At 41.2% G+C, this 242,416-nt stretch overlaps 18 protein-coding genes and 1 long non-coding RNA gene across 43 annotated transcripts; 10 read left to right on the top strand and 9 right to left on the bottom strand.

Moving 5' to 3' along the window:
• Positions 1-304: 304 nt before the first annotated feature.
• zgc:195212 (DUF4554 domain-containing protein) lies at positions 305-10,078 on the top strand. The gene is made up of 12 exons (XM_021318287.2): positions 305-416; positions 503-615; positions 719-802; positions 884-939; positions 1,582-1,653; positions 1,812-2,007; positions 4,187-4,310; positions 8,001-8,171; positions 8,392-8,513; positions 9,384-9,494; positions 9,591-9,689; positions 9,770-10,078. The coding sequence occupies exons 1-12, from the start codon at positions 398-400 to the stop codon at positions 9,815-9,817; spliced, it is 1,215 nt and encodes a 404-aa protein (XP_021173962.2). The 5' UTR covers positions 305-397; the 3' UTR covers positions 9,818-10,078.
• Positions 10,079-12,526: 2,448 nt separating this feature from the next.
• On the top strand, positions 12,527-15,469 carry LOC105928681 (thiosulfate:glutathione sulfurtransferase). Its single transcript, XM_021318318.2, has 3 exons — positions 12,527-14,858; positions 14,982-15,144; positions 15,235-15,469. The coding sequence occupies exons 1-3, from the start codon at positions 14,648-14,650 to the stop codon at positions 15,284-15,286; spliced, it is 426 nt and encodes a 141-aa protein (XP_021173993.2). The 5' UTR covers positions 12,527-14,647; the 3' UTR covers positions 15,287-15,469.
• Positions 15,470-23,709: 8,240 nt separating this feature from the next.
• On the top strand, positions 23,710-33,959 carry pola2 (polymerase (DNA directed), alpha 2). The gene is made up of 18 exons (XM_012866124.3): positions 23,710-24,144; positions 24,902-25,026; positions 26,159-26,247; positions 26,366-26,423; positions 26,513-26,622; positions 26,841-27,040; positions 28,065-28,153; positions 29,409-29,561; positions 30,011-30,073; positions 30,152-30,206; positions 30,315-30,439; positions 30,545-30,583; positions 30,690-30,763; positions 32,609-32,717; positions 32,931-33,037; positions 33,128-33,184; positions 33,263-33,389; positions 33,475-33,959. The coding sequence occupies exons 1-18, from the start codon at positions 24,060-24,062 to the stop codon at positions 33,625-33,627; spliced, it is 1,818 nt and encodes a 605-aa protein (XP_012721578.2). The 5' UTR covers positions 23,710-24,059; the 3' UTR covers positions 33,628-33,959.
• A 2,379-nt stretch (positions 33,960-36,338) lies between these two features.
• LOC105928678 (ABC transporter F family member 4) lies at positions 36,339-42,363 on the bottom strand. 3 transcript variants are annotated; one of them, XM_012866078.3, is made up of 10 exons: positions 42,246-42,363; positions 41,285-41,435; positions 40,772-40,855; positions 40,307-40,394; positions 39,733-40,203; positions 39,516-39,654; positions 36,963-37,697; positions 36,740-36,889; positions 36,621-36,655; positions 36,339-36,541 (listed from the first exon to the last, which is right to left on the bottom strand). In XM_012866078.3, the coding sequence occupies exons 1-10, from the start codon at positions 42,341-42,343 to the stop codon at positions 36,438-36,440; spliced, it is 2,055 nt and encodes a 684-aa protein (XP_012721532.3). In that variant the 5' UTR covers positions 42,344-42,363; the 3' UTR covers positions 36,339-36,437. The 3 variants fall into 3 exon arrangements, with proteins under 3 accessions (XP_012721532.3, XP_035983422.1, XP_035983423.1); XM_036127529.1 differs by having other exon boundaries at positions 36,339-36,535; XM_036127530.1 differs by lacking the exons at positions 41,285-41,435; positions 42,246-42,363 and having other exon boundaries at positions 40,307-40,410; positions 40,772-40,860.
• A 545-nt stretch (positions 42,364-42,908) lies between these two features.
• zdhhc24 (zinc finger DHHC-type containing 24) lies at positions 42,909-51,593 on the top strand. The gene is made up of 3 exons (XM_012866125.3): positions 42,909-43,532; positions 46,694-46,971; positions 47,864-51,593. Exons 1-3 carry the CDS (start codon positions 43,228-43,230, stop codon positions 48,154-48,156), a joined length of 876 nt encoding a protein of 291 aa, XP_012721579.2. The 5' UTR covers positions 42,909-43,227; the 3' UTR covers positions 48,157-51,593.
• Positions 51,594-52,524: 931 nt separating this feature from the next.
• On the top strand, positions 52,525-58,818 carry LOC105928672 (golgin IMH1). Of its 4 annotated transcripts, none has more exons than XM_036127781.1 (12): positions 52,525-52,655; positions 54,983-55,030; positions 55,123-55,281; positions 55,419-55,530; positions 55,647-55,697; positions 55,906-55,983; positions 57,218-57,274; positions 57,403-57,462; positions 57,673-57,737; positions 57,826-57,985; positions 58,281-58,345; positions 58,467-58,817. In XM_036127781.1, exons 1-12 carry the CDS (start codon positions 52,540-52,542, stop codon positions 58,654-58,656), a joined length of 1,161 nt encoding a protein of 386 aa, XP_035983674.1. In that variant the 5' UTR covers positions 52,525-52,539; the 3' UTR covers positions 58,657-58,817. The 4 variants fall into 4 exon arrangements, with proteins under 4 accessions (XP_035983674.1, XP_021173958.2, XP_035983675.1 ...); XM_021318283.2 differs by having other exon boundaries at positions 58,464-58,816; XM_021318281.2 differs by having other exon boundaries at positions 52,551-52,651; positions 58,464-58,816.
• Positions 58,819-61,959: 3,141 nt separating this feature from the next.
• slc24a6a (solute carrier family 24 member 6a) lies at positions 61,960-80,911 on the top strand. The gene is made up of 17 exons (XM_012866157.3): positions 61,960-62,320; positions 62,473-62,553; positions 67,735-67,811; positions 67,905-67,979; positions 68,526-68,610; positions 69,229-69,332; positions 69,768-69,842; positions 70,861-70,886; positions 70,972-71,025; positions 71,128-71,264; positions 72,256-72,344; positions 73,766-74,021; positions 75,560-75,726; positions 75,805-75,919; positions 77,283-77,395; positions 78,916-78,981; positions 79,245-80,911. Exons 1-17 carry the CDS (start codon positions 62,212-62,214, stop codon positions 79,353-79,355), a joined length of 1,740 nt encoding a protein of 579 aa, XP_012721611.2. The 5' UTR covers positions 61,960-62,211; the 3' UTR covers positions 79,356-80,911.
• Positions 80,912-83,786: 2,875 nt separating this feature from the next.
• LOC105928689 (zinc finger protein ubi-d4) lies at positions 83,787-93,631 on the bottom strand. Of its 5 annotated transcripts, none has more exons than XM_012866100.3 (11): positions 93,535-93,631; positions 91,523-91,683; positions 91,166-91,273; positions 90,773-90,969; positions 89,593-89,685; positions 88,300-88,384; positions 87,751-87,885; positions 87,109-87,240; positions 86,280-86,392; positions 85,415-85,496; positions 83,787-85,241 (listed from the first exon to the last, which is right to left on the bottom strand). In XM_012866100.3, the coding sequence occupies exons 1-11, from the start codon at positions 93,564-93,566 to the stop codon at positions 85,156-85,158; spliced, it is 1,224 nt and encodes a 407-aa protein (XP_012721554.1). In that variant the 5' UTR covers positions 93,567-93,631; the 3' UTR covers positions 83,787-85,155. The 5 variants fall into 5 exon arrangements, with proteins under 5 accessions (XP_012721554.1, XP_012721553.1, XP_012721555.1 ...); XM_012866099.3 differs by having other exon boundaries at positions 89,593-89,688; positions 90,773-90,966; XM_012866101.3 differs by having other exon boundaries at positions 90,773-90,966.
• ttc9c (tetratricopeptide repeat domain 9C) lies at positions 92,984-100,384 on the top strand. 4 transcript variants are annotated; one of them, XR_002428349.2, is made up of 5 exons: positions 95,510-95,638; positions 97,785-98,139; positions 98,251-98,433; positions 98,518-98,620; positions 99,857-99,978. XR_002428349.2 is itself a non-coding variant. In XM_012866105.3 (4 exons), exons 2-4 carry the CDS (start codon positions 97,806-97,808, stop codon positions 100,012-100,014), a joined length of 675 nt encoding a protein of 224 aa, XP_012721559.2. In that variant the 5' UTR covers positions 92,984-93,524; positions 97,785-97,805; the 3' UTR covers positions 100,015-100,384. The 4 variants fall into 4 exon arrangements, 3 of the variants coding, with proteins under 3 accessions (XP_012721559.2, XP_012721558.2, XP_035983239.1); XM_012866105.3 differs by lacking the exons at positions 95,510-95,638; positions 98,518-98,620 and adding an exon at positions 92,984-93,524 and having other exon boundaries at positions 99,857-100,384; XM_012866104.3 differs by lacking the exon at positions 98,518-98,620 and having other exon boundaries at positions 99,857-100,384.
• Positions 100,385-100,436: 52 nt separating this feature from the next.
• On the bottom strand, positions 100,437-118,948 carry si:ch211-168f7.5. Its single transcript, XM_012866096.3, has 4 exons — positions 118,364-118,948; positions 108,131-108,350; positions 107,466-107,714; positions 100,437-105,929 (listed from the first exon to the last, which is right to left on the bottom strand). The coding sequence occupies exons 1-4, from the start codon at positions 118,601-118,603 to the stop codon at positions 103,402-103,404; spliced, it is 3,237 nt and encodes a 1,078-aa protein (XP_012721550.2). The 5' UTR covers positions 118,604-118,948; the 3' UTR covers positions 100,437-103,401.
• A 53-nt stretch (positions 118,949-119,001) lies between these two features.
• Positions 119,002-125,749, top strand: map1lc3cl (microtubule-associated protein 1 light chain 3 gamma, like). 2 transcript variants are annotated; one of them, XM_036127344.1, is made up of 5 exons: positions 119,002-119,146; positions 123,883-124,156; positions 124,245-124,300; positions 124,380-124,504; positions 124,584-125,749. In XM_036127344.1, the coding sequence occupies exons 1-5, from the start codon at positions 119,090-119,092 to the stop codon at positions 124,771-124,773; spliced, it is 702 nt and encodes a 233-aa protein (XP_035983237.1). In that variant the 5' UTR covers positions 119,002-119,089; the 3' UTR covers positions 124,774-125,749. The 2 variants fall into 2 exon arrangements, with proteins under 2 accessions (XP_035983237.1, XP_035983238.1); XM_036127345.1 differs by having other exon boundaries at positions 119,008-119,146; positions 124,398-124,504; positions 124,584-125,290.
• A 7,445-nt stretch (positions 125,750-133,194) lies between these two features.
• ehd1a (EH-domain containing 1a) lies at positions 133,195-153,032 on the bottom strand. Its single transcript, XM_012866113.3, has 6 exons — positions 152,217-153,032; positions 146,188-146,285; positions 138,499-138,740; positions 137,691-137,861; positions 134,701-134,865; positions 133,195-134,435 (listed from the first exon to the last, which is right to left on the bottom strand). Exons 1-6 carry the CDS (start codon positions 152,603-152,605, stop codon positions 133,902-133,904), a joined length of 1,599 nt encoding a protein of 532 aa, XP_012721567.1. The 5' UTR covers positions 152,606-153,032; the 3' UTR covers positions 133,195-133,901.
• A 6,482-nt stretch (positions 153,033-159,514) lies between these two features.
• ubxn1 (UBX domain protein 1) lies at positions 159,515-168,442 on the top strand. Its single transcript, XM_012866149.3, has 10 exons — positions 159,515-159,594; positions 159,982-160,046; positions 160,137-160,190; positions 164,076-164,203; positions 164,351-164,441; positions 164,544-164,735; positions 165,011-165,062; positions 165,162-165,284; positions 166,277-166,460; positions 167,483-168,442. Exons 2-10 carry the CDS (start codon positions 159,988-159,990, stop codon positions 167,539-167,541), a joined length of 942 nt encoding a protein of 313 aa, XP_012721603.2. The 5' UTR covers positions 159,515-159,594; positions 159,982-159,987; the 3' UTR covers positions 167,542-168,442.
• Positions 168,443-170,355: 1,913 nt separating this feature from the next.
• On the bottom strand, positions 170,356-181,983 carry si:ch211-114c17.1 (pre-mRNA-processing factor 39). 2 transcript variants are annotated; one of them, XM_036127010.1, is made up of 15 exons: positions 181,888-181,983; positions 180,075-180,331; positions 179,825-179,950; positions 179,624-179,742; positions 177,831-177,998; positions 177,326-177,506; positions 175,324-175,428; positions 174,982-175,114; positions 174,141-174,295; positions 172,946-173,072; positions 172,536-172,807; positions 172,238-172,422; positions 172,065-172,139; positions 171,046-171,205; positions 170,356-170,944 (listed from the first exon to the last, which is right to left on the bottom strand). In XM_036127010.1, exons 1-15 carry the CDS (start codon positions 181,943-181,945, stop codon positions 170,855-170,857), a joined length of 2,211 nt encoding a protein of 736 aa, XP_035982903.1. In that variant the 5' UTR covers positions 181,946-181,983; the 3' UTR covers positions 170,356-170,854. The 2 variants fall into 2 exon arrangements, with proteins under 2 accessions (XP_035982903.1, XP_035982904.1); XM_036127011.1 differs by having other exon boundaries at positions 170,356-170,941.
• Positions 181,984-183,056: 1,073 nt separating this feature from the next.
• Positions 183,057-203,349, bottom strand: ganab (glucosidase, alpha; neutral AB). Of its 7 annotated transcripts, none has more exons than XM_036126951.1 (25): positions 203,237-203,349; positions 202,095-202,196; positions 201,898-202,006; positions 199,251-199,378; positions 198,905-199,084; positions 198,668-198,733; positions 196,139-196,199; positions 195,974-196,055; positions 195,719-195,815; positions 195,443-195,623; positions 195,195-195,348; positions 194,094-194,329; positions 193,133-193,259; positions 192,955-193,034; positions 192,455-192,595; positions 192,194-192,290; positions 191,916-192,017; positions 188,127-188,370; positions 187,259-187,323; positions 185,669-185,745; positions 185,516-185,590; positions 185,289-185,402; positions 185,065-185,174; positions 184,764-184,864; positions 183,057-184,446 (listed from the first exon to the last, which is right to left on the bottom strand). In XM_036126951.1, the coding sequence occupies exons 2-25, from the start codon at positions 202,193-202,195 to the stop codon at positions 184,340-184,342; spliced, it is 2,835 nt and encodes a 944-aa protein (XP_035982844.1). In that variant the 5' UTR covers position 202,196; positions 203,237-203,349; the 3' UTR covers positions 183,057-184,339. The 7 variants fall into 7 exon arrangements, with proteins under 7 accessions (XP_035982844.1, XP_012721544.2, XP_012721545.2 ...); XM_012866090.3 differs by lacking the exon at positions 203,237-203,349 and adding an exon at positions 202,981-203,102; XM_012866091.3 differs by lacking the exon at positions 203,237-203,349 and adding an exon at positions 202,981-203,102 and having other exon boundaries at positions 196,139-196,196.
• LOC118557292 lies at positions 188,814-190,088 on the bottom strand. The gene is made up of 2 exons (XR_004927777.1): positions 189,016-190,088; positions 188,814-188,973 (listed from the first exon to the last, which is right to left on the bottom strand). It is a non-coding gene; the product is annotated as an uncharacterized LOC118557292 (long non-coding RNA).
• A 2,132-nt stretch (positions 203,350-205,481) lies between the features above and the next one.
• ints5 (integrator complex subunit 5) lies at positions 205,482-215,538 on the bottom strand. The gene is made up of 4 exons (XM_012866089.3): positions 215,303-215,538; positions 211,972-212,224; positions 208,874-210,847; positions 205,482-206,619 (listed from the first exon to the last, which is right to left on the bottom strand). The coding sequence occupies exons 1-4, from the start codon at positions 215,377-215,379 to the stop codon at positions 205,912-205,914; spliced, it is 3,012 nt and encodes a 1,003-aa protein (XP_012721543.2). The 5' UTR covers positions 215,380-215,538; the 3' UTR covers positions 205,482-205,911.
• A 4,833-nt stretch (positions 215,539-220,371) lies between these two features.
• On the top strand, positions 220,372-226,155 carry LOC105928720 (phospholipase A and acyltransferase 3). Of its 3 annotated transcripts, none has more exons than XM_012866155.3 (5): positions 220,372-220,512; positions 221,104-221,163; positions 221,459-221,567; positions 222,612-222,880; positions 225,499-226,155. In XM_012866155.3, exons 2-5 carry the CDS (start codon positions 221,149-221,151, stop codon positions 225,622-225,624), a joined length of 519 nt encoding a protein of 172 aa, XP_012721609.2. In that variant the 5' UTR covers positions 220,372-220,512; positions 221,104-221,148; the 3' UTR covers positions 225,625-226,155. The 3 variants fall into 3 exon arrangements, with proteins under 3 accessions (XP_012721609.2, XP_021173967.2, XP_021173966.2); XM_021318292.2 differs by lacking the exon at positions 220,372-220,512 and adding an exon at positions 220,519-220,653; XM_021318291.2 differs by lacking the exon at positions 220,372-220,512 and adding an exon at positions 220,519-220,746.
• A 2,647-nt stretch (positions 226,156-228,802) lies between these two features.
• scyl1 (SCY1-like, kinase-like 1) lies at positions 228,803-241,056 on the bottom strand. Of its 3 annotated transcripts, none has more exons than XM_036127186.1 (19): positions 240,805-241,056; positions 240,173-240,313; positions 240,063-240,068; positions 237,806-237,919; positions 237,498-237,724; positions 237,320-237,410; positions 236,881-237,036; positions 236,538-236,696; positions 236,325-236,432; positions 235,720-235,833; positions 235,471-235,626; positions 235,193-235,381; positions 234,853-234,928; positions 233,413-233,616; positions 233,174-233,301; positions 233,008-233,091; positions 232,544-232,864; positions 230,610-230,685; positions 228,803-230,074 (listed from the first exon to the last, which is right to left on the bottom strand). In XM_036127186.1, the coding sequence occupies exons 1-19, from the start codon at positions 240,910-240,912 to the stop codon at positions 229,950-229,952; spliced, it is 2,583 nt and encodes an 860-aa protein (XP_035983079.1). In that variant the 5' UTR covers positions 240,913-241,056; the 3' UTR covers positions 228,803-229,949. The 3 variants fall into 3 exon arrangements, with proteins under 3 accessions (XP_035983079.1, XP_035983078.1, XP_021173968.2); XM_036127185.1 differs by having other exon boundaries at positions 233,174-233,304; positions 240,805-241,053; XM_021318293.2 differs by lacking the exon at positions 240,063-240,068 and having other exon boundaries at positions 229,950-230,074; positions 233,174-233,304; positions 240,805-241,052.
• Positions 241,057-242,416: the final 1,360 nt, after the last annotated feature.

Here is a 242,416-nt window from a genome sequence, read left to right as displayed (position 1 = left end):
AGTCGGATTTAAATGACAAAGCATTAAAATTCCTATTTATTTTTTATATTTTATTAATAATTTTTTATGAATACATACAGATGATTATCCCAATAAAACCATTATATAGGCGATGTACTGACACTAACCTTTAGATTGATTTATGTATTTACCTAAATTAGTCAAATGCACAGAAAATCTTTAAAATTTTAAAAACGTTTTAAAGGCTTTTTAAAAATAGAAAATGTGCGGGAACCTTGTGTCCAGTCTTTTTTTTATTTATTTTCAAACATTTCCTCCATTTTCCACATTATTAACTGCACGACACAGCCTGCTTCACTTCATAGACAAACACTCATCCTGACGCTCATTTTGTGCTCCAGTTGCATCCGCCGGTCCCTGGTGTGTTGGACTTGAAATGCGAGCCCTTCAACCTGGTATGTTCACACAATAACAAACGCAGTAAGTCTCAAAGGATGCTTTTTTTTAAGTCAGCTGGTTTTTGTTGCATTGCTGCGCACAGATTTGAAAAAGGTCCTGTTTCCCGGTGTGTGGTCCTGTCCGGAGCCTGATCCCGAGGAGCTGAGCGCCTTCACAGATCTGTATGGATCGCTCCAATTCCTGTGCACTTTTCAGGTTGTACTGTACTTGCTATTTATCGAGCACAATAAACACTGAGTTTTTTAAAAGTATCAACCTCTGAAGTTGGTTGGTTAATCTGTGGATGTCACTCTCGCAGATAAAAGATGCAGGACTTTCCTGGTCCACGTGTCAGGCTCATATTAGGGCGTTCCTCCGGACGTTCAGTTTGACCAATGCCGGGGTATGAAAAGTTCTCCTTTTCTTTTAAATTAAATGCTGGAAAAGTGAGAAAAAAACTATTTTTTTTTTTTAATTTCTACAGATAAGAATCCACCTAAAATTTAAAATTCATGCACAGAAATCCCAGCACGAGTTTAGGTAAGTCAGCAACGTCACAGACTGCCTTAGTTCTCTTATTTTAGAGTCTCATGATTGAGTTTAGTTTTATTTATAATGCTCTAAATAACAAGACAAACAAATCCTAATTATAGCTAGAAATATAAATAATCCAATTAATGCAGTAAAAAAAGAGATTCAAATTCAATGTATTACATTCCAGCTGGTTAGAATGCATGCAAATATTTCTAGTAGCTTTTATTACATTATTCTAAACGTTTGTTCACACTGCAAAAATGGATCTAAAAATAAGTAAAAATGTTCTTTTAGTTAGTGTATTTATCCTTAATTTGAGCAGGTAAATAAGATTATGTGCCAATGGAATGAGTATTTTGACCCCTAAAATAAGATAATTAGACATCCTGCACTTGAAATAAGATGATGGAGATGAATTGTTCCTATTTTAAGTGCAAAAGTCTTATTCCTTTGGCAAATAATCTTATTTACCTGCTCAAATAAAGGACAAATACACTCATTTTAAGAACATTTTACTTATTTTTAGTTCCGTTTTTGCAGTGCATTCTTTTATTTATCATGTCTCGCATTTTGTTACATCTCTTAATAAAAAAAAAGCAGGTAATGTGAATAAACTTTAATTGTTACTCTTTTGTGGTATTCCTGCAGAGTTCTCCTCAGAAGGAAAGTTACCCTGGCTGTCCAACCACCTCTGATGTTGGACCTCACTTGTTCTGCACAGTCCGTAGCACTAGTTCATTATTCTGTTCTCTTATGTTTTATGTAGACACACAGATACGATTCTGTTAAAAGCTCTGTTGAAGGTTCCTGCTTCTCGTGCAGGTGGTGGTGGTGAAGTCACATCTGTGTACGATCAGGGGGTTTTCTCTCCTTCACAGCGCTCCACGGTGCGGTCAGACAGGACCGTGGTGTCAGGGAGGACATCCTGTCGTCGGAGAACGTCTCCCACTCAGCATCCCGCCCGCAGCCATGGATCAGGGCCTGTTGGGAGAGCTCAGCGTCCAGCTTGTCACGCTGCTCAGCCCCTGTGTGCAGCAGTACCCCAATTTGCCTACGGAGCTGTCTCGCATGCAAATATCCTTTTTGCCTGATATAATCGTGTTCTGTGCTAATCTCTTCATAAAAGCAAGCAGACGAGTGTCTAAAGCGGCAGATGCATCACAGATTCGGCCTCCTAACCCCGCCTTTGACCAGCTGCTTCAATCACATGATGACATCCGGTGTACTGGTTTGTGCCTTAAGTGGGAAAACAGGGACCAGAGAGGATGCTTTGTAGCCTAGAGGTCACGGCGTTCTGCCAAAACATAAGGGACGGCTGTTCGGGTTCAGTCAACGTGACGAGGGCTTCAGCACGAGTCAGGGAGGTTGGTTATGCCTCAGCAGAGCTAGTCTGCCATACATGCCATCCAGCCTCCCTGGTAATCAGACGTGCTTTTAGCCAGAGTGAGGGGAAGTTATTTTGTTATTTAAATGTAGCTAAAAGGATAACTGCATGCAAGTTAAGTTACGCATGACATACACAAACCAACAGGTAACTTCAAATAAGTTTCTCAGCAGCTGGCACAGTTTGAAGGAATCTTAATGAGATAGCACATCGATACTGGTGGAGACCTCCCTTTTTAATAGGAATTTAGCGTTTATGTTTGAGAGTAACTAGTTTTAGGGGCTGGCTGTGATAAACTTATCTCCTCTCTAACCATCTCATTTAGGGATTTGCCTTATCTCAGATCAGTCTCACCCCACATCAAGCCAAATGTAATTATAAAAGTTTTGACTTTGTTTGAACATGGTCACGATTTATGTTAAAATATGTCTGCATTAAGAGGTTTACTGATGACTAGTTGTGGTTGAAGATTTGCAAGGGTTTATTAAATGGGCTAAGCAAGCTTAGAAAATGTCAAATTTACAATATATTTTCCTCCCTGGATAGAGACAAGCACTGGGTGGCCTGAAATAATTGCCATAACTAACCCCAGTGCAAAGTTTTTTTTCAGTAATCCCTAAAGTGCATCATTAAAGCATGAGAGCAAAACGTACTGTACCTTCACCTTAGAGATAACGCTTGAGCCAAAATCACTTTACTTGCAGTCTTATTCACAAGTACTACAGTTTAAAAAATACCACACAGCTGACATGAAAGCTGAAGGAACATAAAGTAGAAAATCAGTCAGTCTGCAATGACTCAGCAAACTAAAGTTTTATCGCAATATTTGGGGGCCTGATTTATGACAAACAATAAGATGCTTTATTTTCTACTACATATACAAAATTACTTTGGGAACATGCTTAATTTTTATTTATTTTTTTTCAGATTTTAAGTGCATTAGATGACGGCAGTTGGTAATTTGCTATTTTAGCCTCCCTGCTGAAGCGCAGGCGGGACAAGACACTTAAGTTCAGCTTTATCAACTCCAACAACGGTCGCTTTGCATCCACCGCAGGTGTCGAGTCGCTCTGGCTTCGCTTTATTCGCCACAATCATTTGCATCACTATGTTTGCTCCTGTGCTGCGCCTGCGCACAGGGAGATGTACACATGTCCGTACCTGTAACTCTGTCGCTCATTCTGCCAAGTTCCTTAGTACCAGCAGCAGCAGCAAACATTTAGTTACATTTTAATTGTTTACAACGGCAGGGCCACCATCTTGTTTTACGATTATGTTACACAGCTTGTGTTTAGTTGCACTTTGAATTCAACTCAACTCCCAGACAAAAAGACTGAAATAAAAGCAAGTTTTTAAACATAATTTCTCTCATTTATTTTTATGAATTTAAAGGGGGAGAAAAAAAAATCAATGAATCGGATTTGGTATAATAAAATCTTAATTTTATTTTTAACCCATACTGCTCGGTCCTATTTCCATCTCAACAAGGCTATATTGCATAAGTTGCTTCTGCTTTTTGGGGATTTGGCATTAACGTCCTCAACACCTGTTTGCCTTCTGAAACGTTTATTCTGCATGAGCTCACACAGGAGTCACCAAATATATTACATGCATAGATTGCACGGGACTTAAAGGGCCAGCTCACATTTTGTTGCAGTTCTTTGCAACGTGGACGTATTGTCTGGTAGACTGGGTGTTTTTCTTTGTTTCCTAAGAGTGTCTCCCATAATCATCATCACATATAAAGATTTGACATATGTAATTGAGTGTGTAAATCTATATGAGTTTCCTTCTTTTTTTTCTTTTCTTTTTTTTTTAACTTACAGAAATATAACATTTTAAATTGTCCTTGACTTGCTGCCTTTCCAGGTGTTGGTATACAGCCCCAGTAACATCCCTGTGCCAGCTCCATCTGGCTTCCTCCAAAGCCTTCCTGCTGCTTTAGACTACCCTCAGCTGGGCCTGGGCAGGATCCACTGCCCCTCCTCCAAAGGTAAACAACATGCTGCGCCGCCAGAACAACATGTTCTGACGGCCACGATGCAGTGTGGGTCTTTACCTTGAGGGGGCTGGTTTCCTAATAAAAATCTGGAAATTTAGGGTTTGGGAGGCTGAGCATCCGGAACATCTAATCCCATCTTGTAAAGATGTTCTAACACAGTTAAAACACAGATTTGTTTTTTCTCTTGACTTCAGGCAATTGCATATAAAAAAAAAAACAGCCACATGTTTAGCTGAGAGGAAAGAAGGACTATAATTAATCCCTGAAGCAGATAATTAAAGTCAAATGAAGGAAAAAAAAACCAAGAAGTTTAAAGCAGCAGAGAGAATAAGCTTTCTGCTTTGTGTTAATGCTCAGAATTGAGATGTGGGAAATAGTTGCATGTAAAATCTGTGTTGCATTCATAAAATGTTCTTGGCAGAGATTTAGGAGAGAAAATGTGTGTGGACAGCACAGTAACTGTGTGCTAATCCCCCTACAGTCTTGTTAAAAGTAGGAGGAGCTGGGATTCATTTGCTCATATGAAGACAGCTTCATCGTCACAACAGGAAAACACAGGATGCTGATGATGAGCAATTTTGATTGTCTAAAGGAGGAATTTAAGTTCAGTGTGTTGCTGTAAATGGACAAAGTTGTAAAGGGCGTGTCTGCGGTTGGTTCCTCATTGTGTGGATCTGGTGTCAAAATACAGTTGTTGTTTAACATGACGACCCAGGAAATTATGACTCACCAAATTCATTGTATTCTTGATCTGGATAGTCATTTTGATGTGAAACTAAGGACTTCCACTCATGGTCATATCTAGAAAGGCTCACCCACTTCAGATGCAATATTCATCATCACTAGCTAATACCCAAAAATATATTTCTGTTGTTTTTTTTTTACGGTCGATGCTGACTAGGAAGCGCAACGTATTCCTCTTTTAAGAACAACACTTTTGACATCCTCTTTAGTTTTATAGTAACCACATCTGTCCAATAACTGTTACTCATAAGAAAACTTTGCTTGCACAAAAAAAATCTGATTTTAATTAGTTTATTGAAACTTGCTCAGTACAGCAAGCGTTGTCAAAGAAAACGGACCCTAATCCTGGTCTTACTGCTTAGAAAAAATGAATAATTTTTCAGTTTTGTTTTATTTTTATTTTTTTCAATCGAGCCCAAAACAATTTGATCGCTGGATGACTCTTTTAAAAAGACAAAAAGGTGCATATCCCCCCTTTTTTTCTTAGTTTTCGGATCCACAATGATTAACACATCCTTTTTCCACAAAAAAATCTGACTTATCATTATATTGCATGCTGGTATATTTGTGGAGCAGCTAAAAGTAACGCTTACAGTAATAAGATTTTTGTTGTGTGGTAATTTTAGCTTTCTCGGCTATTTGTGACATGCCAGTTCTGGCCCATGGGATGAATAAGACGCTGGTGCTACACAGTCACAGGGACGACTGCAGACGGTCGCTGACCGCCTCCACAAGGAGGGAAAGCCACAGAAGGGTCATTTCTGGTGCTCCGCTTTTAGCCAATTAGCTGAAGGAAATCTTGAAGTTGAAAATTTGTAGGAGCCTCATTAATATGTTAGAAATGTACCAATATTTACTGCTTTGTTTATTTACTTTAAAATTTCATCACTTATGCGGTGGTTTTTACTTGTGCTCTGCTTAAAGCAGGGGTGTCCAAACATTTCGGTACATGGGCCAAAATTGTCAAGTCAAACTCAAAAAAAAGTTAACACGTTTTTTTTTTTTTGTTAATTTTATTTATTTATTTTTTTACATTTTTTACCTGCTCTACAAAATATTATCATTTTATATAAATAAATTAATCAGTTTTTTATAGGAAATTAATGTGTAAATCATTGTAGATAAAAAAATTTTTTTGCTCATTTGTTGTATTAAATGATGGTCATCCAGTTTGTAAATTATGTTGAATAATTTAATTTGACTCTTTAACAATAGTAAACTTTACTCTTTTTGGCCTAGCAATATAAGAACAGTATTTGGATCAGATGTTCTTTGAATACACTAGATGTAATTAGCCAATTTTAATAATTGAATTGAAAGCAGATTTTAATGCACTAAAGTCTGCATTTGAGTTATTAAATATCATTGGATGTTACTGTGAAATTAAACAGAAAAGTGTTAAAAGTGTTTTGTTTTGTTTTGTTTTTAAAGATGAATACTTTGTGTTGTACTTAACATTTTCAATTGTGGGATTTTAACTTTTCTGTAACTGCCCTAATTAAAAACTAAAATCTTCCATCTGCATCAGCCACCTGTATTGGTGGACCAAATCTTTCTTGAAATGCAGTCGGGGGGGGGGGGGGGGGGGGGAGTGTACAGGGGCCACAAATGGCCCCCGGGCCACAGTTTGGACGTTTCTGGCATAAAGCATCTTCTACCATTAAGAATGCCTGCTTTACTTTGGATATCAGCTTGGAAGGATTTAATTTAGCTCCAGTAACCTCTGTATGTGACCTCTCAACACATGGTTTTTGCAACAATTGATTGGGAAAAAAAAGGAATTTATTTAACTTTAAATGAGCCTTTATTATTGTATTTCTGTTGTTGGTCTGGTCTACTGGTACTTCTTCCCAGAAAATAATTTTTGCATTTGAATAATTTTTTTATTTTATTTTATTTTTTCTGAATTTGATTGACATCTGGAGGAGGAGTGGTGCGCTAGTGGTTAGACCATTGCACTTGGGTCCCGGAGGTTCTAAGTTCAACTCCCACATACTGCCACTCTGGGTCCCTGAGCAAGACCCTTAACCCCTGATTGCTCTCCAGGTGCCACACAGTGGCAGCCCACTGCTCCCCAAGGGGATGGGTTAAATGCAGAAGTGAATCTCTCCATTGTCAGATCAATAAAGTTCTATTAATTAATTCATTAGTTTCTTACAATAAATAACGTTTAATTCCAATGAGACCTCCTGGGTGCGCTGTTGCGCTCTTTATTCAGCTGACTGGTGCCATTTTATTCATATCAGTAAAGTGAAAGACTGGAAATGACACAACAGCAGCTTTGTGAGGTTGTCGCTGTTTCACTGCTTCTCTTTAGTTTCATTAGATATAGATATATATATAAAAAAGAAGAAAACTTTGCAATCCTTTAAGAGAAAACCGAAAACTTAATGTTTTATAAAACAGAGTCTTGGCTTGTCTGGTTGAGTTACTGTGAGCTGAGGAGATGTTTACAAAAAATGTTGTTACTCTGTTAGACAAAGGTACAAATCTGCAGGCCATTAATTTCAAACATTGGCAGTAACTCTAGTTTGATAGATTAATGAGTTCTCAGAGCATTTGTTGCAGAAAAAGAAGCTAATCAGTACAGGTCATTAGTGAATTGTTCTCACATGATGAAAAACAAATGGGCTAGTTGGTTATAAATTAGAGATTTTTATGTTCTTCTTTTTTTTTCAAATCTATATTATGATGTGAAGAACTAAAACCTTTCTTTTGAGGTTTTTTGTTTCGTTTATGTTGTCATATCTGGAGTTAAAATATAAACATTACATATCAAAACGATGCAACTCTTCCCATTTATAAAGTACTGAGGTCAGGTAATTTATCCCAACTAAAAATGTACTGCCCCCTTAAACATTAATTTACTCTGGGTTCAGTTCAGGAGCCTGTTTATTTTTTTTTATATTCATATTGTTTTGTTTTAAATCTTTCCAGCATGCCATGACGATCTCGTGCCCAGCGGTGGGGTCGTGTACGCCGTGGAGCAGGAAAACTGGGACGATCCGGAGCAGGAATCAAGCGGCCTCCCAGTGCAGCAGAGTCTCCTCGTCTTCCTCTTCTTACAGCACAGTGACCCCTTCACCTCTGAGCTCACGGATATAATGGGTGAGAGAGCATCAGCGCAGCAGCTGTAAACACACATCACTCAGCTGGAGAGACTCTGAGACCAGCAGGTTTGTCTTCAGAAGTTCACCGCCGAGGCTGCAGCATCCGTCCTTAAGTACTAATGAAAACCAAAAGAAGACCACCTTCCATAAAATGTCTGATAAAAGCTTGACAACAAAAAAAACCGAGTGACTGCACTGAACCTCCAGTTCTCCTACAGCCGGTGAGTTGTTGCTAGAGCGCCACCTGGAGGACATCCTTAGCAACAACAGGCGGGCCGTCACATCAGCTCTGCAGGCTGAGCTGCTCAACACAACGAAAGCTTCAAAACAAAGACAAAAGGCAAGAAAGACATTTTTATTGTTTTGAATTCACGGTTGGAGTTTTTATTTCATATTTCCAGGTTTAGTCTATGTAGCAGTAATCTGACTAATTAAATTAAAATTCAAACTAACTTGATTCAGCGCCTCAAAGCCCTTCAGCCTTTCCTGGTTTTTGTCAGGTAACAACCTCGTTAATGTCACTATGTTTTATGTGATTGATTTTATGTGATAAAACACCACAAAGCAGCACATAATTGGGATGTGGAAGTAAATGGATGCGTGGTTTTCAGTTTGTTTGACAAATAAATGTGGCTTGCGTTTGTTTTCAGTGCCTTTAATCTATTTTGACAAACCACATTGTTCTGGGGTGGGCAGCTAGGCACTTTACCAGTCTGAGTCTAGAGACTGAATGTTTTGCCTGTTCACCTTCAGAAAAAAGCTCAGATTGGATAAAGAGCATCTTTTTTTTTCATGCTGTGCTGTTTTTAAGGTCCTTATTCTGCTGGAAGTCCAACTTCAGCTCCGGTCTCAGGTCTTTGGACGTCTTTTACAGGTTTTTTATTGTCCTGGACTTCCTTGAATTTTGCACGGTCCGTCTTCCCATCCACTCGCACTTTCTTCAGTCTCCCTGCAGTAGAAACGTATCCCCACAGCATGATGCAGCCACCACCTGGTTTCACTGCGGGCGTTGCGTTTTAGTTTTATCCAGCCAGCACAGCTTCTTCCTTCCTTTTTTAAGAGCCACTACTGTGTGTTGGTTAATCCTTTAAAAGCGTTCAGCTGTAACGTGACAAAACCTAACGTGTTATATTTGTGCTTTCTGTTTTAAATGAAGATATTCGACAAATCGTCGTTAAAAAATGAAGCTTGTGTGTGTTTGTGCCGTAAGAAACAAGAGAAGCTGCAGGCGGCTGCTGAGGTGATCCTCTCCTCCACCATCAGCATAGTGAGCAGCAGCAGCAGCGTGGACTTCAGACATGCCTGCTTGACACGCATGAAGGTGGTTTCATTTTTTTGTTGTTGTTTCATTATGTATTATTCATTTTAAAATGAGGGGAGAGGATGTGGACGTGTGTGTAATGGGCGTGTTTGTCAGGTACGCGACACTCATGAGTTATCAGCCTCCCTCAGGGAGTCCCTGCGGAGGGTGACGTCATGGAGATTTGTCCCTAAAGAGAGGTGCTATCCTGCTCAGGTGAGTCTTTGATTTCCACCACAGCCTGAAAAAGATCTGCTTTTAATCTTATTTATGAGGTCCTGGTATTATTCCAACAGGTTGAAGATCAAGCTGAGGGTTATGAGCACGCCAGAGCTGAAATATAAACATATTTTTTTCCCCTTCCGGCTGTGGAAACAGACCAGAAGTAAAAGTATTTTTGGTGGCAAAAGTTCTCCTCTTATGCTGCAGCAATTTATTGTTTCTAGTTAAAAATACAATTTACTCTGCAGCTTATATGGCTGTGATTTTCCTTTTTTTTTGCTGTTCTACAACAGATGTATGTTGTAGGTTTAGGATCTAATTCATCCCAATACATTTTGTCTTTGATGGTTGTTGCTTAAATAAATTATGCATATAAAAAGTTTTCTGCAGTTTGATTTATTTTAGCCTTGAAAGGGAGTAAAAGAAATCACTATACTGGCGTAACTTGTTCAGGTTATATAAGGTGAGGAGAGAAAGATGAATATGTTGCTGCTGACTTATTGTCATTTACTGCAGCTTTTGTTGCTTAGACTGCTAATATTTAATCAGATAATGAATAACATAATTTATGTTGATTAGAATGCATCTAACAGCCAACATATAATCCTCCAGGCTAAACATGATAATCTCTAAACTAACATCTATGTTAGAAACTGAAAGTTGGACAAATAAACAATTTAAATATCTCAAAGAATGACGCCTGTAACCACAAACTTTACAACGTCAGAGCTTTAGGTGTTCGACGTTGCCTGCCTGTCTACTAAATTCGTATTTATTTTAAGTCTCTTCTCTTGTGATACTGACAGTATCTGTGCATTTATTTGATTTATTCTCAACTGGATTAAAACTGAATTGATTTATTAACATGGACAGTCATATCTACAGGTTTATGGATGCAAACACTATGTTAATGTAATTTCAGAAAATCTCTTTTGAAAAGTCAAGTCTTTGCTTTGTATAGATGTAAATTTAGCACTTTTAAATTATGCTGTTTATAATCTGCCAATGAGTCTCACATTTAAAATTTTAAATCAATCTATTAATCTCAGGTGACCTTCCCAGGGACCAGTATAATTTATTCCTCAGTGCTACAGTTTCTTATCAAGTCAGAAAGGATGTAGGTTGTAGGAAGGTTGAGGAAAACATGGCATGTTAACGACATCCGTAAATCAAATATTAAACTAAAATATACTAACATGTATCAGTGATTATCAATACGAGTAATAAACCAGCTATCAAACCAATACAAAGACTCCACTTCTACAGATAAGGACTGTTAACATGTAGGATTCATTACTCAGCAGGTTAAAGGGATCATGTGCTTTTAAATCTTTCCTTTTCACTTTGAAATCATTCAGTTGTGGTCTATATAAAGTGGAACTGCAATGTTTTGGTCTTTGGTCCGTTAATTTATCCTCATGTTCCCCCTTTTTACCTCTTTTCTGAGGTGCGTCTGAGAGCAACTCGTTTTGGTACTGTCTCTTTAAATCATGTGCTGAAATATTTTGCATGTTATTTATATTATATATAAATAACATATATATATATATATATATATATATATATATATATATATATATATATATATATATATATATATATATACTATATATATCTATATATATATATATATTTTTTTTTTTTTTTTTTTTTTTTTTTTTTTTTTTGTATATTATTTATATATTTATTAGGGCTGGGCAACGATTAAAATATTTAATCGCGATTAATCACATAATTTGCCTGATTAATCGCGATTAATCGCATTGTATTTACAAACTCCAAGAATGAATTCAAAAGTAGTGTAAAGAGCACTTTTATTTTAATGTTCTGCTGCCATATGAACAAAAGTGTTGTAACATTTGTAGCACTTATCAGTAACACATATTTAGTGTAAAGCTCAACTTAAACATGTAAAACAAAAAATAGCAATAATAATAAATTAAAGCTTATTGCCACTGACAGGGAATTCTCTTTATGGGGAAAAAATCTACCAAAAACAGGCAATTTCTGAGGTAACAGCAGGAAGCAGCATTACCATTTTATGTTCAATACCAAAGTTTAACTTGGCAGTGGTTACAACTAACTTGTTTCTGTCATATTCGTTGCTGGAAGAACTTTAAACTGAAATGCTTGCTAACTCGATACGCTTGCGTTTATTTGACGTTGACATGCGTTTTTTTGTTGTTGCTTTCTCGCGTGCATATAGTGAATGGCAGGGAAAAACAGGCAAAAACACATGGATGCTTTGAAACGAGAAGCGACTTCACCGACGGCGTCGATGCAGACCCCCCCCGCTCCGCTCCACTCCGCACAAAACTTGTTCCGTTCGCCAACTCACCGTCTCGCCTAAGCAAATTCCTGCGGGAAACACCGCCTTCCCCATGTCGGCTTTGTTTTTTTCCGGCCAGCATCTTTCTTCCTCTGAATCCGAGGTTTGGCTGACAGCGAGGTTATTGGCGCATTATCGCCACCTACTGTTCTGATTCAAACCCCTACACCGCAGCAACAGACCTTCACAAAATAAAAGCATGTGAGCAACATGCGTTAACGCGCGTTAAAGAAAATATCGCCGTTAATAGTCTAATGAGTTAACGCGAAATTAACGCGTTAACTTGCCTGGCCCTAATATTTATAAATGTTTATATATATATATATATATGTAAATAACATGCAAAATATTTCAGGCATTACTTTCTCAGTACTTGATAGTTTTAGTACATAACATAAAAGTATATGGCATTTGACATTTTAAAAGTTTTAAGCCCCCCCCTGAACATGAGAAAATCCTCGTTGTTCGATGCTGTAGCGCACATATTCCCTAGTTACTGAAGAAAAATAGGGAGTACCAATATGGCGGCTGGTGGCTTCACAGCGATGTGTATTATATACGGCCAATGCGCAATCCAGTGAATAAATAGAGATCAGTGGTTCTACTCCACCCCCTTTGGCCATTTTTGTAGTAAGCTGGTGGACGGTGTAATTATTTGTGTGGGTTAATACACCCGACAATTGAACATTTTCACTTATCCTCTTGCAGCTTTGGCATCCTTGAGCTTGGACTACAAGCAATTAAAATGCCGGATTTGCAAATCGGTTAGCCGGAAGCAGTTCTGCAGCAAACACTATGGCGTAATTGTTCGGATGCGGCATTTAAAGGAGTCCGGCCTAAAAAACTCAAATTTCCCCAGGTTTTGGTTTCAGACATGTTGACGGGAGGAGACACGGTGACATTCGGCCCAATCAGGACACATTTTAGGAACAATCTATTGGAAAAACTCAAATTAATCTTTAATTAACTGGAGACGTTTTTCACTCCACCATGACCCTTCCTCTGCTCATGGTCACGGTTCTGGCTTAGAGCTGACATGACATGGAGTCCCATAAAGAAGGTCCCTGGTTTGAATCCAGAACTGTGGTATTTCCGCATGGAGTTACGAGGTTCCTCCCTATGTAATTTCTTTCTGGGTACTAACAGGTAAACTGTGTTGTGCCCTTGGGTAGGAGCGTTTGTGTGCATAGTTTGCTGTTCTGTGTCGCCCTGTGACCCACTGGCAACCTGTCCAAGATGGAAGGTGCAGCCTGCCTGTCGCCCCAACAGAAATTGATGATGAAGGGATTTTTGGCAGTTAGATTTTGTTATCATATAGTCATTAAAATAGGAGAGGAATGTTTATGATCTTCATTGAATAATTCATTGTTCATTGTTTTTACTTTTATCGTACAAATTACCTGATAACTAGGATTGGGCTAAGCGAAAACTGTTTGAAAATACTATAGTATTGCACAATTACATAAGCAAAGACACAGTGTTACTCTCCTGATTAAGACAGATTAGGGAGGAATTTAATCTTAAATGCCTTCTTAAACGGAAATGACATCAACAAATATTTTGTCAGCTACTTTTAGATTTCTAATCTATAATTCTTAATGCAACGGCACCATTTAAAACAATGTCCCAAATCGAAGGGAATTACAATTTGCTGAATTACTGATGGGTCGATGAGGATAGCTGAGAATATCATGATCCAGACTAGTAGTGTGGGACACTTTACTCCCTCCTGGACAAGTTTTCTAGTTTTTCCTTATAGTCTATAAAACAAATAAATAGTTTAAATGTCAGTTGAGTCTTTTAATGTCATAATAAAGGTGTGTAATAAATGATTTTACATACCAACGTCAGGTTTTACCATGCTTGGTTTGCTTTCAGTGACCTCCGTCTACAGATAGGTCTAAAGTGTGATGTAACTCGTGAATTACTTGAGATTGTTTATTCCTTTGAACGTTGACAGAGAGCCTAATGGCTTATAACCCAGTTGTATTCTGAACGTCCGCTCAACAGGGATGCTCTTACATAATTATTATCTAACTATTACCTGAGTCTTCAAGGCCAGGCACCGCCCACTGCCTGAACCTGAGCCAATTATTTGGCGTCGAGCACCATAAAAACCGAGGTGTGGAAGAACAGCAGTGAGCAGAGATCACTCCTTCATCTCCACAGCTTCACCCACACGCCAGCATGGATAATCCAGGTTAGTGTTTTTCACTAATGATACGAGTATTGTTATTATTGAAATTAAACAGAAGTTGTGCAGCATTGGTTGAAAATATATATTTTTTTATTTTTAGAATTGGTTTTTACAAATTAATTAGCGGGCAAATTGTATCTAAATTTGTTTTGTTACAAATATACAGTAAACGTTAGATTTGGGGAGCCCTAAGTGTGGCCCGGGGGCCATTTGCAGCATTTTTAAGGGATTTTGAGCGGCCCACTATTCAGAATTTGCACAAATTCAACCCATCAACATTTGTTATGACAAATTAAACTCTTCTTAAAATGGAAAATGTTAGATACAACGTAAAGCATGTGGTTTTTCTTGCTACTTGCACTGGTTTCACAGTGACTACAAACACGAGTATTCTGGGACTTTCAACCATTCATTAAATCTGGCTAAATGCACCAAGTGTTTTTGAACAATGACCCATTTAAAAATCTGCTGTTGTTTTTTTTAAATATGTTTGCTTTTCTTCATGTCATTGAAACTGTAGTCACCTACGAGGAACTGAAGGCTCTTCTGGCCAAGAGCAAAGATCTGATTCTCATTGACGTCCGTGAGAAGGATGAGGTGGACAAAGGGTGTATCCCCAGATCCGTTCACATTGCCCGTAAGAGTTAACCTATTATAATTTTATTAAATATCTGTGTTTTGTATTCGGCTGTGAACCTAATGCCAGTGGTCTGTCTGAGTGATCTGCTGTTGCCGCTGTCTCCTCTTTCTTTCGGATCAGTTGGCACCGTCGAGGAGGCTTTCAAAATGGGCCCAGAAGACTTCCAGGCCAGATATGGGATACCCAAACCTGCGCTGGATGCACCTGAGCTGGTGTTTTACTGCCGATCAGGAAGGCGATCAGCACAGGCCCTAAGCAAAGTCAGAGAACTCGGATATGTGACGTAAATACGTTTTCCTTTGCACTTTTGTGATTCCTCACCACATCCCTAAAGAGGAAGGTGAACCCTCAATGTTTCTGCTCTCTTTTCCAGAGCTCGTAACTACGCCGGCTCCTACCTTGACTGGTCGAGCAGGGAGGGATAAAGATTCATGTTGAAGAGGAACCTCTCACTCTGCACTATATTTATATAATTATGTCACCTGTAAAAATGTTCACAGAAGAAATGTCTATATATACTTTGAGTTTCTTGGTTCTCATAGAACACGGCCTCTGAATTGTATTTGTGTGAATAAATAGCATGCAAATAAAAAAAAAACTTGTTTATTTTTACAATTGTCTCTGGATTATTTTGGACATCTCAGATCTTGGATTAACGAAAGCCTTTAAACTATCAAATATAATGTAGCCTTATCAGGCTGAACGTGTTTACCTCGTCCAGTTCACCAACAAACAAAAACAAATGACTCCTTGTTCTGAACAATATGATGTATTCATCCAAATATTATATTTGTACTAAAGTTTCAAGTTCAATGCATATACTAACAAGCCACCTAACCCTTTATTCCTTCATAAACATCAAACATTTACCTTCATGCAAGCATTTAAAAGGTTTTGAGATTTAATACAGTTATTAGTCCAGTTATAAACTATGCTAAGGGATGCTTGACAACAAATGTAATAGATTACACATTATGAATAATCAGTGATTTTTAAGCCCCAGTTCACAAAGTAGAGCTCCAGGTCCTGTGGTGGCTGTCAAAACACCAAAATGGACCGTCTGACAAAGAAACCAATAATCTAATAATCTGTACCAAAACTTGTTGAACGTAAACTGATCAAATATAACATTGTTAAGACTAAGTGGTCCTCCTTAAGCTGTGAAAGCAGGCCTGATCCATCAAGAGATGGACTCCACTACACCAAGATGTTAGCAGATATTTGAAGTTCTGCAGGTCCTGAATTGGGATCATCATGCATTGGACTTGTTTGTATGTAACATCCAGATGATTTTTACTGGATTAAGGACCAAACCTGTTTGTGTGCGCCTCACATTATTCCTGGTTTGGGGAAGGGCACGTCATCCTGCTAAAATTGGCCTGCATTGAGGATTAGGTTAAGTAAAATCCACATGGATGGCAGGGCTTGGTCTGCCAGCATAACATTTCTTTATCAACCTGAGCCACAGTACCTCATATGTTGGACCACACAGGCTGACCAGTTCTTTTAATGGATACTGCTCACTGCAGACCAGGAACAACCCACCAAATCTGTAGTTTTAAAGATGTTCTCATCCAGTCACCAAGCCATGACGACTGAGTCAAATCCTCAGACCGGACCATTTTTCCTGCTCCTACATCAACTTTGAGGTCAAAATGTTTATTTGCTGCCTGATAGCAGGTCTCACGTATTATCAGGTGCCATGATGAATGTATCATCAGAGTTATTCACTAGACCTGTCAGTGGTTACAATGTGTTTTCCGACTGGTGAAGAGAAAATCTAGTCACAAACTGAATAAAAACAACGTTATTTGAGGCTTTTGTTGGTGTAGCTCAGCTGTTTTTGTTAAATTGTGATGCAGAAACCCAAAAGTTTGCAAATAAACTTTCTGATGAGATCATAATCCTTCTCACGTGACTTAATAACAGATTCAAAATATCATATTTATATTTATTTAAATCTTTTTGTGTTATGTTTTGTTTTTTAACTGCTTCTTAATAGAAGTTTAAAAACTACATTTTCTCTCTAATTTATTTGAGAATATTGATATAAATTTAATAAGTCTAATGGTTTATGGAAAGTTCCATCTTAGTATTAGCTTGCCTAACATCTCCTGGTTCTGTGGATGATCGAGATTAAAGCTGAGAAAACAGAGCCGGGCCATTATTCAAGTCAAAGGTTAATAACATGCGCTGCTATCATATAACGGCGTATATAATCACACTCATATCTGTTCGCTCAGGAGGGTGAATGAATCAAATGTGATGTTGGGTCAAAATGTTTAGCGAGATAAAAATTTCTACAGAAAAATACAGTTTGAGCTTTTGTGTAAAACTGGTGTTTAAAATGCATCGAAAAGGCATTATATTATTTAGAGTTACGTTTGTTTCTAGGAAAGGTTTACATGAGAAATAAATGCTGACTTTACCCTTCAAAAGATAAATACTATATTAGGTGAAATGGGAATACCAGGTTCCAGTTTCATTGTCCAGTCTTTGCTACCAGACTTCATACATTATTTCCTCTACTTTTGCATTTTAAACAGTTTTAAATATAAAACACACACACTATAAAGCACATTTAAGCCCAGGAGTGTCTCCCCCTTGCCTGCGTCAGACCATGCTTTGAGTCCGACTCTGATCTGAATCCCTTTCAGGGCTTTTCAGGTTAATATCGCACTTTTGCATCAAAGCAATTTATAAAAATGTATACCTTTTTTTTTTCTTTTTTTGGGGGGGGGGGTGTGAAAAATTACACAAATGCCAACTCATTGCTTATTTTTTCTTACGTAATTGACGATACGTTCGGCCTGCTACGTGAAATGTTATCTTTTTTGCAGATAATATTCGCAAGACATGCCCAGCAATGCCATATTAGGGTAATTTTATGCATTCAGTGTGCAGGCGTCACAGCACAGCTTCAGGTTCAGACGTCACCAGCTGGGCAGACGGCACCAGATTTTAGATTTGATTGTAGCGTAATCTCAAGAGATAACAACGTGGTACAACTGGTAGGTTCACCTTTGTTCATTAACGGGGTTTGTTTTTCTTTCTGTGTTTTGCAACACTTTAATCTGCACTTATAAAACCTAATCACCCGCATTGGTTGTAGATCAAAGTTGTGGGAGATAGACTTGCATAATTTTGCTTATTTATGAGCAACGTCGTAAAGGTAAAAGCGCCGGCCAAATGAAACCTCAAGAGGTGAAGAAAATAAACTTTAACAACTACTGAAAATATCAGTAACTGCTTTTAATGATAAGATAAAACTGGCCAGCTAAATTAAAATCCTCCGGCAGTAGGATGTATCCTGTATATGTGTTATTTGTCCTGTACGATCAGTAAGCCTGTTAAATGTGGATGTTAAATGGAGATTTGTCTTTAACAGCAAACCCTACTATAAAAATGCACTCATTGGCCACTTTTAATTCAGTAGTATTACTACCTTGCTTGTGTGAGGCTGTGCCCAATTTTCTATAGATTCGACAAGCTGTCTGAAACCTTTCCCACGTTTACCTGATAGCATCACACAGTCTCATTTCACGTTTCTCAGCTGCAGAGCCACAATTTGAGTCATACTTTCCAACCCAACCCAAAAGCCCACCGTTGGGTTGAGATCTGGAGACTGAAGAGGCCAATGGATGTTGGGTGTTCAAGGAACCAGTCTGAGATCAATTCAGTGAGAAAGGGATCAAAGTGGAGCAACAATGCTCATGTAGGGCGTTTAAACAATTCCTAACTGGTTCTGTAAGGTCCAAAGTGAGCCAAGAAAACGGCCCACATCACCACGCTACCACCAGCAGCCTGAACAATTGACACGAGACAGCCTGGATCCACACCAGCGCTGGACCCTACCGTCTGGATGTCACTGAAGAACAACACTAATTGGCAGTGGTTTTTTCCGAGATCTCATGTCCAATTGTGTGACCCTGTGTGGATTTTAATCTCAGTTTCTTGTTCTTAGCTGACTTAGTATTCCCATTCTGCTCATATACCTTCTTTATCTCCATTTTGTGTCTACACACCTGCCTCTCATTGAACATTCCCTTTTTTCTTTGACCCTTCTCTGTAAACCGTATAGATGGTTTTGGGTGAAAATCCTTGAAAATCAGCCGCTTGTGAAAAAAAACAAAATTACCCAACCCATCTGGCACCAACAACTAGGACATTTTAAGTAGTGTTGCGCCGATGCCATTTTTTGGCCCCGATACCGATACTCGATACCTGGCTATGCAGTATCGGCCGATACCAATACCATACCGATACCATTACTTTGAAATTTATGTGTGTGTATATATGAAGAACAGCATACTACTACTTGTAAAATAATTGCTATCATGGCTTTGTCAAGCTGCTACCTTATTAAAGCAGGAAAAAAGACTAATACAAAGTGAATCCAGTAGAACTAGTGAGTGTCGGGAGAGAGAAGGCTGCGTTCAAGTGACATACAAACATCAAAATGGTATCTGTGACCTATTTGTTGGTACTCGCCGATACCGATACCACCATTTTAGTGTTGTATCGGCGCCCCGGCCGATACTGGTATCGGTATCGGTGCAACACTAATTTTGAAGGTCGATTAAATCCCTTTTCTACCCCGTTCTTGATCTTCAGCGACTTGCCTTCATCACATGCAGCAGATGCCTAAATGAGTTGCTACCTTGTGATTGGCTGTTTCCTGTTCAGCAGTGAACAGGCTGCCGGTGACAATGTGTTTATGATTGGTAACAACTTCTTCACTTGAAGGCAAAGATCAGTGAGGAAAGAAATTTCCAACAAGTTGCCGCATTTTCTCTGACATCAACGTGACGTCCTTGAATTGCCTCAGTCGAAATAGCACGGCCGTGCAACTTCTCCCCTTTCAAACATGATTGAACAGCTCTGCTCGTAGCAGCTGCTGTCAGGAGTGGTGCTTCACCCCTCACTCCTGTGGGTGGGCCTTATGATTAAACCACAGCTGCTAGTCCCCATGCAGATGTAAATGAATAACCCCCAAAGGGAATTTATTGTATCTGGCCTTAGAGATAACACGTGAACACGCCATACTGATAGTTTTGAACTTGCAGTTTTATGGTCAAGAGCTTATATTTTCTTCATCTGCGGTACGACTATGAAGAGTTGCTGGTGCCTTTCCATCTGGATTATGTCATGAACCGATTGCAGACTGCAGATAGGAGCTCCACCGTGATGTAACACCATGCAGTTTATTGATGGATCAGCACATGTGTGAAGAATTTTTGTACCACTTTACAATAAGGCTCTCCTTATATATGGCTAATAAATATATAGTTTAAAGACATGTTATTAATAAATATGTAAACACCATAGAACTCAAGCAAACGTTTTTATTATGCATTAATTAAGGATAAGCAAGAGACAAAAATGACAATTTTCCTGCCAAAATAGTAAACCTAATCTGTTCAACTATAAAATTCATCTAGAGTTGCTTATATTAAACATTTCAGACTAAGTTACTGCCTTGTAAACACAAACCGGTCTGTTTTACCTCTTTCTCCCCCTCAATCGATGCATAATAAATACTTATGAATGAGTTATAAAGTGTTTACAGATTAATTAAAACCATCTATAAACTATTTATCAGCCATCTTTAAGAGGAGCCTCATTGTAAAGTGGTACCAAATTTTTAGACTCAGGACTTACCGTTGATCCTCTTCTCTAACGGCTTGATTTATTTATAGTAATTGAACGTTGGATGTTAATCAGTCAAAAATAGTAAAAACTAATTTCGATATTCAGAATCCAAACGCTCTGGACATCTGGGTGTCTGATTGTCATGCAGGGCCAGCTATATTTTCAGCACCAGGTACAGAAGCATGAAAAGCTTTATCATAAATTCATAATGTTCAGAATGAAATATTAGAAAATATTAATTTCATTTGATTACATTCATTCAGTCAGGAAAACAAAATTTGAAGTGTGAGAGAGCCGCCCAGCCAAACTCGTTATATAGATTAGTGATGAGGTTCAAGTAGTTGAAGTTGGAAGCTCTCCTCACCATCACCCTAATCTTAGGCTCCCTCCACAGATTCAAGTCGGGATTCTGGCTAAGCTTCTCCAAAACATTAATATTACTTCCAGTAGGAAGAAACATCTTGGTCAAACAGATTGATCACTTTAGAACTTGGTCTTTCAATTCCAGAAAACTTGTATTTGTCCCCAAGGAGGGATTTAAAGGCACATTGAAGCAGCACAAACACAGTCATTAAAACACGAAAGCTACCAACAACATTAAGAACAGACACCAAAAAATACTTTATGTTGAGCTGAACTTACAGTCCTTAAGCTTATTTTGTTATATTTTCAATAAGAAGAGAACTTCTTAAATATTAAATGGGTAGTAAGAAAGAACACAATCACAATTTTGTGGATTTTTTTATTTTATTTTTTTCAAATTTTGTTGCAGTGTATGTAGTTTTATTACAGAAAAAAACAGCCGATTCTTGAAATTCAATCAAACAAAGTTAAATTTCTACAAAGTTTTGGCCGGGTTTTTGAGTCATCCTAAATCCTCCCAATAATCAGTAGGATATTGATTGTATTTACGACCGCTGATTGCAAATGAGAACTGAACGGATACTTTAGTTGGAAACCTTACGTTATGAATTGCCTAATTATCAGACTTTCGCTTGAAAAGTGATATGGCTCAGTGTGAGTGAATAAGTTGCATTTATTTATTTTATGTGTAGCCCGGATGGTAGACAGAGGATTTTATTACTTTTTTATGCTAAATCTTTGTATTGAAACAGAATCACTACACAGCAGAAAACAATGAGGTCCAATGTGGAGGAATTTATACCAAAACTATAAATGTGTCCCGAAGACCCTATTATGTGACATCTCATCAAACTTCTTTCCTATTTCCATCCAGTGTTTTTACTGTTTCAGGTTTCAGCCTCCTGGGGAGATTTTGTGCACAACTGCCGTGTTGTGTCGACCCCTGAGAAAGAAAATTAAGATATTTGAGAGCAGCAGGGTTTGGCTTGTCTGCCTGCTCAATTTTAACAGATAAAGCTTCATTTGAAATTTCCTATTCAGTTTTGCGATAAAGTTTAGCTTTTTAACTATAAATATATTATTTCATCAGTGCTTTATTTGATTCAAGGCAGTAGAAAGAATTTAAGGACTAAAGACTGCTTTCACCGTATTGACCTTAGCAGCCTTTGTTAGAGCGCCATCTAGAGGAATTGCTTTGCAGCAGCAAACGGCTCAACAAACGGAAAGAACATTTCAACACATTAAACACAAAATTAAAAAAAAATATATATAGATATAAGGCAAGGGATAAACGAAAATACATGCTAAATATCTTACAGCTTTTCATGCTTAAGATGATCTTAATAACGGTTTTAAAAAATGTTTTGCTTTAAAGACAAATAATGTTTAAAAAACGTTTAACAAATGTGTCCGGTTTGATATTTTCTTCATTTAACTAGCTGTTTCATGAATTATCTTAATTTTATTTGGTTATGTAATCAAAGTAAACAATGATCACTGTTTTTTTTTTTAAGCAAAGTAACAGATTGTTACAGTTATAAATCACTTATTTAGGTCTTTGATTAAACTTTTGAATTAATTGAAAGTATAGGCAGGGGTCAGCAAACCTTTTAAAACTGAGAGCTACTTCATTGGTGTTGTGTCTTACGAAGGGCTATCAGTACTGACCTTTTAACTACAAGAGTCAGAGTTCACCTTAACTTTATGTAAAAGAAACACTTTTAATGCTTAGTTATAGATATTGTCATTTTAAAATCGATATAAATGCAACTGTGAATAAACAGGAAAAGTAATGGATTAAAATAAAGATTTAGATCCAGCTCACTGGTGGATTTTGCTTTTTTTAGAACACAGTTATTCACAGTTATTCACTCCTTTGTAGAGGTCTATCATATGAATTTCCAATAAAATACGCTGGTGTCAGGGATTATAAGGTGACGAAATATGGAAAATCTAATGGTTGATGACTGCATTTTGATGACACAAAATTGTTCTAGCAGAGATAAAAAATTTAAAATATTATTACATTTTTGTAAGGTGCGTAGCATAATGTGATAAAAAAAATCTTCTAAAGGCCAGTACTAATCCTCATTGGTTAGTGAATGTTTTTTCGTTTTAAAATGACACATGCCCATTTTTGCTATAGTGAACAGGTACAATACTGTTTCAGCAGGTGAACTTGAAACCAAAGAGCTCATCGCAGCAGAAATTTACATTTTCTAATTGGTTTTACCCCTCTGTTGCCTCATACTTTTTAACAACCTGGCTTTCTCCTTTGTTTATTGTAATTTACTGGACATGTTAGCCTACTGGACGGCAGGGTGGAATCAGGATGAATTGGATAGATCGGAATTGACCTTGGACCATAGTTATAGTTTCTTCTATAAATGTTGAATCTTTTTCTAATGGAGCTGTCCTTGAATGTAATACAAGTGGATTGAAAGACCAAAAACTGCTTAAAAATCAATGTTTGTTTTATTTAATGGACCTGCTTTATTTATTTATTTAACCTTTAATTCAAGATGTAGATTTCGGGCGATGGTGGCACAGAGGCTGGGAAGTTGTCCTGCAATTGGCAGGTTGCTGGTTCAATCCCTGTCTCTGTTGTTGTGTCCTTGAGCAAAACACTTTGCCTACTGGTGATGGTCAGTCTGCCCCAGGGCAGCTGTAGCTACTAACATAGCTCACCACTGCCAGGGTGTGAATGTGAATGACTAAAACTGTAGTGTGAAGCCATTTATGTAAGTTTTAGCTTGTTGCGTGATGTTTTTGTCTTGAGGTTTTAGTACGACACAACAATGAAAGTTGGAGGGGGGGGGTTGACATTTAAGACATTGTTCACGTCACAAACTTCATGTACTGTTCACATCCACGACTTTTATTTTGACGGCGCCACAACGTTTCGGCCAGCTTCCTGTGACGTAATTTCCGGCCGCCAACACCGACGAGGTATTTTCGCGGTAAAATGAAACCCGGTATGTTTATGTTGATCAAAACGGTTCTGTTTTGTGGCGTCTAACAAACCTCCGTCTGGCTGAGGTTACCGGGCGTCTTCCCATTAACCGGGTCGCTGGTTCTGTTATGCTCCGGTGCCGGAAGCTAGCTAGCTTTAGCCATTAACACATCGCTACGTTAGGAACGACAGGGTTTAAAAAAACAACATTTGATCAAACGCCCGAAACAATGGCGTCTGTAACAGCGGCCAGCTTAAAGCAGGAGCTGGAGACTTTCGAGGTGACCTGCGAGGACGATTCTGCTCTCGACAAGAGTGAGTGTTTCACCGTCTCCTGCCCTTTTTCTGCTTTGATTCACATGTTTCCTCTAAATTAATGCTAATTAGAGAAGGTCTAGAGCTACGTGGTGCTATGTGTATCTGTGGCTGCACGTCTAAAGTATAGGAATGGTTTTTATCCATCAGGGCGATGTAACGTAATAGTACTCAATGTCAAAAGATTTGTCTACACCTGAGCTACGGATCTCTGCAGCTCCTCCAGAGTTACCACAGGCCTCTTGGCAGCTTTCTTAACAAATGCCCTTCCTGCCATGGTTGTCTGTTGGTTTATGTCTTTGTTTCCTCTTGTGCCATCCTCTTTCAATTTTTTAAATGTTTTACACTTAAGAATAGATGTTTTATAACCTAATCCTCTCTTAAACGCCACAACTTTATGCACAATCTGTCTGCGTGTCCCCTGGAAAAGAGATTGCTTCACTCCATCTGGATCTATACTGAGACTGAATTACTAATCGATGGACTTCATTTGCAGATTGCAGTGATTTAGAAGGCAACAAGCAGCGCTGGATTTTTATTTATAAATTCACCCCAAGCTTCTCTGGTTTTTCTGAACATTTTAAAACTAATGTTTAGTTTTCCTTTCCACTTCACAGCAATGCTCTGCCACATGCTAGTCTGTTACATAAAACAACAAAATTACACTGAAGTTTGTGGTTCTAATTTTAAAAAAATAAAATAAAATTTGGAAAGTTAAAGGGGAAGTCTCACCGGCGTTGTTGTTTCTGTCCCACAGTGGTTGAACTGTGCATCTGCAACAGGACACAGACAGATGACATGGTGAACGAGTGGGTGGCCTACATTGCCACAAAAGGGGGCCTGAAACTCACCCTGGACAACCTGGAGCGCTTTGAGCATGAGGTAAATAAAAAATCTGTTTGTTAAATGGATAAAACTTACTGTATATGGTGCTTTCCTTGTAGGGCTGAACGATTTTGGAAAATAATCTAATTACGATTTTTTTTATCTTAATATTGCGATTTAATGCGATTATAAATTTCAGTTTAACTTATGTCTTTTTAAACATATACAAACAAATCAATCTGTTTCCTCGCTGTGCAGATCAGGTGCTAAAAGAGCCGCTGCGTCTCGACTCGGAGCAGAAATGATTGCGTTCTGCCTACGATATATTTCAACCAAAATTTGATTTTGACTTTTTTCTGCATTAACCACAAGCAACAAAAATGGCCTCTAGATAAAGATGTTTGTAAACAAGGACTATTTAAAACAAGAACTTTTAATGTGTTTATCAATCAGAATATTATTCAGAGAACAGCTTTTAATTGATTTGGACATCAATCGTTGTTGAACCTACAAGCAAGTCTATGTACTAAACTGATTGACCGGTACTTAACGCTGTGGTGAGATTCTTAAACGTTTCTGGTAAAACAGTGTGATTATATAAACTCTAAAACAAGTAATAAAGTTAGATTATCTCTCTGCAACAACTGTCTTTCCTTCCATGTGGAGGCAAACCCACTTTAAACATTTTACTCACACCTAAAGGACGTTTCTGTTTCACTAAATGTTACATAGCCAAAAATGGGAGATCTCCGCGATTTGGACATTTTGTTTTTTTATATTGCAATTACATTGCAAATGTGATTAATTGTGCAGCCCTATTTCCTAGTCATGCAGCCAGCTGAACTCTGCTTCATGCACATGGGGTTCATGCTCTGCCCAAGGGTCCATCCACATGTGGTGTGGTGGGGTGGGGTGGGGTGGGGGGGGGGTTACATTATGTATGTTTTACACCAGATCCAAACTGTTACTGAACTGATATGTTCATTCATATTATAAATAAAATGCAATGCAATCAATGTTTGGGCAGGGCTCTCTGGATTATTAAAATATATCGAGTCTCAGTTCAGTTTTGATCTATAATGAGACTTTTTGTGCCTTTATAATGTTTTAGGTTGGCTTCATGTGTGAATTGTGCTTGGTGTCATCACACATGGGGTTCCTTCAACGCCGAGTTTCTTTTTCTCTGCAGCATTTAAACAAGAGGAACAAATCCAAGTCGAGCTTCAAGAGAGACGACAGCTATAACCGACCCAGAGACATTCATACGCTGCAGGACATGTATCCTTCAGGGCACTCTCCCAAAATGGGGAGGGGGCAGAAACATTTAGATTTACAAAGCTTTTGTTAAGGGTGGCTTGGGCCGTTTTTAGACCTTGACAAACGTTTTTTTCCCCAGAATAAAAGCTGAAGAAGAGGAGGAGAATCTTTTAGACACTTATGTTACGCCTGCGAAGGTCAGCGGTCGCCGTTCTGTCCCGCTCATCTGATTTAAGATAAGCCTTTTTGATAAATGAGCTAAACTCTGTTGGTTTGTGTCACGCAGGGCTCTCAGAAACGAGCGCTCTCCACTCCAGAGCATCCTCAGTCCAAACGGACCCTGGCTCTGCTGACCAGCCCGGGCCTGCTGCTGTCACCGACCAACTTTTCCCCAAAGTATTAATCTGCAACTCACACCAAAAGACACTGTCACACTGCAAACAAGCTTCTTCTTTTTTTTTCTTTCTATGCTGTTTCCAAGACATGTAAAGTGCATCTTTACTCTCTTTTACTCCTTTTTCCCCATTATTGAAGCTGTATAGGTCAATGTCAGTATTTATAAAAAATAAATTTATAAAAAATAAATAAATAAACATCTGTCCTTTCTTCCAAAGTCCAACGCCTTCCCAGAAGTACAGCCAGCGAGGAAGCAGAGGGGAGGTGGTGGTGACGTTCGGGGCCGTCCAGGGCACCCGTTGGACGGGCAGGAAGGATCCGGGCGCTGGCGTCCAGGTGGATCTTCTGGAGGGGCCTGAAGACTCCCTCCGCAGCAGCTACAAGTACATGTTCCAACGGCTGCGAGACGTCCGAGACGGTACGCCGCCGTTCCACTCATTCGTTTGTATTTTTGGGCCGATTTCTGCAGATATTTACATCATTTCATTGATGATCTGGTGGTTAGAGCAGAGGCTCCTTAGCTCCATGGTCCACTACCCACTGCTCCAAATGGCAGCGGCTCCCAAACTTTTTCAACCTGTGACCCCCAAAATAACAGGGCCAGACACTGGTGACCCCTTTGTTATACTTTGGTATCAGTTTCACAAATAAGAAAACCCTGAATCGTTTTAGCACATCAGTGTCAAATTATTGATACTATCAGGACTTTGAAACGACTGTGTGTAATATTTCGATTTTATTCCCATAATGTTATGACTTTGTTCTGGTAATATTATAAACCATTAGACTGTTGTACACCTAATATCGTTACTTTATTTAGAAAAAAAGGATCAGGACCTTTTGTAGGTTAAAGAAAATAAGTTATTGGCCACAGCGGAGTAAATCTTCACCAAAAGAAACTCAGAAATATTCAGGTTAAAAAAATATTTTCTATAATTAAAGGCAAAATTTTGCTACATTAAAACAATTATATCTCTGACGTTGTGCACCCCGGGGGCCCCGACCCCCACTTTAGGAACCCCTGCCCTATTGGACGGGCTATATATAGACAAATTTCATTATGTACCCACCAAGTTGCAATGAGAAAAATTATTATTATTGTTGCTCAAAATGTATTTATTTACTCTGTGAGGCGTTCTCATTCCCTTCTCACAAGTCTGTTGAGGTGATAAACTACTCCTCTAAGCCCCGTTAAAATAATCAGAGCTGTTTTTAAGCACATTATTCTAAGAATGTAAGCCAGTTGTCGGTCGACTTGGTTTTTAGTGCTGTGCCCTTCGCTTTTTATCCCGTCTTTCATACCAGTGTCCCTCAAAAAGTCAAACTCTTCTGTGTTTCCGACTCTAAATCTGTCTGAATCCGTGCACAACCGTGTCATTCAGTCACACAGCCTTTAACATTTCTCCTTTTATGTCTTTGTTGTTTTTTGTCTTTTCCTCCAGTGTTGACGGAGAAGATTGAAGAGCTGGGGGAGAAACTGAGTTCTCACTTCAACATTGAGGAGTTCTCAGCCGTGTCTCTGCCTGCTCAGGTTCAGAGCCGCCCGTTTGAAAAGCACAGCCTTTCATTGTTCCTACACCAGATTTTACTTATAGATATAACATAAAACCACCAGAGATGCAAAAAAAAAAATCAAATTTAGTAAACAGATAAAAGCTGGTTGTCATTATATCTCCTACTGAGTTGAACTCCTCCACCAGTCTGAGCAGAGCCTTAAAAAGAGAGAAACACGCCTATTTTTAAAGACTACAATCAAAGTTGCCGCATTTAAACACTAAGAAAGATGGATGTTACACAGTGCTGTAGTTTAGTCTAAAGCAGGGTATCTAATCCTAATCTGAATCGTATCTTTTTATCACTAAGAAGGAGGCAGATTTCAGGTTAGTCTCAGCCTCCTGCATTAGCGCTGCCTTAATGTTGTAGTGGTTCAGTGAACATCAGATGACCGCAGAGCTCCTCATTTATCTACTGCCTACAGCAGCAAAATGCTTGTTTTCTGCCCATTGTTGGATTAATCAGTTTGGATACCTTAAAATCCTTCACCAGTTAACAGCGTTAACCTGCTGTGCAGAAAACCAGTCTGGGTTATATTTGATTAAGGATTTACTAATTAACTCTCAAGGTTGGTGAGTTTGACTGCACCCTGCAGCTTTTTAGACTAATAAGTTTGGCTAAAATAATAAAGAATTAACTAATGTTTTATATTAAAATATAATGAATGCAGGTTTCAGAAAATCTTACATTTTTCATGGTGTAATTGCGTTGAATTTCCACAGCCGAGTCGCACTAGAAGTACCATTCATATTTTTTTAGATCCGTTTTTTTCTTATTAGGTGTGAAAACTAAACTTTTTTTTCTTTTACATGATATTCCACAAATATCAACATCCCATCAGTATTAAATGTATCCGTCATCTGTTTGCAAAACCTTTTTCTTTACTGTAGATCCTCAAAATAGAACTAAAATGGTGCTTCTTTAAAAATCAGAATAAATGTCGTAATGGGGATATTTATCAAAAATGATAAGCTGCCTTATTCAGTCATAAACTTGTATTGTTAGGCAACGTTTCCCTTCTGAAGTAGCTGTTGAAGCATAAACATTATTCTGAATGTGATGAAGATGTTTAGTGCATGCTATTGGATCACTTGTGTCCACTTTTTTTTAAACTAGGTTGTCTGCAGAGGACTAGACTCCCCCTACTGGACACTTTTATGCGTCGCAGCCTAACCTGCTAATCAGACCTGACTCTCTGCTTCTCTGTCTCCGCTTGCCTCCCCCCTCTCCAGGACAGAATAACGGTGCTGGGTCAGGTTTGCTGTGACAGTAACGGCAAACTGAATGCTCAGTCGGTTCTCCTGGAGGCAGGACAGCAGCACGGCGGTCAGCAAGTCCCCGTTGACCTGTCCGAGCTTAAAGAATATTCTCTTTTTCCTGGCCAGGTGAGCTTGACAGCTGTACGTTTTCTGATTGTGGCGTTTGTTCTCATGTTTGAAGTTGAGCGGTGGTTCCTCCTTTGCCTCTGCGCTGAGGTCAGTGTGCAGCAGGTTATAAGGCCACCAAGAGAAACAGAGCATGCCAAGGACGAGGGCCGGAGGCACGGCCATCGTCTGACCGAGAACTCTGACAGTCATCCGGCGCTTTTTCTGCACAAACGTCTGCCTACACATAACATCCATCAGGGTCCATCTCTATGTTTGTCGTATCCTTCATTCATCCTCCCATCCATTTGTTCAGGCGTCCCTTTATTCTCTGATATTCTGAGCCATCTAAAGTAGCTGCATTATTGGGGCGTAAAATGTGTATAAACCCAGAGACGGATCAGCAGCGCCTACTTTAAAAACAAACGCACCTCTCTCCGTTTATCCTGAACACCTGTTTGTTCTCCCAGGTGGTGGTGATGGAAGGGATGAACACAACAGGAAGAAAACTTGTGGCGTCCAAGCTTTACGAGGTCAGATGGACATTTCTCTTTTTTTTTAATCACTGTGAGCTGTTTGTAACGCTTGTAGTAACTTTGTGTTTTTTTTAGGGAGTTCCTCTTCCTTTTTACACCCCCAGTGTAAAAATGGAAACCGATGACGCCGGTTAGTGTTTAGTTTTTTCTGCAGAAAGTTTTTAAATTCCAGTTTATTTGAAATTTTGACGTCAAACTATACATATATTATTTTCTCGCTGCTCCTTATCTCTCCCAGTGGCAGAGCCGCTGAACGTTCTTGTGGCCTGTGGGCCGTACACACCCTCTGACAGCCTGACCTATGACCCTCTGATAGACCTGATCAGTATCATAGTCAGGGATCGTCCTGACGTCTGCCTGCTGGTAAAACCACCAAAATCCTCATCTATCAGTGTGAAAAGAGAGCTTATAAATGGGTTTATTCATACAGTTCAGTGTTTGTTGATTTATTGTTCTCGCCTTCTCTAGTTGGGTCCTTTTGTTGATTCCAAACACGAACAAATCGAGGTACGTTTCCTTTTTGTTTTAGCCTCCATGTTGAAAGCCAGCAAGACGCAAGGTTTTTGGGTTTATCAGAGAAGTTTAGTTTCATGTCCGTCTGCTTCTCTCACAGAAAGCCCAGGTGACCCAGGAGTTTGAGACCATTTTCTACCAATGCATTAAAAGCGTTGTGGATGGAACCAGAAGGTACGACACACCGCCCGCCACTCACCTTTATATAAAATGGTTTAAGCTGGAGGAAGTGGTGGTTGTCCCACTACACAACAGATAATCTTTATAGCCTTTCTAAACTTACAGGTAATAAAAACCCAACTAAGTAAATGTGGAGAATCTTCTCCAAACACAACACTGCAAAAAGGGAACTAAAAGTTTCTTGAAATTAGTGTATTTTTCCTTGATTTGAGGAGCTAAATAAGACTATTTGCCAATGGAATGAGTATTTTTACCCCTAAAATAAGATAATTAGACATCTTGCACTTGAAATATGACGATGAAGATGAATTGTTTCTATTTTAAGTGCAAAAATCTTATTCCATTGCCAAATAGTCTTATTTACCTGCTCAAATCAAGGAAAAATACACTGATTTCAAGAAAATTTCACTTACTTTTAGTTCCCTTTTTGCAGTGAACATACCAGTAAATTTCACACCTGTTAGCACTCCTAGACAAAAACTGGTTCATCCCAAAGACAGAACTTCCAACTCTCCAGTGTTTACAGCTCAGTCCTCCAACTCATCCCAAAGAGATTACATCAGCATCTCTTCATGATTCAGGTGACCAAGTCCTCCACTCACACCAAGCAAAATGTTCTAACGACCCAGGACAGTGAAGGGTGGGTCAATGGTTTGCATCTGACTTAGAATGCATTTAGGAGGATGGGCCTCCATGTCCTTAAACTGCAGCGCACCAACTAAAGGTTGCTCAGTGCAAGCCATCAGAAATGACAAAGACTCCTGGATAGGTGTGGAAACGTTTTCAGAAAGAACTGATCAAAAACGTCTTTGCTGTCGCGATTACCCGCATAACTGAGAATTTGCACAAACTAAATAAATGTTTTCCTCTTAAATGAGCACAATGTTATAAAAAAAAAAAAAGACTAAAATTGTGCCTGGAAAATAATGGAATTTGGAAATACAAAAATGTATATACAATAGAAAAAGTTAGAAATCGGCTCAACGAGGCTAAAGACTGGAGAACATTTAAACACCTTAGGTGTCAGTGTCATCGTGGACTTAAACATTAACAACCACATAACGTCTGTAACTTACCCAGCCTAATGCAGTCTTTACCAGGCTGAAGGGTTTCAATCATATTAGGACAGATAACCTTGTGCATGGGTTTATTTTCAGAAGATGAGGTTATTGTTATGGTGTCTTGACTGATATCTATATAAAAGACAACTCCTTCATAACGCTGCTGAATGAGACAAACATCCTTAAATTACTGCACGTGCTCCCTGTTTGTCAAACGACCAGATTAAAAATCCTGCTGATGGTTTAAAACCTTGAATGGACTCGGACTTAAAGATGTTTCAAGGTTGCTGACCAGCTATGAAATATGTAGACTGAGCCGGAGCCTCTTATTGTACCGTACAGCGTCTAGTTGGATGGAGAGAAATCAGTACATGTTGTTGGCTTCTATTGCACTGCAAAAAGGGAACTAAAAGTAAGTAAAGTTGTCTTGAAATGAGTGTATTTGCCTTTGATGTGAGCGGCTGAATAAGATTATCTGCCAATGGAATAAGATTTTTGCACTTAAAATGGGAACAATTGATCTTCATCTTATTTCAAGTGCAGTGTATCTAATTAACTTGTTTTAAGGGTAAAAATACTTATTTCATTGTCAGATAATCGTATTAACCTGCTCAGATCAAGGACAAATGCATTCATTTCAAGAAGATTTTACTTTTAGTTCCCATTTTACAGTGTAGCTCATTTTTTCTTTTTTCCTGGAACAAAAAGCATGTTTTCCATGATGCAGTGCTGCACCCAAATCTAAAATCTTCATTATTATTTTTTTTCTTCTGCGAAGCGTTGGCTGTCAGCTGGTGTTTGTGCCGTCCCAGAGGGATATCCACCATGAGTTCATCTACCCGCAGCCTCCCTTCACCCTGCCGGCCCTCGACAATGACCAGGCCCAGGTCGCTCTCTCTCACACACACACACACACACACACACACACACACACACACACAGCAGATCAATCCTTCATGCCCGTTGTGTCATTTTATTCATAAATATTCTCAGATGAATGGTTTAGTTTTTTTTTTTTTCATTTAAGCATATCACAGGTGTCTGTTTATCTTTACCTGAGACTTTTTCTCTACCTGCGTTCCTTTAATCTGTCCCTGCAGAGGGTCACCCTGGCCCCTGACCCCTGCACCCTGCTGATCGACGGCGTGACGTACGGCGTGACGTCCACCGACATCCTGTTCCACATGGGAGCCGAGGAGATCAGCTGGTGAGGAACGCTCACGGGAAACACAGACCCCCCCCCCCCCTTTTCTTCTAGTTTCTCTCTTTTCGTAACTGAAACTGTGCGACGTTGCAGCGGCACGAGCTCGGACAGATTCTCCCGCATCCTGAACCACATGCTGACCCAGAGGAGGCAAGTGTCCCGCAAGTCTTCGTTTTTTTTACTTTTTCAAGAGAAAAATGCTAATATCTCCTTTTTTTTTTCCTCTAGCTACTACCCCCTGTACCCGCCTACGGAGGAGGTGAACATGGATTACGAGAAATTCCAGATTTTCGGCCACATGCCGCTCACTCCTGACGTCCTGGTTGTTCCCTCGGAGCTGCGGTACTTTGTGAAGGTACGATTGAGACGATTGTTTAAGAAATGCTTGACCCTGTTTTTATTTATTTTTTACCTTTTTAACACCTTCCTTGCGTCATCAGGATGTGTCTGGCTGCGTGTGCGTGAATCCCGGCCGGCTCACCAAAGGCCAGGTGGGAGGGACGTACTGCAGGCTGCTCATCCAACGCCGCGCTACACCTGAGGACGGCAGGAGAGCGAGTCCGTGTCTAACCGCTCAGGTTGTTAAAATATGAGGCAATAAAAGCTTAAAAAAGTGTGTATCAAGATGTAAAATGAGCTCAGTTAGCGACATGGTTTTTACTTTTCTCACCAGGAGTTTAAAAGTGTCTCTTTCCTGTTGAAATCCTAATAAATATTGGTCTATTTTTATAATCCAAAAACATCTGGTGGGCTTTTGATTTCAGAAACACGCCGGAAATAAATTATTGAATTCATTTGCACAGTTTTTGTTCTGTCATCTAGAAAATGTTTCACTCAAGACTTGTTTTGTCTCTACACTCATCTCCTGTCCTGTTTGCTGATTTACTGAAACTTTTCTTACAAGAGAAATAAACTTTGGATCATTTATAACCTTTTTTTTTTGCATTTTCTGTTGCTGGTTGAATTTCACATCTCCTAGTTAGATTCTGCTTTGACAAAAAGCAAAAAATTATAATGTTTTTCTACATGGTAGTGTTTCACAAGGATCTAAAGCTAAAGAGTAGCGTGAAAAATGGAGAAAAACAGAGAAAACGTAAAAGCCGCAGGTGCAGATCTATAAACTGGAACGTGTTTGAAAAAGTGTGTTTCGTTTGAGGAGTGAAAACACCTGGAAAGTTGAGTGGAAGGTAAAACTAGTAGCAGGAGGTTCCCAGGCTGCAGGGAAAACTGGAGACTAGAAAGAATTATGAAGCAGAGGCTGTTCAAGAGTTTCGAGCAGATTCACAAGTCGTCGACTGGCTCAAATTGGTGCTTCAAGAGCCGCTACACATGGACCAGATTTAGGATTACATTTTATAAACAAAATATGGAGAGGCACAGACTTCAAGGCCTCACAGTGAAGGTCTCTATTAAATCAACCTGAGCTGCACTGATACAGAGATTCCCGAACAAGTAATGATTGCATTTACGGTACGGTGCATGAAAATACTCTTCAGAAGGCCCACATTTCTCTGTTAAAATCCTTTTAAATTGATTTAATGTCATAAAATTGAGAGATTGAATTTTATTTGCTCTGAGTCATAATCATCAAATTCAGTATAAACCATAGAGGTGTAAATCACCAGCTTTATTATGATGCTGTCCTACATTGGTTTGTTTGGATGACGATACATTTGCCCGTTATTTGCTCGTTATTTATATAACAAAGTATATATAAAGCACTTGTTCGTTTTAGCTGTGTGCCTTTTGAATTTCGAAATAAAGGCGTGTCTTAAAAATGATTATATGAATCGATGCAGAGGTGGTAGAGTAACCAGAAAATTTACTCAAGTAGGAGTGGCGCTACTTCAACATACTTTTATTCATGTCAAAGTAAAAAAATACCCAACCAAGAAATTACTCGAGTAAAAAAAAGAAAAGTGGCAAGAAGAGTGCTCAAGTACTGAGTAAATATTCATAACTGAATTAATATTTTAAAATGACGTAATTGGTCAGGCAAAAAATATTAAACGATGAAGAATCACTTTTTGTAAACAATGTTTTTTAACGTAAACAGTTTATGTATATGCAGAACGTTAGGGCAGTGCAAAGTCCTTCCTACTGTTTACTGTGTGGTCACTTGACCTGTAAATGGCTCTATGCGCTGAGCAGATAAAAAATACCATTAAAACAACAGCGCTTGTGTAAAAACAGGAAGTTTCACCTTCAGATAAACTGAAAACGTGTCTCTATGGTGCATTTTCGGTTGAAACAGGTTTGTTCTTTATTCAGTGAAGTTACTCACGGTGGATGGAGTAGCCATTTTACACAAGTACGAGTTGCAATACTTCTTCATAATATTTACTCAAGTAAAAGTAAGAAGTACAGTGCAGTATAACCACACCTAGAAGTACATATTGTTCAAAAAGTTACTACCCACCTTCTGCATTGATGTAACTGGATCATTGATCATTTTATCGATATATTGATGCAGATGGATTTATTGTTACACCCCTAATAGCTGAAAGATATAATTAGTTTTTACTGAATTAATGAAAGAATTAAACTTTTTGATGCTATGATTCATTGAGATGCACCTTTTAAAAGCAGTGCGGTAACATAAAACGCACAAATGCAAACAGCATTATATCCCACTCCCCATTGCTAAGAGGTGGACCAGTTTCAGGTTAATTTGCATGTTATCTAAGACATAACAAGGCCCATTTGGGTTTTAATATAAAGCTTGGAACTCCACACTACTCCAAACATTGAGTAAGCTTTCTGCACTGCAAAAACAGATCTAAAAATAAGTAAAAATGTTCTTAAAGTTAGTGTATTTGTCCTTGATTTGAGCAGGTAAATAAGATTATCTGCCAATGGAATGAGTATTTTGACCCCTGAAATAAGATAATTAGATACCCTGCACTTAAAATAAGATGATGGAGATGAATTGTTTAAGCGCAACAATCTTATTCCATTCGCAAATCATCTTATTTACCTGCTCAAACCAAGGACAAGTACACTAACTTTAAGAACATTTTACTCATTTTTAGATCCGATTTTGCAGTGTGGATGGGAAGCGAAACATCTTCAAACGGGAAAAAAGTCCAGTTGTTTTGTTTCTTAACTTCTTTTTTTTCTGTAATGCTAACAGCATTTTAAAACATCCTCGGTGATGAGTCTCAAACTTCGGAGCCCTGTCCCTGCGGTCCTGGATGGGGTGAAGGGACTCTCCGGTGAGCTTCTCAGCTCCCATCATGGGGCTCTGCTGCCAACCATGTTGCAGTCAACATTAAACTACAGCTCCCCGGGGTCCCCCCCCCCCCTCTCTGCCGGGCTTTGTTTCACGCTCCTGTCGGTGTCGTCCAACCCGGCGAAGGTCATCAGATGTCTGAGCTCTGAGAAACTTGCATTGTCGTCCCGTTCAGTCGTAAAAGTGGTCAAACTCATCCGAGTCACTTTGATGGTCCGTCTTGGCTGTGTGCTCCGTCACTTGGAAGATGCCCAAGTCGAGACACGCCGCTGAAGCTGAAAAGTTCATTCAGAATGAATCAAAAGTATGAACGGCTCAGATTACCTGCAGCGTATTATCATTTCCTGTGCGTACCTTTGGGCTTCCCCGGAGATTTAACAGCATTTTCTCTGGGAAAAAAACCAAGAGGCAGAGACGAGAATTAGATGTCATGATGGGTTTTATGATGGGGAAAAAGTTTTAAAAAAATGTACTTTTTGTTTGTTGGCTCCTGAGGTGCGAGGAGATTCTCGATGTCTTCTTCGTCGCTTGACTCTTTAGAGTTATTGTTTGACGACTCAGCGTCACTCTCCTCTTCCTCGTCTTCGGCTGCTTCCTCCGGATTGTTCTTCATCTGTTTGGACCTGAAAGAAAAGGACTGCATGTGATTTAGTTTGTGGCATATGCAAAGAAGGTTTCAGTCCTTCGTCATCGTACCTGTTTTCCTGTGGAGAGATGATGCTGTCCTCTGAGTCTCCTGCTTCATCGCTCCCCAGCTGGTCTTCATCTTGGTTTGAGCCCTCCTGCTCCTCTCCTGTCTTCTCCCTACCTTCGCTCTCCTCCTCCTCCTCCTGTGAGGAGGCAGCATCCTCATTCCTGTTCTCCCCGTCCTCGTTCTCCAGCTTGTCTGACCGCTCTTCGTCTTCCTCCTCCTCGTCCTCCACCCTGTCCTCTGCTTCCAGCTCTTTTCCGTTCCTACTGGGAGGAACATCATCGCTGCTCTCCTCCTCGTCTTCCTCCACATTACTGTCTTCTTCACTTTTCGCCTTGTTCCCCCGTTTTTCATCTCCGGATCCTGTCTTTTTCTTTCCCTCTTCCTCATCCCTTTCTTCTGCGACGCTTTGCTCGGAGCTGTGGTCTTCCTCATCATCTGTCTCCTCATCCCTAGTTTGACTTTTCATTACATCGCTGTCTGATCCCTCCTCTCCTCTGCAGCTCTCTGATCCATTGTCTGGACCTGGACTCTTCGCTTGTTCACTCAAGCTGTCAGCCTTCTCGTCTTCACTCCTGTTAGGCTCCTCTACCTCCTTCTTGGAGGGTGGGGACCCAACGTTAAGCCCCACGCCTCGCTTTGTCCTCCTCCTGCTTGTTGGGCCTCCTTCCTCGGCGGAGCTGTTTGTCTCTGAGCCCAGGGCGACCGCGCACGAGGCAGCGACGAGTTTACTGGACAACCTGAGAAGAAATGGTTAAAAACTGTGATTTGATAGCGATCTTCATGTGCACAGCGCCGTATTTAATGACGGTCATCTAACATTTAAATGTTAGATGATCATGCGTCAACTCGAGAAGCAGAAGCCCATTAAAAGCAGACGTGAAGTAAACTGGGCCTGAAGTCTGTTTGCAAAAACGTGCTTGTAAGCCTCCTAGTTGTTTCATATCTGCAGTTATTTCATTGGACACGACTCCAGCAGGACATGTGATGTACATCTGACACCAGAAATACTCAGGCCCCTGGCAGATTTAGGTTTAAAGGGATCTTCTGGTTTGATCAACACGTTTCTCCTGACTGGATGCATCATTAAGGTTCTGGGGCCACCGGTCAACCTGAAAGGGAATCTGTGGAGGGAGCTAAAGATTAGGGTGATGGTAACAAGTAGGCCTGTCACCGTAGCAAATTCTGCTGGACGATAAAGTTTTCTAAGAACTATCGTGATAAACCCTAATATTGTCATTTGGAGACTTTTTTAACTAAAATGATAATGGCATAATAACGCAGGTTTACCCTCTGGACATACGGGCTCAGATAGATTAAGCGGTTGGCCGCTCATTTGTCCTAAATCCAAAAAACAGCTTTGACACCAATTCCGTTTTCTTTTCAAACTGGCGTTTCTCTGGCTCTCCTTCACAAGGCTCTCATGCTAAACTTTGAGCATGTGCCTGCCTGACGCAAGATTTAACTCGACTCCGACAGGATCTAGACACCGACGCGCCATACTGAAACCTTGTTATCCAGTCTCAGAGAGAGGGGAGGGAAAAACATCAAGCATGCCTACGCAAATTATCAAGCTTTTTTTTTTATTAATCATGTGATTAAAATGTATTGTGCGATTAATTAATTTTTTGTTTATCGCTATCCCCATCTAACCACAAAGACTTGGAGCGCATTGCCAAAAATAAATCACTGATTATGATTATGATATACCTAATATATCATATTAGTATCCAAAGTTTTGTTACCATTTGAGAGGTCTGCCTCATTTCAAATCCAAAACAAACTTCTTAGTAGAATGAAAATAACTAATTCTGAATAATTTTAGGCTTAAATGTGCCTGGTTTACAACATTTTGTTAAAAGTGCTTTAAGGTTTGCCTCTACCAGCTTTACTGATCTAGAAACTGACATTTTTGCCCAACCTGCTTCAAAAAAATAGCTGAAGCTCGGTAAAATTAGGCGAAGAGCTTTTAAGCTTTCAAGCTGTCTGTTTTCAAGTCTCGCCCCAAATTCTCAGTTGGATTGAGGTCTGGACTCAGACTGGGATGTTCTAACACATAATTATCCTATAATTAACACATATACTATAATTATATAGATTACTTTGAAAATTGTTGCTACGAAGCTTCTGCTAATCTACCCCCCCCCCCCCCCCCGCTTTAACTTTTATGTAGTTTTTCCAAGTACATATTGTGTTGTATAAACAACTGAACCCACCATACACACTTTAAAACTGAAAAAATGTGAACTCTCAGCGATTGATCATTATTTTTCTCTACTCTCTACTTTCTTACAAGTACATGTTTTTTTGTTGTTGTAAGGACACTTCACTCTGAAGTATCTCTCATTCAGACAAAAAGACTCCTAAACTCAAGGGAGGAACCAGTGTTTTATCAAAAGGAACCTTAAAATAATACAAAAGGTTCAGAAATGAAGGATCGTTTAAAATCCACCAAAGTGTGAATCATTTAGCTAATAGTTTATGGAAACATGAAAACATTTCGGTTGGGCCTGCTTGTTAGGGTCTAGGATAATCAATTCATCAGCCCTATGTCTTACTTCTCAGAACCACATTTTTCTGACTCGGAGGATGAAGCCTTCGTTCTTCCTTTCTTCTCTCTCCTCTTCTTTTCTCTGCTGGTCAAACTGGAAGCCCTGCCGCTCTCGCTGCTTTCTGCATGTCCGCCGGAGAGACGCACTGCAGGATGTGAAAAAAGAGATCGATTAGAAGAACAAATGGGCAAACTGGCACGCTGAGTTAGTTTCACTCTCTCACCCGGTTTAACGTCGAGCTCAGGGGACAAACATCTCCCGCCTCCACCACCTCTCACCCTCTTTGAAATCACTGTGCTCGGCTCATGTTCCCGCTCCAAAACTGGACAAACCGTTGACGCTGAAGGTTCCTCTGAGTGGAGCTGGCCTGAAGATCGTCGAGGAGTCCCATCAGCACAGGGGTCACTGTACCGTGGAGGAGCCCGGCCTGCAGCTTCAGGCCCGGTCCATGGCTGATGATCAGCAAGTGGCGAGGTGAGATGTTGCGGCAGAAGTGGGTGAGAATACGGGAAGTTGATTGGGGGGAACAGTGGGGAACTCTGGGGTTGAAAAGGTGCTCTGAGGAACCCTGGCTGTGTCAGCCAGGAGGACTCTAGATGAGGATGAAGGGAGGAATCATCTGGGCCGTAAGCAGAGCTATCAACCATGGGATTCATCTGAGGAGCATCATATTTTGGAGACCTTAGGTAAGCATCTGTAAGTAAAGAGAAACATGGTGGAAGAAGCTCTGAGTTTCAAGCTTCTTCAGGAGGAGAAACCCATAAGATGCCTTGAGACGCTGAAAGGAGAAAACAAACCTTGTGAAATCAGAGGATCATCGACTGTTGCTGTTGGCACTGGATCTTTATGGTGTTGTAGATATGACTTCAAACAGTCTTCCATCCTCTGTTGAGGAAATAAACTACAAAACATGACGTGCAGTGTACGGAAAAGGTGTTTTTATTTGTATGATAAAATCTTAGTAGAAACAAGGCTGACGAAGAAAATATAGTCTAGAGTGAAGATCACCAAAGTAGGGATTGTGAGATGATTCAGTCTGTGGGATTCCTTCAAAATGTATGACTTTTCAATGTTAGAAAATATCCTATTTTTCTTCTCGCAAATATGTGAAATTAATCCCAAAATGTCTGATTTTTTTTGTTTTTGTTTTTTTTAGGAAATTCACTCTTCGGTCTCCAATAATTTATTTTCTTTAATCTACAATGGCACTAATAGTATTTTTTTATTAGGAGAATGAAGTCATAACAGCGCAGTAGTTTCACCTTCTTCTGGGAGGCCTGTGTTTTCTCCTGGAGTTGCTGCTGCCAGCGGGGGGAGTTTTCCTTCAGGTACCGCTCATACTCCATCTGCAAATGTGAAGGTTTAGATCTAAATAACTGCTAAAATCAGACACAAACCATCACTCCTGAGTTACTGTAAAAAAATCTCCCAGTTACTGAATTTAATGTCTTTATTGTCACTGTATCTGTCACATAGGACCAAACTGCTCTTTCACAGCTACGTACATAGAATTGCATCACACATTAACGCTCACACTTATTAAACAACAAACAAGGAATAAACGAATCATCAGCAAACAATAAAACCATTTAAAGTAGCAATAGGTGGAAATTCTGCACGTTGTACAGTAGTGCTGGTAACTGTAAACATCAGCTATATTTAGTGGTGAGGGCAGAAGAGGGAGGATTCAGGTTCTGAGTGCTACTGGATAAAGGTTGGAGAATCTGACAGGGCGTGTCATTGTGTTTGTGTGCTGCCTGTGTGAATCCGTCCACCCGTATAGTTTTCATGGCAGCGTTGCGGGCCAGCATGTCCCGCAGCGTGTCCTGGGCTCTCTCAAACTGCAGCAGCAGCTGCCTGTTGTGCTGCCGGGCTTTCCGCTCTCTCTCCTTCAACTCCCGCAGATGCTGCCGAAGTTGCACCCCTCTGCAACAGGAAACACAGAGAACCTGTTAGAGAATATAGAGCACACAATCATTAAAGAAATGGTGATGGTGTTCTGCGTTGGCATCTGGTGGCATGTGGTGTTTGCACTGGCAGCTGGCTAGCTGTGTCTGGTTGATACAGTGAAGAAAAGCATGCATCAGGAAAAACTCACTAATGTCCATTTAACACATTCTTAAGCCCCTATAAACGTTCTAGAATGATTCTAGCTGGATGTTTGACCATAGTTCTTAGTTTTTTTTTCATTGCCTGGTTCCCTGGCATGAATAATGAGGTCATGTTTTTGGGAGGTCCTCTCAGGAAGCCTTCCACAGCCAATTCTGCTGAAGTTTAAGGATCCCTGTCCCGTTGGAAGACCTGTGAAGGGTTAAACGTCTGATCCAAAGTCTCTCTCTCTCCAAGAAAGGAGCGTTTGGGCCAAAATCGACACCACGGCTGAAATTTTCAGCTACCTGTGTGAACAAGTCAAACGTTTCCTGGGATAAAGTTTTATGGTCAGAAGAGACAAAGATTAAGCCGTTTGACCAGAAGTACATCTGGAAGAGAAAAGATGAGGCTTGCAAGCATAGTAGAAGCAGCATCATTCATCACCATGATGAGTGTATGTAAACGTCTGACCAGCATTGTCCATTTATCCAGACTATTATTAAGTTTATAGGTTGTTGTGAAACAATACCATACTATCATGGAGAGCTTTTTTTTCTATGAGGCTGTGACCCCCAGCCACACAGTAAAAAAAAACCCATATGTTCTTGCTCTCCAAGCCTGCAAGAGTCTGTTCAATTACCTTACCTCTTCTTTAGAAAGAGCTCCCTTTGTTTGGTGAAAGTATTTTGCTCCATGATGGTAAGATGCTCAACGGAAAGCAAATTGTCCCCTGTTGCAGCCATGACTGCCAGCGCTTCTTAGATGAGCAGATTATCAAGGATTAAGAGTGATGCTTTGAGGGGGAGGGACTAAAACCATGCTCCCAATCCACATATCTGCATGCTAAAGGGGTTTAACAGTTTTGAAATACTCTACTTTATTTGTACCACCACACACATAACCTCTCTGAAGCACTCCTTTAAATGCTAAGCGATTCAGCTCTAGAAATCAATGTTAAAGGGGTAATTTTCTCTTTTTTACAGAAGATTCCACAAACTGACATTAAGAGTTTATATTAAATAAATATAATTTCTCTTCTCAAGACTAAAATGTATTATTGTTATTTTTATTTTATTATTTTTTTTATTATGAATGAATAGTGAATGTGATTTAGTGGAAATACACTTGGGAAAGAAAACAAATTTTGAATTCATATATTTCTTGAGGAAAAAAAAACTTTGTATGAAGGTGGATGCAACGTTGAATGGATGAGTATAAATAGGTGGATATAAATTGGGCATTAAACTAAACTAAACTACACGCGTCAAAATAAAAGTAACCGGAAATGCACAATGTTGTTTCACTCCGGTCGTATTATTATGTAACACCTACTATCGGACGTGATTTGAGCAGAGCTGTTCCTTGTTAAGAGAGTAAGATCGGTCTCATTTTAAGCAAAGATTAACTTGATTTCATAATCTGGGATTGAATAGTGCTTCCGGGAAGCTCGTGACTTAATTCGATTAATTTAAACTCGCGTGGAAAGCTAACAGAGCATTATTTGACTAGCCGCTAGCTAACCAACCACCCTGTGCGTCTGTAAAACCGCTCCTTCTACTACAACCATAGACATTAATACTGCTTAGGACTACAACGACCACGTCGCGGTTGTAGTTTTATTTCAGACATGACGGGTTTGGGAAGCAGGCTGTTCTGCAAGGTCGGGAAGCTTTGCGAACAGCTCCCCGTGTTCCTCAACACCTTCCTGGTGTTCTCCATCACCGGGGAGGTGAGCTACCTGGTGCTGGTGGAGGCTCCGCTGGAGCCGGAGGAGAAGAAGACGGTCTGGTCCGCCTGGTGGAAGGCGCTGCACCTGCTGGGCCAGTACTTCATGCTGGGCAACATCTGCTGGAACGCCTTGCTCTTCCTGAAAGTCAGCCCCAGCATCAAGGGCGTGTTCCTGGGAGGAGATGGACTGGGCCAGGGCTGGAGGTAAGGGAGAGGCACAGTTGAATGCACACTACCCCTAACCCTGACCAATGTCAGCTGGATATAATGATTTTAATTTTTAACAGGGAAAATATAGTTTTGTTGGAAGGGATTAAAATAATTCACACAAAAAATATGGACTTTCCATGTCATTCAAAAGCATAAACATACGGAAGAGGATTAGGGCCATTTAAAAAAAGTCTATTCAAGTCTGAGAAAAATCTCAGAATTCTGAGAATAAAGTCAGAAGTGAATAGACTTTTATTTATTTATTTTAATGGCCCTAATCCTCTTCTGTATAAACAGGATTATTTCTAAAATGTAAAACTTATGTTGCACTATAGAGCTGACTTAAAGAGCTACGTTAATTTCCTTTGTGGGACAATAAGTTGAAATTATACACATTGATTTTTTTTTCTCAACTTTAGCAGAAATTTGCTCAATTATTTCATTGTAAATTAAGCAACAGCCAAATTAATTAAGATAATGTTCTTTTTTTGTTAACAGTTTTGTTGGGTAAAATTTTTATTTATATAAGCACCAGGCTTCAAGGTTGGATTAAAATAATTCACACAAAAAAATATGGACTTTCCATGTTATTCAAAAGCATAAACATACAGATGAGGATTAGGGCCATTAAAAAAAAAGTCTATTCAAGTCTGAGAAAAATCTCAGAATTCTGAGAATAAAGCCAGAAGTGTATAGACTTTTATTTTATTTTATTTTTAATGGCCCTAATTCTATTCCGTATATAAAGGCTTATTTCTAAAATGTAAAACTTATGCTGCAATATAGAGCTGATTTAAAGAGCTATGTTAATTTCCTTTGTGGGACAATAAATTGAAATTATACACATACATTGATTTTTTTTTTCCTCAACTTTAGCAGAAATTTGCTCAATCATGTCATTGTAAATTAAGCAACAGCCAAATTAATTAAGATAATGTTCTTTTTTTTTGTTTGTTTGTAAGGACATTTTGTTAAATATGATGGCTACTCAAAAGAGGACAATATTAACAGTTTTGTTGGGTAAAAGTTTTATTTATATAAGCACCAGGCTTCAAGGTTGGGATACTGTTTGTTATGTACAGTGTTTTTATTGTATTTTATGTTTAAAATGGCTTGTTAGGCCTGTGGAACCAGTCACTTAATTGCGATAAATTTTAATCACGTGATTCATTAAAATATGGTAAGATAGATAATTTTTCGTAGGCATGCTTGCTTTTTCCACCTTGTTTCCATCTCCTCCTTCTGAGACTGGATAGCAAAAGGTTTCAGTGCGGCACATCGGTGTCTGATCACCCCTTCCTTCTCGTTTCCTCAGCGTAGGAGTAGTTAAATCTTATGTCAGGTAGGCAAAAGCTCAAAGTCTAGCATGAGAGCGCCGTGACGGAGAGTCAGACAGACACTAGTTTAAAAAAAAAAGAAAAAGGAATTGGTGTCAAAGCCGAACACAACCACCCCACTGTGGGAGTGTTTTGGATTCAAGCGCTGCTTAAATCTATGTGAGCCAGTATGTTGAGTGGATGTACTTGTGTTATTATGCCATTATCATATTAATTGAAAAAGATCTCCAAATTACACTATTATGGTTTACCTTTAGAAAAAATGTATCCTCCTGCAAAATGTTGTTATCGTGACAGTACAATGGCATGTTATAAATTACTAAACCTATAGAAATAAAAAAAAATACAGGCCAGTAGCATTATAGTGCCTTGCAGACATATTGGAAACCCTTTCCACACTTTGTCCCTTTACATTCAAAAGGTTGTCAATATTTTATTGGCATTTTGGCTCTGCACATTCGGGCACTGACTTTTTTTTTTTTTCACACTTCTCTGCAAATAACCTCAAACTCAGTCAAATTGAATAAAGACGATTTTCTTAGCAGGCATTTTCCAAGTCTTTCTAGAGACTTTGACCGGGCTTCAGGTCTGGACTTTGACTAGGCCATTCTAACATTCATTTTGCAGCCTCAAACAGGTTTTCTTCCAGGACTGCCACGAGTTTCATCCAGCTTCCCCTCAATTGGGACCATTCCCCCTGTCCCTGCTGAAGAAAACCATTCCCACAGCATTTGTCTGCCACTACCTTGTCTCTCTGTGTGGACGCTGTATTTGTAGCGATGTGCATTGTTAGTTTTCCACCACATATGACACTTTGCATGTAAGAGAAAAATAAGTAAATGTTGGTGCCTTATGATCTAAAATCCTCATAAAACAAAGAAATGGCTCCATGAAAAAAAATTAAATGGTATGGAAACATTTGCAAGGCAATGAATGGCCGTCATTGCAGAAAGTCTATGTAGCTCATCTAATCCTTTTCCTCATGCTGCGGTTAAATGGGTCGATCTCTAACGACACTGAAGGCAATTTATTAGTAATTTATTAATAATCCATATTATTATTAAAGGCATCATCCTCCTGTCTTATAGGAGTCACAATGAAAATGGCCTATTTTAGTTTTTGCTTTTTGCATAAGAAAATTAAAATTAATGAGGTGCTTTTGGTTTTGCTTCCATGTGCAATAATAACATGGTTCCCCTGGTTTGACCAGAAACATTTGCCTCATTTTAAGACTGCTAGAAAAAATGGATAACCAATCCCTCAGCACAATGTTGATGTTAAATTTGTCTAAGTGCCTCTAATGTAAAAGGCAATAAATTATTAATTAACATCCTGCAATGGATATTATCGTGGTTATGGTATCATCTAAAATGTTACGATTGTGTAACGCTTTAACTCCAAATGTATAATTTTTACTATAAATATTTCTGAAACCTCTACATCTCCAACAAAGTCAGTATTTTTCTGAACATACAATTCACAACATACAAATTAATATATTTTACACACCATATATGTATACAAATGCAGAAAACATGAGGAAAATGTATTTTTTTGGTCTGACATATCAATTACGATACAAAGAAAATTTGAAAGCATGACATTTTGATTCTTATTTTAGCAACCAACAAAGATTTTCTTGTTTTTTTTTTTTTTTTTAATATGAAGCTTCCTCACAATTACATGTATTAGGCTTTAAAGGATTAAAAGGTTGTTTTGCGTTCCTCAGACATTTTCAAACTCTTTTCCCGTTTATCCCGGCAAATATCGACAACGTCTTCAACGCTGACTGCTGTTTTCTTTTCTTCTGTCACGCAGGTACTGCTACACCTGCGAGACGCACACCCCCCCGCGCTGCTCCCACTGCTTCGACTGCAAGGTGTGCGTCCTGCGGCGCGATCACCACTGCGTCTTCTTCGGCCAGTGCGTCGGCTTCCGCAACTACCGCTACTTCCTGAGCTGCCTGCTGTTCATGTGGTCGGGGCTCCTCTACGCCGTGGTGATGAACGCGGAGGTCTTCATCGTCATTCTGAAGGAGGGCGTGACTCTGCACAGCATCCTGCTGCTACTCATACCCTGGATCATGCTTGTCTCAGGTCTCATACCCCGGGCACCTTGTTTACTTCGCTTTTAGCCTCAACATTACCTTGAAGTAGGGCTGAACAATTAATCGCATTTTCAATATAATCGCGATTTAAAAAAAACACAATTTCCAAATCGCAGAGGTCTGCAATTTTTGGCTCAGTAACAATTAGGGAATCAGACACGTCCATTAGGTGTCGGTAAAATGTTTAAAGTGGGTTTGCCTCCACATGGAAGGGAAGACAGTTGCAGCAGTGAGAAAATCTAATTTTATTACTTGTTTTAGAGTTTATATAATCATACATAGCATTAAGTACAGGTCAATCAGTTTAATACATAGACTTGCTTGTTGGCTGCACTTTATGTTCAACAAGGATTGATGTCCAAATCTACTAAAAGCTGTTCTCTTGAATAATATTCTGATTAATAGAAACATTAAAAGTTCTTGTTTTAAATAGTCCTTGTTTACAAACATCTTTATTTAGAGGCTATTTTTGTTACTTGTGGTTAACGCAGAGAAAAGTCAAAATTGCAATTTTGGTTGAAATATATCGTAGTCAGAACGCAATCATTTCTGCTCTGAGTTAAGATGCTGTGGGTCTTTTAGCAACTAATCTGCACAGCGAGGAAACAAATTGATTTTTTGTTTGTATATATTTAAAAAGACATGATAAATTAAACTGGAAATGCATTAAATCACAATATTAAGAAAAAAAATCGCAATTAGGTTATTTTCCAAAATCGTTCAGCCCTACCTTGAAGTTGGACTTGCTTCAGAAGTGTTTATGTTTATGGGTATTTTCAAATAATGGGGGCTCCTACATAAAAAAAAAAAACAATGATGGAAACAAGTTTGGAAGATTACGATCACCTTAAATGAAGCTAATATCCTTCTTTGTCTTCTAGGCCAGGTTTCAGCACGGGCCTTCGCCTTTGCCTTCATCGCCGACACTTGCGTCGTGGGTCTACTGCTCGTCTCCGCCTTCTTCTTCTTCCACATCTTCCTGCTGTTTCGAGGCCAGACCACCAGGGAGTGGTACTCCTCCCGCCGCCCGTACAACCTGGGTCTCCTGGGCAACCTGCGGCACATGCTGGGCCTTCGCTGGTACATCTGCTGGCTCTCCCCGCTCATCCCGTCGCCGCTCCCCGGAGACGGGATAAACTTCCAGGTCACGGGGTCGCTGGAGCCCTCCCAGTAACGGGCAGAGGTCTGAGCGGACTCCGGGTCTTTGCTTTATTGGTGACGGTTAATGCCGACGAGGGCAGCCGCAGGAACGCGGTCTCGTTTAAAGAGGAGGGAGCCTTTGGATGGGCGTGGTGGTTTGGATAGCTGCTTGGTGGTTGTTTTTTGTCGTTTCAAATGATTCGTTGGCCTTTTAAGTTGTGCTGAGAAGGAGAATCGGAGGTCGACCTGAAGATGATCTGGGCGCCGGTCAAGGCTAGCCTTGGAAAATTGTACTGTTCTTGACTAAGCTGAGCACTGAACATGTGTTTTTACAAGCAGCACTGAAGAAAGAATGTATTTCATCGATCAATAAAAGTAAATAGAATATTAAATCTTTAAGAGGCGTTTGCAGGAGCCACAAATGGGGTGATTTAGTTACGTTTTGGGAGGATTTTCCCCTAAAAACCTAAGCTGCCTCAATCAGAGTCTCACTCAGATTTGTTTTGCACTTTTCCTGATTAAACTTCAGGATATTCTTTATGCACTTCTGAGTAGCTGCTGAGTATATACCAGACCTTTAGTGGAGGGAGTTTCAAGCATAACAAAAATGTCTTTACTAGTAATGCACGGAGAAACCGGCCTGGGATCAGAATTGGATGATTTCTCGCTTGATCAACCCTGACAAGTGATGGAAAAACTCCCAACGTTTGACCATTTTCTGATCTGTAAACGCGCCGCATTGCATTAAACGTCTCCCTCACCAAGTGGTGGAGGCTCGAAGGTGTTTTCAGTTTGATCAAGGTGATTGAAGTATAAGCAGAGGGAAACAGACATGTAAGAAGTCATTTAAAAAGCAACTTTTCTGTGATATTTTAGAAGCTGTGGTTTATTTAGGCAGTGAGAGAGAGAAATACCTTCACCTTATCAGGGAGCATGCTGAATTTAGACATTTAGCTGCTTTTGGAAATCTCAGTTAAGGTAAGGCTCACCATTCTGTAGAGCAGGGGTTCCTAAACTTATCAGCCTGGAGCGTTTATTCTCATAATGTTCTCCATTCTTATACACCTAATATGATTTTATTGTTGTAAAATCCCCACAGAAAATTGTATAATGGCCATTGTTGGCTAAAGAAAAGAAATTACTGGCCACAGAGGAATACATTTCCACACAAGACCTTAAAAAAAACGTATTTTCTGATGTTGATTAGTCGTAAATTTTTGAGAATTGTTTTCCCCCCATACAATTCCTATATTAAAAAAAGTATATCTCTGATATTGTGAAGTCAGGAATTTGGATCATCACTTGGATCATCTCACGACCTGCACTTGGGGGAACCCCTGCTCTGGAATACATAAAGAGACGGATGTGTCCAGTTATTAATATTAAACATATTATGTGCTAATATATGATGCTGAACATAGTTTTAATAGTCAACTCTTTAATAATTCTGTCTGGGTTTCAAGGTCCTATCCACATTAACGCATATAAAAAAAAAAAGGTTTTCTGCCCTATTTGGATCGCCTGTAACGGGTAAACATATTTCTTGATGAAAAAAAAAACATGCAGACAGGATACAAGGAGATTTTTTTTCCTCCCACAATCCTTTTCTGTGCTAGAAACCACAAACAAATTGGGGCCTTTTTAATGGGTTATTCTCCACTCTGTCTCCATTAAATTACATATGTAAACTAATATGCAAGCGGCTTTTGTCAAATTCATGTCATGTATATCTTTAACCCAGAACATAGAGATGTAGATTAAAAAATATCCATTTAAATAAAGAGAAACATGTACTGTGGTGTAGCTGGGGCTTAGAATAATAAAAAGAAGTCCCAATTGGCTAAAATAGTTATCGGCAGCCCAGCGTTAGATTGGAAATTGGCCAAAGAACCTCTGATTGGTGCGCCTCTAGTTTTCACATTAGTTAAGAAGAAATTCTCAGACACGATATGTAGTGTAAATGTTTGAGTTTCAGTTTACAGATTGGTGTAATGTAAACTCATCTGACAAATCCAGTGTTTAAAGTGATTTATGGCCGTGATTTATATATTTTTTCTTCATATTTTATAATTTGTTGTTGCCTCGGGCCGTCGGGGACTGGAGCACCATTGCCTGACTGTACCGTGACCTACTGCAACTGCAGACTGATCTCCACCAGGTCCTTCTGCAGGATAACCGCTCCGATGGGAATATTTGTACCAGTCGGCATCATTGTGGTTTTATTTTTCTAAGGTGTTTTTGAGGCTGTTTTTAAAGTATGCAGTTTCAGCATGTCATCTCCTGCACATGTCTTAATTCGTCCACTCGATTCCAGCTTTGCTTTCAGTAGCTCGCCTTTTGTCTCCTGTATTCTGTAATTCAGATCCTCCTTGCCTTAAAGTCAATCAACTAATCACAAGCCTTTGTTTAGACGGGTTCTTAAAAGTGTTGGTGAATATGTAATCTAGCAAAAACTGTCAATCTTTGGTAATTGTTTTGAAGAACATTGCTGTTTTTTCCTTATTCCATGTTGGGTTTTGCTGTTTGTGCATCATTGGACAGTTTGAATTGAATTGCTGTTTTTATTCTTTTGTATTTGCAGACCTGTTGTGTTGTAATGTTTACAGATGTTGGTCAGAAAAGTGTTTTCTTCAGAGTTTGTTTTTTTTCTAATGTTTGATTAAAACTATTGAAATCGGTTGTATACCTGCTGCTGCTACAGTTTATTTGTGAACAACCTTCAACAACAGAGTAACGATTCTCAAAACTTTGAGCAAATACTAACCCTAACCTTCAGGGAGCGTTCCCTACAGGTTAGGAAGTCTATGATATTTAGAGAAAGTTCCCTAAAAGTTTGGACATAATTACTCCTTAAAATATTTAGGGGACACCCTATAATGGTTAGTGATTTTTTTTTTTCTCCCCCCTTTAGAGAACTTTTCGGGAATGTTCTCTAATTGATGGCGGGGTTTAACAGTTTTCTAGAAACTATCAGGGAATTTTCTTTAAAGCTTGCCAAAAGGTTATCCACAACTTTTTTACGGTGCAACTTTCAGGGAACTTTTAAAGAACGTTCTCCAAAGGTCAGATTCAACACAAACACTATTCTGGGAACTATGCCCTGTAATCGTTTGAAAACAATCATCTTTAAAGAACATTTAGGAAACGTCCCCTAAGGTTTGAAGGTTTTCTAACCATTAGAGACGTTTATTTTTGTTTGTTTCATTTTTACCTGCTCAGCAAACTAAAACGTCCTGTATTTTAATGAAACGGGCAAAGTAATCCAATTAATTTAGAAAAGGGATCTGTAAATCGTTGTTGATTTGAAACATAAAAGCAGCTTGCAGTTTATAGCAAACGATATCCTAAATTTTTCGGACTGATAATCTTTTTCTAGATTTTTGTTTTTGTGTTTACCTTTCCAGCAACAAGCACAGAATATTGCTCACTTTCATGTTATTCTGCCAAGTTTAATAAATGAGTGCACCCAAATCTTCTTTTTTCGTAAATTTACTGGATGTTTGCGGTCCTATTCACTAATAAGTTATATTAAAAGCAAAAACATTGTTAATAAAAGATGAATACTGTGTTGCACCATACATTTTCCATTTTAAGAAATTTCTTCATTATGTCATGATTTTAAGAATGAAAATTCAAGAAAATTTTAATTTGTATTTTTTTAAAGGCCTCACGTAAGTGAAAATTATTTTTTTTTAAAAGGGGGCATCAACCAATTGAGATGGCAAACCAAATTTAGGCTGTTCTTGAATTGTGATAGAGGCTCGCACTTTGCACCCCCCTGGTTTAGGTAATGTTCGTTTGACTTTGAGAACTATCAGGGAACATGAATGTTGTACAGGCAGTCAACCTCCAGGTTTGAGCAACACATCATAAATAAAAACAGTTACTTCTACAATTCAGGTTTATGGGACATCCTCAGAAGTTTGACTTTCTGAGTTTCAAAGAACCTTTCTGGGACACACCAGGGCTTCACATTTCAATCAATCAACCAATCAAACCTTTATTTATAGAGCACTTTTACGCACCCAAAAGTGACCAAATTGCTGTAAATCTCCATAAATGTAGTAAAACACAGAAACAATAAATGACCAATTAAAAGAATGAGCATAAGACTAATACAAATGTTTCTGCTCAACTGGACTTAAAAGCCAGGTTAAAAAGGCGTGCTTATAAAACTTAAAAATCATTTAAGGTGTGAGATTTCCTTACAGAGGAAAGATTTTTCCAGACACATTTAGCAATTGTCTCCTTAGCTCCTGTGTTGACAGTTCAATATGATATAAACTAATAACAAATTACAGGATTTAAAACCCAGTCGCACAATAAATCTAAAAGTTAACATTTTATTTATTATTCCTGCAGCGACATTTTACACTTTACGGTGATTAAGAGCATTTTGCACCGTGAACTGAACGCAATGGCCCGCTTCGATGTAATGGGAGAACAGAGAGGAAGCCATCTTTTCACCGGCCGCCATTGTTGGAGCTCTTTACAGCAGCAGCCACACCTGTTGCCTTTTGTGGGTTCTGGTCGGTAAGAATTTATTTATTTATTTACTTATTTTAGCTGTTGGAAATTAAGTTTTTTGGGACATTGTCCAGCTTCACGTACAGACGTGAATTTATGAGAAAGTTTGCGCGTCTTGGAAATATTGGCGACGGTTAAGGCAGAGAACCGCCGCCGACCAGAGGTTCAATTAGCCTCAATATTTCCGACTCTGTTACGGACCTCTAAATAATGTCCTAAAAACCCCAATTCCCTCTCTTCAGCTCTACCACTACTTAAAAAAAAAACACCGTGACATATTTATGTCAAAACTTGGAGTGAACGTTTCATTTTTGGCGGCTTGTTTTACTATTTTTATCGTCAGTTAGCTTAACCTGACAGGTTAACGTCTATAAATTAGCCTAATTATGCTGCTAGCTAGCCAGCTAGCTACAGCGTGGCTAAGGTAAAATAATGTAATAAACGCAGGATTTAGAGTTTGTTCGTAACCTGCCATTGTTATCAGTTGTTTAATTTATCATTTGAACCAGTTAGCGTTTCAAAAACACAAGTTTGCTATAAATTAAAGTCAATTTTTAAAGAAAATTCCAGTTAATGTGCAGGTGGGGATTTTCTTTCAAATCATTCCAAACAAATCTATTGAAACTGTTCTCTCTGCTTTTATATATGAACATAAGTGGCATCCCTTTCTTAATTAACATGGTTTTATATGATATTGTCTCACTCTTTGCTTCTAGAACTGCTTAAAGTCCCTGGGAAGGCTTTTCATAAGAATCAGGGTGACTATAAATGTTCTTCAGCTACTAGCCCTCTTCTTGTCCATGTTTTTGTGCACTGGTGTGGCAGCAGGAAGCAGGGATCCACAAAGCTATAATTAGGAATATTGAAGCTTTAGATTGTAACTCACCCCAAAATCCACCTTTTGTGCAGATAAAGGGTCCCACTTTAATGTTACTATGCATTTATTTTATTACATTTTAATGTGAGCTTGTTTAGTTCTGCAATATTACTTAAAACTGTCTTGGCGCTGCCCTCTTAGGGTTGAACGGTGGCAATCGCAGTTATATCTCCCCATTGGTTCAAACAGTACATGCTTTCATCACCATTCGGGCATAAAAGCAACCAACAAACAAGTTCATGTATTAAACAGTTTGACCGGTACTTGGTGCTATGGTGAGATTCCTTAAAGTTTCTGATAAAAACAGTATGATTATATAAACCCTAAAACAAATAATAAAATTAAAATCCTACTGCTGCAACTCTTCCCTTCCATGTGGAGGCAAACCTACTATAAACATATTAGCGACACCTAAAGGACGCGTCTTATCCATTAATGGTTACATAGCCAAAATTGCAGACCTCTGCGATTTGGAAATTGCGTCATTTTTAAATTGAGATTATATTGCAAATGCGATTAATTGTCCAACCCTAACATTGTCATTTAAACGCCGTCCTCCTGACAAATGTCCAAACCCAGACTCGTCCATTGATTCCCAGGCAGAGAGGCAGGATCCATCAGTCCACAGAGCACATATCCGTCTCCACTGTTCTAGAGTCCACCACGGTTAAATTACATTTTACACATTTCCATGAAGCTCCCGCCCGACTTCTCTACTCTGAAGGCCACATGAGGCCAGGAGGTCTGTAGCTTGTTGCTCTGGAGAAGATTGGTGACCTCTGCACCTCAGCGTTGGTCGATCAAGCTGACTGGGTACTCATCCACAGATCGCTTCACTGCAAAAAGGGAACTAAAAGTAAGTACAATTTTCTTGAAATGAGTGCATTTGTCCTTGATTTGAGAAGGTAAATACGATTATCTGCCAATGGAATGAGTATTTTGACATCTAAAATAAGATCATTAGATATACTGCAATTGAAATACGATGATGGAGATGAGTTGTTCCTCTTTTAAGTGCAAAAATCTTATTTCATTGGCAGGTCATTTAAACTTATAGCTCAAATAAGAGACAAATACACTCATTTCAAGACAAGTTTACTTACTTTTAGTTCCCTTTTTGCAGTGTGAAGATGGGGCACCAGCCTCTTAGCTACCCTGCAATGATGATGGTGTCGAAAATGTGTGGATGGAGCATTTTCTTTATTAAAGGCCTGCATATATGACAACGCAAATGTTAAATTTACTGGATGCTGCTGCATTAAAAGGGAGATTTAAAACATATTGACCTGTATTCATAATAAAGTCTCATGTAATATTTGATATTGAATGTTTGAGAATAAAAAGCTTGTTTGTTGATTTGATGTCTTGTCAGTGTGGGAATTTTTGCTTTATGCAAAATGCTGTGAGAATTTCATTGTCATCACTGTTGACTCTGCTGGACCGTGTGTTTTTGCAGCTCAGGGGAGGACTTAGCCAGCCCGATGGATTATACAGAGGAAAATATGTGAGTTTACGCTTTCTGAACAAAACCCCCTCCACAGATATGCGTTTCATTCAGGGGTCAGTCAACCTGTACCGTTTTGTGTTGTCGTAAAGATCCCGAGTGGACATGCTGGAGAAAATAGCTGAGCTGGATCACAGCCAGAGTCAGCTGAGGGAGCTGAACGCTGAGATGAGGCACTGGCTGGACGTTGCAGATGATGACATGGCAGGGCTGCGCTCCGAGAACGCCGACCTCAGGAAACAAGTCAAAGAGTAGGCGCACCTTTCCGTCTCCTTCCAGCTTCACTGCTCTGTCTTTGAGAGTTCAACCGCCTGAAATCTTGTCCCAGAAGCGTCCTCAGTCACTGCGGTGAAGATTCATCTTTTTCTCTGTCCTTGTGTGTCTGCAGCCTGGAGAAGGTCCTCACTGAGCTGCAGCAGGCTGAATTAGAGCCTTGTGGGCCCCTGTTGGCCGATGGCGTTGACGAGAAACTAATCTGTGAGAAAAGGATTCAGGAACTGGTGTGTTGACTGCACAATTATTTCCCCATTTGCCTGAATGCAGATCTAGATTAAACATGTAGATACCCTGCTCTTCTCTGCCAGTCACACCACGGATTGGTTTTGTTATTTTGCAGGAGAAGGAAACATTGAAGGTGCAGGAAGAAAACAAGGAGCTAACTACGGAGGTAGATGTGCTAATTTGCTTCTTTCGTCTGCTCTAACCAGCCGTGGTCGGTGTGTCTGATAAAAGCATTTCTAGAAGTCAGAGCAGGCCTTATTTCTATGGAAATTTGACTTTAACTAAAATGTTGGCTTACAAGTTCTCCAGTTGTTTAATCATTTAAGGTTCTGCAGAAATATGATCTTAACTGTAAAATGTTTTCACCCCGTCAGCTAAAGAACCTTAAACAAGAGCGAGACCAGGACAAGATCAGTTTGATCAAACTCAGGAGTGAATTTGAACACCTTGAGGTAAGTCAGAGTTTTCCTTTAACAGGATTCATGGTATTTATCTCTATTGGTCATATCGGTGCCTTTAGATTTTCCTGAAGTGTTTTTTTTTTTTTTTTTTTCTTTATGTGTTATAAATGATGAAATACCCTAAATCTGAGTCGTAGTGCTTTGCAAGTTCCTTATTTACACCCTTTGACCTCATTTACATTTTGTCTCGTTAGAACCACAAGCTTCAGTGCGTCTTTGTTGGTTTTTAATGTGACAGACACAAAACACAGAATTATCCAGTTAAACCATATCTGGTTTTAAAAGTTTTGATCGCATAAAAATGTGAAACGTTGGCCTAAATCACTGTGAGGTAGCAAACCAACATTCGCCCAGCAAACATCGGCTCCTCTTTTAAACATGGTGGTGGCAGCAAAATGCTGCTGGGAGGCTGTTCTTCAGCAGCGTGAGCGAAGCTCGTCCACTGCAAACACGGAACTAAAAACAAGTAGTATTTTCTTAAAATGAGTGTGTCTGTCCTTGATTTGAGCAGGTAAATAAGATGATCTGCCAATGGAATAAGATTTTTGCACTTAAAACAGGAACAACTCATCTCCCGCATCTTATTTCAAGTGCAAGATGTCTAATTATCTTATTTTATGGGTCAAAATACTCATTCCATAGGCAGATAATCTTATTTACCTGCTCGAATCTAAGACAAAAACACAAATTTTAAGAACATTTTACTTATTTTTAGATCCATTTTTTTGCAGTGTCACACTTGATAGAAAAACACTGGACAGTCCTGGAAGAAAACCTGCTGGAGGCTGCAAAAAGCTTCAGACTGGAGAGGAGCTTCACCTTTCCACAGGACAACAGCCCAACACACAGCTAGAGCTACTGCGCAGTGGTTTAGACCAAAGTGTATTTTTGTGTTAGGATAACTCAAAGTCTTGAAAACGAGGGTCTAGAGACGCCCTCCATCTAATATGACTGAGCCCGAGCTATTTTCCAAAGAAGAATGGGGATGGGTTTTTTTTTTTAATCTGTAGATGTGTAAAGCCCAAAGGACTTGCAGCTGTAACTGTAAAGTGTTTCTCCAGACTGTCAGCTCTGACAAGCTAAATACGTTCTGGATACTCGCCAGATTTTCAGGTTAATTTGAAACAATTTTCACACCTTTCCTTTCGCTTTATCACGAGGCTAAATTCAGCAGGTGATTCCCGACGTCGACCTTGTTGACGCCATATTTGGTATGTTTTGTCAGATTGGGGTGGAGGAAGTTCAGATGGAGCTGCAGCGTAGGGATGAGCTGATTCACCAGGTAGGGGCAGAGGAGCCGTCCAGTTAAACAGGAGTCAGGATTTTATTTTAAGCAGGAATCTTCCCTTTTAATGTTCGCTGTTCTCTCCTATGGATCATGTTAATGTTGATTGTGAATTATGTGGGCAGAAAACCCAGCAGTGTAAGCACCTGGAGGAAACTGTGGAGGAATATTCCAACATCATAAAGGCAAGTATGTTTGCATTCATTGTTGTTCTAAATAAAATAGCTTTGCTTTATACAGAGTGTCCATAAGTTGAGAAAAGTACTGTCTAGTTTATTGGACTAACTTTAGGATATTAAGATATAGAAAGACTCAAACTTGTGAGCAAGAATCATCCTTGTTCAGTTATTTCTTCCTGGGGGGCTTAAGTTGTCGTTTGTGCTTCCGTGCTGCAGGACCTCAGGCTGACGAAGCAGGAGCTGAGTACCCAGTTGGAGAACAGACGAGACGAGGCTTCATTGTAACACTGACACACAGATCATTTATATTAATATGAATATCGCAACTCAAAGCCTCATTGTGTGGTGTGTGCTGCTGTTTATCCTCAGCGCTACCATGACTGAGGTGATGAGAGAGGAGGAGGAGGGCCAGCCCAGTCCTCACATGTCCATAGCAGAGGAAATCCAGCTGCTGTTCTCATCTGCTGAAATGCAAACCTGCACGGTAGACTCCACGGACCCTCCTGTGACATCTGGACTGGACGAAAATGTAAAATACTAAAAAGGCTGTTGGGACTTTAGTAAAGTTGGCTTTGATGAGTTATAATGCAACCAGTATTTATTAAATATAAATAGTTTGTTACTTTGTCCATGCTGAATATACTAGAGGTCAATGTAATTCATCTCTAAAACAGTTCTGGCCTAGAACGTTCCTATTTTTTCCCTCTTATTTTACCTAAAAGGATAATTATTCTGTAACTCCAGCAGTAGCCAGGCCACATTCAAGCAGCGTTTTCCAGAGAGTACTGTAGTATAATTAGTGTCGTGCTGTATTGTGTCTGCAGGTAGAGGCAGATGATGAGGGGCGGCTGAAGCCCCGCAGTCTTCCAGCTGACCTCATAACCACACGGTAAAATAGTCTGCAATAACTCACTTATGATGTCCTGGATCCAACTTTTTCACTTATGCGGTCCTCGTGTATCTCATATGTAATTGTTTGGTGTTTTTGTTTCTCTCAATTTTCCCAGCAGTAACAGATTTGCTGTTTCTTTGAGGACCACCATCCGGAAGATCTTTATGTTCGGCTTCATCGCTCTATGTTTTTTGGCCTTTGTAGTGTTCGGATGCTGGGTGGGAAACTCCGACAATCTCTTCATCAACACTTTGCTGATGATGCCGCCCTACGTCACTGTTCACTACAAGGCCCTGCCTCCCATCTGACCTGTTTTCAACCTGCCGTTTCCAGTCTGATCTCTGGTTGCCTTGTTGTTGTCTAAACTGAAAGCAATCCAAGTTGACCAAACTGTAACGCGTGTTCTCTGCCGGATGTAATCTGTGACCCAGAAGTAAAGTTTCTAAAAAAGCTGCTTCGGTTTCAGTGTCCTGTCCAGATGGTATCTAGGACTCAGGATATTTCGCCTCATTCAGCTCCTAGCAAAATATCAAATCACCCCACTTTGAGGATCATTTTTATTTTGAAAGGAAAAAACATGCATTGCTTCACAAAAGTATTCATACCCTCTGAATTTTTTCTTATTTTGTCCCAATACATACAACAAAAATCTTCAGTGTATTTTAACGAGTTTATCTCAGATTGACACATTGCAGTAGTACGTGGAAGAAAACATGCTGTTTATGATTATTTGACATAAGCAACTCTAAAGTACCGTTTATCTGAGTCAATACTATATAAAACCACTTTTACGGCAAATTCAGCTGCAAGTCTTTACAGATCTTTTGGCTCTTTTAAATTCACTTACATCTTTATCCAAATTCAAAATGGTTAAAAGCATAAAGTCTCTGAACGGCGAGTTATCAACCCACATGCTCTGATCTATTTTAGCGTACACCAGGGTTCTGCAACCTGAGGCTCCAGGGCAGCAAAAGGATCTTTGGACCTTCTGCAGAGACTGGTAATAACATTGGCTAAAAATTATTTTTAAAAAAATATTATTTTTTACATTTTCCTGAAATATCAACATCCAATAAAAGAAAATCTCTCTACCCTCTTTTTGCTAAAGTTCTATGTCTTTTTGTTGTTTTAAAACCTGACAGTAGAAATTAATGGTGGTTCCTTAAAAAATTACAACAAATTAACATTTTTTTTTTTTTTTTTTTCAAAAATGTAACAATTGCGACTCTAAAAGAGTTTTATTTAGCGGGACTGAGAGCAAAAATAGCTCTTTAGATGGTAAAGGTGGCAGACTCCTGGTCCAGACTATGACTAGAGCCTCATTTTCACCGTCGATGCGGCCCGCCGGGTTCGGCCCTGCTCGGTTTGTGTTTAAACCGGCCTAGAAATACCAGGAAGAGGGAAACGCCTCCTGGGGGCGGCTTTAGCCCCCGTCCCACAAGCCCCATGTCTTATTTGTGACATTGACACTTTTCTTTAGACAATACAGAAATAAAATAATTAAAAATGTCAATAAAAGAAAATAATACATTTAATATTAGTATAGTTGTACATGCAAGATTGTCTTGGATATTTTTTGAGGATAAAATAATCCACCGGGAAATATGTCTGGATCACACATCTTAAATTAATTTTTTTTTTTTATATAAAAGCTATCAGGCACAGCTCCTCTGCCTGCCACCCCCCATTCCCCGCCCCCCTGTTTGAGACAAAGACAGAAGCAGAGAGGGGCGATGAGGCCGCCTCACCTGCTCCAAAGTTTTCCTCAAGGAGTTAAAATTTACAGCTTAATGAGATTTTGCCTCAGCCACAATAGGAACGATGAGAATACTTAGCACAAAAGATTTTTAACCGCAGTGAAACTATATTTTTATAGGTTGGGTTCTGCATCATTGCATTGAGAGACCTTTGGGCATGGGCAGGTCTCCCCACTTGCTGAAATGCTCCCAAAGCGTTCGGGGCAGAGTGGAGGGTGCCAAACCGAGGCAGCAGAAACGGGGTTTAGGATGGATATGCTTCTAAATCCTCCCATTTTAATCCTGGCTATATGGTTGGGGTCGTTGTGCTGATAGGTGAACAAGCGCCTCAGCCCTTTGAGGGTTTTCTGTTTATTTAGTCAATTCTGTTTGTTGAATTGTCACATATAAAAGCAACGATTACAGTCGTACTTTCAACAGCACATTGTGGTTCTGAACAAACAACCCCCCATCCCCCTGTCACATGCCCCTACAAAAACAAAGTTGGTCCAGATGACAAGGTAAATAATCACTATTGAAGCGTTCAGTCCACAGGAATATGACATGCTGTGCCTTCAATAAAATATAAGAAAATATCTGAAACTTACTACCATTACCAGACTGGGTCAGCCTGAGTTTCTCAAGTTTAACAAAGTATAGCGCTTCTTTAATCTGTGTTGCGTGTGTAGGCGGAGCCACTGATTTCCACATGATCAATATCAGCCTCCTAGCTAAGAATTAATGCTACCAAGTCCTTTTGAGGTTTTTTTTGTCATTTCTCTTTATCTGGAGAAGGGAAGCACCCCACAGCATAATGCTGCCACCACCTTATTTCATTGTGATAAAGGTGCGTTCAGAATGACGTGCATTGTTGGCACCCTTGCATGTCATGGAAGTTCAATTTTGGTTTAATAAGTAAGATAATCTTTCAGTCTAAAGCCACTGAATCCTGTGTTTGACAAGCAGGTGCTTTATATTAGTAGTTGTGATTTTGTGCATTTTGTTATTTTTATAGGATAAAAGGCATTTAGCTGGGCATCCTGATGTTTTTACACCTTTTCGTTATGTGTAAGTTTCCCCTTTTAAAGTCCTTCTGTTTGTTCTTCATCCTCTTCCACAAACTAAAAACCCTCGTTGAAAGACTTTGTCATTTTTACAGCTATGATCTGAAAGATTTAGTTCGACAGTTTTTGCACATTTATAGTTATGTATTGTTCAGAAAAAAGACGAGAGACTGCAGACCAAACGGTGCAGATGACCAGCAGCAACCGATCGCCTCCATGCCACGCCGCATTGATGCACTAATTCATGCACAAAAGGAAAGCGTCCATATAGTTTGTTATACACACTGTATTGAAAATAAATATTTTATTTGTACGATATGAAATGCTGGATTTTTGGGGATTTCATGAGCTGTAAACCGTAATTAACAGGAATGAACTTTCTCTGAGTTTCACTTTTTAAGAAACAGATTTTTTTTTTCTTTAAATGCTGTTTTATCTGTTTTCTAACTGAGATGCACCTGTAATTGTACAGCTTATCATCAAGAGCTTTAATGGCCCAAACCAAACAGTTCTTAGCAAAGTTAGAAATGCTGCAGGAACTCTGGAAATTAGTCCTAATCTTTACATTTAAGTATAACCACTTTAAAACCGTGTGATGACCAAACCAAACAGTTCTTAGCAAAGTTAGAAATGCTGCAGGAACTCTGGAAATTAGTCCTAATCTTTACATTTAAGGTAATAACACACTTTAACCGTGCTGATTAGTTAATTTAGTGGTTTTTATCCCCCCATGGCTGACCCACCCAGTTGATGGAGCTCTCTGGGGGAGAACAGCCCCTCACGGTGGGGGGGGGGGGGGGTATAAATAGCCGCCTGCTGGTGATTCATCAGCTGCTCCGTGTTCGCTGGAGGAGAAGCCGCTGCTGGATGCTGATGTCGGGCCGCCTCGCCTTCTGAGCGTCCGCCTGTAATTCCCGATGGAGCACCGGCACGGAGACACCGAGAAGCGGCGCCTCGGAACCGGAGAGCAACAGGCCAGCAGCTAGATCCGGTTCGGAGGAAGAGCGGAGCCAGGCGGCATGTTCTGATCGTGTGAGACCGGAGAGCAGCTGCGGCTGGCGGGATGAAGGCTCCGAGGAGACCGAGGCAGACGCCGCTCCTTCCCCGGTTCTGCGTCGGCGGCGTGGGTCTGCTCGCAGCTTTCTGGGTCTTTCGCCTCAGCGGGATTACAGGTGCAGCTAAAAACATTGTGCATTCTCGTTCAAAAGCATCCACGACGCGTTAGATCGCAACTATAAAGGATAGATGAGACCAGAAGTTTTGGGAAATTGAATTTATTTCGAACTTTGTCCCGACTTGTGCATCTAAATAATCTTCTTTGCAGGCTCTCCTGGCATGTTTTTATCTAAAAGAGAGCTCAACCAGCAGGAAGAGGACAGCCAGAATGGCACCGCTTCTAGATCTGGTGAGACTGCCCCGCTTCTTCTGCCCTATCATTACAAAAAAAAAACACAATTACAGTCGTTTGATCATTTCTTTTAGCATGCCACTGATGATGATGCTGCTGCTGTTGACATGTGTTTGTGGACTGAGAGCGAAGGCGTGACGTCTCATCTCCATTAATCTGCTCCATTCATGTCTGCGCGCTGCGCTCATTGATCTTCCTCCCTGTTCATTCTTCATTTCCTCCAACTCTGCACATCTAGATGTTTAAACACAGTCAGGCCTTTGAGGGACCCGGTTGCTAGGAAACTGGATGCTGAATTTGTGGTGGGATGTTGCGTCTCTCTTGTAGTTCAAAGTGCCCCCCCCCCTCCATCACCCCTGTCATAATGATCTGCTGATTACAGAAAGCACTCACCAGCATGTCTCTGTCTCATATCTAACTGGACCTGGACCTGGACCTGGCTGTTGGGTTCATTCAGCACTAAATGCACAAACAATTACATTATTATTGTATTATTTGATAAAAACAAACCCCAACTTTGAGAGCAGGACATTCAAATATTAGAACAGGATTATATTTACCATGACCAGACCTACCTATAAGCAAACTTTGCACCGGACAGGTTGATGCATGCACTTGCAGGTTGTGTTGACAGAATCATAAAAATAGTGCTTGCTATGGTTTGGGCCCCCACATTAGATTCATCTTCGGACATCATCTGACCTTTGGCCAGCTATGTTGATGAGCCGTTATTGTTTTTGTCTTAAAGTCCGACTGGAACAAGCTGTCCACTCTGTGTTTGTTAGTTGTACCAAATGACCGCTCATGCGGAGTTTTCCTTTCCTCTGTCGCCGCATGAACGCTCAGTTTGGTAAACGGCTCAACGCAGTCAGCTGTCCACTGCTGCCACATGCTTGTTCAGAAGCAGGAATTGCTGCAAAGTCAGGGACCCGATGCAGTCTGTTTGGTTTCCTTAAACAGAAAGCCTTTTATCAGTTGGCAAAGAAAATGTAACTTGATTTGTATTTTTTAATAACGAGGACTGAATTGGAATGTATGTAAATACATTTAAATCTCTTGATATGATCGGATTTAACAGGCTTTATATTTCTGTATATAAACTGGATCTGTTCGTCTTGTACAGTCCATTGAGACGACTTACGTTGGTAGCCGGCACTATATACATAAACTGAATAAAGATTAACTGAACCACAGTCGCTCAACACATTTTGTTTCATTAATAACCTGAAGCTGCATCGTCCAAGTAAGAAAGCAGATAGTAACTTTGTACAGTCAGGTGTTAATCGGTTCTAAAATATAGATAAAAGCAGGAGTTATGTGGTTTGGAGACATACATTTCTGCTACTTAGAGGAAATAATTAAAACAAAATATTAATACATGTCAAACACAAGAAAGGCAAACCATTCTCTTCCCTAATTATCTTGTAAAGTTATTGTCTGTATGTGGATCAGAACATGCAAGTGCATGGTTTCATAGAGTCGGAGTGAATATTCTTGACTGCCCTGCCTGTTGTTCAGACTTCCTCTGTTTGAAAAAGGATAGAATAGGAGATGCACAACAACCGTGGACGGTTTGGTAGTAGAAATATTACACTCAACAAGAACGGGGAAAGATTTCTGCTTCAAATGCACAGAGATCAATAGCCCAGAGAAATAAATGTGGTGAAACAGAATGTTAAACACCAGGGCCGGCCCAACGTTTGATGAGGCCCTGAGCAGAGTTATCTCTCCAGACACCATTTGTATTGTCCATGCATAATCTTTGTTATTTTTGCTAAATAAATTGAGTTAGAAAGGAGGAGCCACGTTTAATTTTGCGTTCAAAACCACCATGAAAAAATAGGTTACTACTCATCAATTTATTTATTTTTACAAACTAAAATGCTTTAAAAGCACCAATACGAGCAGAAACTGTGACTTTTTTTTGCTTAGAGCCAAGGTTGATCCCTCTGATCAAGCAAGAATGATGACCTTCTATGTGGTGCTACTTGAGAATTTGCAGCTCACATGTTATCCAGCTGAGGGTTTGGGATTTGGACTAAAGGGTCCCCTAATCGCTTTTCTTGTCTGCATGTCACACACAGATGTACCCAATGCTATTTTGTGTTGAGGGTTTTTTTTCTTGCATTTTGTTTTTAACCTGATCAATGATTCCCTGTTAGAGTTTAACATAAAAAGGCTTGCCAAAAAGCAGACTATAGCTTTGGCGGATGCGCCTCTCATACCCGATCTATGCACCTTCACCATGTGCTGATTATAAACTACTTGCATTACTTCTCTTATATGTGTTTATGTCTCTCCCTGCTTTTGAAGTAAATTGCCGCAATAAATTGTGAATTGCTCTTCTTTAGGTTATTTAATGATGTAACTATATATATATATATATATATATATATATATATATATATATATATATATATATATATATATATATATATATTTCAATTCAATTCTATTTATTTATATAGCGCCAAATCATGAAACATGTCATCTCAAGGCACTTTACAAAATCAAGTTCAATCATATTATACAGATTGGGTCAGATTATACAGATTGGTCAAAAATGTCCTATATAAGGAAACCAGTTGATTGCATCAAAGTCCCGACAAGCAGCATTCACTCCTGGGGAAGCGCAGAGCCACAGGGAGAGTCATCTGCATTGTACATGGCTTTGCTGCAATCCCTCATACTGAGCAAGCATGCAGCGACAGTGGGAAGAAAAACTCCACATTAACGGGAAGGAAAACCTCCGGCAGAACCGGGCTCAGTATGAACGGTCATCTGCCTCGACCGAATGGAGTTACAGAAGACAGAGCAGAGACACAACAAGAGAGACAAAAAAGCACAGAAGCACACATTGATCCAGTAATCTGTTCTACATTAGATGGTAATAGCGGGTGATCTGTCTTCTCTGGATAATGTCACAGTTAACAGAACGCCAGACCAGGTGTACCTACTATGAAGAAAAAGAGAGAGAGCAAAAAGTTAAAAGCTGAAATGACGACAGTCATTTCAATGTAATACAATGCAAAACTGGAGAACAGTAGACTGAAGAACAGTAGAAATCAGTAGAGTGAGAAAATTAGACCCTGATGTCCTCCAGCAGCCTAGGCCTATCACAGCACAACTATAGAGATAGCTCAGGGTATGAGCCACTCTAACTATAAGCTTTGTCAAAAAGGAAAGTTTTAACATTAGTCTTAAAAATAGATAGGGTGTCTGCCTCACGGACCAAAACTGGGAGTTGGTTCCACAGGAGAGGAGCCTGATAGCTAAAGGATCTGCCTCCCATTCTACTTTTAGAGACTCTAGGAACCACCAGCAGACCTGCAGTCTGAGAGCGAAGTGCTCTGTTAGGAACATACGGGGTAATCAGAGCTCTGATATATGATGGAGCTTGATTATTAAGGGCTTTATACGTTAGAAGAAGAATTTTAAATTCTATTCTTGATTTAACAGGAAGCCAATGAAGGGAAGTTAAAATTGGAGAAATATGATCCCTCTTGTTGATTTTCATCAGAACTCTTGCCGCAGCAATATATATATTCCATTAAAAAAGTGCAGCACAAAATAAAGATTTAGGTTCTTTTTGAACTCCAACTGTTTTAGGATCATAAATTTTCATCCTATCTTCCTTAAGAATTTTATTGAAATGATCAGGCTGGGAGTTTGAGCATTTGTTTTTTGATGATGAAATTTACCGTGTGAAGAGAGCGTGCAAAATAAATCATCTGAATATCTGTCATAATTTCACATGTTGCAGCTTTGCCCCAGACCACACAATGTTGTCTCTTTATAGGATTCAGTTCACTTTAGTAATGGTTGCTTTGCACAGATGATGAAGATTTTTATCAATCATTAAATTAAGAAGAGAAAAAAACGACAAAAAGCTTTTCAGGTGATTGTTTTAACTTTCTCTAATAAGACCTTCTTGCAGGACTCAAACCTCAGATTAGTTTGCATGTTCTCTCTGTGCAGGTTCTTTATGGGTACTCCAGCTGCTTCCCAGTCCAAAAGCATGCATGTTAGGTTCATTTATCTCTCTAAATAACACGTGTGTGTGCATGCACAAATAATTACCGCTGGTTGTTTGTCCTGTGTGTCTCTATGAAGGATTAGCAACCCCACCTCTCCCCCAGTAACCGCTGGGGAGAGACACCAGCCCCCTGCGACCTTGCAGGCACAAGTGGATAGAGAGAACAGCTGTTTTTATTGAACCAAATTAAATCTGGGAACATTACATTTTTGCTCTGAGGTTTTGCAAGAACATCATAAGATGGCTGCCTTTGAGCTGGATAAAACATGGACAAAATGCAGCCTGAGGGTTTGCTGGACAAACCCTAACCCGGTCAGAAATACAGACTCACAGCTACGACAACAGAGGAAAATGGCATAAAGTCTGGTGCACAATAGGACTGCAAACCGATTTTATTGTTTCCTCCAGTCAGCAGCCACGGCAGGTTTCAGTCATGTCATCAAAGAGCCTTTTTCCGATCTGATGAAAAACAGATTTGATGGGATTTTTTTTTTTCTCAATTTGCCTTTTTAGTAGATATCTACTGATCTTTCCTCACTGACAACTTGTTAGGGTTTTTTTTTTTTGTCGAATCCATGCAGCTGCCTGCTACACTGAAAGAACAATAAAAAAAGAAACAAGGTATTGCTTTAAAGCTTGTGGGGGAAAAAACATAAAATTAATCCTAAGGGGCATGTAGATCCAGATGACTTTGTTGTTATTCATTTCAGATATTTATATCACCAAACATGAAACCGATTCACTGAGCTGACGCCGTGCATTTCAGCATCTTCATCCTAAAGTCTTAACATCTCCTTTAACAACTTTAATCACAATCATCTTCTGTATCACCTTGGATATTTAGGTTCGTTATCCAGGTTATTCACAGGGGTGTTAACTATGAAGGTAATTTTGTTCCAATACGATTTGTGCATTACCTTCATAGATAACAGGCCTCACAACTGAGTGCAACACGGTTCTTAGTCTTTGAATGTGTTCAAATGCATATCCTTAAATTCAGTCCAAGGTGCAGTATGTGCAGAACCAAAGCACCAAAATAAATCCCAGAACAACTGTTAAATAGCTAATTATTATAAACTTCCTAAAATGATTTAAATCTGGGATTAATTTAAACTCACCCATATTTCCCATCCCTTCCTCAGCTGTACATGAGTTCCCAGAGGACATCTTTACTCTGGGTCAGAGGAGACACGGAGCCGTCCTCCTGCATGTTCTCTGTGTGAGTATGAGCTCAGCGTCAGGCTCAAAACAAAACCTGATTTATTACTCTGAATAAATAGTTTTTAATCAAATGTCTGCTACTGTTTAACAGGCGATCTACATGTTTCATGCTCTGGCCATTGTGTGTGATGTTTACTTTGTGCCGTCACTGGAAAAAGTTTCTGAGGTAGGAACTAAAATAATAATAATAATAATAATAATAATAATTCTGACAGTGTGCTTTATTCCCAGTTCCATGTTATTCCAAATCTTATCAAAGTACCCACACTTTTTATTTTTTAATGATTTATTTTTGTGAATTAGAAACCCTTTAAACCAAGAAGTACATAAGTAATTTTTGGAACTATTTTCCATAGAAGATTAATATACATTTTATTGTAGTGGTGTCAGTATTTTTTCACGAGTAAGAATTATTCTGAGCAAGGTTGTTCATTTGTATACAGGTTCATATCTGTAAATTTGTATACAATTGAATGGTCAACAATTGTTGATCATTCAAAATGGATGCTTGCATGCAATTCATGTCGATGGAAAGTTGAGTGGAAGGAAAAAGATTTGAAAAATGTTCACAGACAACGATAACAGCATTGCGAGGATTGTGAGGTTGCGGATCTTCTTTAAAAGCAGAGAGACTTAAAGCACCCGAGACATTAGCTGAAGACGGACAGTCCACATATTAGTTATTTAATGTAAGTTTCCTTCTTTCCAACAGAACCTTCAGCTCAGTCAAGATGTTGCCGGGGCAACCTTCATGGCAGCTGGAAGCTCCGCCCCTGAACTCTTCACCTCTCTGATTGGTCAGTGAGAAACTCCAATTATCCAGTTATTGGAGTCTGGTTAGGAATGGGAAATATTAAATTAGTGTAGTGTCCTAAAGCTTTAATAAGCATGAACATTAGATTCCAGGATAGAGAGATTTTTTTTCTTTTGCAGTCTCTCCAGTAAAATACATATAATTAGATTTAATACATATAGCGCTAAGAGTAAATTGTTAATTGTTATTAAGGTGAACCGAGCAACAAGAGTAAAATTTCCCAGGTAAAACTCAACCAAAACGTTGCACAGTGTTCTGAAACTGTCACATCGGTGCTTTGTAAAAACTTGCATTTCTGAAGTTGAAGGAGATCTTTTTGATGCAATGTGTCTAAATTAATCAGTTTTATTCTAAGCAGGGATAAGCTTGACCTTCATAAAAATAAAAATAAATTTAAGTGAATATAATAAATTAGGACTGTAGAGCCAAATGAAACATAAAACGCATCCTTCTCTGACAAAGAATAAAATATTTCTCTTTAGATAATAGAAGCTATGTCTAAGTTTTAATTATGTATGAGTTGTAAAGGATGCTGTTTGCATTGTCTGGATCCCTTTCCCAGTACTGCTGACTTTTCTTTGCTCATTTATTCTGCTTTCAGGTGTGTTCATCACAAAGGGAGACGTTGGTGTGGGGACTATCGTTGGATCAGCTGTTTTTAACATCCTGGTCATTATTGGCCTCTGCGGCATCTTCTCTGGACAGGTTTGTGTGGCTTTTGTTTTATAACCACAAATAACAACCCTAAAGTCTCACTCTGCAGGTTATTTTATATGCAGTGCTTTAATGAGTTGTCACAGAAATATATAGAGCCTTGCAAAAGTATTCATACCCCTGAAATTTATTGCATTTTGTCTCAATACGACCATCAAATTTGAGATTTATTTTCTGGTTTTAGGTAAAAGACCGACACAAGCAGAGCATAATTGTGAAGTAGAAGACAATTTTACATACAAAAAAAGTGTGGCATGTACATGTATTTTTACTGCTGTGCACTGATACCCACAAATAAAATCCACTGCAAACTTCAGAGGTTTGTTAGAGAACATGAGTGGGCTATCTTAATGTCTTTTAATAGTAAATCCCACTCTCCATACGACTTGTCTCTGTGCTTAATGTGTCCCTCCTGTCTCCCTGTAGCCCATCACTCTGAGCTGGTGGCCTCTGTTTCGTGACGCTGTTTTTTACATCCTGTCCATACTGGTGCTCATTCTGGTGAGGAAGCACTTTAGGTGTTTACCGTCTTACCTTCTCACTACCACATAGAAACACAGAAGTACATGATTATTTTTGTTACCCTGAGTGACATTGTATGGAGCTCCAATAGTGCCATAATTTAAGAATAATATATATTTAGATTTAAACGTGTCAAGTAGGTAATAAGATCTATGAATAAATAAATAGGTGTGTCAGGAATTCATAGTTATTTTTGCCAAAACACATAGTTTTTAAATATTTTCAGGTCACGTAGTGCAGTGGGTGGGACTTGTACTGCTTCAGTCAAGATGATTGGTCGGAAGTAGACTTATTGCTCAAGTTAACCAATCAGGTGTTTAGATCTATTTGAGGAGCCTCAATGACAGTTTAGGTTATTTAGTGGTGCAGTTCAGCAAAGAAATGTTGAATAAATATTAAGACATTTTTATACGATTTTAAAATATAATGATTTCTGATCCTAATTAATACATTTGAAATGTAGATATTCTTTTTAAAATTATTTAAAGCATATTTATGTCCCCACTTGCTTTTCACTTTTCACCTTTTTTATTTCCAATTTTGTTTTAGTAACAACATGTGCATGTAATTATTTAACAATTATTTATCACATTTTGACACTTTGGCACTCTTAATGTTATTAAAATCGAAATATAATTATGTTGCATTTTATCATGATTAATCTATGTTGTTGTTTTTTTCTCTCTGATTAAACAGATAAATATAAAACTTTCCTTGTCTATTTAAAACAAATTAGCGTTAGATGCTTATTCATCATCATCTCCTCTGCCCAGGGATCTTTATCACAGTAGCTAATGTGCAAATCTAGTAGTGTTGAGGATTATTGCAATTTTGATGCTGATAAAGAATCAAATTATTTCTACCATAAATCAAGCTTGTGACAAATTACATAAGATATTAAGCACAAGCTACAACTGAAAAAGACACTAAACACACAAACATGTAAACACCTGAAAGATCCAATTTTGAGTTGTAACTATTTCTATTTTATTTATAGGTAATCTATGATGAAAGGGTCCTGTGGTAAGATTAATTTAACGTTTTAAGTCAGGAGTCTGTGTGGTTTCAGAAAGCAGATCCACAAATATATATTTGATTAATGTTTCAGGTGGGAGACCATCATCCTGATCTCCATGTACGGGATCTATATAATCATCATGAAGTGAGCCTCCTCTCCTCACATTTGTAATTATCGTAGATCAGAGCCACTTCACGGTTTATTCCCAGCAGAGGAAACAGTGTCTGCGTGTTTTATATTGTGCAGGTTCAACAGACGCCTGTGTTGCCTGGTGGAGAGACACTGCAGCGTGGACGGTCATCCGTGTCTGAGCAGTCTGCGGCGGACGACCGCCGTCGGAAACGTTGGAGACGGTGAAAACGACATGGTGCCGCTGAAGCCAGGTGCAGCGTCACGTGTTTTTGTACGCCTGCATGTTCTCATCAACATCAAAAGCTCCCCTCAGTGTCTGAGCAGTGCTCAGAAGACCCAGTGACACAATTTAGGCTGCCAATCAGAGATCTCTGTTTCCTCAGGGAGTTAAAAAAAAGAAGACTGAAATAGAGCTAAACCTCTTTTATATCCTCACCAGGCTTTCTTTTTGATTTATTTTAATTCTACTTCAGTGGTTTGCAAAATGTTTATTTCCCTTTTAACTTAGTCATGTTTTGCCACATGACAATTGCAAATTTCAATGTAAATTACTGAGGTTTTATGAGAAAAACCAACACAATGATACCCCCCACCCCCACCCCCACCCCCACCCGCTCTGCACACACATACACCTTATAAAGTAGAGTTAGGAATAACTGTAAACCTATTAAGACATATCCATCCAAGACAGCGCTAACTCTGTATGAGCTGCAGATGTCCACGGCTCAGGTAGGATAATCTATTGACAGAACAACTATTAGTCGTGCACTCCACAAATCTGGCTTTTATTGATTGCCACCAAATGAGGCATTGTTGAGAAAAAGCCAAATACAAATCCTGTTTCCAAGTTGCCACGAGCTGCTTAGAGGCAAAGCAAACATGTGGAAGAAGCTCCTCTGGTCAGATGAGACGAAAGCTAAATGCTACATTCAAAACGCCACAAGTAACAGAAAAGTAACACTTACTTATCAGAGCTGACGTGAGGTCAAAGTTCAGAGCTAAATCTAATTAGAAATCACATGACAGTAGACAGTAGAAATTCTTGAAGCACTAAAAGGTGCTTCTCATTTGTAAAACAAATCAAAATCCTCATATATTTTTATTTCCCCATTTCACAGTCACGTGTTTGTGTATCAAATAAATTCCCAATAAAATACCTTAAAGTAAGTGGTTGTAGTGTGACTAAATGTGAAAACCTTCTCGGGGTGCTAACCTTGGCTCTGAATGCTTTTCTGTCTGTAGACTCATGTGTGGTGGCTGGTCAAGACTCGGCCGTGGTGACGGCGGATGATCTCCTGAACCTTCACTCTCATCAGCTCACCTTTTCAGAGGCAAGCCGCCGCCTTCTCATCGCTCCACATGTCCATGAGCCCGCCCACACATGGCAGGACACTGTGTTTTCAGCAAGGTCCACTGCGCAGATCATCCAGCCGGATGGGTCACATCAAGAATAAGGCTCTGATTCGTTTAGAGATATTGATGTTTTAGAGACTTTTAGTGGAAATTAGCTCCTATGTCAGATTTAAGAGCCGCACCAAATACTGGCCCCAGTTTTGTTACATGAAGAAAAATAGAGCTTACGTTTGGAGGACAGAGCTTTCATCTGATGTTAATGGTAAACAGAAGCAGACAACCTGCACGTAAGCTCATAAACTTGTGTCATTAGCAAAATATTGGGATTTTCCTTCTTTATTTAATACACTTTGTCATACATAGACTTTGGCAGTAAGTGGTGCCTGATGTGTAATATTATGGCTGACTCCAAAACCGGGACCACATCCCTAAAACCATAGACATTATATACATAGACGCCTCGTCGAGCGGGTTCTGCCTATGCTGCAGATGCATCAGAGCGTCCGCCATGTTGAATGTGTCTATCTGCAGTTAGACTCAGTCACTTAAACAGTTTCATACAGACTTTAATCACAGAATATACTTTATATTTGTAATATTTTTTATTTTTGTAATATTACAAGTATATTTTCGTATCCCTATTGCGTCATTCTCCTGACTTTATTCTTGTAAAGAATAAAAATAATTAAAATAATCTATCCTGGCCCTATCACTCCAAGACTAAGATAGTTCTGCAAACTGTGACTATTCTGGAAATGTTCCCCCTTAATTGTCATAATATGATGTTTTTCTAATAATATTACCCCTTTGTCTTTTTTTTTTTACTTTATTCTCCTATGAATTTTTTCTCATATTAGTAATTTTATCTCTTTAATATTCCCCGAAAAAGTCTGTTAATAATCTGTGTCTATACCAGATCTTAAAAGGTTCACACACCTATTTATTTAGAATACTACAAAATCTATGTATGCACATTGATCAAAAGCCAATCTGGCTGCCAATCTCTATCACCTAATCTCTATATATTTTTTACAAGTGTATATATAAGCTCCATCTATAGCTTTCTATCTGAATACTTAAAACATATATACAGGGAACATAGACGTTCACTACTTTCTGCCACATACAACATGGCGGTGACGTTGACGTACAATCCTGCGCCCAATGAGGCATCTACGTATTTAATGTCTATGTCTAAAACGACATCTGCCAGTCCTGTTCCTGCTCTTTCTCATAATATAGATCAATGCTTCATGAATTCCCTCGGGTGAATGTGAGGACCTGCCTGCCTAATCACGGCATCTTCCCCTTGAACACTGTTGGATAAAAATAATTTCAATAAATCTATGCTGTGTTTCTCACGGTCCTCGTTTTTGCTGATTTCTCTCCGCTCCCACAGAGGCAGAGGCTGATTCGGGCTCGGCTGAGCCCAGAGGAGGTCGCGGGTCTGGGCGAGGACGCTGGTGGAACCTGGGGGAGAGAAAACGGGGCGGCGGCTGAAGGAGAAAGGCCGCTGCACGAGGGAGAGAGGGACGGGGGTAAGGAGGCAGGGGAAGAGACAGCTGGGGGTGCACAGCTGAAAGAGGAGGAGGAGGAAGAGGAAGACCAGGAGGAGGGAGAAGAGAACTTTCCTTTCAAACCCTTCATCGTGCCAAGTAAGTAAAAAAAATAGTCACAAAAAGCTAGAAAAGGGTTCAATTATATCCTGCCTTAAAGCTGCAAGATAAATATTTATATTTAATGTTGTTTGGCCTTCTCTTACATTGTGCTCAGTGCAGCAACCCTTTACTTTGAAGATGGTTTTCTTGCATGTGTACATTTAAATGTACACCAAATTATCAGTCTTAAGTCACTCTATACTTAGACTTAGACTAACTTTATTGTCATTTTGTATGCACAGAGTGTGTACAGAACGAAATTTCATTTGCATACAGCTTAAGAATTTCAGTGAATTGCAGTGGATTCCAGAATAAAGAAACTTTGCAGGATAATAAAAAAACTTTGCAGGATAACAAAGTAACTTTGCAGGATAAATACAGTAACTTTGCAGGATATAGAGTAACTTTGCAGGATAATAAAATAACTTTGCAGGATAATAACGTAACTTTGCAGGATAATAAAATAACTTTGCAGGATAAATACAGTAACTTTGCAGGATAATAAAATAACTTTGCAGGATAATAACGTAACTTTGCAGGATAATAAAATAACTTTGCAGGATAAATACAGTAACTTTGCAGGATAATAAAATAACTTTGCAGGATAAATACAGTAACTTTGCAGGATATAGAGTAACTTTGCAGGATAGTGAAGTAACTTTGTGCATCACTCTATACACCGCCACCTACAGGGCAGCCGATATAAGTTCACAAAAAAGTCCTCAATTTCGCTTCAGCTGGAAAAAAATATCAGCTAACAACTAAATATTTATGTTATTAGTCTCTAATTTATATTTTTTAATATATATTTATAGCTGTCATGGTTTAAATATGGAAACTATAAGGATGGATGGACCCTTTAAAGAATGAGATAAAAAATAAATAAAGGCTACAAATAAATTTTTATATACATTTTCTTTTCCCAAACTTATCCAGATCTGTAAAACACTTGATTTTTCAAATTCTAGACTTTCCTCTCTTACCTATGGGAACCCGGATTCCAGATTTGGCCAGCTGTGTGAGTTAGTCAGTATATTTTTACATGATAAAGGTAAAGTCCGCTATCCAAAGACCCAGCATGTTGGGGAATGGAAAGGAATATCAAAGTCAAACGAGGGTGAAGGTAGTGACGGCCCTGTGCATGACTCTTATAAAAGAAAGGATTGGGATGTATGAGATGCAGTGATGGTGGAGAAAAGGATTCTGGGGACAGGATGTAATCGGTTGACATTCTGCTCAGCCTTTTAACTCCTAATTAGCATTTTAAAGAATGCGTCTTTAAATCCGAAAGCTTCCTGTGAAGGCTCATCGAGGCCGTCGTGTCAACCGCACCCACTTCCTGCTTTGGCGGCCTGTTAACATTTCACAGCTTATTATGGGGTTTAAAAGCTGATGAAGCTCATTAAAAGGAGACGACACGGAGGCTCGCAGCCACGTTTAGGCCGTGTCGTGTGAATAATTCAGAGGTGGAGATGAATCACGATGATGCTCGTGGGGGAACGGTTGTGTATGCTTTGTTTTCCTTCGCTCGGCAGGCGGCTGGTGTGTTCGACTGCAGTGGCTGCTGTCCTGGCCTCTCAGTTTCCTGCTGCACTGCACCATCCCCGACTGTAACCAGCCGCGATGGGAGCGCTGGTACCTGTTCACCTTCCTTTGCTCCACTCTCTGGATAGCCATCTTCTCCTACCTCATGGTCTGGATGGTACGAAGCTCCCACCGCACACACACATATGCAGCCATTAAAAACCCTCGTAATCAGCCATGTTTCTCTCCTGCTAAGGTGACCATAATCAGCTACACGCTCGGGATCCCAGATGTCATCATGGGCATCACCTTCCTTGCAGCTGGGACCAGCGTTCCTGACTGCATGGCCAGCCTCATTGTTGCCAGGCAAGGTATACGATGGGGGGGTCTCTCACAACAAACGTCAGCCGTATTTTCGTCCAAAAAGATTTCGGATTCAAGAGGATCACCGTGAAGAATCGAGAAATTATTTGTGCGACAACCTTATGATAAATTAATAAACATAAATACACCAAAAGTAATATAAACAGTCATTTAATCTGAAACATGTGAATATATAAGATTTAAAGTTGATGAAATGTCAACACCTGCAGTTTAATGTGCGCCTTTGCAGAAAAGACAATATTTATTGATACTGGTTAAACTTTTGGTAGCAGCGAAAAAGCTTCTTTTTTTTTTAAGTCTGTTTTCAGACCTTCATCTATCTGTAACGTCTCGCTGGGGGGAGGAGATGGAACAAGTTTTTCCATGACCGAGTGATCCTTTATAAAGTTCAGCTTCATGGTGTCTTGTTTGTCATTCGTGTAATCTAGCATATAATACCAGACGTAAAATCCCAATGCAGAATGCATTCGTTGGCCTTTTTTGTTTGTTTTTATGGGCGTGCTGCAAGACGTTAAGGAGTTGTTGCTGTTTTTATAGATCGATTTTGTACAAAGATTTAAGAAGGAGTGAGTGGCTTTGCAAGTATATCAGATGTTTCATTCTTCAGGAATCTTACTTCCACACGGAAGATGATTCTGCTGGTTTAGTGGGCTGCGATTCACAGTCTCATCTCTAACTTGTCAGCAGTATCGCTGATCTGCCTTGTGTTTTAATGGCATATGAACACTACCCCGTGTAAACAACACTCCAGCATCACCTCGTTACAGGCCTTATACTGTATTTTCTGATCTCCACATAAGACGGGCTGCTGCAGGTTTCTTTAGAGATGTTCAAATCAGCTGTATCATTATCACATCTCCAGAGACCATATCTATTTATATATCACAGATATATGCCACTACCACGCCAATAACTTTATAATGATGTCCCTTAATCTCTACACAGGTGCTCTGTCTGCGCTGACAAAGATTCAGTCATCTTTTGCACACTTATTGCTTGGAGCGGCTCCAACTGATGGCAGCCTAACCTACATTCTGATAAATTATAGGGCTTTTAGTTGTTTGACTGCTTAGGGGCACCAAAAGAGCCTTGAGCTTTCTTTTACAGATGTTCAAGTGGTAAAAAAAAAAGTCAAAAGTAAAACCGGACTAAAACGACAACAAAAAAATAGCTAGATTTCTTTTAATCACAAATCATTGTGTTGACTAAAAAAATCTGTTGTATACAATTAGGCATAGTGCCTTCATGCATCAGGTTGGAATCGGTGTTAACATCTTGAGCTTTGTGTTGCTGCGTGGTTTTACATGATCTCCCCCAAAAACTCCACTGTGTGATTGTTAAACTTTACAGGGATGGGCGACATGGCCGTGTCCAACTCTGTCGGGAGTAATATCTTTGATGTGCTGCTTGGTCTGGGCTTCCCCTGGGCGCTGAGGACCCTCATAGTCAGCTATGGATCAGTGGTAACTCCAGCTTGTTCTCTCTGTGTCGGTCCAATAGTATCTAGCTTAGATGTTTGTTTGTTTTTTTTTTTTTTGTGAACAGCTAAACCTTCTCCTAAAAAAGCGTGGAAATAAGCTTCAAAACCTTTGACTGTTGTTGTTTTAAACTGGTGCTTCCAGCCCACATATAAAGCTCCAGTCTTGGTCGTGTATTTTCCTGTTTTAACTCAATCTACTGCACTCAGAATTTTGTACCATTCTGGAAAAGATCTGTTAATAGTCCATGATTTTTATTCTTTGCTGTAGCATAATCAATCACACATTAATAATGAATGTTACATATCCAGGCATAATTATGACAGAATTTCAAAAGAACATGTTTTCCCTGCAACCTGCGAAGAAAACATGAAAACACGTATGCTGAAAATATATAATATTAGATGAGAAGGTAAAGATTTGGTGCCATTTAAATTTTAAATCTAATTCGCACATGTAGTTTTTTGTTGTAAAATTGTTTTCTCAGAAACGAGTAACGATTTAAATAAAAGGTTCTGAGCAGAACTGCACTTGAGTTAGCACAACCCCCCACGGTTCTGCAAGAACAATTATAGACAGTGGAGTGGATTAACAATCTCACACCGCTCGATTTTAGAAAAATAAAGTGCTTCAGTGTCTGGTTGCCTTTAACAAGTAATCGCTGACTTTGTTTCACTGTGATGTGACACAGAGGCACCTTTTCTCTTAGTTACTCTTCAAAAGGAGAAAAACAAGAAACCATTATGTCCAAGTAAAGCACAGTTTTGTTTTTTTTACCTACATAGAATGCGGATGTTGGGAAATGTAGTAGTATTTAAAAGAGTTAAAAAAAAAAAAAGTTGTCTTGGGAGCATTACTGAAAAAAGTCCTTTTGTGCTCTACCATCACAAATATAAGCATGTGGAGTTTGCTTAATGCTACTGGCACTTTAAACGTTGTTTTAACTCATGAACCAGATTGAACGTTACAACAACAGACACTCCAGGCTTGTCCAGCATGAAACTAATTTATTGAAAGATACCTTCTACCTCATGTTAAGTATGTTGACGCATTTAAAGCAACGGACACAGCTTTTTTGGCATTTCATATTATTTATCCTGTGTTATACGCACTGTATCCCACTATAAGTAAGTTATAATAACGCAATATTTAAAAAATATTCAGGAATTCTAAACCTTCACTTGTTTGAAGTTATTTTCATTGTGCTATTTTAACTATGTGAGTCGCTTTCCTAAGAAAGTGAACATCTGGAGACCAAATCTGGGCTTAAACGAGCGAGTAAAGGGTTTAGATTCATCAGATGGGCTGAGAAACTCAGCTGTTTATAAGCTAATGTTGCTTCTCTGCTGCTGGTAGGTTTAAAATGCTAGTGTACAATACAAATCTTAAAGGCTAGAGCTTCTAAAGCGTTTCAGATAAACGGGGACTCAAGTCACATTTAGTTTATGTATAAATAGCCATGAAGGATAGTTTAAAAAAGTAAATATCAATATGTTTTATTTCAGGTGACAATCAACAGTAAAGGCTTGGTGTACTCTGTTATTCTGCTGCTGGCCTCGGTCACACTCACTGTGAGTAAATCTCCACCTGTTTGATCTAATTCTCACATATCTTTGAGCAAACAGACTCAGATCAGGCTCCTGTCTTTCCTCAGCCATCATTCTGATTTTTTTTTTCTTGGAGCTGAAAAGCACTTGATTGACTTTTTATGCAATTTCATGAGATTAAATTCACTGCAGTGCTACAGGATAAGAAATTTGTCTGGTTAGATTCTGCCTGTTGTGAGAACAGAGATCATTCCTCTCTTTCTCTCTCCCTGTCGATCCGTCCTCAGGTCCTGTGTGTCCATCTGAACCGCTGGAGATTGGACCGCAGGCTGGGCCTCTGTCTCCTGCTGCTTTATGCCATCTTCCTTCTCTGCTCCGTCGGCTTTGAAAGGCTGTAGAGCGGGAACAAACAGAAACAAACATGGACAGGCTTCCTTAATGGTTTTCCTTCTTCAGTGACGCCGTCAAATCTTCACAGACATGCGTTTTAATTTAATATCCACGTGGCTGTACATGTTACCGAGACACCAGATGTCTTTAAGTGATGTTTACCTTTGATAAATGAGTATTTTAAATAATTTTGTACTACAGAACCCCAGAAGAAAGGCACTTTGTGTCATCAGAAATTTCTAAATTGTCAAATGTATATTCTTGAACCTGAAAGTGAGTTCAGAAATTTGTATCTGTGAAACATAACCTCAGAAAAAACGATTGTTTAGGTTTATATATTTACTTCCCGGTTTGTGCACTTTTATCATATGTTAGTGTCACAATTTTCATCACAGTTCTTGGCTGAAATCGACATCATGTTCCCAATGTTTGCACTAAGTCACTGTTATTCTCCCCAAAAAGCTTACCAAAACAAAATGTCCATTCCAAGAGTCTTTGAGAGGTTCCTGACGTTTGAGTGCAATAATTGTTCTGCACAGACGCTCCTTTGTGCCTGAAAATGTATCACCTTTCTTTTAATCTCTTGCACTTCAGTCCAAACATTTGAACAGAAATCTGTGTGAATGACCACTTTTTTTTGCTGAGTTCCAAAAAAGAAAACAACCATTTGCATCAGAAAAATATTACCATCTATTTATGTATGAAAAAAAAATTATTTGTCAAGATGTTGAGTACTATTTATTTATCTGAGTATTTTGAGGTAGTTGAGTTTAATACGTATGACTTTCTGTATTTCATGTAGAAGACAAAAACCTATGTTTTTGTACCCATTTGTTGCAGCGCATTCAGTGAAAAAAATTCACTGAACTTTGTCCATTGCCAAAAGCAGAATATTTTAAACTAAAATAAAACTCTGTTGTGATTACCATCACCAGAATTTTTTTTTTTTTTTGCTGCATTTTAGTCTGATTAGTCAAGCCAGACCTGCTCACTTTCTCCCGGACTTTGTACAGATATCAGCTACTGACAGAGAGCAGGATTCAGCACCAGGGACAGCTCCACTGTACTCTGGTTTAAAGAGCTGTCCCAGTTCTGACCCAACATGATTCATGTTCAAGGCAAAAGTCCTGACACTGACAGAAAATGTGTGTTTTTTTGTAAGCTTTACTACTCTTCCAGCTTAAATCTTTTTTGGCAGATGTTTTTTTTAATTGTATGGGGAAGTTTATTTACCAACATTTTAGTCGAAAAATGCACCTAGTTTATCAACCTTTCTTACCCAAGGTTTCCTAAAATTCACTCTGGCACACTAGATATCAGCTTCTGGGCCAAATCGTGACTGATGGTGACCCATTTTTTCTTTATCACGGCTTGGCACTGCCCACTTATCAGCTACTTCAAGATATCGCTGTGCTGAAAAAAGAACCGTTCAAGACCAAACGTCTCTTGGATCGATGGGATATATACCTAAACTTGTCGCAAATAGAAGCAAAATTGTGTTTGATTGATCATTTCTTTGCTGTAACAATGTTTCTTGGTAATAAATCTTAGATTATGGAAAAAGCTTTTATTTCCCTTGACATCCATAAAGCTGGATTAGTGACTGGAGCAGCAGAGCTGATTATGTTGGCTGTGCCAAACAGCTTCTTCTGCTGTTTACTCTGATTTTTACTCGTTTTGTTGGATGATAGTAGTTAACGCAATATTGGCATATTGGCAATTTAACAATTTATTCATTTCACATACACAGGCCTTGGTAGTTTAACCAGCATTTGTGGCATGTCAGCCTTTGTCGTTGTGTTGGACACACCTGGCACCAGCAGCCATGGGTGCCTATCATAAGTATTCACCCCACTGGATGTTTTACCCATTTATAGCTTGCATACATCAATCATTGCTTATAAAAGTTGGCTTTTTCACACAAAAAGTGAAAATAGATTTCTACTAAGTAATGTTAACACGTTGGACACGAACAGCCCTTTTCAAATTCAGCCCCAAATTTCTATAGGATTGAGATCTGGGCTTCAACCTGGCCACTCCAGAACATTTAACTGGTTCTTTTTAAACCTCATGTGTAGCTTTTGCAGTTCGCTTTGGATCAAATGTCTTATTGAAAAATAAATGTTCTCCCTAGTCGTACTCCTCCTGCAGACTGGATAAGACTGTCCAGCTGCTCAGAAACATGCCCACTGCATGACGCTGCCACCACCATGCTCCACAGAGGAGATGGTGAATTTTGGTCTCATCAGACCAAAGAATCTTCTTCCGCCTGACCATGGAGTCTTCCAGATGCCTTTTGGTGAACTCTAGTCGAGATCTAATATGACTTTTCTTCAACGGTGGCTTCCTTATCACCACTCTCCCATAAAGCTTTGACCAGTGAAGAACCCGGGCAGCAGGTCTCGCCCATCTCTGCAGCTGAAGCTTGTGACTCCTTCAGAGTAGTCGTAGGAGTCTTGTGGGCTTCTGTCACTAGTCTCCTACTTGCACAGTCACTCAGTTTATGAGGGCAGCCTGATCTAGGTACTGGGCTGGATTATCCATATGGGCAACCGGGCAATTGCCCAGGGGCCCACAGTCTCTGAAGGGCCCAGGGCAGTGAGGACACAAGCCAAGATTATCTCTCGCTTCGTGCTAAACTGTCTGCCTGAGCCATTGCGCTGCACTGAGAGATGCTCCAGGTGAACGTGAGAGACCCTCTCCTCGTTGGTAAATCCGTCCACATGAGGCGGGTCAAAGGTGACGCCAAGCAACGTGCGCTGAGTGTGTTGTATGATGTCAAGCGCCACAAAGCAGCACAAAAAATTCAGACCTGGAGAAATTAAGTAGGAGCGTGAAACAGAAATCTAAAAATGAGGAAATCAAAAACTCTATAAGTCTATACAGAAAATATGTATTTTCTTCATTCCCCTTAAAGTTGCTGACTTTAAGGGGAATGAACTTTAAGTTGGCTTCTATGGTTTGAAAGTGGTTGCTTATTTATTTTTTGTGCAAATGGAGGCCCTTTTCTCTCAATGCAGTGGGTCAATTATACCAAATTATACTGATGCTGATGTGTTTGTGTTCATAGCTTCATATGTGAGTGTCCTTCACATGAGGACATGTAGTGTATTTGTAGTTCTATGAGCATTTAGACATTTGTAGACCATAATACACTTGATGAGAGAATTTGAAGCATTGAGTATATTTACAGTTTAATATGGTAATCTATTCTGTATTTTACCAGATTATGGTGATTTTGGGATGGTGATGATGGGGCCCTTGAATATTGTTGCCCATGGTACAGAGAAGTGTTAACCTGGTCTAGGCAGATTCACACACACGCCATATTCCTTCCATGTCTTGATTGATTTCACTGAACTTTGGGGGCTGCTCAGTATCTTGGAAATTTAGCGGTATCCAGCGCCTGTATTGTACTTTTCAATAATCCTTTCCCTGAGTTTCTTGGACTGTTCTTCTGTCTTCGTGGTATTCAGGAATACCAATCAACCCTTCAGACACAGGGGTTTTACACCTCAGTCACTTGAGACACGTCCACACCACTCAGCAGATCTTCATCTCACTAATTGAGACTTTTAGCACCAACTGGATGGACCTCGATTGAATAAGACCATTAAGTTTAAAAGGGGGTGAATAATTATGCAAACACATTTCTATATTTTTGTTTCATTGACATTTTGTAGAAATCTTTTTTCACTTTGACAGAGGGGTTCCCCCCCAATAAATGTGTGAAAAAAGCCACATTTTATTGACCCTGACTGATTTATGAGAGCAATAAAAGGGTAAAACATCCGGTGGGGTGAATACTTATGAAAGGCACTGCAGCTGATAAAACCCGCTGTGTTGGGCGAGAGCTCAGTTCTTAGCAGTGGAGTTATGAGATTGCCTCTGGTTGCAGAAACTCATCCCAATATTGCTCTGAGATTTCCTCCAATAATGAGAACCTGTGTTTTATTTTTGTTTTTTCTGTGAGAGAGAGAAACAGCACCGTCACACCACCTGGAATAAAAGCTGCTTGGCGATGGCAGAGGTTTCAGCAACACCGAAATCCTCAACTCTGATGCTTAACAAATGCATTTTCCTTTCAAACATTGGCAGAATTTAAATAAACAGGCTTCCCAACTCTCTCTGTACATATAAATACATATTTATAGGTTGAAACCTGAAGCTTTCAAACACGACTTAAGAGGTTATTTTTCTTATATTCAATGCTTTGAACTACAAAGCCGTGACATCGAGGCTTTTTCCAAAAGCATGATAAATCTCAGTGAACGTAAGCGTCTCAGAAAACGTTTTCTCTCATTGTTCTGGCATTTAGCAAAGAGAACCAATTGTGGTAAATCATACCTGACGTCAAACAGAAGAAATATGACATAAAAAGCTGTGAAAAATGCTTTTAATTGTTCTGTTGATGAAGAGTGAGTCGACGACACAGCGGGCACGATTTCAAAATGATCTTTATTTCAGTCGGGCTAAATCGGCTTCAATACCCCAAAAAAATGCAAAAATAAAAATAGTACAACAAAGTACGTCATCTTACAAATACTTATGAAGAAAGTCTGACATAAAGAATCTGAAACATGTCACACAGCCATAACAAAAATATAAAAAGTCAATACAGTACATAGAATGGATTAGGAGCTATATATCGAAGTGTTTGCAATATCATGGACTTTACAAATTCAACTAGTTAAAAACTCCCAAAACCGATGGAATATCAGATAATATAAAATGTAAAAAAAAAAAAAAACACACACACCGAACAAAAAGAGACACCTGTGATGAAAGTTTGTGTGCACGTTGCATGCAAATCAACCTCAGTGACACGATTAAAAAACAGCTAGTTTGAAAACGAGCGTCTCGTTGGCACGACGGCGACGCGTGAAATGACGGCGCTGCCGCAGCGTTTCGAAAGAGAGGGAAAAGTGGAAAAAACACGTTTATTTATGACCCATGTAGTGAGCTAAAAAAAAAAATCCCAAAAACGGCTTCAGTTCAGGAGGCCGGAGGCGTTTTAAAAGTGGGCTTAACGTCACGGGTAGGCGACGGACTCCCGCCGCCTCAACTCTGTCAGACTTGTTCGTCTCTTAATTACGCGCCGTGATTAAATGTTTAGTTAAGTATCTGCGTGGTGTTGGTGAAGCCAGACTAAAGCCATCATGGCGACGGCTCCGTATGTGAGCTCCCGGCGAGCAGAGAGAAAGGGAAACCTCATGGAAACATCGGTAAAAGCTTTGGTGGATGGGACGACAGCACACACCGACAAAAGCCACCACAAAAGCCCACTAAATCACCAGAAACGACAATTATATTTCTTAACCAGATATGCGGTGACGTGTTTTCCCCCGCGCCGCTATCCGCGAGTAAAAAAACAATCTAGCTGAGGAGAGACCGTCTCGACAGTCCACGCTGCGTCTTTAGGGTGTGACGGGCGCTGCTCTCCCTGGGGGAGACGGCAGCTGCCATCGCCGCTGCTTGCGTTCGGTTTCTCTGCATGTGTAACAGTCCAGTAGGAAGTGTTTCCATGGTGTGAAATACGCGCGATATGTTACATGATTGACAGCGAGTCTGGAGGCCGTTGAAGGCAGGTTTTTGTAGTGATAGTTTGATCCCCGCGTTGACTGATCTGAGGTCTGCTTATGTTTTAGCGCGGTGGAGGGAGGGCGACTTGTAAAGCTGATCTGCCGTCTGGCTCGGCTACATCTGGACAGAGCCACCGACGGGACGGACTGGGAGGAGGTCTGACATTGTGAGAGCCGGGAGCGGTGGGGTCCTGTGGTGCTGAGGGGTGGGCTTCGGGTTGGGACGTCACTCGGGGGCTGAGCTCTGGTTCTGCTGGTATATGGAGGCTTTGTCTTTTAGCAGAGCCAGGCACAGGTGGCAGCTCCAACTCCCTGGCAACACAAAAGACAGGAAAGGGTGACGGGAGGGTGAAGATCTCGGCGAACTCTCCCCCATTAACGACCAGGAAACAGAGCAGACTAATTGGCGGATTATCAGGTTGACTTTAATAACAACAACAGCAGCAGCCCGGCCCGTTAAGCCGCATGGCGAGGCGGCAGCTTACCCTCCGGCGGTTCGGTCATAGGTGGGGTTAGACAGTACATGTGGTAGCCTCGGTCGCAGTCGTCACAGAAGAGCAGCTGGTCCTGCAGAAACAAAACATGTTTCCCTCACTGATCAAACCAGAACGGTTCCTTTAAAAAGAGGGAAGTCATCCGTTGGCATTCGGTCAGAGCCGTTTGCTGTGAACGTGAAGCGAGTTCGACCCGTTTTAGGTTTTTGCTGTGGACCGATCTGCGGACAGACCGCGGCCTTCTCATCGCCCCCCGAGGCAGAAGACGATATGAGCCGTCCCCGGAGGGCAACGGTTGACCTTTTCCGTCTCCGGCGCGCTGCTGACATTTAACGGGTCTGCGCGATTGACGGACGGGCCTAATTGTGAGATCACCCCCTCTTTCCTGGATCTGCTCTCCGGAACAACAAGCGTTTTTACATCCATCCTGCTGGGGAGGAATCTCCCGAGAGCTCGTTGATCCGTGGAGAGAGAAAGCCTCTTCGTCATTTCAGCTTTTTCTCGTATCAACGAAATGAATGGACCACATCGTCACTTTCAGCTCCTCTGGGTCAAATTAACTTCATTAGTGTCAAAAACACGTAATCGTAGCGCCATGAGGGCTGAAAGCGGCACGCTAAGGATGCGCTACGCATGAATCTCCTGTGTTGGTAACAGATTTAACCAGGAGTCAATAAGTTGCCTTTAACCTAATAAGAAGAAAATCCTTTTTTTAAATAAAGGTAACAAACAGGTAAATGTTACACGCTTACATCAGACTTGCTTGTTTCTCCCTTAACAACCTGGAACTATTCCTTGTGACTTTTACAGAGAGTTTAGATGTAAAACGTTGAGGAAACACAGGGAAGAGGCTTACGTCGTTCTCGGAGGTGCCGCAGACGTTGCAGCACTTGCACTCGATGCACTGCCAGCGGTACGTCTTCACGGCGGCCATCATCACTGGGGTGAACTGCAGACACGTGGGGTGACCTGGGAGACGGGGACGGAGACAACGTTTCAGGAACTAAACCATCAAAAAGGGACCACTGGGATTGTTTTTACCGAGCTCAAAAAGGTAAATGAAGCATCTGAATCTGAGATTTAGAAAATACAAACAGATTACATCAGTGTTTCTATCGTTTTCCCCTGGGTTACAGATTATGCTGAGCTTTGCAAAAGGATCCACAATTTAAAAAAATACCTGATGAACCAGGGATCAAGAGGTTAGCAACACGGTTGGGTTTCACAGAATAATTCAAAGTTTGAACCTCTCAAGGAGAGCAGCAACTGCCTTCACGGAGGAAAACTACCCTGCACATGCAGCCGTATCTACCAATCCCCTGCTTTGGATTAAAGCTTTTTGGATGGTTAGAATGGCCCACTCAAAGTCCAGACCTAAAAAAAACTTTTGAGAATCTGAGGCAAGGCTGGAGACGTGGCGTTTACAGACGTCCATTACGACTAAGCTCAAGCTTCTGTGCAAAGAAGAGAGGCGAAAGAAACGCCGTCTGGCAGCAGAGGGTGATTCTATAAAATGTTGACTCAGAGGAGTTAAAAACAAATACACGCCACACTTTTCAGATTTTTTTAAACCTCTCATCCACGTATTTTTCATTATTTGGTGTTGGTCTATCACATAAATATACAAACATGAATACATAAACCCTGCAGAACATCACGCCACGGTCATCATGAGAGGCTCATACCTGAGCGGCCGCAGTCGGAGCAGGACACCAGCTCTTCAGACAGGCCCGTTTTCTGGTTCAGGATGGAGTCCCCCAGGCAGAAATCACAGTAATCGTTGGGCATCGCCAGCCCATTGGGGCCCTTTTTGGTGGCTGGGCGGGAGAGAGAAGCAAAAAAAAAGGTTTCCGTGTGCGTTATTAGGACGGACGCTTTGGCCGCGGGAGAACCGATGCAACCCACAGGAGGCCCCAAGTACCAACGTTTAGAAAACCTCTGCTATTGCTATTCCCACATATGCATCCGACTCAGCGGTGACTGTAAGAACTAAGACACCGGATCACAATTTGAACGTAAGGCTGAGAGACAGGAAACGGATGAATTTGCAAACATTGAGTCTCGTGCACAGGAAAAAAAATAAAAATAAAAATGATTGAAAACGTACCAGACTTCCCAAATGTGCAAACATGTTTCAGTCTGAATCACAATTTTTTTTATATTCAAATAAAAAGGTGAGGAAGCACGAAGAAAAAAACAAAAAAAAGGAATGATAGTCGTCCCTTGCACCGACACACGTGCTACAAAAACATGCAACCAAACCTCCCTCCTTCCCTCCTTCCTGTCTATCTGCCTCTCTCCCTCTCAGCCCTGGAGGAGTGACTCACTCTTCTGCTCCTCAGGCTGGCGAGGAGTGGCTGGCGCCTCGATCTCCTCGTGATCCTCGCCCTCCTCCTCTGCCAGGTGAGAGTGTGTATAGTGGTAGCTCAGGCCTGGGCGATTCTTGTAGCGCTTTCCGCAGACTAATACACACACACACCGTCACATAAAAAGTGTTATCGTGATACGGGTAACCCTTACAAGAAGGAACAGTGATAAGAATTTAAAAAAACAAACAGAGGGGGGGGGGGGAGCCAAGCTGCAAGTGTGGCATTCATCACTCCCAACAAAGCCCTTTCTATTACTCCGCCCCCCACCCCACCCGTTACTTCTACGCGTCTCATTTTACCCTCATACAGCGTATGCACAGCGAGCTGAAGCCAACAGGAAATCACGCAGCACACACAGAGAGCGCCGGCTGTAAGAACTAAACAGTCGCCTCCTTCCCGGTGGGCTCTTTGGGGGCCGCGTCATGCACAGCCACTCAGGGGTAAAAGCAAACGCCGCGTTTCTTCTGCTGCCATGCGCGGACACAACGCAGACGTCCTGCTACTCACTGTCACAGGCGTACGGTTTGTCCCGCTCCTCCAGCGCCGCCGCCGCAGCCTCCGTTTTCTTCTTCCCGTTCTTGTCGCTGCGGCCCTAAATGCACCGTTTAACATTTAGCACAGGCACGACGACAAACAACAACAACAACAACAGCAAAAAAAAGACGACTTCCTTTGTACGGGCGCATCAAAACACAAGGAGGTCATTGGAAGAGTTCAGAAAGTGAGATTCGTTCACACACAGTGGTTTATTTAATGCGTTTCTGGTCCGCCAGCACAGGAGCCGGCGCAGATGGAACCTGACTTTTAAAATCGAGGTAAAATTTTACAGGCAGGTTAAAATCTTACAATTCAAAACGACAGGTCCAAAGCGTTCGTCTTTTAACTCCCACACTTCTCACATCCTCTTTAATTTTATAGTAAACACAACCGCATCTATCCGGCCACTTTTATTCAAATGCAGACTGTTGTGCGTTCAAATCTGCATGAGTTCATCTATTAAAACTGGTGAAACACGGCAAGTGTTTTCAGAGAAATGCCCAAATTCTTATATTGCTGGACCAAAAAAGGATTGGGTTGTTTTTTTCAGTCGAGCCCAAAATAATTTGCTAACTGGGTGACCGCCTATTATTATTAATTATTATTATTATTATTATTATTATTATTATTATTATTAATAATAATAATAATAAGGCAACCAAGCAAAATCTTTTTTTTTTTTACTCCAAATCGACAATGATTTACACATCCTTTCCCAATAGAAGATCGGACTACTTTTTTTTTTTTATTTAAAATTATCGTATTTTGTAGAACAGATAAAAATAAAAATTCACACTACAATATTTCATTTTTTGGCCCTCGAGTACTTTTGACTTGACAATTTTGGCCCACAGGCCAAAAGTTTGGACACCCCTGACTTACACCTAAAAAAAAAACAAGTTAAAATGACATTTCTGATAAAATGATGGTATAACTTAAGACCACTAAAGTGATTTTTGAAAAGAAAACCTTACACTGTTACAGCCCTACACATCATGACTGCTAACTTTAACGTTGTCCAGCAGTCACTGACATCCTCCTTATAAATCTCCCCCAACCTCATGAAGCTCCCTCTAAGTGCTGTGGCCACAGAGTTACTTGACAACTCATTTTTTCCTTCCACTCAACTTTCCATCAGTGTGCATGGACAAAGCACCGAACAGCCATCCTCTGTAGCCTTCCCTGCCTGACCTGCATGATCACACTGAAAAATATTTGGTATTCCTTTTTTTTCTCCCCTAGGCCGTCTCTTCGGACACTCACCTTGGATTTGCTCTTGCCTCGTCTCTTGGGGGTCTCGTCTTCAAAGTCTTCGTCGTCCAGGTCATCCAAGTAATCGTCGTGGTCAAGCACTCTCTGCTGTAAGAACGGGAATTAGCTCCAGGTTCAAAGTGCGGAAACTCTGATCTACGTCCCTTGTGTGCCTGAACACACCTGCGGGTCATTCGGCGTTTTCCTCTGAAAACGGTAACCGGCTAGAACTCGCTGGTAACAACAGCTCTGCTCAGACGTTTACATCTAATCATCATCATCTGTGCGAATTTAAAGCGTTTAATTTCGCATATCAACCGTTTTTCCTCCAGGGGGGGAAAGAACGTGACAGACTTCAGTGAGTTTGGTGACCATAGCTAGCAGATAAAATATAAAAAAACACGCCCAAACTCCTGATTTAATAATTGATCCTTCAGCATGTAGCAGAAACCAGACACTTTACAGCCATCAGAAAAGTCCTGGGCCGGTTCTGGCTAGATAGTCGACCTTTGCTTTACAGAACTGGTTAGGCTTCGTAAGGTTAGCTGGTTTACAAGCATTTCTCACTAATTTTCAATAGTGGGATCAGTCGTTAAAAAACAGTTTTCCTTTCTGTTTGGCGTCGTTGTCCAGGAGGACACGGTGGTTCCCGTTCACTCACTGAGCTGTCGCCCTCAGGAGAAAGGAGATTGGTTAGTTTGTTCAGGAACAGGCCAAGAAATGACCCACATGTACAAACCAGATGCCCTCTGCTAAAAAGGTTTCATGGCCACAGGAGACCAGCTTTGGCCAACCACAGCGAAAAATATTTTTGGGTGTGTGAAAGTGAGACGTTTAAAGAAAAAAAAAGAAAAAACGGCATATCAACTCTCAAGCATGGTGGCGGTAGCATCGTGACGCGGGGCAGTTTTAATTCCAGTGTTACTGATGCTTTGCCCAAAGTCTGCACTCTTAAAACTTAGTAATTCTGCCCTGAAAAAAAAAAAAAAAAAAAAAGATCAAATGCATTAAAATTAAAATTAAAAATGATTGAAATTCGTGTTCAGAATGATTGCATGTAAACTTCTGAGCAGATCTAGAACTATTTCCACTACTTTCCCAGGCGAAGCGAGGCCGTATCGCCCGTCAGATCTAAAATCTTCCGTCTTTGTAATCTAAACACGTCGGCGTTTGGAAAAGCTCGAAGTCCAACCTTACGAATGCGCCCGGACGACGTGTGGGTGACCGCCGACGTGGCCGGAGGCTCCACCGTGGCCGCGTCTTCCTCGGGGGCCCGCACCTCGGACGCGCCGCTCCTCCTCTCCAGGGGTTCGCCTTTTAACAGCGCCTCCAAGCTGCTTCCATCCACCGTTCCCAAAGCCTCCCGCTTCAGACCCAGCTCTATATCTGCTGCACAAACCCCGAGAAAAAAAACACAAAACAAAAAAAAAAAAACACTTAACATAAGCACCGGAACGGCACGACCAGAGAAAAACGCCTGAAATCTGTCCGGAAAAGGATTCTGCTGGCGACTAATTATTACATCCAACAACCCCTGAATGTGTGCGGAGGAGGGGAAAAAAATAAATTTCACAGAAGGTTGTACCTGCTTTGAGAGGGGGGAAGGCCAAGCGAGGGTCCTCAGGAGGATGGGAACGCCGTTTCTTCCTCCAGCGGCGAGCGGGGTACGAGTACAGCTGTCCTGGAGCTATACCTAATATTTTATCGGGGGCAGAAATGGCGAACAAACACAGCAGAGGAGGGATTGTTTGTTAATCTCAGGCTCTTTAGAAGTACGCCTTCTTCTCTTTATGCGCTGCTTCCAGCAACATGACCTAATGACATCGCCATTAAAACATTCCTCAACTCACTAAATACGTGTCACAGAATGGTTAAAAAAAAAAAAAGAACAACAGGGAAATATAAAATGAGCTTCCTCCATCTCAAAACGCCGACCACTTACCTGCACTCCTGTGCCTCTTCTCCATCCAGATGTAACAGTTGGACTGAGCGACTCCCGTCTGAGAGTCCAGGAAAGGCATGAGGATGCTGCGCTCTGCACAGAGACGGGCGTTGTAGCTGTGACACTGCTCCATGGCGTCTCTGTAGTACTGTTCTCCTAGACTGGATGGAGGGGGGGGGGGGGGGCACAGAAAGGTTAACAAATACAGACCAGGAGAGTTTTTTTTTTTTTTTTAACGGATGCTTTATAAACTCTGAATGATTCAGACAGCAAAGCTTTCACTCCTGCTTTCATACTGCGCTGTTGTTTGAGTTTCTTTTCAACTTGGACACGTCAAGGATGATATTGTACATACCCGGTAGGCTTACAGTTTATTTATTTTATCACCAGGTTATGAATGAATTTGTCAACAAGATCACTCAATTTTCTCTTGACTTGCTGTGATCAGCAGGTCAAGACTCTGATCATCCTTAAGCAGATCAACACTAAAGACTCTCCACATTGTTGCTCTATAAACCAAACAAGTATGGAGGTGGGAGCACCTTTTCGCCCTTTAATGAAAATCAGATAAAGGTTTGGGACGTTACACTTTGGGGCATCTGTCTTTTAAAGGAGGAACGATTTCCTTTTTTTTTTTTACGTCTGATTTCTTAAAAGTTGGGACTGATGAGTCGGACCTGAAAGGAATCCAGAATAACGGATCTACAGAGATTGCGCTAGAAGAGACGGCATGATGTTTGATAACCAAGTCCTGTTTCTTCTCCAGACTCCGTTTCCCGCGGTCCTGAGTTATTTTCAAGACACTGTTTTATTAAAGCATCAACAAAATTTCACTATGAATACATGCCAGATGTTTCTGGCCAGACTCGGATGGATGGATGGATATTCTCGTTTTCTTCTTCCGAATGAATTCAGATTTGAAAACTACTAACATTTTTCTGCCTTTTTTTTTTTTTTTTTAAACCCAAGCAACTACGTAAAACTACCTGCATGACTGAGAACGTCAGACAAATGCGTAGTTAAAATACAAATTCGTATGCATGCTGGTCAACAATTTTCTAAATTAAATAACACTGCACAAAGCCTAACTTAGTTAAATTACTGATTGTGCGTAACGCTAGTTCAGTTTATTTCACGCTGATCCACAATCCAGGTGCTGTGCAGGACAGATAGATCCTATTCTTATAGAAATACATGTTCAAATAAGTCCAATTCAGACAAACATAACCCAGCTATATGGACCGATTCAATTAAATAAAAGCCTCTAAGTCCTGGTTTTAACAGTGATAATAATAAACCAGCAAATCAAACGCGTGTTTTGGTGGAAAAGAACCTTTCTCACACGCTGGAGTTCATGTGATCTCATCTGATTCGTGTGATCTGATCTCATTAGGGGGGAAACAGCAGCAGCAGCAGCCTGAGGACATGATCGCTTCCCTCATAAATGAATCTGTACTCCCTCTCAGCTTACTCCCCAAAAACAGCGTCCTACATCTTTCTGTCGCTCTATTTTTTTTTTTTGCCCTTGGCCACGCTGGTCGTCGTAGTTATCCACGGGACACGCAGCGCGACTCGTGGCTTCAAAGTAAAAGCCAGCGTACAGTAGAGAGGCGGCGGTGCCAGAACAAAAGGTTGATTGTTAGCAAGAAAGCGCCCGCCAAGCGGACACTTTCCTGGAGGATCGAGTCGCTCCTTGGCCCCGATTAGGCGGACGGGGTCCGTGTGGGAGCCCCGTCCGTGAAATCACTGGAGACAGACCCGAAAGCGACGGAGTTGGACACAGACACGGGCTTCACGGCGAGCCCAGCTCATTTCTAATTGCCCAGAGCTAGAAAAGCTAACCCTAGCACAAAAGATAACGTAATTCTCTTGGGACAGTTTTTGTATTGAGCGACGCGGAGGATCGTGGGAAAATACGGCGACGTGAGCAGAAAAACGACAACTAAACACACGAAGACGGCTCCCTGCGCCCGTGGTCTCCTCACTCTGCCAACAAATAAAGGTAAACTTACACTTTCACAACACTGTCGACGGCCGCCGCCATATTTGCTTATTGCGGTTGTGTGAAGTGCCACTGCGCATGCGCACGGACGTTAGCGACCGTCATTGCCTCCCACTATAAAAAAAACATGCGGCGCACATTATTATATATATATATATATATATATATATATATATATATATATATATATATATATATATATATATATATATATATATATATAATACGAATAAATAAATACATAATAAAATATATATAATTTTATTTTTTATTTTTTTCGGGGAGAATTTCTTTACGCAATTTATTAGACAATCGTTTCACCTATATATATATATATATATATATATATATATATATATATATATATATATATATATATATATATATATATATAGTTTCATAGAAAATGGTGCCATTGTAATGGAAGGAAGCCGTCCCTCTATGTTGAACTGAACTATTTACAAATTTTGTAAAAGGTGACATTAATAGGAACTCCGAATTTCAGCTTAAGAGCCATGATCGACTCCTAAATATGTGTGGATCATGTATTATCTTGTAAAAAACACATTGAACTGGTCTAAAAAGAAAGGGTAGGTTTCCTTTATTGCCTGATGTCCTTTGGAGCAAACAAACAAGTTCCTCGTTTTAATGAATGAATGAATAATTTATTTCAGACAATCAAGGGAAATTATAAATTTAACACATACAAATATGATGTAGAAATAATTATAAAACTTAGTATATAATTGTAATTAATTTGTAAATAGAATTAAATTATATGTTACCTTAAAAGGAGTATGAAGAAGTGAAACGTAACCCTGACCACACTGAATCATAAACACAGGCTGTTACCATCCAGTTGAAGCTACACACGATTCCACAGTTTAACAAACTGAAAAATTACTTGTTTATCCATCAATCAAAAAATTGCTGTAATAAACCCATCTTATAATGTGTACCTTTTGATTGTGTTTGTGTCTGTAACCAATTGCTGTGATGCAAGATACATTTCAGACTTGTTCTGACAATAAAGGTATCTTATCATTTCTCATAGTATCATAATGTATGTGAGGCCCTAAGAGGAGATTCATTTGGAGACTCCTTTCCATATGAATTCATCCCAACTATGTTTCTGAAGTTTCTTGGAGAGCTGAGCTCATATCTGGGATTGAGGGTACACAAAAGTTACATTTGCTCTTGTTACAATGCCAAAAAACCTGTGGCCTTTTGTGTTTGCTTAGAGAAATTGAGGTTGTAAGTTCTGTGTCCGGTTTAGTGAGACACAACCCATCAGAATGACTAATAAATATGTGTAACCAGAACTTGTGCTGCATTTTTAATGTGTTCCAGATTTTTTGGTCTGACCTCAGACACCATTGTCACAAATAATTACATTTGTTTGAAGTCAAATGCTCATTTCAGGTTTGGGGCAAACAAATGCAGTTTGCTTATACTTAACTTAAGGTCGACTCTACTCAATGGCCAGCAAGAGTTAAGCAGGTATTAAACATACTTTCATTAGACTTTCAATTCTGTACTAAATATGTTTTTATTGGTCCGATGTAATAGTCGAACCTTAAATTGCATGTTTTCCTTACCTGGAAACTCATCTTAGATAACACAAATAAAGGTTTTAGAACGTCATTTTGTGCATTATTTATCAATATGATGTTTTTTACTACGTAGTGAATCGAGTTACTAAAATAAATGAGCCGTTCAACAATATTCTAATTAGTGAGTGGATCGGTGTTTAAATCACACTCAACATTTTAAACTATGGGGTCCTCCACGTTTTTTCCTTCATACTGCAATTTTATTTTGGAGGATTTCTTTAAGCAATTTATTAGAAAATCATTTCACCTAACAGTGAAACAACATTCTTTCCGCTCTGAAAGAGGATACGTAATTTACTGAAGAAAAACATGTAAACGCAAAAAAAAAAAAAAAAAAAAAAAAAATGTGGAAGACGAACACTAGAGGGCAGCATGGCGCTGATCTGTCACTAGGGAGTCAAGAAGAAGAAGAAAAGCAGGAAGCGAAAATAGGTGGACACAGAGCAGCAAAAAATATGTTTTTCAACTGAAAAAAATTATAATTTCATTTATCAATATAAGGTAAGACGATTTAAGCTATTTTATGCACCAGTCTACTGAACTAGAAACACTCCTGGAGGTCTGGTTTGAGAAGCCGAAGCTAGCATGTGGGACACTAACTCAGTTAGCCCAATGCCACGCCGTTGAGATCCGTTAAGTTTTGTTTTATTGGTTTTATTGACATGGCCACATCTTAACTTATTTTAGGAACCCCTAAACGGAAGACCTGTTTGCACACAGCAGCAGGAGAGTGTTGTTTTCCTGGTCATCTGCTGCAGGATTGGATCCCCGTGTGTCTTTTGTTATAAAGATCATGTTTGGGCTCAGCATTGATTGATTTCTGCTGATTCTGACCAGACCAGGAGGTTCCCCTCCTCGCTTAAAACGTTAAAAAGCTATTAAAAAGTAAAGATTCAGAAACGTTTTATGTGTTGAAACCACGAGATAATCACTGTTTACACATAATTATAGTACATCTGTCAGCCTTGTATTATATTATTAAGGGACAGATATCCAAAGCAGCCATGTCCCTATGTGGAAAAGACCCCTAAGCTTAATAAATGCAATCAGATGTTTTTGATAACTGGTACATGAGTCTTTTACGTCCATATTGAGGATTTATTTTACCCACTCTTCTATGCTGAATTGTAATTTTTTTTCTTCTTCTGCTTGTTTAGGGATCCTCCAAACCATCTCAATCAGATCTAAGTCCTCACGTTGAGTAGACCAGCTCAAAGCCTTCATTTTGTTTTCTGCCGAGCCGTTAAGAGGCGGACGTGTGCGTTTGTACCGTATTCCTGCTGCATAACCCAGATCCGCTTGAGCTGAGGGTCACAGGCTGTCTTGAAGGTCATGAATCAGCAAAGCAGCCCCAGACTATTACACTACCACCGCCATGTTTGATTGTCGGTATGACGCTCGCTTGCCAGTCAGCGAGATATTTTGCCCTGAACCTTGTCAAAAACAAAATTAGATGGATGCCGGGTTCTGCCAAACTCTTTTTATTGTTGAATCCTGACCGCTTACCTTAATGGAGGCAAGTGATGCCAACAGGGCTTTAGGTGTTGTTTGGGGTTCTTTTGTGACCTTCTGGATCAACTCCTGATGTTTCCTTGCAGTAGTTCTGGTGGGCTAGTCGCTCCTGGGTCGGTTCACAACCGTTCTCAGGTCCCTCCGTGAGGATAATGGCTTTGCATTGTTCCTCATGGAGCCATGGAAATCACTGATGGGTGACAGTGACATTTTTCTCTATCCCTTCCAACATTTCTTATGACATTCAGTTTTCCTTAAGCCAGAGAGGATACGGCCGTCTTAGAATTTGTTCTGATTGTCTGTTTGAGATATTTGCTACCCAATGCTAAAAAAAAGAAATCATACATTGTAGGGATGGGCAATTATCATATTGCTTATTGCTGAAAAGGATCTTTATGATTGGAAATCTTGTGATGATAAGGATAACCGTGACATTATGAAGGGTATGGATATATTTTCTGTTTGAACACGTCGTTGAATATTGCTTTTACGTTACCATGATTGAATGCCAACATTGTGTGCCGTTTGAAAGCTACTGGAATGAACTGGTGTAGGGCACTACCCATTTGATGATGAGTACGTTTTATTTGTAGTTTATTTTCTCACTGGTGGTTGTATTTCTTGTGTTCTGCTGTACCATCCTTTAGTGCATTTTAAGAGCCTATTATATCTACAGTCTGTACCTTTTAATGGGGTAAAACAATGAGTACATTATAGAGAAGGAGTGTTGAGATTTAATGATTTTATTTTATTTTTTGCAAATTGCTATGATCAAAAAGTTATATTAGTGACTTTATATTAAAAAATAAAATAAAAACGTTGTTTTAGAGTCATCTAAATACTCCTAATTGCAAAAGAAAACTGATTACACACGTTTCTCCTCCTCTTACCAGCTGACCTATTATATCTATAGTCTGTATCTTAATGGGATAAAACAATTAATAGATTATAGTGAAGGAGTGTTGATGAAATTTAATGATTTTATTTATTTTTCACAAATTGCTATGATCACAAAGTTATATTTGTCACTTTATATTAAAAAAGAAAATAAAAATGTCTTAGAGTCATCTAAATACTCCTAATTGCAACAACAACAAAAAAACCTGATTACACACGTTTCTCCTCCTCTTCCCAGCTGACCAGCAGCACTGCAGAGATGGAGGCTGTTGGAGCAGATGATAATCCGGATGAGCTGGGGGCTGTGGCAGCAGAACCGGGTCCAGCCGGACACGGCGGGACTTCGGCCAAGCCCGTTTGGGCTTTGCTGGAAGAGGCGGTTCAGCTGAAGGTGAAAGGAAATGCCTTCTACAGGGAGAAAAATATCCGCTCAGCCATCGGTCATTACCACCGGGCCCTGCTGGTACTCCGGGGCCTCGACTCTAGCGTGATGGCCCCCGTGAAAGGGTTTGGACCCGAGAAACCGCCCCTTACACAGGACCAGGAGCTTATGCTGAGAAACACGCAAGTGGACTGCTACAACAATCTATCTGGTATATAATGATTGTGGCTAAGTACCGTCAGCAGCCTCTCCAGGTTCAGTGGAGTGTGTTTCTTCAGTTGGGGAGGCGGATGTGTCTTTGAATCGCTTATCTCTGTTTCAGCCTGTTTGCTGCAGAAACAGACGGTCGATTACAGTCGCGTGTTGGAGTACAGCCTGCGGGTGCTGCAGTGGCAACCGGGCAACGTCAAAGCGCTGTACCGGGCAGGCGTGGCCACTCTGGAGATGGGAGATGCACAGGAAGCCAAACAGTACCTCACCCAGGTCTACAGAGAGCAGCCCAACGGTAGGAACGGAGCGAGGGCGTGACATCCATCCATCCACAGCAGCTTTTGATCTATATCTGATGTGAATTATCACCTATCGATAGATCAAAATCAGCACATCACAGTGGTTTAGTATGAAGCAAGACCCATAAAGCCGGGCTTTCTCTGTGTTGCCTGGCTGACCTAAACCTAAAACTACACTCTGAGGTAACGTTCACTAATGTGGTCGCGATGTTACTTTGTTGACTCTGGCCTTCTGCTTCAGGCTGTGTGCGCTTTAATATTCATGCACCATTTGCTGATCACACACATTAAGTTATGGGTAAAAAAAAAAAAACTATGAGATGAGAACAAAAAGGCCATTGCTTCTGTAAGAAAGTGGAAAAAAAATCGATTCATATAATTAAGTTGATGCTGTTTAAGTTCTAACTAAAGGCTGTCAACTTTTACCTCTTTATATGGAGGTTTAACCATAACTCCAACATCATTGTTCGTCAAATCACTTCATTAACCAACGTCAGATAAAACTACAGACTTAAAGTTGTCTGGTTGAAATGTGTGTTCTCTCTTATAGCTAACATCTAGAACCCTTCCAGTCAACTTAATTTGAGGTTTTAGCTATAAAGGATACGAAGCACCTTTCATTACTTGAGTCAAACTGCTTGTTCTTGAGTGATTACAGTGGGGAAAATTGTCAAGCATATTCAGTCTTTTTATTTATTTATTTCGTCATGTTTCTTCTGCTGAAGTTAACTAAAAGGTAATAGTTACCAAAAAAAGTAAAATTTTTAGTCGCAGTTAGAATCAAATAGGCTGTTATATCCAGTTCTCTCTAAAAATATTCACTAATCCTGAAGGTTTTCAGTTTCTCAGGGATGCAGGTTATAAATCTGCATCATTATCCATATCAGGGCGACATTGTCAGTTTTTCACCTACTGCTCTAATAAGGAAAACTGGGCTCATATCAACAGCCAACGTTTATATTTTCTGGTTGTGTTTCGGGAGGAGGAGGAGGTCAGTCATGTGACACGGATAGTGATGCAGCACGGGATTATGGGGTTTTTCACTGAAGCAGAGAAGCAATGTGAGCCGTGTGGTAATTTTTCAAAGAAAGGGTAATGGAAGAAATAAAATCTGTAGTCCTCGGCCATAACAGCAGCATTAATATCACATGTTAGCCCAAATCTTCCTGTCGTTCCATCCTTGATTTCTTTTCATGTGAGGCCAACAAACTTTATCGCATTTCATTGGGATTTATACTCCTCCCCTCCCCGTGTTAACATGCAACACTGTTAAATGTTACATAATGAGGGAAAAATAACTTCTGCTTGGCACTATAAAAGAAACAAAGAAAAAAAATTGTGCTTCTTGTTGTTTTTGCTCATCTCATCTTGTGGGCTAAAATACAACGCGCTCAAACAGCTTTTCAATTTCTCTCACAGATGCTAATGTGAGGGAGCGCCTGCAGAGGGCAGAGGAGAAGCTAAACCGGGAGCTGCAGAGGGAGAAAGCCATGTATCGGGGGATGTTTTCCTCCAGCTCAAAGGGCGCCACCGCAGAAAGGGTTAACCCACCAAACACAGCGGGCGATGGAGTTTAGACAGACGGCTCGACGTGCCTAATTAAACCTCAACCCCAGACAGGCCGGGGCGCCTGATAGGAGAATCCACACATGTTGAATCAGTAATGCTGTCAGATTTCTGAGTTTGAAGAAGCCAGAGGAATGTAAAGGGTTGCTATAGATTGCAGACCGCTGGGAGGCAGCGAGCAGGACAGTAAACATGTCACGGCTGAAAATAGGAAAGGACAGAGGAGTTAGTTTCCTAGCAACATGGAAATGAACTAAGTCTAGTAATCTGTTCTCATGAACTCTTGGTGCACTACCAAAATGCCTCTATTGATTGTCTCTTCAGTGATATGAATGTCGGTTTTTGAGTTTTTCCAGTAAAATTGTTTTTTTTTAAACCCTGTTTCTGTTCTCTTCGTGGATAAAAATGCACATATTTCAGACACGGCACATCATTCATCAGCTTTCTTTTATTTGTCATAAGCCACAAATTATTCTCATACAACTCTTCTTTACTTTAATAATTCAGTATTCATTTCAAAGTCCTGAGCAAAATATCAAGTTAAAGAGTATTTGCCTGGTTTTGGTCATCGTCTGGCCAATATGATTGTACTTCAGAGGCTGTATTGCCGACAATTAAAGAAGAATATGACATTCTCACCACAGCCATCATCACTGAACGAGTCACGGAGCAGCATGCAGAGCGGGGACTATGTGCGCACACATTCATTCTCATGGTTACAGGAGCGTTACGCAACTAAGCTTTTTATAGCCAGTAATGAGTTAATATTCAGTACGATAAAACAGCCACGAAAGCCTCCCAGAGTAGATTTTTTTTTTTTTTTTATCTGACTGATCTTTTGAAACATCCAAAAACTCTAGAAAAACAGACGGATTTTAAAATAGTTTATCTTCCATTGCTTTATGTTTTCAATTAGATGGACATTTGGTAAAGATGTGTAAATGAATCCTTTATTGCAGCAGCACAGTCCTATACAAAAAGGAACAAATATGGAAAAACCCCAAGCTTTAGGTTGAGTACATTATTCAGTGGAGAAGAAATCCATAATTTTTACAAGGTTTCTGCAGAGTCCTCAGTGTAATGTTCCAAATAAATCCAAAGTCTGAAATATGTTCAGATCCTATGTCTGAAATTACATTCAATTGTTTTACATTTATAAACCTTTCTTTAACCTTTTGTTTTTAATAAGCAAGTTTATGCTCCTTAAACAGAATTTTTGCATGTTTAGGCGGTCAGAATGTTTTCGTAAATGATCTGCTAAAAGCTCCTTTACTATTACAAATGTGTGTTTAATGAGATCTGGCTTCAAAAAACAGGAATTTGAAGAAGTCTGGTAACCTTGGTGTAAAAGCTTTGGCTTCCCATGCCAGAGATGGAAACACCAAGTTATAACGATAACGCTTTACCCGCCTTGCTTGTGCTGATTTGTAAGCCTGATTTATGTTACTAAACAATTGGGTTAAGTTATGGAGCATTTTGTAAATCATCCTTAAACACGGTGCCTTGTATTCAACCCTCCTTTGGGTCTTTACATATTTTGTTACATTCCAGGCTGTAATTAACTTTTTTTAAATCTTATTTTATGTGATGGATCTGCAGAGGATAGTCTTAAATTGGTAAAGTGAGATAAAAAAAAAACTAAATTTGCTCGGCCATATGTAGCAATCTAGGTGTCACATGACCTGTCCGTATAGACACAGCTTTACTAAAAAGGCCCCAGATGCTGCAGCACCACTAAGCAAAGCAGCATCACACCATGAAGACCAAGGAGCATGCCAAGTCTGGGTAGAGATGTAAGAAAAAATATCCTAAGTCTTTCCTGTTTTCCCCCGGAGCGCCATCAGCTCCATCATCTTCAAATGGAAAGCACGTTGTACCGCAACAAAGCTAAGAGAGAGCTGCCAACCAGAACTCAGACCGGACCAGGAGGGCATTAAGCAAAGAGGCTCAGAGACCAAAGTTCACCCTGGAGGAGCTGCAGAGACTGGAGGATGTGTCCATATGAACACAACAGGCTCTACAACCCAAAGAGCTGGACTTTATGGAAGATTGGTCAGAAAAAAGGCCATTATTCACTGTTAAAAATAAGACTGAGTTTCCTAAAGGCACATGGGTGACTCCCTAACTGTATGGAGGACGATGTTCTGGTGCGATGAGACTGTATTCATCTAAGAAAAGGTTTACAAGTCTCCATTTTTACTTAATGAAACCTGCAGAAGCTCTAAATCAGAGTTGTTGGCTCCCCTAACGATCCCTCTGGAGTAAATTTAACCGAAGCAAATTTTGTTTCCTTTTATAAGGCCATCATTTTCTGACATGAAAGGACCATTCATTTTTTTTAGCCAATGGGCTGGACAATGACAGTTTTATCTTGGTAATACAGTCTAGTCTATCTTAGGGAGACCAGGTTGATATAATAGTAATCAGATTTTGTGATTTGTGTTGGTTTAAAAACAAAAAGCATTTCTGTCCTGCCTGCTAAGTCTGTCAGGACTTTAACTGGATCTGTGTGCTGTTCTGGTACTATCCTCCTTCTATTCTCAGTAACTAGAACAGGATTTGGGTCAGTCCTCGTTTGGAAACGGTTGCTTTATTTAGGCAAGTTTCAAAAACCAATCAATTAAATGCAGATTTGGCTGTACGGCGTATTTGTGGTCATGTCTCCTGTCTGCATGGTTATCAAAAGATGGATACTTTGTGTTGCTCCTATGGTTTTTCCATTGTAAGATTTCAATTTGTCAGCGAAAATGTTGCCCTACTTGGAAAAAAGAAGTCGATCTGCATCGGCCGCCTGGGCTGGACAAATATGCAGCTTCCTTGAATACATTTGCACATCGGACACCCCTGATCCAGAGAGATTGTGCAAAGACGAAGTTCTGTCTAAACCCCAACAGGAGAAGACAAAGAGCTCTCCTGTTGGCAAAAGTTACTTTCCTCAACTTAAAGGTTGGGATATTCTCAAATTTGCATGCCTAAATGATGCTGCTGCAATAATAGTTTTATTCATTCTGAGACCTTTTACTCACCAGGGGTCCCAAAAAAACAAAACACAGAGCTTCAAAGTCTCCAAACTGGGTTTCACTAGCATGTTTGTCACTTTCCCTTTAGTTTTCTGAGGATATCAAAAGTGGCTAGATTGATCAGATTTAACAAATTATTACTGAAAGGAATGCTGTCAGCCATGAAGACATTGGATAGCAGGTTGGAAAGACGTCATGTGCCAGAGGGGATCTTCCATGTAGGTCCTAAAGGCAGTATCAGAGATCCGGTTGCTCGGATTAAGTCGGTGCACCTTTAAAGGAAACACAATTAAATGGCACTTCCTTTTACATCAGGTAGGATACTAAGCACAACCGGTGTTTTGACTGTAACGTGAGGTTCGGCCGCTGTCCCGAGTGTCACTTCTTGGATGGCTTTCGTTTGAGACTCAGGGACCTCATGGAGCCGAACACCTTCCTCCCCAGATCCCTCAGCGAGCGGGAGCGCTGCAGGGGCGTCCGCGGAGGAGGCGAAGGGGAAAACGACGGCGAGGACAGAGGGGAGAGCGACTGGCAGCTGCCCTCCAGGCTCTGAGAGCGAGAGAGGTTGAAGAGGCTGGCGGTGGAGGACAGCCGCTGGTCCTCCTTGGACCTCAGCAGTCTGACGCCCTCGTCTCTGCCCGTCCCCGTGCCGCCCTGCGCCACGTCGAAGGAGGAGACCCAGTGTCCCCTCTTTGCCAGCTCCTCCCTGTGGTTTCGGGGCATGAGCAGCCCCTGGGACTCACTCCTGAACAGAGCCCTCCTGGAAAGCCTGAGGCTGGAGCTGCGTCTCTCCCCGTCCTCTTTCCCTCTGGATCTAGAGAAGATGGGGGAGTGGTCCACTTTTGGCTTCCTGTCGGCACAGCCGGAGGATCCCTTGGCTCGTCGCTGCTCCCTCCTCCAGCTCCCCCTGCTCCCCCTGCTCCAGCCGTATCCGTACTCGGCTCTGTCCATCTCCTCCTTTTCGCTCTCGGGCTCTTTCCCCCAGAGGCGCCCCTCGAAGCCCCTCCACAGCTTGCCGGAGGACTTCCTGGGCGTGTGGGCTGCCGAACGCACCTTCTCCCCCTCCTCGGCCCAGACCGAGCTGTGCTCCTCCCTCTTGGCGTAGCTGCTCACGGTGGCAGCCCTAACCAGCTTATGGGAGGCATGTTTCCCTTGGTAGAGCCCGTCTCCCTCCAGCTTCTTCCACCTGCTGCCACCCTCGCTCTGTCGGAGCGACCCCCCTCTTGGTTGGATTCCTCCGTGCTCCCAGGAGGAGGAGGAGGTTCGGTTGTTGTGTGGCAAGGAGCACTGGAAAGGCGAATCCCGTCGGAAAACCGAGAGCGGGGTGGCCCCCATTGGGGAGGGCTTGAGGGGGCGTGGAGGAGAGTGAGCCCTTGGAGTGGGGTGCGAAGCCGGGGAGGAGGCTGTGGAGGAGGGCACCTCAGACGGCGAAGGGATGTGCTGGTAGTGGCATTGTGAGGAGTAGTGAGGAGGGGGGATGTGGACAGACTGGTACGGGTGTATGGGGCTGTTGGAGTGCGAGAGAGGAGGCGTGAGGCTGCACTGAGACTGGGGGGAGTGGGTGACGCTGAGGGAGAGCTGGATGGGCCTCTGAGGGGTGGCCTCCGCCAGCCTGCCGTAGTCGTGGCACGGATCCCTCTGCGGCGTCAGGTGAGCTTTGCTGTGGCCCCTCACCCCACCGGCGGCGTCCGTTTGGAAGCAGTCTATATCCAGCTCCACGCCCTGCTCCATCAGTCCGACCACCACGGCCCGCGACAGGCCAGACAGGCGGGAGATCTCCCCCACCATGGCGGAGTCCTCGCTCAGTTTGGGACTGGAGCAGGGCTCTTGGATTAAGCTGCCGCGCTGAGATCCAGGAGCGGAGCCCGCGTTTGACACAAACGCCGGCGGCGGCCCCGCCTCGGGGGGCGCGCCGGTACTCCAATCCAACGAGCGGCAGAAAGACGACGACCCAAACCCGGGACTGGCTCCAGAACTCGGCGGGACTTCCAGGGAGCTGCGGTGGCTCAGGCTGCCCGGGCAGGTTGAGATCCGGGAACGAGACCTGACTCCTGGGGTGGGCGTGGCGGAGGACAGAGGAGTAAAAGAGGCGGCTGGAGCCAAGTTGGGGTCGCTCTTTTTGGCTCCACAGCTGCTGGGTTTGGGCGTGTCGGCGGGGCCACGGCTGGAGTTCAACCCAGGGGCCAGGTTCAAGTTGAGGTTGAGATGCAGGTTGATGCTCAAGTCTTCTCCGGTTGCCGAAGGAAGGTTGCCCAGGTTGATGGAGTTCCTGAGGCCCTTCTTCCCCGCAGCGCTGAGGCTGACCCTGGCCGAGTTTCCCAGCAGGGACTTACAGGGAGTGACGTTGCCCCCTGGCTGGGAGGAGGGTGTATTACGGCTCTCAAAGGCAGACAGAGATTGGGTGGAGCCATGACTTTTGCCAGGAGTATTTTGCAGGACTGGAGCAGGAGCAGCTGCTGAAATGAGGTCGGAGGTGGAAGAGTTTACCCGCTTGTGGTACTGACAGGCCAGCCGAGTGATGTACTGCTCCAGGTGGGTGACGGAGGCCAGAGAGGAAGGCTGCTGAGGCTGGAGAGGATCGGCTCCTTCAGGGTTTGCCTCCAGCAGCTCATTGTCCTGGGCTCCTTCAGAAGTAGTGGAGGTTGATTGTTCCTGGCTCAGGGAGGTAAAGAGCGGGCTCTGGAGGGCCACGGCGTGCAGCGGGCTCGGATAGGAGTAGACCTCTTTGGTTCGACGCGACACCAGGTCCGTGCAGTAGCAGGGGTCCAACTGGGGCTTTAGACGCACAGAGGAGGGGGAAGCAGAGGGATTCAGGAGGGGGATGATGAAGGAAACCAGGGAGTCGCCGACCACCGTGCAAAGGTCGGACAGAAAGCTGAGGCCAGTGGCATCCTGGTCCTCTGCAGCTGTAAAGTAAAAGGAGAAAAATGTCAGTGTACAGTACCTTCTGGTTTTGGCAAAATTACAAGAGACGCTGAAAGCAGGGCATTAATGCATTAAAACACTTTCCACAAAGAAAAATCTGAAAATGTGACTTTCATATGTATCCAGCCCACTTTCTCCTAATACTAGGGCTGAACAATTAATCACATTTTCAATATAATCGTGATTTTAAAAAAAACGCAATTTCCAAATCGCAAAGGTCTGCAATTTTTGGCTATGTAACAATTAGGGAATTAGACACGTCCATTAGGTGTCAGTAAAATGTTTAAAGTGGGTTTACCTCCACATGGAAGGGAAGACAGTTGCAGCAGAGAGATAATCAAATTTTATTACTTGTTTTAGAGTTTGTATAATCATACATAGCATTAAGTACAGGTCAATCAGTTTAATACATAGACTTGTTTGTTGGCTGCACTTTATGTTCATCAAGGATTGATGTCCAATTATATTAAAAGCTGTTCTCTTGAATAATATTCTGATCAATAGAAACATTAAATGTTCATATTTAAAATAGTCCTTGTTTACAAACGTCTTTATTTAGAGGCCATTTTTGTTGCTTGTGGTTAATGCGGAGAAAAGTCAAAATTGCAATTTTGGTTGAAATATATTGTAGGCAGAAGGCAATCATTTCTGCTCTGAGTTTAGATGCTGTGGGTCTTTTAGCAACTAATCCACACAGCGAGGAAAAAATGTATTTGTTGTTTGTGTATATTTTAAAAACACATGATAAATTAAACTGGAAAAAAATTAATTAAATCGCAATATTAAGAAAAGAAAAAAAATCGCAATTAGATTATTTTCCAAAATCAGCCCTACCTAATACCTATAAATAAAATCCAGCTCAACCAATTACCTTCAGGAGCCTCCTGAGTACACCAGTGTTTAATCTCAAATCTGTCTAAATTCAGCTCTTAGGTATTTGTTGGACAACTTTAGTGAACAACAGGAAGTCCAATGAAAACAGCAGCGAGCTCAAAGACAAAGCCTGTGGTGGCGGTCCACCTAAAGCGACAGGCAGAGAAGCAGCCAAGAGGCCCATGGTAACTCTGGAAGAAGATCCACATCTGTGGACATTATTAATTTTTCATACTAAGAAAAAAAAGCTGTGGTTGTAAGAAAGCCATAAATAGGCCGATATAACGTTTGTTCAGGAACAAGAGTATAAAAGAAGCGTCTGTGGACAGTTCTGTACATCACCCTGAACCACCATCCTTACTGTGAAAAAGATTTTAGTCTTGTTGTGTGAAGCTTTTGGAAACACACCCACAACTTTGGCAGCTGCAACTGCAGAAAAAAGGTGCTTCTGCAAAACATTAACTGAGGTGGCTGAAAACATAACCAAGCCACACTTTCCAGATGTTTTCTTTTTGCAAAGATTCTGAAAAAAATCATACATTGTGTACCATCCATCCTACAAAATACTCAATAGTTTGTGTTGGTCTATCACATAAAAAGATCAGAGAGTACAAATACTTTTGCAAAACCCTGTATAAGTCCACCTGGATCATCTGAAGCTGGTTGAGGTGGTTCTTCTATCGGTTCTGGGTCCTCTTGGCTGATATCCGGGGCAGGCTGCTGCTGCTGCACCGCACCTTCTGACCACAGGAGGTCAGTGTTGTCAGCAGAAGCCGGGACCTGCTCCCATGGCTTTGGGGGTCTGCCAGGGGCCACTGGTCCCACATGGGCGGCTTCACTGGACACGGAGTAGCAGGAGTCCGACAGAGAGCTCCCACTCACAGAGTAGAAACCTTAAAAAAATAGGAAATGGTCAGCTTTTACCTGTGCAGGTGTTATAGAGAGCGCCTTTGGCAGCTCCCGAGCAAAGGAACATCGCCGACAGAAACTCAAACTGTGTTAAAATTCCAGGAGAAGGGTGTGCGCTGAGTGTTTAACCAAGAGCGCCAGTGTTTATGACGTTTTAAATGCCCAGAGAACAGATACGGCACAACAGCGCAACAAAGACTGCCTGGTTAACAGCAAAAAAGAGTAGAAGGGGCCCGAGTCACACAGAGTTCAAGCAAATAAACGTTAAAAAAAAAGATTGTGGTTAATGTTTAATGGGAAATCTTTCACTCATATCAGAAGGTGACAGAAGGTGTTGGTCACTTCTCCCACTTTGGGCAACCAACAATGTGGGATTTGTGTGCGTTCGACGTGCATTTACCTGAACTGGGTCTGGAGTCGCTGTCCAGGTGGACCACGCCGCCGGAGTCCGGGGTTGGAGGGGAGAGCAGGTCGGAGGAGGCGTCCCAGGACAGAGTGGACCACCTGGAGTTACTCCCCCTGACAGATGAAGACTGCGCGGCCACATCCCCCGAGTTACTGAGACACTCCTCTGGGCTGCTCTGACAGCCTGACCCCATTGTGTTTGATGGGGAGCCAGCCTGAAAAAACAAAAAAAAAAAAAAAAAAACTAAATGTGATTGGTTGCTTCGAATGAGCCCGGCTGTCTTGTAATCTTTCAAAGTGGCTTTAATCAATAGTTGATCAGGCTTTCTCACAGCATTTCAAAGTTTCCTTGGGACGTCTTTTCTGCTTTTTTAACTAATTTTCTGACTGATTGTGCAACGTGAGCTCAGGAAATTGAAGCGAGCTGAGAAGCAGAGGGAAAAAGTTAATACAAACTTACACCCAACGCAAAGCAGGTTCATTTTGCAATTGCTTCTGCCTCATTTATACACCAGAAATTGCCTCAAAATGCTTTAAATCTTCAAAAGGGCAACCTTTTACTAAGGTCCAGCACCTGGTTTTCCAATCAATCCAAGCTCTTTGCCAAACGAGGTCAGCCTGAGCTGCACAATCACATTCATAACCAACTTAAATTAGAGTGCTGTCCAAATACACTAAATTAAATTATTGTTAACATATTTTCCCAGGAAAGACTGGTTCAAACCTGTCCCCGCATTTCGCCATTTCTTGGGAACCTTTCCAAACACAAAGACTCATCTCTCTTTCAAGAAATAAGAAATCAACTTTTTTTCCACAGAAGTCCAAATCCCACATAAAATGCAGCATATTTGCAAAACCTAGATCCCTGAAACCGTTTGGTATTTTGTTACGTTACGGACTTGTCTAGCTTCATCAAATGCAGTTTAACAGTATTTTATGTGATAAAGGAACATAATGCAGTGCAGAATTTTAAACAGACTCATTTATTACTATGCAGCCAACATACAGAACATTAATTATGACAGAAAACCAACGGTAAATATCTGTCTGAAGACACTGTATTTGTTATAAAACAGTGGTAACAGCCTCATGCTGATTGGACGCAGTCTGGAGTTGATTAGTCAGATGGAGCCAAATACAGGGCAAGAAAATCTACTAGATGCTGCAAAAGGCTGAAGACTGGGTCTGAGGTTCAGCTTCCAGCAGGACAACGCTGAGCACGCAGCCGAAGATACAATAAATGTTTTAGATCATACCCATGTGTTTGAAGGGCCTAGTCAAAGTCCAGGCTTAAATCCAACTGAGCATTTGTGACAAGGCTTTACATCTTTTGTTTACCAACACTCTCCAGTCAGTCTGACTGATCCTGAGCTATTTTGCAAAGAAGAATGAGGAAAAACTTCAATCTAGATGTGCAAAACTAGTAAAAAACGAGTAAAAAACCCCTTCATTGTGATTGGTTGCTTCGAAGGAGCCCGGCTGTCTTGTAATCTTTCAAAGTGGCTCTAATCAATAGTTGATCAGGCTTCCTCACAGCATTTCAAAGTTTCCGTGGGACGTCTTTTCTGCTTTTTAACTAATTTTCTGACTGATTGTGCAACATGAGCTCAGGAAATTGAAGCGAGCTGAGAACCAGAGGGAAAAAGTTAATACAAAACTTACACCCAACGCAAAGCAGGTTCATTTTGCAATTGCTTCTGCCTCATTTATACACCAGAAATTGCCTCAAAATGCTTTAAATCTTCAAATTGTCATTTTAATGACTAAAACTGTCATTTTAGTTGAAGGTGTTTCCAAAAGTTTTTGTTTGGCGCCGCCGTTTATTTCCAGACATTCATTTGTGAAAAGAATTGGAAACCATGTACTCTTTTCCTGTCATTTTACAACTGTTCTAGATTTTTGTAAAACGCTAATGAAATACACAGAAAACAATTAAGTGCTATAAAAAAAAACGATTGCACGACGCTGCATCCAGAGCCCGTTAAAGCGTTTTTCTTGACTGTAAGAGGAACGAAAGGCTAAAAAAAAAAAATCATTACGTAATGTTGAGGCAACAGAAACCCAACTAGTTTCGGCTAAATTCTGAGGCGTGATAAGATAAATGGCAACACGCCGCTCCTTCTCCGCTGTTTTAAAAGCTCAGGCTCTTCAGTCTTCAACAGATTTGTGTGAGAGGACGTACGGCCATGTTTCCGATGAGGTCACGCCACCTCTACCAGAACAAGTAGGAATAACAGCTGTCAGGTAAGCAAAGAGCCTCCATTTACCAGATTAGTAACAGCTCACCAGAGCCCCCCCACCCCCACCCCCCCGTCCCAGTTCCCCTACCAAATCCCATCAGCCCATCTCTCTCCAGGAGACCAGTCAGGAGCGCCGGGATGAGTCTGATCGGGCCCAAACAAGAGGCACAGTGTGAGCGGTTACTGAGGAAACAATACAGGTAGTGACTCACTGCTGGGGTGACAGGAGAGGAGGGGTGGGGGTGGGGGGTGGGGGGGGTTCGGATGATAATGGGAGAGGACAGATGATGTAACAAAGAGCATTCGGAGGGGCAGAAGGGAAGGAGGAGGGGACGGACGGGGGAAAAGTGGGTGAAAGAATGTCAGACTCTGATCCAGCTACGCTTTATCCCCCTTTCCTCTTATCACTCCTCAGGCAGGTCCCGTATTCTTATTTCCTTTTACCTCCTGCGAGTCGTGGGTTTACCACAAGAAGTGTGAGGAACACGGAGGGAAGAAGAAAAAAAAAAGACGAATAACGGAGTGAGTCACTGAGTGAGTGAAGGCAGTGGAGGGAGGGAAGGAGCGGTTGCCGGGCGAGGAGAGAAGGGCATCTTGAAGGACCCCCACCTCCCCCACGCTCCCTTCGACAAATAATCCCCACCACTACCACACATCTCACCCACTTCCATAATATCCTTAGAGCCCGCTGCCCCCTACTCACCATAGCTACAGCTCTCCAACTCCTGCTCGCTCGCTGCTACTCCCACACAGACTCAGAGCGGCACAACAGGCCGGGCGAAATATTTAACTCGTCGTCAGCCTGGATTCACAGATTCCCTCCTATCTGGACCACAGAAGCACATCTGAGCCTGCATGCTTCAGCCCGAGTTTTCTATTTCGGTGCGTTTTAATGAAATAACCCGTGAAATGCCAAAACATCTGCACAAAAATCCATCTCCACGTTGCCTCCTGACATCATAACGCATTGCACATCACTGGGTATAATCTTACACAGTGATCAAATTATAAAGGGGCAGACAGCGGAGGGATAGGAGGTCAGCTCAGAGCTCTGTAATATGATATTGCTCCACGTGAGGGAGGAGCGCAGCTCCCCGTAGGAGCAATTTGCTGAAAATGTGCGGGTCGATTGGACAATAAAGCAGCTGCACATGCGATACACCTCCTCCTAACAGGTGCATGACGTCAGCAGCGGCGCAGGCTGAAGAAGATCATCACGATGATGATGATGATGATGCCGTTGCAGGACATGGAGAAGGTTTTTGGTGAGAAGCGCTTGCGACTTCCACGCGTTTTATTGTTTCATGCATTATTAATGTTGGTTTGGAATATAACGGCGGCCCACGCTGCACATCTTCGTTTAGGGGCTGCAGACGGTGAACCTGCATGGATCAATGTTTCAGACTTGTTGTATGAGCTGCAGAGAGAATCCCCCCCTACCCCCCCAGGCAAAAAAAAAAAAAAAAAAGACAAAAGAAGTCTCACTCCACAAGTCGGGGTAATGGCCCTCCATGTAAGGGGATGCGTTGCAATTCCTGGTATTAGGATACAAAGCCTGCAATAGGAGCACACAAAACAGTCCCAAAATGTCTTGTTCAGGACTTAATCTCACCGTTATCCATATAACTAGTTTGCTGCCTTTGGTTAAATGATTGATGTTAGGTCAAAATTCACACATACTCAGTATATTACAACTTAAAAAAAAAAAACTAAACTCTTTAAAACTTGACAACATCTGACAATAGTTACAATTGTTGCTGTGTGCAAATTTGAGTAATATGTAAAACAAATGAATAAAAGCAACAAAGTATGAAACGCTGAACTTTGGCATAAACGCCTAAAGAGACGGTCGTGCCCTTATTACGAATGTTGATTTTTCCAGTAAAAAGGGATGACCTATAAAGGCCAGGAGAAAATTGGCCTCAGTGCCAATAGCTGAGAAAGCTAATAAACCAGAACTCTAGCCCTTTTCAGATGGCCCAGTCTGCCAGAACTTTAGTATCTTGAAACAAAATCCTGGCAACATTCAGGCAGATGTTGTGATTTCTGCTGCGGTTCCCTGACGGCATGATTGGGAAAACGATTTTTGTGTGACGGTCAATTGGTGGTATACTTTGTGTAGCTGATCTATACAATCTTTTTTCTTTGTTTTAATAAAAGTTGTTTGCCTGTGACGTGTTCTTCTGTGTACCAGTTTTAAGTTTTTTTTAACATGAGTTCCATCAGGGGACGGGATTTGGGCTGGTTTTTATTGAGGTGCGAAGCTTTTACGTTGTATTGTGGCTAAAAACAGTGCGATCTGATAGCCCTGAGTGGCGGTCGTGTTAGCTGTTAGCGTTAGCTTCCACTAATTTCTCTGTTTAGCGGTTTAGTGTTAGCAACGCTAATACTTTAGCTAGTGGCACGCGGGTTAGTGAAGCTATCTTTTTGGTTAGCTGTGCCCACCATTGCAAATAGAAGCAGCCAAAACATTTTTCTACACATAATCAGTTTCCGCTTTGCCGTAATGTAGCTTTCAAAACAGTATTCTTACCTGGTACTCTATGAGCACATTAAACGGTTAGATTTCTCACGTTAACACTGATACACTCAGGTTAAAACACTGATCTTTAATCGATAATTCATTTGGATCAAACTAATTGTTTCTACCGAGCTCATTATTGTGGGGGGGAAAAAAATAGAGCATTTCTACAGCAGTTATAAATTTACTTAATGATGCCAAATAATGGGTGACAGCTAATGTTTCATACTGACAGAGGACACATAAAAACTAAAGAAACTACAGTGAAACTAGAGATGCACCGATCCGATACGCAGATCGGATATCAGATCTCATCTTGACTAATTAGCTGGATCGGCTATCGGATGAATGATGCCGATCCAGCCTTCAGATTTAGTCACTTCCTTTTTATTAATATAATACAAAAGCAATACAGTTACAACAATTTAGTCACTTCAATTCTATGTTTGCAATGCCAATTGCATCATCACACAGAGCAGCTAATTATGAGCAAACACAGAGCAACATGGAGCAAGAGCCGGACTGAGCCAAGTCTGGTGTTTGATTGATTGCATTTCAAAGTTGATACGCCAACAAGTCCGACTGCAACATGCAATATCTGCAACGCAAACATTGTGAGGGATGGTGACAGAGTTGGTAAATTCAACACCGCAAACATGGCAAGGTACACGGTTCATTCATTCAATAGTTTTATCGGCTCAGTATTGGGTATCGGCCGATGTACTCAGCTCAGGTATTTTAACGATTAAACCAGAAAAAACTGGATTGGTGTTTCTCTAAGTGAAACAATACCTTTTCTGTCTTGAGAAACGTTATGTTCACAAACAACACCTCCGGTTGCCTCAACAGCCTTGTTGCTCAATCCACTAGAGCTATTATCGGCACAATGCCGTCAGCTTTGGTTTTTTTTATTATTATTTTGCTTCCCTTTTGAAACCAAGAGTTCAGTAGTTTCAGAAATACTCTAGCAAAAAAAAAAAAAAAAAAAAAAAACATCGGGGATGCAGAGCACGGAGTCCAGCGGACTCCGTGAGATTTCATATATATATATATATATATATATATATATATATATATATATATAGATATATATATATATATATATATATATATATATATATATATATATATATATATATATATATATATATATATATATATATATATATATATATATATGAAATCTCACCCACTTTTCCTGCATTATGGATCAATATGTGGAAAGTAAAACTCTTCACCCTTTTCCCTCTTCATTGCCTCTCAGTGACAAATTATTTTGTGTTTACAATGAAAGGCAGACATGCGTTGCTCTGCTCTGTCATCATCCGTGTGTGTTTATCCCTTTTAAAGAGACCTACTTCCTAAGGCTCATTATGTGTCAGTAAAAAGCACTTTGAAAATACTGCTTTAAGGAAACAATGCAAAAAAAACTGATTTATGTCTCACATTATCAGGGTTTTTAGGTTTTCTGCATGTATAATATTATATTCTCCCTTTAAAACGAGTGACTGCGTTACATCTCCTTTTCCCCATGCATATAAAAGACTTTCCAGCCTGTTCCCTTCATCGTCCACTTGTTTCCTCTGCGTTATCTTCAGAGGGAACACTTGTTTTTGCACACAGAACAGCAACTACAAGGACTCCAACTCGGCCTTGACACCCATTTCGAAGACAAGCAGAGTTGCTCCCGATCTATTTTCAAGCTGGTATCAAATGAGAAAAAGGGTCGATGGATAAAAGCACGTTTCAGTCACAAAACAGACTTTTTCTGCCTTCAGCCAGCGTCATTTCTGAACAAAGGTTATTCTTCTCAAAAGATCTATGCAAGACCAAAAAGCTGCAGGAAAATCGATTTGTCGAAAATCACGGTTTGCAACAAATGGTACACGATGGTGATGAACGTTATCCCTGCTGCATTTCAACGCTCCTTAATCTCTGGGTTTTTTTTTTTGTCACTAATTACAGGCCGTTTGCGCAACAATTGCAGCGCTGTTTTTATTCCCGTTTATGCAAACGTTGTGAATGTAGGAAAAGAGCCTGGCGGGGGCAAAAGGCAGAGAGCCAGGCTGCTCAGGCCGACCGGCAGCTCCCCTTCAGAGGTGAGAATGAGTGCTGCTGCCCGGCCTCCCCACAGGATCCCTCTGCTCCACGGGGGGGAAAGGAGGGGTGGAAGGGGTGGGCCACGGGGAAGATGTTGGCTGGTGGGTGGTTGGGAGGGCTGCGATTTGTCCTTCCACTGTTCAGAAATCAGGTTTCAAGTGCTTCCTCTGCGCCGCAGACGATTAGCAGATGTGATTGTATCTTAATATAGCAGATATGAGGAGCACTCTGCCGAGCAGATCTCAGCTGTAGCCTTGTTTACGTGTATCAGTATTCTGCAGGCTGCTGACTAATGTGACACACGGCGTAATAACAGTTTGTTCAAAGTAACCGTGAGGAAGGATCAGCTGCTCGGAGTAACAGCGAGCCGCTTGTCTGTTGTAGCCTCCGGCGGCTGGTTTCGAACGAGAAAACCTGCGAACACAGCGCAGACCTGCAATGTCACTGCTTTGTCAGATCCGGAGATAATCCAGAGATAATCCACGACGAACTGATCCACCACATCCCCTACAGTATAATCGTGCCTCTCTGGAGGTTCAGCCGCAAAAGGATGCAGCTCCGTGCGGCAGCCCTGATGGGGAATTTTGTTATAAAACAGGAACGTTCCCGCAAGGAAATCTTTTCATTGAACTTGGCCGTCTTATATAAATAGATGGGCACAAGCACACAAAAAAATTTGGATTTTCTTTACTGATTAATCTGCCTAAACTGTAGCTAAAAAAAAAAATGTTTGGAATTTCGCTTGAAACGATCGATCGCTGCACACAATCCAGAGGTTTTTCCTCCAGAGGCTTGCTTAGAAGCGCAGCGATATGTTTTCTGTGCAACGCTGTGAATTCATAGCAATTAAAAAAAAAAAAAATCTATATGGAAACACTTTTTTTAAAAAGATGTCCAGAAGTAAAAGAATATTATAAAACAAAACAGACGATCACATCTTAGTGAGTCAAGTAGAGAGGAGTTCTGATTAACAAAAAAAAAAAAAAAAAAAAAAAAAAAAACTGAGAATCTGTGGTTTTCCAAAGTTAAAAGCCAAAAATTGCCTTTGAGCTCCAAATTATGGGACAACGACACAATTGTGACATTACTGCTGAATATGGTGTTGCAGATAACCCACATGTTTCTCTCTTATCTCTTTCTTTTCCGTTATCATGATGTTCCCATGCCTCTGCATGACCTTTAGCATCTCGGCCACTAAAACCTAAATCAAGTGTGGGCACACATGGCAGAGAAAGGCCACCCAGCTGGCCAAATGCATTATTTGCATGCAGAGTGTGAATGCATGGCACTTGTAACATAAATAGCTTAACAGACACCCAGCCAAGCATTCCTTTCGGGTTGCAAAACGACACCAACGGATATTGCGATTTGATATATTGCAGATTTTGATATGCATCTACCTATTCCTTGTTTTATAATAAATATTAGATCAAGGCCTTTCAGATGAGATCATTAAACTAACTCTTTTCCTTCCAAAAGTCGTGCATGGACAGATCCAGTTCTCCTGTATTGAATGTCAACCCACATTCCCCTCGTTCGACACAAACACGCCAGCGTTTAAATTTCAGGTCAAGGGTTTTTTTTTTTTGGGGTGCGGGGGGATGAAAGGGAAACTTTTTCACATTTTAGCGTAGTAAGAAATTTGATACATGGCTTTCAACATATTAAATAAAAATCTGAAAAGTGTGGTTTGCAATTGTCCTAAGACCCCTGAAGTCTGACATCCCCAAAATAAAATCTAGAGCAACCAGCTGCCTCAGAAGTAAATAGGAATCTGTCTGTAGTCTCAGTATAAAAATCCAGTGATCCTAAGAAGCCCTCAGATGTTTGTTAAAGAACATTTATCAGCAAAAAGTCTCATGAAGACCAAGGAACACAGCAGACAGGTCAGGGAGAAAGATGTGCAGAGGTTTAAAGCATTAATTATCGAAGAAGTGCCCAAAAAGCCCACTGTAACTCTGGAGGAGCTGCAGGGCTCTTCTACTCAGGTGGGAGAATCTGTAGAGGGGGAAACTATTAGTCATGCCATGCATGCTACAAAATTAGCCTTCATGGAGGAGTAGCAAGTTAGAAAGCCATCGCTGAAACAAAGACTGGAGTCCTACGTGCAGTTTGGCACAAGATGCCCTGGTCAGATTAGACCAAAAGGTTAAGAACACCGCAGATCCTCCTCCTGAAACATGGTGGTGGCTACGTCACGCTGCGGGGAGACCTTTTCTCAGCAGGGACAGGCAAGCCGGTCAGAGTTGGTGGGCAGATGGATAAAGATGGATGAGTCCACATGCAAACTTATATGTGTGTAGGAAAACTAACACTGCACATCCACCTGAACACACAGGCTCCACAGAAAAAAAATGTGGGAGTGGCAGCATCATGATGTGGGAATGCTTTTCTACAATAAGGTCAAGAAAAGAGCGAGACACAGAGCAACCCTGGAAGAAACTAGACTAGGGTGGAGGTTTACCTTCCAGCAGAGTGATCCTGAACATATATGGTTTAGAGAAGAAGGGATGCCAAAGTCCAGCCATCAAGAGCAACTATCCGGCAACTTTTGAATGCATCCCTTCTCTGGCATACCTGAATCAAAGGAATGGCTCTTTACCAGCCTCTGCACAGCACATAATCAGGATTTAGACCTTAATACAAAGTGAAAATCTGTGATGTTGAAAATCAGTGTTAACAGGTGTTCTCCAGTCATTCTGACACAGCTCAGAATAAGCAACCATTTCTTTACATGTGCAAAACTGGTAGAGACACACCTCAAAGTCTAAAAAACGTGGGTCTTCAAAGACTCAGGAGGGCTGAATGCAAAGACACATTTAAGATTTTTATGAAATCTGTGCATTTGTTCCCTTCATCTTCGCTGTTGTGCCTTACTTTGTTTTGGTTCTGTCACATGAAATCCCCAAAGGGATTTAGGTTGCAATAGGTTGGAAAAGTTCCAGAGATATGAATAGTTTGCAAAGCACCGAACACGTTTTAGTTCAAATAAAACTCGTTATCTAAAAGTGGTTGATTGATGGATCCGTCCCTGGTTTGGCCACTTTGGCCATTAGGTTCCAACAAGGTGTTAAAGTGACCTTTAGACGGGACAGAGCCGAGGGGAACCAGCGGGATCTACTTTCTGGCTCTCGACCTTGAGGCAGACCGGTTCTGGTTCTGGTTCCCCTGACCTAAATGACATTTGCTCCGTGCGGCTGCCGCTCGGACGAGCTTCTGCGCTGCGCTCCGGGCGCAGCCTAAAAACCCGCCCATCGAGCCGCAGAGGGACCGGCTTCTTGGCAGATCACCGCCGGCCCGCGTTCATATTTAATAACCTCGTCATGTCGATATCCGGAGCCACGAGCTGACAGACGCACCGACTGACCTGTTGCCTGCGGGGTGGCGCAGAGCCACGCTCGGTGTCCGAGGCGGCGCTGTCCGCCTCCTCCGCCCGCGGCTCCCCGGGCGCTCGCTCCCTCAGCGCGGCGTCCACCATCTCCAGCTGCCGGCGCCGGAGCACCTCCAGCTCCAGCACGCCCGCCAGCGTCGCCTTGAGCCGCTCTCCGATGCGGACCCGCTCGGTGCCCGACCACAGCGAGTTCACGCAGCCGCGGCGGGCGGCCATCCTGCGGAGACGGCGGCGGGTCCCCGGTGCGCACCCCCTGAGCTCGGCCCGGCTACAGCGCGTCGGAAACGAGGGCTTGCGCTGAGATTAAGGCGCAGCTCCGGACAGAGCCACGCAAGTGCGGACGAGCGACGTTAACATGGCTTTGATGAGCTGAAATGTAACCCTGTCCATCTGCGCGGAGCCCCGCAGCTCCAGGCGTCCTCTCTCAATGACTGCAGGGGATCGATCAGCCCAAACCCTCAGCCTCTCACTCCTCACGTCGGTCCCAGGCTTGACTTTCCTCTGACATCCTCCGCTTTACCCGTCAGTCCGCTGGACTCCGTGCTCTGCGTCCCCAATGAGACAATGCAACAGAAGGAGAGGGAGAGGGGGGGGGGGGCATACATGTGGGAGCAGGCGGCGGAGAGGAGGAGCCTCTGATCTGGACCCGCGCACGGATTGGACGCGCAGGATTTTCGAATCAACGCACAGAAATCTCCCCGCATGCTCAGCTCCGGTGTGCAGGAATTTGTCCTCTTGCGTCCTGCACAAAATAACCGTGTAAGCTGTTTGCAAAGCTTTCTTATTATTATTCAGGTCACTCTACTAATTTTTCTGTAATTTTAATCATGTAGGAGAAATAGATTCGATTATCTCCCCTGCAGGGGTGGAGCAAAGCTAGGAACTGCACTCATACATTGAATCCAATTAAATGTTATTTAATCAGCGCCAATTCACAACACGTGCCATCTCAAAGCCCTTTACAAAGTCAAATTTAGCTAAAACAAACAGATTGGTTAAAAAAAAAACAGCAGATTGCATCAAGTCTTAACAAGCAGCTTTCACAGCCACAGGGATAGCCTGCCTGCATTGTTGATGGCTTTGCAGCAATCGCTCATACTAAGCATGCATGAAGCGACAGTGGAGAGGAAAACTCCCCTTTAACAGGAAGGAAACCTCCAGGCTCAGTATGAACGGTCATCTGCCTCGACTGACTGGGGGTTAAAGAAGACAGAGCAGAGACAGAAAAAGCACAGAAGCACACATTGATCCAGGAATCCTTTCTATATTATAGGGTAATGGTGAATGATCTGCCCCCAGGATGACGTCACAACTGATTATACATGGCTGAATAATCAAAAACTTTGTTCATACTCATTTTCCATTTTTTCTTTTCTATGCAGTGGCTTACAAATAAAGTGTCACATAGCGACTAAAAGCTTTGAAGCGTCCTTTTTATGATTATATGCGATAGACCAAATTAGCTGTGAAGTCAAAGGGAAATTATCCATGAATTTTGAAAAGTGTGGCATCATGATAAAAGGCAGTGCAACTAATTGCCCTTAGAAGTTGACTAATTGGTAAATAGTGTTTGTCTAATTTGATCTAAGCGTGAATCTGTCTACGAAGGTCTCAGATGCCTGTCAGAAAGCATTAGTGAACAGACGGCACCATTAAGACCGAGACACGCAGCAGGCAACACAGGCAGAAGTTTAAAGCAGACTTAGTTTTAAAATAGCAAAATCCCAAGGAGCCAAGATGCCTGTGGTAACTCTGGAGGAGCTGCAGGGATTCGCAGCTCAGGTGGGAGAATTTATAGACAGGACAACTAGTGGTCGTAAAGCTAAAAAATATGCTCCTCATGAATGAATGGAAAGTGATTGATGAAAGAATGGCACAAGCCTTGTAAGGGACAAGGCTTTGGTCAAATAAAACTAAAACTGAATGTTTGGGGCTTACAAGCAAATAACTAAAGCTGATCATCACCTTAAAAACACCATCTCCACCACACACAAAAAAAGGTGGTGGCTGCATCATGCTGTGGGAATGCTTTTGTTCAGTAGGGACAAGGATGGCGGAGCTGGGTGCAGACTTAGAAAAAACCCCAAAAAGGAATCAAGAGGCTGTGGCAGAAGTTCATGTTCTAGTGGGTCAACGACTCTGAACATAAATCTACAGCCATTCTAACACATCAACATGTGTTAGAATGGCTACGAAAGTCGACGTGCCGACCTAAATTTCAATTAAATTAAAGTCAATTCAATTTTATTTATATAGCGTCAGTTCATCTTACATATCATCTCAATACACTTTCAAGTCAAATTCAATCAGATTATGCAGATTGGTCAAAAAGTTTCCTATCTAAGGAAACCCAGTAGATTGCATCAAGTCTTGACAAGCAGCATTCACTCCTTATGAAAGAGCGTAGAGCCACAGGGAGAGTTGTGCATTGTCCATGGCTTTGCAGCAATCCCTCATACTGAGCATGCATGAAGCGACAGTGGAGAGGAAAAACTCCCCTTCAGCGGGAAGGAAAAACCTCCAGCAGAACCGGGCTCAGTACGAACGGTCATCTGCCTCGACCGACTGGGGGTTAGAGAAGACACAAAAAGCACCGAAGCACACATTGATCAAGGAATCCTTTCTACGTAATATTGTAACTGTGGATGAGCCGTCTTCCCTGGATGATGCCATAGCTAACAGAACGCCAGACCAGGTGTACCTGCTGTAAAGAAATAAAAATGACAGAGAACAAAAAGTTAAAAGCTCAAATGATGACAGGCAATGCAAATTGGAGAACAGTAGGAGAACTCAGCAGAGTGAGAAAAATAGACCCTGATGTCCTCCAGCAGCCTAAGCCTATAGCATCATAACTATAGAGGTAGCTCAGGATAATCTAAGCCACTCTAACTATAAGCTTTATCAAAAAGGAAAGTTTTAAGCCTAGTCTTAAAAGTAGACAGGGTGTCTGCCTCACGGACCAAAACTGGGAGTTGGTTCCACAGGAGAGGAGCCTGATAACTAAAGAATCTGCCTCCCATTCTACTTTTAGAGACTCTAGGAACCACCAGCAGACCTGCAGTCTGAGAGCGAAGTGCTCTGTTAGGAACATACGGGGTAATCAGAGCTCTGACATATGATGGAGCTTGATTATTAAGGGCTTTATACGTTAGAAGGAAATACTTAATACTTATTTAAACCTAATTAAGTATCTGTGACAAGACTTAAAAATTTTATTGCATGGATTCTGTCCATCTGATCTGGTTGATCCTGAACTATTTTGCAAAGAAGAGTGAACAAAAACCTCAGTCTGTAGATGTGCAAAGATGGAGGAAAACTACAGCAGGAGATGAAGGGCAAGGCAACCCAACTCAGCAGAAACATTACACAAGCAGCAGCAAAGAACATTACAGTATTTTGTAAGCAAAAAGACTATTAATGAAAGTTATTGTTGCTCCTGTTTATGTATAAGCTACCAGGAATAGTTACAAAAGCCATTCTTTAAAACATTAGTTGTCGATTCGACAGTCCTGGGATTGTTTGTGAGATGTTTGCAGATTTTATTTTCCCCATGTGGCAACATTTAAGACCAATAAATGTCTTGTGATCTGCAAGTTTTCAGTTAGTGTTGCTGAGAAAGTCGCTTTACTATTGGGAATGTAACAGCAACCAGGAATAAAAGTGAGTCCAAATGCTGCCAGCGTTCAATAACAGGGACTTTAATTATCCCAGAGTCACACAGGGAACGTTTTCCCACTGCACTCCTGACCCCTAGTGGTCAGTGTTGGAACAGCGGGACAAAGGCTGGCAAAGTTCCTGACAAAATTGTATACTTTTAGAGATGTTTACAATTTTTTGTTTATCTGCTTTCTTTTCTGAAGCTCCACCCTATCAGTGTTTGATATGATTAAAGCTCTCTTGCTTTTCATTTTTAGCAGTAAAACGTAGCATAACCCTTAATAACTCTCTTTGCAGAATTAGTAGCTCTGCTTTTTTTTCTGTGCAAAAAACTTTCATCTCAGATTCAAAATGTATTTTCTCCTCTCACGTTTCATGTCCCAGTTTGAGTCTGATTAATTCCAATAATTACCCAGAGCTGGCTTACAGTATCAGGTAAATGTTATTTAAAAAACAGAAGTGCAGATGAGTCACACAGCAAATCGGTCTCCTCTGCTGTGTGATTGAAAACAGACACAAACCTCAGAGAGGAAGCTGCTGATCTGGAAAACAGACACATTGAAGCACATTGATGGATGGATGGATGGATGGATGGATGGATGGATGGATGGATGGATGGATGGATGGATGGATGGATGGATGGATGGATGGATGGATGGATGGATGGATGGATGGATGGATGGATGGATGGTCTGTGTAAGCTGCTGTAAAAATCTGACCTTACTAGAGCTACTATCGTGAATTAATTATAAACTGAGAACTCTGAGAAGTGAAATCTGTTTAAAAGAGGAAATTAACGCATGTTTCCTATGATCTAACTTTGGAAACCTGGTAATCTGGGGCCAACAAGCCTGGCAGCACTAACTATACTTCTATTATTCTGGTTTTATTGTGCGAGTTATTTAGAATAAAAGTGAAGCGACAGAAGTGCAGAGGGCCTTTGTTCGCCGTTTCATCCACCAGGGGGCGCTGTTCATCCCTAACAGAGCACCTGATTAGATTTGTGGCTAATTTGCACACATTAAGCTTTATCTGATGGGGACATTTGAGCTTCTGCTTCATGATTTTTGTGGTTCTATAATGTAAAATCCCAATGAAAGTCACAGAAAAGGTTTAAGGGCTATAAAATCTATTGCTGGACACGGCACTCAGTCTCACAAACTGCATGTGATGTCTCTGAATAAACCTAGAGATGGTTGTTTGAATTGAATATTTGCCACGAAAGGTGACGTGACAGAAATACAAACCTGACTAAGACACTGTCGTGACATCGTAGCTGTCTTCTCATAAAGATTGTGTGAAATAGAAAAGCTCCAGAGCAGCAGCAGCAGCAACAACAAAACCCTGCATCTTGTTACGAAAGGCTGCAGGCTCTTGCACACTGTCCCTTTGCACCGGTACGTTGTTACAGGGTTGTTATCTCTGCAGTGCTTCAAGCAGCATACGCTGAGTTCCTGTTCAAGATACATTGACGTGTCAAAATGCCTTATGATTCACAGTCGCTCTTGCAGGACTCAGCTGCCAAAGTAGTGACATAGATCCAGCTGAGAATCTTTGATAAGACTTGAAATGAGATTAGTACAGATCCTCTACATCTTATCTGATTCAGCTGAGCAAAGAAGAATGAGCTGGGCAGGAAAATCAGTCTGAAGAAATGAAAAACTGGTAGAGATACAACCAGCAAAAACCTGCGACTTTTGGGGGATGTTCAGGAAGTTTCTTCGGCAGTCTCGTCACGGCCCGTTGGCCTGTCCTAATTACAGAGCTCATCTCTTCTTGGTGTGTGCCTGAAAAGCGGCTGCAGAGTCTCGAGCTGATGTGAGAACGCTCTGTCGCAGGGCTGTGTGAATCTCAACCATCCCTGCCTCCTCACTACCCTGCCCACCGGGGCAAGAGGGACTCCGCCCAGCTCCCCTACTATAAAACCCCAGCAGCCACGGCAGCCCCGCCGAGGTTTGCTCACTTCCCACCAAGGGCCACTTCACCCGTCAGCCTCATCGGTGCCTCCATCACCATTGGCCTTTCCAAAAACTATCCCCAAACGACCAGCGAACATGGCTCCTTTTGAGAAATCCATGGAGATGACGCCCTTCAAGCAGAGGAAATGCCTGGGTAAGACTCTGTGAGTTCTGTTGCTTTGGTTTGTAGCATCAATGATGACTTAAACTGTGTAAAATAGTCTTTGCTTGTTTGTTCGCAGCAACGAGAAAAGATGAAGTATGCAATATTCGGTCTAAATTCCCCAACAAGTTGCCTGTAAGTTGGCGTTTTCCCCACACATACAGCATCGTGCATAAATCTCTGTTTATTGGGTGCTTTTTAAAATAACTAGCAGTCGTGTTTCCTCGCTCAGGTGATTGTTGAGCGTTACATCAGGGAGAAGACCCTTCCTCTGCTGGACAAAACAAAGTTTCTGGTTCCTTCTGAGCTCACTTTGGGTCAGTTCCTCTGCCTTCTCAGGTAAAATCTTCTCCTCACACCTTCTCCTCACCAGCCCACCCCCTCTGACCTCTGACCTTTGTGCCTCTTACCTCCTCAGGAATAAGATCGCTCTGGACCAGACCCAGACTCTGTTCCTCCTGGTGGCGGAGAGGAGCATGTCCTGCATGTCCTCCAGCATGGGGGAGATCTATTCTCGCTTCAGAGACGCCGACGGCTTCCTGTACATCACCTACGCCTCCCAGGAGGTGTTCGGAGCGCCTCGCCCCGCAGGCAGGCCGCCTCGCTGAGCCTGGGACCGATTTTTTTAACCGATGAACTGAAAGCTGACAATCAAACAGGAGAAAATGGAGAAAATGGACAAACTGAGCCAAAACGAGACACGTCTTTAAAATCCAGCAAGCTGCTCGTCTGCCTACCTCAATGGACTCCTTCGAGCGTTTAGAGACTTCATGTCCAACGTCCTCTTTGCTGATAATAGAGGACCACATGCATCCTGATGAAGGCTCCAAAGACTTGTACCCAATATAGACAGTCGTTTTGTTTTCGATTGAAAAATCTTCCTTTCAAATTGTATGATATTGTTGTTCTTTGTAGTGTTTCCTTTGTGTTTCCATCGTCCACATTGCTGCAAGATCAACGCATTAGGAACCCACCCAAAGCCACCAAACTGTCTCCACACCCTTCTTGGCACTTATTTCCCCTTATTTTTCCTTTTTTTTGTTCAAAACATCACCTCCTCGGCTTCCCTCAAAGAATGTGAACCCCGCCCACAGACTCATTATTAAACACAGAAGCGCTGTTGGACGTCTGGTTGTGCTGTTCTGATGTGTTCTGGGTCCAAAGCAGCGATAATACACCCCCAAAATGTCCTTCCTGCTGTGTGTGTCCTGTTTATTTGTATTATAACCACCAATTATTATTAATATTATTATTTGGTTTGTTGAATTATACACAATATCGGATTTCATAGCAATTGGTTGTAAGAATAATCAGAAACGTCTCAAATTTTGCAACACATTTCCTTAAAAGCTTGAGTTGAAGGTGGTGACAAGAAGAAAACAGAATTGCTTGTGCTTAAAAAAAAAAAAAAAGCTCCCTTTGTCAAAACAACCGAATGCAAATGAAAAGTACTAGATTAACACAGGTGTTAAAAATCTAAAAATGCAAAATCCTCCCCTTTTAAAGTTGCACCTAAATTCATTCACCCTCCATGTTTACAGCCAAAACGTAAAGAGCATATTCAATAAACAAATCGGAACAACAGCGACTTAAACAGCTCAGTGTTGTTTCTCCAGGTTTAGACCAAAACAGCAGATTTTCTGACCTGTAAAGTCTGAAAGTCATCAACCCCTTCATGACCAGCATCTTCAGCGCCGAGTGCAGCACCTTGTTGCTGATATGACAAGAGAAGTCAACTTTTAATCAGCTTTCCTGAGAAATCATAGCCCACTCGTCAACGTCAAAGGGCTCTAGTTAATTAATATTGATTGTTTTGCAGCTACAGGCTTTTATAAATACTATCAGGGATTTTCAGTACAGCTCAAGTCAGACATTTATTATGGGACAGTGATAACATCGTCTAAAACTGCTTGTGGAGCCAAGCTGTGATTTAATTGAGATATGTTTGGGACAACTGTCCAGGACATTTTCTCACAGGATCTCCTGATACTTAGTCTACTTAGTTTCTTTTCAGTATTTGATTCATTCTTTCTCCTCCAGACATACGGGTGATCCATGAGCTCAGAAATGGTCAGTTTTGAATCAGCGCTCCACAAAAGAGAATCTCTAAACCACAAATCGCAGCTTCTTTGTGCATTTGGGTGGTTGGTGGTGCTGAACTTCAGCCCCAGAGCCCCTCAGAGTTAGGAAAGAGCCTCGCTGTGGAAACATGAAGCTCAGAGGCTGCAGGTCTTTTGCCGTCAGTCGTTGGTGGTTTCCCTCCTCGGGAATCTCTCTGCACCTGTCGGCAGCGACCGCCTCCTTCCACAGCCAAGTGGTGGAGCCACAGCTGCTGTAACTTTAAACTAGGAAGCCACGCTGCTAAGTGTATCTCTAGGAACATATTTAGAGTATTTGTGATCCTTTTTATAATTTTCCTTGATACCCCAAACCCCAAATACGGTCCAGGTATTTAAGGTGTTGTATACCAAGAACAGCTGATGGGATGTAGTGCTAATCAGGTGTGCCTGGGACTACGCTTGTTTTAAAACTGTGGGCTCTTACGAGGAATTACATCAGCAGGATTGAACAGTTTTGTCACGGCACTAGTTATTGAACGTAAATTTAGTGTTAAATTAATTTAATGGTTAGCAGTATTTGTTCCATTTAACTAGTTAAAACTTTTCTTGTGTAATTTTTCTATTGTAAAAATCTAAACACTTTTGAATTTTAAATCTATTTAGGTTTAGCTGTATGCATTAAAACCTGTGATGACCTGGAGACCTGTCCATTGTGTATCCCGCGTCTCGCCCGATCACAGCTTTGATGCATATAGTCAACAGAGGAAAGAAATGAATTGACCTTTTTTTTATTTGACTCACTGATCACCAATCAGAGCTGATCGAAGGAAAAAAACAGCCTGCTTATTGGTGCATTTCTGTTGAAAAATAACTACATCTGTGGTCTGTTAAGCTGAACGGGCTCATTTTGAATTTAAAGTCCACACTGAATTGTGACTGTTTAATACGTCAATTTGTTAAACAATGAAATGAACAAATAATTAGGTCCATAAAAGAGGTCTGAGACAGGTTCAGTGTTTGTGAAGAAAAATGTAAGGAAGGAACAGATGGGAAAAGAGTTTATAGCTTTAAATATAAAGAGACCTATTTAATAATCTAAACTTGATGTAAAATTATTGAAAGAGAATAAGAGAGCTAGTTTAGAGAGAGTAAATCTGGACTAGGTGACTGGTTTCCTGCCAGGTTAGTATGTTAATAAGAGGAAGATTTGTTGAAATATAAAATGTTTATGTAAAAAAAAATACAAACAAACTTCTGTAATCTGGCCGAGGCCAAACGATTTTTGTTTGAAACGTCCTGGTTTTTCAAGCAGTTCATGACGCCATGCACCCTAACAATGTTCCCAGGGCCTCAGATAGTGAAGCCGGCCCACAGCATCACACGTCCTCCACCGTAAAAGGTGGTTTTCAACACGCATATCAAACCATTCCCACCTTCACTGTTTGTTGGTAAAACAATCAAGAATAAAGCACATAATTCCAGTGGTGTTTAGCAAACTCCACAGGTTGACATTTGTGACGTCATGTGGACAGAAAAATATTTCTCAATAATGTATTTACATGGGATTTGTTTCTTCCACTGAATATTTGCACTTAAATAAGAGTGGGATTTATATTTTACATTTTTTTGCCAGTGTGTCATGAAATTATGTGACTTCTTTAAAGGGCAAATTAATTTTAGTGTTTTTTCACACCTTTTCAGGTCACTAAGGAGGTTGGGATTACAAAAATGTCTGATAGGCCCTGGATTCACTGTACACAGTTTTTTTTTACCAGTTTTTCTGATAGTTTTTTTATATTGTGTGTGTATTTGGAAGCAACATTAAATCCTTCCACCTACAGCGGATAAAATGACTAAAGACGTGTGCAGTCTTTAGTCATTTTAGACATCTAGTAGGAAGTGGCTTTTGTTAAGCTGTTCCCCCACCTTTGGTGTTTTCAATTGTTTTAGGCCCATTTTGAATTAGTTGTGCTTCCTAGTTTGGTTAAACACATAGTAATTTAATTTACACTAAGCACTGTTAAGATTATCAAACCTTTATTTTGTGTTAAACTGGGTTGTATTGTTTTGTGTTAGTTAAAACCCATTTTTTTGGTAATAAATCACCTTTTTATTATACTCATTTCTCTGGACACATTTTTATGTTACTGCCCCTGAACCCCTAGACCTTGGGGGCGTTACACAGTCATTTTGAAGCCGACGTACCAATGAAATAACATAAGGACAGCAGGCTGCCATATAAACAAAGACATGAGGTGTTTTTAAGAGAAAGGTTGGTTTGTTTCTGCAAGGTGACTTTTAAAACTACATGGCTCCATTGCACAAGGGGAGCAGGGGTGAATGAATGAGGGACATACAAAAGTGATGCACCACGGTGACAAATATTTCTTATTGAAAAATGCATTTTCAGATTTAATATGTTATACAGTGAATTGCGTTCTGTAATACGTGTAGGACATAAATGACTAATCACTGCGTTTTATTGCCATTTGTACTTTTCCCATTTTCCATTTATACAATTAATTTAGTAACTTCTGTGAGAAGCTCCCACAAACTGACAGCGCTCGCACCGCAAGGAAACATTTCAGTGCTTCAAGCTGAATATCAGACGCCTCATCATCAATCATCCCGCGCTAATTTCAGCACTAATTAGACGATCCGTTCTCTCACACACACAGGTGCTTCATTCCTCACCTGGCTCTGAGAGGCAGCGCTCCCTCCACATGATTCTGTTGCATAAGGCCGACCCCACACACACACACACACACACACACACACACACACACAGAGCTGGGGTCAGTGGGACAGAGCGGCCCGGGGCGGCTGATGACTGACAGGAATGTAGATGGAAACACAAGGAGAAGCTCTCAGTTGGACAAAAGTCAGGATGAGGTGGGAGGAGTGCACATGGTGGTAGTGGTGGATGTGGGGCGGAGGAGGTTCCAGCAGCAATGCACAGAAAAAAAGAGACATGACGGCCCTCGCTTCACACTCCAGTGTCCATTCCAGCAGCTTTCCGTCAGCGAATTAACCTGAACACGAAGAGCTGTGATGCTCTCAATTAGACCTCAAAACATTTGAAAAACATATAACCGAACATTAAAGCACGGAGAAGCAAATATTAACGAAGACCACACCAAAACAATCTTGTTTTTTTTTACTTTAAAGCCTAAAAAAACTCAAAAGTTCTCCTACGCTCAGCGCTAATTCTGGGGTTTCGATGAAACATCTGAACTGTTCTTTATCGACTGATAAAGTAACAAAAAACTACTTTGATGCTTTTTGAAAATGAGAATTATGTTCACAAGTTTATATCCACTGCAGATTTTCTCTAACCCATGAAGTGTCAAAATTATCCCTGTAGTCTCAAATCTGAAAACCAATATCTGATCACCCAACGATCACAAGCTTTTTGGTTCAGTCCTGAGATTTTATCATTCTTTTGGCAGGATTGGTAGACACAGGGTTCCAGTCATGAGCCTTTTGAATAAGGAATAATTTTGAATAAGGCAGACATTGGCCTGTTTGTAGACCAAACTGTGTCCAAGTACCAACCATCTGACCCGATCAGATGAAAGTAAGATGGTTTAAGATGCTGGAACACCAGTGGATTGAGAGGATGTTGACAAAAAAGAAACGCCTGGTCAGAAAATGAACAGCTCGTCTAACATTTGCAGCTGCCGTCGTGGTCCAAAGGCCTTCTGAAGAAAGGTTTTATGCTCAGACAAGACAAAGATGGATTTACCTGGACACAGCGACAAAAGGCCCAATTGGAGGAGTCAAGGTGAAGCTTTTAAACCCAATAACACAGCATCACCTCTCAAGCATGGTGGTGGTACCTTCATGCTAGGGGAGTGTTTAGCTACTGGCGTTACTGGAGCAGTGTACAAAGTAGATGCTAACAAAAAAAGTGTCATTTAACAAATGGGTGTGTATGCAGGGTTGGAAATTACCAATCGCCAAAATTTACTCGCATTTACCCAAATGCGAGTAAATTTTCCGTTTGGCGAATAAACTTCAGAGGGCTAGCTGTCACATGGGGAGTAAATGTTTGTACCAATGAATCGTGTTTTTCATCATTTTGGTGGATGCTTCTTTATGTTCCTCAGCTCGCATGAAAACAAACGCGCACGTTCACCAACACTCGCACATGTGACGCGAGAACAACAGCAACTACGTCATGTCCGTTTGCTAACAGCTAGCGTTTAGCTCAGGCTAATTACGTAGCGGGATTATGTGGAGATATTTAGCCCGAGTCAGTCAGACTTACTTTGGCCGGTTGATTTTTACGTGTACCGGCCAACGTGGCCGGTGAATCAGCAAGTTAATTTCAAACGCCGTCCACGGTGCATCAGAATTTTTCTTAGTGTATTTTTTATTGGACAGTGTCATATGTAAATTTGAACATGTTTAGGAACATTTCGGGCACTTTATGTTTTTTTGAGACTAGTTTAAGGGACTAAAATCTCCAAGATTGTTCAATCTATAGCTACGGCAAAAACAGCCTTCCATGTTTTCTTTTCTGTCTGTTTTAGTCACATGATACACACAAGTTAGTACTTGCATGGCCATTGTTTTTAATGACAAAGATGGACTAATAATTTTTCACATGGTGCATTTCTATTTTTAGTTTTGTGAAAGCAGATAAGTGCTTTTCTTGCAGCATAAACATGAGTGGATTTCTTAAGTGTGTGTAGTATTAATAGTAGTGTTGTGCCAATGCCATTTTTTGGCCCCGATACTGATACCCGATACCCAGCTGTGCAGTATTGGCCGATACCATCTGTTTGAAATTGATGTGTGTGTATATATGAAGAACTGCATACTACTTAGGGTGGTAGAACTTTTTATTGCCTACCTGGAATGGGTGACAATAGTTAAATAAACTTTTGGCTCTCAAAGGCCAAAATAGTACATTTGTGAAATTATAACATGTATAACACTAGTCAGGAGAGAGAAGGCTGCGTTCAAATGAGATACAAACATCAAAATGGTATAGGTGCCCTATTTGTTGGTACTCGCCAATACTGATACCACCATATTAGTGCTGGAGCGGCGCCCCGTCCGATACTGGTATCGGTATCGGTGCAACACTAATTAATAGTAAACCATACTTGATTCCTTTAAACAAGCTTTCTTTCTCTTGGTCTAGCTGACAGGACGACCATGTCATTTACCGGCCCAGGTTTAATGCCTCCATGTTTGATTCCGCTGATTCCCACATTTACTTTGATTTGGATTTTACAGCCACAGTCTGAACAATGTGTCCTGCTTTGTCTCCTTGTCTTAATTTCATTTGTTAATGAGTGCAGCTGTGTTTTAAAACTTGACATATTTTCTGTTCACACAGTGGAAATAAAGTTGAAGCAAGTGTAAGAAACTCTGAATATAGAGGATTTATTTTTCACCACACATGGCATTATGAATTTTGTAAAGTTTGAATTTGGTGTCTGACTTGGGGCCTGAGTAAAATGGTTGTTAAATAATTTTTAATTAGTTAGGAACTTGGCTCCTACTCTGTCTGGATATTTATTTAGATATTGTCTAGGTTTGAGGTGGGTGGAAAAGAGTATAGAAAAAGATGCCTATTTCTTGCATGCGTGTGTGTATCTATCTATCTAACAGCAAAGCCATCCTTTGCTTTTTGTGGTTCCAGGTTCTTTATTTGAAATCTGAACACTGTAGAAAAATATGCCATCCTGTCTATTTGCGCATAAAAATATTTAAAACCAGACCGAAAACTGTCTGAAGTTTAAACCCGAAAAGTGTGCTTCATTTGTTTAAACAAACAACAAAAAAAGATGATTTCAAGGTGTTTTGGCCATTTAGGATAACAGTAGACCTGTGTCCGTATTATTCACAAAGAATCCTAAAACTAAAAGTAGCCCCTAGTAACGTCACTTCAGGAAAAATCTTAGCTTTTTACCCAGATAAAGTAAAAGTTTACTCAAAAATCATCTTAGACCTTCAGAGAGCTCCTAAAATGAAAAATGTTAGTTGTGAGGAGACCCTTTAACAAGCCTCAGAGAGCAGAGAGGATGATTGGCTCATCCCTTACCTGAACAGTGGAGGAAATGAGCTCATAAACCTATTTAACCATCAAGCTATGTATATCTTTGAGCCTGTATGGATTAGAGAAAATCTGAAAAAAAAAAAAAAAAAAAAAAAAAAAAAACTAGTGCAACAAATTCTGGTTTTATTGTATGTTTATATGCTGCTGTATTGGCCGGGTGACTCTTGAAAAAGAGGTTTCAAGAGTGAGTCATTTGGTTTAATAAAGTATACATACAAACTTTGTATTACAAAGTTCTTTAAAGTTATAGGTTGTATAATTATTCCACCTCGCAAAAAGAAAGGCGTCAAAATGAAAAGGGCCAGATGAAATGTGTTGTAATAACCCTGTCCAGCCGCCAGAGGGCGCCTGTCCGCTCCCTTACGGGTCTTAGCGGAACATCTCAATGAAACGTAACGTTGTGCTTTAAGGCAGAGAAATGAGGCGCTCAGCTGTGACTGAGCCACCAGGAGGAAAGTGGTGGACGGGACAGAGAAGAAAACAGAAGATGATCTCACTGATGGCTTTACGTGACTGATCTATCATTAGGCAGCTCGCTCAGCCAAGAAAAAAAACACCCAGTGAATAAATCACTCTGATACAGGAAGCGATTCCTGTTCTGTGTATCATGTGTGCTGCTCGCTCTGAGCTTGGACATTTTCTAAATCGTCTCCATGTGTCCTGATTGCTCCAGAGGACATCAGCAGTCCGTCTGTGCCGCTTGGTTTTGATTTGCTCTCAGAAACATGCAGCCAGGAGCATAGATATCCATAATAAAGGCCTTTATTATGGATATCTATGGCCAGGAGTACCTTCCCTGACATTTGGCCTCACGCGTCCTCCTCTGATCCGTTTGGCTGCCTGGCCAGCAGGGGGCGCAAGAACCCGCGCCTCAGAAAGGAAAACCCACTCAGTTCCAAGTTTATTCAGCAAATATTTATTCTTTCATAACTTTCTTAGCTTTAAAGGCTTTGAATAAGACCTTCGTCCGACACGCCGTTCGATCAGAACGTGTGTCTTCGGAAAGCACGAGTCTCACAGTACAGAACTCCTTTTCACTCATCTGGCAAAATGACAAAAAAAGGGAAGCGTTTGGAAAGTGTCAAAGTTACAGTCAGGAAATACAAAAATATAAAGTAATTCTAACAGCTGTTTGAATTCATTTCCTCGTCCTCTCTCTCTCCCAAAAATGGAAAAAAACAAAAAACTATATATCTTTGGATCAACTTATTATAATAATGACTGTTTACTTATACGACATGTTTACACGGGATCCATACATCCACGTTCAGGCTCCATGAACCCGTTCTGTCGTGTCACCGTCTTCCAGAACAAACAAACTTCTCCCCTTTTTCTCCTCCCTACCTATAAATGCATTTATTATTTATTATTATCTCCCCCCCTGAACAAAGACAGACCCTCCCCTCCCCTCCCCCTCAGGAACACTCCAGTCTCTCTCTGGTGGAGAACATGGCAGCGCTGCCTCGTCCCGGCAGTCAGGAGGCCTGATGGGACTCGCAGCGTGATGGAGGACAAAGCTGTTCATGCTCGCGGTTGAACTTTTGGCACTGAGAGTCCTGAACATGAGTGTTGATGCGCCCCGATCTCTCCGCCCCAGACAGCCCTAAGCTTCCAGCGCAGTCCCGCGTTTGGACGGGGGCACCAGGTGCTCGGGCAGCGCCGCCGGCAGCTCGTGGCCCTCCAGCTTCACCTTGATCAGGTGGTTGGCCAGAGCGAACTCCTCGTCGTCCAGGTAGCCGTCTTTATCCACGTCGGCCAGCTTCCAGATCTTCCCCAGCACCGTGTTGGGCAGCTTGGACTTCAGCATCTCCTTCTTGGCAGCGGCGCCGGACACTTTGCCGTTGATGGGGGAGAGGGTGTAGAAGATCTCGTCGTACGAGGGCTTGTCGCGGCCCACCACCCACTCCAGCTCGTCGATGCCTTCGCTGGCGCCCTCGCCGTAGCCGTGGCCGAAGGGGCCGCTCATGGTTCCCTCGAAGGCGCCGCCCTTGACCGTCTGGCTCGGCATGGCGGATTCCTCCTGGCGCACCATCGCCATGAGTCGGGCGATGTCATTGGCGAGCATGTCCTCCACCGCCTCCAGCAGCTTGGGCTTCAGCGACGCAAATTTGGTGAAGTCCTGACCGTTGAGCAGCTCCTGAAAAGGGAAACAAAACAGGAATTGGGAGATAGAAATAGATCGGTCCTCAACGGTGACCAATGGGAGCAGAGGACAAGGAGCAGGATTTCCTGAGAAACCAGGAAAAATAAATCCCATCCCCGTCCTGGCCCTTCCTGGAGGGCAGCGGCAGGAAGCCGGGGCAGAGAGATGTGAGGAGTAAAGGTAGGGAGGTCATCGCACGCTGCGGGTCTCCTCTATAAGCAGCACCGATGAGTCGGCGGCTTTTCCTTTCATCGCTCACCTGCATCTTTTCAAGTTTGGGGAAGTCTCCAGGTGAGATCTGGTGCTCCTTCTCGATTTTTTGGTAGATCTCCCCCAGGTTGGCGATCAGCTCCTTCTTCTTGGACTCCTTCCCGAACACACTGGGCATCTCCTTCTTCAGGGAGCTGATGATGTAGGCTTGAACCTGGGTGACACGACAGGAGCGTCTTTTTAATGCTGGCTAAAATGATGCCATTCACTGAAAAGTGAGAATTTAAAACACGTTGAAAATTAAGCACAAAGGGTCAGCATGTGAATTTTAAAAAGTAGCGTCAGAAAAGAAAAATTAATTACTAAAAAGTGTGTTTTGGTCACTGAAGGGGGAATCAGATTTAGTGTGGACGCGAACATTACCCAACGTTGGTTATTTCTACTATCAGTGATTTAAAAAGGACATCAGAGGAAGAACATTTTGTGTCTCAGTTTTTATCTGCAGCTCATTCAGGCTGCGGGGGAGTGAGAGAGAGCAAGACTTACAGATAACAGTAAGGCCGAACAGAGTACAGCAAAGTTTCTCTGCTTCATCGTTTTAAGCTTTGAACTTCTCTCTTTCGTGGACTATGGTTGGATTTGAAAATTTTTGCTGACTTTAGGAAATCTCAGAATTAGGCAAAGAGTTGATTTTCTGAGAGATATTTCCAGAGTCGGCTGTTAATGCTGGCAGCGCTAATCCCAAATACTAGATGATAAAGACTCTAGACTGGACAATCATTTTGTCTTTGTTTTAAAATAAAAATTAAATATTAATGTGAATGCTCCCTGTCATCGGCCAGACATCGCCTCTGCTCTTAATATAAATAACTAGGAATGAAAAAAAAAAAAAATAAAGACTTATTCACATAGTTTGTAAAGATAAAACCAGATTTTTCCCAAAAAGCTGATGACTAACAGAGATTAAAAAAAAAAAAAACAACTCTGATCTTTTTTTTCTATTGTTTGTTTCAAAATCTTGAGAAGTACCACTGTATTTCCTTTTGCTTGTGGTTGAGAACTAAACGTTTCCAAGTTGCACAACAGAGGCCCCTTTCTGCGTAACTATTTTGTAATGTGTGCAGAAACACGTGTGTGGAGCGAGAGAATCAGAAAGACAACAAAACAGGAAATAAAACTGAAAAAGAAGACACCTTTCTCCCATCAGTGAACAGCTCTGTCAATTAGCTGGTGTCTAATTAATGTTGTTGTACAGATATTAGTGGCCAGCTGAGTTTGAAGATGGGACTTTATTCTTCTTCTTGTGTCACAGGGAAGCAGACAATGAGGCGTTCAGTGTCCCCACGGCCAGCGTGGAATTACTTTCACATCAACCTCTAAAAAAAAAAAAACACAACTAAGCTGCACAGCTCTAATTCACAGCAGCACTTGGACTGTTAATAAGTTTTATGGCGTACATATTAAACCAAAACGATGCAGATTGAAACTAGGCATGGACCGGTTAACAACTCACAACTTTTAAAATCGCAGGAATGGTATGATGGGAAATTTTAAAGTCCTTTTAATGAGACGGTAAACGACTGACGGGAGTTTTTTTTGTGGAGTCCACAGCCCTCCCCCCTCCCCCACACGTTGTCGGTACCCGCACTTCTCCCTTCGCTAACAAGACAGACAAATTTGGCTAAATGGAAATATTTGTGCTGTTAAAAACACAGACGATGTGGAAACAAAATGAAAATTACTATGAATAGTTGGACTGGAAGCTAGCTACTAGAGCAGATTAGCTGACTAATAAACTAGCTAATATTTGGAAGTACTCGGCTTAGTGGGTGTTTATTCTTCATTTTCATAAAGTCTGAATTAAAATCAAAACATTTCAAGCTGATTGTTCAATTTAACATTAAAATAACTCTTGCAGCAGTATTAATAACGGATTATTTTCTGTTTTTAACAAAAGCAATAAGAATGTTTCCCATTTCAACATTTTTGTGCAAATAAAATAAACCTAATTTCAGTCCAAACTGCATCCCTTCCTCAGGGTTCCTACAGCATAAGGCAAGTTAAATTCAAGACTTTTTAAGACTTTTTAATGCCACTTGAAATAAAAAATTAAGATCAACTTCACGATAAACAAGATAAACCTGGTTGCGACAACTTCACCCAAATGTTTATTTTAACATAAACCATTATTTTCTGGCCCAGTAGACATGTTTAAAATTTTGAAAAACATTACATATAGGAAGAAAGCTAAAAAACACACAAATTACAGATATATTTTTAATGAGGATACTGAACTGAATTCACAAACTTTGTTTTGTTCTCTACTAAAATAAACTATAAATCAGTTTTAAAAACCACAACATAACCAGTGCCAACTCTTTTTCGCAGCTACGGTCCGGCCGCAACAGTTTTTATTGGTTCCGCTATCGGGACAGAACCAGTAATGGTTACATTGAGCCGTTCAGTAAATTTAAAAAATATACAATTGTGTCAATTATTTTACTGTTTGGTAAGGATTACAAAAATAAAATCCTATTTATGACCTGGTAACAATTTTAAGACCTAAGAAAGACTGATTTAAGACATTTTAATGCTAATTAAGGCCTTAGTTTTATAATACAGAATTCAATACCTTTTAAGACTTTTTAAAGGATCCGCAGGAACCCTGCTTCCTGGTTGCTAACAAAAAGGAAACAATTAACAATTTAGCCAACAGGCAAAAACACCAACTACTTTTGGCTTTTGATCTCATGTTGCCACCTTCTTAAGTGGCGTTTAATAATTAGTTTTGACAAATTCAGCTATTTGGAAATATTTTCCTCATGAAAAAAAAAGTGAGGAAACTAAAGGATCGACACCAATCCTACGAACCGGCTGGTTTTCTGTTGTAATCAAAGTCAGATTAAGTTACGTCTGTTTAACATTTGTGTGTTAATGCAGTGAGATTTCGTCTCAAGGTTATCGTATCTTAAGAATCTCACACCGGCTCATAGCTGGCTGAAGATCAGAGGGGTTTGCTCTGATCTTGTTCATACTAACCTTAGCGAGGCGCGCCCGTTTGATGAGGTCATTGAGTTTGCGCAGGGCAGCGTTGCGTGGCAGAGACTGGATGTCCAAGAACAGGTCCTGCTCCTCCGCCTCAAACAGCTTCCTGTTATCAGGGACCAGGAGTGGCTGAGCCCAGAATGACCCGATGTACACACGTACCACCTGGAATAAAGTTTCCACAGGTTAGAAATCACCATTTCCCCTCAAGTTCCTCTTATCTGCCCACACCCGCACGCTAGAGGAAATCGTTTCATAGGTCACAAACCGGACGGATGTTGCACTAAACATTTAGGCCGTGAAAGGCAAAAAATCTGTGACAAATAGGATGTGACACTGCCAGACGTTGAGGCCGTCACTGAAGCTAAAATTAAAAATATTAAGAGTTTTCTGCTTCGCTTCCTGTTCAAATCCTCCTCAACGCAACTGGGAGCGAAAGTCAATGAATAATGATCTGCAAGATCCAAAGGTTTCTCTGGGATCCGGCGATGAATACGGCCCCGGATCAAACATTAACTCCACAGCCATCGTAAGACCGTGTCACATGATAGGACATGGGATTTGAATAGGGTGACACTAAAGCGGTTTTTCGCTTTCGTTACGGTCAGGGGGGACAAATAAGTCGACTAAGATCCTCAGAGGTTTTCCTCTCAAACACTAACTAAAAGGTCCCCCGTGTGTCGAACTGCTAATTAATCCACGTAGGCGGCGTCATTTTGTGGTTTCAGTGCAAAATAAAAAAATATAGTTTATGTATTCCCCAGAGGCTAAATAACTAAAGCTTTTACTGTAAGCCCTTCACCTCGGGTGTGTTGATGATCTTTCCCAGGGACCACATCAGCGCTCCGTAGACCCTCATCAGCTGCTGGGTGCTGATCTGGTCCGCCTTGTTCAGAACCACGCGCATCTTGTCCTCGTGGTTCTTCAGCGCCCGGATCACCTCGGAGAACTCGTCGGAGATGTCCAGCTTGTGGGCGTCGAACAGGAGGATGATGCGGTCCACGCGCTCGGCGAACCACTCCAGCACTGCGGCGAAGTCATAACCTGGAGAGAAGAGGAGCGGCGTGGATTAAAGGATAGCTAGCCAGGAGAAAACCGACTGTATGGTAATCACACCGGTTCACGTTTAGGCCACAAACTTTTCATTTATATTGTTAGACTCTGAGGAGAGGGGTACACTGCAAAAACGGATCTAAAAATAAGTAAAATGTTCTTAAAGTTAGTGTATTTGTCCTTGATTTGAGCAGGTATAAAAGATTATTTGCCAATGGAATGAGTATTTTGACCCCTAAAATAAAGATAATTAGACATCCTGTACTTGAAATAAGGTGATGGAAATGAGTTGTTCCTATTTAAGTGCAAAAATCTCATTCCATTGGCAAATGACCTTATTTAGCGGCTCAAATCAAGGACAAATACACTAATTTTAAGAATATTTTACTTATTTTAAGTTCTGTTTTTGCAGTGTAGGAAGGAAAAGGACGTTTGGTTTTTGCGTTTTTCACAGTAGAAACTCTGAAAAGTGTTCAGATATCCTCCTCTGCAGTTACGAGGCTCTCCTTCACAGCTTTACACCTAGAGACTGAACTCCAGGCCCGTTCTTTGCAACATACCTCTGGCTCAGTGAGGCCGAGCTAACCCAAGGAGATGCTTTGGTCTAAACCGCTCCAGTGTCGCCTCGATGTTCAGTCATTGACCTCTGAGCCGTTACTGAGTCGTTTATGGCGTCTTTCTTCCTGGACTGTGTAGCTCCCGGGTCCCCCACAGAAGAAATCATCCCCCCCCCAGCATGATACCGCTACCGCCATGTTTGAAGAGGGGCGCCGTGTTCAGGGTGACGTTCACTTTCCCGCCACACAACATCTAACCAGAGCACCTTCTTCCACATGTTTGCTGTGATGTAGCAAAATGAAAACAGGACTTGTTAGGACTTGCCTTCAGCAGCAGTTTTTTTTTTTTCTTGCCGTTTTTACATAAATGCCAGATTTGTTGACGGCACAACTAACAGATTCTCCCAGATCTGTTCAGCTCCTCTGGCTGCTTCTAAACCAATGCCCTCCACGACCCACCAGTCTCTGTTCTGGGACGGCTAGTTTGTGCCATAAATGCAGGCAAACTTTTACGTTTTGCTACTTATTATTGAAAACAATGCAGATTTTTTCCCCACTTTGTCTAACGTTGTGTCAGACTATCAGATACGTTCACAGCATTTTGTCGTCTTTCAGCTTTTCCCTTTCAGGGGTCCGACAAAGCGAGTCTCTCCTCTCCTCTGCCTCCAGCTCTGCCTCCCGTCTCTTCATCACAGCCACCATCTCTAAAAACATACGGCATCGCTGGTCTCTCCGCCTTTCCTTTTATTGTCGCCGACACTCTTATCGCAAAACACACCTGACGCTTTTCTCCGCCTGTTCCAACCTGCTTGGACACGTTTCTTCACCTCTTTGCTCACCTGTACCGTTGACCCTTTGCACTTGAAAGCCAATGCTCATGTATTTCAATTCAGTGGCGTGTTTCTCCAGTGGGTTTTTAGAAAAGACGTTCAAGAGGCTTTTTATTTTACCTGGTTAACGTTTAACTGGGTGTCCTGAGACAACAGAGCAGGCCCTATAAAGGTAAAGCCTTCAGATCAATCTGCCTTCCCTTTGGACTTTGGGAAGGAAACCTCCGTTGAAACAATCTCCTCTGGTGTGCCCACAAAAAAAGAACAATCATCGCTATTAATTAGGGTTGTGCGATAAATCGATTTAATCTTTTAATTCGAGTTTACATTTTTCCAAATTAATCATTGGGCTTCCGTGAAGAGATCAGCACGCAATGCTGAATATATGTTTAGGAAAATATATTGTCAAAATAGTGTAAAAGGAAACTTTTTTTTTTTACCGTAATGCGAGGCATTTTAATTTACTCATTTACTTATTTTTTTTAAACTTAGTTTGAAGTTACACAAGTGATGTGAAGCCTGCTCTTAAAAGCAAGTTTTTTAAATTAATTTCTTTCATTTCTTTTTATGAAAATAAAAGGAGGAAAAAAGAAATTGATTAATCGGATTTGGTAAAGTAAAATCGGAGATTTTATTTTTAAGCCATATCGCCCAGCCCTACTAGTAATAGCGAAAAAAATGGCCAGATGCTGCTGAGTTATAGTCGGCATGGAGGGGAGGAATCCAATGACGCAGACGTTTCAAAGTTACCCTTCAGAGCAGAGACACAGGCCTGCGCTTGGCAGAGAGGACGCAGGGAGTTGTGGTTTCGATTAGCGCCTGATCAGAAAATATGCAGCGGGTGTAGAAGCTCATCCAGGCCGCCAGATCTGCTGCACAGACATTCCAGCATGGCTTGTTTTCGTCCCCGTCTGAATGGATCCCAACCAAAAAGAGAGGGAGACAAATGGGAGGATGACAGACAGAGAGAGAGAGAGAGAGAGACGGAGGAGAGAGGGCCGAGGCTGCCGCATGAGAGCGAAAGTGAAAGAATGAGAAAACGTATAAATAGAGGAGAGCAATGTGGGAGGCAGCTGCACTTTTCTGCATCTGCTTTCTACGCCGACAGGAGAAAACTCAAAAAGGAAAGCGATGGGAATGTTAAAAGTCAAACATCCCAGCGCCTTTGTTGGTTCTCCCGTAAGCCGGGTCACAAAGCCGCTCGAGGGAAGCAGACACACAGGCAGCTGCTGAAGCCCAGACTTACTTATAGCACAGCATCAACAGCTGAGCGGCCGCCACCCACAGCAGGGACGCACAGAGATAAAGGCAGAGAGCCACGACCAACACGCACAAGACATCCAGATAAGGATCGGCCAACATCTATGTGAACGTCTCCCAACGACCGGCTGCTTAAGGGAGCTATATTCAGCTAAATTTAGAGACAAAATGAGCGCTCACAGTGAAGCAGGGGGGCTTTTAGATTCAAAGAGAGAAGAATGAGGGGTTAATCTGTATTAATATCGTCACAGTTAAACCATTTTGTCACGTCTTTCTTTAAAAAAAAAAAAAGGTACATTTTCCTATTCTTTTCATGTTGCTTCACCTCTGTTCATTTATTTTCCTGTAAGGAATCGTGCCCTGCATTACTATCCAGCCTCTTAAAGGACCATGTGGCCAGAGAGTTTAATAAAAACTAGACGTTCATCGTGCTGTTAAACCCGGCTTGACAACTTCCCCCTGATTCAACTTAAAGGGTAAATGAAACGCATCAATACTGTCCATGATATTAATATATATATTTATCGTAAATAAAAGATACCAACGTTGGTTCCTAGCCCCAGTGAAGGCAGCCTGAGTACAATCAGTGGTTCCTGCGCTACCTCTGGACAACCTTGGCTCCAGGAGTCCGAAGGGCAATTATCAGTTCTACTTTCTGTTTAATGTGTTAACAGAAAACAAACCACTTGCAACTAATACATATTTTTACTGTCAATCTTTGCGAGAAGCACCAGGGCCGTTGTTTAATTTCTGGGAAAGCGGCGGGTTTTCATCAGACTCTTGACGTCGTTTGCTCCGCGGGGCTACAACGTGTCGCCGCTCATCCTCTACTCTGGGAAACACGCCCGATAGTTCTGCAAAAATCACAGTTTCAGTACGGTTAAGATAGTAACTTTATAGCTTAGTCAGGAACTAGAAAACCCAGGCGTACATGCTGGCCTAATCAAAAAAAAAAAAGCCCACACTGTCAAGAGTTTCACAACAGGAGGGAAGCATTCATGAATCGGCATTAAAGTGCCGCTGCTTTAGGTCGTTTCACTGACGCCTCCATTGATAAGCAGGTGTGCCAAACGTCTTTAAAAAGAACAACGCAGCTCTGAGTTAGGAATAAAGCACCGCTGGATGTTATCACACACAGTCCTTAAGATTAGAGCACTGACCGGAGGCCAAAGCGTCCTCCAAAATAGCCCAAAAGACGAGAGTGCGGACATCCGTGAGCCCGACACGGTTGATCTGCGCCGTCTAATCGGGGCTGTTTATACACGACACAGTGCGTACAGTACGTCTGTGGATTACGCTACTGTATCCGTGTTTACACAGATACAGCGTCGGCCATGACGCGGCTGCACAGAGGGATCTGTGGAGAGATACCAAACGGTGGAAGCCGTGGATTTACTCCCTCAGACAAGGTCACCTCCAGCTGCGCCGACCTCCTCATTCACACGTTTCTACCGCGGACGTCTGCAATAATGTTCACAGAACATCTGCCTGTCCTTTAAACACTTCAAAATTCACTTTTAATTCAAACTGACCTTAAAGCAAATACGTCCCTAAACGCAGTGCAGCGTAAAAGTATTCACACCCTTTGATCTTTTCTAACGTTAAATGCATTTTATTGTGACAGACCAACAGAAAGTGGAACATTTATTACATTATCTGTGGACTGGAAGACAAACTAGACATGAAAAATGTGTATTTAAACTCCCAGTGAGTCTTTTAGAATAAGTTTTTTTTTTTAATCAGCTTTGCACGTTGAAACATCATGAGGCTGAATTTATCGTCTTTTCTTTTTCAATATCTCAATCTCAGTCAGTGGAAGAAAGAAATTCAGCATTTGTCTCCTCTTACCAGAACACCTTCCTCTATATGTTTGTTTACGTGGTTTGATGGAAAAATCCAATCAGGCCTTTGGTTCAGCCAAAGCTCTCTGTTTTAAAACTGGTCCATAAAGGCCAGATTCGTGGATTAATAGCCGTCCGGTGGACAGATTCTCCCATCCAAACTGCGAATCTCTGCAGCTCCTCCAGAGACACGAGTGGCCACTTCTCTGAATAGCAGCGTTAGCCTGGCCTGACACTTTGGGTGGTTCTGGTAGGTTTGCAGTGCGCCATACTCCCTCCCAGTCAACAGGGCTGTTTTATAACCCCATCCTGCTTTAAACGTCGTTATCTGTGACCTGCAGCGTTTGTTTTAGTCCTTCACCGTGCTGCTGTTCACCAATGTTCTGAGATTAAATTACTCACAGATTGCGTCTACTAGGCGACTTGTGAAGGCAGCTAGAAAAAGGTTTTAGGGCTGGGAAACAAACAGAGATGCTTAAAATGTTGGTTATTTGAAAATGGATAAAATGAGACTATATTGTTTATATGGAGACGGTCTATGTTGCGTATAATTAGTGTTGCGCCGATGCCATTTTGTGGCCCCGATACCGATACCTGGCTGTGCAGTATTGGCCGATACCGATACCATCTGTTTGAAATTGATGTGTGTATATATGAAGAACTGCATACTACTTAGGGTAGTAGAACTTTTTATTGCCTACCTGGAATGGGTGACAATAGTTGAATAAACTTTTGGCTCTCAAAGGCCAAAATAATGCAACATTTGTGAAATTATAACATGTATAATAGTAGTGCAACAGTAAGACAGTAAAATTACATTAATAATTGAATAATCTCTTTTAAACCCTGAGTTTTGGCTCTCAAATGCCAAAATAGTGCAACTTTCATGAACTTATATAACGTGTATAATACTAGTCGGGAGAGAGAAGGCTGCGTTCAAATGACATACAAACATCAAAATGGTATTGGTGCCTATTTGTTGGTACTCGGCGATACCAATAATACAATTTTAGTGCTGGATACGGGGCCCTGTTCGATACTGGTATCGGTGTAATTATAATTATACTTTTATTGATTCCAGTAGGTTATTTTTCTAGCCGTTTCTCATATTTATCTACAGCCGTTTATAAAAAAAAAAAAAAAAAAAAAAAAAAAAAAAAAAAAAAAAAAAAAAAAAAAAAAAAAAAAAAAACGTGCCAGGGAGACATTTGGACGCCGTTTTGTAATTACTTTATGAACTGAAAAACATATTGGAGATAAATATCGTATATTGGCATTCAGCCTAAAAAAATATGGAGATATCGGGGTTTTTTTAGCCCGGCCCTAAAAAAGGAGCTAAACATAAACACACACACCAATATTTTGTTATTTAAGAAGTAAAATAATCATTTTCATTCCACTTCCACAAATATATGATACTTTGTGTTGGTCCGTCACATTAAACCATAATTAAAAAAAAACACAGAGGTTTGTGGTTGTAACCAGAAATAAAAAATTATGAGCAGCATAGACAGTTTTGCATGAACTGTAGCAAGAACCAACTTAAAAAATAAATAAATAAATCCTACATTTCTAGGCATTTGACGTTTTTATGCCTCGTTATCTCCTCTGCCAATTCACTTCACTTCCTTTAATCAAAAGCAGAAGCTTTGTTCAGCTGCACTTTTATCTTCTCCCCATGTTGTGTGAAATCATCAAAAACCTTTTTTTTTTTTTTTTTTAAATATGTGCAGCAACAATGAAATGACCCCGTGGGTCACGCTGTTGTATGAACTGGTTTATTTTAACGGCGCACAGGGAAGTAAACTCAGAAGTGATGAACATTAAAGCAACAGGGTCATTAGAGACAAAAATAGCCAAATAGGAACACAATCAGAGTTGCTCCCCGTTGTGGGTTGAAGAAAACGTATAAATAACCGTAGTTGTGGATAATGGCACAGAAAACTACATGTGCGTAGACAGGAAACGAGCTTCAGAGTGTTAAACGGCCTCTCCTTGTTTCTGCATCACTTCCAGGAGCTGTTTGGTTACGCTTTGCCTCGAGCGCGTCACAGGAGCTGAATACAGGTTTGACTGCACTCACAGCAGGCGGCTGCACTGCAAAAAGGGAACTAAAAATAAGTCAAATCTTTCTGAAATGAGGATATTTTTCCTTGATTTGAACTGCTAGATCAGACTATTTGTTAATAGGATGAGTATTTTTACCCCTAAATAAGATAATTACATATCCTGCTCTTGAAATAAGATGATGGAGATGAATTGTTCTTATTTAAATGGCAAATAGTCTTCTTTACCTGCTCAAATCAAGACAAAATACACAAATTTCAAGTAAATTTTACTTAATTTGAGTTCCCTTTTTGCAGTGTGCAGTCTGTGAGCTGGAGCCCAGGCAAGAAAAATGCCCAAGAAACGCTTTCAGAACACTGCAAAAACAGAACTTAAAATAAGTAAAATGTTCTTAAAATGAGTGTATCTGTCCTTGATTTGAGCAGCTAAATAAGATGATTTACCAATGGAATAAGATTTTTGCACTTAAAATAGGAACAACTTATCTCCATCATCTTATTTCAAGTGCAGGATGTCTAATTATCTTATTTTAGGGGTCAAAATACTCATTCCATTGGCAAATAATTTTATTTACCTGCTCAAATCAAGGATAAATACACTAACTTTAAGAACATTTTACTTATTTTTAGATCCGTTTTTGCAGTGAAAAGAGGACAAACGTATCAGGGTTTTCCTTTTATATCTCCACTTGTCACTTCCTCTTGGTTTATTTTGCGTTTGTGCAAGGCTGTGTGATTGCACTGCTGCTGGGTTTTTGATCAGAGGGTGTAGCAGCGCACAGTGTGGTTGTGCGTGTGTGCATGTGTGTGTGTGTGTGTGTGCGTGTGTGTGTGTGTGTGTGTGTGTGTGTGTGTGTGTGTGTGTGTGTGTGTGTGTGTCAAACCTCTGCTTATCCTCTGTTTTTCTCCAGACAGGATTCCAGGAGTATCAATGATGCTGATGCTTTCCAGGACAGGATTGGGCATCTGGGCACACATGAATCTAAAAAAGAAGGAGGGACACAGAACGGAGAAAGGAAAGTAAATTAGAGTAAGACAAAAAAAAGAAAAGGAACTGAGTCAGAGAGATAAGGGCACAAAGAGAGAGCAAAAAAACCAGTTGGGTGAGGCTGTTTTGGCATAAACGTAGCATCTGTGAGCCTTAGAAGCTATTCAGTAACGTCTTGCTGTTTAGACAGCAGTTTTTAATCTTTTGTTTTATTTAACAATGCAGGAAAAGTTCTCTTTTTTTTTGCTAAATGATAAGGTTTACAATTGCAATGCCATACAGTTTAGAAAAATGTTAGAATAATGTATATTTATATATAAAGTTTATTATTTGTCCTGTAAAAACTGTCGGTCGATTTTAAATCTCCTACTCTCTTTAGAGAATTTCACAAACTCACTTTAACGACATAATAAATGAAAAATGAATGCATGGCGGGACAAACGTCTGGATGGAAAGTGGCACTGCACCGTCTCAGAGAGTCCTGTGACTGAAATAATATTATACGACGACATCAGGTGCAATAAACGCCTCCTGTCAATGAATGGGATGGACGGTTCGATGGGAGCAACTTTTAAACAACAGGACAGGGAGAAAAGGTCTGGACTGGAAACAACGACGCTTCAGTCTAATTCTCTGATCATCCGGGCGTTCGCTGACTGGAGACGAACCCTGAGTGACGCAAACACCCGTTTAGAGGCATAAATGCTCATAAAGACGCAGCGGATGTTTGTGTACTCCATGGTTAAAATTATATGTAAACATAATCCACAAACATTAATCAAGCTTCACTGATTAATTAGGCTCAAGAGGGAAATTTGTGTGTTTTCCCTACAACAAAGTGAGACAACATGTAGTTAGAGATTTCCCAAACAGCATAAAGCCGTTGTTTTTCCAGGGGCCTCTGCACTGATGTAAGAAAGACAAACACGGAAAATGTTGCTTCAACAAAACGTCAAACTTCACAGTGCAGGACCGACTCCTTCCCAGGTGATTTACAACCGTAGGGCCCCCCGGGGGACGTTCACAAGGCTTTAAACCTTAAAGGGAGGCGCGCGCTGCCAACTTCAAACCTGCTGGAGAGACGCGCGCACGCACGCACGCCGCCAAGCGTGGGAGAAAAGGACGCGTTTAAAACAAACCTGCAGAGGACAAAGAGCTAGATTGTGAGGACACCCCATAGCTGGGAGTATTATTTCTCAGTCTGCTGCCCCTTCAGCCAAACAGAACCGGCGCTCTCAGCGTGAGCTCAGAGGCACCGGGTCATAAGACCGCTCTCACATTCCTGCTATAACCACACTGAGAGCAGCCGCACCAACACTGCAAACTCTAGCAGAGGTCCTGCTCCACAGGCAAGGAAAGAATCTGCAAAAAAAAAAAAAAAAAAAAAAAAAGTAGGAGAGCTGAAGAGTGGTTTCGCCTTACAGCCATGATGGCAGAAAACGATAGCAGGTTGTTCCTCGTTCAGAAGGAATCCCGTCACCGTTTCCATCGAACTCCGTCCCAGCACACAGGTTCTGCAGGACGAAGCGCTCAGAAAGGGAAATGTGCAGACGCAGCAGCCCCTGAGCTCATCTGCCGTGTGATTATGCATCGTAAAAAGCCCAGAGAGGCGTCCTCACCGCGAGGCCAGTTCAGCGCGAGGACAAAAGGAAAACATTTAACACCGTATCTGCCCTGCGACTGAAATCCTCTCTCTCTCCGGAGCCGTGACACGCGCCTCCTGACCTTCAGCCGTGCTTCACGTCGCAGCCTCGGCTTCCCGTGGAGAAGAGGAAGCGAGGCGGCGGTCACTGTCTCTGGAAAACGTGACCAGGAAGGTTACAACCGGGCCCCGTTTTCCACATGTGTTCCTGTTAAAAAGGTCTGAATCATCATCATCCACTCGGCCAGTTGTTTGTACAGATCTCCTGCTACCTTGTGTGCGTATTGTTTAAACCCGCTGCCAGGCTCTGCAAAGGTCTGGTCCAGCCTCAGCAAAGAGCCCAGTCAGCATCCTGGAATAAGAGGACCGGACGGAGCCGGACAGCGAGGGCCGGGGTGGGCCAGAGAGGAACTTCAGCTTTGCTGATTCCAGTTTTACTGACTTACAGAAATACGCCGGGGGCCCCTGACCGCAGAACTGACAAAGTATAAATGCTTGTCAGGAGTTGCAGAAATAATAAAAAGTTACTTTTTCAGAAGAAATCAGAAACAACCAGAGCCCATGGGAGCAGCCTGAGATTTCCCTCACGGTGTGAGAATCCCATGACTGATTTGTGTTTATGCTCTTCATAAATAACTGCTTACGCTGACGGTGAGACCCACCTGAGCCGGTAGTTAGAGGCTAATCTGCAGACTCAACAACTATGGTTAAAAGCTGCAGAGACGGGCTGACATCACGACCTCATCAGCTCAGCCAATTAACAGTCTGGTGCTTTTAGAAGTGGCACGACTAAAACAATCAGCCAGACTGTAGAGTTCAACATAAAATCTGAGTATTGCCAGCCGTTATAGTCTTTTAATCATTTCCCCACATCAGCCGGAACAATAAACTAACAATGTAGATCTCAATTAGCAGCAAGTCACCGAGTGGTTTTTGAATGACCAACGCGTTAGGAAATGCTCACTAAAACATGTAAAATACTGAAGATATTAATATTAAAGAGTGGCGGGGGTCTGGTGCCTGTGGTCCGTGGTGATTGGGCGAGAGGCGAGGCCACCCTGGACAGATCGCCAGACCTTTACACAAACAATCATGCCTGCAAACACCAGAAAACTAACAAAAATACACTCAATAAAGACTGTAATCATAAAGTATCTATCCTGCCTAATGTTTTACTAGAATGTTTGTACTCCAGTTGCCATGTGCTTTAATCTTGTCAAGATTATCGTGGATATACAAATAATCATACAGCCACCATATGGCAACTAGGATGGCAACTTAATGCTTTAATTTGGAGAGATCCAGTGGTATAGAAGAAAAAACATCACTGTAATTTAAATGGAACAAACCTGGGAGTATTTTTATAAACTAAATCAGTGTCAGTTCCCAAAAACATAAAATCACCTTTCACTGGAAGTCAACAATGCATCTCAAGAAAGGCAAAAATGTTTCATTCATCCTTAGATTTTCTAACTAATCTGACCACGGCACATAATCTCTTTGTTGAGCCGTTAAGGTTTCCAGCACGATTTGCAGCAATTTGCAGAAACGCAAAAGGAAAAATTACAAAGTCAATCTGGAGTTATCCTGCTTCGCCGCTGAGGAATCGGGTAAATCTCCATCCACACAGGGAACCAGAAGTATGTAGCCCAGCTAGCCGAAAACAAACCAACTCCTGCCCTGTATTTGTCTAAAAGGACCACTTAAACAGACGAAATATATTCACATACAAGCGTGTTATCGTCACCAAGAAACCGGCCATCTACAGTTTAATGTGTTCTGGAGAGTGAAAGTGGCCCAACGGTTTGACAAACGATGCGACAGTAAACAATGAGCCATTGTTTACACCAAGCCTTATCTGCTTTCCTCTCCAGCCTTTCATTAAAAAGGGCTGAATAATGTCCGATAAAGCCAAACCCTTGCTACTCTTTAAAGCGATACGCGAAACACAATTATCACACTTTTCACGCTGTGAATGACGGTTTCTTGGCCGACGTTTGCTTCCATGGAAGATAAGGACAAAACTTCCACATAACTCCAGGAAGGAATGTCAAAAGGACGTTGATAAAAAGGAAGCGAGTCCCAACTCGACCGTTTATCTTACTACAGCTCATGGCAACAACGCAAACAGCGCGACAGCAAAATAAGATCACTGCTGTAAACAAAAATCAGCCGATTGGTTGCTCGTTAGTACGATCAACCAGTCGGCCGCAGGGTGACAACAGATCATCTAGAAGAGGGAAGAGGAGATTCCCACATCCTCGGCCAGGAAGTGATGTCACCATCTAGGAAGCCCGATGTCAGAGGAAACTCACACAATATATAACAGGATCAGGTGTTTTAGCTTTCAGCGAGCACAGGCGTACCCTTGCCGGTTGGATAGAGGAAAACCGGGAATGTTTCCAGTTATCCCTGGCTTTCCTTTCAACTCCAATCATAAAACTATTCTTATTTAGTCCTAATATGAAAACATTCATTTGTGCCAGTAAGTTAAAAACAAAGAAGCTGACCTGGAGGACACCTCTGACTCATCTGAGCGTTTGGAAAGGCTAAAGTCATCCGTCAGACAGGAAAGACCCCGCGCAGTAATCTGGGAAGAGCTCAGGAATGTTCCAAAGACTCCTCGGGTCTCACTGAACCGCCTCCCAGGAGATGAAGTCGCTTTAACAAAGACTAGACGTCTGCTAACTTTAGAAAACACACCACCACACTGCAGAGAGGAAAACCCTTAACCCTCAGTGATGAGACCTCATAGGAAACACACGTAGCTCTTAAACGGGCTGGTTTCATCTCCTGTTTTACTTTAAAAAACCCAATAGACATTTATCCTCTTATATGATGCTTTAAGGCAGGGGTGTGCAAACTTTTTGCCATGGGGGCCAATAATGTCCCATAGAAAGTACTCAGGGGCCACAGAACTAAAGCCTTTTTTAATCAAAATGGCAAAAACCTTCTTTTTTTTTTCAATTTTAACTGCTCAACATTAACTAAACACACAAAATACTTTAAAGAAACAAGCAAATGAGTCTGATCTCTGTAGAAAATGCATCTGTAAATCATTTTAGATCTGAATCATAAAAAACACAGTTTCACCCAGCAAACAATGTCCTAAACTATTTGGGTTGATCCTCTTTTTCTGTTGGTTTCTTTTGTGTCTTTTCAGCAACAAGAACAGGATTAAATTTGGGCTCGCTCTTGCTTTATTTTACAGATAAATGCATTTGTAAATTTATTTTAAATAAATGGCCGCACCCAGGCCTGCCTTTTGGTAAAACGTTTGCGGTCTTATTTAGAATTAACTTAAATTAAAAGCGAAAATATGGCTGGGGAACGAGGGCCACAGATGGCCCCCGGGCCGGACTTTGGACACCCCTGGTTTAAGGTGTATTTATTCAGATGTTGCACTTTCTAAGTTCATTATATGAATAGTTTAGAAAATGGTGTAACTTTTCTTTTTTGCCCCAAGTTTGGGTTTAAGTTAAAAAGAACGTGACACCGATCTGACGACGCATTTAAGCCAGATCGGGTCTTTAATGCGACTAATCTGAGCAAGTTTACATTCTCCTTAACCGTGAACAGATTTTATATCGAGCGTCTTAGAAGTTTTTGCCAAAGTGAAATAGGTTCTTGGCCGTGTTAACAGCCATCTTGCGTTTCAAAGTCCCCCACACACACACCCACCGGTGCCAGGTCGCAGGTGTTGGCCGGTGTGGCAACACTTTTACAGCCAGAGGGGCGGGAAACCTGTGGCCCTGGATCTTAAGGTCACAACAAGGTCAGCATGTCGCCAAGCAGCATTTATCTCTGTTTAAGGGAACATGCTGCCACACTGGCACCGAGAAGGATTTCACAAAGTGCTTTTAAACCTCCTGGAGTAAAAAAAAACGCAGGAGTGAGAGTGAAAGAACTTCCTGTCATTTGATGAGGTTATCGGAAAGCACCTTGGCTTTTCCCATCTTTTTCCCACACAGAGGGGAGGCCCTTCCACCTGGCCCCACTGACACTAAACATATGCATTCTTTCAGGATGATGAAAGGAGGAAAACCCTCACACTCTTGGCTCTTCAACAAGGGTTGTGCAACAGCACATTGTGAGTTTGCAAAAGAAAAAAAAAGGTGTGGCGCATGTTAGGGCTCGTATGGGGGGGGGGGGGATTTAAATCACACATGATGCGTTCATGAGACCCTATCCCCTGCGTGGATTGGTTAAAAACACAAACTAATGTATTTTAAGAGTCTGAAAACCTAGCTTTTCTCCTTGTTGGGGGACTTTCACCGTCATACCTGTTGAGAAAGGCGTTTCCAAAGGCGTTGAGTTTCCGGAAAGGCTTCTTGGGGTCCACCACCAGGGCATTCCCCGGGATCACCCCGTCCTGCTCGCCGTGCATCACCGCGATGAAAGAGTCCGTGGTGGGCTCGGGGCCAATGCGCATGCCGGGGAAGTCCTGCTCCATGAGGTGCCGGATGAAGGTGGTCTTGCCGGTGGAGTACTGGCCCACCAGGAGCACCATGGGCTTGTTGTCGAAGTCGGCATCTTCCAGCGCCGGGGAGTGGAAGTCGTGGAACCGATAGGCGTCCTCCAGGGGGAACAGCTTGGTGCGGTAGAGCTTCCGCAGCCCTTCCGACACGTTCTGGAACAGCTCGGGGTCCTTCTTCAAGGTCTTCCTGAACATGGTTGCTGCTTTCTACCCTTCGGTTTCTGCCGCCGTGTCGGTCTCCCCTTGGAATGGTTGCCTAATGAAGCTCTGAGGGGGTCTCTCTCTCTCTCTCTCTCTCTGGCCCGGACCGGAACGTAGCTGCCTGAATGCCGTGGAGTGAAACAACGGCTGGGGCGAGGTCTCGGGAAGTTTTGTCCCCACCCTCCTCTCTGCTAGCTTACCAGTGGCCACGCACGACGAGCCTTATTCGCTTATAGGAGGGCTCCCTTCCGCCGGCTGGATTTAACACACCCACCGGCACTCCGCCTTTGACGGGTAGTTTCCGACAAAAAAAATACACCGAGGCTGTGGTCGGAAAAGCCGTCTAAAACCGTAGAAAGTAGCTTCTTTCCTTAAGCGCCCGGCTGTCAGTTAAGAAGCCACCATAACCGGAAGTGTTACTTCACAATAAAAGCCTCGGCGGAAGCGGGCCCTCCATGCTACGTCATCAACGTCCCGGTTCATCGCGGCTGGCCGTTTAGTTGTAAAACATTGAATTAAACCTCATAAAGATTAGATAAACCAGACGATAGTTTAAGCATTGGATCAAAAATATTTAAAAATAGAGTAAATTGATATCTAAATGACTGAGTTAGCATTGGGGGTCCAATGCTAACTGCCTTATTTAAACAGCACAAATAGGAACAGGAAAAAGTCCAAGCTGGACCCCATAAGTCATCTGCTGTAGTATTAGACCAAAAAATAACCAAACTCATAATACTACCTTTTATGGGTTTTAATCAGGGAGACTCATAAACTACAAACTTTGTTTCTAAAATGCACCATCAGTGTAGAGCAGTTCTATCAAGGTTTGATTTGTCTGTGTATTTTTTTTTTCAAGCTATACTGATCATAAAGATACAGATATTTTTTTCAGAACTCAGAACTCATATGTCAATTCATGACACACAAAGTGTGTTTCATTTAAATCATCTGGGTGAAAAGGGAAAATTAAGCCTGGGAATGGCTCATTTCTGCATTTTCAGAAATATAGAGGAAGGTTTTTCACAAACCACAGGTCATATTTTAATAATTTGTTATTAGTCAGGACTAATTCTGTCCTGGTTTCATCTGTCTGGGCGACTTTTCAAGCTGGACCCTAAAAAAGCCTTGAAATAATTTTTATCGAGTTTTCAGATAGAACCATCAGAACAAATGTCTTACAGGCTGCAAATGGTTTTTAATAAATCTAAAATAATCCAGCTCAAGGTTGACCACTGTTAAGTATCCAAAGTGTCAACCAATGTTCATCAGAGGTATTCTAGATTTAGGATGAACCTGCAAGAATAAGTGAGTACAAGTATACAATGAATGGATGGATGAAATTACCTTTCAATTTGCCATCTTAACAGTTTATTTTAAAAAAATCAGGTGGTTAAAACCTTGACTAGTTAAAGTGATGCCCGTTTGTTTTACTGAAAAAGTGAAAAGTGTCTAAGAGACATATTTTAAATATTATTTTAATCTAGTGAGAAATGCTTTTAAAATAAAAATAAAAACCCATTTTTCTACTAAAAGAGGAAATTGGTTGCTATAATTAGCACCACATCTTCATCTGTTCAAGGCACAGCTCTTTGTTTCTGTTTTTAACTCAATGTTGAGTACATCTAACAAAATTGATCTTATATGTTAATATTTTATGCATCATCTCTACCTGCTTATCTGTGCAGGGTTGTTGGGGAGGGGGCCGGTGCCTATCCCCAGCAGTCATTGGGTGAGAGACGGGGTACACCCTGGACAGGTCACCGTTTCGTTGCATTGTTCAATATTTTATCATTTATTTATCACGTATTTATACGTCTTTTCCTGCATAAGTCTACACATATGTTCCTAATGTAATATGTGTCTTCTCTTATTACCAGCAAGTTAAAATAGGCTTCTGAACAAAAATGTAAAAAAAAAAAAAAAAAAATCATGTAGAAACAGTTATTACAGCTGTGTACTTCTCCTCTTAGCTGTTGGTCTCCTTTTGGACATTTTACGCTCTTTTTTTCCTCCACTTCAGTAATACTAAGATTCTTGGTATTTTTGTTCATACCCCAGACAGCTTTAGCTTTCCTTTGTCTTCACTTTGATCATCTCGTTTAGTCTCCGATCCTTCCACATCTTTTCAGGATCATGCTGTGAATTGCTTCTGTTTGGATCTCCTTCATGAATTTTGTGTCACAGCACTGTTTTGTTCCCCGTATGTTGCATACTTTAACTTAATTGGCCATCAAAAGTCTTATTTCTGTTTTCTTCATGATCATTTCTGGGCTCTGAAAGATGTTCCTGGGACGTGGGTCAGCACACTGGTGTCCTTTTGCTTTTAGTTTCATGAGGCTTCTTTGAACTACTCACTGGGACTGTAATGTCAAAGTTTAATTTCACTTTTGGTTTTATTTCTATTTTTGCTGTCACTAAATCCTCTTCGTCATTTGCCAAAGAGAGTCTGTTACCTTTGGGAATTTTGCACTTACGAAAAACATTTTCCAAACACTTATTCCAGGAAACCGCTTATCGTTTATAAGAACTGTGTTTGTAGCCACATACAGTAAACCCAGCTGCATCTCAATAAATCAGAACATTGTTAAAATATTAATTTATTTCAGTTTGTGCCCCATTACAGATTTTCTCTGCCTTTGCTTTTTGACACCCCTAAATGTTTCGGGCCATCAAACTGAGTAAATAGAAAAGACAGTTTTCAAATAATGATTTCATGAATTTATTAAGGGGAAAAAAACCTATCCAAACCAATCCAACTTTATGTGAAAAAGTAATCACCCCCCTAAATCATGTAACTGGTTTTGGCACCCTTGGCAGCATTAACTGCTGTCAAGCATTTGTAGTGACTGGGAATTAGACTCTTACGTCTCTGCGGAGGAACTTTATATGACTCTTTAGTGCAGGATTATTTTAATGAAGTCATATTAGAGGGATTTCCAGAATTAAGGTCTGCAAGAGAATCTTTGTTAGATCTAAGATCAGATGGCGACTATAGGCCACACAATAGCCTTCATTTTCTGTTTTGAGCCATTCAAAGGTGGACTTGCTGATGTACTTTGGATCATTGTCCGGCTGCCTAACCCTACTGCGCTCAAGCTTAAAGTCATAAACTGATGGTCGGACATTTTCTGGTAGAGAGTACAATTCATGGTTCATGATCAAAATCAGCTAGTCATATAATTTTTTATTTTGTTTAATTGTTGTTCCTACATGTTTAAAACAAATAAAAAGATTTGGATAGTAAAAATCAGCTATTCATCCCGGGTCTAAAGCAGGAAAGAGCTTTAGATCCTCACACGCCCATCGCCATGTTTGACGGTCTGTGTATTGTTCATTTTCTCAAAAGCTGTTTTGCACCACATGTAACCATAAAGTTTGTCTTGTGAGTCCACAAAATATCTTTTTCCAACAGTCTTGAGGATCATTAAGATGATTATATGAAAATGTGAGATTGGCCTTTGTGTTCTTTTTTAGTTTCTCCCATGGGTGCCATTTTTGTTCTGCGTCTTTCTTATTTTTGAATCAGGAACTCCAACCAAGTGACGTCTGCAGGTGTTGTTTTTTGCTTTTCTTAGTCTCTGGGGTCCCAAAGCCTTACATTTTCCCCCCTTTCGAGACCAACAATGCCAAAAACTTTACCTCTTATAATTTGTTGTTATAACATGTTGTCAAACTGGTTCAGTTCAAGTTGTTTCTTAGGCCTGGCAGTAATCAGGGTTGGACATGTCCAGTCAAAGGAGTTGACAACAAGGTGTGGTGATATTATTCACATAGGGCCAGATTGGTTTGGATAGCTTTTTTTGCCCCTTAATAAATGAAATAATTGTTTCAAACTGATTTAATTGGGTTATCCTAGTCTGACATTACATTTTTATAGAAGATCTGAAATAGTCAAGTGTAGAAAATACAGCAAAAACAGAAGAAATCTGCAACTGCGTTTACAGAACACTGTAGATTCATCACACACGGGGTGATTCATTTAAGCATGTCTTTTCTATTAATGTTGATGATCACAGCTAATGAAAACTCAAAATTCAGCTTCATTAGAAAAGACCTTCAGTGTAATGAATTTATATACACTTTTCACTTTTTTATTTGAACTGAAATAAATGAACTTTTTAAATTATATTTACATTTATTGAAAATAACTTGTGGATGGCAAATGAAACAAAGTTAAATCGTCCCCAAAACATTTTTATCACAAAATGAGAAGCATGAGCTTAAGCTCAGTCTGTGTTAGATCAGTTTAATTAGTACAAAGTAAGAACAACAGACTGACACCTTAATTGGATTTACACAATACATTTTATTTTATAGCAGTCATCAACCCCTAAGTTAAAACAAATGTGTGACCAACTGTACAAGGAGCTCTGAGCCCACGCAGTAGAGTCATGTGTGGGGGTTTCGATGACGAGAGGTGTCCCTCCACAGATAACAGCAGCTCCACTGGATGCCAGAGTTCTTCCAAATGGAGATGCTGTTACAGCTGGTGAGACCCGCAGAAACAACACAGCTGACAGAACCAAGCAAAAAAAAAAAAAAAGCTCTTTCTCTCCAGATCTGGCTGCCCGGCCTTCAGCAGACATCTACTGACTGCCAAGTCAAAACAAGAGTCTCTGATGACATTTAAATCTTACCTTGAACATGACCTCCGACTTTTTAATTGTCACATGAAGTCAGACTTGGAAAATCACAGCAACGTTGCGTGATAAAATGCTGCCCTCTTTTGTTCAACTCACCAATCACATGAAGTCGCACCGTTTTACTGTCCGTCTTAAATTTTAGCCTCCATATGATAGCGGGCACACCTGATAAAATATCACTGGAATATCATTAACCTGATCTTGGTTTTTACAGCATCCAAGGTTACGTTCCGCCCTTTGACTCCAATAAAATCAGGGTTATTCACTCAATAAACGTGTGGATGGTTATTAAGAGATGGATGCCTTGTGGCAAAATAACTTGAATTTCAAGTCTTTTTAAATGAATGTTTCATGTCTAGGCATTCAAACATTTTAATGCATTTTTTGTATGAATTATAGACCATTTCCTTTGGCATGCTTCATCTTTATTTCCCCATATCTGACTTAAGTTATCCTCGGTGAATTTTGACCCTTCATCCGTCACTCCTGTAAAAGATATGAAAGCAGAGCCATAAAGTAATTTAAAGACAGACTAAAAGGACCTTTATCCCCAATCTTATCTTCAACTTTTTCTATCTTGACATTTTCTGCTATATTCTCAGGATATTTCCAACAGGAAGCTTAATAAGTACCTATAAATTCACACCATTATGAGATTTGCTCAACAGCAAATAGTTTCCTAAACAATAGCAAAGATCTTTACATCATCCTTTTACAGAATATGACCATTGAAAAAAAATTTTATTGCACAACCAATCCATTCAAATCTGTGTGCATTAAATAGTTGTCCATCATCCTGTTTTTGGCAAGAACCAAATATTTAAACCTCATCAACTTTGGCTCAGTTTTGTAATTTTATAAAAATTGTTTTGCGCTCCTTCTGGTGAAAAATGTAACTTTCCTGTTTGAAATGACATCTGGAATAAACATTTTACTCCGCAAGTAGCAAAAATGTACCACAGCTAACCACGACATTAATATTTTACCAAAAGTTGAAAACCAGGTCATAACTCAAGGTGAGGGGTTATTTAAACACCGGTTTAAATTTTATCTGACTCAGAGAAAAAACAATGCAGGTTTAACGAATAAATATCAATGAATAAAGCTCATACTTACCTAGTTTCCCCTGAAAGCATGTGCAAGTGGGAGGAAAAGAGATGCAAAGAGTTACAATTAAAAGTGTGAAAGAGAATTAGCGAGTGGCTGAAAGAAAAGGTGCATAGGGAGAGAAAAATCTGAGTAATGGTTGGACTCGTGACTGAGAGCTGCTTAAGACTGTGTGGGGGAGAGAGAAATTAATCATTACACTTACTGTAAATATGTAACAGACCCAACATGCACATAAAAGTCAGCAAATTATATAGTTTGAACAGCAACACGCCATGATGGGAATAAATCATACAGGCCAATAGGAAACAAACTCCTGCTGTAAACTGAGAACCGACCACACAATGATACACTTTTCCTTCCTTGCACATTATTATTGCTGGGAAAAATAGCCTCTGAGGCAGAATCAGAAACCAAATGAACAGGTTGAGAGGTGTTTTACAATAAATCTTTAATACATTTTAGGATCATTGACGTAAGGATCAAATTCACATCCTGTTTTGGCTTAAAGGGTTTTAAATTACTCTCTTCAGACCAAATTAAACCTTGTGTCCATGTCTGATGTTGTTCAGAAATACTTTCATTTTAATTAAGTCCAAAAGGGAACGATTTGTGAGAATGGAGCATCTCAACTAATGAGTTTTGCTCCTGGTGTAATTTGAGTGTTGCAGCGCTAATGCAGGCGGAGACAGCTTTATGTTCAACCATGCATCTGTAGAAATCCCTGAACTTGAAAAACAGCAATTTTTGATATGAATGATTTTTTTCTCACATGAGTCATTTTGTGCTTATTTAATAATAAAATGTAAGAATACAAATACTTCAAGAGCTTAATCAGACCAAACTCTACGATCAACCTACTGAAATCTGGATCTTGTTAGAGTGTTCATTCTAACCCTTTAACAATTTCCTATTTTGTCACAATTTAAAGGAAGATTCAAGGTATAATACTTAGATTTTGTTCCACTCCTCCACAATATGACGTAATTCCTCGCCCTTTTGGATAATAAGAGAAACCACTAAAGCAAAGTTAATCGGCTTTTTTGCATTTATTTATCTAGGGAAAATTCCTATGATTGCTTTAGACAAAGGACGTTTAAATGTTTGCTTAAATACTGTAAAAACAGCGTTCTTGGATATTCTGAAACACAGACACCGATGTAATTTCGCGTCGTCCCTTTTGACCCATTTGGCTTTCCGTACCGATGAGACGCTGTAGCACGCTGATGTGTAAGTAGCTAACACCGCTCCCTTCATCCATCTATATTGTGCGTCAGATGTTAAAACAACACTGCCCGCATGACAATCTGTCCTTAAAACACCAAAGCGATCTTTAGCGAGAACGATTCATACCAAGATTATGTTAATAATCTTAGCCGGAAAAACTAGCTCCGTTAGCATTAAAGCTAACCTTAGCTCTTAGCATTATCATAGTGAGACTGTAAATAACATGCTAACAAGCTGCTGCTCAGGGACAGACTAATGGGTGTTCTCCGCCTTTCATACTCCGAATCTAGTGTGAATTTGTTAACTTTCAAGAGGAGAGTTATTTGAGCTGTTCCCCTCCTTTTTTTTCTGTAAGTAATTTCCCGAAAGCTGACCACTTGCTTGTTTCAGGTCAAAATGGCAGAGATGACAACACTAGAGAGTCTTCTGGAGATGGGCTTTGGCCGAAACAGAGCGTGAGCGATGATCCTCGCCCCAGATGTGTCCGATGTCTACGAGCTGGAGGTTCCAGCTGTGTAACATGTCCCTTTGTCTCATTTCTTCAGGGAGAAAGCTGTTGCTAATACAGGAAACCAGGGGATAGAGCAAGCTATGGACTGGTGAGACGATTGCCTCGTTATGCATTTCTCCTTCACTCTCGTCAAATATTTATGTCACACATTAATTATCTCAGTAAGTATGAAAAGCAGTTTTGAATGAAGATTTATCTGATTAACAATAGAAGCTGTCAAAGCCAAATTAGCCTTGTGCAGTGAAGCAATGAATCAAGTATTTTTTTAGCCAAATTTTATTGTTTCAGTTTCACCAGTGACATCCGGGCTTGATTACTGACAGACCTGTATGACCAAGAGAGGAAACTTAGCAGGCTAAAGGATTTCAAAAACACGTCAGGCTGTAAGCTTAAAAAAAAAAAAAATACAGATAAAAACAAAACAAAGACATTGATATCTGTCAACGTAAAAACCCAAAACGGGAATGGTTTAGTCTGATTTACCATCAGGGAAGGAGAAAGAAGGTTGTATTTTGTTTTTATATTTTGACATCTGGTTTCAGTTTTATAGCAATTGATACAACGCTCAAAAAAATGAAAGGATCACTTTGAAAACACATCAGATCTCAATAAGAAAATAATCATGGCGGATTTCCATATAGATGGCTGAGGTGTTGGGAAGCCACACCAGTTTATGAAAATTAATATAGTAAGTTAGTTAAATTTATTTGTGTAGCACCTTGTGTAAACATTAAAATCATAAAGTGTTTCACAGTAAAAACAACATGAAACACAAGCACACTACAATTCCATGTACATCCTAGTTAAAAGCCTTTTTATATAAAAATGTCTTCACTTGTTTCTTAAAAGAGTCAAAGGAGTTTATGCAGCGCAGGGACAGTGGGAGTGAGTTCCAGAGTCTTGGTGCTACGGCCTGCAAAGCCCGACCTCCTCGGGTCTTTAAATTGAGTCCGTGCTACAACCAGCAACCTCTGGTCAGCTGTCCTCAGAGTTTGAGGGGAGCAGTATGGCGTCAATAAGCTATCTATGTGTCCCGGAGCTTGGCCATGGTCTGAGTATTAGGATCAGAATCTTGAAATTGATCCTATGTTGTACAAGGATGCAGTGCAGGGAGGCCAGAACAGGGATTATGTGTTCTTTTCTGGTCCTTGTTAAGATTATTGCTGCTGCGTTCGAGAGAATGTGAAGCCAAATCAAAGCTTGTTTACTGAGACAAGTAAAAAGATTATCACAGTAGTCCAAATGAGACGAAACAAAAGCAGCGACCAACTTTAAAATTCAATTCAATTTTTTAATTCAATTTTATTCATATAGCGCCAGTTCATGAAACATGTCATCTCAAGGCACTTAAAAAAGTCAAATTCAATCATATTATACAGATTGGTCAAAAATTTCCTATATAAGGAAACCAGTTGATTGCATCAAAGTCTTGACAAGCATCATTCACTCCTGGGGAACCGTAGAGCCACAGGGAGAGTCGTCTGCATTGTCCATGGCTTTGCAGCAATCCCTCATACTGAGCAAGCATGAAGCGACAGTGGAAAGAAAAACTCCCCATTAACGGGAAGGAAAAACCTCCAGCAGAACCGGGCTCAATATGAACGGTCATCTGCCTCGACCGACTGGAAATGTTTCTCAAATGATAAACACAATTTTGGACCAATCTGCTGGCATGATGCTCAAAGGATAAGGAGGGAATGTGGATGACGTTCTCAAATACCAGTCGGGCTCCACGGTGCCAGACAGTGAGCACATGGTCTACTGGAGGACGTCGGGCCCTCAGGCCAGCTTCATATCTGTTTCTGATAGTTTGATCATAGAGATCCATGGCAAAGTGATGAAGATGACTTTGTGGAGCTCTGGCAGTACTCATCCTGTTCCTCCTTGCACAGAGGAGCAGATACCTGTCCTGCTGATGGGTTAATGACCTACAACAGCCCTGTCCAGCTGTCCTAGAGTTGCTGCTTTTCTCCTGAAATCTCCTCCATGTTCTGGAGCCTGTGCTGGGAGACACATCAAACCTCCTGTCAGTGGCACGTATTGATATGCCGTCCCGGTGGAGCACGACTGCCTGTGCAGCCTCTGTAGAGTCCAGGTATCGCCTCCTGCTACCAGTGGTGACGCTGACCTCGGTCAAATGGAAAAGCTGCTGAAAAGTTGTCAAAACATGAGGAGGGAAACATTTCTGTGGCCTCCTCCTGTAAAACCAGTCCTGTTTTTGAAGTCGTCCCATTGATTCCTCTTCAGTGCAGCTGTTTCATCAACACCAAAACAGCCAACACCGATTAACAATCTCCCTCTACTACTGAACTGACTTGATGTCATACTCTGATTAAACAGCATTCCTTTAATTTAAGAAGTGTATTTAGGGTTTTATTAAATTTAACTGGGAATTTTAAAAGTAACTCAAACTAACAGGGGCGTAGCGGTACACTAACATCATATTTCGGTTTGGTTCAGTTTAAAGGGGCTCGGTTCGGTTAATTTCTGTACAAAAAGGGCCAAAAATAAAGACTTGAAAAATGTTTCTTTTGAAAAGATGCTAAGTAAACTATGTAAGTTTTGTATAAAAATAAATAAAAGCGACCCATTTTGGGGATATTTAAAATAAACTCCACTCTGTACAATATTCTATTCTGATTTCTGCTTTGGCCCGATCTGAATTAGGTGCTTAAACGCTGCTGGTACCGGTCTTTGCACCAAGCTGCTTTGCTTCCTCGTAGAAGAGGATGAAGTCGTTTTAAGTGCGTTAACAAGTCAAGCTTGTTACATACGCTGCGAGAACAGAGAGTTTTGTCTTGTAGTCGACATGGCAAGAAGAACACAAAAAAGTTCATTCTGGTTCTGTCTATTCATGCTGCACGCGGCGCTCGCCTGCAGAAGTCAGGCCCACGTCACTGAGGACCGGTCACACGGGGGACGAGGGCACAGAGAGCCGACCACATAACGGATCAGTGTGCTCTGACGTGTTGCCTGCTTGGTAATAAACCCACATTCAGACCGTGGGAAGGTCTTCAAGCTCTTATATTCCTTGCCATGCTGGGCCCTGTCCCAACACTCACCCTACGCCCCTCAATGTGTGCACCTGGTGGAAGAGGTGAGGTGCCGCTCTGGAGAATCGGGACACACTATGCACTCACACCCTCATCGCGCATTTGAGGGTGGAAGTGCGAGACGCTTCCTCTTCCAACACGACTGCACCAGAGCACAAAGATTAGATCAGATTAGATTAGATTCAACTTTATTGTCATTACACAGGTACAGGTACAAGGCAACGAAACACAGTTTAGGTCTAACCAGAAGTGCAATAGCAGCAAGTGCAGCATAAACAATGGTTCTATATGTACAGGACATGGGTTATTACTGAATAAATATAGAGATTAATACTATTATAGACAGAATTTTACTGATCGAGCGTGGTCCATACAGACATGAGGCAGTCTGGCGTGGATGAACTTGACTGGCCTGCACAGAGTCCTGACCTCAGCCTCGTAACACCTTTGGGATGAATTAGAGCGCAGACTGAGAGCCGGTCTTCTCGTCCAACGTGAGAATGTGACCTTAGAAATGTGCTTCTGGAAGAATGGTCCGAAATCCCCATAAACGCTCCTACGCCTGGTGGACAGCCTTCCCAGAAGAGTTGGTGGACCGACGCCATAATGAGCCATGAGGATTAGAAACGGGATGTCACTTAAGCTCATATGCAAGTCAAGGCAGGGAGGGAATACTTTTATTTTTTATTTTTTATTTTTTTACTGTACTAGTATAAAAACAAAACTGTAGATCAGTATCCACTCGTTGTACCTTTATGTGACGGAGTTAAGTTCACACATTGGAGTTTAGCCCGTCTGTGATTTGGGATGTTTTTACTTGACATCGCGATGATTCCCGTATGATATTATCATAGAGAGGAGTTCTTTTTTTTGTTTTTTTTTTTTGTGCTGACCGGCTGCTTTGGATGCGTTTCATCCAGGCTAGTGGAACACGAGAACGACCCGGACATCGACGAGCCTTACGTTCCTCCTGTGGGGAACGTCTTAGGAGGAGAGGCAGACGGTGAGCCCAGCACAGACGAGCCGACAGCAGGGGACGCCGGCGAAGGTCGGTGCATGTTTTCCTTTTTTTTTTTGTTTCTCTGGATGGGATAATTAAACGGCAAATTCATTTCAGCGTGTCTTTATGATTCTGCCGTCTGCTGAGGTCTAGATTGGTTTGGGTTGTCAACATTCTGGTGATGTTTGACTTTAGCAATCGGAGAGGGAGCCGACATGTGCGGCGACGACTCGGACGCCTCGAAGCAGCCGATGACTGAGGAGGAGAAACGTGAACAGGTCAAAAGGTCGGCGCTGGTTCTCGACTCGTCTCCCGTGGGCGCTGCAGAGTAAACGTGCCGAGTGGGCGTTTGTTCACCGCCAGGTTTGTCCCTGTTCTCTTTATTTAGACTAGAGGAGCTGATGCGTCTGAAGCAGGCGGAGAGGAGAGAGCGCGAGCGAGCCGAGGAGGTGGAGCGGGAGAAGCAGCGGAGGAGGCAGGGCCAGGAGCTGCAGCAGATCCGGCAGAAGATCCAGGACGATGAGATGAAGAAACTGGCAGACCAGCGGAGGAGGGAGAAGATGGAGGACAAGATGGCTAGGTTAGTTGTTTAAAACCGTCCGTCGTTAGATATTTAAGGCAGCGAAACAAAATATACATTTATGAACAGAGACTCACGAGATGAGTCCTGAAGCACGATGCAGAGGGATCAGAGGTGCCAGGTGTGGCTGTAATTTACAGGATGCTTGTGCGTATTGATGCAGGTTTTTCTGTTTATGATGCTACGGTGGATCGACGGTGCGGTTTTCCTATAGATCACAGGCGCTTTGAGCTCCTGTTACTTTTTGTAACTCTTTTTGTCGCTGTCCTTGTCAGGCAAAGGGTTAAAGACAAAATCGCACGAGACCGAGAGGAGAGAGCACAAAAGGTACGTCAGAGACGCTCCTCTTATTTAGTTCTCATTTCTTCCTGTAATTCTGACTCGCCTCTTTTTTTTTTTTTCTTTTTTCCTGCTTCTCTGGTTTAGTTTGGAGGAGGCGCACCTTCCAGCACAGCGACAGCGACTCAGCCGACCCCGCCCAGCCCGTCGTCACCCCCCGGCCAGGGCCCCCCGCCCACAAAGAAGGAGTATGATGAGTCCAGGATACAGGTGTGAGCCTCAGGCAGATTATTTGTTTCACAAGATTTAGTTTGCACTTGCTGAGTGACATTCCCAGCACTTTAAGGCTTTGTGTGCAATGCTTCCTTCCTTCCTTGAATCCTCTCTTCCTTTCTTGCATCCTTCCTGTCTTGTTTTTCTTTCTTTTCTTATAATTTTTTCTGGTTCCCTTCCTTTCTCCTGTCCTTCATTTTTATTCCTTCTTCCTTGCATCCTTTTTCTTTGTGTCCTCCGTGCATCCTTCCATTTAACCATCCTTTTTTTTTATTTCTATACTTTGTGTTCTTTCCTCCCTTGCCTCATCCTTAGTTCCTACTTTCTTCTTTGTGCCTCCTTCCTTATTTCATTTGTTGTGTCCATCCATCCATCTATGTCCAGGTTCCATGTATAAAGCTGTTCCACTGGATAAATATTGTCAACTTTAATTTGTTTTAAAAGGCCACTAAATCACTGACAACCTTAGAAATTTGAGTCTAGTTTTTTTTTTACATGGGAAATGTGCAGGAACCCTGTTTTATATGTTTGATGCTTAAACTCTATGACCTATTTTTAGTTCATGAAAGAAATGTGTTAAAAAGTGCTTTTTCTTGCTGTTCTTCTTTATTTAAATATTGTTTTTGGGGGTAGATAAAGCTGGTCTCTCTTAGATATTCCTGTCTCTCTTGTCAGACTGAAAATAAAGTTTGTAGTTTACAAAATAAAAATAGGATGAAAAAGAAAAAAGGGAATTTGAAATTGTAAACTTAAGAACATAGCCTGTGGAAAAAAAATTGTAAACTTAATTTTACTCTTTGGTTGCTTTTTGTGGAGGGGAGAGAAAATCTTCCAGCGCTTCTTTCAATGCGATTTAACAGCTTGACCGATAACTTTCACGTTGAAAATGAATTTGATAAGATGTTGCTTTCACTTTTATCGTTTGGGAGTAATTTTCTGGATAGTATAACTGAGCTGTTCCACCGTTCCTTTCATCCATCCACCCACAGGTCCGTCTGCTGGACGGCTCCACCATCAACACGGTCTTCAAGGCCCAGGAGCCGCTGGCGGCGGTGCGCGTCTACGTGCAGGTGAACGGCAACACGCCCGAGGGTCAGGACTTCACGCTGCTGTCGCCTTACCCGCGCCACGTTTACACTGAACTGGACATGGAGAAGCCTCTCAAAGAGCTGGGTGAGCGTCTCAATGCGGCTTGCTCTGTGATTATTTAGTGGGTTTTGGTTTAATGGCCTCGGATATCGTTGCTCTGGACCTAGAAACGCGTCATATCTGTCAGGGTTCCCACAGGTCCTTGAAATCCTTGAAAGTTTGTGAATCTGAAAAAAATAAATTCAAGGCCCTTGAAAGTTCTTGAAAACAGCCAAAAAAACATCTTGTCCTTGAAAGTCCTTGAATTTTTTTGTGGGGTTGAAAGTTCACACGGATGACGACTCGTCATTATTTTACTACCACACGATCTTTTAAAATTATGTTTATTCTGCAGACTTTTAATTTGCAAAAGCACGTTCACTGTTCTTCGTTAGTTGGTAGGCTACGGTTTAGGCCTACGTGCGTCTAATAGGTTACATTCACGCAGTGTTGCCAACTCAGCGACTTTGTCGCTATATTTAGCGACTTTTCAGAGTCAAAGTCAAAAACTATCTTAATCACAGATGAAAGTAAGTGAAACAAATTGATATAATTCTGAACATCTCTATGCTGCACTTTTTTCTATAAAATTCCATGAAACGGTAGGCTAATGTGTGTGTGTATATATATATATATATATATATATTATATATATATATAATGTAATATATGTAATATGTAATGTAGTATGGCATAGCCATGCACTGTGGATTTAAATGTAGGCTATGAATATGATCAATATCAATGTAGGCTATAAATTAAGTCCACTTTCTTGCATTGCTTCTGACCCAACAACTTCTATGCCGTTTAGTCTTTTATTGAATTTGCATTGTATTAAAACATGATAACCTATTCAGTGGTTACAGTAGGTAAATGCCGCCATGTGTGGTCCTTGAATTTGAGGAAATTGGTCCTGGAAAGCCCTTAAAAGGTCCTTGAATTTGATGTTCACCAAGGTGTGGGAACCCTGATCTGTGATTTTGAGTTTTTGGTCCCCACAGAATCGTCGGGTATCGTTGTTGAGCGCCGACGCTGTGGTAACCGTCTTTTCTTTGCCCGCTGCTCAGGTTTGGTGCCTTCAGCTGTGCTGGTCGTCGCCAAAAAGGGAGACGGATCCGCTCTGTGAGCCTACCTCAGCGCTACCACGACACCAGAATCGCCCGAGACGGACGGATCCAGGAGCAGAGCCGCCATCCGCTAGTATCACTCAATAAGCCAGCTGCCTGAACTTAAGCAGAGACGATGCGAAGCTGCATTCAGACACGTCTGAGCTCCTCAGACATGGATGTGGGTTTGCTTTGTAAAGACTGACTGAATGCAGCTTCGGTTCTGCCACAGAATCGCTTAGACTGCCGCCGGCATCGACCTGGACCTCGAGCTCCGCTGATTGAACTGAAGATGGCTGGCTTCTTCTGACTGATACTTCCTCAACGATCTCTGCTTGTGGTTTCTACACATTTATAACAAAAATAATACACTGAACGAAGTCCTTAAGTTTTAACTCTACCCCTGAATTGTTAAAGAACGTCTACTAAAGTGGTTCTGAAAGGACCTTAAGTTTAATACCTGCAATCTTCCTGATTTTGTGCCATTTACTTTGTCTTTTTTTTTTTTTTTTAAACAAGTTCAGATTTGCTGAAAGCCGTGTGCACGGAGAAAAAACGATTACAATAAAGCTGGCTGGAGATAATTGAGTCTATGTACTGGATTTTTATAAATTATTTTATCCTTTTTTCTTAATATTTTGTAAAACCAAATCTAATGATGGTAGAAAAACGATGCAGCTAAAGGTTTGTCTTCCTGAAAATACTCGCAATATCGTCTGAAAATTCACTATTTAAATGTGTTTATATAGTCGGTGAAAGCTGTCGCGTCATTTATCATAGATCGCTATATTGCTGTTTGTTGTGTAATCAGCTTTAATCTGGAAGTTGTGGATAAAAAAGGCCACTTCAGCAAATGTGAAACCCTGAACTCTGTACAGTTATATTAAAGGACTCCGTCCAAAATATTTGGCACCACTGGTAGAGATTTGTACAGTAATCTCTTTTTTTTTTTTTTGTCAAACTTAGTGTCTAAGCATAAACTTTATTGTAGATCTGTGCCGGTTGAGGAAACAGGCCGTTTACTTAGACGCTTTAGTTTAAAGCGCAGCTAAGAGGAATGTGTCTGCCAAGGGAAAGTGGAACTCGTGGGTCAATAATTCAAAAGTGGAATTCAAATATACTTTAAACCCAAAGGCAAATTAAATGTGACTCCCCCGGCACTGAGAGGAGAGCACCAGACAGGATAGAGCCGGTTGTGGTCCATAATTTTCCTCGTTATGAAGAATCATCTCTGGGTCTCCTAACAGAGCCAGACGTCTTCATCAGCTTAGGCTTTTTTTAAATTACAGGTTGTGATGGTTTAACGTGTGATTACAGAAGAGATCACCCTCCTCTCCTCACTAGACTTGTAGGTCTGCTGCATCTTGCAAACACTGAAGGACTTAAACCACCTTAAGAAGTACGGGCTGCTCTGTCCCTTCTTGTGACTGCAGCTTGTTAAAAGAACAGAGGTATTTATACTTTTACTACCGACTGCTGCAGAGACATCCACGTAACTCTGCTGATGATAGGACTGAGAGAAAAGGAGTGGTGAGAGTACGCCTCCCTGTGGCGCTCCCTGCACAACCCTTCAGTCTCATAAGCTGCGGCCTGTTTGTCACATAGCCATTGATCCAAGTCCTTTCAGGCGCCTCGTAGAAATAATGAACATTTCCTGGAAATTTATCAGTTCAAAATGTTTATAAGAATTCAAAGAGGCTCCTTTTACAAAAATTACTTAAAATCTGCTGCATTAAAAGGTAAAATCTTTCGTTTTTCAGCGATTTATATTTTACTAAAATTAATTTTAACCCTTTAAAGCCTGATAAAGGTAATTGTGACTAAACTTTACATTTTAAAAAGAAATATTTTTGGTTTTTAAAAATCTGGCTTTGAAATTGTGTAGCGTAATTGATACGTTAGACCAACAAATTAATTGTTCTTGTTTTCTGCATTTTTTTAAAGGATGTGCGAGATACATTTATTTGTAGGTTGTAAATTGTATTTTTCAGAAAAATACAGACTTTGTTGATGAGGTAGAGGTCTCAGAAATATTTGTATCAAAATGATACATTTGGAGTTAGAGGGGTTAAAGCTTTTTTCACGTTGTTACCAGCGGTGGTAGCACTTTGGGACGTACGTTGTAGAAAACATAAATCACTCCACCGGATGAGAGCTGAACAAAGTCTTTAATTATAAACGGGCTGTAAATGATCTGGACTGGACCAGAGTTAATGAACTTAGGGCTGGACGATAATTCAGTAACAATATATTATCGATGGATAGATTTATATCCATGATGGAAAAAAAGGGTCAATAAAAAGTTAAAAACAGTTTTTCTTCCTTTTAGCCATGTAGGTCAATATTACAGTAATTACATCCTAACCAATCACAACACAGACACAGGAACGCTCCGTCATCAAGCTCCGCCCCCTTCAAAGAGTTCACAGAGCATGTTCCTTTTTTTATTTTATTTTTTAACCTGCAGTTTTGGTAAAAAGTTGGTTGAATAAAAGTTTGAGCTTGAATCTAGTGTTAGTGTTTTTTATCTATAAATAGGTCACTAAGCAACAGCATAAAATGTCCAGGGCTGCACTTACAATATGTTTTGAATTTGCTGATGATTATCAATATCGATCAATATAATTTCTATTTTATTGATATACTTTTTTTTTTTCTACATCATCCATCCCAAAATGAACCAGCACCACAACTCATACTGGACTCTAGCTACCATGTGGTCCATCTGATCAGCTCTTCAGAGAGGCTGCTGTGAGTAAAGTAGACTCAACATTTACCGGAAACACGAGGAACAATCCATCAGCTTGGCTAAAAAACCAGGAGAAACTGAAGAGGACTTTCAAACAGGCTGTATTTCTACCACAGAACGTTCCACACTTATATTTCTACATCTAGGTATGTAAAGAAACGATGCTGTCTGCCTATATCGAGTTGAGCAGTACAATCTAAAAAAGCTTATATGTGACACACTAAAAAAAACAACATCTTTTATATACATAAAAAACAAACAAAGAAAAAAACAGCCGACAGGAATAGTTCAAAATTAAAAAAGTTAAATAAAAGCAGGCGACTTTAAAACATGAGTGAAAGGATTGATTTGACAAGAAATACGAAAATAATTTTAATTAAAATCAAGAGACTTTACAGAAAATGGTTGCCACGGTTTCCCTTCCCCCCCCCCGGCTCCTCAGACCCGACGTTAAACGAGCCGTCCTCCAGACCGGCCTCCAGCTGAAGACGCAGAGGCATGCTGGGATACGTTTCAGCAGGGCTGATAGTTTAAGTCTGTCGCCCTGATGGACCCGACTGGCTCTGGAGAAGCTGCGGTTCTGTCTAACTGGGCGGATAGTAGCCCTGGTTGTAGTTCCAGGTGTTCTGGTAGCCGTAGTTACCGTAGCCGCCATAGCCGCCGTACTGCGGCTGCTTAACGAGACGAAAAGACAGAAACTGATGTCATTAAAACTCCTTCAGACACGTTGCACATAATTTTTCCAACTTTAAACATTAAATGTCAGAACTCCCACCTGGTACCAGCTGCTGTACGCTCCGTATCCGGCCTGCGCGCTCGTGTCGGCGGCCATCACAGGAGGCGGCGGCGTGGCGATGGCCGCATGCGACGCTGCGGCCGCAGCAGCAGCAGCAGAGCCGTCGTCGGTTCTGCTCATTTTCTCTGGATCCTCGTCCCTTCAGAGCCAGAATCAAACGTTAAATCTGAACCCTGCTTTGAAGCTACGCAATGAAACATTTTAGATATCTTTGTAGCTCACAGTGATAAAAGTATTCACACCCCAGAAACCCAGTAAGGGAAACCAACTTCTCACATCTAGTCTGAAGCGTCAGAGTCAGACTGGATGGAGAACATTGTTAATTACCGGGAATATTTTGTTATCGTGATAGGAAATTTAAATAAATTGTACTTGATGATCTTTGTCGGCCCAAACACAGACAGTATTGTTTGGATAATTACTTTTACTGTTTTTTTTTCCACTGTCGGTGCCATGAACATCAATAAATATAAGTGTATTGAAGAATGTACTTAAAATCCATTATGGTGTGCTGACTGGCCATAAAAACACACTTCCTAGTGTAACTGGGGTCCTGGAGTACTTTTTAAAACTAAAGTGTATGTTTCTAACCCTGTCAGCTTTATTTGTGGTTGTGGGGTTTTGACTGAAGCGACATACGGCCACAACGATACAATCCATTACCCCAAAAAGCCTGCAAGGACTTTTTTTAAATACTTTTAATCATTACTTTTATTATTATGACAGTAAATGTCACAAAATATCCCAATAAAGTGTTAAATATGTATTGCCAATCCCAAGACAGTGTTCCTGAACGTAAATGACAAAAAAAAGGTCATTCTTTAGACTCATTAAGAGGACTGCAGGTGTGGACTTTGACTAGGCCATTCCCTGAACCGTCCCAGTGACACTCTGGCTCTAAGTTTGCTTTTTCATCACATAGAGGAGCAAATCTGGACTGAACTCCATTGCTTCCCACCAAAATAATAATCTGAAGCTGTTTTTTTTTTCTCTCTCACCCGTTTTCTGCTTCTCTCTTTGTTCCTCCCAACTCGTCCAATAGCTTCTGGTGCGCCTCGTAGACGGAGAGCACGCTGCGGAGACAGCAGACTTTCGCTTTTAGAGGAAAACCACACACCAGACCCCCGTCGGCGTGATCAGAAATGTTCACATCAAAGCGGCGATGCGGCACCTCTTAACAGAGTCGCTGTACTCCTCGGTGAACTGGAGGCCTCTCTGTGACAGAAGTAACTTGACTTGTGGGGTGAGGGAAGCTGCCAGTGCTCGAGTCACACACTCCTGCACCGCCTCGGCTGAAGCCCAGGGGTCCCCAGACGACTCCAGGTCCAACAGGTTCAAGTGCAGCTTGTCATTATCCTGATGGAAGACGAATTTATAGAGAATACGGATTAAAAAAGCAGCTTAACTAGAATAATCATCAGGCATCAGGCTACATACTACTAGCCAGCTATTTCCATCTGTAATCTCACCGGGCTGATTTCCAGCGCCTCCTGTAAAACTCTGCGGGCGCCGTCGGGGTCTCTGGACACTTTGAGCAGCAGACGAGCCAGCTTGATGGAGTAGAAGGCGTGCAGCGTCGGCCTCTCTTTGGACTCGGCCACCGCCTCTCGCAGCAAGGCCTCTGATTGGTCCAGCTGGCCGGCGCGTCGCTCTAAAGCGGCCCTGCGGATGCGAACGACAGCCAGACCGGGGACGCTTTTCTCCAGGGCCTCCAGGACCCGCCGGGCCTCGGTTAGGTTACCTGATGGAGACGGACGTGAAGTTTTCTGATGTGTTTTGGGCTTTTCTTTCCTAATATTACATTTAAACATTGTGGTATAAACCATCCTTTTTCCTTTGAAACTTAAAGTTTACAAGAACAGAAATGAACATGTCCTACCATGCCTCTCCTCAAAGGTGGCCCACTGCATGTGGATGTTGGGTTTGTTAGGCAGGTGGACCTCACAGGCTCGCCTGTAGACAGACCGGGCCTCCTCCACACTCTGCGGCTCCAGGTACTGAATATACTAAAAACACGACGGTAGGTATAATACATCATTAAATGGATGAACTTTATGGCCTTTTGCATCATTATTTTTGCACTGCCAACATTGAACTTTCAGATTAAGGCCTTTTTTTTGCACTATAATTATGGTTGAACATTCTTCTGCACACTTTTTTAAAAACTGCTTTTCTTCTGCACTGTTACATTCTTATCACTGCTGCACTCTATACTGTAATTATTTAAATTTTATTTAAATTGCAGTTTCATTACATTGTCGTAAGCCGTATGCAACAAAATTTTGTTTTTTATGCACTCTGTACATACTAGGGCTGAACAATTAATCGCATTTTCAATATAATCGCAATTTAAAAAAACGCAATTTCCAAATCGCAGAGTCTGGAAATTGTAACAATCAGGGAATCATGTAACAATCAGGGAATCAGACACGTCCATTAGGTGTTGGTAAAATGTTTAAAGTGGGTTTGCCTCCACATGGAAGGGAAGACAGTTGCAGCAGTGAGATAATCTAATTTTATTACTTGTTTTAGAGTTTATTTAATCATACAAAGCATTAAGTGCAGGTCAATCAGTTTAATACATAGACTTGCTTGTTGGTTGCACTTTATGTTCAACAAGGATTAATGTCCAAATATACTAAAGCTGTTCTCTTGAATAATATTCTGATTAATAGAAACATTAAAAGCTCTTGTTTAAAATAGTCCTTGTTTACAAACATCTTTATTTAAAGGCCATTTTTGTTGCTTGTGGTTAATGCAGAGAAAAGTCAAAATTGCAATTTTGGTTGAAATATATTGTAGGCAGAGTTTAGACGCTGCGGGTCTTTTAGCAACTAATATGCACAGCGAGGAAACAAATTGATTTGTTGTTTGTATATGATTAAAAAGACATGATAAATTTAAACTGGGAAAAAAAAATAAAAAAATCGCATTAAATCGCAATATTAAGAAGAAGAAAATCGCAATTAGATTATGTTCCAAAATCGTTCAGCCCTAGTACATACAAAGTGACAATAAAGTTTGTCCAAGTATCTCAGAGGTGGATAGAAGGGAGGATAAGTCATTTTTCTCACCCTGGTCCAGAACTCCTCGTACAGACAACAGGCGATCAGGCAGCGCTCAAACAGGATGCGGACTCTGTAGTCGCCCTGCGCTGCTGCAGCATCATCTGATGCTTCCTGACGCCGCGTTGTGACCTCAGACTCCTCTGTCGTTTCCTGGTTTGGATCTGTTAGAAAAAAAGCGCCGTTAAACGTTCAGCCATCAAAGTATTTTTCGGACTATATATCAATTTTAAATGGTAATTCATCCTGATCCGCATGAACCAAGGAGTAAACATTACCGTCTATAGCCACAAGAGTGCACTCTAGGCGTGTGAAAACTATCCTGCTCCTGTATCACTTAATTGAAACATTACCTTATTGACAACAAGGACTGAACAGGTGTGTGTGTTGTTTCACTGTTTCAGTATCATTCACGCAGTGTCGCGTTGTGTGGAGCAGGTCGAAGGACCCAGACAAAACCAGAACCTGTTACTTGGCTGTCCGTGGAGCTAATAACAGCTAGCGTTAGCGTAAAGGTCCACTGTCCCAGCATTTTACAACTTCGCTGATGCACGTGAGCTTTATGTTGGTCTCAAACATCCGCGTTGTACTGTTAGCTTAGCACGTAGCATCGTTCCATGTTAGTCAGCCGGTTGTGGAGGCAGCTGTGTAATTTAATAAATCGTTTTACCAGATTAAATGTCAGTTTTTAGTCTTGGATTGTGTGAAATAAATTACCAAATAAATCCGACTTATAGTCCGCCGCAACTTTTATGTTTTTTCCCCCGTTCTTTATGACGCATTTTCTGACTGATGCGATTTATATTCCGGAGCGATTTATAATCCGAAACAGCCGGGTTAACACTCTCACCTTGTGGGTCCTGGTCTGGTGTGGGTTCTCTGGTGTCCCTGTTCAGCTCAGCGATCTCCCAGTCCAGGTAAGAGTGCCAGGCTCGGAGCTGGAGGCGGTCCAGGGGCCTGACGTGGAAATATGGGCGCTTGATCTGTTGTAGGATAACGAGGGAATCTGGTGGGTTTTTTGAACCAACAACTGCAGAGGACTCTAAACTTGACTCAACGGTTTTTCCTGTTTTTCACATTCAGGTTTAGTTACAGAATCTGTGCTGACGTTTTTAGACAGATGCACTGAAAGGATGGAGAGAATAACGATAAAGGAGGCAAGAACCGGAGGAAAAACCCAGCAGAAACTCACAGCATCTTCATAGTTCCACCTCTTCCGGACCTCGTCCTCGTTGTCTTTGTAGACTTTGTCCCTACGAAGCAACACCTGATCTCTTATCTTCTGCATCAGCTCCTCCTGAACAGAGAGAAAAGAAAAGAGACATTTTATACATTTACACGATTAATCGCTCACTGGTCTAGAAAAAAAGGTTTCTGTAGGAAACGTAAACCCAACCATGGAAATGTGACAATGTTTGGACTTTTGGTGGACTCTCTGATTTTATAACATCGTCCCACAGAGAGAAAAACAAGGAACACAGAAAAACTGATTGTTTCCTCCCTATACCATCTTAAACACTAAATACTATTAATAACCATCTTGTGGAAAAATACAGCATTTGTTCAAACTCCCAACCAATGTTCCCCCTAATTTTTCATGTCTGAGCGTTCATCGGACCTCTGTGAGCAACATGGCACTGAAGCTACATTAGCCTGTCCAAAACCTGAGGTTATAACGAGTTACGTGGCTTACTAAAAGAATCAAGTTACAGCAATAATTTATTTTAGATTACTTAGTTTAGATAAAAATGATTTAGCCCGATTACATGAAAAAGAGAAAAATCTTGGATTTTTTTATGAGCTGTATAGTATGTTTTATGTCAGAGTAGGGGTGCCGGTAATGTACATGTCTCTCAGTTCTACTAAGGAAGAACTGAGAGACATGTACATCTTTCAGAGTTAAAATTTTATTGCCATTAAATTATTTCCATTTTCTGCAGTGAGATTTAGCACAAGCATGTGGAACTTTGCAGCCTCGCCTCTGTCAGTCTGCCCCAGGGCAGCTGTGCCTACAATGTGTGTGAATCCGCTCAAAAACCAACCAAATTGGTTGAAAAACAAAACTTACAATCTCAGATGAGTCCAAAAACATAACTGGGTGAATGACTGACCAGTGGGAATTGACAAAGCGCTGTACAAGTACTATACATTTATATAATGCTGTAGTTCTAAGGCATGCGCTCATAAAATAAGAAACATATAAACGTATAAACAGATTTGCTTTTCAAAAACAGAGGTAGAACATGAAGGTTGGTCAGAAACCAGCAGAAGCTGTGCACTTCAAAGCACTCCAGCTGCAGCAGATAATGCCGGCGGAGCAGCAGCGCTCCAGAAATAACCAGCAGGTGTAGCGCTCAAAAAAACAACCAAATTTATGAAGCGCCAAAATCACAAATTGGTTGAAAAACGGCACCCAAGGCCTCAGAAAAGCAGATCACACAAAGAGCAGACATGCAGCAGGAGTAACAAAGACGCACACCACCACCTGCCCAACGATAAGGCGTCTGCCCCACCCACCAATCAGCGGTTTGCTCTGATCAGCACCTGCCGCACACACAGCGGGACGTGGAACATCTCACCAGAGTTTCAAAATGGTACAAAATAACCTGGTTTATTATTATGTTGTTTATAGTTCAGCTTCACTGCAAAAACTGATCTAAAAATAAGTAAAATGTTCTTAAAATTTGTGTTTTTGTCCTAGATTTGAGCAGGTAAATAAGATTATCTGCCAATGGAATGAGTATTTTTACCCCTAAAATAAGATAATTAGATATAACGCGCTTGAAATAAGATGATGAAGATGAGTTGTTCCTATTTTAAGTGCATAAATCTTATTCTATTGGCAGATCATCTTACTTACCTGCTCAAATCAAGGAAAAATGCATCAATTTTAAGAACATTTTACTTATTTTTAGTTCCGTTTTTGCAGTGTTGGATTTATTTTCTGCGCTGCCTAGGTTTGCTGTGCGCGCTGAATCCTGATGCAGTGCGCGGTGGCGAGCAGCTTCGATGGAACGGTGCTCCCAATTAAACGGTTAATTAAATTCACTTTTTAGGAGCTCAGGCTCCAAGGACCCAGAGGTTTCCTATTATTGATCAGGAAACTGATGGTTGAGTCTCATAAAGGCTTTCTTCTAGTCAGAACCATGCATTTAAACTTAGTTAGTAACTCAAGCCAGGTGTTCATAACTCACTGAGTCTGCTCCCTCGGGCGTAGCGGGCTCTTCCTCCCCCGGCGGCCTCTCCTCCTCCGCCTCCTGGGCCTGTTCGGCGCGCTCTGCCTTCTGGCTCTGCCGGCACGACGCCCTCAGCTCCTCGTACTCCTCAGAGGAGAGCACGTCTTTAGGCGGCTGGCTGTTCAGGTGCTCTTTCAATCTGGCAGGTGGAGGGATGGGGAATTCAAAAAAAAAAAAAAACTCCGGGATGAAAGCGATCAACGTATTGAGGCAGATTTCTGATCTCTGCGAAGCTTTGGCTTTCCGACGCAGACTTTAGGCGCTTCTGTAATTGGCAGCATCTTCTAACGTTCCTGCCGTAATTCATCGTTAAATGCTTGAAAAAACTAATTCATCTCCAGTTCATCTTTTTTAGGCAAACCTCTACTTTAAATAAAGGTTTTTATTGATAACGTCTCCACCTTGCCCCCTTTAAAGAAACCTGTACGTCAGTATTTCGTCCACTGAGCTCAGGTGGTCTTACTTTTCGTAGTGGGAGCTGTAGAGCTGGGTGGGAACTCTGAGCACTCTGTCCAGGACGGCCGCTGCGTTCCTCATGTTGCCCTGCTCCTTTTCCCACTCCATGTAGAGATCCCAGAGACGGTCCGAGTGGAAGTCCAAACCGCATGCTGCAACAGCTTTCTCGAAAACGCTGAAGATGTTAAACCAAAGAAAAAAAGAGCAGCACTGTTGTTATTATATACATGTATTTTTATTATTATGACCATTTCCTGCTCTGATGGTTCCTACAGATTTATAATTAAAAAAACTTCCAACTTCCTAGGCTCAAGTTTCTAGATGTTTTATGGAAGCTTTCATAATATTTTGAATTTCAGAGAATATTAACCTTTCACTGCTTGAAAACATGTCATTATATGTAGGTTTCACCGAAGCCTGCCAGAGGCACATGTAATCCACTGGTGTTGATATGTCTGTAACTATGAAAAAAAGGTGATATTTCATATTTTTATACCCAAATAAAACCCCAGGCTTTCATAATTCATGAGCTAAAACATGCTTTGTAAACATTTGCACAAGAAATATATACATATCCTCTCCACTGTCGCTTCATGCATGCTCAGTATGAGGGATTGCTGCAAAGCCATCAGCAATACAGACGACTCTCCCTGTGGCTCTACGCTTCTTCAGGAGGAGTGAATGCTGCTTGTTAAGACTTTGATGCAACCTGCTGGGTTTCCTTAGAGAGGAATCTTTTGGACCAATCTGTCTGGATCAGTTGATTGAACTTGACTTTGTAAAGTGCCTTGAGATGACATGTGATGTGAATTGGCGCTGAATAAATAAAAGTTAATCATATAGAAGCTTTAATCCTTTGTGTGTTTTCTAACCAGACTCCTTAAGAGAGACCAGCCCAGGTTAACCGAATTTAAAATGGTCTCCAGTGTGAAAACTGTAAACCACTGTTTATATTCTCTTACGCTTAACACAGCTTTACAAAGTCTATACAGTTGGTAAATCAACTCTGAAATGATTTACCACTGTATACCAGGCAGGCTTCCTCTTTCACCATTTTTAAATCTATTTTTTTACCTTGGCTTTTAATAATGAAGTGGATGTTGGTATTTGTTGATTTTATGCCAGTTTTTTTCTCTGTTTATTTTCAGATATTGTTTTTATTAATATTACTGAATTCAATACTGTTTATATTTGTTTTTTTATGTAAAGCCCTTTGGTCTATGCGTGTTTAAAGTGCTTTATAAATAAAGTTCGATTGGATGAAAACAGCTTTGAGATGAAACTGAATTCAGTCAACAAGCCGAAACCCAAATGATTTTAAAAATTCACGTTCTGACAACAAATAGCACACAAGCAAAGTATTTTAACATAAATCACTGTAAAATCAAAGACATTTTTTAAACACTGCAGTTTGTGTGAACTTTAGAAATTGGAAGAAAGAAATATGTTCGGAATACTAAACATTTTGCTACACTCAAAAACACCAGACTCAGAAAACGATAAAAGCTAAAATCTGCTTTTTCAGACTTTTCAACATTGTGCAGCAAAAGTGTTCTCTGTTTAAATAATTTTACGTTTAACACAGCTTTACAAAGTCTAGAGTGATAATAAAGACTCAGATAGCATCTAAATCCCTAATTTTGGCAGCTGCCAATGTCAGCAACCTACACATACTCAGAGAATCTTAGAATATTCAAAAAGAAATTAAATGCAATTTGGAGCTAAACATGCAACATTTCATTAACTTTGAGGATTGAAGTGTAGAAAACATGAATTTTAAAAACGTCACAGAAAGTTTACCTGCGAATCCGTCCTGCTGAATCCGGCAGATTCATGTCCAGTATTCCCAGCAGCAGATTAACGTAGTGGATCCAAAGGTCTACGCTCAAAGGAATAGCTTGAAGGCCGCGGATACACACCTAGCAAAACATATGATTTTATTTTTCTTAATAAAAGAAACAACAGTGTAGAATATTACACATCAAAGCCTTTAAGTTTTACCTCCTCTGCTTTGTTGTTGTCCCCTGCTCGGCGCTCCAGGTCAGCAAATTTCTTCCAATAGCCGTAGCAGAGTGGATACCGGACCAGGAAGGCCTCCAGCGCTCTGCGGGACGCTACAACGTGACCCTGGAGAGATGAGGTGGAGAAAGTCCAGCTCTGGGTGGAAGTAGCTCTTTACCACCGAGACAGGCAATCTGGATTTGTTCTGTTTCCCCGCTAAAAAGCTCCCTCCGGTTTGCCGACAACACACCTCATGTTCGCAGTACTGGAGCAGATCAGTCCAGCTGGTGAAGTCCTGAGGGTTGTCTTGTGTGGCTTTCCACAGACGATCGAAGTCTGCAGGTAGGGCCCCCTCCTCGCTCCCTGCTGCTGCTGGGGCCGCGGAGTAGTTGTCGGGGCCTGCAGGAGCCTCGAGGGCCACAGCTGCACCGCCGTTTTCTTCTGATGCCTCGGGAGGAGGAGGTGGAGGAGGAGGCGGCGGCGGTGGAGCCTCGGTGACATCCATGGCTTTAAAAAAAAAAGCAGAGAAAATTTACTAAATGGGGCGATTTTTATCTTCTTTTACTTCATCCAGCTGTGCTCCAAAGTAAGAGCTAGAGGAAAATCACTCTAGAGCAGTGGTAGCCTTTCCCTGGCTGCTTTGAGGTCTGACCTAATCTTTTTTCTCCTAAGGACTAAAACGCATTTTACATATTTTTTTTTAAATGCTGCTGCTTATTTTATCATTACAGAAAATAAAGGATTTATAAAAGTAATCCCACCTTTTGGGAAGCATGTCTCTAACTTTCATCTGAAGACAAGAATCATCATAGTACATGCTATGGATTTAAAGACCCAAATCAGCAAATGTTCTAGGTTTTGATATATTTAATACAAAGATAAAAACATGTTAATCCTTTTCTTCAGTATTGAACCTGTGGAATATCAAACTAAACAGGAACTTTGGCCAATGCTGATCTCTGGCGGATGAACTGGTGTCTCCCTGATTCTAAAATCAAACCTCACAGTTTGTTTTTTTTATTACTACTAAATGGACAGCTTTGAGATAATCTACAAAATGGTTTTGTTAAAGCATAGAAATGTACTTACATATACAAAAAAATATATATATATATTTTGGTTGTTGTGCTCCTATGCCAAACAGATAGATGATGTCACAACTCTCTAACACTGTTTTTAAGATTTTGCATTTTGTTGTCTTTAGTAGAAACTGAAGCAAATGTGGGCCTTTTTGTTAGTTTTAGTCTTTTACATTGATTATTAATCTGCCTTTCAGCCAGTTAGGTTTAACCAAAATTCCAGTTTTAAAAAAAAGGGGATGGGGTTAGTCTGAGCTAAAGAAACACGTTTTGCACAATAAGATTTTTGTTTTGTTCCAATATACATTTTGTTTTAACCTTCCAATTTTAAGTTACCATTACCGGCACCATTAGACCCACACACATTTTTGTAACTCCTTTTTAATGCACGAGAGTAAAAGATGTATAAAACATGGGGTTGACACATTTTCTCCATACATACTGCCTACTGTCGTGAAAAAGTAACGGCAGCAAATTTTTCCCTCAAAATACTGAAATATTAAATATGCCAAATATGAATTATTTGGCATTAAAAATCCAAGATTTTCTTTAGACAAACGATAAAAAAGCAAACGTCTCGTGATGAGCGACAATAGAGCTGCACTTGTTATTTTATTCTAAATAGAAACCTTTTAATGTCACAATAACAAATGTGGACATTTCTGCAGAGCTTCCCATTCATACATGGTAGAAAGCCGAAACAGTGATGTTTGTAAAACACACTGGGCTTATGTGGATATTGCTTAAAGAAACCGAATAGCAGCATTCTCGGGCAAGATGTCAGATGAAGCACTTATTAGCTCAGTTTTCAGAGAAGTCATTTAACAGCTCTGTTGTGTGTAGCTTAGCCTAGCCTGTCATGTCCTCCTCTTTTAAAAGAAACTACAACGCCGCGTTTCATCCAGAACACCCGGGGTTAAAGTCAAGGTCCCGTCTGTAAAACCACAGCCAGCTTTAGTCTGGAAAAGTTATAAATAACTCTACCTGAAGACTCTTCGGGTACCCCGTTGCCGCTCATCTCCTCACAGCCCTCGGCCGCCATGATGGAAGAACCACTGACGTCACTGGGACGCGACGGAATTCTCCTTTTTTAAAATACTTTATTACAACTTCTTGTAGAGACAATTACAAACAAGGCAAAGCAGATTAACAAAAAGTCAGACAACTAAATAAAACACTAAGATAAATGTTCTTTTTAAGAATAAAAAAACGTGTATATAGTTTCCATTTCTTCACAAAAATCCTGTACTGTAATCCTTGTCATATCCTCCTTTCTTTACTCTATAACATTCTAATTTCCCTCCGCTTTCATTTGTACACTATATCTAGCTTTACTTTTTCTGTCCCACTGTTCTTGCCATTTTTCCTTAACATAAAATTCTAATTTTGACCTCACTAATGCTTAATTTAACGCTCAAAACGTGACAAAATGCAGTTTAAAAAAAAAAAATCTTGAACTGTCAATAACCGCTTTAGTTTTATCCACACGTAGCAAAGAAATATTTAATTTCTGAACTGAATTTTTGTAAAAACTTTCCTAAATATATAAACTTGAGATGAACATTGGCCAATCAGCTCTTAGCTGCACTGGACCATGTGCAAGGAAAAGGACAAAACCGTGATTAAACAACCCATACCTCACAAATTTCATTTTAAATTATTTTTCATTATATTCACCTGACAAATGGGTTGAAACATGTGGTACGTTTTGAAACTTTTTTTTTAAGACTAGACAAAACACGTCATGTTTCCAAGCATATATCATTGAATTTTTTCTATATTCATTTTTACAGTTTTTGTGAAATTGGTAATTAGAAACAGCCCCTTTATAATCATATTGTCATAAAACACACTAAGACCATTAGCTTACCAAATAAGGTTCGGGACATCCTTTAATAAATCCATGGTCTATCAACCACTTAACGTATTTTTCCATGTCCTCCCCTGTTGTGGAAAGTCAAACCTTTTTCTATACCAATATTTTGTCCATACTTTCCAGATCTAAAAATAAACATGGACAAGCAACATCGTTCCTAGACGATGTGAACCCCGTGTTCATCATTATCTGATTTTCCCAACATGCAACACCAGATAACAGTCTCTCTGTATAGTAATACAGTTTCACTCAAACCATCTTTAAGAAATCAGACTTGTTAGTTTTCACATTTGGTCAACTTTATTTTCACTTGGTCTCATCTGTTAAAAGTAAATCAGAAAACCTTTTACAGCTCAAGTGCAATCCTTAACTTCCGTTTTCACCAATTCAAGCCATTGGAAAAAAAAAAAAAAAAAAAAAAAGACGCAGCGGAAACATTTATGCTCTTAAAAGCAGCCAGACAAACTTGCAGGTCAGATGACTTGACTTGATGCCAGATCCATGTGCATTTTGGACAAATGTTTCTATAGAGCAGACGGCTTTCAGTGGACATCTGTAGGCCGAACGGCTTTCAATGATTTTAGTTGATCTAAATATCAGAACCCGCCTTAAGATTTCAACTAATGCCTAGGAAACACGTGAAAATCTAAATACCTTTTAGAGGCTCACCCTTGTTTAAGTGCAATAAAAACAGCCTACATAGGGGGAAATGGCTCAAAACAGAAAACACACCAGCGGATAGAGTGGGTTCACTCTTCTGGGGTGATTTACAGTTTAAAAGCCCCCCCCCCTCTGTGCGAAAAAGAAAAATTACAACATAGAAAAACTGAGAAGAAGAATTTCCATTCAGGATAGAGAAAAATCTACAAACAGGATGAAAACGAGTTGCTGAGGACGGCTAAATAAAAAGTCGTCTTTGTGGAGTCAGAAACAATGGAAAACAAAAGCAATGAGAAAAGATTAGAGCCATAAAAGAAGCTGTTGATAAGACGTCCTTCGATATTTAAATTTGCACCAGGAAAGAAGGCTGAGCGCTTACCCGATTGGAGGATTTTGCCTAAAAAGAGGAATGATATTGATCTCTTTAAATGCAGAAAGTGATCAGCAGCAGGTGGAGTGTGTGATGAGAATATGAACCTTCATTAGAAACGCCATGAATCATTGATGTGTTTCTTAGCTGAGGCAGACTGTGTGCTGAACCTAGAGGAAGATTTAACAGCAAAATAAAAGTCCCAAAGGTTGGTAAAAGTGACACGGCTTGACCCACTTAGTTTCTTCCCTGAAACATCACAAACCTATTTCTCTATCTAGTCGTAATTTTTTTAAATCGTTATCAGGTCTTACAGTGCGACTGAACACAAAAGGGAAATGGCAGAGTGAGTGTCTTAGATGAACAAACAGATTGTGTTAGTGTGGATGGATCGGAGGGTTTCTGCAGTCACTCTGCTGTCCTGCTCTGGTTAGTCTGGAGGATTTGGGCATTCTGTCTATTCCCTCCTCTGCCCATTGCCTCTTGTTTCAGTCGAGTTCAGTCGTTCTCTTAGACGCCCGTCTCTGGAGTTACTGCAGGCTCACGCTCCAGTCTGCCCCCGCGTTCATGCCGGGTTTGCGGATCGTCAACACAGACATGGAGGCGTCGAAATCGAACTCCAGCTGGTTTATGCCATCTGCAAAAAAACGAGAGGAGGAAAAGTAATAAAACTCCATCCTCTGAAAAAGCTTCAACTTCGGACTCCATGTCACAAAGAAACAGCCTAAACCTTTACGGACTCCGTGTCGGATATTCATTTATTCAGGTGCTCCATATTATTATTATTATTAACTATATTATTTAATGTGCATTAAAGCAATTATTAATCTAAATTAATTATCTGCTTTTCTATGCAACTCTAAAGCCTTTATTTTACTGTCTCTATGCGGCCAAACTCTGCAGATTTCACGTCTGTCCTGCATCATGGTTTGACAAAGAGCACCAGTGTCTCACCAGCAGTTCTCAGGGTAATGGTGCTGGGATTACTGGCTCCCAGGATGATGATGCGTTCCACCCAGGACTTGGTTGTAAACTGGGCTTCTGGTTCAAGGTTACTGCGGAGCAGACAGAAGTACACATTCATCTCTAAACATTATGAGTTGTAACCAAATGTGAAGTTGTTCACAAATCAAACCAAGTCTGAAACTGTTTTTTTTTTTACAGTGTGAAGATCAGAGCTGGACTGAATTACCCCAGAGTCTATTTCTGTGAGGCGTCAGAAAGAAAAGAGGATATGTGAGACGATGTAACTCACACAGAGGAGAGGACGTTGTTGGAGAAGGAAAACCTCCTGTGGATGAACTCCTTCTTTTCATAGTTAAAAGTGTGGCCGTCGTCTATGTACAGCTCTCCCTCGGCCGTTCTCTGTTGAACAAGAGAAGCTAAATTAGGACAACCCAGCCTGGTTATTCTATGCAGGAACAGTAGGGACTCAACAGACTCCTGCAGCTGCTGGTAGACGGTGCAAAGTGTCTTCACCTGATTGTTGAGCGCCACGTACAGAGTGTACGGGTCATCCTCCATGCAGGTGGACGACCTGCGAACTCTTAGCTTCCTGGGAATGATGGAGCCGCCGCGCTGGAACACGGGAATCTAACAAAGCACGAAAGGTCGGCACCCAGGAAAGTTCAGGACAGAACACGGCAGGGTTCAAAAACGATTTTAAAAGCAGAAAAATCTGAGACAACAAACTGGTGTAGGCTTACAGAGCTCATGGTGACAGGGATGTAAAGGTTTTGGCCTCCGTTGTGCTTCTGGAAGGTGTGGATGTCGAACCAGACCTGAAGGACGAACATCCGTTAAAACATCACCTCCTGAACTTAAAAACAAATCGATGTTCTTCAAAGTGAGTACGCCACCTCGTCCTTGCCGGGCAGGTAAGCGGTGACTCCCCTGGCCCCCTCTTCGGTTACAGGATGCACCAACAGGTCCCGGCCTGCAGCCACACAGGAGCAAAATCAGCGAAGACCGACTAAAAGAAACCAGACTCCAGTTTTTATTCCTAGTTTACATCTTAACTTAAACTGACACCACCAACCATAAAACACCTTATCCTAAACATCACCTGAGTAAACAACGAGCTGCACATAGAGCTGGAGAAGAACGGACATTTTAATCTTACACCATGTATGGTAGCTGGCCACAAGATGGCAGCAGAAACAAGTTATAAGGCAGAACATGTTCCTTCTTCTAAAGGGAAAAACAAGTTATGCAGCGATCACAAAGTAAGTATCTGGAGAAATGTAACAGTTGGCCTTTCATAGGGATGTTCTGCTTGTCAAAATAATCGGATCACCTGCAGCAGAGCCGGTTCTGGAAACATTAGGGGTCGATATGAAAATGACGGCCACCGTCGTTTGCCGATAGATCGGCCACGCCGCTGCAGCTCTGCTTCAGGGAACGCATTCAGTGACAGCAACGTTAACGCTGATGTTATGAGCGTCCCTTGGAAACATAACTTCTACCGCAAAGACACCAAAAATCTCTTCAAAGTCAGGAGGAAAAGCAGATGCAGTTCCAGAGTTTGTGCCCTGATGTGGCCATTTTGTGACCGGCTCTTTATACAATGGCTGAAGGCGCCATCTTCAGCACTGCTATGAAGTACAACTTCCACAGCGAAGAGTGGCACAGAGGGCAGAAGATTGGGTTTGCCACTTTTAGTATGGGTGAGGAGTCAGAGCAACATCACAGAGAGGGGGGAAGCAATTTAAAGAGGAAACTATTGTTAATACTTTATATACAGGACTGCAGTTTATTCAGACTGTTGAAACATTCCCGTTGCCACATGTTGCTGTAGTATTTGAAGACACAAAGCTGAAAAACACACGTGGCGTCTTAAGTCACTAACAGCATTTATTTTGGGTAGTTCCTATTCTCAAAGTAACTCAAATGCAGCAGAAACATCACTGCTGGCTACTTGTACCACAGACAGAGACAATTAAGCACTGATTTGATTTTCTATTTTAGTTGGAGCTTTCAGAAAATTTAGACAAAAAGTTTACTTAACATTTAAAAAAAATAAAAATAAAATAAGTAAATGACTGAGTTGCTGATCTAAAATAGTTACCATTTCCACTGCAGTGTACTTCCCTAAACGCATTTTCTTGTGTTCTATTCATGTACAGCACTGTGAATGCTCTTGTTCCTGAAAGGTGCTTCATAAATAAACTGGGCTTCAGAGCCGTGGCTGAAGGCAATACAGAAGGATTGTAATAACCCGACTAGCCACGATAATCTCTAGTTAAAGATGTGTAAAGTGTTTTTACTGTCATTCTGCCACAATCATTTGTCTCTTTCTGAAATAAGATATCTTTTTATAGTGCCTGCTCTGCTGAAGCATTATGTTGCTTCTACTACTGTTAGAAGAGCTGAACTAGTTTGTAACTTTATTCATGACTAAATCTGATGAAACTCATCACACACAGAAAGATTTGCGTTTTGTGTCTCACCAAGCAGGAACTCGTCATCCAGAGCAAAAGTAGCAGGATCCTGAGGATACTCCACCCAAAGCGGCCTGAAACAGACATGAGGCAGGTCAGGTTATCATTTACCTGACAGAGGATCCATTTAGACTGGGGCAGCAACACAAGGCATCTTTAATTCAAGTGTTTGTTGCTTCGTTTTATAATTGTGTTTATGTTGAGAAAAAAGGCCAACATATATACTACTACATAGGGCCGGACAATAATTCAATAACGACTGATTATATTATTATATCGATCTGGAACTACATAGATGTGTGGCGCGACATGGGGAAAAAAAGCGTCAATAAAAAGTTTAATAGAACAGTTTCCTGTCCTTTTGCATTCCAGCCCATCATGTTGGTTAAAACTACAGTCGACACATCCTCCCAGCCAATCAAACGCAGACCTGGGAAAACTCTGTCACCAAGCTTTATTATTTTTTTTAAATATATTTGCAGTTTTGGTAAAACTTGGTTGAATAAAGGGTTGAGTTTGAACTCAATGTTCTTTATCTAAAAATATCCCATTAAGCGACAGCATAAACTGACCAGGGCTGCACTTAAAACATGTTTGGAATTTTTTGATATCCATCAGCATGATCTCCATTTTATCAATAAGCTTTTTTTCTACATCGTCCAGCCCTATTACATCACTGAAGTCAATCCCTTTGACGTTTTTTCCTCAACTGTGTTGGTCAAAGCGTTGTCAGCCATTAATTCTGATATAAGAAGAATTAACAAGGAATCTCGTCCTTATGACGGACATTAAAACTATACTCCTGAGCTTCTGCAACATACCTAAAGGGAGGGAGGGAGGGGGGGGGAAGCAAACTTTGCACCATCCCTGTCCTCACCTCATGACGGGCTCTCCGGTGTGGTATGCGAGGTAGAACAGCTGGTACCAGTAAGGCAAGAATGTGTAGCGCTGGCGCACGGCTTCACGGATCAGCGCCGTGTTTTCTGGGCCAAACAGCCAGGGCTCACGGCGGGGCGTGTCCAGGTGGGCGTGGGCCCTGAAGAAGGGCTGGTAAGCTCCCGTCTGGTACCAACGTACCAGCAGCTCGGTGCTCGGAGACTTAAAGAAACCGCCCACGTCAGCTGCCAAAGAGACGATAAAGGGTTGAATTAAAAAGAAAATTAAAAAAAGGGGGGGGGGGATTTTTCTCAAACTGGATCTTTTGCTTTAAAAGCAAATTCGTTTAGTTGCATCAAGTCTGAACAGCAGGAATCTCATTAAAACCTCAAGCCTCGTTCAGGCAGACATGACCGAAATACAAACTGCAGCTTCATCCCCGAGGGATCTGTCGCCCTCGCCATAGCAACAGCACAGGCATGTTTCCATAGCAACAGATCTGATTATTTCCACAGTGCTGATAAAAATCATTTTACTCAAACCAAGCAGCCATATCCTGTCTAAAAATGAACATGAGTGGCCGCATAGCTTAGAGCCAGAACTCGGTGATAGCAGCTCGGTGCCAGAAGATGAAACAGCATCTAAACTAGATCAAACTAAAGCTTTAAAGACCTACAATGTGTTTTTCTTTTTTTTTTTTAAGACACCTTGGCTACCCAACATAACACCTTACGTCAGTACAGCTGATGCACAACTGCCCTGTAACACAACAGCTTTAAGTCAAATAATACATTGTTGGTTTAAAAGCCAAAGCACGTTTAAATATACTGTTTACTCCCAGTTCTTACCTACTATTGGGTAATAATAGCTAAGAACTTGCCAGTTCTTACCTACTATTGGGTAATAATAGCTAAGAACTTGCCAGTTCTTACCTACTATTGGGTAATAATAGCTAAGAACTTGCCAGTTCTTACCTACTATTGGGTAATAATAGCTAAGAACTTGCCAGTTCTTACCTACTATTGGGTAATAATAGCTAAGAACTTGCCAGTTCTTACCTACTATTGGGTAATAATAGCTAAGAACTTGCCAGTTCTTACCTACTATTGGGTAATAATAGCTAAGAACTTGCCAGTTCTTACCTACTATTGGGTAATAATAGCTAAGAACTTGCCAGTTCTTACCTACTATTGGGTAATAATAGCTAAGAACTTGTCAGTTCTTACCTACTATTGGGTAATAATAGCTAAGAACTTGTCAGTTCTTACCTATTATTGGGTAATAATAGCTAAGAACTTGCCAGTTCTTACCTACTATTGGGTAATAATAGCCAAGAACTTGCCAGTTCTTACCTCCTATTGGGTAATAATAGCCAAGAACTTGCCAGTTCTTACCTCCTATTGGGTAATAATAGCCAAGAACTTGCCAGTTCTTACCTCCTATTGGGTAATAATAGCCAAGAACTTGCCAGTTCTTACCTCCTATTGGGTAATAATAGCCAAGAACTTGCCAGTTCTTACCTCCTATTGGGTAATAATAGCCAAGAACTTGCCAGTTCTTACCTCCTATTGGGTAATAATAGCCAAGAACTTGCCAGTTCTTACCTCCTATTGGGTAATAATAGCCAAGAACTTGCCAGTTCTTAACTCCTATTGGGTAATAATAGCTAAGAACTTGCCAGTTCTTACCTCCTATTGGGTAATAATAGCTAAGAACTTGCCAGTTCTTACCTCCCATTGGGTAATAATAGCTAAGAACTTGCCAGTTCTTACCTCCCATTGGGTAATAATAGCTAAGAACTTGCCAGTTCTTACCTCCTATTGGGTAATAATAGCTAAGAACTTGCCAGTTCTTACCTCCTATTGGGTAATAATAGCTAAGAACTTGCCAGTTCTTACCTACTATTGGGTAATAATAGCTAAGAACTTGCCAGTTCTTACCTACTATTGGGTAATAATAGCTAAGAACATCCCAGTTCTTACCTCCTATTGGGTAATAATAGCTAAGAACTTGCCAGTTCTTACCTCCTATTGGGTAATAATAGCCAAGAACTTGCCAGTTCTTACCTCCTATTGGGTAATAATAGCCAAGAACTTGCCAGTTCTTACCTCCTATTGGGTAATAATAGCCAAGAACTTGCCAGTTCTTAACTCCTATTGGGTAATAATAGCTAAGAACTTGCCAGTTCTTACCTCCTATTGGGTAATAATAGCTAAGACCTTGCCAGTTCTTACCTCCTATTGGGTAATAATAGCTAAGAACTTGCCAGTTCTTACCTCCCATTGGGTAATAATAGCTAAGAACTTGCCAGTTCTTACTTACTATTGGGTAATAATAGCTAAGAACATCCCAGTTCTTACCTCCTATTGGGTAATAATAGCTAAGAACTTGCCAGTTCTCACCTCCTATTGGGTAATAATAGCTAAGAACTTGCCAGTTCTTACCTACTATTGGGTAATAATAGCTAAGAACTTGCCAGTTCCTACCTCCTATTGGGTAATAATAGCTAAGAACTTGCCAGTTCTTACCTATTATTGGGTAATATTTGCTAAGAACTTGCCAGTTCTTACCTCCTATTGGGTAATATTTGCTAAGAACATCCCAGTTCTTACCTATTGTTGGGTAATAATAGCTAAGAACTTGCCAGTTCTTACCCATTGTTGGGTAATAATAGCCAAGAACTTGCCAGTTCTTACCTATTATTGGGTAATAATAGCTAAGAACTTGCCAGTTCTTACCTATTGTTGGGTAATAATAGCTAAGAACTTGCCAGTTCTTACCTATTATTGGGTAATATTTGCTAAGAACATCCCAGTTCTTACCTATTGTTGGGTAATAATAGCTAAAAACTTGCCAGTTCTTACCCATTATTGGGTAATAATAGCTAAGAACTTGCCAGTTCTTACCTATTATTGGGTAATAATAGCTAAGAACTTGCCAGTTCTTACCTATTATTGGGTAATAATAGCTAAGAACTTGCCAGTTCTTACCTACTATTGGGTAATAATAGCTAAGAACTTGCCAGTTCTTACCTACTATTGGGTAATAATAGCTAAGAACTTGCCAGTTCTTACCTACTATTGGGTAATAATAGCTAAGAACTTGCCAGTTCTTACCTACTATTGGGTAATAATAGCTAAGAACTTGCCAGTTCTTACATCCTATTGGGTAATAATAGCTAAGAACTTGCCAGTTCTTACCTCCTATTGGGTAATAATGGCTAAGAACTTGCCAGTTCTTACCTCCTATTGGGTAATAATAGATAAGAACTTGCCAGTTCTTACCTACTATTGGGTAATAATAGCTAAGAACTTGCCAGTTCTTACCTACTATTGGGTAATAATAGCTAAGAACTTGCCAGTTTGTACCTATTATTGGGTAATAATAGCTAAGAACTTCCCAGTTCTTACCTATTATTAGGCAAGAACTGGTAAGAAGAACCCTGTGTTTTTAACTTCTCAATCAAATTTAAGTCGATAAGAGCAGAGAAACCACATTATTTAGTGGGAAAAGGCTGCATCTTCAGCAACAACGCCCTTCCATCAAACAGTCATTGCCTGCACTGCATTATTGGCCTTCTAGTTTAATTTTTTTGGTAATAACGCCCAAATTTAACAAGAATTGCAACACATGAAAGAAATGACTGCTGCCAAAGCAAGAAAGTCCATCAAAGAAACAGCTTGATGGCTAAGCTGAGGCACATAAAGTCTGGACACTTTCCTGGCTGAGATGTCTAAAACTGAGATGATTAAATTCAAAACCCCGCAAACGCTCAGAGAAAGAACCTCACCGCCACAGAAAGAGATTCCCACCAGGCTCAGACTCAGGCACATGGGGATGGAGATCTTTAGATGGTCCCACTCAGCAGCGTTATCTCCAGTCCATACTGCGCCTGCATCCACAAAACATTGTTTCAATTAAGCTCTTTGCTATGAAAATCACTGGTTATTGTGGATAGTGGACATGTTGTTCAATGCCCTGATGTGTTGCATCTTTTTAAAACAGCAAAGGTTTCAAGTATGACGTGGACCTAACATTAGCAGGTAATCTGGAAGGCGGAGGCCTCACCGTAGCGCTGGGAGCCAGCAAAGAAGGCCCTGGTGAGGACAAACGGCCTCTCAACTCCTCCAGACCTCTCTATCAGACCTTGCGCTGTGGCCATGTGCTGCAGATCACAAAAAAAATCATTTCTTTACATTTCCCACCAGCTAACCCATCAAATCTAGCTACAAAAGGAGACTTTAACCATTTGTGAGACTCGTCTTTACAGTCCTCTTTTTGATGTTGATATTAACTGAATGGTGAGAAGTCTAAGCTAAACCCACTCACCACGTAGAGGCCGTATAAGTTATGCACGTCGCGGTGCTCCCAGGCTCCGTGCAGCGCGTCTTTGTGCATGGTGACCTCCGGCCCGTTGAACACGGACGGCTCGTTCATGTCGTTCCACGTGTACAGGTTCTCCATGGCGCCCTGCAGAACGGACGCACTCCAGTTAAGCTTAACCGCCGGCCAACAACATCACCAATCGCTCCAACCTATAATCTATAAATGAATAAAAATAAAGCGCGTTCCAAAAAAAAGGTGGCTATTATCTAAAATGCTAAAAGGTAAAACCAGGAGTAAACGCAGGAAACAGGCTGCAGATGTTTCCAATGTTGAATTCGGCACCAGTGTTTGGTGGAGACATTGGCGCTGCCTGGGTAAACAAAGGCTCAACACTCTGACTGAAGCACATTTCCCTCCTTTACTCTGCTCTGCTGAAAGGTTAAATGTTTTATATTTTCCCCAAAAGGTCCATCGACGATGACACAAATCTCCTAGAAACTCACCTCGTACTGATCGTAAGCGAACTGGCTGGCCCACCAGGCCCTCATGTCAGGACGGGTGAAGTCTGGATATCCAGCACTACCTGTTATCCGCAATTCAAAAAGAATAAAAAAAAGTAGTGAGAAAAATGAGGTTTAAATGTCTGAATCAAAAACCACCCCAGAGCTGCAGGAGCCTTACCAGGCCAGCACCAGCCTTCGTAGTCGCCGCCATCTTTGTTCTTCACATAGAAACCTCGGGAGCTGATCTCATTGTGGATCTTATAGTTGGTGTCTATTTTGATGTGAGGGTCCACAATCGCTACCATCTGCAAAGAACAAATGTTTGTTGAGCTCCAAGTCAAGACAGAATTACTGAAAGGAGACTTTAAAGCAGCACAATCACATTTTCTTGAATAGATTCAGACACATTCTTTATTTCAGCATAGCACACTTTTCCAGAAAGTTGTATAATATTCTAGATATATACCACAGAATGAATAGAAACAACGATTGAGTCAGCAGTATGTTAAAGGGCTGTTTCACCATTTTTATCTTGGCTCAGGCCAATTATAAATCTAGACCACCTAGATTTGTCAAAGCTGGCCTAGGGCTGGAAGCTACTAAAAAAAAAAAGCATATAGTTCAAATAGAAGTCATATTGATCATGTCGATAATTATCAAAAAATGCAGCCCTGGTCATTTTATGCTGGTGTTTAATTATCTACTTTTAGGTAAAGAACACTGAAACAATTCAAACCCAACCCTTTATTCAGCAAATTTTTTTTTTACCTAAACTGCAAGTTTTTAAAAAAGAAACGTGTTCTCTGAACCGTTTGAAGTGGGCGGTGCATAATGATTTGGCTTCTGCAGGCAACTTAAAAAAAATTAACATTGAAGCTGGGGGGAAAAAAAAATCTGACTTGTGATATGAAAAACAGGAGAAAGGGAAATTATTTAAATATCAATGTATTAAAGCCTCCATTTTTCAGGAAATTTGTTGTTTGGGGGGAATAAGGTATGCAGTCTGGAAACTCAAACTTTCCATAATAAACTCTTTATTCTGGTCCTATTCAGACTTGGAAAATGATGAAAACCCAGATTTCGTAAAGGTTTGCTGGCGCGCCTGAAATGACTAACCATGTCTAATCCGTCGTCTTTACCTTGCGTTTCTTGTCCATGAGACCCTGGAGCATTTCCTTTGGTGATGCGAACTTGTGAGGATCCCAGGTGAAGTAGCGCTTCCCGTCCGTGTGCTCGATATCGAGCCAAATGAAGTCGTAGGGGATGTCGTGCTCGTCGAAGCCGGCGTCCACCGAACGCACGTCTTCCTGGTCGTTGTAGTTCCAGCGGCACTGGTGGTAGCCCAGTGAGGCCAAAGGAGGGAAGGCCTGAGTGCCTGAGGGGCGGAACGATGGAGACGCCAGGAGGATTAGATGAAAGGGCTCACACACAGGTTGAGTTCTGTCATTAGCTCGTAAGAATACAATCTTTAGGCTGTTTGTTGTTTGAACTTAAAACTTTTAGGTCATTTTTATTACAAACTAAACTGTTCTCTTCATTTGTAGATCATAGTTCTGACTGTCGTTGACTGAAGGCCCAAAGCCTCGTAACCCTTTCCTAACTAATACCATTGACTTTATTTCTCATCTGCTCTTTAATCTCACTGGATCGGGGCATTAGGGTTTGCTTTTTTTAAATCTTTATGCCTATTTCATGTTGTCACACAGACTCTATTTAAGGGAATGTCGAGTTGTGAGGTTTCAGGTGTAGTAATTAACACCCAGTGTTGCTGGTGAACTTTAACAATAGTATAATGCAAAAAATTTAAAAATGAAGCTTAAAAAAAAAAAAAAAAAAAAGGGGGGGGGGGCTGATGGGATAGGGTCAGTTTTATTTAACAGACTTGGACTGAAAGCATTACTTATGATAATCTAGACTGCGAAGTAGTAAGGATGTCCATTTTATCCCATTTAGCAGTACAGAAATCTAAAAACTGAAAGAGGTATGAAAGAGCAGATCCAAGGCATTCAAGCATCATTGCTGTTTAAACGTTTAGATTTAAATGTTGCAGATAACTAGATAATTTCCATCTTTGGTTAAACGCTTCATTTGCTATTCAGAATCCCTAAGAGTAGCCAGTCGCTCAAAAGGAGCCAAGCTGTTTATCCATATGCATGATAAATGACTTGAAACCATGGAAACTGACGCTTGCATAGCAATTCTGACCTTCTCTCAAAAACGCAACTCCCTCCTCTTCTCACCTGTTAGAGAGGCGTACTGAGAAAAGACCTCTCTGGGAGTTGGTCCCAGCATGAGGAAGACATCTATGATCCCACTTTCTGAGATCCAACGGACGTCCGTCTGTGGCGTCTCACTGGAGCCCTGAACGTAATCCAGCATTTTCCCAAACACGGTCTGCAGAAAGAACCAGACATCTTCATCAGAGTCCTTTTTTTTTTTAAATAATCCTACTGCTGGTTAAGCTCTGGTTAGGGGGAACAGGCTGTACCTTTCCTGCAGTGTTTGAACTTATATCCACCCAGGTTTCTGCAGCGTTGAGCCAGAAGATGCCTGTAGTGCGCTGAGCGTTGTGCGCCAACATCACTGGGACAGCCCCATACAGGGCCATGGGGTTATACAGTTCATACTGGAACACATCCAGGTTATAAAGCCGGTACGGATCCCCGCTACTGAAAGGAAAAACAGAGGCATTTCAGACGTCACATGTGTATTTGAAAACCCCTCAAGGCTGCTTCGGCAGGTAAAACCTGGAGCTGGCACTCACTCTGTGGTTTTCAGTTTGAGGGTGTCTGCGTGCTCCGGGATGCCGTAGACGTGCTCCACGCCTGGCAAAGAGAAGTCTAAACTGACGGCAGATGGACCTGAGCAGGAAGAGAGCAGCCCACCATCAGAGGAGATGGAAGGTTTGGAAAACATTTTAAAGTTTCATTCTAAAATTTTAAACACAGTTTTCTCCATCCATACACCACCATGGAGACATTACGTCCGCAGGTACAATAGCTCCAGCTTTGAGGCGTACCGTTCGGTTTGCTGTCCGTGTGCGACTTAAACGTCTCCTCCCACATCCCGTCTTCCACTTTCTCTTCCTCTTCTTTTGTGTTCTGGCAGTCAAAAGGCAAACGTGGTCACGGAGGAGCAGAAACCGCCGAGTAGGAACGGAAAGAGCAACAAGAGCGCCAAATACCTCGTCCTGGTTTGCCGGATCTGCTCCCTCCTTGTTGTCTGTCTCAGGTTCTGCCTGACTGCTTCCAGTGAAGGATGGCGAGGAGGAAGAGACAGAAGAGAAAGTGTCACTTTGGCAAACCATATTATGGGGAGTAAAGAATATAAAATATGCTGAGGTAATTAAATCAGAAACAGCTTTTTGGACAGGTTTGTGCACACAAATAAGGAATCTGACTTTGGTTCCCCTTTGCTCTTAATGAAGACGTTTTAAATATAAATGCATAAAAAAGGGGGAATAAAAACACTTAAAATAGGTGCAGGATTAATAATAGTCTCCTCGCTCCAGAGACGGCTAAATAAAAAAACTCAACGAACACAACTGACTTGACGGGAACTGAACAGCTCTCTGCCTTGTGGCTACTTCAAGCTTGGCACTGAAAGACCAAAGCTCAAGATGCTGCAGCACAAAACACCCAAAAGACTCGTTAAAAAACCCCAGAGATCCCAGAAGATCCCAAAAACACCAGCCTTTAATTCTTGCTGAAGGTAAAGATTAAAACCAACCCCCTCCCCAACGACCTTGAGCTTTAACTTGAGCTGCAGAAGTGCGTGACCGTAAGCAGCAAACATGCATGCTAACGTCCAGAGGAAGAACCGTATCCCCATTTTAAAAACGACCTCGGATTAAAGCAAAGGAATGCAGAAGTGCGAACAGAAGTAGAACCACAAAGAGAGATGCTGCCGATGGGAGCTGATCAGCACAGCCTGTAAGCTACACTGACTGTGCGGGTTCACACAGGCATGCCAATTATTCGCACCTATCTAACTTTGGGACCTTATGTGACAGACGGACACAAAGTAGCACCTAACTGTGAGGAAATAACCAGAGAAGCTGCTAGGAGGCCCACGGCGACTCTAGAGAAGCTGCAGAGACGCACAGCTCAGGTGCAACAATCTGACACAGCTATAAGTCGCGCACTAAACCAATCTGGCCTTTCAGTACGAGTGTCAAGAACAAACCGAGCGGTGAAAGAAAGCCAAACGTTCTGTTTGCGGTTTGCCTGTGTACATGTGGAAGACTTAGGCTTACATGCAAAACACCGTGTTAGGGGGAAAAACTAAAACTGCACATCACCCTGAAAGCGCCACATCACGGTGTGTGGACGCCTTCCTTCAGCAGGGAGCCGATGGACAAATGGAGGAAGCTAAATACAAGCCTGGTAGAAAGCCTTCTAGGTTCACTATCCAGCAGGTCAACAGCTAAAACTGCAGGTCAGAGCTACTGTAGAGTAACCCGACTCTGATGGACGTTGTTCCGCTGAGCTCCACACGTCCCTCTGGACTCGCTGCCACTGGGAGGGATTTTAATACCACATATAATGGACGAGCCAATCAGGATCGTTGGGCGGGATTTTTGTTTGGACTGCTTGGATTAAAATAATGGTGGCTCGCAGCGAGAAAGCAAGCGGTAACATTGATGCTGATATTTCATCAGTGTTGTCTAATCTACTAAATATTAATTCTTTAAAAGAACACCAGAGAACGGCTTTGAAAGCTTTCGGTATTTGGAATTGATGATTGCGCCCTTCTCCCGACCGGGTTTGGACAGAGCTTGTAGCGCGTCAGCACAGATGACGGACAGGTGGTTTATCCAATCATATTCAAGGATCTTTGATGAGGACTCTCCTGAAATTCATCTCCAATGGGGCGATCCCAGATGGATGTGTGGAGCACGGCGGAACTACATCCATCTGGTGAGAGTCAGGTTAACAGTAGAGAGGGTTTAGAGCCAAAGAATATTTTTTTGTTTTTCAGTGGCCCGGTCAAAGCCCTGACTTAAATCCATCTGAAAATCTGTGGCAGGATTGAAATGTAATCTTGACAGATGTTCTCTGTCCAATCTGACAAAACTTGAGCTATTTTATGGAGAATGATGAGAAAAATCTTTTTCTGCTTTGCAATTAGCTTTGTGCTACTCTGTGCTGATCTGTCACATAAACAAGAGTTGCCGTTTGTAATGTGATAAAATGTGAAAAGGCTCAAAGGTTTTGGATACTTATTTAAGGTGCTGTACATCCCTTAAAGCTCCAGCCTTCACTCTCAGGGCTATTATTACTCCTTAATGGCTGAAAATAGTAAATCATGCGGTTAAAGACTTAGATCAGCCCATCAGACGAGCTATGGCCGCGACAACGGATGGGAAAAAGATTTACATTTTTCACATTTTGTCTGATTTGTATCTTTTTGAAGATCAATCCCAGGGCTAGAAATAACGGCTACTGCGGCGGTTTCTAATGATCAGATTGATTTTTTTGAGGTTGTCTGAACGTGAGTATTACTAAAGGAAAAATGACCCCAGAATTTAAAAACTACATGCACCTCCATGCACACACTCACCCACATCCTAACCTACAGCCACGTTAATTTCAGGGGAAATAACAAAACGTGGGGTTTTGGGATACCCTACATTTATATCTATGATTTCATGTAAACTACGGGAAGCAATAGGACAAGGAACAGAATATACACAAATCTGATGGGTCTTTACCTAGAGAATACCCTCTTGATATTATTCCACACGCTAGCCACTGTGCTAGTTACTTTATAGGAGAAACTAGGATGATAGGGAGAAAAGGACAGAACCAGTCAGAGACAGTACTGAAAAAACAAACCAACAGAAACTGAATTCATCCACTGAGAGACGATATGGATTTAAAACAAAAAAACAAAAACAAAAAAAAGAAGACTGGGCTTTCTGTGGAAGTGTGTGTGCGTGTGCTCTCACGTGTCCTTGCGCATCCTCAGGTGCTCGAAACCGAGCAGACCGCGCGAGTTCAGGGACATCAGAACGTCGCGTCCCTCCACGATGTCCAGCCTGAAGGGCCGGGCGCTGACGATGACCCGCTGGGACTCCGGCCCCAGGGACAGCACCACGCCGTTCTCATCCTGGGACAGGAGAGACAGACTGAGGCAGGAGGACGACGGAGACAGACAGGAGAAAAAGAAAAAAAAAAAGCAATTAAAGGACAAATATTTGACGTTATTAAAACTTTGAAATAAGTACCGAGTCATGTTTGAACAACAGACCAGGCTTCAAAACAAACCCTCCAACAACCTCCCGGGACACTCACGGCTCGGTGGGCGGCTCCCTGATGAGCACGTCTGGGACTTCGTAGCGGGGCTTCAGCGGCTTCAGCTCGTTAATCTTCACCCTCGTTATGTTTCCCTGGAGACGGTAGAGCTCGAGCAGAAGACGCACCTGAGAGCAGAGAGCAGCAGTTTTCTCTTTGACAGCCGCGTCTGCAACTTCAGCTTTCGCCGTATAAAGCGTTTCCTTCAGGCTAGTCTGCACAAAGGGAACGACTGCTCCTCTGATGATAGCCAGGCACGTTTAATCCAGCAGAAAGGTCGCTCCAGAAAATAACCCCCCGCCGTGGCCGATGTCTCTGGGAAGGGTGGTCGCCTCGAGGCGACGCTGAAACGCGCTGCTTAATCTCAGTTCACACGTAGGTTTGAAAGACGATAACGTGCTTTTAGTCTGCTAAAATTCTACTTCCACGGGTGTGATGCTTAATTGGTTGGAGAACAAACTTTTAATTAATGTCTGAAGAAATTAAACGAGAGCACGGAACTAAATACAATTTAGGATTTAACAACAATACCTCTGCATCTTTGTGACTGACCAACATTCCCTGATTTGAGTCATTCTGCTAGAGATCTGCAGCCTGGTTGGGGATCATTGACCTGCCAGACGTTCCCTGTTTTGGACAAGCTTCACCTTTCACACAAAGAGCTCAGCATTTGACTTTAGACTGAAGTTCAGAGGGGCTCAAAGACGACCCGATTACTGCGAGGTGCTCAGCTCCTGTAGCTGCAGCCCAAGCCCAAAGCATCACTCCTCCATCATGCTTGCCAGTTACTATAAAGGTCTTGGTGCTGATGTGCTTTGTTTTAAACAGCCTTTGTCTTGACAGCTATTGTTACATTACGTACATCCAGCTGCCTTTTACAGCTGCTTCAAAATGTTTTTGTTTTTTTACAACACATATGCAATAAACACCTGTAAATGGCCGCAGTTTTGTCCCCCGGTTTCATCTAATCTTGCTGCTGTTTATAAACATCAGATCGCGTCACATCCTGTTACACCAGATACAACATATTAGCAATAAAGCTTTGTTGCCTTTACTGTGCTACTGCAACACAATGACGCTTCAATTTTCATTCATTCTGTTACAGATTTACTGGCGTGAATGGGAACATCCTCCTGGTGCTGACATAGAAAGGTGCCAATAACAAAAAATACTTTAAATATTCCAGTTTGCTTGTGTTAACCAAAATGTCCTCTTAGTAAATAAAAAAAATAAATCCTGTTTTTTTTTCTATTCCTGAGGTTACAATTACATAAATGTTGAACCTGGTAGAAACTAGATCCATTACCTTTATGTCCTGCCATTAAAAAAAGAAAAAAACAGAAGGGTCGTATTTTTCACATAACTATAATAGTTCTTTATAGTAATTACATATTTTGATTCAGTCTGTTGAGGCATCAGATGAGCCCGCTCATTTATGGCGCATCAGGTTGTGAGTTGCTAAAGGCGCCTTATGTTCTGCATACCTGTGCATTTTAGGACACAGAAACAGATTTAACACAATCTGCCAGTTCTTAACTGGACATCATGGTGTGTCTGAATGGGGAACAAAGTAGGATTTTTGGAAATTATAGCAGATGTCCAATCCATCCTTGTGGAAAAAAACCCCATAAAAATTAAAATAGAACAAAATTAAACAATGGAGAAAAAAAAAATCTTTTTTTTTTTTAATCTATGGCTGAATTTCTCCTTAGGCTGCTTTATTTGGGATTTATGCCAAAGGCAAAAGTCAAGGCAAACATGTTTTGGTAACATGTTTCCCCTTACCCAGCCCCCTGCTTGATTTTTTTCCATGCACTGTTTCTTGCTGCTTCTCACAGTATAATAACCCTGAAAAAACACCAGAGTTTTATGGTTTAACATTATTAACCCAAAAAATATATATTTTTTAAACTTAAACAAAAACACACCCACTATTAAGATAATATAGGGCTTTATCAATCTCACAATGGAGAAATGTATCAGTTACATCAGCTCATGTAACAAATACCTCTGTCGTCATCACTACTTTTGTCTTAGGCGGTCCTTGTGTAATATCTTGATGCCTTTTACATATTTTTTAGGTTTCGGACATGGAAATGATCAATACAACCATTTACAGCTACAAGTCAGATTGATAAAAGGTTGTAAAATAAAGTTGAATGTCATTTAATTTAAAGGTTTAGATGGCAAGCATAAAATGTTCACTTTTAAAACACTTTTAATAAGAGAAGTGTGGCACCCCTTCTACAGCATGGCTGTATCTTTTTCTGGGGGCTGTTTGTGACATTGAGAGTTTTCCTAAAAATCCAATACTGTCCTGTAGGGCAGGTTAGTTTTTTCCTCCCTGCTGACTGGTAAAGTGCAGCAACCTGTGTGGGAGGGATGATATTGGATTGCACTATAATCTATAGGACCGGGAAACTGACCCATCTGGCACCGGTGTTCCAAGAAAAGGCCGTTAAACCATCAGAATGACCGCAGAACATTTGAACCGTTTCTTGAATTTGATTCTTGATTCCCACAGCATAGAACCAAGTCATTTTTGACCCTGGGCTCAAACGCACGTCTGCAGAAGGTTTAATTTCCTAAAACTTTGATTTACAAAAAGAACCCAGGCCGGCGTGGACGTGGCCTCTCATTGATCTACCTTGTTGTTGTCATTGATGAGCTGTAGGGTGAGTCTGGTGTTGGTCAGCTCCATGGTTTCCAGCAGGGCCCGATAAGGGGACTCACCAGGCTTAATTGCTCGCTGACGCCTGGGAAAGGGTGACAACAGGCATCGGTTGTAATTTTTTATTATATTGGCCTTCAAGTGAATGTGTCTCTTTTGCATGCTCCACTCACTTGCAGAAAGCGCTTTGCTCGCAGGTCTTGAAGTTGCCCTTGTCCACAGCCCAGGTCCCGCCGAGGCACACGGCCAGCCAGACCAACAAGACGGGCCCCATCCTGCGGAGGAAAAGCCCACGGCACATCACGGAACACATCCAGCTCATGCTTCCCCGTTTTTTCATTAAGCAATAGCCCAAATAATTACCCGAGGGGACCCTCTGCAAACCTGAGGAGGGGGTTGGTAAACTACGCACAGCTCAGACCTGAACTTTGAGCTCGTTGTGGTCGTAAAGAAAAAAAGCCCTTAAATCGATGGTATTTAAAGCGATACTATATTGGGTCCTGCAGCCACACGGTGCATATCCAAATATAATTTAAATCTCTGATTTACGCTGATTTTTGTTTTGTAATTCAATAGGCAAAGCTGCACTAAACGCGTCCGTTTTTATTCCTGTCAAATCTGAGCTGATGTAAATGACCGTTTGGACGGTTGCCAACGGCGCGTTAGCTAGCACGGCGGCTAACGGCTGCTAAAAGAAATAAAATAAAACTGCGCTCTTATTAACCCAAAATAAAAACACATTAGAAAACAAAAACACAGGTTATACATTTAGCCACAACTCTGTAGTCCGTGCATGCATGTGTGGCAGCAGAGCGAGTATCAATTATCTCTTTAAATGAGAGCACCATCATGCTAACCCTGCTAACATCCTGCCGAGCCGCTAATTCAATTCAAACGGAGATCGAGACTTTTCCGCCGGCGTTGTGCTCCTCTGCGGCGTTTAAACCTTCCAGGGGGCTTTCGCCTCCGCAGACCTCAGCCGAGAACCCACAACACCCGGCACCCAGCTACAGAATACTAAATGAAAGCGGTGAAAGAGCGGAACAGCCCCGTCTTTACCTCTCAGTGAAGGTGGCCATCTCGTTTCTGATCCCCTCTCTGACTCCGCCCCCTTTTCCCCTCCGCGACAAAGATCGTTTAAAAGGAAGATTCTCAGCAACTGACCTAAATATAAGGGGTCGGGTGTTTTTTTTTTTTTTTTTTTTTTTTTAAACCAAAAATTAAACCACGAGAGGGGGGCATTAACCTAAAATTCAGTAATTTAACCCTCTGTGTAAGGTTGGATGGAGCAGACATGGGAACTTTGAATATTTACCCTCTCAGGCGCGGACACGTCACCTCCAAGATCCACTCAGGGAAGCGCACACTTTCATCCCGGATTTGTGGCGCTTCATCCGAGTAGCGCCTGTTTGCTGCCGGTGCAACCTGTTATTCTTCTATGAACACAAAGATGGGCCCTCACTAGTCAAACTGACACCTTAAAGGAGATGGATTCCGTGTTGCATGTGTACTTTCACAGCCTTCTTTGTTTTTATTCCTGACTTTTCTATACCGTTAGTATATGTACTATCTGTGCGACAGGCTGGGACCATTGACAGCTGGAGATAGGAACCAGCAACCCCTCGCAACCCCATGAGGGATAGACACGTTGAAAGAAAAAAATAAATGTATATATATATAAATATATATATATATATATATATATATATATATATATATATATATATATATATATATATATATATATATATGCTGGTGAAGATTCTCAGTCATCCAGGTCATGGTCATTCCAAAAAAAGGTAAAAAACAAAAACAAAAGAACTGGACTTGTATACTTGTTACAAGTCCAGTTGCTTTGTTTTTTACCTTTTTTTGGAATATATATATATATAAGCTGGGGCATCATCCAGGGAAGACAGATCACCCGCTGTTACCATCTAATGTAGAACAGATTACTGGATCAATGTGTACTTCTCTGCTTTTTTGTCTGTCTTGTTGTGTCTCTGTTCTGCCTTCTCTAACCTCCATTCGGTCGAGGCAGATGACCGTTCATACTGAGCCCGGTTCTGCTGGAGGTTTTTGCTTCCCGTTAATGGGGAGTTTTTCTTTCCACTGTCGCTTCATGCTTGCTCAGTAAAGCCATGGACAATGCAGATGGCTGTCCCTGTGGCTCTATGCTCTTCAGGAGGAGTGAATGCTGCTTGTCAAGACTTTGATTCAATCAACTGGTTCCCTTATATAGGAAATGTTTTGACCAATCGGTATAATATGATTGAATTTGACTTTGGAAAGTGCCTTGTGATGACGTTTCTTGAATTGGCGCTATATAAATAAAATAAAATATTTAAGTGTGTACATATATATATATATATACATACGTATATACCTATGTATATATATATATATATATATATATATATATATATACACATACATACACACACATCTTTTAAACACAAGTAGTGTGTTTAAAAGATATGAGATACCACCGAAAGCTGTTTTTAAAAGTATTGTAACTGTGGTAAATGATCATATTTTGAAAGACACTTGCACAAATCAGGAGGGGAAGATTAGACGGTGGAAAATACCTGAAGGATATTAAAATAACTATTTTTTGTGATCGTCTTCACATCTGTATTTTACTTTTGGTTCCTTGAGTGCGTTTCGAAGGATATATTATTGTTGCCTCAGTTGTTTTCCTTCATTACATTTATCTAAACATTGGAATTGTATAGTATTATCATAAAAACGTGAAAAAGTACCGTATTTCCTTTGACATAAAGGTGGATGCACAACATTATCCGATTTAAATATCTTCCACCTATGTAGCTTGAAAAGCTTAACCGGGTTGTCAAGAAATTATTGAAACATTTATAAACGTGTACCTCAAGGTTGAGTGCTAAGTCCAGTTCTTTGTAGTTTACACATAAAAAAATAAAATAATAATAATAATAATTTCAGATGTATGCTGATGACAGATGGTTTTGAATGTTGCAGGTAAAGATCTATTGTCTCTATTATCTATTGTATTTCTTACTGGAGCATGGTGTGAATAAAGCCTCATAACAGGACAGTCCTGGTGGAGCATGGTTTGAAAAAAATAAGTGTCAATTTGCTAATTAACACTAATTTAACCTTGCTTCTCAAACTGACACTTATTACATTTCCTTTGACATTAGCATCCAAGAACATTTACATGATGCACTAAATCATTGAGTTGAAATTTTTCTTTGTCATTTTCTAAGCGCGTTCTAAGAGTAAAACCTCTGCCAGACAGGATCCATCACAGGGGAGCCTCCAGTAACGGGAGATAGAAATAATTATTACTTAATGCAAAGAGTTTAATGCTGTTGTCAAAAAGGAGTTGAAGGAAATTTCAAAGGGACACTTTATTTTAAAAAAAGTCAATAAATACATAAAGAGATAGCAGAGGCCTTGTTGGGCTCCTGATGTAACACACTTTACATTATGATTGGGGTTAGATCACTTTTATAATAAGACTATCTGACTAGTATTAGGATTAAAACTAAAGCAGCATTTAAAAACAACCAGCCATGTAGTCATGGGTGATCACCATGCTTTATTTTTCACCGCGTAAAGATTAGTAACTGCAGTTGTTTATGACTAAATGCAGATTTTATTTGCAATGTGTTTTAAACAAGTTTGTTTGTATACCAAAAGAGGGAAGGCATGTTTACAGAACAAGACACGCAGACATAAGTAGCTTTTCTCAACCAAAATGGCAAATTAAGACTATGAACTCATTTTTGTATCGACATATTTTACAGTTGAGCGATTTCCCAGCATTTTCTTATAGAAGCTGAATGGGAACGCGCTGAAAATTTAACACAAAACATTAACACCAAACTTATGCACACAGCTCTATATTTAAAAAAAACGTTCAGTCTACTCTTGAAGTGACATGACCGTAAATCTCCCTGGTTGGTTTGAATCGCCCGTTTCTCACAGTTTTTTCTCCACCGTTGTGTCTCAGAGCTGAAACCTCCAGCACAGGTGGCCCAGTCTGTCGATGTTTTTGTGCAGGACGCTGTGGATCGGTGCCACGTATCTGGACACGTCCCCGTCCCGCGAGAAGTCCCTGCAGAACACGCCTTTGTCCGAGCTGAAGACGAACTTCTGGGGCAGCGGCCCGTTGCCCCTGACGTACTCCCACACGGCCAGGAGCAGCAGCCTCACCTCGAACGGCGTCAGGTGGGCGAAAGCTTCGTGGACGTTGGCCAGCACCGGCGGCAGCAGCTGGCCTTCCCCCATGCAGGACACCAGGAGGGAGGAGGCCTGCAGGTGCCAGGGGGAGTCTGTGGACGAAGCCTCGCGGGAGCCCTCCCAGTGGGACAGCAGGGTGGCCAGAAGGCCTCTGAGCACGGCGGAGCAGTAGCAGAGGGCCGGGCGTCCGGCCGCCACCACCTGAAGCAGGGGGAAGAGGACCGGGTGGGCCTCGAAGCACCGTCTGATGTGGATGTCTCGCTCCACGGTGGTCCGGGCGTGCTCCTCCGGGGGCCAGGACAGCTCCCCGTTGGCCACGTCTGGACAGACGTTCTCCACCAGCGTGACGGCGACCACCTTGGCCGCCTCGGGGTTGATGGGTAGCGGCTCGTCGGGGTCGGCTGGCGACTGGGAGCCGTTGAGGCTGGACGAACTGCAGCACTGGACTATAACAGCCAGCAGAGTCTGGATGTTCTGCAGGGAGAAGATACACCAAACACTTTTTACACCAGCTCTTTTTTTTCCCCCTTTTAGGTCCTGTTAATGTAAAGGAATCAAGCGCTATATTGTAGAGCTGTGCATAAAAATCGATACAAAGATTAATATTGATTTTTTTAAAAATGATTTAAAACCGATATTCTCGCTTTCAATATCGATATACCTCCCAACACCTAGGGGGCGCTATTGCAGCCTAACCTTCATCCCTAAAATCAGACGTTTGGGCACGTTTTTGGTTTCTGTGATACAGTAAATGCATTCAACCAAATGCACTTTGTTTTCCTGTTAATATATCAGTGTTCAATAAATTGAACATAAATAATATTTGGCTGGTTTTGTTGATTGAATGACTTTGAGCATTTGAAAGTAATAAATATCGATATTGGAGTCAAATCAAATCAAGGTGAGCTATATCGAGAATCGTATTGTATCGTGAGCTATGTATCGAAAATCGTATCGAATCGGCTCATCCTAGATGATACCCAGCCCTACTATATCGACAACCACCCATTAAGTGATTGATAGAAGCTTCCACACACCTAGTGTGTACACGGACAGCAATAATTATTGGCTTTTAATGATTTATTTCATGTTTTTCAGGGTGAAATGACAAATACGAACTCATGAATAAAATAAATAACCTGGGCGCCAGGGGTGGTTCTAGACCACATTTACCAGGGGGGCCAAGGTGGGGCCAGTGTTTTTTCACAGGGGCACAGAACAAAAAAAAAAATTAAAAACAATAAAACGGCAATATTTAACTGTGTAATAATATTAAGTGAGTCACTTGTGGCTCTGGAACTGCAGTTGAAAACTTTGCCCCCTGCTCAAAATACAGCTAAAGCTAAAAGAGAAACATCTTAAGTTTTAAATTCTTTTTAGAGTAAAGCTGTATAGGTAAAAAATAATATTGGTTAAAGTGACCAATCAGTTATGGTTTCTTTGCCATTGCAAATAATTATGAGAAGTTTATTTAACATCATGCTTTTAATACAGGGGCCATAACAGGGGCCAGGGCCATTTCTACAGGGGCATGGGCCCCTGTCGGCCCCTGTCTAGAACCGCCCCTGCTGGGCGCCCAGGTCTCAATTTGTCGTACATTTTCTCTAATCCAAACAAAGATATGTGGTTCTTTATTTTCCTTGGAGGTTGACAGTTTGGGTCAGACGACTGAAACTTGGACACGATCGGGTTTTGCAACAGGACTAAGAACCAAATACCGACAAAAAAATTATTTTCGGTATGGGTAAAGAAGACTAACATAAATGGAAGGACCTCTATCCCATTGAGAATGTATGGAGAATTCTTAAATACGCTCAATTTAGGATTGGTCATATATTAAAGATTGAGACTGTTCGGCACGGTGATGTTTTAAACATGAAAACCTTGTGCTGTCCCGCATGGTGGTGGCGGCGTCATACTGAGGGGCGGTCCTGCTGTCAGTGGTACTCGTGCATTGCTCAATATAGATAAAATAATAAAGGAGAGTTAAAAAGGCAGGAATGATCATAAACGTACATCAGGTCTGTTTTTAGAGCAAATAAAGCAGGTCAACCCTGAGCTGCTAAAACGGCTCTGACCTCAACCCCAGTCCATGCCAGCAAAACAACCTATTCTGATAAGCAAGGGCGGCAACTATCCTGTCAGAATTATGCTAGAAGCTTGTTGATGTAGCAACAAAAGCATGCACACTGCAAAAATGGATCTAAAAGCAAGTAAAATGTTCTTAAAAATTGTGTTTTTGTCCTTGATTTGAGCAGGTAAATAATATTATCTACCAATTGAATGAGTATTTTGACCCCTAAAACAAGATAATTAGATATACTGCACTTGAAACAAGACGATGGACATGAGTTGTTCCTATTTTAAGTGCAAAAATCTTATTCTATTTGCAAACCATCTTATTTACTTGCTCAATTCAAAGACAAATACACTCATTTTAAGAACATTTAACTTATTTTTAGTTCCGTTTTTGCAGTGCAGTGTCTTTGCAATCTGCTAAGCAACATTTGCCCAAATTAGTCAGCTTGTATAAATATATTTGAGATTATGTTTGATTTTAATTTAGCTGAATAAAGAGAAACCGTAAACTCAACCAACCTTTGTTTTTCCAATTAAAATTAAATTTTTGTGTCATTATCTGTCTAAATAAATCATTAAAAGCTCAAAATGAACACGCGTTTGTGTCCACGAGTGAGCTTTGAGCGCAACAATCCATCAACAAACCCACCTGGATGACTCCTGGCGGATCAGGCAGGTTGGGCGCGGCGCGGGCCTTCAGCCCCTTTCCGATCACTCCGGCGTGGAACACCGACCACACGCTGCCAGAAAAGTTCACCGTGGTGCCGAACCGACAGTTGATGTCCAGCAGGGAGGCGCCCAGGTCGGGGGAAACCGCCGGAGACGTGACGGGAGCTCCAGACATGTCGGCGATCTGCCCGCCGAACAGGTGAGCGTTGCCCTTGTGCAGCGCCCCCTCCACCAGCTGCTGCAGGATGGCCTTCAGCGTGAGAGGAGCGTACGCCGCCAGCCGCGACAGGAGCAGGACGGAGCAGCTCACCGCCTCGCCCGTCTGCCCCGCGGCCCGCCCCGCCCTCCTGGCCTCCCCTCTCCTCTGCAGCGCCAGGAAGAAGTGAGAGACGGCGGCCCGGGAGAGCAGGAGCAGGTGTGCCGGGGAGGAGGTGCGAGGCAGCGGGCTGCAGGAGAGGAGGCGCGCCGCGGCGTGAGACACGGCCGGGTCGCCGTGGAGGAGCAGGGGGCCGAAATCGTGGAGGTGCCCCGAGACCGCTGAGCCGATCTGGACGGCCATGGAGGACTGGGCTCCTGCGGCTCCTCTCCTCTCCTCGTCCTGGCTCTGGATGGCCGCGGCCAGGTTGAGGAGCAGCTGCCGGAGCTGACGGGGCGCGAGCGTGTGCGTGTGGATCTGAGCCACGCAGTGGGCCGCGGCGGCGGGAACGAGGCCGGCCATGCAGGAGGAGAGCGTCGTGTGGAGCTGCCAGGCCAGAGCCAGCTCCTCCGGGTTCCTGGCCTGGGTGAGGAGCTGGCAGAGGGTCTCGGTGGCTAAGCTGGGACCCCCGTACACCGAGAGCAGACACAGCAGCTGGTGCAGCCAGAGGTGGCGCTTCCTCTCCAGGCGCAGCGTCTCCGCACACAGCTGGCCGACATGCGAGCGCAGCTCCTCCAGGAAAGGGATGACCCTCTGGGGCTGAGAGGAGGAGGAGGCGGAGCTGAAGGGGCCGACCTCCGCCCCGTCGGAGCGGTTGAACACCAGCTTGTGGAGATGCAGCAGCAACATCTGGAGGAGGCGGTCGCAGCCTTCTCGGACTCCTTCGTTAGGCGACGGAGTCGGGCCGGAGATGATGACCGACGCCGGCGTCGCCGTGTCCGCCAGGAACCTGAGGACGCGAGCGCCGCCCGTGGGACTCTGGCTGACGAGGTGGACGGCCAGCCCCAGCATGTTGTCCAGCTCCTCTCTGGGCAGGCCCTGCAGCAGAGACTGCAGCTGGAGCAGCACCGGCGGGCGCAGGAGCTCCACCAGCTCCGACGACACGGCGCCAAACAGGTTCGGGGACATGGCGGCGAGCTGCAGCAGGAACGGCACGGCGGCGCGCCGCAGCTGAGGCGACGCCTCCCAGGACGTCGAGGAGGAAGCGGGAGAGAGAGGCGTGGACGGAGTCAAGCTCTCCTGAAACATCCTGAGCAGCTCCTTCCTGATGCTGTCAGAGTGGTGCGCCGCCAGATGCCCGAGGATTCCCACCACGGAGCCGATCTTCGGCACCCTGCTGCCTTTCTCCACCGGCGGCCCCTGGTCTTTGGCCCCGTGGGAGCAGAAGTCCTTCAGCCCGCAGGCCAACACCCTGCTGATGATGGTTCCCGGGAAGGCGGAGCCGATGTGGGCCACCACCCAGTCGAAATGGGGCGAGTGTTTGACGGACGTGTCCAGAAGTGCGTCCACGCAGGCATCGGGGCACCAGGCCAGCATGGCGGCCAGACACTGGGAGTAGGCCTCCATGAGGGAGCGGGTGGCAGCGCAGGACATCCACAGCTGCAGCAGTTCGTTGAGGCTGGAGGAGTGGGGGGCCACCCTGCGGCCGGCGTGCTTGCTGCTCAGCTGGCCCAGCAGGTCCACAGCCCAGGTGGAGACCAGCGGAGCCCAGGCTCTGGGGTTGAGACGGATGAACTCTGACAGAACGCCATGAACCTCCTACACAGGAGAAAAGCATTAATGAAGAAATAATCCAGTAAATGGTTTGGCAACCTGAGCACATCTCCTTAATACAGTTCGTTCAGAAGATTATGGACATTTCTACGGTCTGTTTAATCATCTGTATGTTCAGACATCAAGATCTATTGCTCTCACTCTGTTGAGTTTTCCTACTGTTCTCCAATTTGCATTTTTTGTTGTTATTTCAACTTTTAACTTTATGGTCGCTGTCATTTTTCTCTTCATAGCACACCTGGTCTGCCGTTCTGTTAGCTATGACATCATCCTGGGGCAGATCATCTGTTATTAGTATATAATATAGAAAGGATTCCTGGATCAATGTGTGCTTCTGTGCTTTTTGTGTCTCTGCTCTGTCTTCTCTAAACCCCAGTCGGTCGAGGCAGATGACCGTTCACGCTGAGCCTGGTTCTGGTTCTGCTGGAGGTTTTCCTCCCTGTTAAAGGGGAGTTTTCCTCTCCACTGTCGCTTCATGGATGCTCAGTATGAGGGATTGCTGCAAAGCCATGGACAATGCAGACGACTGTCGCTGTGGCGCCACGCTCTTTCAGGAGGAGTAGATGCTGCTTGTGAAGGCTTGATGCCACCTACTGGGTTTCCTTAGATAGGAAACTTTTTGACAAATCTCTATAATTTTATTAATAAAACTGAACATAATTCAGAAAATTTCTAAAAAACAAAAAAATCCTAAGTGTGGCTTCTATTTCAGGATCATTTCCCTGCTTTTTCTGAGATGTGGAGCAACACAGATCAACTCTGGTCAAAAATCATTGGCACTTAAAACTTGTCAAATCTGCACTAGATGATCCTATGATAGTCACAGATCCTTTAAATTACAGTTTTTGCTATTTATGGTGTCTTAGTTTTAAATACATGCACTATATTTAACCCATTTAAATCACACTAATTATATAAAAAATGTAATTCCTAATCAAAGCGGATCAAGGAGTTAAAAAAAAAGCCGTGAAATGTTCCTCTTTGAATTTTTTAATGAAAATGCCTTTATTTGTGTCATCTACCAGTAGCTGAAAAACACTAAATGATCCATGAGATGACTTTTCTCGGCTTCTTTTAAGGCTGCAGAGGAACCCTGGATGAAGTCCCACCTGTATGATGTCCTCCAGGTTGGAGGTCGCCCCGGAGCTGGCGTTTCCCTCCATCTCCAGGTTGTGAAGAAACGCCGACACGTGCTCATCGTACACGCCCCTCAGATGCTCCAGCACCGCGCCCCTGCAGGCCGGGACCGAGCGCAGCAGCCGCACAGCGCAGCGGGCGTGCTCCCTGACGCTGAGCTTCCGGCCCTGAACGGCGTCGACGCCACTGATGAAAGACTTGATCTCCTGGGAAAGCTCCTGCGCGCTGCAGGGGGGGAGAGGACGGGATGAGAAGTGGGACAATTAGCTGCAGCAAGCTGCAAACGACGAGCTGCTGCTGAGGAGGAAAAACCTACAAAGGTGACCCATAAAAATAGATCAGCATATACAAGAAGAAAACACAGTTAAAATGATGCATGGTTTTCTGTATTCTGTTTGCAAATTAAAAGTATAAAAAGTTTGGGGTGCATTTATATTCTGCACCCTTTACTCTGACACCCCCAACAGGAACCCAGAGGCCTTTAGAAGTCGCCTAATTTGTATAGAAAATATTATCTGCTGATGGGAGCTGCACCGAGCCAGACGGAGCGAGAATTCAGAGGATTGTTGGGTCACCGCTCCCCTCCGAGATGGACATCTACAGCACACAGCGCCTCAGCAGAGCTGGCATCGTCATCATTTACACTTCATAACCCTGTTTCTCAGCTGTTTGAGCTGTTACCCTCTAGGGGGCGCCGTATATCCACCAGAGCATAGACAAAGACTGAAAACAGATTATTTCCTAGGAGCCATCATCACCCTGGAGCATGCAGCTAACCCATCCATCAGCATAAAGCAATACAGACTCCCACCCCAGCACCATGCTACCACTAATATGGATCACAGTGCTGATTGTGTTTTCAGGCTGTTGTGCAGTTTCAGGGTTTCTGCTGCTGAAATTGCATTTTTTGCATGTGCAAAATGTAAGGATTGTACTTTTTTTCCACACTTTTGCTGTGTCCCTTCCATGGATTGTGGCAAACGTCTTTAATCTTTAACAAATCTCTGTTGCCTTCACAGAACAACTGTATTTGTATTGAGATTCAATTACGCACAAGTTAAATAGAATAAAATAGAATGCCCATTGATGTCATTGATTGGAGAGCTTCTCTTCATTGCAGACACAAAGTGTTTACAAAATACTGCAAAAGGTACTATTTCTAGTTATAATAATGAGTATATATAAAAAAAAATCCAAAATAAATGTAAAGGTATGTTTTAGAGGTGAAAACAGACGGTAGTAGTGGTTAGGGCTGAATGATTTTGGAAACTAATCTAATTGCGATTTTTTTTTCTTAATATTGCGATTTAATGCGATTTTTTTCCCCAGTTTAATTTATCATGTCTTTTTAATCATATACAAACAACAAATTAATTTGTTTCCTCGCTGTGCAGATTAGTTGCTAAAAGACCCACAGCATCTAAACTCTGCCTACAGTATATTTCAACCAAAATTGCAATTTTAACTTTTCTCCGCATTAACCACAAGTAACAAAAATGGCGTCTAAAAAAATATGTTTGTAAACAAGGACTATTTAAAACAAGAACTTTTAATATTTCTATTGATCAGAATATTATTCAAGAGAACAGCTTTTAGTTGATATGGACATCAATCCTTGTTGAACATAAAGTGCAACCAACAAGCAAGTCTATGTATTAAACTGATTGACCTGCACTTAATGCTTTGTATGATTATATAAACTCTAAAACAAGTAATAAAATTAGATTATCTCACTGCTGCAACTGTCTTCCCTTCCATGTGGAGGTAATCCCACTTTAAACATTTTACCAACACCTAATGGACGTGTCTAATTCCCTAATTGTTACATAGGCAAAAATTGCAGACTCTGCGATTTGGAAATTGCGTTTCTTTAAATTGCGATTATATTGAAAATGCGATTAATTGTTCAGCCCTAGTAGTGGTGAAATGTATTGCACGGTTAAGACTGAATAAACAGCAGCATCGCATCGGCGTCAGTGGGTGACGTTTTGCTTCAGCCCATCAGGGAAAGCGGTCAGAGTTGACGGGAAGAAGGAATGGAGCTAAATACAGGACAACCCTGAGAGAGAATCTGTTAAGAGGATCCAAAACACAAGACTAGGGCGGAGGTTCACCTTCCAGCAGGACAAAGACCGTAAACAGTCATCCAGGGCTTAAATGGGATGGTTTGGATCAAAACACACCCATGAGTTAGAACGCCACCACTGAAGCTCATCAGTAAATCTGGAAAGGAAAACTGTGACAAACTTGAAAACCTGAGCTTGAGCGGCTCTGCAAAGGAATAAAATCTGCAAATTATCAGCGTCTAACTGGACAAAACAGGTAGAGACATTTCCCCAACAGACCTAGAGCAACAGATCCTCCCACAATCCTAACAAAATAGGTTGACATTTGAGGATATGTACAAAAAAGGATACCTATGTTTTACTTTAAGATTATTGTTAGTTTATTCACAGTTTATTAGCAGTTTTAGATTATTAAGGTTACTAAAGTTATAATACTACTGTATCATTACTGCTTTAATTCTTTACAAGATCTCTATAAAATGTTGCATTTAATTCACCTCATTGTTTTTTTTTTTCTTGATAGTCTTTTTTATTTTCTCACATATTTTATACAGCTTACATTTTTGTTAATTGTTTCCACCACGTCGTCTCATAAATATCTTGTTTTATCTATTTATGTATTTTTAAAGGTATTGCCAAAACTTATGTCATGATACATTTCTTAATTTCGGTCAATACAATATAAGATAGACTTTATTGATCTCACAGTGGAGAAATTATATATATATATATATATATATATATATATATATATATATATATATATATATATATATATAGAGAGAGAGAGAGAGAGAGAGAGAGAGAGAGAGAGATAGATAGATAGATAGATAGATATAATTACGGTATCAATATAAACAACATAAAAGCCTCAGAAAGACTGCCAAGAATGCCCACAACATATGCCTGTACAAAATTATGACAATAATTTTGCCATCTTTATAAAACTCATCTTTGCTTTAAAACAACAAAACACAAAATTACATAAAACCCAAACCGTCAGTCAATGACAAGTAACATAATCATAGACTAATGTATTGAAATATTGGATAAAATTATATTGCGATATATAGATATTGACTTATTGACCACTCCTGATATTTATATATAAAAGTGAAAGATTAATTTCCTGTCTGGGATAAATAAAATGTCAGCTGCTGGAGCTGCTTGCTACATGAACATATGAGCGGACAGCGTGTGAATGTCCCGGGTCCGGCCAGCAGGGGGCTCCTCTTACCTCAGAGCAGTCGGAGCCGTGTGGCTGTGAGAGCTCTGCATCGCTTTCAGCGAACTCCCGTCAAAAACCACAGACATGGCTCGCTCCTTGGGCGCCAGCGGGTCACATCAAACCCGCTCCTCGGTTTCGGGGCTTCGAGTCGGGGCTTTGGGAGGAGCTTTCTGTGGCGTTTCTTATGTTGAAATTCGGGACAAAATACAGGCACAGGGCGGTCCGCCGTCGGAAGTCGGAACTTCTTTGGCCGTTAAAAAAACGGAAGCACCATAACCGCTCGGTGACAACACTGGCGCCACCTAGTGGCCATTCTGGTTACTGGATGCGTTTTTTTCACCTTTTTTCTAAAGTTACTCTCGTTTTTAACTTTCTTTTCTTATTTCATGTTGTGCACACAAAGACAATCCAATTAAATACAATTACAAATCATTTTTTATGACAATATGTTGATCTCAGATAAAACTGATGCAAATAGGTACAAAGGCTTGATCCTGAAACTTATAGGCCAGTGAAAAAGTATTTGTGCCCCCCAGATGAAGACCAGAACAAGACGAAGACTGAGACCGTAGATAGATGAGGGTAATGTGGTAGAGAAAGAAGAGACGAGGGATGGAATGATCCTCTGCAAGTGAGAGAGAAAGTGCGGTAGAAAGAACTTGATAAACTGGCAGCACAATGGCAGTACAAAAGCCATCAAGCCTTTTGTGATTACAGCTAGCAATGAGTCACCTAGCCTCACCTTATAACTACACAAAGCAAGGTCTGTTCTCAGAGCTGAGAATAAAAGGAAATCTGCTGGCCCCTGAAGGAATACTTAGGGTTGTACTAAGAGGCACTGTCCTGTCCTCATGAAACAGTTTGTGATTTATATCTGTGAAAGATGCTTTATTGCAAACATTTGTTCATTTCTGTGTGCATTTTTTTTATTATTGCCTTAAGTTTCCTAGGATCTTTCCGGTTCCCATATGCAAATATCCCAGCAGAGTGCAGGCAAATGAGCCTCACTCCACACAAGGGTTTCAGAGACATTTAAAAGCCTTTTTATTTTCACCCTATGAAAGTTCTTCACTATGCATCGAGTTATCTGGAACAATAGGGGCTGCCAAGTCATGATGCTTTTTGGGGATAGGTAGCTCCACCTTTAAAAGAAAAAATCCTTGTATTTAAATCAGCACACTTTTGAACCTGGGCCTACCTTAACACGCCTGCATGCAAATTAAGGTGTAGACGGTCTGGGTTAGCTCCCAGTTTTCCTCCACCATCCAATTTAGCATCGAATAATTACAAGGTTGAGCGCTAAGCTCCCTTTACTACACACATTTATGACCATTCACCAGCATTTCTCACCAACCACCCCCTATAAAGTCCTATGACAACACCACCGAGGTAGAACCTACCTCAGACGAGGATGAATCAGTATTAATTATGCATTAATTAAGGGCGAACAAGAGACAAAACTGTCCGGTTTGTGCTTACAAGGTAATAACTTAAAAATAAGCAACTCTAGGTGAAATATATAGTTGAACTGATTGGGCTCACTATTTGACATGAACCAGGTCCATTTTGTCTCTTGCTCATCCTATGAATTAGTTATTAGTTAGCTTGCAGAGCTCATGAGGTTTTTCAATCCAATTTTATTTATATAGTGGCAATTCATGAAACATGTCATCTCAAGGCACTTTCCAAAGTCAAAATTCAATCAGATTATACAAATTGGTCAAAAAGTTTCCTATCTAAGAAAACCCAGTAGATTGAATCAAGTCTTGACAAGCAGCATTCACTCCTCCTGAAGAAGTGTAGAGCCACAGTGGACAGTCGTCTGCATTGTCCATGGCTTGGCAGCACTCCCTCATACTGAGCAAGCATGAAGCGACTGCTAAATTTGTCAAGACATGGCTGCCATTTTTACAATTTTACAATACATGGAAACATTCACGATGAGTACCTCACCACAACTGAATCGCTGCTTTGTTGTTGTAGAGTGAATGGATTTTTGTATTTTCCTTTGTCATTATATTTTTTGTGTGTGTTTGCTTGTTTTTTCTGTTTTATTTTTTTTTTCGGGGGCGGGGGGGGGGGGGTTGTATATAGAAATGAGCAGCTTTGTGTGGAGCTTGAATGCTGTGGGGAATGTGGTGTTGAAAATTATTTTTTAAGTTTAAGTTTAAAATAAAATAATAAGTTGAAGCTCACCATGGCTTCCAGGCTCCATCTTAGCTCTGCATTGAATACAGAAAAGATTCTGGCATTATTCAGTCAGAAAAAAAAAGGAAGCTGCCATTTTCTGTATCGCATTTTGTTTAGTAAAACTGGCATGAAGTGGCAAACTAGCCTTTGGGCAGAACATTCGAGATTTTAAATCGAGACATTTGAAAATAAAGAATCCCGTTGTTCTCTGTGTTGTAAAGAAGGAGGGCAGTCTTTGTACTTTGATTGACATATTAAATGTAGCTTCTAAAGACATATAAAGACACAATAGTGCACATAACATAGATACGTTGTACAATGTCATTTTAAATCGCTCTTTAAGTATCCATAATAACAGTGTTTATGTCAAGTACAGGAGACAAAATCAGACCTCTTGTCTCAACTCAACAGGTAAGCCTACATTCCAACTCTTATCTGTGGTTATTAAATACGTGACCAAAAATATTAGATCCTTGGTACAAGAGGCTGAAGTGTACTTCCTCTGTAGGGTATCGCGACTCCCCATTTGAGAATGGGTGAGGCGATTTGTCGTTTGGGTGTGATTGGAGGAGAGCTGCTGCAAAAAAGCAGTGATTTGAGATGGTTTTGGCCACCTGATATGAATGCTTTGTGGATACATGCAACCGAGATGTATCCACATCTTTTTGCAAATCTTAGGTGGGTGGAAGACAATGGATGGATAGAAAAATATGTTGTGGCTATTTTTAACTACAGAACTTGTTGCACCTACAGCATTGTAACGGTGTGTCATTGTAATAAAGAAGTACAGATACAAAGTTAATCCAAAAATAGTTAAAAAACAAAACAACTGGACTTCTTTACTGAAGCTGAAGACGTTTCGCTTCCCATCCAGGAAGCTTTCTCAATTCAGCTTCAGAATAGAAGTCCAGTTGTTTTATTTTTTAACCATTTTTTGGATTGATCATGACCGAGAATCTTCCCCACCAATACAAGGTTGTCACTCCCTTTAAAGACTAAGCTTTTGTAAATACTGTATAGCACTCAAACTTGTATGTGGTGTTGTGGTCCTCACTCACAAAAGCAACTCATGGTTCCTCATGAGTTTGAAAGCGCATGGTTGTGTTTGTCAGGCATGTGATGTTCTGGTGACCTGACATATAAATGCTTGAAGGAATAAAATAATTGAGATCCAATAAAAGTACAGTGCAGAAAATGAAAATCTGTCCTGTTCAACATTAATCATTCATTTTTCCTTATGAGTGAGATAAGAGGGCAGAGTCCTCTCACCAAGCTGAAAGTTATTCAAGCAGTGACTTTTATCTGACCAGAGATCAATAATTACTGCAATGTCTGCAGTGTGAGAACATGTCATCATTACAAAATGCCCATGATCATCATATGATTAATAACTGGAGTTTGTGGCCTTATATTGGGTAGTTTTGATTTAAGTCATAGAGGTTACAGTTAAATTACAGACAGGAAAACTTAATGATACTGAAACATGCTCAGTTTTAGCCTAATATGTTGACAATGAACTAAGCAACTGAATCAAACACTTTCTAAAACAGTGTCAACAAATTTAATTTATTTATTAATATTGTATTAATATTGGGCAAGTGGACTGAGAAGGCATAGAAAACAGAACAATTATGATCAATAAAAAGCTTGACTGTTTATAAGCTACTGTTAAGAATGAAGCTAAATATTTGAATGATTCCCAATTATCAGTTCAAAGCAGAGTTAGGTCATAAAATAAAATTTCAAGCTTTGAACATCCCACAGAATGCTGCTTGAGACCATCATCCAGTAATACTATGTGTATAGCACAGCCGCAACCAAGACATGGCTCCAATTTGTTGACAGTCTGTTGACAGAGCAACTATTAGTCATGAAAAGCTTGTCTTTATTGAAAAGTGTCAAAAAGTAAGTTATCGTTGAATGAATCCATTAGAAGTCCCAGTAAATGTTTGTCCAAAGTACAAAACAAACATGTGAATCAAGTTCTCTGAATCAAGAGAGATCACGGGTCAAGGGAGATTAAACTGAACGTTTTGGCCAACAAAACGCTGTGCGGAGCAAAACTGGCATCCTGAGCACACCACCCCAGACATGGTAGAGGTTGTATCATGGTGTGGGGATACTTTTCCTTAGTGTGGTGAGAAAAGCTAGGCACAGTCAATAGGAAGATGATGGACCCATATTCAGGTGGAGAAGAAGCTTGAGATTGGGGTGAAGCTCCCCCTGCCAGCAGGACAATGACCTGAAACGTTCAGCCAGAGCTACACTGGACATTTTTTTAGAGCAGGCTAATATTTTTTACAGTGGCCTAGTCAAAGTCCAGACTTACATCAAACCAAGAATGTTTTGTCAGTACTTGATATTTAATTCTCACAGTCGCTTTCCATCCGATTGCACTGCGCTTGAATCATTTCTACAGTAAATGATGGATGAAAAATGTCAGTCTCTACATGTAGCTATACAGAGCTGTGGTAGTGACACATCTCAAAAGACTTGCAGCTGTAATTCTAGAGAAACTTGGTTGTACAATGTATTTGGTGCAGGTGGCCTGAAAACAAAACGCATGCTAAACTTTTCTTTTTTTTAAGATAGTTCAGCAGGCACTTATTTGGAACTTTATGACATAAAGTCCCAAATAAATGCTTTTAAATGCTTTAAAAGTCCTGATTTTAACGAAATAAAGACGCGGACAACCTTCTAAACCCATTGAAATGGCTATTTATTTATTTATATTTATTTATTTAATTTATTATAAAATTTCTAGAATGAAATCTGAATTGGTAACGCCGTGATAGAAAGAGACTGCGCCGTTTAAATGATAATTCGTATTATTTTTATTTAACGCAGCTGATGTAATAACGGTCACATCTCTGGTCGTGAGGTTCGCTCGCGTGACGTTTCATTTTATTTTACCGCGACGGTCACGTGTCCGGTGTTAGGAGCTCACAGCTGACAGCTGAGCTTTGCTGTCGGCGTCACTGGCGGTGCCTGGCACTTCAGGGAGCGGAGTCCTGACCCCATCGTCTCAGGTAAGGTCGTCCGGACCGGCGTTAGAACCCGTCAGAATCTGGGCCGAGGACCGGACCATCATGGCTGCCGCGTTTACTGCGGCGGTTCTGGAGCTGACCTGGGATCTGCGCGGCGGCTCGTGGAGGCTTTTTACCGTTGATGTAAACACAGAGCGGTTCTGGACATTTTCGCATCAAATGATTCACGTTTTATGGCTGTAATGACTCATAATGTTCCGTAAATCTTTAAAACTGGTGAGCAATACGCTAAGAATAACGAACCCATTTGTTGTTATACAGCTATTCATACGTCTGTCTATAGCTATTTCCAGTAGGATCAAATACACCAGATAACGTTAAATGATGTCGCAAAATTAAATCCGTTGTAGTAAATCTATAATAGCTTTAATACAAAGTTCTGACCAAAAGGGTATCCTAATAATAATAATTTAATGTAATTTTTAATCAAATGAAAATATTTCTAAATCACTATGTCGTGCTTAATTAGGATAGAATGGGTTTTACTAAGAAATTAATTAGAATAGATTCTTAAAATTGTATGTTTAGAGCTGCTGCAAAAATTGGTGTTAAAGGTTATTTTTGTCTCTGCAGGTTTTTGAACAGAAAGTGAAAGCCTTTTAATACAAAAGTCCTGGCATGGCTCCAACATTGGTAAGGAAGCTGTATCTGAACAGAAGCTTGTCTATTAAATATAGTACATGTGACCATGCACTGAAAAATATGTAAAACACAATGTAAAAATGGGATTATTACAAATAGCAGACAAAACAAGGTATTACATTTACATTGTTTGACAGACTATATTTCTTTGAATGTAAAAGTATCGTGATTGTCCAATCCAACAACCTTTGCCTCGGAGTCCAACCAGATCAAATGTTGTGCAGCTGTTGAGAAAACCCATTCTGCTGATGTGTTCAACTGGTTTCTGTTTGACTTGTACTCCCAGTATGATAGAAAACCTCAGCCAGGGGACCTGATTGAGATCTTCCGTGGCTCCTACCAGCACTGGGCTGTCTACGTTGGCGAAGATTATGTCGTTCACTTGGCAGCGCCCTGTGAGTAACAGCACACTAGCAGAACTGGCTTCCAAATACCGGCTTGAAAATAGATCAACTCATGATATACCACTAGTTCACTGTTGCTTGTGGTATTTCAGTCTACACTGGAGAGTCATATTTTTTTTGGGTTTCTGAAACAAATTTACTGACAGTAAATAACACTCAAAAGAGAGCTGTTAGAACATAACCCCACTATGTAGTGGCTCTCAAAGTCTTAAACCTTCTTTACAGACGTTTCAAAACAGCAGTATAACAAGACAAGGACTTTTTTTCAAATAGTTATGTAAAGTTTAAAAAAACAAAAACAATAGAAGAATAGAAGAGCAATAGAAGAAAAATCATTCGGCGTGGTTCAATCTGTACCTAAAAGTTGAAATGTAACATTTTAAAACCTAACAGAAATGACATTTAGATATGACAAGTAGGTCTAAGCTTTCCCACCAACCCCACTCAAAAAATCCAACATGGCTGCCTGGTGCATAAACGTGTGCATGTGTTCAAGTATGTCCTTCAAAGGATGCAGCCCCTGAATTGAGGTGCACCCAAAATGTATAGAATTACCCTCTTAGCTTGTATTGCTACTAGCAGTTAGCCTGATTTCTACTGAGCAGTGGCTTTTAAAATGGTCACTATAGTTTATCTTGATATCATTAAATATTTGAAGTAATGTAATGATAATTGAAGTGAAACACAGCTTAGGTAGCTTCTTCCTTAAGGGAGTTTTTACTTACCACTGTCGCCACATGCTTCTCCCAGGAGTGCTCTTAAATTAATAACTTGATTCAATCCTAGTCTGGAATTAGATCACGTTTTACCAGTTGGCACAATAAACTGCATTTATATTATAAATAGGAATGATTTGGTAGCGGACAGTAGTTTTTTCAGGTTAATCCTCATCCACTACACTATAGTTAAACATCTGGATTCACCTTGCAAATAAATTGTTCCTGAGAATCACTAAAGATAGTACACCATCATTAAGGGTGCCAAAGTTCCCCCAAGTTCCCTGTATGATATTTTCTTGGCGTTGTGTCTTGACAGCGGAAGTCGCTGGCGCAGGCTCCAGCAGTGTGATGTCCGTCCTGACGGAGAAGGCTCTTGTTAAGAAGGAGCTGCTCTGGGACGTGGTGGGAACAGACAAGTGGGAGATAAACAACGGTCTGGACGATAAGTACAAGCCTCGTCCGCCTCATGTTATTGTGCGGGAAGCCTGCGACATGGTTGGCCTGGAGCTGCCGTACTGCGTCTTCAGGAAAAACTGCGAGCACTTTGTCAACGAGCTGCGCTACGGAAAGGCCGAGTCCCGGCAGGTAAGCAGTTAGGTGGTGTAAAAAGACTCAAAACACTAAATAAATTAAGGAGTCGTACTGTGACCCTTGTCTCAAATGGACCCAATTCACTAAGGTCCCATTTAGATGTTGTTGATATAATGTGGGAGAAAGCCAAAAAAAAAAAAAGCCATAAAGCACACCTGCTTCATCTTTAAACAGCGTATTTTATCATTATATCAGCCCGAGCTTAGCTTCATAAATTTGCATTTTAAAACATAACAAAAAAACAAAAAAAACTCAACAACAGCTAAGACCAAAATTATTTACACATCTCTTAATTCGATCAACATGTATCTTCTGAGTGAAAGTAATATTAATGTTCTAGAGTGAGCTGGCGAAAGTCCTGACTTCAATCTGAAAGAGAGGCTGAAGATTAGGGTGATGGCGCGGAGGCCTTCCAACCTTCAGCAATTGAAGATCAAAGATAAACTGTCACTGGGGACATGCTGCTAAACATTTCCCCCATTGATTTTTGAGGAGGGTAGAGAAAAATCAATAAATCTTTATTGCCAACTTCTATTTCCATTGTAATCGAAATTACAGTTTCAGTAAAATGTCAGCATGCCCATTTTTGATTAATGTGAATAAAATGTTTTTTTTTTTTTAGAAAGTTTATACTCCTTTTATATATATATATATTTTTTTGAGAGACGCCTGTTTCACTTCCTATCACAAACATCTTGGTTGAGGGAAATTATTTTAAATTTAAATCTTAATGGGGTATGAATAATTTTGGATTTAGCCGAATAAAATTGCCAAAACAAATTCAAAAGTACTACTAGAACAGTTTTGACTTTTAACTTTCAGCAAAAGCATGTTTCGTGTGACAGAGAGTTTAAGACTGATGGAGATTAAGATTGGGTGGTTGGATAATCCATCTCAGGAGTGGTTCAGGGGTGTACAGCTCCCTGAAAACTTATTTCGTCAACAAGATATTTAAAGTAAAGTAGTAGAGACCTAAGCTACACAAATGGGTCATTTCAGATAGTTAAAAGGCGGAGTGGATGTTAAGGTGTGCAAAAATCACAAGTTGACAGTAATGCTAACACATGCAACGCTCAACAGCCCTGCTATGGCAAAGCAGAAGCAAGAGTCTAAATGTCAAAAAAAATAAATAACCTAAAACATTTATTATTGAAGCAAGTTGAACAAAGATGTTTGTTCAACATTTCATGTAAGACAAATGCTTTTTAGTAGTAAGCAGGTGTTAGTAACTAATAGTAGACGGAGCTGAACTGTCACTCATAAGAGTGCCTTTGGGTGAGAGGCAGGGTACAACCTGGAAAGATTGCCAAGGTTTATTTGTATAGCACATTTCAGTGCTTTGCATGATGAAAACATAAAAACAATATAATCACATCGAAACAGTCACCAGTTGTGAGACCAGTAACAGACATTAAATTGTATCAAGAGAAAACATCAATACACATCAAATTTGTTGGTCACTTCCTGTTATTATGGGTCAAAAGCACCTCTAGAGAGTTTTCAGTCTTGGTTTAAAGGAACTCAGGGTTTCGGCTGATTTGCAGTTTTCTGGAAGTTTGTTCCAGATTTGTGGAGCATAGGAAGTAAATGCTGCCTCTCCATGTTTGGTTCTGGTTCTGGGTCTGCAGAGTAGACCAGATCCAGAAGGTTTGAGTGGTCTGTAGGGTTGATACAGCAACAACAGGCCTTTAATGTATTTTGATCCTAAGCCGTTTAGTGATTTATAAACAAACAGAAGTATTTTAAAGTCTATTCTCTGAGCTACAGGGAACCAGTGTAAGGACTTTAGAAACTCCATGGGTAAAGAACACAAACCGGGATTCAAACCTAGGACCTCCTAACTGCAAGGCAGCAGTGCTACCACCATGCAGGCAGGTCTGCAGATCGTCAGACCTCTAACTGTACATCTTATTTGCACTGCTAAAACGGAACTAAAAATGAGTAGTATTTTCTTTAAATGAGTGTATCTGTCCTTGATTTGAGCAGGTTAATAAGATGATCTGCCAATGGAATAAGACTTTTGCACTTAAAATAGGAGCAACTCATCTCCATCATCTTATTTCAAGTGCAGGATGTCTAATTATCTTATTTTAGGGGTCAGAATACTCATTCCATTGGCAAATAATATTATTTACCTGCTAGGACAAAAACACAAATTTTAAGAACATTTTACTTATTTTTAGATCCGTTTTTGCAGTGTGTGTGCATGTAGTTATATGTGCACTAAGGAAGAGTCGTTTTTTTCAGGAGATCCAAAGCTGTAATTTGTAACAATAGAACAAAACAACATGTCAAACTGCATAAATAAAAAAATAAAGTTAATTTATAATAGTTCTATATAAATTAACTGATCCCTTTGTAAATCTGTGTAAATACAACTATTTGCACTCTTTAAGCTTCGCAGGAAGTGTTGTTGCAATCAAAAAATAATAATATAAATGAAAACATTATGTCTTGTGTTAAGTGTAATGTATGTGCACTCAGAGCCTGTGTCTCACCAAAAATTTCATTCTGGTAACGCATAATGACAATAAAGATTCTTGATTCAAACCTAGTTGAAGGATGTGAGTCTGCGGTAGTTTAATTAAAGCGTAATTCCTCTTCCCTGGCAGGTGCAGAAGGCAGGTGAAACTGCATTGGTCGCTGGCGTGGCTGCAGCTGTGGGTTTGGGTGTCGTCGCTCTGGTGGGGGTTTTGTTCAAAGGCAGCAGCAGAAAAGAAGACAAGGACACCCAGTGACTGACGTCCCCAGTGGTCTGTTAAGGAGCTTTGAACAGCTCCTCACCAGCAAAGTCAAGGGGCCAATAACCACGACTGATCACAGATAACACCGCGCAACATCCACATGGGATATTAAAAAGAAACGGGCTGATTTCTGCTATGTCTTCTCTGTCTTTAACAGTCATCCATGAGTTGATTTGAAAAGGTCGAGGCTTTGATCATTTCCCTCTATTTCAGGGTCTAAAATTTGTAAAAGCACAAACACAACAATTTGTATTTTTGTTCATAAACGTAAATATATGAAGTTCATATGATAATATTTTGAATTATAAACATTGTACCTTTTGTAAATACAAGACTTACTAGGCAGAAATCAAAGTAAAAATCTGTAAGAAAATGTATATCTTCATTGCTATGAAACACTTTATAAAGTAATACATGCACAAAGCCTAATTTTCAAAAACAATACGTTCAAGGAGTCATTGTAATGTCCTATGATATTTTGTCTTCCTCAGACCTGTTTGTAATCAATAAAGAACATTTTGTGAATGTTGATGGTAACCAGTCTATTTTTCCATTTAGTGTTATGAGAGAGAGAAAAAAAGTAAAATGATCCTGTCTGGTGTTGTTTGAAAATGGCTTTTAAAAGTCTACCCAGCCCTGTTTCAAAGCTTTTCCAAAGTTTAGACATTTATGAGGAAATTACTCCGGGCAAACATGTCTCATGATCTATTGTAGCGGGAGGTTGGCTTTTAGCAGGTTTAATATTCTTCAAAGATACGGATGGAATGATAGAAACACCAACAGGGTTTAAATACATGCTGCTTATGATCAGCTTTTCATCAATAAAATAGTCAATTTATTTGTATTGAACACTGATGTGGAAAAGTGGATATCATGTTAACTTAATCCAAGCTGGCCACCAGCATCTATACATTTTATTCAGTGAATAAGTGAAACTGCACAATGTTTGTGTCGATTACAAATCTTGAGATGAAAAGTGTGTTTTTGTTTTACTGCTTTATTTTATGGCAGAAATGTAGGTGTTTTTCAGTTTAGCCTGACCCAAAGCAAAGGTTTCACAGAAGACCTAGATCCAGTCAGCTTATTATTTAAATGAGGCAACATGACAGCTAAGGACTTGTTTACTTAATTGGAAAAGAAACACATTTTTGTTAGTTCAGGTATCGGTTTAAATGTATCTTTATAAGGGTATTTTTATATGGAGGACCAATGCTGCCATAATTAAAAATACACACAGAAATAAATGAAAGACTTAATAATATATTTTTACTCTTGGGTAGAGATGAACTCCCTTCACTATTGTGCCTGCTCAGTCTGTTTAGTCAATAAATGAATCACAAGATCACCATCACTACAAATTAATCTAAATATTTAGATTAAGCCATCTTTAGGCTCTCAGACACCTAGTTTCACACATTTATTCAGAACCATTTCCCTTTTAGTTAAAAAAAAGTTGCCTAAAAACAGTCCTTTTGTTTCACTCCACCCTACATTACTTTTCACTGAAACTTGGGCAGAACTGAAATTAGGAAGAAGAAAATGCTTTGAAAACGTATACACACTGTTTGACATGTCAGCTTAGAACCGCAACCTCCAATGTGCTTTGTATGGATTTTATGTGAAAGAACAAACCCGATTACTGCATAATTAGGAAGGGGAAGGAAGGGGATATCACATAAGAATCATGTTCTCACTAAAATTATACTGTTAAAAAAATAAATCTAAATTCATAGCTTTAAAACAATTTCAAACTATTAGCTTAGCATTCCCATCGAATTAGAAACCAGAAAAGCCAATCGTGTGAAAAACTGATCCAGAGGCAATATTTTTATTGCTTTCATCCTCATTACTTATTCAGTAATACGTACATATATCTCTTGATAGTTTTCAAACTTAAAAACCTGGCCTTCCTTGTCCATTTTGAGCATGTTCCCCACTAACAACGCCACAATTCAATACAACCGTAGACGACCTACCAAAGCACCACAGAAGACGCTGCAGGTGTGCATTCAATCGTAATAAAAATAGTAATAATTTGAATAATTTTTGTAAAATACATTAAAATATGCACAATGACAATAAAGAATTATCTTAAAAAACTTTTGGCTGGTGTGGAGGTTCATCACCCAGCAAAACGCCATTCTATTGAGGCTCTGACTGTATGTTTAAAGTAAACTAAGAACGGCCTAGTCAAAGACCAAACCTAAATGAGAATCAGTGGTGAGATTTGAAAACTGATGTTAACGGGCTTCTCATCCAATCTGATGGCGCTTGACCGACATTGAAGCTATAGAGGACAATCTTCTTTCAGATTTTTGACTTGTGGTAGATCCCCTTATCTATTGGTTGTCCTACATGCCAACCATTCTAACGTGCTCACGTAATGCCAACGTGCCTCCATGTTCCTTCGTTTCCTCTGGCTGGCTGCACACTTCTAGTGTAAATGTTCGCGGTTAGCTTCGATGTTAGTCATTCATTGTAGCTCCGCTGCTCTCACCGTATACTTTGAAAATAGCTGAGATTCACAAGAAGAAAATCGCGTTCATGCTTATGAGAAGAATAGGAAGACCTTAGTAGAAAGAAATATGAACAGAGAGGATCTGGGATATTTTTTTCCCCCCTGTGGAGCGGAAGAGTGAGGTAAGACACTCCGGTGCATGCGCAGTTATTCAAAAACTAACTTGGACTTTTCTACATTTACGGTTAAATTGTCTTCTCTACCTTTAAAAAAATAAAATTTGCATTTTCTTTATTCAGCCTCAAACTGTTTGGGTATTACTCAGAAAACTTTAAACAATTTACTGCTGTAAGTGCAGCAAGAAGTTGGTCCATAACATTTGTTCTCAGGGCCGGTAAATGCAGATGCACACCACACTTTTCAGCTATTTATACAATGAAGAATCTTTAAAAAAACTCAAATTATTTTTTTCTTCCAGTGCATGTAAGATGTTTTTGTTTTGTTGGTAAAATCACATAAAACCCAAATAAAACAACTTGAAGTATGCGGCTGCTATGGGACGAAATCCCAACTGGTTTAAGGGGGTGTAAATCCTAATCCAAGTCAGTGAGCGTGTTAAATTAAATCAGAAGAAGCGCTAAAGCTTCTTAGAAAGATTAAAACAAAGTATGACTCTGAAAAACAAAAAAAGATTAAATATGTTTCACAGCAGTATAAGTTAACATTGGTTTTTATTCTGGAATAGCACACATGCACCGTGACTTGACCCATGAGACATTTCATCAGTACAAACCCCTGACATCATGTCACATCCAACAGAAACAGAAAATAAAAGGCTACAATGAATGTTGGGGTTAAAAAACTGTCTACTGATTTGAGGAGTTTAAGATCCACGTTTTATTGGTGCAGATTTAGGTTTATGGGGTTCATTGTAAGCGTAGATCTGTAGCTAAATAAAAAGGCACAAGCCGTACAACAAAACAGACTCTACCGACTTTAGTACGGACCAAACCATGAATGGTTAAACTGGAGCTTTTCCTTGTGTCAGCACTGACCCCTACTGGATACTTTTGATATTACCCCCAAAAAACACCCAGAAGAAACTACTGTAAACTCTTCTTTAAATGGAGAGACATGAAAACAGTTGAGGTTTCGATTATAAACCAACAGCTTTCTATTTTTTGCTCTTGCACCAGAGGCTTCATTATCGACCCAAAAATAATAATAGTAATAATAATAAAAAAAGGTTTCATTGATAGAACTGCAGCCGATCCGCTGCTCTCATAAAGTAGATGCAGTGCTAAATGTGCAAAGTGAAGACTCGGGTGTAATTTGATGCGATGAAGATTGGTTGCTAGGCCACACAGGTGCATGCATGGACTGCTTTTCAGCCTAAAATCTGGAGCAGATGGACTAAAAACAGCCATATCCATGTGTGTGAATACAGAGCTTAATGAAACACATTCAGCGTAAATTACAGGACGTTCTGCTATACATATGCATCTTTAAAAAAAAAAAAAGTTATGTACCACATGATGCGCAGGGTATACACATTTACTGTACAACAGCAACTTTATGCTGTATGAACATGTCGTTGCATCCCTCTTTACATCTCTTTGGGTTTTCCGTCACAGTTCTGCCTTTACCTTAATCTCCATCAGTCCTGTCATGAGAAAAAGCAGAAAATCCAAAGCCTGGAAGTCCAAAACCCTTCTTCTGTTCAGTATCCAGGCCTTTGTTTTGGGTTTTTTTTGGTCAAAAAAGGCCTGTTCACAGTTTTCTTTACTCGTTTCTAGTGGAACCTCCTTCCACTCCTGGGCCCCCCGTGGTCCACATCCCCAGCCTCCCTGTTTGACCAGAATCAGTCCAGCTTACGCGCTCCAAGTTTGAGAGGACCTTTAGCTGCCTTACGCTCTGCCCGTTTGGCCTCCAGCTCTTTCCTCCTCTCCTCTCGTTTCTTCTTAGACAGCTCTGCCTTGCTGAGATCTGAGTGACCAGAAACAGACGTTTATACTAAAAGACAGACTAAAGGAGTACAAAGCCAATTGGGGGAAAAAAAAATCATAATTCAATACATATTCTTAGTATTTATAACCGACTCTGGGTTAGGCTCGTGCATCTCTGCCATAAAATACTCTCGGTGTTGCAGTAGCAGAATAAAATGAGTAGTCTAAGGTTGACCACAATCTAATCTATACTTTAAGGCCTCCTTGATTATTATTCTACTAATTGTTGCTACGGGCTGCTCTAAAAATCACTAAAGGAAAACAAAATGTTTAATTATTTTTGAAGCCTTTTCTGAAAATTGGTAGGAGGAGCAAAATCCAAATGCGTGAGTTTTGTTTTGTTTTTTTTAACCGTCAAGCACGCTGAAAACCATCTGTCATCATTCACAACAATGATCTGCTTGGTGTGGGTTTATCACACAACATCCCAGTAAAAAGTTGTGAAATGCCCTGAATCAAAGCAGAACGAGCAGAGAAACAAAAACCAGATTAATTTAATCAGCTGAAGGACTCACTCTGGCCTCCCTCCACTGACTCCCAGCTCTCGGTTCCCCAGTCTCCTATCGTCTCTGATCCCCAGCTGTCTCCAGCCTGCAGAGGAGAAACGCAGCAGAAACGTCACCTTGCCGTCAGAACGGCCTCCGGCCACAGAGCTGAATGTTGATTCAAGGTCGGAAACATTTTGGTTAGAAGGCAACTTTATCTGCTTTATGTTTTAACATAGCGATCTTTATGACGTCAATCTTGACACGTTTTCTTGGCTCGGTAGAAGACGCAGAGTGACAGATGCTGCACACACTCATCCTGTAGGTATGACCTGAGTTTGGGTTATTTTATGATTTCAGTCTAATTTAATTTGTAAGCAGGTTTTAAACTAGTTTGTAATACTTGCTTTCATCATATTTAGAAAAACATTTTGATTATTAAAACCAATATTTTTTCATATTTATTCTGACAAAATGATCTGCCTTAAAGTCATTAAAAATACATTGCTTAATGCCATATAAACAAAATCTTAAAATAAATTAAATCAAGTTTTACTTTATTTAATACCATAAAACATCAGTTATTCATAACATGTAGTTATGGCTAGATATATAAAGCAAAGGCAAACTACACAATAAATATGCTAAATTTAAATGCCGTTTTCAGCATGGACAAAGAATAGCGACCTTTGTTTCAGCCAGCTGGTTGGCAGTGTGCAGCAACGACTGTCATGAGGACTTTAAACAACAGAGACGACATGATGGAAACGTTTTCTGCAGTTTTGAACCAACCACTATTAGGCTTACCTTGATATCGGTTAAAAAGCCCATGCCTCGGATGTGTAAATTAAAATTATATTTTTTTCTTTCCAACAAAGATGGTTTGAAATCCAAAATTTAACATCGAAGAAAATAATATATAATATATATATATAGATATATATAGATATATATATATAATATAATATATATATATATATAGTATATAATATATATATATATATATATATATATATATATATATATATATATATATATATATATATATATATATAGATATATATATAGATAGATATAGATATATATATAGATAGATATAGATATATATATATAGATAGATATAGATATATATATAGATATATAGATATATATATAGATATATAGATATATATATAGATATATAGATAGATATATATAGATATATAGATATATAGATAGATATAGATAGATAGATATAGATATATAGATATATAGATATATAGATAGATAGATAGATAGATAGATAGATAGATAGATAGATAGATAGATAGATAGATAGATAGATAGATAGATAGATATTAAAATATTTAAAAATAATCACATTTATTTTTTCTGATAGTCTTCAACACCGGTGTCCAAACTTTTCGATACTTTATATCAAAATTGTCAAGTCAAAGGAATAGCACATTATTTTGAATAATTTAATTTGACTAACAATAATAAGCTGAACTGTTTTTTTGTTTAGCAATATAAGAACACTGTTTGGGTGAATTGTTCTTTGAAAACACTTGCTGTAATTTTAATAACTGAATTTAAAGCAAATTTTAATGCACCAAGGCTTGCATTTAAGTAATTAAATGCCATTGGATAGATTTTACTATGAAATTAAAGAGAATGTCAAAGTGTGTTTATTAAAAGATGAATACTTTGTGTTGTACCAAGCATTTTCAATTGTAGGATTCTAACTGTTCTGTAATAATTTTGCCCTAATTAAAAACTAAAATCTTCCATCTGCATCAGACACCTGTGCAGGTGGACCTGATCTTTCCACCCAAAATCAGTACAGGGCCCACAAATGGCCCTCGGCCCGCAGTTTGGACACGCCTGGTCTTCATGTTTGTATTTTGCGTTCTAAAAGCCATTTTAAACATCAAACACGTTTAATCTGTCTGTATCTCCTGTCTTTTCGCTGCTCGGGATCTCACCGTGGTCGCAGAGGTGCTCCTCTGAGACACGCTGGCGAACAGGTCGTTCTGAGTGGCGCCCTTCCCGGAGCTGCTGCTGCCGTCCCAGTTGTACTCGCTGGCTAGCCGCACGCCTTCGGGAAGGGGCGGGTTTTTACCGCCGCCCGTCACGTCCGCGTCCTCCTCCTCCTCCGCCCAGTCGTTGCCCCAGCCCTCCTCCCCCGCCGAGCTCTGGCCCTGGCCCTCCTTCTCGTTGGACCAGCTGTCGTCGGCGTCCCAGCCTGAGCTGCTCCAGTCAGAGCTCTGCTTCTTCACCGCCATGGAGGCAGACGACCGTCCAGCCTACAAGTTCAAAGGCAAACTTATTAAACGGATATTACAACCAAACCGATACATATGAAGTCATTAAAATAGAAAACACTATCATCATCATCATCATCAGCAGATGTAGAAATGTATTCAGGACGACACATGAAGGCTCCTACTCCTCTATCATTGGGCTTCTTTTTGGAGGCCGCTGCTCCAGACCAGTCGGTGTTCCAGTCATCCGTCTGGCGTCTCTCTGGCTCCTGGAGAGAAAAACCCAAAAGATTCCCACGCTCAGAAAACGACCACTGCTTGGTTACGTGCCGTCAGGAGTGACAGACGTACCTCCAGGCTGCCCCAGTCCTCCTCGTCGTCCCAGCGCTCTCCGATTTGCTCGCCGTCGTTGTCTGTGGCTTCAGGGGTCTGTGGCTGGTTGGCACCGTGGTGAGCCAAGGAGGATTGTTGGGTTTTATCTTCTGCACCGGAGAGTGGAAGTCATCATTATTAGAGTTTCAAGCAGAATAGATACTGCGGTCCAATCAGAAGCGTTTCTCAGTTTCTTCTGATTTAAAACAACGGCGCACCTTTGCTCGGGTCTGATGCCGGGTCAGTGGCGCTGGTGGGACTGGCCGGGTTGGCCGGCCCGCTCCCCTCGGCTGCTGCGCTCCCCTCCGTACCCGGGTTGTTGCGGATCAGCTTGGAGGTTAGCGAGGAGACGCCGGTCACGGCCCAGCCCGCCCAGCTGGAGGAAGCTCCCGCCGGGTGAGCGCTGGATCCTACATCCTTCTCTGCGGGGGACGCAGCGGGAATTAGAAGCCAGAAACCAGAAAGGTCTTTTCCTTAAATTATCTGATCCTGTAACATTTATAAAGTTGTCCCAGTATGGTAATCCCTGTCCTTTAAAACTAGTCTAGCCCTAAAATACAATTAAAAACTGATTGTTGATCCATCAGCCCGGTGTTATTTTCTTGATAAACAGACTTTTTGCATTTTTTTTGCTCTATTTTTTTCATATTTTCTCCCCTTTAGTGTTTTCTCTCTTATTTCCTTTCCAGTTTTGTGTCCATTGAACATGAAATAGTCCCAGAATAAAATCCAACAGAGCTTTATGCATATATAAGCGGAGCACTGTGGGGAAAGCAGTAATGCTCCACCTGTGAAAGTAAAATCTGTTGGGTTCTATTTGCTACTAAGAGCGATTCCTAATGCTGCATTCCCAGACAGGACACGCAAATTAAAAAAAAATTATAAAAATCTTCTCTACCACTCAAGGACTTTTAGCAGTTTTAATACCAGAACTGCTCAAAACTTTGATACGACGAGATACAGACAATTATCCCACACAGCGCAGCCTGAATGAGGCTCTATGGACAAATAGGACATTTACTGTCAAAAGTTCAGAAAATGCCATAAAAAAGGACTTTACGAGTATTTTCTTGAAATCTGACATTGCAGCTTTAAAATATGTTGGATAAAAACTTATTATAATGCAGGTTGGATCAAGTTGGCTTCACTCAAACTATAATCATAATGTACACTTCTGAAAGGTCGAGCGAGTCGCAATACTTCCTATTTTTCCTTAAATTAAACTGACCATAGTTTGTAGTTATTTAAAACACTGCAAAATCCCTGAGTACACTGCAAAAACGGATCTAAAAATAAGTAAAATGTTCTTAAAGTTAGTGTATTTGTCCTTGATTTGAGCAGGTTAATAAGATTATCTGCCAATCGAATGAGTATTTTGACCCATAAAATAAGATAATTAGATACCCTGCACTTGAAATAAGATGATGGAGATGAGTTGTTCCCATTTTAAGTGCAAAAATCTTATTCCATTGGCAAATCATCTTATTTACCAATAAGATAAGGACAAATACACTCATTTTAAGAACATTTTACTTATTTTAAGTTCCGTTTTTGCAGTGTCTTTAAGTCGTGCATTAAAAAGGAGCTAAGCATCTTTGTAACATTTATGTAAAAGAAGCTTGCAGCAGCTGCGATGGTCAGAGCTGTCGGTTACATACCGATCTCAGCCAGCTTGCTCGGATCTTCAGAGACGGCCTCCAGCTTGGAGAGGAAACTCTTGATGGCCTTGAACGCCTGACAGAAACAAAGGAGACCGGTCGGCACACACTGGCTGCAAAAAAGTGCAGAAACCTTCCCACGCTGCCAGAGACGGTTAACAATCCGGCTTAAAACTGCTGTTCTTGATTCCAGACTGACCAAAAGAAGAAGCTGTCAGAGCAACTAACAATGCTAGTTTTAACAGCTCATGTAGTTCCTCCACTTGGTGCGTAAGTCAACCGTACTTCTCTGCTGTGCTTTCCCTACGGTCAGTAAATAAACCTGAACAAACAGGCGTACCTGGTCCCGGACGCCCTTGTCGGGATCCACAGTGACGGCGCAGAGGGTGGGCAGGATGCGGGCGGCGATCTCTGTGACGCTGTAGTAGTTGTGCGTTGCTGCGAAGCCCAGCACGCCGGCAGAGCGGGACGCGGGAAACGGGTCTTTGGTGGCCCGGGAGAAGGCAGAGATCAGAATCCGTTGCCGGGTCTGGGAAGAAAAAAGGGGCAACTGAAACCTTCCCTCTTCGCTTTTTAAGTTTACGGATCAAAACACTCGGTGCATTTTTTTTTTTTTACCCCGGCGTTGAGGTAGGAGGCGATTTTGCCCAAACACACGGTGGTGTTGCAGCGGATGGGGCCCTGCTCGTCTCTGGCCTGCAGCCGGGCGAAGTGGCGCATGAGCTCCTGGTTGAGGTTGGCCTCGTTCAGCTTGGGAGCGAGCAGCAGCATGGACTGCAGCGAGGAGGGAGGGAGGGAAAAATATGGAGGGTTTAGGCCCAGAGGAGCTGCTGTTACAGCGTCTACGTCTGACTCTGAACTTGGTACCTTAACGGTCTGCTCCCTGATGGCGGGGTTGGTGTCGGTGAAGCCGTGGACGACGTGAGGGAAGATCTGGGAGTTGACGGCCGCCTCGTTCAGATACTGGATGAACTGCTCCATCTGAGGGGCGCAGGGAGCAGAACGAACACATATAAGCACATTTCTCCACTGCTTTGCTATTAGCTAAAGGACACTTGCTGCAAACAAACACGTTTTAATTAATCAACATGTACAGCGCGGCTCAGAAGTTTACACACCCCTGCTACTGGTACCACAGAGCAAAAGCTTTCTCTAACTCACACAGGGCCAGAATTATACATACAGGCCTAAAGATGCACAACTGTACCGCTAATATTTGGTTAAACATCATTTAACAAGTTGCAGAGGAATCCCACCCTTTTTTGGAGCCATCAAGAAGCTTCTAGTATAACCCAGGCGGGGTGTTTAACAACGAACAAACCCAGATAATTAAAAGACCCTTTGCTATAAATCCATCTTAACTTTTTTTGTTTTGTTTTTTTTTCTCCACCAGTTGTTTCTGGAATCTAATTAAGCTGCTTTCTGGCAGCTAAAGGCCGATTTTAAAAGCACAAGTGAGGAAGAGAAAATACCTGCTGTAGAAGTCGTATTCTCATCGCTCGATCTGTGGAGGAAAACATCTTCACGATGACAGGAATGATTTTCTGTTGGTATTCTTCTGCTGACAGGAACTTCCCCACCTGAAACACGAAGAGAGAGAAATCATGTTGACAACTTCTTTCTCTCATGACGGAAATGATCCGTTATCTGAGAGATTAAAGTCACTGGGAGACGTAAAAAGTTACCTTGAAGAGCGGCGTCAGGATGACGGCGCCGGCGTTTCCGAACTCAAAGGCGGTGAGCAGCTGAGGCAGGACTTTGTGTTTACAGAAGTCTTCAGGAAACGAGTCCAGATGATCGTTCAGGTCCTGGAAAAACTGCTGCTTCTCAGCCGCTTCCTTAATCTGTTGAGGTTCAGAGGTGTTCTCGTCATTCTCAGCATCTACTCTGCTTATTTCAACACCAGAAACTCGCTTTGAATGAATAAAAGTACAGTTTGAATCTCTAAGGATTCAACTATCCCTGACTAAACATGTCAGACATCCATCTGACAGAAATCCACTGCAAATATTAGAAGAGTTAGCGGACCTGGATCTCTTCCAGGAAAAGGTTGCTTTCCACAAAGCTGTTGCTGAGGAACCCTCCGGAGGCTCTGCAGTTCTGGAGGAAGCGGGCCGGGTTGGGTCGGGCCCGGGGATTAGCCCCGACCAGCTCACAGTAGTGGGGGACCAGGGACTTTGGAATCTGTGGGCAAAAAATAAGAAACAGAAGAAAAAACATAAAAATTGGATATAAAAAAATTTAAATTATTCAGACAATCTGTGTTTAACTTTCATTTTCAGGTAATATGGTAAAATGCCCGTCTAAAGCCTAAAGGTTTATTTACTTCCTGCAAGTGATAAACAGTAAATATTCTCTGATATCACAAAAAAACAAGACTTCATTCAAATAATTCATATGCATAATACAAGTATGGCAGAGAAATAAAGCCATTTTAGTTGGCAAAGAAAATGTGGAGCAAACATACTTTTCCCAGAGATCGGAGGGAAGATGTCCGAGGCAGTGGTCCGTTGAACACCTCCCATATCAGACATCCCAGTCGCCACACCTCCCCTGCCCTGGTTAACCAAAAAAAACCAAAAAACAAAGATCAATCTCTATTATCCACCAATAATAAATAACTTTTTTCCCGCCTCTGTGCTCACCATTTCTCTGCGCCGCTGTTGGACGTCTCTGGCGGGTCGTATTTCTCCATGTCTGGGTAAACCGTCTTGGGGCAGGGGAGCGCGACCCCGCTGGGGTCCCCCTGCTCCGGTGCCACATGATCGAGGGCGCCGAGCTTCCACTCCCCAGCTCGGTCCACAAAGACCGCCCAGATCCCCAGGTTGTTATGAAGTAGGTGGCAGTCGTTGACCAGAAAACTCAGAGCTTTCTGTGAGGAGAAACAAACAGCAAAGAGTGAAAGGCTGCTTTTACTACATAATAGACAATTCTGCCCTGATCAGACTCCTACCACTATCTGATGTAGACCCCAGGAGATCTCCAGTTCCCCCTTCTCTGCCTGCGCCTTCAGGTGAACAGCAAGAGGAGTCACCTGCTCCGTGACCAAATAAAGACTCTTGTCTGTCTGTAAAAACAAAACAAAAACAAAAAACATTAATACATGTTAACGACTGATCGACATTGTTTAACATCTGACTGCAAGAAATAAGCTGCTTGTTTTATTTGTTTATATTCGTTAGTCTTGACAGATTTCGAAAATTCTGCCGCTTTCTTGTCTTAAAAGGATTTTACGGCGAGAGTCTCATTTATACAAGTGAGTCAATCTATTGTCAGGGTGTGAATGTGTGTGTGAATGGGTGAATGACTAAGACTGTAGTGTAAAGCGCTTTGGAGGTCGTCAAGACTAGTTAAAAGCGCTATACAAGTACAAGCCATTTACCATTTATTAGTAATTTATAATTGGAAACGATAAAAGGCTGAAGTATTCATTATTATTGATCACTGCAAGCCAAAAAAACAAGAGCCTCAACAATAAGCTGTTGATATGTACCAGCAGTTAAAATGATGTGTTGTCACACAATTTAATAATTAAAACCACTAATATTTTGACACTGTTAGTTCTTGAAAGTTGTCTTTCATCGTGGGTGAAACTAGAAAAAAGGACGCCAGTGTCCTCAGCTAAATGCTAACGTATATAATACCAGGTATAATCGTATAACTGCAGGTAAGAAAACGTACTGGTGCACTATGGTACGCTTAGAAAACCAAAAACAAAGAAATTATCTGCATTGATTTTTACAAAACAAAGGGCTACTGTGATCTTTTACAGAAGCAGCTCTATCTCGATGCACCGATCCAGTTTTTTCCGATCCCGATACTTGGGTTAAGCGTATCGGCCGATTCCCAATACCGATACTACTGTTGATACTACTAATGAATAAACCGTGTACCTGGCCCTGTGAGTGAAGCTATCAGCTTTGAAATGGTTAAAAAAATAAAAATAAAAAGTTCACCATCTTCTTTAGCATGGTGCTTATTTAAGTCTGTGGTGTTGAATTTACCAATCTTATCACCCCCATCGCAACTTAAGCACTGCAGATGCTGCATGTTGCAGTCGGGCTTGCTCCGTGTTTGCTCACCGCTAGCTGCTCCACGCAACCGCCGCTGCAAACACAGAAATGACTAAATCGCTGTAACTGTATTGCTGTGTGTGATAATAATAAAAAAAGAAATGACGGGATCGGAATGCTGGATCAGCATCAATCATCCGATATCCCATCCAGCTAATCAGCCAACATCGGAGACGATATCCGGTCCAGGTATCGGATCGGTGCATCTCTAGCTCTATCTGCAGAACACTAAAGAAAAGGTGGAGGTGTTCATGTCTCGTAAAAGTCTAATAATCTAAGGGGAACGAAAGGAAAACATACATTTATAAATTTTAAATACTTTAATGAAATAAACTTTACTTATTTTCCGTCTCTGATCAAGTTCTTTATTCAAGCATTCAGGATTGCAATAACCTGGATTGTCTAACGATCAACACCTAGACAGGGAAACCCTCCAAGCAGACCTCCTGCTTTTGTGTAAAAGGTACAGGCTTTGCCAAAATCAAATTTCCAGATGTCAGTTTTTATTTTTATTTTTTTTTTAAAGCTCCTGTACAAAAGTTCACCAGGATTTCAGTGAATTTTCCTACAGATATTAGGCTGTAGATATGAAATCGGCAAAAATGCCTACAGGTTAGCTGTCAGATGAATGGACCAACGGACAAACAGGTGGATGGATGAATTAATTAATCAAGAGACAGGATGAAGGGATAAAACGATGGATGGATGTAGAGGGAGGGATGGATGGATAGAAGTAGATAGATGGAAAAATGGCCGGCTGGCCGTACGGATAGATGGAGCGGTAACAGGATAAGCAGATGGATGAATAAAAGGATGAGTCGATGAAAGCTTGATGGCCCGACAGGAGGACGGATGAGATAATGGCAGAAGAGCTGAAGTCTGGACTCGTTCCAGAAAGTTTCTTTCATACTCATTCAGACCTGGAAATTACTTAAACCAAACTGCATACATGGTCAAATATTTGCAGAGTGTGTATGAACCTGGATAAAAATCTGCAGGACCCCTTAAATCCAGTGAGAATACAAACACGCAGAACTACAGGCAACATATAAAAGATCTAATCAAGGTTAGGGAATGATCTAACCGATGGGCTTAGTGCTTCTAAGAGGACAGCACAAATAGTCACTTATCACTCACCTCTCTCTGGACACAAAGCATAAACACACACACAGAGAAAAAGCAAATGTCACACAAGCTGAACACGTGTCAGTGTGGAGCCACAGAGCTGAGAGAGAAAGAGCACAAACCTCCAGCCCGTCCACATAAGCCAGAATGTTGGGATGGCGCAGGGTCTTCATCCTCTTGAAGGCAGCCTTGGCCAGCTGGGTCTGCGGTTCGGTTCCCTGGGCCAGCTCGTAGACAAACACCGACACCGGCTCTCCAGAGGTCTGGAAGAGGCGGGCTTGCCATTAGTCAACAGCATTTACACCGAGTTTAAAGAACAAACACCGGGGGGGTTATTTAACTTGACCGTGGCCGACGGAAAGGAGGAAGTGGATCATCTGATCCTCTGGTGAAAACGGGATAACGACCACGGCGCTGGGCTTAAACTGTGTCAGCAATTTGAAGTAGTTGTTTTATTTAATGTGGTAAACACGATGGCTTCAGGCACTACTTTAAACGAGAGCAGTTTACTCTCTTAAAACAGGGTGACGTGGCGAGAAATGCGTGTCTGTGCAGGAGAAAAACACCGAGCGCCGGCTTCCCGGGGACGGAACACACAAGCGGAACATCCAGCCTCCGAGAACCCGAAATTACGCCGCCGGTTCTCCCGTGTGGCTGAAAGAAAAGGCCGCTATAAAAACAGAGGAGCTAGCGCTAACCGTTAGCGGAGGGTCCGCAGTGACCTGCCACTCTTTGTTTTTTTTTTTTTCTTTACCTTCCTCTTCCCCCGATGCAGGGTCCATATTCCCGACTTCTCCGGGCTGTCCGGGAGGATCTCGTAGGCGAAGTCTTTGACGGGATCCCTGGCGAAAAAGGACCACATTTCCCCCCGCGTCCAAGCCTCATCAAACAGTCAAGAGACACGGCGACGGACCCGCACTGAGTCCCAGCCAGAGGCGGCTAGCTGCTGCTGTGGCTAACGGAACGGAGGAAAAATAGCTCCGCGAGAACTTGGGGTTTGTGCACGTTAGTTCCGCGAATCGCTTCCGGTGTCCTGCACGGAAATGGGGACCCGCGTGAAATAAACTATATGAAGTAAATTAATCGTTGTTATCTTTAAAAAAAAAAAAAGGGCTTCACTGTGAGAAACGTTTTTTTTTTTTCAGTTCAATAAAATTTTATTTATATAGCGCCAATTCACAATGCATATCATCTCAAGGCACTTTGCAAAGGGAAATTCAATCAAATCAGACAGACTGATAAGATAAGATAATATAAGATAGGCTTTATCGATCTCGCTGAAATATACAAAGAGCAGGAAGGCTCCATCTTGGATAATTACACCCATCCCTTTCAGTTTCTACCCTCTGGTTCCCGTTTTAAATATCCACCAGCCCGGACAAATACATACAAACACTCTTTTCTACCCACTGCTGTCCAGCTGCTAAACGCTACCAGGAAAAGCAGATAGTCACACGTTGCATACATATAGGCCTTCGCTTTGTTCATTCTCTGCGCTGCACATATTTATATATATTTATTCACCTACTTTTATATTTTATGTGTTTCTTGTGTTTTTATGTGTGAAGTGTGAATGTTTATTATTACTACTGCACAAAAATTGCCCATGTTGGGACAAATAAAAGTTACTACTACTACATTGGAGAAATTCACATGTCACGTCGGCTCAGAATCAGTAATCATAGGAAGAAGGTGTCAAGTAGGACGAGGTGCATCATATAAATACAGTGTGTCCTCGTTATACCATGGATCAAAAAGGAGTAGGTAAGTTGAAGAAAAAAATAAAATACAAAAAGAAATAAGGCAGATGATTACAGTTACAGTTATTTTGCAGCATTGTATAATCTGATGGCAGCAGGAATGAATGACCTGCGGTAGCGCTCCTTTTTACAGGCAGGGTGTCTAAGCCTGTCACTAAAGGAGCTGCTCAGCTCCTCTATAGTCTGGTGCAGGGGGTGAAAGGCGTTGTCCATGATGGATTGGTCAAAAAGTTTCCTATCTTGAAACCCAGCAGATTGCATCAAGTCTTGAAAAGCAGCATTCACTCCTCCTGAAAGAGCCACAGTGGATAGTCGTCTGCATTGTCGATGGCTTTGCAGCAATCCCTCATTCTGAGCATGCATGAAGCGACAGTGGAGAGGAAAAGTCCCCTTTAACAGGAAGGAAAAGCCTCAAGCAGAACCAGGCTCAGTATGAACGGTCATCTGCCTCGACCGACTGGGGGTTAGAGAATACAGAGCAGAGACACAAAAAGGACACAATGATCAAGGAATCCTTTCTACGTTATATGGTAATAGTGAATGAGCTGTCTTCCCTGGATGATGTCACAGCTAACAGAACGCCAGACCACGTTTACCTGCTATGAA

Source organism: Fundulus heteroclitus, chromosome 23 (assembly GCF_011125445.2).
Source record: "Fundulus heteroclitus isolate FHET01 chromosome 23, MU-UCD_Fhet_4.1, whole genome shotgun sequence".
NCBI lineage: Eukaryota > Metazoa > Chordata > Actinopteri > Cyprinodontiformes > Fundulidae > Fundulus > Fundulus heteroclitus.
The sequence above is the reverse complement of the archived record's forward strand: the minus strand, read 5'-3'. Positions and strand labels throughout refer to the sequence as shown.

Coding starts and splice junctions, on each gene's coding strand:
- LOC105928720 (XM_012866155.3), top strand. Junction 221,568..222,611: donor CGTTCACTTGGCAGCGCCCT/GTGAGTAACAGC, acceptor GTGTCTTGACAG/CGGAAGTCGCTGGCGCAGGC. Junction 222,881..225,498: donor GAAAGGCCGAGTCCCGGCAG/GTAAGCAGTTAG, acceptor CTTCCCTGGCAG/GTGCAGAAGGCAGGTGAAAC.
- ehd1a (XM_012866113.3), bottom strand. CDS start 152,605: ATGTTCAGGAAGACCTTGAAGAAGGACCCCGAGCTGTTCCAGAACGTG. Junction 138,741..146,187: donor AAAACAGAGGATAAGCAGAG/GTTTGACACACA, acceptor TCTTCTCTCCAG/GTTATGACTTCGCCGCAGTG. Junction 134,436..134,700: donor CCAAACTTGAAAAGATGCAG/GTGAGCGATGAA, acceptor TTCCCTTTTCAG/GAGCTGCTCAACGGTCAGGA.
- ints5 (XM_012866089.3), bottom strand. CDS start 215,379: ATGTCTGTGGTTTTTGACGGGAGTTCGCTGAAAGCGATGCAGAGCTCT. Junction 212,225..215,302: donor ACGGCTCCGACTGCTCTGAG/GTAAGAGGAGCC, acceptor CCCCCCCTGCAG/CGCGCAGGAGCTTTCCCAGG. Junction 210,848..211,971: donor ACCTGGAGGACATCATACAG/GTGGGACTTCAT, acceptor TCTCCTGTGTAG/GAGGTTCATGGCGTTCTGTC.
- LOC105928672 (XM_021318283.2), top strand. CDS start 52,540: ATGGCCCGCTTCGATGTAATGGGAGAACAGAGAGGAAGCCATCTTTTC. Junction 55,031..55,122: donor GATTATACAGAGGAAAATAT/GTGAGTTTACGC, acceptor GTTGTCGTAAAG/ATCCCGAGTGGACATGCTGG. Junction 55,531..55,646: donor AGAAAAGGATTCAGGAACTG/GTGTGTTGACTG, acceptor GTTATTTTGCAG/GAGAAGGAAACATTGAAGGT.
- scyl1 (XM_036127185.1), bottom strand. CDS start 240,912: ATGTGGTCCTTTTTCGCCAGGGATCCCGTCAAAGACTTCGCCTACGAG. Junction 237,037..237,319: donor CCCTCCGATCTCTGGGAAAA/GTATGTTTGCTC, acceptor TTTTGCCCACAG/ATTCCAAAGTCCCTGGTCCC. Junction 235,627..235,719: donor TCAGGGAGCAGACCGTTAAG/GTACCAAGTTCA, acceptor TCCTCGCTGCAG/TCCATGCTGCTGCTCGCTCC.
- LOC105928689 (XM_012866098.3), bottom strand. CDS start 93,566: ATGGCGGCGGCCGTCGACAGTGTTGTGAAAGT. Junction 91,684..93,534: donor GTCGACAGTGTTGTGAAAGT/GTAAGTTTACCT, acceptor CCCTCCATCCAG/TCTAGGAGAACAGTACTACA. Junction 90,970..91,165: donor CTTCCCCCCTCTCAAAGCAG/GTACAACCTTCT, acceptor GGGTTTGTGCAG/CAGATATAGAGCTGGGTCTG.
- LOC105928681 (XM_021318318.2), top strand. CDS start 14,648: ATGCACCAAGTGTTTTTGAACAATGACCCATTTAAAAATCTGCTGTTG. Junction 14,859..14,981: donor CAGATCCGTTCACATTGCCC/GTAAGAGTTAAC, acceptor CTTTCGGATCAG/TTGGCACCGTCGAGGAGGCT. Junction 15,145..15,234: donor AGAGAACTCGGATATGTGAC/GTAAATACGTTT, acceptor TCTCTTTTCCAG/AGCTCGTAACTACGCCGGCT.
- ubxn1 (XM_012866149.3), top strand. CDS start 159,988: ATGGCAGAGATGACAACACTAGAGAGTCTTCTGGAGATGGGCTTTGGC. Junction 160,191..164,075: donor ATAGAGCAAGCTATGGACTG/GTGAGACGATTG, acceptor CGTTTCATCCAG/GCTAGTGGAACACGAGAACG. Junction 166,461..167,482: donor GAAGCCTCTCAAAGAGCTGG/GTGAGCGTCTCA, acceptor CCCGCTGCTCAG/GTTTGGTGCCTTCAGCTGTG.
- zgc:195212 (XM_021318287.2), top strand. Junction 8,172..8,391: donor TGAGCTCACGGATATAATGG/GTGAGAGAGCAT, acceptor GTTCTCCTACAG/CCGGTGAGTTGTTGCTAGAG. Junction 8,514..9,383: donor CTTCAAAACAAAGACAAAAG/GCAAGAAAGACA, acceptor TTGTGCCGTAAG/AAACAAGAGAAGCTGCAGGC.
- zdhhc24 (XM_012866125.3), top strand. CDS start 43,228: ATGACGGGTTTGGGAAGCAGGCTGTTCTGCAAGGTCGGGAAGCTTTGC. Junction 43,533..46,693: donor GGACTGGGCCAGGGCTGGAG/GTAAGGGAGAGG, acceptor TCTGTCACGCAG/GTACTGCTACACCTGCGAGA. Junction 46,972..47,863: donor CTGGATCATGCTTGTCTCAG/GTCTCATACCCC, acceptor TTTGTCTTCTAG/GCCAGGTTTCAGCACGGGCC.
- ttc9c (XM_012866105.3), top strand. CDS start 97,806: ATGGAGGCTGTTGGAGCAGATGATAATCCGGATGAGCTGGGGGCTGTG. Junction 98,140..98,250: donor CTGCTACAACAATCTATCTG/GTATATAATGAT, acceptor TCTCTGTTTCAG/CCTGTTTGCTGCAGAAACAG. Junction 98,434..99,856: donor CTACAGAGAGCAGCCCAACG/GTAGGAACGGAG, acceptor TTTCTCTCACAG/ATGCTAATGTGAGGGAGCGC.
- ganab (XM_012866090.3), bottom strand. CDS start 203,000: ATGGCCACCTTCACTGAGAG. Junction 202,007..202,094: donor GAGCAAAGCGCTTTCTGCAA/GTGAGTGGAGCA, acceptor ACCCTTTCCCAG/GCGTCAGCGAGCAATTAAGC. Junction 185,591..185,668: donor ACCTGCCCGGCAAGGACGAG/GTGGCGTACTCA, acceptor TTCGTCCTTCAG/GTCTGGTTCGACATCCACAC.
- pola2 (XM_012866124.3), top strand. CDS start 24,060: ATGGCGTCTGTAACAGCGGCCAGCTTAAAGCAGGAGCTGGAGACTTTC. Junction 27,041..28,064: donor GCTGCGAGACGTCCGAGACG/GTACGCCGCCGT, acceptor CTTTTCCTCCAG/TGTTGACGGAGAAGATTGAA. Junction 33,390..33,474: donor AGCTGCGGTACTTTGTGAAG/GTACGATTGAGA, acceptor TTGCGTCATCAG/GATGTGTCTGGCTGCGTGTG.
- slc24a6a (XM_012866157.3), top strand. CDS start 62,212: ATGAAGGCTCCGAGGAGACCGAGGCAGACGCCGCTCCTTCCCCGGTTC. Junction 67,980..68,525: donor CACTGGAAAAAGTTTCTGAG/GTAGGAACTAAA, acceptor TCTTTCCAACAG/AACCTTCAGCTCAGTCAAGA. Junction 75,727..75,804: donor CCTACCTCATGGTCTGGATG/GTACGAAGCTCC, acceptor TCTCCTGCTAAG/GTGACCATAATCAGCTACAC.
- LOC105928678 (XM_012866078.3), bottom strand. CDS start 42,343: ATGGCTGCAACAGGGGACAATTTGCTTTCCGTTGAGCATCTTACCATC. Junction 40,856..41,284: donor CTGCCATGAAAACTATACGG/GTGGACGGATTC, acceptor TCACATTTGCAG/ATGGAGTATGAGCGGTACCT. Junction 36,542..36,620: donor ATCTCCGGGGAAGCCCAAAG/GTACGCACAGGA, acceptor TGAACTTTTCAG/CTTCAGCGGCGTGTCTCGAC.
- si:ch211-168f7.5 (XM_012866096.3), bottom strand. CDS start 118,603: ATGGCCGCCCGCCGCGGCTGCGTGAACTCGCTGTGGTCGGGCACCGAG. Junction 107,715..108,130: donor CGACTCCAGACCCAGTTCAG/GTAAATGCACGT, acceptor TATTTTTTTAAG/GTTTCTACTCTGTGAGTGGG. Junction 105,930..107,465: donor ACCAGCTTCAGATGATCCAG/GTGGACTTATAC, acceptor TTTACTTTACAG/CTGCAGAGGACCAGGATGCC.
- map1lc3cl (XM_036127344.1), top strand. CDS start 119,090: ATGCTCAGCTCCGGTGTGCAGGAATTTGTCCTCTTGCGTCCTGCACAA. Junction 119,147..123,882: donor GTCCTGCACAAAATAACCGT/GTAAGCTGTTTG, acceptor GCTCTGTCGCAG/GGCTGTGTGAATCTCAACCA. Junction 124,301..124,379: donor AATTCCCCAACAAGTTGCCT/GTAAGTTGGCGT, acceptor AATAACTAGCAG/TCGTGTTTCCTCGCTCAGGT.
- si:ch211-114c17.1 (XM_036127010.1), bottom strand. CDS start 181,945: ATGGCGGCCGAGGGCTGTGAGGAGATGAGCGGCAACGGGGTACCCGAA. Junction 179,743..179,824: donor ACAACAACAAAGCAGAGGAG/GTAAAACTTAAA, acceptor ATGTTTTGCTAG/GTGTGTATCCGCGGCCTTCA. Junction 175,115..175,323: donor GGTGGAACTATGAAGATGCT/GTGAGTTTCTGC, acceptor ATCCTACAACAG/ATCAAGCGCCCATATTTCCA.